This window comes from Eschrichtius robustus, chromosome 8 (assembly GCF_028021215.1).
Source record: "Eschrichtius robustus isolate mEscRob2 chromosome 8, mEscRob2.pri, whole genome shotgun sequence".
NCBI lineage: Eukaryota > Metazoa > Chordata > Mammalia > Artiodactyla > Eschrichtiidae > Eschrichtius > Eschrichtius robustus.
The window spans coordinates 7,610,850-7,899,207 of record NC_090831.1 but is presented as its reverse complement, the minus strand read 5'-3'; the positions used below and the strand labels follow the sequence as shown (position 1 = coordinate 7,899,207).

Sequence of the window (288,358 nt, the reverse complement as noted above, 5' to 3'; positions counted from 1 at the left end):
CATCCTGGTGTTTATTCATTCCTGGTTGAAACAAGAAGAACATCCTCTAACTTACACAGAGCTTAGAGTAAAGCCATATTCCCCTTGTGGAAGTCAGGACAAGTCACAGTCTTAGGGTGCCCACACATCTTTGATCCTGAGTCACCACACCCCAAGCCTGTTCCTCAGCTGACCTCACTTATAGAATTCGGCTTCTAGGCTGGTCTTCTTCCTCTTTAAGACTTAAGTTTGGACCTCTGTCTTGTAATTCAGCAGATGCCTGGCCTCAACCCCTGGAAGGGGTAGAATGGAGAGGACTTTCGTCCTTGTATCTGCTGGGTGGTCTCTTGCTGCCTTTAGATTTTCCAGGGCCACAGACTCTACTTATCTAGTCAGAAATGCCAAGTTACTTCCTCAGCACCACCCACATCTCGGGTGGTGGCAGAACTCAGACTCAGACCCAACCATCTCATAACAAGAGCAGAGGTGTTCCTATGATACACTTCTCCTCCTGCTGGACCACCTCCTTAGGACAGGAGCCAACCTCCCTGGGACCATCCCAGAGCAAGAGACAGTAGACTGTGTAGTGGAAAGGGGGAGGGGAAACTCTGCATGTTTAGAAAATATTTCAGGTAGGGGAGAGGCGAAGAAAGGGGGAGATATCCAAAAAGAGTTGAACAGCTATTTAGAGCCAAGGCACTTTTACACACTTGAATTCATATAATTAATACATGGGGAGTAGAGTTGTATCCTTTTTATGAGTGGTGAAAATGAGATTGACAATTTTTAAATAACTTGCTCAAAAATCACAGATCTGGGTTTAAAATTAAATAAATTCTCTCTTCACATCCACCTGACTCCAGGACCTGGGTTATTCCCTGTTGTACCACTAGGTGTGACTTGCCCCAGTATTAGTAATAAATGCATTTCAAACCACTAATGAGCAGGTGACATGAAACTTAGATCTTGGGAAGTTGTTTTGTGTGTGGTATGCTGAGGTGTCCCTATCAGGTCTTGTCCTTAGACTTTGGCTAATGAATGAAATCGAGAACGAGTGAACTGAGAATGAGCCTCTTTTTTCAGGAAACTGTTGATGTACCAAAAAGGTACAGACATGCTCCAGTGACGGAAGCGTGGACTCAGAGAAAACAGCCTTGAGGACAACTCCTAGCTCTGCCTCTTACTCGTCCTGCAAACGTGGACAAGTCACCTCCTTAGATTCCACTCCCCCAAGCAACACAGTGGGCGTCAGGAGACCTCCTTTACTAGTTGTCTGGAGGACTAGCCCAAGCTTCCCAGACATCAAGCTACGTAGGCAGTAAACCCCACGTCCTTAACTCTACTCCCAGGGGTACCAGAGAATATCTAACCCTTACACACACACATACAAACACACACACACACACACACACACAGTATTCCTGGCTGGGGTGTCCTCCATCCTTCCTTACAAATTCAGGCTGGAGTCCTCCCAGCTGGTCCAGGGCTGCAGCTGAGCTGCCCTCACTTCATGTGCCGCCGGGCACTCTCCCCTCCCTGGGGCATCTCCAGGGGACATAGGGGTCAGCTGAAGCCTGTGCCAGGCCATGCCTGCTCCCTGCAGGGGAGAGAATGCCCACTTCCCCACCCCAGGTGACACCTTGGGGCCTGATCCCGATGCCTTGCAGAGTTCTCAGGGACACAGCCCTCCCCGTTTTCTCCTCATGACCTTCCCATCCCCAGGATCCTAGTAGCAGTGCCCAGGACGTGGGCTGGGGGAACCACTCCAGGGACAGATGCCACGCTGCACACAGAACTGCCCGGCCCCCAGGCCAGTCCCGTCAGCCTGGCTTCCTCTGTTGCCAGCAAGATGTTCCGCCAACTGCCCCTGCGGCCCATCCTGAGATAGAGCCAGCTAGAGAGAGAGATGAGGCAATGTCCTCGGTCCTGAAAAGCCACAGCAGCTCTGAGTCCAGGACAAACAGCAGTGGGGAGCCCCTGGCCCCGACCCACGGGCGTGCTCCCGGCAAGCAGACTGCGGCCGCTCAACAATCACCTCCATAAATGACCCATCCGTGACCGCCCATGCCCTGCTCCTGCCAGGGGCACCGGGCACCAGCAAAGGCTCCGTCTCTGGGGACAAGCTTTCCAGTCCCGAGGGCGGTGATTCATCTCCCACTGACCCGCCCTCGGGACAAACCGGGCTCCGGCGGGTGGCTATTAGCGGCTGAACGGGGTCACCCAAGAGCGGTAGCAGGCAGCTCCCTAGGGCCACGGGGCCAGCTTGCCTGGGACAGAATGGAGTGGGGGGCATTTAATAAATGAAAGCACAGTGTGTCTTTTTATTCCTTTTTCTGTCACTTCCCTCCCTACCTTTTCATCAGGCCTTTGCTGTGGGGTATAGGTTGGAAGTTGGCCAAGTCAACTTAAAAGTTAGAAGAAGACACAGTACATGAAGAATGATCCAGTGCTTGTCAAAAATATATAAGGTGTATGGAATATTATCCAGCCTTTAAAAGGAAGGACACTCTGACACATGCTCCAAGACAGACGAATCTTGAGGACATTATGCTAAGTGAGGTCAGCCTGTCACAAAGGGACCAATACTGTACGATTCCACTTATATGAGCTATCTGGAGTGTCAGACTCATAGAGACAGGAAGTAGAAGGGTGGGTGTCAGGGGCTGGGGGAGGTTTAATGTTTAGCATGTTTGATGAGTTTCAGTTTGGGAAGATGAGAGAGTTCTGTGTGTAGATAGGTAGTGGTGATGGCGACACAACAATGTGAACGTACTTAATGCCCCTGAACTTACACTTGAACATGGTTAAGGTGGGAAATGTTCCATTAGGTATGTGTCACACAATTTAAAATACCATCTAGGAAACCTAAGCAGAGAGAAAAATAAATCACACATAAGAAAAATATATACATACATAATATATCTACACCAAATATTAATAACAGATAATCTCTGGTTAGTAGGTTTATAGGGGATCTTTATCCTTCTGTATTTTCTGAGGCTTTTTAATTTGCATGTATTATCTTTAAAATTAGAAAAAATAATAGCTCTTTCAAAGAAGCACTTTTAAAAGTGTTTGTTGTGCGTTGAGCTTGTCTTTAAACATGTGCTCACCGGTTGGGAGACAGAAATGCCAGAGAGGCTGGCCGCCCTCACCTGCTGGCCAGGCTGCCCGGTGGGTGATTGACCAGGAGCCCGGGGACCCTCCTGCCCTGCTTGCTCCCTAAGCACCAGGACAACCCCCATCCAGCCCACCCCCTCCCCCCAGAGCCCTCTTTTACCTCTCCCCCCACTGCCTCCTGTCACTTGCTTCTGGGCCACAGGTATGTAAGGTAAGACTCTCATCCACACCTGGGCCTCCAGGCGTTTAATCTCCTCCCTCTGGAACTGGAACTCGGAACTCGGGGAAGAGGAGTCACAGCCCACCCGCCGGCCTGCCCCCCCCTCCCCGCCCCAATCAGCACCACTTCTCAGCCTGCTGTAGAGTGGAGGCCTCCCGCCTTGCCCTTGGTCATCATCGAGTCCTCTCCAACAGCCCTGACTCCTGCCTCGACAGGGAAAGTCGCCTAAAGGCCACCAGCACGAGCCTGGCGCGCCGGGGTCTTCCCCCCCCTCCCATGCCCTGTGCTGCCGTCTCCTCTCTCCTAGCCCTACACTCGCCATCACCTCTTAGGACCGTCATCAGGGTTGAACAAGGCGATGCCTGCACAGTGTTTGGCATGAAGGAAGAGCTCAGGAACGTTTGGACACAATCCGTGCCCCCCAAGCTACCAGCACACGACTTTGGCAAACTCCCACATGGGCCCAGAAGGCCCACGGACATTAGAGAGGCAGGGGGCACGGCAGGTGTGGAACGGGGCCCTGTCCGCGGTGAGCGCCGTCGAGTTAGAGGACATAGCCGGCAGCAGCTCACGGAGAGAAGGTGTCCCCCGAGAGTGTCAGGCAGTTCGTCTAACCCAGAAGGAAGGAGACGTTGTCAAAGCCGCTGGCCCTCCATGGGTAGGTGGGCAGCGGAGTGAGATGGAGAAGCCAGGGTGGCCGAGATGGGGAGGAGGCGGGACCCCACAGCTAGAACTGCCGCCCTCCGAGCGCACTCACGGGACAAAACCAGTGGGCCTCCATGGACTACAGGATGGACACTAGGCCCTCACAAAATGGCCCTGCATGCTCCTCGCCTCCCTAGGGATTAAAGTCACGTCATTTCCTCATATGAGCTCAGGGTGAGGAAACATGGGCCAGTTCAACACGGACTCCACACCCCAGCATGTGCATGTATTTGTGTGTGCATGCATTGTGCATGAGTATGCAAGTGACTGTGTGAAGGTGTGTGTCTATGCAGGCACGTGTGTGCACATGTGTGTCCGTAAGTACGCATATGTGTCAAATTCCGTACAGCTCTACTTGGAAAGGCTGTGGGTATCAGGTCGTGGTGTTATGACCTGCACCCCTTGTGTTTGAGCCACATCTCCCAACTTACACGGAATTTGGATTTTACCCCCAAATTTGTCTCTGACCCCTTGGTGCCCTGGTGCCCCCCTGCAAAGCCCACACTCACGCTCCTCCTCTTCTCTCTCTCTGGAAATCGCACCAGCCTGCCAAGCTCCCCGTGCCCAGGACACCACTTTGGCTCAGTCAGACCACCCTGACCTCCACCTTGTCCAGTTCTAAATTGGGTGGAGATTTAGTCACCTTCTTGGAATGTTCCATCTCCTCTTTTCTATCTGTCCCATTGTATCCATGCTGTGGACGTGGGAGAAGTCTGTGATCAGACCACACCGGTTAGGAAGTCTCACGCTGGAGAAGCTGGAATTTGGCTTCATGATCCAGTGAAGAACACTTGGGATTTTGCAACATACATTAAATCTTCATATACAATAAACCAAGTCTAGCACTTGTTCCATCGTGGGAACTGGGTCACTTTCATCCCTCCATAAACTTGCAAAACCATCAGGTGCATTGTCACATGTGAAAAGACCAGTGCCCTCCAGGCTGGCCTCGAGGAACATGAAGCCTTCTTTCAGGCTTCTATCTGTCTGTATATTTTACTCATTTCACGTTTTTTAAAATCAAGCAGTTCACCCCCTGATAATTCATCCAGCATAAGATGCCTTTTCTAAAGGCAGGCAGCAGTCCTGCATGGGAGGAAGACCACAGTACAAAAATCAGGAGATGTGGGTTCATAACTAGACCAGCCCATTCACTGCACGGGCTTCTGTTTCTTCCTCAATTTGAAGTGGGTTGGACCCCACAATCTCAGGGTACTCACTGGACCCTATGGCCATTTGAGGCCTGGGATGGGCCTGGCAGAGGCCAAACAAAATGTTGGAGCCGGTGTTTAGAGACTAGGGCTTCATAGGGTGTAGGCATCCATTGACATGGTTAGAAACAGGAGGAGCCACCGGGTGGCGATCAAGGCAGGCCTAGGAGAGGCTGAGGCCAAGCTGGGAAAGTTAGAGACCTGAGGACAGACAGAGGTTGTGAGAGGGAGTCAAAGCAAAAACTCGGAGATTCATAAACTCGGAAAGGGTGCACACAGTGAGCACAAAGCCTGGGGCATTTCCTCTGCTGAGATTCTGGCCTCGTGGTGTCTTGAAAGAAATTGGCTTGGTCGAGGCACGAGCATTTTGAAAGTGTATGCCTCCACCATGTGAGTATGCAACATACAAGGAAACAGAACTCAATGAAAAGCATAATTTAAATTGATTTCCAACTCCAATCAATCCTGAAGGAACTGCTTGACAAGTATACATCTATCCAAAACCAAAACACAAAGAATAAACAAAAAAGGGGAAAAATCCATGAAGTCCAGCAGTGACACCAATCATCTCTTAAAGGAAATGGTCCAGTGTTCACAGGAAGACCTGTTGCTACCGCTATAATGAGCAGTCAGAAGGGCTTCAGCATGGTGGAGAAATGACCTCGGGGTATCCTGACCCATGCCCCAGATTATGTGACGACCAGAAGACCACCTGTGTCCAGGAAATAGAACAAAGATCAAAGAAATGCACAGAATTAAAGCCAGGAAGCCAGCTTCATTTGCAAAAAGTCTAACATTTGGGTTCTTGAGGGACAACACCATCAGAAACAATCAGGAGAGTCTGTGTATAATGATAGTTCAGCTGGCTACTCCAACCAGGGGAAAAGGACACTTCAAACATGAGAGAGAAAACAATAGGAAAAAAGACAAAAAGCAATTGTTTTTGTTTTTCATAACTATATTGTCCATAAATCAGTTTATGGGCTAATGTTAATCTCAAACAGGCTCTGCCACTGAGAGCTCATAAGCCATGCACAAAACTTGAGAATTTCCATCAAGTCTTCCACATGGCCACTAATATCTGTAAGAATATCTGTAGGAGTACAGAGAACTTGTGTGATTTTTTTAAATTCTAATATATTTTGAAAGTAATTAACCAGCTCAGAGAATGAAAAGACCTTTCATTAGCTCAAAACTTAGTAAGCACAGGGGAAAAAATCAAACATTTTTCCTACCCTCCCTTTATGAACCAGATAAGCATTGGGTAAGCAAACAGTAGATCAAGGAAGAACCTTTTTGAAAAAGTATTCCAACTAAGAAATGATAAGTGCTGTAATTAGAGTATCTTCAACTTGTAACTCCCAATGAACTGATGAATCTAGGTATTTAGCACCTAAATCTGTAAACATCACAAAAAGAGATAAGCTGATATTATGAGCTGTGTGATTAATGAATAGAGCACTATCTACTGTCTTGGTAAAGACATCCAACCGAAATCTGGATAATGGAGCCCCTGGATCCATTCGGAAAGCAGAAAATACGGAGGTCTGTTGAACTGCACCATGAGTGTGCAATCAGGAAAATAGAGACTGTGGGAAACTCTACAGGTCAACAACCCAGATTCTTCTACAAATAAATTGCAGGAATAAAAAGAAATGGAAGGGAACAACAAGGTCCTACAGTATAGCACAGGGAACTATATCCAATATCCTGTGATAAACCGTAATGGAAAAGAATGTGAAAAAGAATGTGTGTGTGTGTGTGTGTGTGTGTGTGTGTGTGTGTGTGTGTGTGTGTGTGTGTGTATATATGACTGAGTCACTTTGCGTACAGCAGTAATCAACACAACGTTGTAATTCAACTATACTTCAATAAAAAATACATTTGAAAAAAGAAATGGGGGGGATCAGCATATTAGAAGACACTTCAAACATATAAAAATTTTTTAATGTACAGGACTAAACAACAGTGTCTGGGGATGCTGTGTTTGGAGGAAAAACTGCAACAGAATGGTGGATAGTGGTTACTTATTGAAGGAAGAGTTATAACTAGAACAATATGTGGATGTGTCTGGGGTGCTGAGACAGGGCTATTTATTGGCCTGAGTGGTGATCATAAGGGTATTTGCCTTACAACAGCTTATGAATCCACATATTTAGGGTTGTTTTCTGGTGGTTTTATGTATTTGTGTTTTATTTTACAATTAAAATGTTAAAATAAGGTACTGATGTACTCATGTCATCTCTCCATCCTTTACCAGGACAGGAATCTTTCAGTAATTTCCCTTAAGCTTCACAATAGAGTTTACCCACCTCACCTTCATCTAAAATAACTATTATAACTGTAGTGGATGAGTGCTCCGGTGTCTGCCCCACCCAAACTCAACTCTCCTTCTTGCCTCAGAGAAACACCCACTTCTGCTAAGCAGCGATGCTTATTTTGTGTGACTTCACCCTCTGATCAGACTAAGGGCTGGGTTGAATTACTCTCCTTGAATTTTTTGGACATGGTCTGTTAGCATAAATTAGCCTGTTGTACTTGAGCTGGGACTATTTGATATTCATAAAAAGAAACTAAAGAATCCCAACTCATGGAGTGTTCTCGTTCCAGCCTGCCTTTCCAGGCTCACATTTTTTCACACCTCAGCTTGCAGCCTGTACTTCAATCACAGCCAATCAACTTGCCCCTCCACGATGCTACTGTGCCCTCATAATTCCATCGCTTGCACTTGTATTACCTGCCTGCTGGAATGCCAGCCTTCCTTTTGAATCTGGAAGCTTCTTATTCATCCTTCAAGGCAGAACTAACTGCTTTGTGTGTCTGGGAAGTCTCTGCTGATTTTGCAGACTGTCTCCAGCCCCTGTTCTCTGCCTTTCTAGCAGGTAGTGGAAGACTACATTTTATTTTTCACACTGAGTTGATCACTGTGTGCTTACTTTTCTGACAGCCCCACCTAGCATGAGTGCATTGAGGGCTGGAACTATGTGTGTTTATCTCAGACCACTGCACACACACTATAACGTTTGTAACATTTGTTATATTATATTACATTACAATAACATTTGTAACATTTGTTACATTACATTACATTTGTTACAATAACATTCTCCATAACATTTATAACAAAACAGAACAAAAAAGCCTCTTAACTAGCATGTGATTTTCTAAAGTCAGATCCAAATACCTGTTTGGGTTCTTTAGCTATTCCATAATTATTCTGGATCTCTCTCACACTCACTTTTGTCTCTTAGAGATTTCCCAACTCTTCAGGAATGGAACATCCTGAACTTCACGGAATTTGAAAGTTCTGGCACAATAATATCCTCTCCAAGGCCTCACATCCTCGTCTAGCCTAGATTTCACACGGGAATAATGACGTCAGATTTCATGGAAGTCAGTAGCATGCTCAGGAAACTGCTTCATTTATGGTTGTGATGGTGTTTATCCCAGTTTTTAGGGGCCTTCTGTGCTCTCCCATCATGTTGACCTGGCTCTCCACTACCGTGGCCGTGTGGGAAAGGCTTAGGCTCAGAACCACAACAGAAACCTCCACAGGTATCGTTGCCGCATGACATCACGGAAAGGCACAGGGCTGCAGGTCAAAAGGGAAGATTCACATCAGACTCCAGCACGTATAAGCTACATAATTTGGAGAAGCTGATTAAGGCTGTCAAACTTCAGTTTTCTCCTGTAGGTAGCAGGAGCCAATCATACCAGGAAAGCAGGGCAGCAGGGATGATACAATCGATCCATGTTCTCTGTAAGGACGATGTACTCTCCAGCTCCTGCTCAGAATCTCAACCTCAGACTCAGCACAGTTCAAGGGGCGCCATTTTAAACAGGATTGGGACACTCAAACACGTTTCCTTTTCCCAATTTCTCACCCGCCACTCACAGATTTCCTTAGATGACCATTTGCAGTTGTCTTCACACCCTTCCTCATCCCATTAGGTGGACACAGTGTAAGGACTCATCAGAAAGTGGGCATCCTGACACTTACCCCTCCATTTGACAATGATAGACATGGTCAGATTACAGTAACTTTCTAATGATGGAGAAGCAACCCCCAATCTAGCTGTTGAATACCAAACTCCAAGAAGCTAAAAGACTATCTAGTTTCCCTAGAGCTCAAAGAAATGCAAAGGAGATGAACAATGGGTGTCATTTTTAACAACCATAGTTGCAGAGTTTTAATGATACTCTCAGCGCAGATAAGGAATCGTTCCAATAGAATACACCATTGTATGTCAAAACCTCCTTTCTAGAAATATACTTAGCAAAATGTTTCAAGAGATTTTCAATGTTCAGATCCCTCAGCACACTAGATTTACCTTTTAAAACATAGTCTAAGGGATAATTGTAGATGCAAAAAAAGATATAGGTAGAAGTCTGTTCTTACACCATTACTTAGACTCATAAAACATCTAGAGGCGACATAGTCAAGCATCAAAGGAGTAACAAAAAATGATGTGACATTCAGCCAATTAAATTAAATTTTAAAGAAAATGTGATAATAGGATCATTCATAATATTACCAATTAGTAAAAATTAGAGTACAAAATTTTACTAGTAAGGTCTCAATCTTTCTGTGTGTGGATGTCTGTAAAATTTGGTTGGACCTTACTTAGTTCTAGAAAGTATTTCCAGAGTTTGCAGGTATATAAAATACAACAAAATTATAAGAATTAAAAGTGAGGCAAAAGAAGAAAGAAAAACAAATAGCACAAGGAATGAGAGGGGAAAACGTTCATATGAAAAATATACAAAGGATAGGCAACAGACTTTGCCACACATTTTCTAGCAGCCAATGAATTATGGGAAGTTTCTTAGTATCGAATTTAGAGTCAAAAATACACACTGAAAACCAACCAGGATAAATTACACCAGCACCGTAAACCATAGCTTTCTCTTAATGATGAGATTTCAAGCAAATTTTAAAAAATATTTTCTGAAACACCTACAGTGAACTTGTAACACTTTTAAAATCATGCACATGTATTATAAATAATACAAATACTGTGGAAGTAATTATGCAAAAATGTTGAGTTGCCTCTGAAGAGAGTGGGATTAGGGTACTTTTTCCCTCTTTTTCCGTCTCCTTCTCTAATAAAACTTTCTAAAATGAACCAATAGGAATGAGGACAGCTGAGGAGATGCCCACAGATGACTGAAGAAAAAAGTGAATGCAGTTCTTTCCAAAGACATGCAAATTACAAGCAATCTGGGACCACCTACCGACATCTGGACTTCTTTGTTATAGGAGGCCATAGATTCCCATGTATTTAAAGCAGTTTTTAGCCATATATCTATTAATTGCAGCCAAATGCATCTTAACTGACTTACTCCACAAGCTTTGCTACTACCATGTTCCTCGTGAGAGTGATCTCTTGTTTAGTGTGGTTTTCTCCTACACTGACATTTATTTTGTATTGTCTTATGGTCAATTGCAATTACACAAATGATTCATTCATTCTCCTTATTTAAATATAAAATAGTGTTGATAAAGCCAACTGACCATCATTCTTCATCCCGTTTACCTCTCTTCTAAATCCTTACCCCCAGAGGTAATCACTGGAAACAGTTAGGTGTGTATTCTTACAGACATTTTTCTTTATGTCTACAAAGCTGTATGAACTCTATACTCACATGCTGGTAAGCTCAAAGTCTACAATATGTATTACTCTTCAACATTTTTTTCATAAGGACATGTCTTGGAGATTAGAATATATAGATCTCCCTTGGTCTTTTTAAATGCTACATAAAGTTCCATGGTAAAATGCAGCTTTATCCTATTGTGTTAGTTCCATTTCTTTTCTTCTGAAATTCTTTCTGATAAAAGTTCTCAACGTGTACCCACTTTCTCCACCTGACTAATTTATTTAAAGCAAATCTGAGACATTATATAACTTCACCTTTAAATGTTTCAGTATGGGTCCATAAAATTAAGAACTCTTCGTATATAACTATGACGCCATTATCATGTCTAATACACATTAACAATTTTTGATATCATGAAATAACAAGTCAGTGTTAAAATTTCTCTGTACTATACCCATTTTTTTTTTTTTTTACACTTTGTATGCGTCAGGACATAAAGGGCAGACACATTGTATTTAGTTGATGTATCTCCTACTTTTAATCTGTAGTGTGCCCTCTCTCTTTTTTATTTTTGCCTTTTATTTGTGAAGAACCCCAGGCTTTGTACTGTATTGTTTTGTGGTTTTGTTTCTATGTGATGGATTTGGCTGACAGCATCCCCCTGGTGTTGCAGAACATGTTCCTCTGTCTTTCATTTTTTTCTGTAAACTGATAGTTAGCTCTAGATGCTTGAATATACAGGGTTAAGTTTTTGGCAAGAACGCTTCATGTGCTGTACTGTCTGCTTCCTGTTGCATCACAGCAGGGAGCACATGTCAGGTTGACTCTCAGTTTCTGTGTTATGGTTGAAAAGTGTTATCAACCTAATCCATTCTTTATTGAGTTTTTACCTAATGGTTTTCATAACCAATTGATCCATCCATCTAATTCTATGATTACTTCTTCAGTTATCTGCTAGAAATCTATATTGTTTCCAACTTTTTTGTGATTACAGATATGTTACAATGGACATAGTAGAAAGTTCCCCTTTGTGCATATGTGCAAATGCTGTTCTAGGGCAGAAAGCCGCAGGATGGAACAAAACATACATGGTACCTGTCGTCATGGAAGAGGCAGCAGAAAAAGGACATGAAACAGCACCTAACCTAATTTAGGTAGGGAGAGTGTCTAGAGAAGACCTCACCAAGAAAACAAAATTTAGTTAGAAATAAGAAGTCCATTTAGCAGTTAACCAGAGTGGAGAGAAAGGGGGAAATCCTACAGGCAGAGGACAAGAAAAATGTTTTTGAAAATGAGAGATTTAAATTCTCAGTAAGAAACCTAAAGTAGTTTCCAGTAGAGGGGAGAAGAATGGTTGCTATAAAATAGGATAGATGCTGTCATGCAAATGTGCATGGAGTGCAGATAGAACATAGTGCAGAGTTACCCCAATTCTCAGGGACTGGAGAAGGCAATGCATCTGGGCAATGCAGAAAGAGTTCATTAGTAAGAGGGAAGAGGAAAATGTCTTCCAGAAAAAGAGAACAGTGAATATAAAGATCCCAGAGCCTAAAAGAAGATTATGGAGGCAGAGACTGTCAGAATAAAGAGAAAGATAAAACCCAACTACACATTGGCTACAGGAAACGCCCTTTAAATAGAATGATATGGATAGGTTAAAGCAAAAGAATAAACAAAGGTATACCATGCAAACTCTATAATAATATATATACTCTCACACATATTTAAAACCAATACAGAATAGCCACTGAGAACATCAACAGCATCAAAATAATCATAAAAGCAAATGAAATGTCATTCCAGGTGCTACACCCAGATGATGATCATTACTTGAGAGGATTAAATACACAAAAAGACCAAGTTTCCCCTCTGTGTCCTTTATATATTAGCAATTACCTAGGTGTAGTGGTCTCTGAACATGCTCTGTGCCACATGAGAAGCATTTACATCTTTTGTCTGGTTGAGAACTTATGGTCTCACCTCCCTAAACGTCCATGTCCTTGCACCTTCCTGAGGTTTTGTCACCAAAGACCCGTTGACAGGGAACAAAACCAGGAGGTCAATTCTCTGGGATGTACCCTCTGGGATACAGGTTCCTCCTGCCACCGGCTTCTCCCAGGCCCTGAGACTCTTCTTAAACCCCATCATCCTTTCAAGTTTTTCACACATTTTGTCAGTCTAATAAATAGAGACACTGAATCATTAGCAACTAAAGAGACTAGTTATCTTTTTCTAGAGGAAATAGGTTTAATTTTCAAATAGTCTCAGAATGTAATTGGGAAATATTTGCATTGCATTCTTCTAGTGAAGAAGAAGAAGAAGAAGAAGAAGAAGAAGAAAGAAGAAGAAGAAGAAGAAGAAGAAGAGAAGAAGAAGAAGAAGAAGAAGAAAAGAAGAAGAAGAAGAAGAAGAAGAAGAAGAAGAAGAAGGAAGAAGAAGAAGAGAAGAAGAAGAAGAAGAAGAAGAAAGAAGAAGAAGAAGAAGAAGAAGAAGAAGAGGAAGAAGAGGAAGAAGAAGAAGAAGAGGAAGAAGAGGAAGAAGAAGAAGAAGAGAAGAAGAAGAAGAAGAAGAAGAAGGAGGAGGAGGAGGAGGAGGAGGAGGAGGAGGGGGGGAGGAGGGGGAGGAGGGGAGGAGGGGGAAGGAGGGGAGGAGGGGGAGGAGGGGGAGGAGGAGGAGGAGGAGGAGGAGGGGGGGGAGGAGGGGGAGGAGGGGGAGGATGGGGAAGGAGGGGGAGCGAGGGGAGGAGGGGGAGGAGGGGGAGGAGGAGGAGGAGGAGGAGAGGGAGGAGGGGGGAGGAGGGTGAGGAGGAGGAGGGGGGGCGGAGGGGGGCGGGGGGAGGAGGGGGGAGGAGGGAGGAGGGGGAGGGGAGGAGGAGTGAGAGAGGGGAGTAAGAGGAGGAGGAGGAAGAGGGAGAAGAAGAAGAAAAGGATGAGGAGGAAGAGGAGGAGGAGAGAGAGAGGAGAAGGGAGAGGAGGAAGAAAGAGTTAGTAACTACATTTCCACATTAAATTTAAACATTCTGTATCCTGTAGAACATGCTTTCTAAATGTTGATTCATAATCGTATGTATAGACTGTGGTACAAGACCTAAAATTTAGACTCATCATTTTGTACCACCTTGACATCTGGTGAAATTGGAAAGCTTGTACACGGACTAATTGCAAGTCCCCCCTCCCCACTTTGCTCCTGTGGATAATGACTCTCTAGCCAAAAACCCTTATCACAGGGACCAAGCACAGTGCCTGCTTGTCCCTGAACAGCAAACTTCAATTCCATGCCAGCTCCCAGAATTATTCAAGCAAGTCAATCACATCCTGCCTTGGCAACCAGGGGGCACCTCATCCTCTTGATACTACAAGGCTCACTCCAGATCCCCTGTCTGTTGATTCTGTTTCCAAGTAGAACCACTGTGTGGTCCCATGTGATGTGCAGTGTCCTCCCTGAGCTGTGAGCATATGTGACTAAACAAACTGCTGTTCATCTCATCTGTCCAATATCGTGTCATGTGTTCGGCCATCCCCATACCAGGGTGGGAAATCCTCCCTCTACAATGGGATAAAGGAGAAAAGATCAACACAGAGAGAACCAGAGGAATAATGATTGCTGCATTTAAGCCACATTAGTATTTGCTTTTCCAGACACTTCAATCCCAAAAGTAGTGATGTCTCCGGCTTAAGGGGTCCCAGAGTGAGATACATCTGTCTGGTTGCAAAGCTCAGGTGATTGATTCCATTGGTTTATAGCTCTGGGAATCCCTAGAGCACTGTCAGTATAGATCATCGTATCTATTCTTTGTCCACATTTTGTATAAAGTGTCTTTATAGATTTCATTCCATTCTCACAAGTTACATCGCTTCTTCTGAGGACACAGATACTTAGAGAAGTTTTGACTTCTCAAAGTCCCAGTGCTAATAAATGGCAGACAGTGGAATCAAACATGGGGTTCTGGTCCCAAAACAGACTTTTATCTACACCACAGAAAAAAAGCAATGTCATTTCTGAAACAAATACCCTACACATGCTTAATTTAGCTGAAAACTACTTATAATTATAAGGTCCATTTGGCCTTTCCATTTTCCACCTGTGACGCAGTGCTTGTCATATGAGGAAGAGTCGACAAACTAAGGCAATTTAATCTGGAGCAGAGAAGTCTCAGAAAGGACAGCATAGATGTATTTGAACATCTAAAGACCAATCACAGCAAGAGGTTTAGATTTGTTCTCCCTAGCTAACCAAAACAGATGGATTGAAGACTAACTGGTTATTGTTCTCAGAAACAAATGTTAGCCCCATTCTGTCTAAATAAGTTTAAGTTAGCTAAGATTTACTAATCATTCTAGAGTCAGTAATATTTAAATATTAGCTGTCATTACTATTATTTTTAAAAATAGTTTTGGAGCACCAACCGTTTGCCAAATACTGTTCTAAACAGTATTTTTAGGATTTAGGATTTAGTATCTCAATTAATCCTCTCAACATCTCTGAGAGGTATCAATTCCATTGATCCACCTTAGTAGCTTACAGTATTATTAATTAGTATTAATATTCACACTAGAATGATTATTAGCTAAAAATCCATACAGGACCTGTAAGTATTGTTCGTTTCTCTCTTATGAGGTGAATGGTCCTAGTTTGATGGGGCAGCTCTGCCATCCTCAGCATGGGGCTTCTGTTTGGGTTTATCTCCACTTCCCAGTTAATGAGAAAAAGAGAAAAGAAAGAGTGAAATGAAAATAGCTGCTTTACAAAAATAAGTCAAAAAAACTTAAGTTAAAACTGTCAATATTTGAATATGATATGATCATTTACATAGAAAATATAAGCGGATCAATAAATTACAGAAAAAAGTAAGCAAATTTAACAAGGTTTCTGGATATAAGATTAATATATAAAATGTAATAGCATTTCTCCACACTCTAATTTTTAATGCAGAAAATATAATGGAAAATAAGCTACAGACTCAAATGGAATCTGTTTAATGGAAAATAAGCTACAGATTCAAAACACCAACCAAAATGTAATAAAGTAGATGTATTTTAATCCAATCAAGAGGTTGATGAGAAAAGTGCTGAATTAGAAAGATGGTATAGAGTCTTGCAGTGAGAGAAGGGAATTTTCTCTTATAAAAACTTTAGTCAAATATATTCTTTTGACCTATGATTAAGGTATACATATGCTGCTCCAATGGTGCCAGTATTCATTATGATATGAATAAACTTCCCAGTATTTCATGGGAGCAGACAAATCTCCTACAATTACTGCTGTCATGGCTACTGATTACAATAGGTAGCATGGGACAAGGGGAGGGGGCAGAGGATTGCTCTGATGGCAATGACTTTAAAGTAAAAAATATCTAAAAATTTGGACAAAACTGAGAGCCAGAAAACTGGTCTGGTCTTAACTCGTCCACAAACAAACCTTTGTAACTTTGAACAAAACACTTCACCTTTCCGTCCAGCTCCAATATTTTATAAATTTATGATTTTCTCTATAACATTTATAACGGTGAGTCAAAACACACATTTGTTTCCCAGAGAAAGCTCCAAACAGTGACACAACCACGTTCCAAAGAGCAGGCCATCAAGCGAATGAGAAACTACTAAAAGTCACATTCTAGGATGAGTGATGATCAAACTGCGATAATGACACTCTGTCTTCTCATTCTGCCCAATCTGCTCGATAAAATCAGAGGCAGTTGTACAAGTAGGGACCCTGAGCAGCAAGAAAAGATCAGCATGGTCCTTTGACCTTTGTTCTCTGCTTATCCACTCGTCCAAGAGTCCAAAGAACAAAGCAAGAGGAGTCAAGGGAGTTGGAGAAGTTTATTTTTCCATAAACCAAGTGATTATTGTGATGTGAGGTGTTGAAATTTCATGGGAGGCTATATTTGTAGTATTTCCCTCCAGAATAACAAGTGCCAACTCTTGAGAATGAGAGAAGTCTGAACAGATTCCCAGGCTATTCCAATATATTCAAAGTTGGGATTATCTTGGGCAGATTAGAACTGTTCTAGGTAGAACATGCGTTCCTGGGCAGTCAGATGTTCATGTGATTTCTATCCTAATATGGTGAACAGAAATCTCCCTGGAAGGCTTTCTATCATCTCTTCTGATATATTTATATCCAGGAAGCAATGGCTTAAAAACAAGAACTGAATGTACTGATTACAACAGAAGTAAATCTTCTCACTAGAAATAAACAAGACTATCAGGTACCTTAAAGAAGCAAAAGCAAATACATTGTTTAGTCCATGCCATGTGCCAAGCAAATGGTGCTAGGTGCTTCACACATGTTATCTAATTTAACACTCATGATCATCCAGGGAAGTAAGGATATTACTTTCATTTGATACAGGAAGAAGGAGAGACTTGGGACACCCCACTGGCTCAGATGTCGTGTCTGATATTAGCCCTACTGCAAATGTGTGCCTTTGACTGCTAGGAGACATGGGAGAACATAGAAGAGATCAACCCAATTGCATTACTTGGGAGAAGAAAGGTCAGCTGCCATCATTCATTTATTAACTCATTCAACACAAAGTTGTGAAGCACTGATAACATCAGTGCTTCCCAGACTGTGGTGTGCATGTGAAATGTCCGGGGAAGTGACTACAGTGGCCAGCCGGGGCAGGGCCTAATCATTTGCATTTAACAAGCTTCTAGGTGATGCCAATGTTTAGGGTGCATGGGTCACATTTTGAGTAGTAAGTGCTAGCTGGCCAGCCCTAGGGAGGCTAGACAGAAAACGAAAATGAGTAAGACATAGTCCTTGACCTTGACGTACTTACAAGTCTAACAGAGAAAGACACACGAGGCAAATATATCCACTGAAGTGCCAGACTCTTCAGGAAACCCCACGCCTTCTGGGGTGAGAGGTAGAGAAGATGTCATTAAGGAGGCTTTGGAACTGAGCTTGAGACAAGAGGAACTGTTTTCTCAGAGTGAGGCTGGGGTGAAGTTCATTCTGGGGAGGCAACAGGGTGAGCTAAGGGACAGCAAGCGCACAGAAACCCATTTTAAATGTAGTGCTAAAAACAGCACTAATCATAAGAAAGCCTGAATCCACAATCCCAGATTAACACTGAGAAAAATATCAGACAAATTCAAAATTAAGGGACATTCTATGAAACACCCGACCAGTGCTCCTCAAACTGTCAAGATCTAGAAAAAGGAAAGACTGAGATGCTGTCAGAGACCAGAGGAGACCAGGGAGAGATGATGACCAAAGGCGATGTGGCATCTGGGACTGGAATCTGGAGCAATAAAACAGAATGTCAGTAGCAAAACTAGTGAATTCCAAGTAATCAACTTTTCCATTGATCTGAAGTTATTCCAAAATTAAATGTTTACTTTAAAATTTTTAAATTAGGAAAAGTAGACTCAGAACAAAGAGAATGACCAGAAATGAATATGGACCCAACACAAAGATAACAAACGATTCACCAAGAAGATATAGTAATCCTAAATACAGATGCAGCTAACAACAGGCTCCAAATACATAAAGTGAAAATTGATATAACTGAAAAGAGAAATAGACAAATCCACAATTATACTTGGAAACTTCCACACTCTACTCTTAATCCTCAATTGAAAAAGGAGACAGAAATTCAGCAAGGATATAAAAGATTTTTAAAAAAACACTATCAAAAACTTGACTGAATTGAAATTTATAGGACAATTCACTTCACAAAGCAGAATACACATTCTAAAGCACAAGGAACATTCACCAAGATAAAATATATCCAGCCTCATAAAACTAACACTGACAAGTGTAAAAAATTTGAATCATATATATTATGTTCTCTAACAAAAATGGAATTACCCTAGAAGTCAAAAAAAAAAGAAATCTGGAAAAATTCCCCAAATATCTGGAAACTAAATCATACACTTCTAAAGAGCACATGGGTCAAAACAGAAGTCTCCAGAGAAATTAGAACCAATTTTGAATTTAACAAAAATGAAAATACAACATATAAATATTTTGTATATAATTGTAGAGGGAAATTTATAGCATTAAATGCTTACAATAGAAAAGAAGAAAGATCTCAAGTTAGTAATATAAACTTCTACCTTAAAAATCTAGAAAAGAAAAATCAAAATAAACCCAAATCAAGCGGAAGGAAGGAAACAATAAGAACAGAAATCAATGATATTAAAAAACAGAAAAACAATAGAGAAAATCAACGGAACAAAAACTTGTTCTTTGGAAAGATCAATAAAACTCTAACAAGAACAACAAAGAAATTAAGAAGACACAAATTACAAATATCAGAAATGAAAGAGGGGATATCACTCAGAACACACAAATAATAAAAGGGTAATAATGAAATGCAAGGGTCATCTCTTTGTCTATACATTAGATTGCCTATACTTAGATGAAATGGACCAATTCCTTGAAAAACAAAAACTACCAAAACTCACTCAAGAAGAAGTAACTTGAATAATTCTACACTTATTAAAGAAATTACACTTTTTGTTTAAAATTTTCCAATCTGCATAGAACATTCTTAGGACGCCACAAAAACAAACAAACAAACAACAACAACAACAAAAACCTGTCAGAACTAAACCAGCTTTCTTACCCATGTCACAGGAGACAAGATCAATAAATAAAAGTCAATTGCTTTTCTATATATTAACAATGAATAATCTGAAAATGAAACTAAGAAAATAATTTTATCTACAACAGCATTTACAATAGCATCCAAAAGAATAAATTTAAACTGTACACTGAAAACTATAAAACATTGCTGAAAGAAATTTAATATCTAAATAAATAGAAAGACATCCGTGTCCATGGAAGACACGATATTGTTCAAGATGGCAGTTCTCCCTAAACTGGTCTTTAGATGTAATCCAATTCCTATCAAAATCTCAGCAGGCTTGCAATTGACAGACTAGCCCAATGTATAAGGAAATGCACAGAATCTAGAATAATTAAATAATCTTGGACACCTGAGATGTAACTGACCTGCTGTCAGGATTAAATATTGTACATAATGACCCATCAGAATACCATCTCCTTATTATGATACTTCATCAAAACTAACAGAATATGTCTAGATTCACTTGGCTTATTTATGTCAGTAGATACATGACAGCTGAACTCAAGCCCAGAAATAGCATATATAAAACCCCAGTATGTGCCACTCCAGGATTTGAAGCTTCAGGGCTCTAAACACTATGTCTCTGCTACTTTCAAGGATCTTCTCCACCACATGTGTGTCTGCTTATAAAGCAGAAGAAAGTCGGAAAGACCTGGGGGGCTGGATGGAACCCAGATGAGAAACAGGGAAAACTGAAGACTAAAAACACCAGAACAAGAGCCTGAGGAACAGGACTTAACCTGCAAGGCTAGGTTGATGGCAGAGCCAAAGCCTCAAGTTATAAACAAAATGGGAACATGAGGGGTGGCTGAGATTGGGGACCAAGGAATCCCGGGGCTGCATCGAGCCAGCCTCCAAGGGAGACTGTGGTCCAGGGTCCTATTAATTTGTGCTCAGTGTACGGTGCTGGAATAGAGGCCCAAGAGGACAGTCTCAGACTGGACACTGTCTGTGCTGACTGCTCTGGTCACTTCTCTGAGGTCCTAAGCCCACAGCTTTTAAATGCACAGGGAAGAAAAGTTTTAAATCCAGAAATGAAAGCATTGTCTACATGCACACGCATACACCCACACACAGGTATACATGTGTGTATAGTAGGATTTAGAGAGTTTGCCAGGTCTCAGGGTGATTCTGGGATTCACTTGGTCAAGGCCTTAGGTAAGAATCCAGAATTGCTGTGGTGAGTGGCCTCAGGGAAAAACAGATGTTGCCAGAAAGCAAAGCAGGGGGCCCTGGGAAGGGAGAGCGCAGTGTGAAGACGGCCAGCCGCCCTTGCCCCAGGTGCCACTGGAGCGTGTTGCAGACAGGTTTATGTACTCTGCACTGTTTTTTTGGCTTTGGCTCTAATGCCATCGAGTTTTATTACAAGGGCTGCTTCCCCCCCGCCCCCAAAAAAAATTGTCTCCTGGGGAGAAATGAGGCTGATCCTTCCAAAGTCTAAATTATGTACACAGTAGATAACATTTCAGTTTTTCCTTCTTACTTATAACCCCCAGGCATCAGTTAACTGTATTTCTCCAAATCCCCAGCCCTGTAGGGTCACACTCCTGGATCACTGAAATGGAAATGACACAATGCCTTGTCTCCCAAGTTCATCGGGAAACTCCATCCATCCCTTCCCCACCCACCCACCTGCACACCTGGGGACACGCACTGCCCCTGGTGTCCTCTGCTCTGCTCCTGTCAACTCAGACCCTTTGGTTCCACAGCAGCCACCAGCACGAGGCTGTTGCCTGGGAAACAGTTATCCGGAGGGGAGTGGCCTCTGGAGGGGGCCTATCCCCTCAGAGCATCACAAAGAGCTCCAGCTGAAGGTCAGGAAGGTGCTGTGGGGAGCCACTCCCAGGGCACTTTTCCTGCAGGCCCTCCCTCCCAGCTGTCTTCAGCTTTCTCGGTCCCCAGAGCCTCGCCATTTCCCTACTGTTTTGTGCAGAACAACTCACACTCCAGTCCCTCCAGGGCTCATGCTGGGCTACCTTCCAAGACCTTCAACTCCCGGGGTGGGGGGGGGGGAGGGGGGGATGCTTTTTCTATAAGGTGGGATATAATCAAGCCATTTACATTTTACTTACATCAGAAAAGGGGTATCTTAACTCTTCCAAAGATTAACAACTTAAAAAAGATCTCCCCAGGCTCCTGTTAAATGCAAAGTGCTCAGAGGAAGGGTGTTCAAAACTAACTGGGAGGTGAAGTGTCTGACCAATGGAGAAAGAGATCAGGAAGGTGAGAAAGATGTAGGGGCATCCTGAGCTGAGGAATGGGGCTGCCTTAACGTGACAGGTGGTCCTTGCAGGTTGTCAGCAGGACACCTTTCATATTCTGGCCGAGGGCACTTCTCACCCCGACTGCTCTGACCTCAGCTGCCTTCTCCCCAGGATCTCAGGCTGTTCCCAAGGGCAGACTCCTGCCAGACACTGCCCACTGTCAGTGCCAGACTCTCCGTCCTCAAAGAAACACTGGGAGACTTCCCCCTGCCACCTGTGTCATAGGTGCCTGGGGTCAAGTCCCCCAGCAAGGTGCCTGGGCACCAGATGATTTCCTTGTTTGTGGAGACAGCACTATTAGCTCAGACTCCTGCCTTTGTCTCCCATGTGCTGCCAGGTGGGGAGAGAAAGCTCCAGGCTCCAACCCCTAACAGCCCGGAACCCTTTAGCTGTGCCACACCCGCTTCTCTTTATAATGAATTTTCTCTCTGGGGCTCCCCATTCCGTCTTTTCTTTTTTAACTTATCATCTGTAAGACTCAGGATTTTTATTATGCTGCAAATAACAGATAATCTCAACTCTAGAAGCTTAAACAAGTTAGGAGTTTGTAGAACTCCAGAAGTCAATGGCATCATTAAAGAACGATGCCCCCTCTCTCTCTTGCCACAGGATCATCAGTGGGCACGGTAATGACCGTGTGCATAGTGTGGCCATGGCACCTCCAGGCATCACACCCTCTTACAGCCTGGGAGAGGGGCAGGTGGGCACAAGGCCGTAGGCATAGGTAGACCAGGCGTCCCCACTAGAAAGCTTTTCTGAATCCCACCCACAGGCTTTGTCTTGCATCCTACGGCCCAGAACGAGGTCACAAGTCATCCACAGTAGCAAGGGGAGCTGAGAAGGCAGCTATTCCGGCCTCCAACGTTGTAGACAGAAGAAGGCGAGACAAGAGAATGCTGTAAATGGAAGAGCAGGTCTAAGTGAGCTGCCTCGGGGATGTTGGGCTTCTGACCACATGAGGACCATCCCGTTCATATCAAGTCAGGGAGAGGGGAGTCCTGGGCACTGGCGTCTACCAGCAGACCCAGGCCGATCAGCAGACCCAGGCCCTCTTATGTTTGTTAAACTGTGAATGCATCTGTGCTGTCTTCCCCTTGACAAGAACGAGTTTTGGCATTTTGACGGTGCTGTGAAGAGTTGAATTGCCACTCCTCACCTCTCCTAGAGAAGCTAATATTCTAAAACAGAACATACAAGAGAAATGCAAGGAGAGGAACAACTATAGGAAATATGCGTCACCCTTCATGCCTGTAATCTCATTTAGATGTTCTCCATCACAACAGATAGCCTCCCTGGTAGACCAGGCCGGGCAGAGCAGTGGGCAGATGCCACTGCCAGGGGCTGAGCTCTGCTTCTGAGCAAGCCCACAGGGAGGAGCGGCGCCAGACCCAAAGCATCCCCTTTCACAAGTCACTGGAGCCCCGAGCTACCCCCTCAGCATGTTACCTGCTGGGTAGCGCTGGGCCGGCCAGGGCAGAATGGCTGGAGGAGGCCCCTGCTTGGCAGCCCAGAGAGACAGATTCTAAAACAAGCTGCAGACCCTGCAATTTAGGGAGAATCCCTGAGTTTCCTGATCAGCAATGCTAGAATATAGAGTCTCCCTGGGTAGTTGCAGTTTAATGAGATGGTGTAGGGCACACGGGCAACAAAGACTCCTATAAAATGCTGTGCTAAAATTCTGTAACTTGGCACACATGAATACACAGGATAGTTTGTGGTTGCATTTTTGTATTTACTCATCACTCACTTTTATAAAATGATCCTTATCCAGATTGTCACATCCTCTTATTCATCATCTCCAGATGTTTTCCTTTGTTTGGTTTCTAATGGTTATTCTGAAATTGTTGTTACAATTGACCTCTTTTTGTTGATTTTCAGAAGATCCTCGATTAAAAAAAAAAAAGTCTAGGAAAGTTGCATGTGTCCCAAACTGAGATGAGCCGTTATTTCCAAATTTGTTATTTGTAAATGTGGCTTTTTCTCTCTTTCCTAAGCTTTTCCCAAGGGGTTACGTTGTTCCAGATCTTTCCAGCATTTGGAATAGAGTTGAGTTGCACACTTAACATTCTTCTTTAATTATGAAGTTGAAATAAACATCAGTAGATGCCAGATCCAGTTGCTGATGGGGACAAAAGTGCATGGGCCAATGGGGAAAGGAGTGTCGATCCTTCTGAAATAAAAATGATGGATGGTCCACGTTATCACCCTTTGAAGGAAGGACAAGGGAGAGAGAGTTTCCATTTTGGCAGTTTCTTTGTTTACAAAAAAAGGAAGGTAGGAGAGGCCCGGGTTCCCACAAGCCTTCACAATGTTTTGCAACTTCCTTGAAAAGCTACTAGGGAACCAAGGCCTCCGTTCCCAGCTGACAGTTGGTGAAGAGATGGCGTCCTGGTGCCACAAGAAGACCGAGCACTGGCTCTGGGCTCCCTCTGGGGTGCTGCCTGGCAGAAGCACATGGGTGGCCAGGTGCCAGAGAAACTGTCTTCAACCATCAGTCTTACCGTGTTTCTTCTCTAGTTACAGCACTCTGGGGCGTCTCCATGCTCCATAGGTGGGATTCCAGGCTCTCCTATTTCTCCAGCTTCATCCCATCTCGGCCATTGCCCTGCAACCCTGACTCATCCCTTGTGCTTTAACACCCATGGCTGCTCTACTGAAATCATCTCCCCTCTCTCCCACAGGGAGGACATTGGTCTTCCCTTTGGTCACCTCCCCTAGGGTCAGTGGAGCCCTGCATCCCTCTGTTCAGGCAGGCTCCCCATTGCTGGGTAACTCTTATGGGCAGAATTGTGGCCCCTCCCACCAAATTCATAGGGCAAACCCCTAACATCCAATGTGACTGTATTTGGATATGGGGCCTTTAAGGAGGTAATTAAGGTTCAATGAGATCATGAGGGTGGGGCCCTAACCCAGTAAGACTGATGTCCTTATAAGAAGAGAGAGAGCAGAGAAGTGAAACCGCAGAACGTGTTTCAGGACTGAGCAGAGCATAAGTTCTTCTGTCTCAGCACAGAAAGAATTCAGGGAGAAGTAGAGTGACAGGTAAGGAAAGAGTTTATTAGTATAGGATGCTTGTGAGAGATACAAGCGGGCAGGCAAGGGAGTGCCACCCGGAAACCTGGGTGGGCTACATTTTTATAATCAAAGGAAAAGTGGGGAGGGGAAGAAGACCACCTTCTTCCTCATTTTTGAGTGGATGTCAAGCTTTCGTCATCAGTCCCTCCTCCACATCGGGCAGGGGAGTTTCCTTGTCCCTACCTGGTCAAACCAGGACTGTCATGGTGCTACGGAAATGAGCAAAAAGGCAGTAACATATACTAAAATGTGGTAAATCTTCTCAAGTTTCAGTATAATGTCACCTTTCCCCTATATTTCTGCTCTGAGTACATGAAGAAAAAGCCCCTTCTCAAGGATCATTAACTTGCTGACTTCCATGGGCAGGATGTAGGTCTCATTGCACCATCGTTTTATTGTTTTGGCCACGTCTCGTGCTTCTGTTGCATGGTTTTGTTGCCAAGCAAGTCTGCATGGTTTGTTGTTAAACAAGCCTGCTTTCCTGAATGATCATTAACTTACAGGGTCTCCCAGACTTTTTCTCTACCTATGATCCCCTGGTGGGATTAACTATTTAATCACCTACGTTGTCTCTTTACTCTGTCCCTATCCTAAGCACACACAGAGAAAAGGCCACGTGAGGACACAGCAAGAGGATGGCCATCTGCAAGGGAAGAAGCTTCAGGAGAAACCAACCCTGCCACTTGGTCTCAGACTTCCGGCTATGAGACCCATGAGAAGACAAATGTCTGTTATTTAAGCCCCTTGGCCCGTGGTGCTCTGTGATGGCAGCCAAGCTAACACAAAACTGTCTGACTCTCAGATCCGTGGTGGCCCCTCCTGACCATGGAAGAGGACATTAGGAGGCCCAGTGTGGGCAGGCCCTGGGCAAACTGGAGAAAAACCAGTAAGAAGCAAAGCCAACTACACCCGCAGGAGTTTACTTTCTTGAAGGGAAAACACAGCAAACAAAGGAACGTAATCAGGATCTTAGGGAGTGATAAGAACTAGACAGGGAAATGAAGTAGAGTTCAGGGACGGGGTGATGTGGGTGCTGCTTTGGTCACATTTATTCCAACATTAACCTGACACCCCCGGTGTGCCAGGGATCCCCCTGGGTGTTGGGAAAACAAAGGTGAACAAACAACTTCACTCAGAGCGATGGCCGTCGAGGGATGGGGAATTCCTGCCAGCCTTCCTCAGTTGCCCCAGAAGTTCTGGCAGTGACCACCAGGGCCCATCTGGGACTCCTCTTCGTACTCACGAACCTTGATTAAACTGACAGCACTGTTGTGTTTGATTTTTTATTTTCCTTTCCCTTTCTTCCCCCACGATTAAATCTTTTTAATCGAGTGGCCTCAGGCGTTCATTCTCCACTGACAATATTCAGGATTAGGACTGGAGAAACTGTGGAAGATGAATCCATTTCCCCATGAGTTTTCTGAAGTCTAAAATAAAGAATTTTCTATATCCTAGCAGACACTTCTTTCTTTTATTTATTTTTTGAAGGGTACAGAACTAACTTAAGAAAATAACATTTGCTTATAGTCAAAGGAAAAAAACAAAAGCTTTTCCAATGTATAATCATCTGATTTAATTTTCAAAGCACCTGCATGTTTACGGGGTCCTAGATGATGGGTGAGCACGGGCTGTGCTCACGAGGACATCAGAAGTGACTGCTGGGATGACTGACGGATGTGGGCTGTGGTCACTTGGAATCAAGCTCCATGAGGGCAGCACAATTCAAAATAAATTTGGAGGAAAAATATTGGCTCTGAGCTTCTTAGTAGCCAATGCAAATATATACATAATCGGCTATAAAATGCACCAAGAGTGACCCGCCTGGTCTCAAAACAGTCACTGACTCCAGGGACTAAGAAGACTGGTTTGGGTACTGCCTTGGTACCCAGGACCCATTCTCCCCTCTTCTCATCCATCTGATTCCAATAGGGCGGCCTCGGGCCTGGCCAATCAGAACAATCCTCTGACCCCAAGGGGAGTCCAGAAAGGGTGACCCCAATCTGATTCAACAAGAAGCCTAGAGACTGGTCACCCAGAGTGAAGTAAGTCAGAAAGAGAAAAACAAATATCACGTATTAACGCATATATGTGGAATCTAGAAAAATGGTACAGATGAACCGGTTTGCAAGGCAGAAATAGAGACGCAGATGTAGAGGACAAACGTATGGACACCAAAGGGGGCAAATCGGGGGTAGGAGGGGTCGTGGTGGGATGAACTGGGAGATTGGGATTGACATACATACAGTAATGTGTATAAAATAGATAACTAATAAGAACCTGCTGTATAAAAAATTAATTAATTAAATTAAATTAAAAAACAATAAAACAAGAAGCAAAGAGACTTTGGACTCCCAGGAAGAGCGATTCTCACTTGGGGGAAGCTCGATGCTGAGAAAATGCAGGCTGGGCTGCCGTGCCGGCCGTCAGGCTCGCAGTGGGAGGCCCAAGAGGGGACGGGGTCAGTGCAGAGAAGGCAAGGCCCCCTTGAGACGCCCAGCGTGGAGGCTGGGTCATTAACTCCTGGTCAGACCTGCAAAAGCAGAACAACTTTGGAGTGGGGTGAGCCTCTGCTTTTGTTTTTGTACCTCTGGCTTTCTTTTGTGTTCTTTTCTCAGACTGGCTGAGGTAGGGTTTTTGCCCTCGGCACCTAAAAGACCATGTGGGAACCTGTATTCTTGTCCCAGTGAGTTGGCCCTGCTCATGCAAGGGGACCGTGACCCCTGGCCCACGACCACGTGCGGGTCAGTGCCCGGCCTCTTAGATGCTGTGTGCTTCCCGGCCTTGGGCGGCACTCTCCTCCTGTGACTTGCCAGGAATGACAGGATGGGAGCAGGTGTGACACGGGACTGACTCATGCCGTTGGAGGTGTTCATTCGCCTCGCTGTTCCGGGGCCTCCTTTTCCATCTGCTGTGAGAACGGGATGTCCCAGATCCGAGTAAAGAGGGAGGCCCCATCCCTGACTGAGGATGCAGAATAGCCATGGACCAGGGCCACGAGGACGAAGCCACTATCACGGCTGACCTGCAGCTGGGAAGACAGAGCCGCAGGCCCTGGGGATGTGGAGCGTGAGAAGTTTGCTTCTGCTGAGCAGCGGCCTTTGCTGGCTTCTGTCGCGTCCACTGATGGCAGTCGAGGAACACAGCATCCTGACCCGACCCGGGTAAACCCTGACTCCTAGCAGCCCCTGACAACCTGGTCCGCTCGGGCAACCCTCGCAGCTGCCCAGAAAGCCAGGTGGCCTGGCCGTCCTGGGAAGGTGCCTCAGTCCTGGCAGTCGCCCCCCACCCTGGAAGAAGTGACATCAGAACTGACGCCACGGGCTGCGTCACCGGTCACAGAAACAGCCTGTAAAAAACAGATCCTTGAAACTGGCCAAACCTTTTCCCTTGCTAGGGCCAGCTCCAGGTTTTTATCACATGACAGAAAGTTCTACCACCTTAAAACATGCACTTGTTCAGGAAAATACCACGGACTGGTGGCTTTTAAGAAATATCTGTTTTCTGAGTAAGAGAAGAGAGGGTAGAAAACATGAAAAAAAAAAAAAAGTCTGTTATGGTAGGGTAAGAAAAAGTAGGATTCATCCCTTTTTATGGCTCACTGGGGAATGACATGATTTTGAAGAACTGTCAAGTTCCGCAGAGCCAAGCCACCATATTTAACGGAATTTGGTTCATTATGAGAAATACGGTGCATGCATAAAAGAGAGAAACAATTTGCCCTAAAATGGAATTGAATACACTGAGGAACTCAGAGGTTTGTGGACAGTCCACTCCAGGGCTCCTCCACTTCCCTCACTGCCCTGGAGTTGAGTGACACTGTGATTTATAACAAGAATATATATATATATATATTCTTATTTGGGTTTTGTCCCCATTTCTGGCACAGAGCTCCTAAAAACTTTGGAACTTCCTAAGTGAGGAAATCAATAAGGGTGTCTTTTGTTATGTTAATGAGGTGATTTTGGAAAGCTTTGGGGCATGGGAGATGGTTGCCAGTGGCTCCAACCCTGTGATTAGAAGGTTAGACTTTTCAGTCCCACCTCCCTTGACCTCCAGGGAATCAATCAATCTATTGGCCAATAGCCAATGATTTAGTCAATCCTTCCCATGTAATGAAGCCTCCAGAAAAGCCCAGAAAGTCAGGGTTCAGGGAGCTTCCCAGTTGGTGACCAGGTGGAGATTTGGGGAGAGTGGGTTGCCTGGAGAGAGCATGAAGGCTCCACGCCCCTCCCCATGCCACACACACACACACACAAATGCGCGCGTGCGCCAACTGGGTGCAGAACTTTAAGTTGCCACGCACACCTTCACGTAAATTCTCCCTACACATCGAGGAGTGTGAGAGCACACGTCCCAGATCAAGTAGTCCAAACTTCACCTTCTACAGATGAGGACCAAGGGAACCCGTGTGTTAAGCCCCTCCGTCAGGTCAGTGGTCCAGCTGGAGCTGATAACCTCACAGGCAGCCACACACAAAGACCCCATTGTTCTCCCGTGAGGTGGCCATTGAGCAGTACTGCCCCTAGGACTGATGCTGAGCCCTTGTCTTGACCTTGACCTTGTCAAGGTCTTGCTGGGTTTTCGGGATTTGAGTCCCATGTGCAACCTGCTGGGTGGAGAATGCCACGGTGGGGGCGGCTGAGGTGTAGAGCAGCCCCAAGGGGGGCTTTGGTAGTAAAAGTACTACCTTATTTCAGGAACAATTGATGAAATAAAATTCATGTTTTATGGCAAGATGAAAAAAAATTAAACATAAAATTTTCTTTGCCCCTTTGGGCCTCCTCCCTCCCCTTTGGTGTGTATTGTGCATCTGCGTTAACCGGAACCCCTCAGGAGAGAACCTTCCTTCTTAATCTTGTAAGGGGCCATGGTGACCCATGACCCACCACTCGCTTTGTACGTGTAGATCTGCATTGTGTAAACTGTCGATAATGCATTATTTAGTGTTCAGCCCTCTGTCTCAAAAACTTACATAACTGTGCTTTGACCTCTAATGGGCAGAACAGTTCCTGGAGCTTTCTGAGAGGCTGTTCCCGGGGTTATAATCCTCAGTTTGGCTCAAATAAAATTTTCCATTTATTTCTTAGATCTACTGATTTTTTCGTTGACTCAAGAAAGGGTGACGTCATGTGAGAGAAATGAAGAGGAAACCCCAAGAGTCGGCAGGGCCAGGGCCTCCCAGCCCCCAGGGACAGGGGACCGGGAGAGTGTCCCCAGTGTGGGATGGATGGCCCAGCGTAAGAGTTGGAAGGAGCTGCCATCTGGAAGTCACCCAGCCCAGCCCATCCCGCTGGGAGAGAGACACTCTCCCAAGAACTGAACCCACAGCTGGCCGGCACCCAGGGGCAGGGCTCAAATTCTCACCCTTGCCATGGCAACCCCCCGCAGAAATACGAAAGTAAAACCTGATTTGGAGTCAATGCGCAGCACACCACCCAAGTAAAGGCCCCATGACATGATCCCACAGGGAGATGGCCAAGCCCAGACACACCTGGGAGGGGACACTCCACCAGAAGAGGGACTCAGAGAGAGCATTCAGGTTGTCAGAGGCCATGAAACACAGCCTGGGCCCCAGGGACTGGGGGAGACGACACCCAGGAAAGCAGAGATCACAGAGCAACGGAGCTAGTGCCTCTGAAAGGGCCAAGGGTTGAGGGGAAAGATCTGCCTCCACAGGACGGGGCCAGGCGGGATGCAGAACAGGATCCAGGGGATCGCAGATCGTCAGACATGGTCATTGGATAGAAACAGAGCAGACAGCGTAAAGACAGGCACCAGGCTCCATTTAAAAGAGGATGGAAGGACGGACCCGGGAAAGAGAGTACAGCGAGATGAAAAGGTCAAAGGCGCAGGGGAAGGCGGGGGGCAGGGGAGGAGAAGGAGAAGCCCAGCTCCAGGTCACAGCGGTCCCAGAAGAGAACAACTCATTACACTGAGTCACTGGTGTCCCGCTTCCCTCACCGGACAGGGGTCTGTGTCATCCTCCTTGTGTCCCCAGCGCCTGGCACAGAGCAGGCACAAACGGCCTTCTGGGAGGTGTCTGAGGGGGCACTGAATAGCATCAGCCAAGGGACGCCTCCTGGTCTCAGAGGAACAGCTGCCTATGGAGGGGCCGGAGGACAAAGGCTCCAGCAGGCCCTCACGGTGGGGGACAGAGGGAGGGCGCCCCCGCCGGGGGCGGACCCACCCAAGGGAAGCAAGGTCAATTTTGAGGGTGATGGGGCTGTAGGTACTAGCTAGTCCCATCTCCAGCCACTGTCAGCATGTCCCCCTCCCCTGGCAGGAACAGAGGCTCAGGGTCACTCTACCAGCTGGGGGCAGGGCCCGCCCTGGTACCCAGCCCCGGAGACAGCTTCTGCTTCTAGTAACATCTCATACAACTGCGCTGAAAGGTCAGGAGCATGATTTATTCCTCCCCTAACGCTGAGGAGGCTGGCCCCTCTCATCCTTCAGTCCAGGTCTCCTGGGAGCAGGAAAGGGCACCAGTAACACTCACGCTGCGACCACAGGCATGAAGCAGGCAGCCCTGGGCTGGCTGAGCCAGAGGGCAGGCACCACCTCGGATCCATGACCTTTTGCCTCAAGGGTGCCCGACCGCCTGCGTCAGTTCTTTCCCACCCCCTCCAGGCAGCCTCTTCTGCTAACAGACAACTTGCACCTTCCTCCACTGTCCCACTGCTAAAATAAAGTCCAGCCTCCCCATCTGAAGAAGACCCATCTTCACTTTCTTCCCTGCGACAGCATCAGGCTTCAGACACCCCAGCCCCACCCCGTCTCCAGGTGTGATAGCCACGACTCTGGCAGTGGGGCAGCTGGCGGCAATGGGGTACTTGGCTCTGGAACCCCACTTAGGGGACTTCCCTGGCGGTCCAGTGGTTAGGACTCTGCACTTCCACTGCCGGGGCCCTGGTTCAATCCCTGGTCAGGGAACTAAGATCCTGTAAGCCTCGTGGGGCAGCCAAAAAAAAAAAAAAACCCACTTAGAGAATGCCACCTTCCTCAAAGCCTTGCTCCTTCCATGGCCACCCGGACAAGGCTCCCTGGGTCACCAGGACAGTCGGCAGGGTCTGCGGATCTCCCGGCTCCATGTTCACAAACTTGAGGATTTCAGCCCCGCGCCCCATCAGAAACAAAATGCCCCCTTCCTATGCGCTCAGCAAGCCTCCGCGAAGGTGACCAGCTCTGTTGTTGCTTTTCTTGGACACCCCCTCTCTCACCAGCACTGTCTCAACGAGCGTCCTCAGAGGACAGGAGAGACACTGTCTACCAGCTAATGGATGCCCTGGAAGGGGAGAAGGGGCCCGTTCCCTCCCTCCCTCCTTTCCCACTTGCCTTCCTTCTTCCCTTCCTTCACCCCCCCTTCCTCCACTCTCTTCTCCTCCTCTTTTTCTGGCCTCCTGATGCTCTAAATGCCAGGGACCCTGCTGGCTGTTTGACATTTAACTGGCATCAAGCCATGGCCCCTGTGCTCAGGAAGCTCAGACGTGGGCAGCGTGAGTCAGCCTGCCCCCCAGGGCTCCCTGCTGGGGGGCTGGAGGTGGGCCCAAGGCGGCAGCTGCCTCGCAACCTAGGCACCCCTATGCCAACCTCAGCTGCGGCCCCAGTTAGGGTTACCAGAGTCAGCAAGTAAGAGTTCAGGAGGCCCAGTCAGACTCAAATTTAAATGAGCAGCAAATCCTGTTTAGTGTAAGTGTGTCCCAAACACTGCATGGGACATACTTACCCCACCCTAGTGCAGTGTCACAGTGGCCTTCGTTCATCAAGAGAATTCTCTTCCTTTACACAGAGAGATCTGAGGTCCAAAGTGGTGGAGCTTGTAACCTGCAGATTAATATTCCGTTTTCACTTCCAGGTCCATGTGGGACATTCACTGAGACCACAGTCTGGGTGAAACCTCACAACACCGTCCTGAGAAGAGCTGGCTCCTGACATTTTCTTGAATGGTGTCCGAAAAGGCTCTGTAAGCTCTGAGTTCTTCTGAAAAGCTCAGTGATCACCAACCAGAGAATAATTCCAAAATGTTAAAGAAAAGTTTAATTACAGTTTGAAAAATGAACTGCCCCCCCGCCTCAGAGATGATCATCATTTTTACATCCATGTTCCTTCTTTCCTCCCTTCTTATTGAAGACAAGCAGACCAGGAACCAATAACACTAGCACTGCCTAGGCAGTCCTCACTCATCATTACAATTTTAGACTTAAGAGAAGTGAGAAATTAAGCAACTCATCCAACGGAACGCAGCTGGGGATGAGGGAGATGGAAGTGAGTGGCAGGCCCAGTACCCAGTGACCGTGACATACATAATCACTGGGAACACCTGTCTGTCTTGCTCTTCTCACTGTACTCTCTTCATGGCCCATCTTTCTTCTCCTCCTCTCCCTCTCCTCCTCCAAATAACTAGTCTTATACATCCTCTTAAAATAAGCCAAGCGTCTGTGCTTACATTTTAGTGACATCATCTTATCGCATCCACCAGAAACACTGACTTATCACGTGTTCCAGGTAAGGAAGCCGGTTCCAAGAGGTTTGCCCAAGGTCACAGAGAGCGAGAAAGTGGCAGAGTTGCAATCAAATTATCCCACATCTGAAATCTGCGGTCTTTCCACTGTGTTGCACTACCTTTCAAAAGACTATCAAAACCCACTTATTTGTGGCCATTGTCTTTTTATTGTGGTAAAATTAACAAGTTTAACCATTTTTAAGTGTACAGTTCAATGGCATTTAGTACATTCACAATGTTGTGTAACTAGCACCACTCTCTAGTTTCAGAACTTTTTATATCACTGAAGAAAGAAATCTCATACCCATTAAGCAGTGACTCCCTATTTCCCCCAGCCCCAGCCCTTAACAGCACTGGCCCGATTTCTGTCTCTGTGGATTTGCCCATTCTGCACACTTCCTATGAATACAGTTCTACAATATGTGATCTTTTACATCTGGCTTCTTTTACTAACATAATGTTTTTGAAGCTCAAGCACATTGTAGCACGTGCCGGTACTTCATGCCTTTTTAGGGCTTAATGATATTCCAATGTATGAACACATGACTTTTTTTTTAAATTTATTTATTTTTGTCTGTGTTGGATCTTCATTGCTGCGCGCGGGCTTTCTCTAGTTGCAGCGAGTGGGGGCTACTCTTCGTTGCGGTGCGCGGGCTTCTCATTGCGGTGGCTTCTCTTGTTGTGGAGCACAGGATCTAGTCATGCGGGCTTCAGTAGTTGCGGCACACGGCCTCAGTAGTTGTGGCTCACGGGCTCTAGAGCACAGGCTCAGTAGTTGTGGCGCGTGGGCTTAGTTGCTCCGCGGCATGTGGGATCTTCCCGGACCAGGGCTCGAACCCCTGTGCCCTTCATTGGCAGGTGGATTCTTAACCACTGCGCCACCAGGGAAGTCCAACATATGACATATTTTTATTTATTCTCTGGTTGATGGACATTTGAGTCATTCCCACCTTTTCGCTGTTGTAAATAGTGCTGCTATGAACATTCATGAACAAGTTTTTTCTTCCGTATCTGTTTCCATTTCCTTGGGGTATAGACCCCGGTGTGGAACAGCTGAGTCATGAGGAAATTTGAGGGCAATGGAAATGTTGTCACACTGGATTGTGGTGATGGTTGCACAGCTGATGTAAATGTGTTAGAATTCATTGAACACATACTTAAATTGAGTGAATATTATCATATGTATATTATATCTCAGTAAAAGTGCTAAAACACTGTTACACAGTTTTAAGAATGCCCATTTTAATTGGGATATAATATTTCATCAAATGGATGTGCCATATTTTACTAAACAATTATTGAACTATGGAATAAGTCATGAGAGTATTTTCAAACTTTCATTTTTTTAAGTACCTCAACCAACATCTTTGTTCATAAAGCTTTTACTCATACCTGTGTTCTAATGATTTCGTTAGGGTTGAATCCCAGAAGTGGAACATGGGACAAATGGAATGCCCACTGTCATGGCTCTTGCTGTGTATTCACACTTCTTTTTGTTTAACATTAAAAGTTAAAGGTTATGTGTAGCATGTCAGGTTAAAAACAGTCAGTATAGAGGTGGATGGAAACATGTCATATATGTTAAAAATTCAGGAATTCAGAAACGTATTAAAACAAACAAAACCCTGCTTGTTCACCTTTGGAGGATTCTAAGAAATAAACTCATTCTGAAAACTAAAAATAAAAAGGGAGGGGGGAGCCAAGTATTCAGCCTGACTTTCCTGTAAAAGCTGTACTTTAGGGTCATAAAATGATTCCAGCAAGTAAATGGCTAAGGTAAGTAGTCATTTTGATCTTGGCTGGCCTCCGCCTGTAGCGGCTTGAAGCAGGATTTCGGGTCCCAGCCAGAGACTGAGGTTGCACTGAGTCAGTGAGAACACCAAATCCTAGACACTAGACCAGTGGTCAGCGACAAGGGCCCTAGCCCTTCCGTTTTGCAGAAAAGAATTCCCACGAAGACAGAAAGTAGTGAAACAAGTAACGTGTTAATTAGGAGGTAAAAGGGTACGTGTGGAGAGACACATGGGCGGACTCAGAGAGAGAGTCGCGCCTTCATGGTAGTTTGAATCACTTTTACGGGGCATTTCTTCCGGGTTTCCTTTGACCTGATTTTGCTCTGCCTGGTTCTGAGTCCATATTTGGTATATCTCAGGGTCCTCCCATGTGTGCGCTCGCACCTCTTAGCCACAATGGATTCTAGCGAAGAGGCCTATGGGTAGGTTGACATCACTTACTATGGGGTGGCAACTCCTCCCTTTTTGACCTCCAAGGAGCCTTTCTGCACATGTGTAGTTGGGGAGGTCTCCTTGGCTTCGAGAATAAGGAATATGTGGTCTTTTATCTCTTATCTGGGCAGGGCCCAGCCTCCTCCATCATCCTGCTTTTATGGAGTTTCTGCTATTATGGAGTTTCTGTCCACAGAGGAGAAGCTGTTCAGCCTGAGGCCCATCTATCTCCTGCCTCAATTCTAGCTAGTACATGCAGAAGAGAAAAATAGAATATCTCCATTGTGTGACCCCCCTAGGTGACCATAATGCGAGGTCTTTACTTATAAAAGGAATGATCTCAAGTGTCCTGGGCAGCGGTTTTAACACAAGAACCAGAAGACAGGAGGCAGGGCGGCACCCAGAAGACACTCCGTGGGAGTCCTGGCAAACAGAAGCGGCTCAGAGGAGCCATCAGAACTCAACTGGATGACTCAAGATAAGCCATCTGGTTTAGCAGAAGTCCTCGTGGGGGATTGTCAGACCTCCAGAGACTACAGCATGGGGTCCTCGCCTGCAAAGCCATCCACCGTGAGCTGGTGAAGGAACGGGTGATGTCCCAAAGGCCAGCCAGGCTAGGGCCAGGTCACAGGGTTCATGTGTCCCGGGAAAGGACCGTCTTCACTCAGAGAGAGGGAATCAAGGAGCAGAGAGGGGAGGCGGGGTGCCGCAGCCCAGGCCCCTTCCTGACCCTGCCCTGCTAGGGTGGGGCGATCGTCCTCCTGCCTGCGGCATCAGACCGTCTGCTTGCGCTGACATGTGAAGCAGCTGGGCCGGGCAGGCGCCCACTGCGGTCCTTACAAATGACCTTACAGGGAAAGGAAGCCTTAGTTGCACAGCAAGCCCTCTGCAGGTTCACGACCTCAGTCACTGCGTACAGAACGCTCCCCTTCTGCTTCGGTACTGAAAACTCAGGACGCGTCACGGGAATCGCTTTTCTTCCCCGTTTCTGCAGAGGTGGGGAGGATGGCGGGGGCGATGTGAGCCCCCCCAGGACGGCGCGGGGGCCCCCAGCTGCCTGACCTCCCCTGTGGGATGGAGACGCCTTGTGCAATTCCGCGAGTTAATCGTGCAAAGCGCCGACACGTGCCCGGGCCCGAGAAAGCTCTGTGGAGGACCCCGCCACCTTCTCCTTCCGCCGAGCGGGCGCCCGCGGGGTTCAGGCGGGGCTGAGGGCTCCTTAGGGTTCCCGTCTATTCCGGATGACGAAGCCTTCCCCCCGTCAAGCATCCCGTTTCCCCGGCCCTGAGGTCCCTTTGGAGCCCCCTCCCCTCCCCGGAAGGCTCTTCACAAGGCTGGACTACGGAGCCAGTGCTCAGGACCGAGGGGGCCGTCCGCGGACCCCCGCCCCTCCGCGCGATCTCCCTCCCGAGCTGCCCCCAGGCCCCGCCCCCGTCCCCCGTCCCCCGTCCCCCGCGCAGACCACTCACCCCTCCCCCGACCCGCGCGAGTCTCGGTTGGCGCGCGCCCCCTGCAGGCGCTCCGGGACCCTGCGCAGACCCGGCACGGAGGCTTTTTCCTTAATATAGAGCTTTTTTAGCATTACAGCCGATTCTGAAAATACCCCCCACCCCCCCAAAAAAGACACCCCCTCCAACTACAGCTACAGCTGTCATTTTGTGCTTTTCTTTCAAGCCTTTCTTCCACGGTATTTGTGCTTCCACATATGACAGCAATGACAGGAAAGGTCCCACAGGCAGCAGTCGGGCAGGTGTGGACACCGGACAGTGGTTGCGAAGTGCAGGCTCTGTGCGCCGCTCCTCGCACCCCTGCCCGGCAGCGGGAGGGTCCTGGGGTCCTAGGTGACCCTCCCCGCCTGCTGGCTGCTGAGGAGCTGGAGGCCCTGACACTCTGTGGTCCCTGTGCGTCCTGGCCCACCGTGGTCACCAACCTGCAGGGGCTCGAGGGTGATACGGAAGACCTCCGACGCACACACACAAACAAGCACACACACATGCATACACACATATATACACAGCAAACATGCACACACTCACACATTCTCTATAGAGCAGACCCTCCTCCAGAATCCCTGGGCCTAGTGGTGGCAGGGGAGGAGAACGATGGACAGGCATGCAGCCCTCTGAGCCTGGGGGCGCAATCCCCTCCAGGAGGAGAGGCTTCCACAAAGCCGGGAAGAGGAGGTGTCTTCCGACAGCAGTGCTTGCAGCCTGGCACAGCTCCTGCCTATTGGGAGCACAGAGGGTCCTCCAAGACGCAGAGACCAAAGGTCAGCGATCGCCTTAACTTCCACCTTCTCACCCTAGTAAATGTCTGTATCTGTACAAAGCACAGGCGCCCCTTGTCTTATACCTCGGCCTGGAGAGGCATGCCTCTGGGTGAGGGTGCCCTATAAAGCAGGAGGGAGGGAGGGGGAGGGGGCGGGAGGGCTGCAGACGGCAGCGTGGGGAGCGGTGCTCAGGCTGTAACCATCCTCTGGATGATCTGGGCTCTGCTGGCCACTACTCTCTGAGCCGCCTTCAGGTCCTCAGCCCTGCAGTGGGGCTTACCTCTGAAAATCCATCTCAGTGGGGTGTTTTGAAGACTGGAGGAGATAATGCCTGGCACAGAGTAAATGCTAAATAAAGTTTAAAGACTAATATTGCTCAGAAAACTCATGGGCCTCTGTCCAGAAATGAGGCCTAATATCCTGTATTTATTTTAATTTACATACAGTGAAATCTCTCTCTTGTTGACGTACAGTTCTGTGAGTTTTCCCAAGCGTGTAGAGTCACGTAACCACCGCCACGAGATATGGAACAGTTCCACCCACCTCACAAACCTCCCTCGTCACCCTGTTCCCCACCCCTAACCTGGCGTGTTCTCCCTCCTGCAGTTCTGCCTTTCCCAGAAGGTCACGGTCATACAGGGAGTAGCCTTGAGTCTGGCTTCTTTCACTCGCCATAGCTTTTCTGAGATTCATTCAAGTTGCTGAGTGTACCGACAACTGTTCCTTTTTTGCTGAATACATTCCTTCACTCACGTGGGTGTGACACAGCTTGTTACCCCCTTGTTACCAGTCTAAGGACGTTGGGTTGTTTCTAGGTTTTGGCAATTACGAATAAAGCTGCTCTAAACATTCACGTATAAGTTTTTGTGCGTATGTCAGCTTTCCCTTCCATTGGGTAAATGCCTAAGAGTAGGATCGGTGGGTTATATGGTAAGTGCATGTTTTAAGTGTATAAAAAATGTTTCCTAAGTGGTTGCATGCCTTTTGCGTTCGTACCAGCAATGGGTAGGAGGTCCTCCCATGCCCTCACTTGGTCTCCTCGGCATTTCTTAAATTTGACCACTCTAAGAGAGATGGAATGATATCTCATTGTGGTTTTAATTTGCACGTTCCTAGTAACTAATGACGTTGAGATGATTTTCTTGTGCCGATTTGCCATTTGTATTTCTTCTTGGTAAAGTTTCTGTTCGAATCTTTCCCCATTGTTTCCAACCTTCACTTTTATATGTAACCATGTCCATTTTCCACATACGTTTTCCTGCTTTCCTTTGGATAACTGGATGGATAATAGGCCCATCTAAGAGACTAAGCATATGTAAAATGCAAACACACGTTCATGTTTGATTACATGCCAGGAGATCTTGTAATTCTGCTTCCTTACCAAGGGGGCGAGCAGACGCCCTGGGGCCGCACTCACACAGCGAGTCAGTACTCCTCAGATATTTCACGCTGGTTGTCTCTGCCTTTCCACTCAGCTGGGCCTGGTAGAGGAGGGAGCCGAGTACTCCCGGTGTGACCCCCATGCTCCAACTCTTAGGAAGCAGGTTTGGGGACTTGTCATACCTGACGTCTTGTAACAGGAGAGATGACAACGATGACGCTGACATTGATGGGGATGGTGACGATGAAGATGACGAGGGGACGATGATGATGACGAAGATGCTGGTGGCGTCGGTAACGGTGGCGATGATGGTGATCGCTAAGTTCCAGGCTTTGTACTGGTTCTTCTTGTACAAAACCTCGTTCCATCTTCACTGCAACCATTTGAAGGAATGGAGCCTGAGGCCCGTGATCACACTGTGGGGACTCAGCAGCCCGACCGCACCCACGTGCAGAGCAGTGGAAAACGGGGACATTCATCAGCGCACGCCTCTGAGACGCTGCAGCGCTCTGCCAACCAGAGCCGCCATTCCTCTTTAAGCCATTCCTGTTTAAAATTAAAACACTTTCAATGCACTTCCTTGCTTTGCTTTCTCTTTGTCCTTAAATGCGACGGGGGGACTTCCCTGGTGGCACAGTGGTTAAGAATCTGCCTGCCAATGCAGGGGACACAGGTTCAAGCCCTGGTCCAGGAAGATCCCACATGCCGCCGTGGAGCAACTAAGCCCGCGAGCCACAGCTACTGAGCTGTGTACCATAACTACTGAAGCCCGCATGCCTAGAGCCCGTGCTTTGCAACAAGAGAGGCCACCGCAATGAGCAGCCTGCGCTCCGCAACGAGGAGTAGCCCCCGCTCGCCGCAACTAGAGAAAACTCGTGCGCAGCAATGAAGACCCAACGCAGGAAAAAAAAAAAAAAAAAGCAATGAGATCAGCAACTGTGCCTTCACTACACTTATTTGGTTGGCCCCTCTCCACTATCCAGAGAGGCGATTTTCTTGGTATTTCCATCTTACAGACAAGGAAAGTCTTCCCCTCCGTCACCCTGCTCCTCTGCCTCCCAGGACTGCCAAGGTCCCGGGCCCTGTGTGTGCAGCACACCTGCTGGGATAGACACATCTTCTTGCCTGTCACCTGCCCGCCAAGGCCAAGCAGATGTGGAGCAGGCAGGGCACATGGGGTCATAGCACAGCAGCCTGACTTTTGTCTTTCTTTTCCCTTCATGTCAGCTCAGGGGCAGCAGGCACCTGAAACTTCTGGCGGACCCAGTGACTACTCTGGTCACGTTTATACATAAAATGTCACTCTTGCTTGTGGAAAGATCCAGCTGGTGTTGAGGACGTGCAGGGCCTCATAAGAATTCAAGTTTCCAACCTAACTCAGAGTTGTTTACCTTCCCCCAGGATTCGTTGCTGGGCCCTCAGGAGGGGCCTGGTCGGGGGGAAGAGGGAAGAGAGTGAAAAGGTGCTCGTAGCTGGGCTCTGAGCTCCCCGTGGCCTTCTGCGGGGTCTTCACGGCCTGGATGCCCCACTGCCCTGCACCTCCCTGGACCTGGGCGAAAGTTCTCTCTTTCGGAAATCACTGCCGCCCTCCTTGGCCCCGATAAATCCGGGCCACCTCCAGCTTCTCCTTGTTCAGACCTGTCCCTCTGGCCGCTGAGGTACGTGCAAGGTTGAAGGCTCTCTCCTGGCCACAGGTCTCCTCCTGCAGCAAAACCTGCAGCCCAGGCCCGAGCCCACCCACCTTCTGGTCAAGCCGGAGCCTCTGCTAAATTCTCACCAGTCTCCTCTTCACCGTCATCAAGTTCTGCCGCCCCCAGTTTCCCAATGACAAAAGACTGGCCAAAAACACATCAGACCTGGCTTGAAGCAGTGGTGCCCACCTGTGTGCCCCCAGGAGGTCCTACCTGCTGAGGTTGGATTTCTTAATCTTCCCCTCCTGTCTCTCAGCTTCCCTTCCCCAACCCAGGTGTGTCCCCACCCCCCCCACCGTCCCCCGTTCACTTCGCTGCACAGGCCGCCCGAGGGCTCCCATGTCACAAAGGAGGAGGCTGGCCCTGCAGTTACAGGTTCGTCCTCTGGAGGCGCTTCGTATTTCCCAGCTGGAGAGTGTTGGTCAGAGAAAGCACATCTGCACTTGGTTAGCAAGTCCAGGCCTTGGAGGCAGCTGCCTCGGGTGGCGTGGCAGGGCCGCAGCGGCTCCTGTGCTCTTGGGCCCGGTTCCCTGGCTCTCTCCACGCAGGGAAGCTTGGATTGCTCTCCATCTCTCCCAGGGCTCTCACATTTGTCTTTAGTCTTCTAGATTCTTTCTGCTTTTACTTTTATAACAGCTTTATTGAGATACAATGCACACACTACACACTTCACCCATTTGAAGTGTAAGATCCAATGGTTTCTCGTATCTTCACCACAATTCACTGTCAACACCATCAATTTTAGAACATTTTCAACACCTCGTAAAGGAGGTTTCTTTTGTTTTCATTCCTGGTATTTCTTTATACCTGTGCTCAGATGGCAAGGATGGCTGGGAGGTGGGTGGAGGGCAGAAAGGCCGGCAGGTGGGGCAGGAGGGAAAGATGGCCCTCTCCTTCCTGCAGGAGCTTTGCTGGGTCAGCTCCTACCCGTGCTGAGACAGGGAGACCACCAGACCACCACGTTAGTCACTCCGGGACAGAAACCTTCTCAACCCCAGCAGTTTGAGGCTCAGCCTGGCGTTCTTTCTTTAAGCCAGTGCAGCACATCTGCCGTTACTTGGAAAAGCTTTCCCACCCTTATTGTAGGGGGTCACTGCTACAGTGGATAATGCCTCACTTTTTGTACAGTGGGTCTCAACTTTAATCCACAAATACCATCAATCGGCCTATCAAGGATTAAAGACTCTAATAATATTTTTTAAGATAACTATAGCTATGATTAAGTGCCAGTTCCCTAAAGAATTGCTGTTCTAGACTGTTTACATGGATTCACTCATTTAATTCTCAGGACGACCGTGTCATGTAGGCACTATTATTCTTCCCATCTGACAGAGAAAGCTGGTCTGGTCAAGTAGTTTGTCAAAGTCACACAGTGAATAGGCAGAAGAGCCAAAATTTGAAGCCAGACAACCCGGCTGCAGCATCCACGCTCCTCGTATTAAGACAATCTATTTTCCATTCCACACGCTCTCCATTTGTAGGTTTAACAGCTAACAGACACCGCGCCGGTCTTTGCAGTTTTGCCTGCTGTAGTAAGCGATGCTGCCACCAGGGGGAGATGCTGCCCACGATATACTCAGCCACCACCAGATTCAGCACAAATCCTGGGAGACTGCGGGTATCACTTCAGCTAGAATCCTCCCGTCCAAATGGAAGGCAAAGTGCAGAAGGAGGGAACCAGTTCACGGAGATTGCTCACTGGGGGAGAGTGTGCAGGGTTGGCTTCTCAGGGCCATAGGGAGGACACAGGCTCTGGAATTGCCTGCTGGGTTCTCGCAGCCTGTGGTCAAGTCACTACACTTTTCCCACCCTGAGCTTCATTCTCTGTAAAAGGGCATACCCCACTGCCAGCAGCTATCTGCAGCTGTTCATTGGCAGCAGCTAAGCTCACCTGACTTGTCTCCGCCCCATTTGGGAGCTGTTGCTGCATCTTGAAAAAGGTAACCATAAGCCAGCTTCCATAGCTTCCGGCCGAGGCTGTTGGCAGACTCAACCCATGCCTCTCGGGGGGATCTGTTTGGGGCTCACGTCCTGGCCCAGTCAGCAGGAAGCACGCTCCCATCCAGAGCCACTCTGGTTTGCGCTGGGCGGATTCCTGGGCTCTTCAGCAGAGGGGAGCTTGGCCCCATAAACCAAGCTAACTGGCAAGTGCTCGCCCTGCACTTGGCAAACAGTAAGCGCTCAACCAATGTCTGCTTTATTGTCCTAACCAACTGTCCAGGTTCTAGGCAACCTGACATGGTCTGTGAAACCCTGAAGCCTCCCCAGAGAGGACCCACGCCCTTTCCCAGGATCCCACCTCCACTTTATGGCTCCAATTATGGTCTATTTGGTGAATGCTCCACGGGTTCTCGAAAAAATGTGCATCTTGCTGTTGAGTGGGGTTCAGGATTTGTCCATTAGATCCTGTGATTGTTTGTATTGTGCAGGCTTTCCATATCCTTCCAGATTTTCTGTCTATAGTAGTTCTATCAGATGCTGAGAAGGGCGTGTTGAGTCCACACCTATACTGTGGATTTGTCTGTTTCCTTTCAGCTCAACCAGCTTTGGCTTCATGTATTGAGCCTCTGCTGTCTGATGAGTGCCCATTTAGGGTCCTCTTGTCTTTCTGGTGGACTGATCCTTTTATGACTGTATAATCTCCCTCCTTGTCTCTAGTAGTATTCTTTGCTTTAAAGTACACTTTATCAGATATTGGTACAGTGGTTTCTGTATTTTTTTAATTAATGTTGGCATGATACATATTTTTACATCCTTGTAATTTCAACTCACCTATGTCACTGAATTTGAAATGTCTTGTAAACAGCATGTAATTGGGCCAGGCTTTTTGTTTTTGTTTTTTCATTCTGCAATCTCTGTTTTTTGATTGGTGTAGTTCAAACATTTACATTGAAGGTAATTATTGATAAGCTAGGGCTACATTCTGCTATATTATTGTTTTGTTTGTTTTTGCCTTGTTTTTGTTTCCCTGTTTCTGTTTCCTTACCTTCCTTTGGTTATTGTTTAAAATTTCATTTTGATGTATTTAGTGCTATTAAGTATATCTTTCTGTACAATTTCTGTGGTGGTTGTTAAATCACTAATTTAATGTAACCTATTGCTACATATATATATGTGTGTGTGTGTGATTTGTCATTTTCTGCTGGTATCAGCATTTCACCACTTGGACTGATATGTGGAAATGTCACCTCCATTGAGGTCCCTTCACCTTCCTCACTTTGAAATATCATTGTCTTGAGTATCGGATGGTGGTGTAATTTTTGTTTCAATCATCAAGTCATATCTGATTTATAATACCTGTGAAGAAAAGCAGAGTCTATTGTTCTTTCCATCGTTCTTTTTTCTTCCCTGATGCTCCAAGTTTCTTTCTTTCATCATTTCTTTTCTGTTCTAAGAACTTCCTTTAGCCAAATTGTTAAGAAGAAGCCTGCTAAAAACTAATTCTTTTAGTTCCTTCACCTGAGAATGTCTTTATTTTCCCTTTATTCCTGAAGGTATTTTCACTGAACATAGAGTTCAAGGTTGATATTTCTTTTCTTTCAGCCTTGAAAAATGTGCCACTTCCTTCTGGTCCCCATGGTTTAATATGAGAAATCCACTGTCGCCCTTCAGTATACGTAATCCACCACTTCTTTCTGGCTACTTTCAAGATTTTTTCTTTGTCTTTAGTTGTCATAAGGTTTATGATGATTAAGTTTTGCGTGGATTTTTGTTGTTGCTGTTTCTCCTGTTTGGGGTTCACTCAGCTTCTTGAATCTACAGGTTCATGCCTGTTGCTGAATTTGGAGAGTTTGGGTCATTTCTTCAAATACCACCGCTCTCCTTCCCTTCACCTTCTAGGACTCAGTGATACAAATGACGATTGTCCCGCAGGTCCCCTCATGTTTTTAAAGTCTCTGCCATTCAGCTTGGAGACTTCATTGCTCAGTCCTCAAGTTCTTGGATTCTATCCTCCTTCATCTCCACTCTGCTACTGAGCCCCCAGTGGGCTTTTAATTTGTTTTACACGTTTTAGTTCTGTAATCTGTTTGGCTTTTTTCGTCACTTCTAGTTCTTGGCTGTGGCTGTTTCTGTTTCTCCATGCATCTGTGACTTGCTTGTTGAAGCATTGTTGCAGCGGTTGCTTTAAATCCTCACCAGATAATCCCAACACCAGATTCATCTGGATGCTGGCCTCAGTCAATTGTTGTTTCTCGTTCAGCTGTAAATTTCTTGGTTCCTGGTACAATAAGTAATTTTCTGTCATATTCTGGATATTTTGGCTGTTATGTTAGGAGACCCTGGGTCCAGATTAAGTCTCATGTGTCAGCAGGCATGGCCCTGTGTAGGGGCAGCACCAGGTCCCGGCCGCTATGGGCTGCGTTCCCATCAACCGTTCAGGCTTTTGGCCAGCCTGGCTCACCCGCTGTTCTGAGGCTCTCACAGGCCCCCAGGGGCTGCCTGAGGGGAGGAGGGGGTCTCAGTGAGGGAGGGGTGGCAGGCCTGCGGCTCAGAGAGCCTTCCCTGGCCTGGCATTTGCTGTGGGGGACCCCCTGCCTGTGGGAGACACAGGGTGCTTCCTGGATGGGGCAGGACCCCTGCCAGTGTCCCCGCCACTCCAGGGTCTCTGGGCTGGGGAAGGCAGTCTCAGGTCCGTGGGGACAAGGGGCTTTGGGAGCCAGGCCAGTTGTGGCGGAATCCCTTTTACTGGACCACCACAGGCGACAGGCTTTGGGGGAGCCCACCCCACCCCTACTGTTGCTCAAGCCCAGGCTTGGGCTGTGGTCTGATTCCTCAGGAACTTTAAGGCCATTTGTTCTTGGACCATTTTTCTTGTTACCAATTCAACAACCCTGTGGCTCAATTGTGTCCAGATACAGCCCATTCCCAGGTCGTAAAATGTCCCTTCCCGGTACCCCAGGTCCGCCTGGAAACTCCAATTCAGCCTTGACCCAGGCTCCATTGCCCTTGCTTTGTGAAATGTGACCCCTGGGCCATGGGGGCAATTTAGAACCGACGACCTATGAAACCACACACAAACCTCTAGGAGACAAAAAACCACGACAACAAAGGGTCAGAACTGATGTCCCCCAGTGGGCAGGCGAAGGGCCTGTCACTGATGGATTCAAGACCCGAGTGGGCGGGGTGGAGGGGCCGTCACTGATAGGTCCAGGACCCGGGTGGGCAGGGCGGAAAGGTGGTCATGGAGAGGTCCAGAACCCGAGTGGGTGGGGCGGAGGGGCCGTCACTGATAGGTCCAGGACCCGAGTGGGCGGGGCAGAGGAGCCGTCACTGATAGGTCCAGGACCTGACTGGGCGGGGCAGAAGGGTGTTCACGTATAGGTCCAGGACCCGAGTGGGCGGGGCGGGGGGGTTGGTCACTGATAGGTGGCTGAGTGATGAACAGGGAGTGTGACGTTCCCCACATGGCAGGGGCCCGTCCAGCAAGGCTGGGAGTGCTGGGTCTCAGACAATCCTCTGTGCAGCCTGGAGCCGTGGTGACAAATCCAGACGGTGTCCTTGAAAGCGCACCTGTAAGAGCAGTAGAACCAGAGCTCCTCCCACTTCACTCTCTGCTGTGACACTGGTCAAGGGTCCAGGGCCCAGTGGGAACCTTTTGTTGGACAAGACTCAACCCACCTCCGCCCGCTCTCCCTTCCACTATTGGCATCAACCCCGGGGCCTCTGCAGGTCCCCCTTCACAGCAGAGTCTCCTGGGCACCTCAGTAGAGCAGAAAGCGAAGCCTGCACAGGCTCACCCTGCCGCGAGGAAACTGAGTTTGTGGGAGGGAGCCAGCTCCTATCTGTCCGTGACCAAAATGGGCCCAGGTTCTGTTTCTTTCCTGAGCTGGAACAGAAGCAGCCATGGGGGTTAAGCCACGTGGATGGTCACGCCTCAGCCCTGAGCCACATCTGTGCCACAGCCTGCAGTGGGAGAGGAAGGCAAGGCCGGGTGTGACCCAGTGTGTGTGAAGCTCTGGGGCCTGGCTATGCGGCAGACTTGGGCCAAGGCATGTCCAGTGGCCACCTGGCATCCTGCTACGATAGCTGCTCCAGGCCTTAGGATGCAGAGGAAACGAGGGCAGCAGAGTCCTGCGTCCATCACCAAACAAGGGAGGGAGGTCAACCTCGGGAGGGGGCCCAGACCTGAGAGGGCAGAAAGCCAGCACAGTGGGGCTTCACTTGGTCGGGGGACGAACCCCGCTAGCCCAGGAGAGCGGCAGGGCGGCGCTGGGACTGTCACCAGCATCTGTTGAAAAACCAGGTGAACCCACCACACGTTTTATATTCAGGTTCAGCACCCAACTCCGTAGACACCTGGGAAGTCCCATCAGAGGCTGATCTACACTGGAAGCTTCTTCCTACAGCTACTGGGACAGGGGCTTTCTACCAACATCAAAAAGGTAGCAGCTCCTATGATCAATACCACACATTATTGTTAAATTCTTAGAATCTCTGAATACCATTTTCAAAAGTCTCTGGGCAGAAATCAAACTATAATCCACTGATCCATAAACAATCCCCTTCAAACTCCCAAATACACACACACCCCGGCACACCCAGACACGCACACACGTGTCCACACCCGCACATGCCTTCTTGGGGCTTCCCATTCAATACGACAAACAAATGCCTGCCTCACTGAGGCTTACCAAGTTTATACTTTTATTATACTCTGAATAGAGATGATATTTAAAGAGCAAAGAAAATGACTATACAAAGGATTTATAGAACATTCATTTACATACGGGATATATTCTTTACAATATAAGAAAAGTAAAAATATCCACTACTAGGTAAGGCAGATAAGGAGACACGATGAGGTCTTTGATGCCGAGGATACACACGGAGACCCTTAAATGCGGTGTGACTTAACACAGTTATAGGTTAACACTGGAGGAATACAGCATAGGTTAATGAGCAGGTAAACAGGCCCTGGCTAGGACACCTGTGGGGTGCGGTCCTCGTGCATGCCCCAGGACAGTACCCCCGTGCCCACGCGCACCCCAGAAGCCAGATGCCTGGGGATGTTCCTTCCCCACCTGCCCCAGCGTCAGTGTTGGCGGTGGGGCTGCCTGAGGTCTGAGCACGAAGTTCATGGACTGGTCTTGTTCCATTTCATGCATATGTAACACACTGTCGTACCAGCTCCTCAGAAGACAGGGAATTGGCTTCCTTTCGTTCCACCTCAGAGGGAGCCATTTGCTGGGAGGACACCTGCTGATGCCCTTGACTACTGAGAGTAAAAGTCTCAGCTGCCAGTCGGTTTAAAAAGCAAATGTCGTGGCTTGCATGCTCTGGACGAGGACGGCCTCTGTGATTGGGGTCGTCGATGTCTCTCAGCCCCGCACCCCTCTCTTGCTCCGATTTCTACAGGAGCCCTCTCATCCTTCGTCAGAAGGATAAGGGACCTGGCCTGCGGTCCCTGGGTCAAATCTGGGGACAAGCATCTCAGGAGGAGGCCCCTCTGGGGGACAGCAGAAACCTCTGCTCCCCTTGGCTGAGTTCTGGCGTTAAAGAAAAACGGAAATGCTAGACACCCCCAACCCCGGGTACCAAGGCATCAGGCCTCTGGAAGATGCCGGCACATTCTTCCTGCGTCAGGGAAGAGGGTCCGCGAGGACCAAGGCAAACATTTGGCACAGAAATGAGGCACTTGTGTTGGTGCATCAATAGGAGCTAAACAGTGGACCCACCCACCTGCTTTCACACACACACTCACACTCATACACACGTACGATGCCCACTGCGATTCGGCCAATCCCACCTCTGCTGTCGCCGAGTCTGTCTCTGCCCCACTTGAAAACAGAGAATCCACAAAGCACACTTCCAAACGCCAGTGTGGTGACCGCCACAGTGATTCCTGGTGTTTGAAGAGCTGGTGCTTGATCTGGGAAGCGGAGGACACGGGCAGTTCACGGGGGATGGAGAGCCATGGTGCAAGCGTCTTGGGTGATGGGGAAGGAGACCGGGGCCTCTTGCTCTGGGATCTTGCAGGACCATTGGCTTCTTCTCCCAAACCTCTGACCACTGGCGGATTCAGGTGGACAGACCACAGCTCTGCAATATGCACATCAGCATAAGGAGCACAGCTGATTAGGTGGCTAAGGTGATGCAGAAGAGCCGAAAAACAGCGTGGGAGGACTGAGACCCCCCTCATCCTCCCGGTGCTCGGGAGCCAGGACACACGGATCCCAACAGGAGCCAACAGGCGGGGTGGAGACAGACAAGTGCTCCCTCGGGTCCGTGGTCCTCAGGATGATCTCTCCCAGGCCCCCGGATGGCCGAGAACAGCGATGTGGAGGAGGGCTGAGTCTCCAAGTAAGCATGTCCCACCCCTCAGGACCTTCCCCCACCCAGCAAGGATGTATCCACAGCCTGGAAATGACACATGGATGGTCAAGCGCTCAGGAAGGCTGCTTGAGGCAAAGCCAGCTTTCCGCAGCCGCCTGCAGGCCACGACGGCCCACGGAGCGGCCAGCAGAGTCCGCAGCACCCGTCTTGGTGCATCCGACACGGGGACAGATGCTCCTCCCAGAGCCCCGGCTCGGCAGGCGGCAGCATTTGGACACCAGTACAGCACAGCAATGGCAAACTGTTATCATAAATAACTTGGCGTTAAGTAAAATATAAATTACATGGAAATGGGGTTTTACTCCAGTCTTCTCACTTTCCCCTCTCACGGCCCAGGGTGCCATTCAGACGAGGTACGTGAGCAGAGGTGGGGAGCCGTCCCCACGCTCAGGCTCTGGCCTCACAGTGACAGCATGACCTCCCTCGTCCTCCCCGCCCATCACGTCGTCCCCTTGTCCACGATGCCCCAGTGCCCCGCGAGAGCCTGACCCGCATGAACCTTCATCCAACACGCTTCCCCTTCTCGGGTTAATCGGCACCTCTGTCGTGGGAGGACAGAGGCCCTGAGGTGCCCGCTGGACAGGAGCCCTCTGACACGGCAGTGGCAAGGCACCGCCGGTCACTCAGGGCCACTGAGGAGCAGGCCGGGCTCCCCTCCTTCCCACAAACACCAGAGTTCGAGGAACACGGGTCCCCACGTCTCCTGGCATGGTCCTTTCCTGCATGGGGACCGGGCGGGCACACCCGACGCCCAACTTCCTCCACCTGGAAAGCACTGGGCTACAGAAACGCGTCCGTGAGCAGTGGCTCTCAGCTAAGGCCAGCTGGTGGCAGGGTTGTTTGTCTGTAAGGTTGGAGGAGCCCCTTTCCCTCCTGGGCCTGGAACGTCGGGGTCACATAGGCCCTTCTGGAGTCTCCAGGCTGTGGGGGCTCAAATCTTCTTAGGGGAGCCGATCATGACCTTGGACACGAAGTTGACGATGGCGCTGGCCGGCTGCTCGGGGTCATGCTCTGCAAACAGGTGGCACACGTTGTCTGTGGCGCTGCCCTGCTTCCGGGCCACAAACCCAAAGACTCTGCAAAAGGAAAGCCGGGTCAGCGTGCCAGCCGCGCCCTGTCCACACCACAGGATACAAACCTCCGCCTCCTGTCGCACCGCCGCCGCCTCTAACCTCTGCTCCTCCAAAATCTCAGGGGCCGAGTCCCCTGCCGGACACCTCCAGACGCAGGTCTGCGTCCTCTCCGCCTCGCAGACCCTGCAGGGAGGATGCTGTGCCCAGACCTCACAAGGGAGGAACCTGAGGGGCAGGACCGAGGAGTGCCGGTCGCGGGTCTGGGACCTGAACCAAAGCCGCTGTTCCAACCGGGCCAGAACCCTCCAGGTCTGCCAGGAGGTCTCCTGAGCTCCACTCCCGAGTCCCTGGTGGAGAGGACCCTGGCTCTACCTCAGGAGCTGCCTACTCCCTGCTCACACCATCAGAGCAGACGGGCGCACAAAACTCCAGGTGCCAGCACCCCAGCCTCGGCTCCTGGGGTGCTGGGGGCTCTCCCTGGATGCCCACGATCCCACCCACTGAGGCCAGAGGATGGGAGGTTAAAAACACGCCAGGGGCTCCCTTCTCGGGCCTCATACCCCTGAGTTACAAACTACGTGCAGGTGAGGAAACTGTTCAAAAGCACAGAACAATCTAATATTTTTCTTAGAAGAACTGAAGCCTTTATCTGAATAAGCTTTCAGGAGCCGCAAACTTAACACAATAACTACCATTGTCCAAACCCAAATCCCTGGACTTGGATAATGGTAGTTATCCCTTATCTAAGGTCTTTCTTCTCCTTCTCAGAACGATGAAGAATTTTTCTGTATGAGCTGAGTGGTTTCCACACCACGGGAGGGACTGACTGACGGCACTCAAGTGACCCCCACCCGGGGCCCCACACTCCACACGGCTGGGATCGCCGTGTGCCCTGTGAGCCAGGGCCGGGGCGGCCTGGGGGCACTGCCCCCCCCCCCAGGGGGCTCCTACCACTTTATCAGATGCCAAGACAAACGGCAAACCTGAAATTGGAATCCTAGGATTGGACCCCTTCAGTTAGACGTTTGTGGTAATCAAATTTAGGTGACGCAGAGGACGCCCACCTGTGGGAACGCAGACAGCTCTGGAGGGTTCCGAGGCCGCGTGGCCACCGCAGAGCCTGGGCCAGGGCAGAACCGTGCTCCCTCTGGGCTGGGAAACAGTGACGCCCACTGCACTCACGCAGCCCTCCCTTCCAACACCCCGGCCCCAGCGCTGCTGCAGACTGTACCCCTCCTCAATGGCCAGAAACGCTGTGCAATCTCTTCACGCTACTTATACCGTATTTTATGGGTCATATGTAAGTATTGCTCATTCAGAGGAGAGCAAGCAGAAAAGTTAGCCCTTCGCAGGCCCTTTCTGCATAAAGAGAACACTTTCATTTTTGTTTGACGCCAAACGCACTAACACAACATTGTAAATCTATATACTCCAATAAAAATTTTTTTAAAAAGGCCAAACCCAAACCCAAACCCATCGGCATTATTTAGTCATTTTCCTCTTTGGAAATCTGGGGCAGAATTCAGCTTTGGAGGCGAGCGTCTACTAAGAGAGAATGAAGACAGGCTGGCAACGTACCTTGAGCAAGGGCCGTCTGTGATCCACCTTGCAAATTACAGAATAAGAGAAGAGTCACGTTAATTTCTTCATTAACTTAAAAGGCAAAGGAAGCACATGCATTGCTTAGTACAGATACAGACGTCTTACTTCCTGTCTTGTGGATCCAACGCACAGAAGATCACGCTGCTCACGGGGTAGTGCCTCCGAAAGAAGAGCCTGCGGGGACACAGGAGAGGGACAGCCCATTACTGGGGTTCTGCAGTGACAATGCTGCCCCGGGCAGACCCCCATGACGAGGTTCGGGGGGGCAGAAGCCTATTTTATGCTTTTACTGGTGGTCTGGAGAGAAGAGCAGAGTGTACGTTTGTGAGAAACCAGCAGACCTACGAAGCTGGGCAGAGTGGTTCCGGGAAAAGTCGGCCCTAGGAAAGGAGCGCATCTCGGGGTGAAGGGAAGCACCTTGCAGAGTGAAATGGAGAAACTGCCAGCCGTGTGGAGGATGGGATCAAACTGAGTGAGGCCCAACCTTCCTGCCCTCATCCCAGGAAAACACCAACTGTCTACAGCCCAGCAGCCGCCTGTGAAGAGGGCATTTGGTACAGACCACCACTCTCCCAGGACAGGAGCCAAGTCAGCCCCAACGAGGCATCTGACGGCATGTGGTAAACTGTCAAGGGCTGTGCACGTGAAACCTACTGGGAGGTGCTACTAACGCCGGGCCAGCACAGCCGCTGGGGGACCCACCAGAGGACTCCTCTGTCCTCGGTCCCGGCTCCTGTCACTTGTCCTTTGTTTCACTGCCAGCCCTCCCCGCTCCTCTGAGCATGGCCTGCCCTGTGTGCCCCACTCCAGCTGGGCAAGCGCCCTCTCCTCTTGGGGGAGGTGGTATCCCCAGAGGCTGGTGGCTTTGATCTGGGCAAGGAGAAAGCTCATGAGGAGAAGGAAAGAAAGAGGCCAGCGTAGGGGAAAGGCACAGGCAGAGCCGGACATCTTTCAGCGGGGACACTGAGGACACAGCCTCTTTTGCCCAGCATCAGCCAGGCTGAATGCGCGTTCCGTCTCCCGCAACAGGGAAGATCCTGAGTGCCACGGACGCGGCCCACCCCCATGGTTTTATAAGGACACAGGGAAACTAGAGATACAGAAAAAGCACACAGGTAGCAGGAGAAAATAGAGAGGCTGTGAAGGAAGGAGCTGTGCTTTCCTGCCCGACCCCGTGTCCAAGCTTCAGCTGAGCCGTACCGGCACCTGCCCGTGGATATCTCATTCGAGTCACTGACATCCCAAGACGGTTACCTCTGTGCAGCTTGAGAGGTGAGGAAACCGAGTGCATGGCATGAGGAACGTGCCACGGTGGCCCATCGGGTAAAGCGCGGGGGGGCAAGGACCCCAATCTGAGGGGCAGGACCCACGCTCCACCTGACACTCCACACCCGCTTCATCCTGAGAGCAGTGGGCAGGAGCTCTGGTTCAGGGACCCTCCCAAGCCCGGGACTAGCTCTGGAGCAGGGGCCGTGCCAGGAAGAGGTCCAGGGCGCTGGGGTGAGCACTGCCCCACCGGCTGGTGCGGGGACTGGCCGCCTGCCCCTTGAAGCTCCGGCCATCACTCTGCTTTGAGGGCCGCTGACCTGGCTTCCTCATTAATCACAGCAGGCTGTTTCCATAACAAATAAATAATAACTGCCTCTGAAATGCCTTGGATCCTGAGGTCAAAGTCTCTGCTCGTGGGAGGAACACGCTTGCCGTTGTTCCGTCCACGCACCTTACCCTGCTCTGTGCTCACCTGGAAACTGAAACAGCATCTACTGTCTAGATGTTCAAATGTTGTTAACTAAGATATAACAATATATAATATCCAGATAATAGTTAATAATTAACATGAATTATTCTTATATACATTATTATTATTATGTAATAATTAACATTATCTAGATACTGAAATAATATCTATCAAGGTCACACCCTCACCTGAAATGGGATGACCAACAATACAGAAGCAAAGATGAGTGGATTCTATCATAGTCTCTGAGTGTTTTTACAGAAATGACAGAAGATTTTTGCATTTGCAAATTACACACACACACACACACACACGTGTGTGTGTGTGTGTGTGTGTGTAAGAGATACTCAAAGATCCATGTATCTTTTTAAAAATTTTACTGACTTCTAAAAAAACAGCATTTGGGCCTAATGGCAATAGTTTATATGTGTCTCTGGGGACATACAGGACATCAGGGCCAAGCACAGATTCACTGGATCATTGATTCGTTCCAGGACCGCTGAGCTTTGCCGGGGTGACCACCGCACGTCCAGGGGCCTGGGCAGAGCTGGTGGACGGTCTCACCCCAGGTGGGGTCAGAAGCCCCCGCCCGCCCCACAGCCCGGCCGCCAGGCACACTCACTTCCTCTGGTTGTCCGTCAGGGTGATGCCCTGGGCCGACACCTTGAAATGCACGACCGTGGACAAAGGAGGCGGCTCCTGGACCAGGGTGATGCTCAGGGCCTTCTGGATGGCTTGGTGGCCCGTGAGGGACTCCATCTCCACGGAGTTCAGGTACCACACGTTGCAAGCTGGAAGACGCAGAGGGAAGCGGCGTTAACGCATCTGCCAGACACGAGGGCCCTGGGGTTTATGAACAACATGCACATATGTGTGGCCAGTTATGTCTGAGGCAAACGCCCTTTACCCCCAATTCCAAAGGTGTGGAGTGACCCAGAGACGTACAGGCCCCGAGGCCAATGCGGAGAATAACACCCCGTCCCGCGCCCCCCCCCAGAAACACACAACCCCCCCCACCCCCGCACTGGAGCCAAGGAAACTCCTCCCACTGGCCCAGGATGCGTTTCCACCCCTGCGGCATTATTTACACCTGGTGTCCCAAGGGTGGGCTGGAGGCACCTCCTCAGTCTCAGTGTGGGTCTGAGTGGGATAAGAACCCAACCACACCTGCAGTTCCAAGGAAGCGTCCCCAGAGGGGAGCCTGCAGCCTGGAACCCCAAATATCCACCCTGCACGGAGTTCTGAAAGCAGCAGACATCCAGAAAGAGCTGCTGAGAACGAATGACTAGCAGTGACTCAGAACACAGTCTGCGTGCAGAGCTGGGATGGCTTGTCCTATCCACACGCTGCCAAGGGGGCTGGGGGTTTGTCCACCGCCATCTCCCCTTGGGGGAAGCAAACAGCTGAGTGTGAACGAGACTTTGGAAACAGACTGATGGCCCTTTGAGCCTGGATCCCTGCAGCTCAAGCAGAAGCTAACGTGGGACTTCGAGGCGTGTGACATCTGTGTGACTGTGGGACATTCAGACTCTCCCTCAAGTTCAGTCCTGCAGGAGCTGTGGCTTTGCCTGGCCACCCACCAAGGACGTGTCCCCCCAGGAACAGAGCCGCTCTTGTTCCCCGCTCTGCCGGATGCAGCCTCTGCAAGTGAGTGGGGGCTGTCTTAACTCCATCTCTGAAGGCCTCTAGATGTTCACTAAACAGAAAAGAAAAAGCTTCCCCTCGACTGGAGCAATAAGACGAGCGCTGTGCCCTCACCTGCACCATTGTCCTCGGGAGAGTCTCCCGGAGGCCCAGCCTCGGACCGGCTCCACCTCCACCCCGACTTCTGAAACTCAGCAGCACTCACACCTGCTGGCAGGTGTGCTGCCACAGGCCCACGAAGGTGGGTTAAGAAGAACGGAAATAACGTGCAATGTCCCTGGTGTCAAGATGCAGGGCCGCTTATGAGCTGCTAGCCCTCGGTTCTCTCCACGGCCAAGGCGACAACCCACAGCTACTTTTTAAGAAGGTGAGAAGGTTTGAGGATTCGGAAACGTCCACTTCAGTGAACACACGATGATGGAGAAAGAAAGCAAGGCCTGGGGTTCGTGTAACAAATTCATCAGAAAAACGAGGCCCCTCCCTTTACCCTGGACGGGGGCGTCAGAAGCGGGCAGGCCGGAGCCCCGCTGACCTGAGCCGGGAACAGCTACAATCCTTTGATTTCCCGGAAGAGGCCTGAGTGGAAAGGCTGAGTCTTGAGGGAAGGTGGGAGATACCAGAGAACCGCCCAAGAAGCAAGCAGCCCCAAAGACGGGCGACGGTATCTCCTGGAGTGTCAACTTCACACGGCTCCCAACGCGCCCAGGAGAAAGATCGCGACGTGCTGGAAATGCCAGACTTCCCCAAACGCATGTTAACTGAGAGTTTCATCCCAGACACCAACTTCCCTCTATAAAGTTTACTGGGGGGCTTCCCTGGTGGTGCAGTGGTTGAGAATCTGCCTGCCAATGCAGGGGACGCGGGTTCGAGCCCTGGTCTGGGAAGATCCCACATGCCGCGGAGCAGCTGGGCCCGTGAGCCACAACTACTGAGCCTGCGTGTCTGGAGCCTGTGCTCCGCAACAAGAGAGGCCGCGATAGTGAGAGGCCCGCGCATCGCGATGAAGAGTGGCCCCCGCTCGCCGCAACTAGAGAAAGCCCTCGCACAGAAATGAAGACCCAACACAGCCATAAATAAATAAATTAAAAAAAAAAAAAAAAAAAGTTTACTGAACAAGTCACTTTTACTCTCTGAAAAAGAGCTTGGTATTTCACTCCTGTAATTATTAAAATGACATTGTGCCATTAAGCAAAATCTTCAAAGAAGTTGCCAAACACAATGATTTTCAGTTCTCCGAGCTCCACCTAACGTGGCTCATTCATTAGGACACTTATTCTGTGTCAGGCCTCGACTGAACATCTGAGACAGACTATCTCATCGCATCTGCACCAGGGTCCTATGAGGAAGATTCTGTTATCAGCCCCAATTTACAGATGAGGAAACTGAAGTGTAGAGAAATATGCCAGAAACCTGGCAACTCCCCAGGGGCTTGCTGTGATACCCAACCTTCATGCTGGCTCCTGCAGTGCTGAGGGAGGACCACTGGGTACCAGGTGCCAGGTAGAGAACACGGGCTCAGGAAGAAATTTCGCGTAACATTCCTGAGGATGAGATGTGATTTTTTTTTTTTTTTTGAGCTGTGAATTTTACTTCGAGACATTCCTCAGCCATAATGATGCCCGTCAGCAACCCCGTGTGATTGTCCTGACAGAGTGGCATCTTTTAAGCCACTGTCCCTCCTGCACATTTTGAGAGACAGGGAGAAATCAGAGAGCCCTCCCTGAACGGCTGAGTTGCCGTGGCCACTGCTGCCCTCTCCGCGCCCTCTTGTTCCAGCCGGCGGCACTGCCCCATCTGAGGGCGCCGGGCAATGAGACATTCCAGGGAACTGCAGGGCCGGAGGCTGACCTGCACTTCAGCTCCTGTCTGAACTTGAAGGGTCTACTTGTGTCGTCTTGGGAAAGACAGTGAGTTGGCAAAAGTCTTTAAAATGGCAGTTGCCCAAAGCTTTGATGAAATCAGGTGCTTTTATGAAATGCTCACGTCAACCAGGACAGCCTTTCTGGAAGATGATTTGGCATTATTTATCAGGAGGGTCAGAAGACCTGCCTGCACTTGGTAACCTGGAGGTCCCGCTCCGAGAGGCCTGAGACAGGAAATATCCCATAACCAGCTGAGACAGCTAACCTAGAGGTGAAGGTATTTGAGCCCCACACTCATTTGGTGGGAAGTTAGTTGGGAACAAACTATGTCCAAAAGGAGGGGAATGGTTAAATTAGCCCCTCAATGGAATACCAACTGACCAGCAAATGGTAATCACGAACCCTGTATAGCAACATGGAAAAATGTTAGCGGTTTCTGGGAAAAGCAGAATAAAACTATCTGTGCCATGATGAGACCTATACAATAAAAGGCGTGTGTGCCTACGAACAGTTGGAGGTGTGCCTGGAAAATTTAAGGCGGTTTGATTTTAGGACGGTGACTATTCTGCCTTTGATTTCATTAGTATCACTATAATGATACTCATGCAGTTACAAAAGAGAAAAAAGAAAATTCTGATCTAGACACAATGAAATCCCAGAAAATTGTTGTCCCTCCTCGGAGCAGAGAGGGGAGCCCTCCCTTCTCCCAAGCACGTCTGGGGCAGCTCTGCTTAGCATACGCCAGCCCCTTCCCTCCCCAGCAGAGGACAGATGGGCCTGCTGTGCTCGTCCCCCGGGGCCTGGCCCGACACGTCCAATTCCACCTGAGGGTGCGTAGCTGTGGTGTGATGTTGAACGGGAAAGCGCCCGGCAAACCCGCGGCGGGAAGCGGAAGTGTTAAGGTCCCAGGTTCTCGCCCAGTCCTACCACTGCCAGAGATTCAGGGTCTGAAGGCCACAATCCAAACTCAGAGAAAGGAAGTCATGCAGGAAGGTAGCCTTCCAAGTGCTGTCTGTGGTACTGACAAGTTAGAAGCACGCTAACCGGGCAACCGTAAGGGGTGGAATCAGCCAGTGGACGGTTCCTCGGCCACTGAAAGTGAGACCTAGGCTGTGTTTGCAAAAAACATGGGTAAACCCCTTATGCTAAGGGGGAAAAGGAAAACAGTCAGTGGTTGTACCTGGGTGACAGGTCTGTGAGGAATTCACTTCTCCCTTGCTTTTCTGTGTCTTCCTTTTTTTTTTAAACTGGAAGCATTCCTGTTACTTTTATAAAGAAAACACCCTTTACGGTACGGTACGTTAAAGACACAGCCCTAACGTTTATGGGATATCGGGAGGGGTTCTCGTGCCAGGGCCTTCAGCTGCATTCCACTGCTTCAACAGGACCAATTAAGAGCTGACACTGAAAACATAAACAGCAATTCTTTTAGAAACTGGAGCAACTAATAACGGCCTCGGTATCAGATGAAAAGGGATTAAACTGAAGAGAACTGGAAGTCTGTGCCGCTTGCTGGGAGCTGCCCAACTCTGCAGACACCCCTGCGTGTCAGCTTCTCACCTCCACGCAGAGGAAACGGGCCAGGGAATCTCGAGGAGACCTTGCAGGGCCAGCGGTCTGGGATTCTAAGTGAATTCAGACAATAAATGAAACTTCGTGTAAAGGGGAAAAAGAACCACTCAGTTTCCTTAAGGTGATCAGGGACCGGACAGGTTGATCACCTTCCCACCACGGTCACTCTGCACTTTGTTAACCAGCAGCTAGGACCCAGAACTCTCTGCAGCATCCTTCCTCTTCCAGCTGCGTATCTGTGTCCTGACTCGATTCCCTCCTTGCCTTGTCAGCCGTGAAGGTAGCTGGATGGAAATGTAAACCTTTTGATGCGTTTTAGAAACAAGAGATTTTTAAAAGGACATAAGCTCAAGGCAGTCATAATTTAACCCGCATACATAAATGCCCAAGCAGAGGATTAAATAAGACCTCCAGGTTCTGCGTGAAGTCCTGTCCCTGGGAGGCTCACCCGTTAGAAAAGCAAAGCATTCAGAGCTACTGATATGCGCCATAGATTATTTGAAAAGATGATAGAGTGTAACTAAAAATTATAAGCCAGAGCAGAAGAAAAAGCTTTAATATCTAAAAATAAAGGCTATCACAGTTCCTTATTATGATCAACTAATTCATTGATTCATTTACTAATTCAACATGTTTTGGGAAAAGGTTAGGTAACAATGAAGCTTAAGGAGAAACATGAAATGCTGCTTGTGATGAGATGATAGTGAACCAAAGTGCAGAACCCAGAGGCGTATGTGCCCCAGTGCTAACTGCCTGGGGTGGGTGAGCAGGGCTGTAACCCTGAGACACCAGGTGGTGCCCCGCTGGAGGCCCAGGCTCTGCCAGCCTCGCAGGGCACGTACTCTGGCAGGGTTTGCTGCCATCATTCTGGAGCACTTTTCTTGAATGAGGTTGATACATGAGTTGCAACTTAAAAATCATTAATGACATGTTTTTAAAATTTTAAATACATGTTTTAAAAGGTGCAGTTGAAACAAACATGTCAATTGGAGCAGACCTGATTTCACAGCCCACCTCCAAGGTCAAGTGCGTGGGTGAGCAGTTCACCAGCTAGGCCTGCAGCAAAGTCCAGCATGTTCCCCGCAACTTTGCTGGGACCCAGAGACATGGGGACAAAGCTGCTGCTTTAACGTAAGGTAGCAATGAGCCCTAGTGGGCTCCAGGGACCCCCCTGAAACAACCCGGAGGCTGTGAGCTCATGGTCTTCGGCATGGGGACACTGCCTCAACAAAACTGCCGTGGGACCAGCCCTTTCAATCGTGTCTTCGTAGGAAAAGGACGAGGCCACCGCACAGCAAAGGCCACTCCTCTTGGGCCAATAAAAGTGTTTTTACACGAAAGCAGAGCGGCAGGAACACAACCACAGCTTACATGACCACGTTGCAGTTCCCAAGGCATTTTCAACATCCTATTCATCTGGTCCTGCAGCCACTGTGTCGGGGAGAGATTATTATGATTATGTTGAGGTCCGCACGGCTAAGTGACCTGCCGGAGGTTGAGCCCCAAGTGGCAGGGCCTAGACTGGAACCCAGACTGGACACAGGCAGATGCTTCCTTTTGAGGCTTCAAGTTCTAGCATGCTTGCTATTTTGGACAAACTCCTGTCACCTTTGTTCTGGCCACGGATAACTTAACCTTTAAGGATAGTCTATGAAGAGTTCAACACTAAAAAAAAATTCCTTTTGAAAACACAGAGATTTTACTTTAGCTGGGTAATAGAGTCAGTGATGTATAGTTTTACAGAGAAAAACTGCACAGACGAATAATGCAAATTGTACAGAGGAAGCAACAAGAAAATACTGGTATCTGCATATTCCTTCATTACGGAGTCACAACTATAAAGTACTCTACAGACATGAGGCACAGATAGAAGTATTTCTACTCAGTCCTCTCACAGACTCAGAAACTCTCTCTCCAACATTTCTGAGAGTAAATGTCTACCTTGAATGAAAGACCTCCAGTGGGGGAACTCAAGGTTTGGAGTCAGTGGGCCCCATAATTCTCTCCAGCTGTGTCCCTCCCTCACAGCGACACACCCACAAGAGCCCTGTGGTCTCTGGCTCGTCCACAACCCTCTTAAGCTGGGGTCACTAGGACTGCATCTAATGCTGCAAAAATGACCTGGCCTGAAACTAATAAGCTATTACAGCAAGGTTGCAGGTTACAAAGTGAATACACAAGTCAATCACTTCCCTATATAACAGCAGAGAACAAGTGGAATTTGTAGTTAAAAACACAACCCGATTTATATTAGCACCCCCACAATGAAATACTTAAGTATGACTCTAATACAACATGTATAAGATCTATATGAGGAAAACTACAAAACTCCCACTAATAAAATCAAAGAAGTAAATAAACTAAATATTCCACATTCATGAATAGGAAGACTCAATATATAATTACGATGTCAGTTCTTCCCAACTTGCTCTGTAGATTCAATGAAATCTCAATCCAAATTCCAGAAACTTACTTTGTGGATATCAACAAACTAACTCTAAAGTTTATATGGAGAGCAAAAAGACCCAGGGCAGCCAACACAATATTGAAGGAGAAGAACCAAGTCAGAAGACTGATACTCCTTGACTTCAAGACTTACTATCAAGTGACAGTAATCAAGACAGTGTGGTATTGGTGAAATAATAGACAAATAGATGAATGGAACAGAATAGAAAGCCCAGAAATAGACCCATATAAACAGTCAATCGATCTTTGACAAAGGAACAAAGGAGATACAGTATTGCAGAAATAGTCTTTTCCACAAATGGTGTTAGAACAACTGGACATCCACGTGTGAAAAAAACTAGACACAGACCTTAAACCCTTCACAAAAATTAACTCAAAATAGAATGGATATAAATGTGAAATGCAAAACTATAAAACTCTTAGGAAAAGATTTAGATGACCTTGGGTTTGGTGATAACTTTTTAGATACGATACAAAAGACATGATCCATGAAAGGAAGTATTGATAAACTGGATTTCATTAAAATAAAAAATCTTTTGCTCTGAGAGACACTGTCAAGAGAATGAGAAGACAAGCCGCATCCTGGGAGAAAGTATTTGCAAAAGACAAATCTCACAAAGAACTGTTATCCAAAATATACAAAGACCTCTTAAAATTTAACAAGAAGAAAACAAACAACCCTATTGAAAAATGGACAAACAACCTTAACAGACTCCTTACCAAAGAAGATATGCACATGGCAAACAAGCACATGAAAAGGTGCTCCACGTCATATGTGATCAGGAAAACGCAAATCAAAACAACAAGATAGGGGCTTCCCCGGTGGCGCAGTGGTTGAGAATCCGCCTGCCAATGCAGGGGACGCGGGTTCGAGCCCTGGTCTGGGAAGATCCCACGTGCCGCGGAGCAACTGGGCCCGTGAGCCGCAACTGCTGAGCCTGCACGTCTGGAGCCTGTGCTCCGCAACGGGAGAGGCCGCGATAGTGAGAGGCCCGCGCACCGCGATGAAGAGTGGCCCCCGCTTGCCGCCAACTAGAGAAAGCCCTCGCACAGAAACGAAGACCAAACACAGCCAAAAATAAATAAATAATTAATTAATTTAAAAAAAAATACACAGAGAGAGAACTCACTCATTTTAAAAAAAAAAAAAAAAAGGTTCTGAAGAACCTAGGGGCAGGACAGGAATAAAGATGCAGATGTAGAGAACAGACTTGAGGACACAGGGAGGGGGAAGGGTCAGCTGGGAAGAAGTGAGAGAGTGGCATGGACATACAGACACTACCAAATGTAAAATAGATAGCTAGTGGGAAGCAGCCGCATAGCACAGGGAGATCAGCTCGGTGCTTTGTGACCACCTAGAGGGGTGGGATAGGGAGGGTGGGAGGGAGACGCAAGAGGGAGGAGATACAGGGATGTATGTGTATGTATAGGTGATTCACTGTGTTATAAAGCAGAAACTAACACACCATTGTAAAGCAATTATACTCCAATAAAGATGTTAAAAAAAAAAAAGAACCCAGGACTAGGCTCATTATCATGACAGAGAAAAAACTGTACAATTTGCAAAGTGATCACATCAAAACACAAGATCTGAGCACAAAGAAACAAGAATCAGGGCTTCCCTGGTGGCGCAGTGGTTTAGAATCCGCCTGCCAATGCAGGGGACGCGGGTTCGAGCCCTGGTCTGGGAAGATCCCACATGCCGCGGAGCAACTGGGCCCGTGAGCCGCGACTACTGAGCCTGCGCGTCTGGAGCCTGTGCTCCGCGACAAGAGAGGCCGCGACAGTGAGAGGCCCGCGCCACCCTGATGAAGAGTGGCCCCCGCTCGCCACAACTGGAGAACGCCCTCGCACAGAAACGAAGACCCAACACAGCCAAAAATAAATAAATAAATAAATAAATTAAAAAAAAAAAAAAAAAAAAAAAACAAGATACCACTAAACACCTATTTTGAATGGCCAAAATCCAGAACGCTGACAGCGCCAACTGCTGGTAGGATGTGGAACAGCAGGAAGTCTCATGCATTGCTGGTGGGAATGCAAAATGGTGCAGCCACTTTGGAAGACAGTTTGATGGTTTCTTACAAAATAAACATACTCTTACCATGTGATCCAGCAGTTGTGCTCCTTGGTATTTACCCAAAGGAACGGACAATTATGTCCACACTGAAACCTGCATGTGGATGTTTATAGCAGTTTTATTCATAATTACGGAAATGTATAAACACTCGAGATGTCCTTCAGTGGGTGAATGGATAAACAAACTGTGGTACACCCAGACAATGGAATATTATTCAGCACTAAAAGGAAACAGCTCTCAGACCATAAAAAGACATGGAGGAATCTTCAAGGCATACTACTAAGTGAAAGAATCCAGCCTGAAAAGGCTATGTATACTGTCTGATTCCAATCATATGACATTCTGGAAAAGCAAAACCACGGAGACAATAAAAGGATCAGTGGTGGCCAGGAGTTAGGGAGGAGGGATGAATAGGCGGAGTACAAAGGATTTTTAGGACATTGAAACTATTCTGTGTGATACTGTAACGGTGGATGCATGTCATCAAACGGTTGTCCAGACCCACGGAATATACACCAAGAGTGAACAGCAATGTCAACTATGGACTCCGGGTGACTATGATGTGTCCATGTAGGTCCATCAACTGTAGCAAATGTCCCACTCTGATGGGGGACGTAATGAGGGAGACTGCGCATGTGTAGGGGCAAGGGCTATATGGGAACTCTCTGCACCTTCCTCTCAATTTTGCTGTGAGCCTAAAACTGCACTAAAAAATAAAGTCTAGTAATAAGAAAAGTGCCCTGGGGAGCTCGCTGTCTGGGGCTCTGTGTCACCCTGGGTCAAACTGCGGAGGACTCACTGATCTCTTCAACATTTCCAGCTGGAGGGGCAGGTCGCCCACATTCTCCCAAATGAAACCCAGGCTGTGACATTTACTCCACTGAATTTGGCCATCTTCGGCCTGCGGAGTCCTGGCCCTGCCGCCAGGACACTTGAAGCCCCACCCAGCCCAGCCCTGTGGCGGCTTCGACAGAAGGAAACCTCCTCTGACACAGCAAGGAAAGGAGCCCAGACCGAAGGTAAGAAAGGAAGCTGTGTCACTGAGCCCGTCTCTGCCCAGGAACCTGGAGGAGCGGAAAACGCGGCGGGGACTGACCTGCCCCCTGCTTCAGCAGCTCGGCCGCAGAGTTGGCCGCCGTTTGCGGAGAACTTTCGGCTCTTTCCTCCAATGGGTCTGCAGGAAGGAGCAAGAAAACGCAGAAATGAGTCCACCTCCCAGGCAAAGAATGACCATGAGAATGTGAATGCTTGTGACTGAGGCCCGGACGGTGACGCACAGGCTCTGCAGAGCTGGGCCTTCCTCCTGCAGACAAGAGCCCAGCGCAGAGAACCATCACCACAGTGCAAGCAAAAGCTGGGATGGCACAGCCCAGCAAAACAGCTTTCTCACCTCCGAATTAATTTATATGAACAATTACATTTTAAAAGGTAAGTCACATTTGCCTGTATTTTAAATTAATCATGTTTCTGGAATATAATACAATTATGTGAACTTGAGATTGTCTAGGAAAGCGGGGATATGCCTGATCGCCTGCTGTGGGTGCTATTTTTTTAAAATCTTTTCACCGTGAATATTTTGAAAGAAACACAAAGGTAAAGACAATAGTTCATCCAGCACCTAACGTCAACAATATCAACGTTTTGCTGACTTTGTAGAATTATAAAATTTAAATGCAAATGACCTGGAAGGTCTCTGAGTCCAGGCATTTTATAATTTTGAGCTACACAATCTTGGCTCCAAGGAAACTTTTCACAAAGCCATGACATAAAGACATGACCGGAGGCTGCAGGGGCAGCGGGCCACCTCTTCTTACCTGACCTGGGTGAACTATTCAGGGTTTACCCACAGAGTAGGTGATGGAAAGGAAGTTCTGGTCTGATTTTTCTCAAGGAATCTCTTTGGATCCCAACACCCTGCGGGTGATACCACACAGAGCCAGAGCAGCCCCCAGGCCCCGGCAGCGTACCTCTATCCGGAATGAGCAGTTTGCAGGGCAAAGCCAAGGGCGTGATGGAATGCTGACACACCAAAGCCGTCAGGCTCCCTGTGAACAGATGAACAGCAAACAGGCGTTAGCACTGCCCTGAATACTGTGTTGCTCAGCCAATTTATCTGCTGAAAGGAGGCTGCTGCAAAGGGTGACCCCTTATATTTTTAGCACCCGACATGCTCCATTATTGTGGGAATTTGTGCAGAACTTCAACGAAGCCATAAGTTCAGCAGACGGCGAAGGGGCAGATAAAGGGAAGTGCAGATGATTCTCAGCAAAGACACGTCATTACCAATTCATAAAGAACAAGTCACACAGTCTGCTGAATCTGAGACAGCTCCCACGGGTACCACCAAATCATCTCTGTAAGGTGATGCTTTGCTTTGCTCAAGCTCTGCCTGTGAGCTCATGCCGTCTTTCGGACATGCCTGCAGGGGCGGGAAGGCTCTCGTCTTACAGGGAGCCTGTGCTTCTCTTGTGCCCGGAGGGTGGGGGTCACACTCAGGCCCCTACCTTGTCCACCCTTCTCTGTCCGCCTGCCTGGACCGTACCTTGTGGAATCTGCATTTCCAGTCCCAGCACCGTGCATTTTATTTGCTTAGTTTTGAGAAAGCTTTTAAGAACAATTTCATATCCAGTTTATTTTAGAGACGATAATTGAGGAATCTCTGAATGGGGATGAAAAGTAAATGCTCTGCGTGAAGCCCCAGCGGAGTGATGGCACTGAGCAGACGCAACGCGTGCTCGTGGGTTCAGAACGCCAAGTCAGGTTTTCAGCCACTTACCAAAATACGGTTCATTGGAGCACCCTTTCAACCGCACCCCTTTCGGGGTGCACTCGATCAAAAAATGCCGAACGAGTTCATTGGCCAAATCTCCAGCTGTGGTAGAGGTTTAAAAGAAAGAGAAGAGAATTTTTAAAAATGAGATCATGGGAGGATGAGAGAGAGGGAAGGAGAGCCTGGCCCCCGCAGTAGGTTGGCTGCCAAGAACCACTCTAGGAATGGTAGCTGGGCTGCGGGAAGGCTGGCTGAGCACTGCCCGATGGGCAGCTAGAATCCCCTCCAGTGACTGTGCTTAGAGGTGGAGGGGTCCTTAGGAGACAGCCTCAAACACTGCAGAGTTCCCAGGGACGGAAATGAGCAGCTAAGAACTGGGAACATGGACCCCCAGCTCCTTTGCCTCCTACCTAAGAGGAGAACTTAGAAAGACCCAGACACAGCATGATGCCCAAGAATGAATCACTGGAAAGAGCTGGAAGGGTGCCAGTCTTCCTGGGTAAGATTTAGCCAGGAGTCAGGTACACAAGCCCCTCCTGACAGCAAGCCCTCTAATCATATTGCTGCTACACAGACCTGCGTTCATGCCAGCCCACGAGCCCAAAGAGAAAGTGCATCATGAAAAGCCACAGAATGGCAAACTGTCTGATGGTGGAAAAGTGCAAACAACAAACAGAAGAAAAAGAAGTCACTGCACTATGCTAATGAGTCCCGCAGACACTCACATTCACGCTGGACAGTGTTTCCGTCCTGCCTCATCCAGCACCCTCCCTGGGAACGTGTCTCCATGGGAACGTGTCTCCATGGGAACGCGTCTGCCTGCCGTTACTTCTAACATTTCTGAAGGCAGGACCTGCTAGAGGTGGGTATGGGCCCCACACCTGGCCCATAGCAGGCTTCCCCAGTGATGCTTATTTTAAACAACACTGACTAATATCAACAACATCGGTGTCAGCATTTCACAGGGGCAGTATAGCTGGTAGGAAGGGAAATGATCAGATTCCATAAAAGGCAGTACTGAATAAAAATGGGGACAAGAACATTTTGCCATTCAGTTGTGGGAGGAAAATGATCCACGGCTCCCAAACTGAAGGCAGACACAGAGTGTGGTCTGGATGCCAGTGGTGAGAAGTGAGTCAGTGGGGGACCCAGCTGCATGTGGATTCGGAGACCAGCACCCCACACATCTGTCGCTGTTCCGTCTCCGGGGTACCAGGGGTGGGTGGTGACTTGCTGGGCTTTTTCCTGGTCAACTGTCCTCTCAGATCTATCCTTAGACTGTGAAATCCAAAGGGCAAATCCAGGGGCCGGGTGAAGGCAAGGCAACCAGACAAAATTTCACCCAGAGGATGCGCCTGGCAATGTTACATGTCCTGAAGTCTGCTATTCTAATATGCTCTATTTTGTTGCCTTTGCCTGAAGATTGAGACAAAGTGGGCCTTAGAGGCGGGATGCAGGCCTGGAGGTAAGAATTACATAGCACCATCTGTGTTTCCAAAAAGATAATGCATGCAATAAAAAAAAAAAAAAAAAAAAAGTTTTGGCCTTGCTTTAAAAGCTTCAGCTGAAACCGAGGAGTCCGGGAGCTGCCATGCGATCACTCAAGCTCCCTCATCACCCATCCCTGTCTCCACAGACCCTCAGAGGTTCCAGTCCTGAGACTCTGTTCTGATACAATCATCACTCAGCATGGTTCCAGATACCGCCAAACACCTTACACCCTCCACACTCAGGGCCCAGTCAGCTCTTGAGCTACAAAAGCCTCTATTTAAACCACTGGAAAGCGAGTGGAGTGTTTGGTGGCGCTTCTCATGCAGAATTCGGGGTGCCCTGGGGCCCTACTTCCAAAGCTCCCCTGTTCTGCCTGATCTGCACAGAGCCTTCTCCCCCTTCACTTCCAGACATGACAATAGCCACGGATCTGGGCTCTGAATCACCAGCCCCTTCTCAGCCTCGCCCCCCACTTCTAGTCACACAACCACTACCTTTGCCCAAACCGACCATCTAAGTTTCCTGAAAACCCCTTGGCCATGCCTGAAGCCGGACCCCTTGGAAACCAAATCTCATTCTTCAAGGTGTAACTCACTCCAAGGCAATTTTCTCCAGGAAGCTTTAAGCAGAGATTCCATCCCAGGATTTGGTACTGGGCGCAGAGCGTGAGTGAAGCAGGTGAGTGTCATTTTGTTTAAACTCCAAAGGTTCAGAATCTGTGCTTACCCTGATCCACCCTCGCCCCACCCAGGTGAGCCCAGGTGCCCTAGGAAGAGCCATGTAACTTGCCGACATTCCACTCCACAATCTCCATTTAGGGGAAAAGAATCTTTTCCCTTTCCTTAGAGTTTGTGGCATAGTTGGTAAAAAAAAAAAAAAAGGGGGGGGGGGGGCAAGGAGGGCAGGGTGCGATAAAAAGAAAGAAAAGAATAAACCAGAAACCACATATTAGGGGACAGAGAAAGGGAATAAGTGTATTGATTTGTTGGGAACCGAGCTCGTGCCTGAAGGAGAGGTGAGAAAAGGACCTGGTGATACTGTATTTGAATGGGTGGTATCAACGTGAGCTCAGGAATTTTTTAAAATGATACTTTCACTAGCTCAGGTCCTAGAGAGAAGGAGTGGTTCTCCAATAGCAAAGAGCAAACCTAGCGATTAGATCTTGGTTTCTAGATACCGTTCCCCAATAAAAAGAACCAAGGATCTTTAGAGAAATGGCTGGGGCAGGGCAAGTACAAAGTAAGCCTAAAACACGTTTGCTGTTTCAGAAAGCTGGCGTGCTCACGGACTAATGGGGGGTACGTCAGAAGGACAAGGGGCCGCTGGAAGGGCCTCACCTAGTCCAAATCCAGGATCCTTGGAAACCAAAAAGTAATGGTGGCGATGGATTACCACACACAGGAAAGGGCATGTAGGGGCTTCCCCACAAGGTCGTCGCCTATGTTTGGGTACATGCCTGTGTGCTTCATAATAATGCTTACCTGTGCGTGCAGGCATCGCAAACTCTTCTATACATGGTTATGTTCATGACAAAAAACATTAAAAAGGTAAGAAGAAGCCTTGCCCGTATTACACGGTATTCGGTTAGTATTTGCCACCTGTGCAGAGTGTTGGACCAGAGAGGAAGAAGGCTTTGTCCTTTCCCCTAAGGAAGGATAATCTCATGACTCCAGGCTTGCACTGGCCTCACTTTCAATCCATCAAAATACTCTACTGGGTGTAGGAACAAGAACCGCGTATATAGTATGCCACATTCTATGTAAGAGAAAAGGAAAAATGCATGTTTGTGTGCATTGGACAGATAGTGAGAAGACACGCAGGGATTTATTATAGATGTCTACCCACAGGAAGCAGGAGGGAACTGAGGCATACAGGGCTGAAAATGGGAGCAAAGATGCCTTGTCAGAGGACTTGCTCCATTGTTCTGACATCTGATCACCCATCAAAGCAATAAAAAAAAATTTACAAACAATTAACCTTCCTTCTTGAGCCAAGACAGTACTTACCAAAATACACCCGAAAAAATAAATAAGAAGAAGAAAAGCTATGAGTGCTGTTCCAGGTCACCCACCATCTCACGGGCACAAAGGTAACTGACAGGCGAGGTGCCGCTGAGAAGAGCCGGCGGGACCCACCTTTCTTGTTCAGCTGCAAGACGGAGGGCGGGGGCGTGGCCACCTTCATGGCCAGGCCATAGGCGCCTCGGAAGGAGTGGCTGTCCCTGACGATAAATGACCCAGGTTCCTTGTCCTTCAGCATAGCGATGGCTGCAGAGGGGAACAGAGAGACGTGAGTGTCTGCCGGGGGAGGTCACGGCCTGCCTCCACTCAGGGCCGTGACAAGGGTGAGGGAAGCCTCTGTGATGGCCCGAGGTTTCCTGGGGGCCTGACTGTAAAGGACACAGGGGCACAGAGTGGCCCGTCCCTTTAGATCACAAAGGTGCTGCCTTCACACACGACTCCTGTGAACCCCGCAGCACCTGTGAAGGCCAAATGAGGCCCCCCCACACACACCTGACAGCCCAGGAAACCGAGCCTCACTGGCACAGGTGCCCAGACCAGGTCCCAGTGCACACAGTGTGACAGAGCGGGAAGTCAGGCGGGGCTGCCATGCACTCCCCGCCGTGGCCCTGCCCTACGTCTCCCCGCGTGGCATTTTTCTTAGAGATTTTAGAAAGTGCACTTTCAACTTTCAATAGAAGGAAAGAAGTTTCCAATCCCACTTTCTGAAGACTGTGAGTGTACCCCAAAAGTTACTGAATATCTAACACGAATTCTAAGATTTGCCCCAGGGGGATCGTAGGTGGCCCTCCGTCCCGTGGCTCTGAGGCAAGTGTAGCAGTTATGGCCAATTGTTTCCAGCCTGGACGAGGCTGTGAACCCGTATTCGATGCGGCCGTCCCCAGTCAGTCAGGGCCACGAGCTGCACCTGGCACTGCACCTTCCACCTGCCCCTGGTGAGGCTGGGAGGCATGTCACACTGATTGTCACCTAACAAGAACATCCCTCCCCTTCAAGCTCAAAGTCTGGCTCCCCCAGGTCCCACGCTCAGGATACGGGAAGAAAGAGGGATGGATGGGCTAGGGTGACAGTAACCTCAAGTTGATGCAGCCCAGACGCCGGCGAGAATTTTCTCTAGTAACCAGAACATCTCTCAGAATGTCTCTTATAAACTTTCCATTTGACAAAAAGAAAACCAGGGATTTAAAATATAAGGCACTAGAAAATTACAGCCATGGAAATGCCGCCTTTCTGTAGAGCCCAAGGCGCCGTCTGGAGTAGATGGGGGGCCCGGACATCAACCCAGGAGTGGCAGGAAGCCCCGTCACGCCTCGGGAAATAACCCCAGGAAGCCCTCTGTCCCAGGCCCCCTGTGCACCCGACTCCAGCCCCAATCCGCCGGCATGGCATTTGCTTGGCTGCAGGATGAAACAATTGGTTTCTTGCACACTCTTCCATGGCACTGCCCCAGCCCCTGCAGGACAAGGCCATAAGGCAGGAGCTTGTACACTGCCGCATGTAGGGGACGAGAGACAGAAAAGCACAGCGCTCTCCAAGGGGAGCGGGTTTGGTGTGACCCTGGGGGGTGCAAGCCTGACACAGTGGACTGAAAGCCCACCTGCTGCTCCAGCAACTCAAGGCCGGGGAGGGGAGGGTGGGTGGACACCACGGGGGACCCCAGGCCTTCGCAGCTGGTTTTGTCTCATAGCATATGGGGGCTGAAGACGTATTATTTTTTTAAAGTAGGGGGAAGATCACTTACAGAAGTTATAGATTTCAATTGTGATAACCTCACCAGAGCTTTTTCTTTGTAAGCCATGATTTTATTCACTGTGGTGGAAAAAAGCACCCCAGCCTCATGGGAGGCAGACTTCTGGGCAGCAGAGGAAAGGCCGGCTCTGCTCCGGCCCATCCTCCCCTCCCAGACCCCATCCCTGAAGCCAGGCCAGCTGGGCACAAGGGAGCCGGGGTCTCACGCACCCGCAGAGGGAACCTGAGGGCGACGCTGGACTCATTGTTTCTGGAACAGAAATGAGCCCGCATTGAGGGTGTGAGAAGGAGCTCGTGCACACCCAAGGGACCCTCATCACCTCTCTCCCTGAAGCTGGTGTTTTCAAAGATTCGAGGGCAGAGGCCTGAGAGCACGGCTGGAACAACCATACGTAATTTCTACTTTACTTTCCTCCTAAGGTGTTTATGTTCACCTTTAAAAAGTCCCAAGGTACTAACCTTGCCATAGTAATATGTGAACAATTGTGCCCCAAAACAGGCTATAGGGCTTTTTTTTCCCCCCTCCTGAATCTCCCTGAAATTTCATTACAGTTTTTCCAGAAAAAGGCATATCCCAGCAGTTACAACAAAACCCACGGATGGCTTTCTTCCATCTGGAGAAGTTGGCACACCCAACAGAACATTCATCTGTGTAGGTGTTGTCTACACAAAATATCTAGAAAATAGAGGAAGTTACGCTTTCGGAGTTCAACTGGAAAAATCAATGCCCAATGCACATATTAGCTATTCTGAGATGGAGTCCACCCCAAAGAAATATTTTTAAATGTGTGGCTAACATTAGACAAATGACGACAGTAATTGCTACCGCCCAGCAGGTGCCACCAAGGGAGGTGCCCTCCACCCAGATCCTCTCCCCCAAACCCCAGGCGGAAGGCTTTCCCATCGCCATTCCGCAGGACCCGCCTAGCGCTCTCCAACCAAGCCTGCCTCTTCCGAAGCCGGAGCCCGGCTGTTCAGTCAGAGAAGGGGGCGGCCCAGCCCAGCCCTCACCCTGGTCTGCAAGGCTGAGCCGCCAGAGTAGGAGGGTCTGCTCAGAATACTCTAGGGCAGGGTCCCCGACAAGCACTTCTCAGGGTCCGTCGGGCTGGATGAGGCACTGAGGCACTGGAGCTAAGGGCCACAGTCCTGGGGGTTCTTGTGACCAGAGCAGGGAGGGGACGAGGACGGAGCATCTGGCCACAGCAGCGCCTGGGACGTGGGGAGTGCACGGCACAAAGGCCAATTCAGGGCCTCAGAAGCCTCTCCAGGCCAAGCGAGCGCCCCTCATAGGAAATGACAATAGGCCCATTGAGCTCATGGGAAGAAAGGCACATTCTTACCATTTTTATTATCTGCCTAACTGAGTAGAAGAATTTCAATGACAACGTTGGACAGGGCTGTTTCCCAGCCATTTAACTGTTCACATCCAGGCGTTTTTGAGAGACACTCCCCCGGAGAGCAGCTGTGATTTCTTCCCCACTTGCTGTGAGCAGCCCCTGGGGAATCTCCTTTCTGGGCATCCTGGCCAGCATCTGCCAGCCCCAGCCAGTTCCACTGTCATCCTCTCGGAGGGACATCCGGGAGTGATGAGTCCACAGGCGGCCGTGTCGTCACCTCCAGGGAGGACGGCGGCTCCCGTGAGCGGGGCCAGCACGTCGCAGGGATCCCACGAATTCTGCTGGTGCGAGTGCTGTTTGCCTGAGGGGCTGCCCCAGAGGGACCACCACCGACGGCATGCCAGCGTCCCTCTGGGACACCTCTTCTATTCGTGTTCTAGTAAAAAGTGACACGCGACTTCGCTGCTCAAAACTACTAACCATTCCTCATTTTTGCCAGCTGTCTTCCGACTGTACCGCGCACCCAGAGTTGCTGTGCTGTGTGTGACATGCTGGGCTGAGTCCGCCAGCAGCTTGTCTTTCCAGTGTGACACAGGCAGGTGTGGCCATGAACGATGTTAGAAAGACACCTCTCCTTCCCCCACTGACCCTCAGGCCAGTGGCTGGGGCCCATGACGTCTTCTCATCACGTCATCACTGGCAACGCTGGCCAGACCTTGGCTGGTGGAAGCCACCAGAAATTACACCCCACATGCTAGAACGACCGTGGCCGGTGCCCATCCCGGCCGGCTCCCTCATTAGGACTGAGCTTTTCCAATAAAAACTTAAAGGTCGTAGCCTTTCCCTCAAGGCGAGTCATGAAGTGCAGGCCTTGCTCCAGCTCATCCGTCCCACACTGATGCCCCCACCCCGATGCCCCCACCCCGCCGTCCTCCTTCCCGGATGCAGAGCCCCTGTCACGCCCACGCACCTTGCTCTCTGGAGATATCTGCCTTGTACCAGAACTTGGATGTGTCTTGGACAAAGTTCACGGACACGTGCTTATCACCTGGATTATCTGCAAAACAGAATTCAAAAACAGTAACTGTGGAGGGCGTTTTTCATTGCAAGCTCTCACCTCAAAGGGACCTAGAAATTCAAAGTCCCACCCTGGGCGAGGATGGGGTGCCCTGGGGAGAGCGCTCTCTTTAACCACAGGGGAGAAGCCTGACTCGGAGCAGGGAGGGACTGTTTCATAACAGAAAACACAAAGACAGCAGGACCCTGCAGCACATTTCAACAACACGCAGTTAGAGAGACAGGAAGCACACAGAGCAAAGCTGGGGTTGCTTACTCCTGGCAGCGTCTTATTATATCTTTTACATTTGAAACACTTCACAATCAAATTTCAAATGTATTTGTTTAATGTTTTTTTTTTTAAAGTTACTGTCACAGAACACTGATTCCAAGTCAAAGGGGACAAAGACAGAACCACCGCAGATGTGTGCATTTTCTGTTGTCGGAATGAATCTAACGTGAATAAACGCACAAGCCGAGATGAATTAGGAGGCGGCTCTGGATCGGTGTTTCGCTTCGGGCTAGTGAGATGGAAAAGACCCCCTGAAGGCTCTGGATTCTTCTCTCAAGGCGCTCAGCCCAGCCCTAGCACTGGGGCTCACGGGGCAGGCCCAGCTGTAACCCCAGGGTCCTTCCCTGCCCAAGTGCACCTGTGAGCACGGGGCAGGGGGCGGGGGGCCGGGGGCCCTACCCGTGGAGGCGCGCCTACCTGGGGAAGGTGCTGCTTCCTCGGCGGCCTTGGAAAAGTCCGGGAGGATGTTTGGGAAAGGGATGCTCATGGTGCTCCCGCTGTGAGGGCTGGAGAAGCCGCTGGAGGACGGGGACACCGAGCCGAAAGAACGGTCTCCCTCCGAGGCCCGCTTCTTCTCGGGAAGGGGCGGCTGCCCGGGCAGGCTCAGCCCCGGGCCCTGCAGGACGGGGCTGTGGTGGCTGCTTTGTCCAGGTGCCACCGTGAGAAAGCTGTGGGACAGGAAGCCGCTGTCGGCAGCCTCAGCTGCTGTCCGCGGGGTGCCGGGGGCCTGGGACGCTCCGTGGGAATTGGCCAGCAAGGCCCCCGGGTCCTCGCCGGGGGGGAGCCCACCTCCTTCAGGGGCAGAGCCGAAGCTCAGGAAGGCCTGGCTGCCCGGGGGGCCCAGAGCTTCCGGCGGCTCCGCCAGGGACAGCTCGTGGCCGTGGAAGGACGTCTGCAGCTCGGCCGGCGGGAAGCGGGGCCGCCCGGGGCCGTCCTTGCCGGGCCGGCTGCTCCCCAGCAGGGTCAGCGTGGACTTGGGGCTGGTCTCCACCCACTGGTGCTCGGCCGAGGAAGGGCTGTTCAAAAGACAAACCGTCAGGGAACGACACGGCCAGGGAGATGCCTGGACAGTAGCAACGGTTCCCACATGACGGGGACGGGGATGGGGAGGCTGGGTGCCGAGGCTCCCCTTGCAGCAGCGTGACGCTCCCCGAATATCTGAACTCAGGCCCTGCCCTTGCAGCCTCCCACTTGACTGTTCACCCCAGATGCTCAGTCTACAGCCTCAGGGACGGGGTGGGGGGGGGGGTGGTCCGACCCTGCCTCCCCAGCCTGTGTGCCTCTTCCTTCCTCTCTCTTCACCTGGCAAAGTCCCCTCTTCTCTTCAAGACGTAGCTCAACTGTGTCCTGGCCTTGAAGCCCGTGTCCGCGTGTGCACAGGGATTAGCTGTGTCCTCCCTCTGGTCCCACCACGCATGCACCAACCACGGGATCTGCTTAAACCTCCCTCCCCCCGTTCTCTTTTTCTTCCCGATGCCCAACATAGGTGCCTGACACAGTCAGTTTTCATAAGTGCTTGCAGGAAAACCAGCTGATTAAGGATACATAGGAGATTGCCATATCGAAAATGGGAAATTCCAATATTAAGAGTATTGGAAATTACTCTACCTTTAGAAATATAGAAAGACAGCTAACACACTAGTAAACATGTATTTGCTCTGTGTGTGATGTCAAGTCCTGAAACTCAGTGTCCCCCTTTTTTGTAAAGAGAAAGGAGGTGGAATTAAGGGTGGTAACTGTAGAGCCATGTGCCCACAAGTAAAATACTAAGAAATGATTCCTACCCTGAGCATCTGAATTTGCTCAGTGGCAGTCCTTTGTGAAGGAGAAATAGGACATTCCTCTCCGTCTGTGGCCCCAACTTTCTGTTCTCCAATCCCACTGAGGGGTGTTCCTGCACCACCCCCCCATGCTTTCCCGAACACCTGCACAAATTCCATGTCTCCGAGAGCAGCACATCCTGCCTGCCCTCTCCACCCCAATCTGCAGCCCCGGGCAGGCCCCCTCCTAGCCTGGCCACCGCACCCCCTTTCCAGCCTCAGCTCAGACAACGTTTTCACGGATGCTCGGTCCTGAACTGGCCACTGTGCCCAGACTCTAAGTGCAGTGTGTTCCTTGAGCACTCCGCCTGCTAACACTGAGGGTGGACTCAGGAGTTTTTATTTTGACTGCATTTTGGAAGATTGATGGTTGTCAATCCACAGGGCAGCCCGGTGTCATGTGGAGGACGAACGAGCTCCCGCCTTCCCTCCGTGGTGCTTGGGTTTGGGGTCTGTAAGAGCAGCCTGTGTTCGGTTCAAAGGCCACCTTACCTCCCCCTCCGCTGGCTGGGGCTGTGGCCAGAAATCGTGCAGGAGGACGTGAACGCCCGCTGGAAGGAGGGCGCCGTGGGCATGTCGGCCCGGAGCATTGCAGGTTTGGGTCCAACAGGGCTCTCTGACATCCCCACGGAGTGACCGAGAATCTCAGGGCAGCCTCGTGGTTCTGGATCAAGGAAACACGAGCAGACTGTAAGGAGCAGTGCCACTTCCGAAGCTTTCTGCTGCAGAAGGAGGTGACCCGACCCCACCAAGGGCAGCTCCCTCTTGCCCGGCACATTTCCAAAAGGAGAAACACCTGACCAGTCCCTGCTCGCAGCTCTCAACACGTACTGATGACCACCATCCACTGATGATGTTTGTTTACAGTGAGACGGGAGGGAGCCCAGCGTCTCACCTGAGGACCAGTTTGCCCTGATATACTTACCGTGCTGATGAGGTAAGCCATTTCCCACTCTAGAAAGGGCAAGGCCTCTGTGCAAACCACCGAAAAGACCCACTTTCCATAACGTGCCGGCCCAGCGGCACTCTGTGCCCCAGGTTGGGTCGCGTGCTTTCGGCTAACACTTCCCTCCGCCAGCACGGCCCTGCCTGCGGTGTCTTCACCCCCAAGAGGTGCAGAGGCCACTTGGCCCGACCCCCGTCACAGGAGGAGGAGAAGCTGAGCACCAGGAAGGCCTGCCTGTCTGACACCCGCACACCGCAGGGAACTTCACACGATCCACTGACCCGATGTCCGTCCTGCTCACAGCCTAGCATCTCCACTATTTCTGGGTTTGTTGTTTTTTTTTTTTAATATTTTGCCTTTTTTTTTAAAACTAAGCTTTGAGAACTGGACAAATCTACCATGGTCAATAAAATAATATTGTGAGAAATACAGGTTATTTTGCTTTCTGCCTTAAAACAAGGGAGGACTGATCAGAAAATAATAAAGTTGAAAAAAATTTCACATCACTCGTGTTACTCAGTTCCATCTATCATCGATCTATCCATCCGTTTACCCATCCATTTATCCAACCATCTGTCACCCATCCACCCATCTATCTATCTGACATCTATGCATCTATCAATCTACCTATAATTTTATGGACATAATATCAAATATTTAATTAAAAAAAAAACTGATCAGGCATTCCAGGTAACAAAACAAAAACATGCAAAAGAAAACAAAAAAATGAAAAAGAAAAAAAGAAAGAAAAGAAAAAACACCCACAGCTAATACAAACATTGGAGTTAAAAGACACAGACTTCAAAATAACTAAACTGAAAATGTTTCAGAAACAGGCTCCATGCTCATAGGGCAGGAGAAGCCCCCAATGTTCACTGCTGGCCCCTCCACTGAGCTGGCAGCTGGTGGGAGCTTCAGGTCAGTCATGCTATGAATTAACGAATGAGTTAACCAAGGCACCGACAAAAAAGTACAGGGCAGGGCAAAGCGTGGAAATATGGTTCAGGAGGCTGGCCCGAAGAGTGGGAGGACGATAGAGGTGCCAAGCAGCCCCTACGACCCCACGTCAAGGAGCAGCACAGATCCATGGGATCAGAAAAACGGTTTGTCCATCAAGTCCAGCGCACCCGCTTTCGGGCTGTCTGAGCGTGTCACGGGCCGCGCCTGAGAGCACGTGGCACGAGCGCACACACAGCAACTCCTCGCAGGACCAGTGCCTCCAGCACTGAAGCTGCTCTCAGTGGTCCCCATGCAGTGACGGGAGCCGTATGTTGGCCCAGTCCCAGGGCCGCGGCCACCTCAGGAATCCCACACCACACGCCCACGGCGCCCAAGAGCCCCGGCAAAGGAGGAGAAGCCGAGGGGAAATAAGATCCCACTTTGTGCTGCTATCATGCTGCCTGTTCCAGAAAACAACCAGCACAGTGCTTCCCATGAAAGTGGCTTTGTTCCTAACTCAGTTAGAGCCAACTCTGGGGCACGTGGCTGGGTTCTGTTCCCTCTGGTCAGATCAGCCTCTGCCCCCTGCCCGGGCAACAGGATTTAACCCCTAAGGGGGCGGCCAAGCACCTCAGAGTGGAGGCCCCGGCTTCCTGGCCCCTCCACGTGCTCAGAGATGCAAACAGCACCGGGAGTGGGAGCCTCGCGGGAGGTAAGGGTGCGCCCTTCATTCTCCAGGCAGTGGGGCGCTGGCCACCGGCCCTCCTGGGAATCCAGAGACATAAGAACGGGAGACCCACGTGGCTGGAGAAGGACCTTGAAATCGGGCTCCAAGCACAGGCAGAGGCACCGGCTGCGTGAGTCGAGCCTGCAGACCGTTCTGCGTGGATTCACCTCATTTCTCGAAGCGCACACGCCCGAGAGCAGACAGAACGTGTCCTGGTTGTTTTTTGTTCAACTTGCACATTTGCTGTTCACGGTTGAACGATAGGTGAAATTTCCAGAAGGACGACTGTACGTGGGCCCCGTTGCCTGGTGGAGGTGGGGATCGGGCCTCCGTCTTCTCAGCTCTGGACCCAGAAGGAGGCTCAGGGCTGCGGTGACGGCCATGGGAGCAGAGGAGAGTTACGACATGAGGGAGGTCCTGCAGGCGACAAGCGTGCGGGCGTTCGTCCCGGCGGCCTTCCTCCCGAGCCCGCGGCCGGCAGGCTTTCCTCGGCTCCGGATGCCACAGAGAGCATGTCTGTCTGTCCTAAACCAACTACATGAGGGGCTCCAGGGTAGTCAGACTTCTGGGGCCACAGCCCCCACTAGGGTGTGTCCACAGAGTCGGGGGACTAGGGACCACACGGACCCTGCTGTACCCCCCGTGCACGTCAGAGCTCTGGTGCCCAACCCGATCTGGGCTCTTTTGGGTCCCTGGCATCGTCCTGGCAGAGTGGCAAGTCTGTTCCTCCTCACCACATTCTCACATTTTCTCTTTCCTGCTGACGCCCAGAGGAGGCCGCATAATACCTTCAGTGGTTGGAAATCGACCGCCTCACTTCCTGGTTTTCTCTGTGCAGACGGCGCGTCCTGGGCTGAGGGCTGGGAGGAGGGGGTCTCCCTCTGGGCTCCCGGGATGTCCAGCCCACCATCTCCCCTCTGCTTCCCCTTCCTGCACTTCCTTTACCCAGAACAGGGTGAGAGAGGGTCACAGGCTCTTTTCCAAAGGGCCTATTTTTATGCTCCATTTGGGCCGCTACAGGAGGTTCTGTGGGAAGCTGGGTGACATTTGCTCTCCGGTCACCACTACTTACATCACATAGCATAAGTTAACAAGAAGAAAGGGAACCCTCGCTGCTCTCAGCTCACTGTGCTCCAGAGCCTGGTGCCGAGGCCTTCACGGGAAGGGAATGCGCGGGCAGAAAACGTAAAGGAGGGGCCCACACATCAAGGTTCATCCCCATATGCCTCTTCTCTTGGATGCAGGAACCACTACTTCCTAACAAAAGTCAGGGCATGTGACATTTAAAAAAAAAAAAAAAAAAAATCAACATTTTCCTGTCTCCTAGGTACATAAAAAAATCTTAAAAATGTATAAAAATTATTCACTCATATATTACTTACTCTTAATCGTTACACATTGCCATTAAATTTTTTATATGACCTTTAATGAAAAATAAAATATATTTAGCTGAGGTCAAGATTATTCTTGCCTATCCAGGTGAAGACACTTGAGTTTTGTTATTTAACTATCTAAGTAGTCTCAACCTTTGGCTGGCATATTCACAATAAACCTTTAGAAGTGAACGAGAAAATCTATTGATGGAATCCTGGAAGGCTGGCGGGATACTGATAGACCAAATGGTACATGTGTACGCATCTATCTATCTATCTATCTATCTATCTATCTATCTATCTATCATCCATCTATCTTTTTATCTATCTGTTCACCTTTCATCTATTTTTTATCTATAGCTATCTACCTATCTTTCATATCTATATCTATCACCATCCCTCCGACCTTCCCTCCTGGGATGATGTAGTTAACCAGGAAGTTCCCTTCTCCACCATTTGAGAGAGTTCTGCAAAATGGAACATTACCCAACCTTTTTTTCTCTCTCACTCTATCTAGTTCTAGGTGTGAAACTGGGGCTGCTGGGGAAGGAGCGCACAGATCCCCAAGTTCTGCCTGGGTTCCACCACAAGTCATGGACCACTGAACACGCTCTCAACCTCTGGGACCTCAGGTTCTTCATTCACAGAATCCCATCAATTAGGATCAGAGCAGATGATTTCTTGAGTCTCTTTAGCTCTAAATTTATCTCTCCATTGTTTCTTTTTCCTTCTGTTTCTGTCTCCCTTTGTAAATTGGTGGTTTCCACACATGGTGATTTGCTCAGTCCCCCCTTTTTTATGTGTCATGTCTCAGCTCTTGATTTTTGCTTTATGGTTACCACGAGGTTTACATAAAACATTTCATAGGTAAAATGGTCCTTTTTCTGCTGTCTAGCTCTAAATTTAAAGTATTTTAAAAAGCAAGATTGCATGGGAAGTTCAATAGTAGTGATTTTTTTAAAATTATTTATTAGATACTTAAATTTTGTAGGCTTTATACTGTGTACTTTTCCAAAAAATTATTTATTTATTTATTTTTATTTTTGGTTGCCTTGGGTCTTCGTTGCTGCGCGTGGGCTTTCTCTAGTTGCGGTGAGCGGGCGCTACTCTTCGTTGCGGTGCTTGGGCTTCTCATTGCTGTGCCTTCTCTTGTTGCGGAGCACGGGCTCTAGGCGTGCAGGCTTCAGTAGTTGTGGCACATGGGCTTAGCTGCTCCGCGGCATGTGGGATCTTCCTGGACCAGGGCTCGAACCAGTGTCCCCTTCGTTGGCAGGCAGATTCTTAACCACCGTGCCACCAGGGAAGTCCAATAGTAGTGATTTTTTTTTTTAATTTTATTTATTTATTTATTTATTTATTTATTTATTTATGGCTGTGTTGGGTCTTAGTTCCTGTGAAAGGGCTTTCTCCAGTCGCAGCAAGTGGGGGCCACTCTTCATCGCGGTGCGCGGGCCTCTCACTGTCGCAGCCTCTCTTGCTGCGGAGCACAGGCTCCAGACGCGCAGGCTCAGTAATTGTGGCTCACGGGCCCAGCTGCTCCGCGACATGTGGGATCCTCCCAGACCAGGGCTCGAACCTGTGTCCCCTGCATTGGCAGGCAGATTCTCAACCAATGTGCCACCAGGGAAGCCCAATAGTAGTGATTTTTAAAGGGAGCTCTTACCTTATAATTTTTTAGCTATTTGTCTATGAACAACAGACCACTTAAGCAATCTTCCTGAAAGCAAGGGAAAGATGGGCAGGCAGCCAGATATAATGTCAATTAAATAGAGAAAAACCCTGGAAGACTGAAAAAACAATGTTGCGATAGATGCTTTTTGTCAAAAATCAAAGTCCTGCATCTCTGGCCCCAGAGATGCTCTACAAACACAGAAGGAAATGATCAACGGCCCCCATATGGAGAAACACATACTTTCTTGACCTTGAGTTTTTTCTTTTGTAAATCTTTATGTCACAGTCACATCGTACGAATGTGTTCTACGGGTTAAGGTTTTCAGTAAGTACTAGGAGTGCTCTCCCAAGGATGAACTGTCTCTCTCTCTTCTAGAAGCATCAATGTTCTCATGCCCCCAGCAGAGTCAGAAGTGCCCCAACCAGCACTGCAGTCAGGGCCCCTGTCTGTTAACAGACAGGGGATCCTTCCGTGAAGTTCCCATACAAACCGGAATTACCCCCTTCAAAAAACGTATGCCACAGTTTTCCTTTTACTCAATAACACAGAAGAACCAGAAAATGCAGATAAAATAGCTCACTACAATCAGGACCTTCTTTCTTGTAGCTCACTACAATCAGGATCTTATTCTTTTAAGATGTCTCATTTCTATTCGGAGGTTTTGATTCAAGCATGCTGGAAAGAAAACACATTTGCCCCCATTTCATTGGTGTTGTGCAGGGAATTCTAATGCGGCAACAGTGGAAACAGTTTCTTCTTCACAATGAGTCTTTCCAAGGCGTTTCTACTCTGATGAGGCACTGAGCAAGGCCAGCTTCTCAAATGACTAACAAGGGCTCTTAGCAACCTGTAAAGAATGAGCATCTTTCAAAAATGGGCTGTGGAGTGAGCTCTCAGGAAAACGAACTCCTTCCTTCCTGCTAGACTTTAAGGAAGAATGGCATTGGGGCTGGAGGTCCTGAGGATACCTGAGACGCCCCCCAGAGCCCAGGGATGAGGGAGCCTGCACACAGAGCTGAGAAACTGGGGGTCAGGGTATGAGGCCTCCTGACACCAAACTCGAGGCCGGAACTGCCCTCTGTTCTGGCCTCACTTACATTTCCATTTTTTACAAAATTGAGGTGAAACAGACATAACACATGTTACCATTTTAAGCATTTGTAAGTGTGCAGTTCAGAGGCATTAGGTGCAATTCACATGTTGTGCCACCATCACCACCATCCACCTACAGAACTCTTGTCATCTTGCCAAACTGAAACTCCGTCCCCATTAAACACTAACTCTGCTTCCCTCCTCCCCGAGTCCTGGCACCCACCATTCTACTTTCTGTCTCTATAAATTTGACTTCTCTAAGTACTTCTTATAAGTGGAATCATACAGTATTTGTACTTCCGTGTCTGGCTATGTCTTAAAGGTTCATCCATGTGGCAGCATGTGTAAGAACTTCCTTCCTTTTCAAGGCTGAATAACATTCCATTGTATGGATGAATCACATTGTGTTTAGCCCTTCATCTGTGGACGGATACTTGGGCTGCTCCCACCTTTTGGCTTCTGTGAATAGTTTCATATCCTCCTTTCATGTTCCTTTGCCCAGGATTGAGTTGGGACTGGTTACTTGCGACAGAAAGCAGCCTCAGGGATACAAGAGCCTTGCCTCAAAGCTACTTCCAATCCAGCAGGAATCCAGGTAGACAAGAATGGTTACAGCAGCTGTCAGGCTATGGGGAGAGATGGCGCCAGAGGGAAGAAAAGAGGCATTGACACAGGGAAGCTTTCCTTGGGCTGAGCCAAAAAAAAAAACCCAAAAACACCAGAGACAGTGTGTTCCAAGCAGAGGGAGAACCTGTATAACTCAGGTGGAGAGTAAGGGGCTGATGAAGACGACAATGCGGGGAGCCACGAGACTCACCCAGAACGGATAAACTGTCAGCAAAAGGCACAGAACATGCGAGATGAGGCCCGATCCATCTTGGTGAAGATGCTGTACCCATGACCCCCGGTTGGTTAGAAGTCTTAGGTTCTCAGAAAAACTGCTTTCTTCCTTCAGGCAGAGTCCCCAGTGGCTCTGGCTTTCCTTTGGAAATGGGACATGGCCTTCATGCTAAACTTTGTCCTGGACCTTCTAAGGACAGAGCCATCAGCCTGGTGAAGATGGCTGACACAGGAGCCCTGAGGCATCTTCACTGGGATGAGAGCTTCCTCTCATCAGGACCGTACCACGGAGACTTAAAACCACATTCCAACAGAGGGCCAGGGGTTAAAACCCTCCTGTAATATCACAGAGTGTCTTCTTGTGACTGGAAAGCCCTATTTCCTGTGGAAGATTTAAAGGACACAACTCCAAGACATCCTCATAGGATCCACACCTCTCAGAACCCCTAGGGCACCAGGGGGACCCCCATCCACTGACCTCCCACCCCACACACTAACTGGGGCCCTAGGCGGCCAGTCTCTCCCCTAATTTCAGAAGCCAGAAGTCTGCTGTTCTCCAGAGATTATCACTGCTCAGGTTCTAAAACCATGTCCCTACCCAGGCAGCGGTGTCTTCGCCGGGCCCTTCTAAATCACCCTGATTACATAACGTACGCAGCGCCGTGAACCCCTCGTTAGGTCGGCACCAGCAAGGGCAGCGGTCCTCCCAGTTAACACAGGCGGCCCGCTGCAGTACATGGCACTGCTGCGTAGTTTAAGCTGGATTTTCACAACGTGAGCAGAAGAAGCAAGCTTTCTTCATAAATTACCAACATACTACTACTAATTACTACCTGGGGGCTACCTAACAGGCTTCCTTAGCCCTCGAACCAAGCCCTCAGGGGTATCATGTCCTGGGCAGACCCAGGAAGCTAAGGCTCAGGGCCTGCCCTCACTTACACCCGGAGTGCACACTGTTTCCCGCTTCTCAGTGGTACAGAGAAGGACGGCTTGTCTGACAATCCACGTGCCTTGGATTCAGTGTAAGAGACCCTCTCTCGTTCCCAGGGTGGGCATGGCGTCTCCCCACAGGACAGGGCGTCTTCCAGAGGAGGCGGCACTGAGGGACGGGTACAAAGGGGCTGGGTCTCCCTGGCCCGGTGGAGCCGGGTCCACGCCGCCCCTGACCCCGCAGTAACGTGAGCCGATGGTACCCCTTCCACAGGGCTGGGGCGTGCTCTGGAGAGCTCGTCATCAGGGGTCGCGGCCTCCCCACAAGAGGACCATGGGGCGCCACTCCCACTTCCTGCCCAGCAGATTTCTGGGGCTGCGGTCTTGGGCCTGAGCCTCCCCTTCTTCCCTCTGGGCAGTGAGGTGGCAACAGGTATTCTTTTGTTTTCATCTTTTTACCATAAAACTCTGCCCATGTGCTACCTCAACCCCACCTGCTCTAGGAAACAGGATTCTGTCCCGAGCTTAAGGCTTCACATTCTAAACAAGGATTTGATTGTGGAAGGCCTTCCACTAAACTCCTCTTCCTCACTAACTTTGTTATGTATCTATCTCCTGTACGTTCGTTGGATGTTTCAGGCGCCTGTGCATCACTTCTCCAACCAGCCAGTGAAGTCCCTGCAGTGAGACCCATGCCTGCTTCACCTTGGTTTCCACAGTCACCCAGCACATGGCAGGTGTCTGTGCAGTAAATGTTTACCAAATTAGCAATGCTGAAAATAACCATGTTGGGAACTCGTGGTTCTGGCCAAGATGGAGTAGCCCCACTCCTCCCCGGTCCTTGAGTTTACAACTGCAGCCCTGGACATCACACAAACACACGCACAGGGAACTCTGACAGATGGAAAGAAGGACCTGGGCACCTGGGGAGGTGAGGAAGGACACCGTGGTGAGTTCCTTGGTTTCCCTACCGCCTCCCATAGATCCCAGAACTGTCAGACAAAAGCAGCTCCAGGAAAGGCCCGCTCATCTAGCCAAAGAACCAAAACCAACCCCTCCGAAAAGAGCAGCCTAACAGCAGAAAACCTTTTCGGCAATACCTGTCCTATTCCAACCAAACACCCACAGGACCCGCATCCCCCAATGCACAGAAGGAGGTGGCCCTTGACCTCCCCACCAGGCAGGTGTCAGCCGGGCGCAGGGTAAGCCAGCCTCCTTCCCCACCCAGCCTCAGGCCCCAGTGCAGTGGTGCGAGCAGGCGAGCTGCACTTTCTCCTCCCCTGTGTCAGCAGGGCCAGCGGGAAGGGGCATCTGAACGTCTGAACATCCACGTGGCCCTGGAACTGCACCTGGGCAGAAGCACTGCCTAGAACGAGAAGACCGGATGAAACCAAATCGAGAGCTCACAGCACAGCATCAAAAAAGTCCAGGGTAAAACCGAACACCCATTCCTCGCACCGAGAACCAGAAAGCGAACAGGCACCAGAACCTACAGGACAACTGGAAAACTGTGGGGGCTCCTCAAAGCGTCGGGTCTGAGGCAGAGGGACGGCGGGGTGACCTCAGGTCTGCTCCTACCCACAGGCGCACCAGGTAGGGACCCCGAGGCCCGCACCTTCCAGGACCAAATCTTGTCCTGGGGGAGACTCTGCTCTCTCACCTTCTCAGAGCTGTCAAGGAGCCCCATGGCATTCTAGAAGCTTCTCTATGTACACTCAGTCCCCCAGGAAAGCTAGCTGTCCCAAGGATGCCTGGGTCCTCCACCCAGCTGAGTCCTAATCATACCCTAACCCCAGTCCTTCCAACTCATTCCGCTGTCTCCCACTCCGAGTGTGTAAAATCCTACCTGGCTTTCATCTACCTGGTCTGCCTGGTCCCCACCCACCTCTTGCATAGGGACTTCTACGTGCCCTCCCTGCGGCTAAGCACGCTCAGATATCAGAGACCACTGCTCCAGGCCAAAAGTCCCCTGGTATTTAGTGGCAGAACTGGAAGCTGAGCTGCTTCCCTGAATTCCACTTCGTCCGGTGCCCTTAAACTTCCATCTGCAGGATAAAGTGGGTGATGGCCCCAAAGGAGGAAACAGGAGCGTAGTCTGTGAAAGGAGGCCTTCTGGACCCCAGCTCCTCTGTAAACTGGGACTCAGTTACCTTTAAGTCACAAGAGAACGCCTGGAATAAAGACCGTCTCGGGGGCCTCCTGCAAAGTGAGTGGGACCAGGACTCAGAACCAACCCTGGACGCGCCACTGATGGCCGAACACCAGCTTCCATGTCACTTAACACCTTTCAGCCACACACACAAAACCACCATCTCCACCCAACCTGATTCCAACTCACCTGAGCGGCTTTATGCCTTTGGATATTATTCTACTGTTTTCTTAAAATATAGGGAGGGGAAACTGAAGGGTAGGAGAGAAAAAAGGCAACGCAGGCAACAGTCAGGACGATCGTCAGTAAACACCTCTTAATGTGTAAACTGCTTGCCTAGAATTTATGCTGGTCATCAAACCCAAGTCCTACTTTCTTCATGCTTTCAGAGCAATGCTGCGGTGGCTACAGGTGCAGATCTGAATGTCCACGACTTGTAAATCACAGATTTCTCAAAGATGTTTTAAAATCCTGCTTATATCATACATATCAACATTCTTTACAAAGAGAACAATAATGGAAATCAGAATAATAGCTGCTTTTTGCTGAGTACCTACTACTACTACGCGCCAGGCGCTGTGCTAAGCCATACGCAGCCATCATCTGATTTACCCTCAGAAAAAGGTTTCCACCTGCAAATTTATTACCCCAATCTTATGGACGTGGAAAGAGAGATGCTGAAAGGTGAGGTTAAGAAACTTGTTCAAGGGCAGTCAACCCGTCTCTGTGACTGGGAAGCTGTGTTCTTTCCACAAGACACCCTTGCCCCCCATTAGGGAGATCTCAAAGTCCGCAGCCCTCATGTAATAGAATAACCCTGTCCTAAAGTCACTGCCTTTTCCCTCCAGATACAGCGTAACGTTACCTCGGTGGAGCCCGCTGTGCGAGTTCCCCGCATGCGGAGAGGGCTCGGGGCCTTTGGGAGTAGCCTGCAGCCCTGGGGCCGCAGCTCCCACTTCGAAAGAGCGCCTGTAGGAAGTGCCACCAGAAGCCGGCTCCTGGGATCCCACCGGCCACCGTCACCAACAGAGGAAGAGAAAGATCTCTCCCTCCTGATAGAAACGGACCAAAACTCTCTTAAATTCACCTTTGGAGCTGGAAAACTATTTCCATCCTAACCAGAGAATTTGTAACATGTTGATACACGCATGGAATTCATGGAAGACTACTATCGTGTATGTACTGCATTAAAATGTCAGGAAACATTTGAACAGACATTACCATCCATTCAACTGCGGAGAAACCTCCCAGGCCTAGAAGGGAGAACTTAACAAGACTTTCAGGCTGGAAAGAGTGAGAGAAGGCAGACCACTCACTGGCCTGGGCTTGCCTTTCTCAGAGGGAGTGTTCCTCTCTCTCCCTTTTGATCACCCCCATCCTTCCAGCTAAGACACACACACAGCGCTGTGTCAGCCCAGGGTCAGCAGAACGCTGAACACCAGCGGGATCCTCGGGCACGGATGCCCCAGGGTGGCCACTCTGATCCAGGCACGTGCCGTGCCCGTGCCACCCTCAGAGGCTGGGCCCATGGTGCTGGCCCGCCCGGCTCACCTCGGACGTTTCAGAGGTAAGATGCACGGAAGGACCCAGACACTCTACCGTCTGGAAGCTCTGCTAATACTGTGGACGGGTTATTTCAGTGACTGTGTGTCTTGTTTTACAGTCATGGACTCTAAAAATCCGCCCTCTGATTGCTCCAGCAGTGGGCAAGACAACGGTAAAACTCATTCTGAAACCCCAGCTTTGCTCCTCAGGCTGGCTTGCTGCATTTAGTAAAAGCACCGCTTCTCCTATGGAACAGGAGCACCTGGGTACAGCCTCGGGGCCCTCTGTCCTCGGGGCAGCCTGAGATCCCTCACGGGCTCTGGGGGTGGACGGACAGCCCTGGAACCGGGCAGGCGGGCTTTCTCGGTTTCAGCAAAAGAATGTGCTGTGCTGGGACGCAGCCCCGGCTCCGGAAAGCCGCACATCTGTACACCAGGCTTTCCTCTGCCCCAGTGAGTCTCGGCAAAGACAAAGCATGGCTTTCTCCTGGAAGGAGGAGCCCTCCAGGCTCTGGGGCTGGGGCGCTTTGTCCCACGGCCTTCGGACCTGAGGGCTGTCCTCAAGTGGCAGGAGACACTGGGAAGAGTCACCCTCCTCCCAAGTCCGGTCTCCCCTGCTTCCTGGCCCTGGGACTCGGCATCCCACCTCCTCCCACTCCCCCCCCACCCCGTCCCCTCCCCCCCCCCCCACCCCTGAGATCAGGTTTCAGCATCGCCCCGGAGACGTGGCCAGAGGCTGCGGACAGAGGAGGGCTGGGGCTGAGCGCGGCGCTTACCTGGGCACCTCGGGGCGCTGGTCAGTCCACAGACGGCCCGGGAGGTCAGGGGCGGTCAGGGGCCGGGCGGAAGGCGCTCCCAGGGCTGTCCCCAGCGGCGTCCCCCACCCACCGGGGCAGGGCGACTCTGGGTTCCGGCGTCCCGGGGGAATCGGGGCGGGACACGGGGCGGCTGCCTCTGAAGAGGCCCATTCAGAGGGCGGCGGGGAAGGAGCTCGTCCGGGGAAAGAATCCGGGCTTGCTGGGCGGCCGCTGGCTGTCGCGGGCAGCCTGCCCATTGAGTGCCTCCAAACGGCAGTGGCCCCGCCTCGCGCTGCTGCGCGGTTTGCTTCCTTTTCATTTCTTTTCCCCTTTACCCCTTTCCCTGCCTTTAATCTCTTGCAAACTCCCAGCTGAAACCCTCCACAGCTTAGCTTCAGCCCCAGGCCCAGCGCTACCCAAGGGACAAGCCGCTAGCGCGCGTGGGGCTGGAGACTCCCGGGGGTCGCCAGCCCCCCCAAACCGCCCCCTCAAGCGGGCCTCCTGTCCAGGATCTGCGCCTCAAGAGCCATCTCCCCCAGAGGCAGACCTGCCTCTCCGGGATCCGATGCTCACAAAAGAGAAGCTTCCACAACCACTGGAGTCCCTGGTCAGCTCTGCATCCCATCCCTGCCAGCCAGGGTCCAGGCCCCGTCCCTTCCCCCCCGGGGTTAGGGGCATTGCCTCTCCCGCGCCCCAGTCCCCAGCCCCACGGCCTTCACTCCATCCCCTGCCCAGGGCGGCCTGGGGGACCTTCCTCTCGTCAAACCCTGCAGGTTTTCTTCCTGGCCTCGGCGGCTCCCATGCCCTACCACTCCCAGTCTGCAGAGTCTCTTTTCTAACCACGTAGCCTGTTTCACCTGGCTGGTAGCTTAGTCCACCAGCAGGCTGTTGGTAGGTCTAAACACATTCTATCCCTTTCTTCCCTCTTCTCTGCTCATGTTCTTCCCTCTCTCTGAAAGGCCAGCCCCACCATCCAGCAGTCTGGTGGACTCCTATATACTCTTCAAAGCCCGTTTCAAATGACCCCACGTCTTTATAAGACTTGGGACACTATCCCCCTCATTCAGGGAAGTCCACGCTCTGTCCCTCGTGACCTGAGATCTGACAGTAACGAGCCCATATAGCAGCGTAGAGAGGCTCTGTCCCGTGTGTGGCTTCTGAGGCCGAAGCTCCAGGCAGCAGATACGTGCATTACTAGGTTTACAGCCACCAGGCGCAGCAGGGCGTGGGCACTCGCCCCTTGCCTCTCCTGCCTTTCGGGTTGGGCACAGTCCCACTCATCTGTTAAATCTTAGTGCTGATGCCACGTACCCTAAAGTCTTCCCTGAAAGAGAAAGAAGGTCCCACATCCCTCCTGGGAGGCCCCCTTCCTGCTCGTGGGCTGGCATCGGCACTGCCTTCTGCACACCACAACGGGACCAGGCGCCTGCAAGCAGGCTTCCAGAACACGCTCCAACCACACTGTGCCGAGTCACATCTGCCCAGCCCTGGTGTGACCCTCTGACCCACTCATCAACCTGGGGAAAGTGGACAGGTACATGCCTCTCACCAGGAGAGACAGGCATGCCTGGGACCTTCGGGCCACCTCTCTAAGTCACAGGCCAAGAAGATCCCAAGGACCCTCTGCCCCAGAGGTCTGAGCAGGGCACATCCTGCAGCTTGTTTATGTGCCTGCAGGGCAGCGGCTGCTGCACAGGATCTGTAGGAAATGCCTGACCACAGCCCGGGGCAGGCTCAGCCAGCGGACGGACAGGCCTTTCCCGTGGCCCACCGCTCCCTGAACGGAGAGGAAGGCGGCCGTCTGGCAGCCGGGCCCGGGAAGGACAGTGACGCAGCAGCGCTCCCCAGGGCGGGTCCTTCCCTTGGTGCCAGTGGACTCTGTGGGCCTGATAAGTCTGGGGCAGCCCATGGCTGGCTGGAGGGGAGGAGTGCCGCCTCCGTGCCGCAGCATCTGTGACCAGGACAACTCTGGTGGGGATTTACAGACACTCCAGAACCTTCTGGAGACCTGTCTGCCCCTTTTCCTTCTCTCTTATGCTTAGCAGGAGCAACAGGGACGAAGATTTCGTGGTTGTGCTGCAAGTGGCAGCAATTCTGATGAAAAGTCACATTCGGAAAACTCTTCCCCTAAAGCTATGCCGCCCCTACCTAGCACCTAGGATCTGGGTCAGCGGGAGGTGGGTACCCGTGGGTGCTCACGCCTGCAGGGTCACCCACTTACCCCTAGTGGAATCACGGATCAAGTGCAGACACGGACTGTCCATTGTCGGCAATGCCAACCCTCCCCTGCACACGTCGTGCCGGCCACCGAGCCATCGACGCCCGCTGCCCTCCTCCACACCCCTAGAAGCTGTGTGCCTGCTTCCCTTTAAGTAAAAGGCGTCTCTCTCCTACTCACTCCTCACTTATGAGAAAACAACACAAACTTTTATCCCGAACCTCATCTATGTTAGATGCCGGGACGTACTGATGAGTGAAACACAGACAGACAATAGTTTGGAAGCTACAGAGGGAGAGGGACACAACCCCAATCCAGGCCCCCGTTTACCGCAGGCTGGGTCCTTACGGAGCCCACCCCACCGGGAGGCACACCCCAGGGCGGGGGAGAGCCGGGCGGGCTGTCCCAGGGACGGCCTGGTACCCGCTCCGCCGTGACAGGCGGGGCTGGACGGCCCTCGACACACGGCACAGTCACGGCCACCTCACGGGAGGTGACCGCGGAACCGTGAAACACTGCTGGGGAGGGAAGGGGCGGGGAGCAACTATGGGGCAGGAGGGCGAGGCCTGGGCTGCCGTGAGAGGAGCAAGGTGGGAGGGCAGAGAGAGCGGCGATGCGAGCTCCTCTTCCGGGGGAAGACTCAGAAAGCCTTAGCCATCTGGGATGTGAGAGGGAGGGCAGAGAACCGCGAGGGGAGCCAAGGACGCCAAAGCGATGGCTAAGGCACCTGGAAGGGCACGGGAAGGCCAGAAGGGTCCCCCGCGACAGCCCCCTCTTGTGCCTCCAGAGGGGCGTGTGCCGTCCAAAGGCACCATCTGGTCCATGTCTTCCAGCCTCCCAGCCCCTGACGGGCCTGCCGGCCTGACACGTCCTTACGGGGGGCCGTGCTGTCACCTCAGCACTCTGTCCCGCCCAGCGTTCACTCAATGACACGGAATGCAGGGCCGCCGCACCACCCAACGATGGGGTATCTGCAGGGTCTCCCTTAGGACTCGGTACATGACGCAGCAAAAGAAGGTCAGAAGCCTTACGAGGAAGCTGCTTCCGAGAAAGGGGGCCGTGCAGACAAACTGTGGGCTTCTCCCGTGTACACAGGAGGGCAGGGCGGGGACCGCCGAGAGGAGATTCCCAGGGACCTGCACGTCTTCAGCACAGGCTCTGCCCTAGTAAAATAGAACGAGGAGCGATCTTAGAAAGACCCCGAATGGCCAGTACATCAGACAGGGATCCTCAGGGCCACTCTGACACACTCCTGCTGCTTTCCCAGGGATTACCTGCCCGCCAGCACCCAGGGAGGCACTGCCCTGGGCTTCTGAAGGTCCAATTCAGTGGTCTGCTTTTGCAGAGAAGAAATTAAAGACAAACCCAAAAAGCCATCCCCCAGGACCTCAGTTATACACTGACTTCACAGCAGCCCAACCTCACGCTCCTCCAGGACATCTAACTGTAACATCACACGGTCCGTCTGTCCCAGTGCGTGACCCACGGAGACCTGCGGACACACGACATTCACCCCAAGATGCCCAGCAAGTGCACGCCGGGCCCTGGAGCACAGGAAAGGTTTTCCTTTTTGTCAAACTACGGAATTCTCATATTCCCCTGGCTTTTGTGTTTTCTATAAACTTGCTCTTTCTCTACACAGGCACATAATGTAAGTGCACGGCACGTGGTAAGTGCTCAAAAAGCAATGAATTCCTCAGTCCGGGCATAACTGTGAATATATACATCCAAGGTGCATCCGAGTGCTATGCGATATGTATATGCAAAAACATTCTAGCACATGACAGGATTTCAACCAAACACAAAGCTTCTTTACCTCATCAGGGTGGTCTGGCCGGTGCCCCTCTCTGTCAAGGAGGCACCTTAATTTGGGGGCACCAGGTTCCAAAGGCACTGAGCCGGGTGGACCACAGCCAGTAACAAAGGGTGAGAGGCAGATGGCAGATTTAAATCTTCACCCTTCTCAGGTCTCATGATCCAAAGTCTTCCCAAGTATCTCCAGCAGAATGTGGAGTTTTCACCGGGACCGCCAGCCTGAGGTGACAAGAGTCACAGATACATTTACCTCACACCATGCTAGGAATCCACGCAGGGCAGGGGAACACCTTTGTAAGGAAAGGAAGAACTGCAAGTGGCATGGGGTGAATGCTTCCAGTAAGAAAACACCTCAACTGTCACGGGCCAGGGCTGCACGTGCATTTTCTTTCAAGTCGTTCCCAGTTCTCAAGGCGTCCTATCCCCGTTCAGAGGGGAGGTGAAAACACACACGGGCGCGAGGTGTCAGTACAGAATGCCAACATCTTGTATGTTTTGAGCTTCATTCCACTCGAGTGAATGAGTGCTCTCATCTCTGCAGACTACTGCTCACCGCCCATGCACAGGCCAGCGCTGCGCGCTGACCTCCAGCAACCCAACACTGATGTTTAATTTTAAATATATTTTGAAGCTGTCAACCTTCCTGTTTTCCATTTTCTGAATCTGGGGCAGCAATGGGGGTAGCAATAGTTGCTAACCATGGCAGTCACACGGGGTCACATTCACCAGCAGGCGTCCTTCTGCATGAATCGGACTGCCAAGTGTATCCCATGTGTACACAGATGTGGATATTCCTATACGTAGTTATATACACATATGTACCTGAATATAAACATGTTATAAATACATATATAAATGGACGAGCTTTTTAGGTTCTGCAAAATTCAAAGTAATCAGGGACGTCTACAAATGTCACACATGTTCACATTCAGTACATGCTTTTATTCCTACTATAAACACTCTCATTAAGTTTGTAAAATTTCAAAAGAAAACGGAGCTGGGTACAGGAAGAAAGGGGAGGTCTGGTAGAAACATTTTGCAATTTGTCAAGCTTTGAAGAAGGACAACTTTTTTTTTTTTTAAACAAAAATAAAGCATTGCCTCAAAGTAACCTCTCTCTTTCTCTCTCTCTCTCTCTCTCTCTCTCTCCCCCTCTCTCTCAACAAGACCTTCCTGGGTATTCCTTTTCTTCCTCCCTCTGGCAAACATCACCCATTTTTACCCTTTGAATCCAACTCCAAGAGGTCGCAACAGCACCAAGCAAACCCTGCACCCCTCAGGCCTCCTTCCTGCCAGTTCAGAGTAGCCCTGGGTCGGAGCTCCTCCTCCACCTTCAGGTCACTGCCCACAGCCCCAGGCAGGGCCCTGAAAACACCAGCCCTTCTCTCCAGAACAAGGGTATACGAACTAGAAGCTGCAAAATGTATAAAGGCCTTCTCCTCGGCATGGACATACAGACACTACCAAACGTAAAATAGCTAGCTAGTGGGAAGCAACCGCATAGCACAGGGAGATCAGCTCGGTGCTTTGTGACCGCCTAGAGGGGTGGGGTAGGGAGGGTGGGAGGGAGGGAGACGCGAGAGGGAAGAGATATGGGAACATATGTATATGTATAACTGATTCACTTTGTTGTAAAGCAGAAACTAACACACCATTGTAAAGCAATTATACTCCAATAAAGATGTTTAAAAAAAGGCCTTCTCTTTCAGTAAACTAACATTAACCATTAATGGCGCTCACTGAAGCCAAAAGTCCCCAAATGTTCCTTAAATCCCACTTGTAAAACCGTCAGGTGAAGACAATGTTCTGGAACTCAATAAAGATGACGGTCCTCCACGCAACGAACAGTTCACTTCAAATGGTTCACTTTATGTTATGTGAATTTTACATCAATTAAAAAAAAAATCTCTTATGGATTAGTTGGAAGCTGAGATATAACAGAAACAAATTTTTAATGAAACCTTTCTTCATATTTTTTTCCCATTTATTTTGAAAATATCATCAAGACTCCTTAGCCTTTCAGCTACGAATGACAGAGTAATTTACATCTTGAGCTTCACAATTTTCTCTCTTTTGCCTCCATGAGGACTGAGATTAAATGACCCCTTTACTTAAACTCTTACTAATATTTTTGTTTTCAAGAAACACATTTCCTTCTGAGGCTCTAAAATGTTCTGCACCCAATTCAATGTTGGGGGTGGTTCCCCACACCAACAAGCAATGCTCCGACCGACACCAGCCGGGGGTCCTACAATTCAACTCAACTCTATCTACCTGGAGACAGCATCAGAGCCCACAGGCTAAGGGTTCTGTCCCACAGGACCGCCCTCCCTTCAGACCAACCAGCTATATAGATCAGAGGTGCTCACGACCCTTTCCTCGGGTTCCAATAATTTGCTAGAGTGGCTCAGAGAACTCAGAGAAACATTTTACTCACTAGATCAACAGTTTATTATAAGAGGCTATAACTCAGAAACAGCCAGATGGAAGAGATGCACAGGGCAAGGCATGGGGAGGGGCATGGAGCTTTCATGCTCTCTCCAGGCACCCCACTCTCCCCAGATCTCCACGTGGTCACCAGCTGGGAAGCTTCCTGAACCCTGTCCTTTTGGGTTTTTCTGGAGGCTTCATTACATAGGCAGGATTGACTAAATCACTGGCCACTGGCGGTTGATTCAACTTCCAGCCCCTCTCCCCTCCTTGGAGGTCAGGGGGTGGGACTGAAAGTTCCAACCCTCTAATCACAGGGTTGGTTCCCCTGGCAACCTGCCCTCCATCCTTTCCAAAAGTCACCTCATTAACATCACAAACACCGTTATGCTCTAATCACTTAAGAAATTCCAAAGGCTTTAGGAGCTTGGTGCCAGAAATAAGGAAAACCAAATATATACTTCTTTTTATAAATAACAGTATCACAGACTCACATCTGGCATTTCTAAGGATGGTGGCCCCGGAGACATGTGTTTCCGGGGGTGTCATGTAGGCTGTGTCCGGGATGCACTGAACATACAGTCCCGAGGGCGGCCATTCCAGGCGCCTCCTTGAGGGTCCCAGGTGGGTAGAACCTGCTGGTCTCTCCCCATGGAGCGCACGGTCCAGATCCGGGTGCCAGCTGCCCTCCCAGCACCCACCGCCGCCCTGCCATCTCCCGCTACCTGTCCCCAGTCCTTCAAGTTACGGCCTCCTCTTCTAGTTACAACACACTGCTAGGAGAATTCTACAGTATGTGAATTCATATTTAAGTATTCATTATTTGAGTAAATATTTAAATATCCCTCACTCTCCTGGGGCAGGTACCCTAATGTAAAAGAGGAGCTCGCCAGGCACAGGCCCAGGCCTCAGGAGCACATGCTGGGGAAGGGCAGGCTACTCTGGGCTCTGGTCCACCCATCACCAACCTCGGCTTGCTTTTCATTTACTTTGCTTGTTTACTGCAGAGGTGAGGGGTGGGTATGAGGCGCCTGTGGCGGGGACGAGCCAGGCAGGCTCCCGGGGCCCCTGGCACTGGAGTCTGGGGGCTTAAACTAAGTGTCACAGGACCTGGAGGGACACAGAACAGGATGTGTGCTACCCAGAGCAGAGGGCAAGAGCTGCAGGCAAAGGTGCACTGCCAGGTTACAGGGGATAACACGGGCCTCTCCTGAGACAAACTCTCCCTCCCTGACCACATCGGAGACAGGGTCCTGGAGCCTCGACCTTAGCCTTTGAGGTCTGTCCTCAGAGGGCCCAGTCTTTAGCAAGGATTCTGCTAAGTCATCCCCCCCCCCCCCCGCCACCCCCCCCCCGCCTGCTCTCTGATCAAGTTCCTCATCTCCTCCTTGATGTCTAAGCCCTCTGCCGGTCTTCAGCAAGATCCTGTTGGGCCAGTTTGGCAAGAATCTCCCTCTCCTTGATGTTCCTCTGAGTAACTTTTCATCCCCTGACCCTGTCACTGCTCTTTGGCTGTATTTGCTGCATTAGGATTTGAGCTCAGCTCCTTCCCCTGCTGCAATAGTACCAAATAAAATCTGTCTCTACCACCTTTAACTGGTGTCCTGCTCTGTTTCTCCCCGACATTTGTCTGCTGGTTGTCTGGGAAATAACCTGACACATCTGGGTTTACACTGACTAAGCTGGTACCTAGTTCAGTTTGATGGAATAAGACACACAGAGGAATTTTATGTAGTTAGTGTTGCACTAACTGCATACTAACTAAAAGAAGCCAGAACATAACTGACATCATCATATTAATAGCAACAAAATCAGAAATAGTTGCAAAGGCCAAAATCCATTCTGCTAGGGTCAGTTGATTACACCACCCGAATCTCCCACAAATCCAACCCACCTCCTCCCATCATTTCTGAAACCATTTTGGTGCTCCGCCCCACTGCCTACTGCGACTGCTGTTGTGCATACAGCAGCCAGACCAATGTGTGAAAACAGAAATCTGAGCAGTTCTCTCCCCGTCTCAAGACATACCCCCATCTTCTGTGGCTGCAGAGAACAGCTGTGGCTGGGCCTCCTCTCACCCTTCCACTGCCCTCCAGACCCCTGTCTCCATCCTGTCCTGGTCCGCAGTACCCTCTGCCACAAGGCCCGCACCTGCTGTTTCTCCATCCCAAATGCCCCCCTCCATTCACCTAGTTAGCTCCTACTTAACCCTTCTCACCTGTCAAACCCTCAGACCTCCTCACCAGGTAAACAACCAATACAAATTGGCAGAGTGCCATCGTCCTGTCCTGGGCTCTTCCCTGTCATGGGATCACTGGGTCCATCCCTGCTGTACCTACTGCACTTCCAGGAGGGCAGGGCTGGGTCTCTGGGCTCACACCAACCCAGCAGAGCACTGTGGAACAGAAGTGCTCAATAAACACAGGCAGACTGCACCCAGGCCCACTCCACACCAAGTATTCCTTTATCTTATAGTTTAACTTTTCATTATAGAAAATTCCGAAAAATACGAAAGTAGACAGAATAGTATGATGAACCTCTGTGAAGACGTCACCAGCTTCAACTACTGTCAACTCACAGCCAATAAATACTGTTTCGACCACATCCACACCATTTCCCCCAAAGGGATTTAAATTAAACTTTTAATGTTGAGATCATGGTACAGTCACACAGAGATCCCCTATACTCTTTATGCAGTTTCCCCCAATGGTAATATCTTACTAAGCTATACCAGGATGGTGATATTCATACAGTCAAGATAGAGAACGTTCCCACACCACAAGGACCCCTCCACTCCCCCTCCACCTTTACCCCCTCCAAACTCCTAAAAAACACTAATATGTTCTCCATTTCTATAATTTTGCCATTTAAAGGATATTATGTAAGTGGAACCATACAGGATGTAAACTCTGGGGAATGGCTTTGCTCTGAAGATTCACCCAGGTGTGGCACCACTTGCTGCATCAACATTCCGGTTCCTTTTCATTGCTGAGCTGTGTTCCATGGTGTGGATGGACTGCAGTCTATTTATCCACCTGCTGAAGGCCACCCAGGTTGTTTCCAGTTTGGGGCTATTTAGAATAAAGCTGCTATAAACATTTCTGTTCAGGTTTTTGTGTGAGTGTAAGTCTATTTCTTTGGGACAAAAACCCAGGAGTGCAACTGCTGAGTCACATGGTGGTTGCATGTTTAGTTTCTTTAAGAAACTGCCAACCTCTTTCCCAGAGAGGCTGCACCGTTGTCCGTTCCCACCAGCAATAAATATGAGTTCCAGTTTCTCCACATCCTCAGCAGCATTTGGTGCTGTCACTATTTTTATTTTTAACCTTTCTGACAAGTCTGTAGTGGTACCTCACTGTGGCTTTAATGTGCATTTCACTGAAGGCTAATGATGTTGAACAACTTGTCATGTGATTACCTGCCACCTGTACATCCTCTTTGGTGAAACGTCTCTTCGTATCTTTTGCCCATTTTCTAATTGGATTGTTTGTTTCTTTACTGCTGAGTATTCACAGTGCAAATATTTACTCCCAGTCTGTACTTTGTCTTCTTATCCTCTTAACATGTTCTTTCCATAGCAAAAATTTTTAGTTTTAATGAAGTCTAATTTATCAATTTTTCCTTTTATGGATCATGCTTTTGGTGCTAATCTAAGAGCCTTTGCCCAGCCTGGACCCCAAAGATGTTCTCCTATTTTTTTGGTAAAAGTATTATAGTTTTCCTTTTTCAAGTTTTTGATCCATTATACATTAATTTTTGTATAAGATGTGAGACTTTGGTTAATGTTCTTTTTTTTTTTTTTGCCTGTGGGTGCCCACTTGCTCCAGCATTATTTGTTGAAAAGGCTATCTTTCCTTTATTGACTTGATTTGGCACCTTTTTCAAAAAAAATCAATTGGGCATTATTTGTATGAGCCTATTTTGGGGTTTTCTATTGGTTTCTGTGTCTATCCCTCCACCAACACCACACAGTCTTGGCTACTGTAGCTATATAATAAATCTGGAAATTAGGCAAATCCCTTCTTCCCACTTTATTCTTTTTCAAAATTGTCTTAGCTACTCAAGTTCCTTTGCCTTTCCATATAAATTTTAGAATTATCTTGTCTATATCTACAAAAAAAACCTTGTCAGGAATTTGCTAGGAACTGTGTTAAAACTATGCATCAATTTGGGAATAAATGACATCTGTACCAGGTTGAGTTTTCCAACCCATGAACATGTCTCTCCATTTATTTAGATATTCTTTTATTTCTTTCATCAACACTGTGTAGTTTTCAGCATATAAGTCTTGTGCATGTTTTGTTAGTTTTACACTTTAGTATTTCACTTCTGATCTATTATAAATGACACTGCATTTTTATTTTTTTTATTAACTGTTTTTTTTTGATGTGGACTATTTTTAAAGTCTTTATTGAATTTTTTACAGTATTGCTTCTGTTTTTATGCTTTGGTTTTTTGGCCGCGAGGCATGTGGGATCTTAGCTCCCTGACCAAGGATCGAAACTGCACCCCCTGCATTGGGAGGCGAAGTCTTATTAACCACTGGACCACCAGGGAAGTCCCGACACCGTATTTTAAATTCAGGTTTCTACATGTTTGTTGCTACCATATAGAAATATAATTGATTTTTGAGTGCTTACCTTATATCCAACAACCTTGCTGAATTCACTTATTTGTTCTGGGAGGTTTTTTAGTAGATTCCTTAGAATTTTCAACATGGACAATCACGACATCTGCCAAAAGGGACAGTTTTATTTCTTCCCTTCCAATCTGTTATCTTTTATTTCCTTCTCTTGCATGGTGCCCCTGTAGAACTTCCAGCATTATGTGGAATAATAGTGGTGTTAGCTATAGGGTTTTTGTAGATGCTTTTTATTAGGTTGAGGAAGTTCCCCTCTGTTCTATTTTGCTGGGGTTTTTAGTCATTAATGGGTGTGAATTTTGTCAAATTCTTCTTTTGCATCTATTGCTATCATGTGATTTTTCTTCTTTATCCAGATAATACAGTGGATTGCACTGATAGATTTTCAACTATTGAATCAGTCGTGCATCCCTGGAATAAGTCCCACTTGGCCATGGTGTATACTTCTTTTTATATATTACTGAATTCTATTTGCTTCTATTTGTTTAAGCAGTTTTGTGTCTATGTTCATAAGGGATAATTAGTCTATAGTTATCTTTTTTGCTGTTTTTTGCTGTTGCCTTTGTCTGGTTTTGGTATCAGGGCAACATTAGCTTCAAATAATGAATTGGAATGTGTTCCCTCCTCATCTATTTTTTGAAAGGGATTATGTAGAATTAGTGTTAATTCTTCATTAAATATTTGGTAGAATTCCCCAGTGAAACCATCTGAGCCTGGAGATTTCTTTTTGGGGAGATTATAAATTACCAATTCAATTTCCTTAATAGTTACAGGGTATTCAAATGGTCTGTTTCACACTGTTTACAACTTGTGCTTATCATTAAACACTACATAAGTTGTCTGTAATATTCCCTTATTGTCCTTTTGGCATCTACAGGGTCTTCAGCAATAGCCCTATTTCATTCCTGATATTAGCAATTTGTGTCTTCCCTCTTTTTTGTCAGTCTTTCTAGAGGTTTGTCAAATTCACTGATCTTTTCAAAGAATCAGCTCTTTGGTTTATTTTCTGTTTCCCTGTTTATAATTGCACTGCTTTCTGCTTATATTTTTTAGTGTTTCCGTCCTTCTGCTTACCTTGGGTTTATTTTCCTCTTCTTTTCCTAGGTTCTGGAGACAGGAGTTCCAACTATTCCTTCATTCAGACTTTTCTTCTTTTCCAATGTATGCATTTACTTTCATAAATTTTCCTCTCAGTATTGCTTTAGCTCGGTCCCAACACTTTTGAAATGTTTTATTTTCATTTTCTTCAGTTCAACATGTTTTTTGATTTCCCGTAAGAGTTCCTCTTGGACTCATGGGTTATTTGCAAGTTTGTCATCTCATTTCCAGGTGTCTGGAGATTTTCCTGTTACCTTTCTGTTACTGAATTCTAGTTTGATTCCATTATGGTTGGAAAACACACTCTGTATGGTGTCAATTCTTTTTAATCTGCTGAAGACTGTTTTATGGCCCAGGATGTGGCCCACTCAGGCCCACTGGTCCCGAGGCCCATGGCCAGTCTGCCGTCTCTCCACCCCTCAGTCTTCCTGCATTTGTTTTCTATTTGCTGCCCAGGGTTCTCAGTTATACTTGGCAAGATAAATAAGGAAAAATATGTCTACTCTATCTTCCAGGAAGCCAAACCACTTTCCCAATGGTAAGTTAAAGCCAATATTCTCATTTCTACACAGCTGGTATCCAGCTCGAAGTGATGCAGAACCAGGCATTGGGTACCTCACAGATACTACAGCCCTGAAACTGCACAGTGGTCATGAATGAGGTGTTATTGCCTATATTTATAGATGAGGAAACAGGTTCAGAGGTCACCAAGTATACGAGTCCCACTTATTCCACAACCGGACTTAAATCCAGGACCTCCAAGACTTTCCATGTGTTTTTTCAGTACTGACATTTTGTCACCACCAGTTTAGATGAGGAAAGTGAAAAACAAGCCCTTCCAATCTGACAATTTGGAATAAAAAGCCCCTGGCTGTGGAGTGAGGTTGACAGGCATGGAATCCTGGCTCTGCCACTGCTGGCTGTGAGCTCAGGCTGGCTGTGAGCTCAGGCCACCTGCTCCGCTTCCCTGTGTCGATTTCCTCATGTGCAAATGGTGTAAAGGAACCAAGGCCCCTATAACACGACCGCAAGACTGAAGAAATCCTGTTGTAAAGAAGAGGGGTGAAGGTAGTCCCGAAGTGTGAGCCACGACCATCGCTGTGTCTCAGGGGTCAGCCACCGCCCACCCCCCGAATGGGCAGAGCACACGGGGCCCCCAGCCAGTGCTGTGTGTGTGTCTCTGAGCTCTTCCTGGGCTAACGTCCTCAGGGACTGCCGAAACGAAAGCACGGAAGACTCGGAAGGTGTTCTTAAGATTAAACGGCTCCAGTTTCACATGTTTGCCTTTTGTATTTGAAATCAAAGCCCTACTTCTTCCGTGTGACATCTGCACACCAAAGTTACTTAGACACACTAGCTGTACAGAAGCCTAATCCACACTGGGTGTGCAGGGCCGCACTGTCACACATGGACACGCTGGCCCATGCAGCCCACGCCTGCCCCAGGGCCTGATGCTGCAGGCCGGGACAGTCGCCCGGCGTCGCACACAGGGCACGCCGACCTCGCTCAGCCCCCAGGCCCTGCTCAAGTTCAGGAAGCGTTCGTGGTGCTGCACACAACGGCCCCAGCGGCCCACGTTCGGAGCTGTTAGTGAGTCTGAAGACTTTCTCTGGTACTTTCTTTCCTCAAGCTTAACATCCACCCTCTACTGCTGTCACCAGCATGTTTCCAATGCACCTGGTCTTGGAGGGGTGGGATCTGACTGAATCCCGCGCCAGAGGGCTGGGTTCTAGCCGGAATCCACTGAATACGTTCAAATTAGCCATTAATCGTGGTCGACTCAGGGAGGAGGGGGCTGTGTGGAAATGGAGGCATGCCCCTCTGCTTCTATCTAAATTATTAAAACATAGAAGAACAGACACACGGCTTCACGTGTGTGAGTCCGTGCACCACACACACAGGAACACAGGCACTTCTCATGCTGTGCTCCTACACGTACACACACATGCACCAACACAGCGCACGTTCCTTCTTATCCTTCATTTCAGTCACACCTGCTAAGAAAGACGTGCAGTTTAATTCTATGCTAAAAGCAAGCATCTACGGTCCTAAAACCAGAACGGAAATTTTGGAAGAAAAATGGCCCTTCTCTTAAATGACACATGGATCTCGTTTTCTCTGGAAAAAGAAGGAAAATGGAGCTAGCTGTCATCACTATAACCTCCCCTGCGTAAGAGGTGGGATTTAAACACAATGTCTGCTTCCCCCTCCCCCAAAAGTGCACCTAATGAGCAGAAGTGATTCCATTACCCTCACTCAGCTTCCCCAGGGCAGACAAACAGCCGCATAAGGAATCCACAATTACAGAGAAGAGCGATTTTCAAGTGTAAGTTCGGCTTGAGCTACATCCCCTCCCCACCTGCTCAGGGCCAGGCCCGTCCTGGACTCTCAAGGCAGGTGGGGAATGTCCATACCAGGAAGGGGTGCTGAGGAACCCACCACCGCTGCGTTAACTCCCTCCCCGGGGCCGGTGCACAGACAAATTCGACCCCGCAAGTATGGCACGTGCCCAGGGAGGAAGGAGACCCGTCCAGAAGCGGCCACTCGCTGGGGAGATCCAGGATGGCGGCCGAGAACGTCAGGAGCCAGGACAGGTCTGTGTGAGCGGGCAGCGGGCGAGGGCAGCCGTGCCACTCAGAGCGGGGAGCTCGCTGCTCTCTGTGGCCCCCGCTTCCTCTGAAAAGGGGGGGTCGGGTGCTCCAGTTTCTTCTTTCAACTCCAAGTAATGCCACAAGGAGTTGAAAAGCACCGATGTTCGGCTGCTGAGAGCACCGTGACCCTCCGCATCAACGCTTGAAAGTGCTCAGTGAACAGAAGAAAATAGAAGCACACCTGCAGGATGCCAGGCAGAGATTCAACACCATTGCTAACCCCAGCGGGCTACACAGCAGTGTCCCTGCACCTTCCCCAGCCAGAGCCACATTTCTGAGATGTGACACACGTGGAAATATTTCTGCATGAGAGGACATCCAGAGCAGAGGAAAGGAGGTGGGTTTCTTACCAGGAGCTCCTTTGTACAGACCGCTGGGGCTGCCCATCTGCGGCCCGGATGGGCTGAACGGAGGATAACGTGGGCTTCTTGTCACTGGAAAGAGAAAGCAGAGTAAGAGGCTGTTCCCCTCTGCTCCCTGAAGGGGTGGGATTGCACACTACGAGCTCTGCTTCTTTCTTACCATATGGCGTTTCTGGAGACACAGGAAATGCTGGTGTGGGAGAGATGGACTCACTGCCACTGCTGGTTGGAGAGAAGATCCTGCCGTCGATCACACTCAGGTCTGGGGGATACGTGGTGATCACCGCCTGAAATCGGCAAGGGGGGTTGGTCAGGTGAAGGCCACTTCCAGACAGCTGGGGGCCCCCGGCACCCACTGAGCCAACCCTCGTCGATAGAAGGCAGCCACGGAAAACTGGAAGAAGCTTCAATAACAGTCAAGGCAGAGGGAAGTGTCTCGTAGTCAACATTACACAGCTCATAAGTGGAGTTAGCAGAGAGTTTGTGCAGCAGAGGGAAAGCGAGCGTTAAGTGAAAAGAGCAGGGTAAAAGAATCGTCACCTGTAGTGTGTTCACAGATACGTAAAATGCCCAGTGAATTAAACACACAGGCACAGAAAAGAGGCTGGCAGGACATAGCCCAGATATTAACACTGGTTCTGTGTGTGTGTTAAGACTACTGGTGACTTTCTTTTCTCATCTATTCTGGGTTCCAACTTTTCCACCTTGAGAGTCAATGAAACCCTAATTTCAAAGGGTTCATCGTTGGGGGGTTTGCCAACCTGTCTTACTTCAATTCTGAATAAAAGCCTTAAGTACGCCTCCCCAAAGATGCTCTGTAGATCTCCCCACGGAGCACACATCCACACTGACCCACTTTCTTCCTCCCTCCCGGGGACGCCGGGAGGCCTTGGGTTGGGGACTTGGGGTCCTTTGCGATGACTTCTGTTTGCCCTTTGCTGCTGCCGTCCACCCATGGAGCTCTGAGACCTCTACCCTCACGACCCACCTGCAAGCTGGGCCCCTCATCCCCATTCTACAGATCAGAACGCAGAGGCTCAGATGACCCCAGTGAGTGAGGTGCACGCCCGCACAGCTCTCTCGGGAGAGCGGGGATCCCACGCAGGATCCCGGCTGATGCACACCTGGGCTCCCCCCAACACCACCTGCCTTCAGGGAGGAACTTCGTTTGTGAGATGGGGACGAAGGCGGGTGGGGAACTGAACTGGCGATTTGGGACGGGGCTCAGGCCAGGTTCTGGGTGGCGGTGTGCATACCTCTTTGGCGCTGTCTGAAGAGAGAAAAGGCGCCAGGCTTGGGGCCTGTTCCACACTGGTGGTCTTTCCCCAGCCGCACTTGGAGAAGGCTGCCTGCTGCCCAGCATCGTTGTCATACTGCTCGAGGCTCAGCTTCCGGAATCTTCCGCCCAGTGGCTCGTCACCTGTTAGGAGAGAGACACGTGGGCTGCAGGCGCTTTCATCATGGAGGAGAGCACTGACCCTCAGTTAAAACTGACTTTAAAACTTCTCAGAGGCATTCTTTATTTTTTCTAGTTCCAGAACATTTTCATCACCCAAGATGAAACCCCATCCATAGCCATTAAGCGTTCACTCCCCATTCCCAACCCCAGCTCCTGGCAACCACTAATTTACTTTCCGTCTCTATGGATTTGCCTATTCTGGACACTTCATGTACATGGAATCACACACTCCACGTCCTTTGGTGTCTGACGTCTTTCACCCAGCGTGACCCTCTCGAGGCTCATCCTGTTACTGCGTGAACTGGCCACTGTCCGTGTCCTGGCTGTTTCTCCCAGCGTCAGCTCCACCAGGGAATCGTGCCTGGCCGGTCCCCCAGGGCCTAGTACAGGGCCCGGCACACAGGAGGTGCTCAGGAAGCAGAAGGGACAGAGAAAGGCTGGGACCCAGGATCGAGGCTTCTTTCCCCTCGCTGATTGAGCAAGAAAGATTCTTGGTGGTGGTCAAGCTTCAAAGAACCCAGGGTGTGGGCTTCCCTGGTGGCGCAGTGGTTGAGAATCTGCCTGCCAATGCAGGGGACACGGGTTCGAGCCCTGGTCTGGTAAGATCCCACATGTCACGGAGCAACTGGGCCCGTGAGCCACAATTACTGAGCCTGCGCGTCTGGAGCCTGTGCTCCGCAATAAGAGAGGCCGCGATAGTGAGAGGCCCGCGCACCGAGATGAAGAGTGGCCCCCGCTCGCCACAACTAGAGGAAGCCCTCGAACAGAAACGAAGACCCAACGCAGCCAAAAATAAATAAATACATAAATAAACTATACTCTCCACTCACTCCTCTAGCTATAAGCAAAATTGTGAAACAAACTTTCTCAAAAAAAAAAACAAAAAAAAACCTCCCTTCAGGTTCCCTGTAATAGTCTAGTTTCAAAGTAGCCGGGGAGCTCAGTCTGTCATTTTAGCTGATTCGGAGCCACGTGTGGCCTCAGTCCTGGGCTTCCTCCAGATGAGGCCCTGAGACAGCGTCCGTGAGTGGCCCCAGAAATGTCCCTATGGAACTCAGGGGTCTGCAACCATTTCTTGATGTTCTCTCTCTCAGGCACAAATGAAGATAACAAATAGACTTTTCTTCACTTAAAAATCTCTCCTGGGCTTCCCTGGTGGCGCAGCAGTTGAGAATCCGCCTGCCAATGCAGGGGACACGGGTTCGAGCCCTGGTCTGGGAAGATCCCACATGCCGCGGAGCAACTGGGCCCGTGAGCCACAGCTACTGAGCCTGCGCGTCTGGAGCTTGTGCTCCGCAATAAGAGAGGCCCCGACAGTGAGAGGCCCGCGCACCGCGATGAAGAGTGGCCCCGGCTCGCCGCAACTAGAGAAAGCCCTCGCAGAGAAACGAAGACCCAACACTGCCAAAAATAAATATAAATAAATAAAAATTAAAAAAAAAAAAAAAAAATCTCTCCTGTAAAGTGTTCTTCGTATCAAATACCACCTCGAGTGCCTTCACTGAACCTAATAGGGCATGTGGCTCAGCAGTTAGGGGTTTCATTCTTCAATAATCATGGATCAATACTTCACTGCTCCCCGGCCTGCAAGAGTGTGGTCACGGGCGGCCACCGAGGGTCTATGCCAGGACGGGCCTGGCCAACGTGGAGAGCAGGGGTCGGGGCACGCACACAAGCTCCACAGGGGACCCCGTTTCCAGGCTGCGACCTGCACAGAGCGCCGCTCTCCCCGCAGAGTGTCTTCCCTTCCCAAAGAGGCAAAGATACAGGCACCAGGGTCATCAGAGGCCAGGCCTCCGCAGGCGACAGACCCTGCCCTCCTATCAGACTGCGGCGTACACAGGAGGGTCCCCAGCACCATCCCGACCCCAGGGTGATACTCCTGGAGAAACGAGGAGGGGGGCACGACGCAGCCGCGGCGCCGGGATGTGCCCGCACGTGCCCACCTCTGCCCGGGGGGAAAGCGGGAAGCAGAGGCAGGCTGCCTCACAACCGCCAGGCGGCGTACTGCGTCGTTTCTGCCGATGAGGAAAATGGGGTCTCCGGTTGAGACCTGCCCTATCCCACACAGCAAGCTCCAGACAGGGGTGTGGTGCCCCGCGGAGCTGACCAAAAAACCCCCCACTGCAAACTCCACTCCCCCAGGGCCGCTTGTCCTCGCTCGCCAGTGCCAAGCGAGGGGCGGGTCAGCCAGGAGGTGACACTGTCCCCTCCCACCTCAAAAAGCCTGCTCGGTGCAGGCGGTGGCCCACAGGCCTGGGAGGCACGGCCCACCCACACAGACAAGTGGTGCTGTCGGCACCTCCACGATTAATAATGGCTAACGCGGATGATGGAAGGGACACCGGCTGAGATCGGGGACCCTTCCTTCTGCCCACGTGCCAAGGGGCAGTTGACGCCCGCTTTGCTCCTCAAATCCTTCTACCCCTCAAGGGAATTTCAGATTAACAATGGCTTATTCCTTACAATCTCTGGAAACGCCCCCTTTGGCATTTGAGTAAAAAACACCGGCTGGGGATGTAGTTCCCAGAGCAGGTGAGCGCAGAGCAGCCTGGACCAAAGGTAGGAGGAGGCGGGTTTTAAAGGCCTTCCTGTCCGAGAATTGTTGGTCTGATGGTGGAAGTGGGGCTGGGCAAAGGGCATCTGACCCCAGGCCCACCCGCTGGCAGACGCCGGCTCCCAGGCCCGCTCGGGCGGGCCGCCTCTGGCCAAGCGCGGAGCAGTTCTGCCTCTGTGCCCACTGGACGGTCCGACAGATGTCTCGGGGATGAAATGAGGACAACCGTCACCACTGAGCCTGGTCCAGGCTCAATGACATAATGCAGCAAAAGCCAGTGCAGGACACAAGCCCACAGCAAGAACCAAATGTGGAAACTGCAGCCATCAAACACGCCAGTGGAAGATTCATGCAGTCACTGAAAATCCTGTTTGATGGAATGTGAAGGGAGAAAACATGCAAAAACATTACGTGAAAAAAGCAGCGTGGAAAAGTGAGCATGTGGCAGTATATCTGTGAATTCATTTTGATTTTTAAAAATAAGAAAATGTACCAAAATGTTCACAAGAGGCTGTCTCTGGGTCGTGGAATTCTGGGCACTGTGAATAGTTTTTTAAAAAATATCTATTAGGTTGGCCAAAAAGTTAGTTTGGGTTCTTCCGTAAGATGTCACGGGAAATCGGAACGAACTTTTTGGCCAACCCAATATATCTTCCGAAGTTTTCACTAATAATAGGTCTTACTTTTAAAATCAGGAAAACAAGATCCAGATCATCTTTAAGAAGAATAAGTTTTCTTTACATTTTGTAGAACTCCGAGTTGACCTCACAGACGTTCCCAGGTCCTTCTCTACTCGTTCTAATTCTAGTAGAACTAACTCTGTACTAGTACAGGCAAACCTCATTTTACTGCACTTTGCAGATACTGTTTTTTACAAATTGAAGGTTTGTGTCAATCCTGCATCAAGCAAGTCTAGAGGCACCATTTTTCCACAGCGGTAATTTGTAATCAGTGGTCTATGATATTACTACTGTAATTACTTTCTTGTTTTGTATTTTGAAATTAAGGTATGTATACTTTTTTTTTAGACATAATGTTATTGTTCACTTAATAGACTACAGTATAGTGTAAACATAACTTTTATACGCACTGGGAAACCAGAAAAATCTGTCTGAGTCACTTTACTGAGGCGATATTTGCTTTATGACGATGGTCTGGAGCCCAACCTGCAATATGCCTGAGGTCTGCGCCCGTGTTTAGTTTCTATGTGAAAATCCACAAACACAAACGTGTTTGGTGTTTGATTAACCTATCATTCTGACAAGTCTGCCGTGTGTGATGGCTGGATCTTCTCATCAGATACAGAGACAACCCTATGGGAGGTGGCTTTCTGCACCAATAAGCTCACAGGAGCTGTACAAGTTACCTTAACTTAAAGAGAGCAAGACTAGGGTGTCTGCGAGGTTGGGACGTGAGCACCGCTGGGCGGGGGCCCACACCCCTTGGGTCATCCAACAATGGCCGGATGCAGGCTGCCCACCCTCCCAAGGGAGGGCCTTGATTCCATTTCACTTGACAAGTTGAACTGTATTCCAGAATCCACTCCATAAATCCGGCCATGACCATATTTTTCCTTTTCAGTAGAGAAATCAGATCCAAGAAAAGAGGAAGAAGGAGACTGAATGGAAAGCAGCACAGAGTTGCTGCACTAAAGCCCTGTGCCTGTGCCAGCTGGGACCCTGCAGGTGGCTCGGCAAACTGCCCCTTCCCGCGGGCTCTCCTCAGGCAAAGGGCAGCTGGAGCCGGTGCCCCTGCCCCTGCCCTGCTCGGCCCAGGTGTGGCCACTAGAAAACACCCCAGGACACCACCGCCCTCCAAGTCACAGAAGCGGTAGGGTTCAGTGCAGAAACCATGGCAACCTAGGACCACAGAGTTACCAACAATCTCCAGGGACCCGCACGTCCCCGCATGAGCCCCGCTCACACCCTCAGCCGCGGTCTCCGTGGAGGGTCGGTGCGGGGGCGGCTCTTCCTGTACAGAATGCTGCCTGCCAATCTCGTCCTCGGGGTCTGCTTTTTTCCACCAACACATGGCATTGTAACGTGGTCTGCAATGGCCACACAACCAGACACGGCCCACTCCTGGCCAGTCCCTACGCTGGTCTTCAGACCCCTCTCCTTTCCTCCTGCCACCAGACACGATGCACTCCAGGCCTTGGGACCCACCTACCCAGGCCGGAAAGGGGGGCAGGTGTCCCCAGGTGTTCCCCTCACTGCCCCTCCCAAAGACCTGAGAATCTCAGCATTTTAACAATTCACTTTACTCACAGGTGGAGCTGGGGTCAAGGACACGTGCTGGGCCTGAGGGCATCCGGCTTTTCGAGGTGCTGCCTCAGCCCAAGCCAGGCTTCGGGGGGTGGGGCTGAGCTTCCCTATGGGACGTAGGAGCTCGCTGAGCCTGAGAGACAAGCAAGGCTTGGTCATTCGGTCATTCGGGCCACTATTAGGGATGGAGCCCTGCTGAGATTGGGGCCGGGCACTGCACCCTTACACGGGTCACCACAGGAAAGTGGCATGGGGTCAGTGCGGGAAAGTTCGGGGGTGCTGAGGACAGAGCAGGAGAGCCAGTCCTCATACAGGGGCACCCGGATGCCCCCACTGAGCCCTGGAGAAGTGGGGTTTTCAGGCCAAGACTGCGGGGTGCCCGTCAAGCACTTAGCACCTAGCACTGAATTCAGCCTAATTAGGGAAGTGGGTGGCACTGTGGTCGCCAATTCACCCCTGAGCCAACAGAGGTGCAAGAAGCGACTTTCTCAGACGACTAGAAAACTGTAAAAATACTAGAAAATTGGATCTTATAAAGCCAGGATCCCCTTGGCTACTCTGCACCGAAATACAGTGAACTCCCAGTTATGCAACAGAGTGCAGACACATGGTCGTAGGTAACTCAGAGCACACTTGTATTTTCCTTGCACTGTGCTAGGGCAGATTCAGATTTATCCGGGCGACTATCTGATCCTATTTAAAGAGGAACTTGAGAAGCAGCGAGGTGGGGTCATAGCACCCACTCTGCCTGCCCAAATAAAGCTTGCACCTGCGGCAGGGCCAGCACAGCGAGTCACTGCCCAGACCTCTGGCACAGGACACCCGCCTGTCCTGGAAGTTCTACAGCAGGGGGAAGCTCTCCTGCCTCACCACACAGTGGGTCAGCCTCCAGGTGACTGGGACACAGGCCCAAGAGGAAACACGAATGTGAAACAGTGATTCTCAAACGTGGCCGCACATCAGAATCACACTAAAAATGCTGACTCTCGGGCCTCACCCCTTACCTGTGAAGTCACAACCTGCGGGCGTGAGGCCCAGGTGTCAGCATTTTTTTTAAACTCCCACATTTCCAATACACAGACAAGCTCGAGAACCAGGGCTGGTCTCAACCCTGGATTCACACTGGAGTTACACAAGTGGGGAGCATTTAGAAGAATTCTGACCCCCGAGCCATGACCCAGGCCAATTCAACCAGACCTTTTGGAGGCGGAAGCTGCGTGGGCACCTTCAGCACCTGCGTTTTGTCAAGTTCCCGGGTGAGTGCCCTGTACAGCCAGGTGGCCAACGCCTGCTCTGACAAGTAGGTGGAAACTCATGAGCTCCTAGAACATGACCTTCATCTTCTATCTGGGCCACTGCAAGGTGAAGCACCCTTAAGCTATTTATTTATCTTTATACGATCATATAAGAATGAAGCCTGCATCATCAAGGCATGCACGGATGGGTTCTGGAAATTCCCTCGAATTCCTAGGAGCAAAAACAATCACCAAGGATTCGTTTGGATTACTTGGCTCCAGAGTTAGTTTGAGGCCTCCTGACTTCAGCTCATTCAAATAAACATGTGCATCCTCTAGAGAGAGAGTGGAAAAGGGAAAATGACAACAAAAAGCCCAAACACTCTTCCCAGCTTAAATGTTCCCAGGATGACTTAAGGAGATTTTCCTCCCTTAAGCTGAAATAGGGATTGATTCACCGGCAGGGTATATTCTTGAAGAGCTGGGTGACATCTGTTGGAAATCCCTAGTCAGAATGCAGAATGATGTTGAAGACCTCGGCAGGAGCAGTCATTCCCTCTGGGGTGCCCTCTCTGACCCGACCGACCCCAGAGCCTTAGGAAAGCGTACAGGAACGAGACCAGTGGGCTCCAGCAAAAGCACACCAAGAGGCCAAGTAAAAAAGCCTACCTTTTGGATTGCGAAAGTGAAAACCCTTTCCACTGGGGAACTCCAAAGTGCTTGGTTAGGTGGTAGCATTTCCTCTAGAATGACCTATTTAAAAGGGAAGTGATTGTGCCCCAAAAGCTAGGAAGCATACCCTTCTACTATAAGAAATTTCAGGAATACGCTCAGGTTTTACTCAAAGTAAGCTTGTAATTTAAAGCACAGATGTAAAAAGCCACACAGCAACCGAAAGGCAAGGAATGTCACTACTGGCCTCCGGGGGTCTCCAAGGCGGACTTTCAAACATCTGAGGGGGCAGCTCCTTGGCAAGGTAACAAAAGAATTGCCACGTGGCCCAGCAGCTCCACTTCTGGGTATTACCCCAAAGAACTGAAAGCAGGGGTTCAAACGAATACTTGCACGTGAACATTCACAGCAGCTCTATTCACAATCACCAAAAGGTCACCATCCAGCGATGACTGGATAAGCGCAGTGTGGGCTGTCCATGCAGTCGAATATCACTCAGCCTTAAGTCTGCAAAACCTTATGCTGAGTGAAAGAGGCCCGACTCAAAAGGCCATGTATCATACGATCCCATTTATGTGAAATGTCCAGAAGAGGTGAATCCCTAGAGACAGAAAACAGATTAGGGGCTGCCAGGGGCTAGGGGAGAGTGGAATGGGGGTGACTGACCATGGGTACAGATTTCCTTTTGAAATAACAGAAGTGCTCTGGAGCTAGACAGTGGTAATGGTTGTACAACATTGTGAAGGTACTTAATGCCACTTAATTGTACATTTTTAAATGGTTAAAATGGTAAATTTTACATTAGGTGCATGTTTCCCCAGTAAAAAAGATGTGAGGGGGTGATTTCTGTTTCCTAGGCTGGCCTGCCCAAGGGTTTTCACCTTGAGATGCACGTTATTTTATTTTAAATTGCTTTCTTTTTATTTATCCTTTTAACACGAGTGTTAGGGTGTTACATAGGTTTTTTAAAATTATGTGTTTAAGTAGTTTGCATCAGCTATGACTGATTTCAGGGTAGTGAAGATGGCATCAGAAAACAGATGTTCTAAAAACAGAACCATGGGCTTGAGGGGTTGAGAACCACAGCTGCAGCCTGGCCCAGGTGGTCCAGAGCAGGCAGGAGAGGCCGCAACTCCAGGCCTCTCAGGGACGTCGGGAGACGCCCGTCAAGGTGACCACGTGGGGCACCCGAATCTGCCTGTTTGTGTGGTGAGGGTCGCTGCAGCAAAAGGAACTGATTTATCAACTCTCAGATTTATAATGTGCCTTTTTTTTTTTTAATTTATTGATTTTTATTTATTTTTGGCTGCACTGGGTCTTCATTGCTGATGCACGGGCTTCCTCTAGTTGCGGCGAGCAGGGGCTGCTCTTCGTTGCAGCGTGCAGGCTTCTCTGGTTGCAGAGCATGGCCTCTAGGCGCGTGGGCTTCAGTAGTTGTGGCACATGGGCTTCAGTAGTTGTGGCGCGTTGGCTTCAGTAGTTGGGGCACATGGGCTTCAGTAGTTGTGGCGCACAGGCTCAGTAGTTGTGGCTCGCGGGCTCTAGAGCACAGGCTCAGTAGTTGCGGTGCACGGGCTTAGTTGCTCCACGGCATGTGGGATCTTCCCGGACCAGGGCTCGAACCCGTGTCCCCTGCATTGGCAGGCGGATTCTTAACCACTGAGCTGCCAGGGAAGCCCTATAATGTGCTTTTATGCAATGAAAGAAAGTAGTTGCAACAACAGCTTCCAGCAGCGACCGTGCATTTCTCACTCTGAAGTCTTTTCCAAACTAGAAGCATGCAGAGCTCCCCGCAGCGCAACAAGCTGACTCCATCACTAAATGTGCGCTTGCGGGCATCGGTCCATCCACCACTATTCATGGTCCTAAAGCATCAGTTTGAAGGGGCGTGGCCCGTCCTGACCCCTGGGCAGGAACCTCTTTTTTGGGGTCTCTCATGGCACATGAATACCCTGCCTGCCGTTCACCTCCAGTGACAGGACCTCACTGGTGAAGAAAGCCCAGTTTCACCTGTGGCAGCAAACGGAGAGCAAGAGTCCTTCACAGGAACATCACCAGAAGCCCTTGGCCTGGGCTCACTGGCCCTCCCTCCACAGTCTCCTTTATCCTGGTTCCCCGGTGGGCCGGGGTAGGGGGAAGTCCGCCCCCCGCACTGTAATTCTTGGTTGCTCCTGCTTTCCAGGAGCTCATGACTGGGGTGGGGGGGGTGATGGAAAAGCAAAGGCACAGTCACAGGCCAGTGTTGTCCAGGGAGATGGGGGGAGCCCTGGGCACATGGGGAAGGGACAGTGGTCGGGGAAGCATTTCAGAGAGAATGTGACCTATGACAACCCAGAGAGCCCCTGACAGGTGGAGGCCACTGAACGAGAGGCCAGGCCTCCTCGGGCTCCCTGAAGGAAGCACTGTGCCCCGTGGTCCCACCCGCCCGCTCCTGTGTGTCCCCGAGGGCAGGAGGCGTCGTGCAGCTGTACTGAGACTGGTCGGCATTAAACACAGCCTGAAACCACACGCTCTAACTCAGGTTCAAAACAGCATCCAGAGTTGTCATGGTGACACCGATGGGATCCCGCGTGCCTTTGTTCACCGCCTGGCTCAGCGGGTACAGGCCTGACTGGGCAGCTGAGAGGAACAGGGGGTTTCAGTGGACAGTGAGAGGGCAGGTGTGAAGTGAGAGTTAAATTAGCCGAGCTCAGGGGCCATGATCAGAGTGCGCAGCCAGAAACTCTAACCACGAGCGCCTTCCAGACGGTGTGACCGCGAGCCCCTTCCAGAACTGTGTGATCGCGAGCCCCTTCCAGACGGTGTGACCGCGAGCACCTTCCAGAACTGTGTGATCGCGAGCCCCTTCCACACAGTGTGATCGCGAGCCCCTTCCACACGGTGTGATCGCGAGCCCCTTCCAGAACTGTGTGATCGCGAGCCCCTTCCAGAACTGTGTGATCGCAAGCCCCTTCCAGACGGTGTGATCGCAAGCCCCTTCCAGAACGGTGTGATCGCGAGCTCGTTCCAGAACGGTGTGATCGGGACCCCATGCATGGAAGGAGGGAGGGGAAAGGGAGGGAAGTGGCGGCAGGGAGACAGCGTCCGGCAGACACCCACAGAGCAGTCCATGAATTTGAGAGACTCCAAGGGATGCAAAGATGCATATACAAAGCAGATCAACTAAGAAATTATTCTAGGCTTTAAAAATGTACTCGCTTTTCTTTGTGTTAAAAAACACATAGCATTACGTTTACCACCCTGACCATTTTTAAGTGCACGGTTCAATGATGTTAAGCATATTCAGATTGTTCTGCAACAGATCTCTGTAACTTTCTCATCTCGCAATACTGAATGAAAAATGACTCAACTGAAGGGGTATGGACACATTTCCTGAAGCTCTACTCTGCTACAGCTTTTCAGACGACGTGAGTGAACCCAAACCCAGACTGCATTAGACTTGTGAGCATAACACCCGCCATCTAAAGGTTTGTCTATGGCCAGGCCACCCTCACCGTTTGAAACCCACCGAAAGAGAACCAAAACGTAGTTCCAGTGAGTTCGCACTTTGTGTTTCCCAGAGGAAACCAGTGGAGATCATCCTTCACTCTCTTATTACTGAGGTCGCCTGCAGCTGTCAAGGGTGGGACAAGCCCTCTGCTGCCAAGGACACAGAGCTGCTGGTCCCACAGGCTCTGCTGCCGGCTCCTGCAGGGACGCCAGGGCCTGTCCCCTGGACACAGGAGCACCCCCTGACCTGAAAACAGTCATCTTGCCTTGGAAGGGCGATGAGGAAAGGCCTGAGGGTGGAGAGAAAAGACCTGAGCCCTCGCTCTTTGCTCACCACGTCCCCAGACCACACAGTGTGCAGCAGGTTCTGACCCTGATCCGGGACCCTCTTCCCGGAAAGGCCTAAGAACTAACACAGGCTGGCCACGCAGGAAGAGCCCACGGGCCAAGTCTGAGCCTGAGTCACCCGCCCGCTCTGACCTCGTGCTTCCTCTCTGTGACTGGACGCCATCCTCCGTCTCATTCGACCAGAGGAACCAGTAGTGCCTTGAGCAGGGGCGATGCTGGCGGAGGCTTCTTGGTTTTGTGAAGCCCAGCTCCTCTGGAGGCACGGGGGCTGCCCCAGGGCCTCAGAGGTGGAGGAGCCGCCTCGCAGCACCTGGCCGGGGTCCACGGCAGGCCTGAATCCTGCTGCCGTGCGTGACGCCGGGGTCAGCCTGAGATGCCTTTCCCCAGCCGTCAGCACCTGCGGCCTCGGGGAACAGAGGAAATCCTGAGGGCGGGCATTCTGTCTCATGGCGGACGTGGCCAGGGTCCACGCTCACCCCTTCTTCCCTCGTCTCCGTGCGCCTGGATTCCCGGTCCTCGAACACACCTGCACTTCCGCACACCTGGGCCCCGCCTCTCCCCGGCATCTGCACAGCCTCCACTGAACGTCCTCCTGGAAAGGCCCCGCTCTCTACTCCCCGATGCCCCGGCTCTCCTGTCGTGCCCCTGTGGGCTCGTGCCGCTGCGGCTCCCGCCCGCGCTCAGGGACCCTACACTCACGCTGTGGACCCACGGCTGAGGATCTCAGGTTCTCACACTGGATCCCTTTAGTTTGGGTTTAACATCTAATATCTTTTTAAATAAATTTATTTATTTATTTGTTTTTATTTTCGGCTGTATTGGGTCTTTGTTGCTGCACGCGGGCTTTCTCTGGTTGCGGAGAGTGGGGGCTACTCTTTGTTGCGGTGCGCCGGCTTCTCATTGAGGTGGCTTCTCTTGTTGTGGAGCACGGGCTCTAGGCACACGGGCTTCAGTAGTTGTGGCTCGCGGACTCAGTAGTTGTGGCTCGCGGGCTCTAGAGCGCAGGCTCAGTAGTTGTGGCGCACGGGCTTAGTTGCTCCGCAGCATGTGGGATCTTCCCAGACCAGGGCTCGAATCCGTGTCCCCTGCATTGGCAGGCGGATTCTTAACTACTGTGCCACCTGGGAAGCCCCTTTAACATATAATTTAAATTGACAGGCTTTGCGCTATCAATTACTGGAAGTTGATACTCGTGAATTTCCTTCGGCATAAATGAGTCCTCTGACACGGGCGAGCACGCATGCAGGGGTGTCTGTGTCTGCAGAAGCACACGCGGAGCTCTGGCACAGTGTCCTAGTGCCATCTGCCAGCAGAACACGGGGTCTGCCAGGGTCCAACAATTGTGGGCTGGGGGTTGATGTACCACGAATAAAATATTTTGACAACAGGAAACAAGGAGCCCATAGGTATGAGGAAAACACAGCTGGCTTCCTGCCATCTAGGGAATCATAAACTTCACAGATTGAGTCATTTCTTTTGTTACCTGGGTACTATCAGTTGAAATCTCCCCTCATTTAAAAAATGTGATCCAAGAAACCCATCGTTGAGCAGGGCTGCGGTGCAGCTGGGCAACCTGGGGGCTGGGGCAGCATGAGGCCCCAGCAGCGCCCAGACGGGTCTGGTGTCAGCCCAGAGCAGGGGAGCTGCAGCGGTGCTGAGCGCCTACAGGGAGTGAAACGCCTCCACATCTCACCCCGTTTTACAAGGTCTCCCAGGGCTTTCTGAGACCCCACCTCTGGGGGCCACTCTTGCCTCATGGGTGGGGACTGGCGCCCTACACTGCTCGTGATAAACCTCGCTCAGGTCCCCGTGCCAATTCAGCAGAGACACATGGGTCTTTGGAGGGTCACCTGCATTCCCACCAGCACCAGATCCCCTCTATTTACAAACATTCCCACGTGTCAGGAAACAAAATGAGTAAGTCACTGGCACTGTCCTCCAGGGGTTTCAATCGGGTGGCAAAAACTGAGTTTAGTGGAATAAGGCCTCAGCCATGAGATGCATAGTGAGACAGATGGAGGCTGTTTACACATTATGGTGGGCATGAAGGTCAGGGGTGATGCAGACAAGCTTCAACATAGCACCTAGAACGGGGCAGGAGCTGTGGGGCAGTGCTCACTATCTTCTTTACCATCACCATCACCATCACCACCATCACCACCATCATCATCATCATCACCACCACCATCACCATGACCACCATCATGACCATCACCACCATCATGATCATCACCACCACCAACACCACCATCACCATCACCCTCACCACCATCATCACCATCACCACCACCATCATCATCATCATCATCACTATCACCACCATCATTATCCCTACCACCACCACCATCCTCACCATTATTATTATTGTGCTGATAGCAAGTAGACTTTCTCAGAAAATGTTTAGCCTTCACATATAATTTTCATCTCAGAAATAACCAGAGCCACAGTGGGCATGCTGTTGCCTGCAGAGCTGGTGCAATGTGAGCTGTGCGGGACATGCAGCAGTCCCCAGAAGGAGCTCCAGGTAATACCATTCCCAACTCTCTACCACCAGATAACTGGTGGTCTTTCTCATAGTCAGGACATGATCTGCAAGAATGAAGGATTTCACTAACTTCAGGATGCTGAGGTCTCTGCGACAAACCTTTACTTACAGCCAGAATTAAGACACTGTGCAGCAGTCAGCATCCGGGGGCAAGATACAAGGCAGGCCAGGGAGGGTCTCACGTAGAAGATACAGCGTCTTGGAACTTTCTGGCCTACTTCCCATTTGTGTGCAAGACTTGAGGCCACTCTGGTCAGATATTGCCCCACATCAGTAGGGCTGAGCCTCAGGCACACAGACATGGGACAATGCATCTGTGGGGTAACAGCCACCATCCTGGGAATGTCATGGAGCCTTTCAGATTCATCGTCCCCTTCCTACTCAGCATGGTAGAACCGAGAGCCACATGTGGACCAGCTCAGCTCGGCAGCCCTGGCCTCCCCCATCTAGCGGATGGATGTGTGCTGGGGATCTGGAACATCTTCCAAGCACAGGTTTCCGGCATCCCCAAACCTTCTGAAACGTTCCACAGGTCAGAATCAGTTGGTTAGTTGTACACTTTTATGACTTTCCTTGCCATCTAGTGATTTTTTTTCTGTTGTTGGCTGATCTAGCTTTTTGCAACCAAGAGATGTAAATACTGACATTTAAATATTAAAATCAAATGGGTTCCAGTGTCCTCTATACCAGCCAGGGAGGGAAGGAAGTTCTCTCTCCACCTCAATTCAAGCGGCCGAAAGCTACAGACGTGCACATTCTTTTGATGAGATTTCTATCAATACAAGATGTCCCGGAGTGAGAGCCAGAAGTCTGCATGCAGGCTGTTCTGAGAACCCTTTACACTGTCCAGATCCTTTTCATCAATGTAGTGCAAGTCTCAAAGGCACTAGGCACTACACTTCCCGGCTTGGCACTTTCCTAAAACAGGAGCTGACTCTGGAGTTGAAAGCCAAGCTCCGGGTTAGAAGGCCAGTCCTCGTGCTGTGAGCTATGAGCTGCCCCGCTGGCAGGTGTTCATCGCTGCTCAGGCCTCCTACCAGAAGCTCACGTGCAAATTTCAGAAAGGTCTCTGACGATTAGCATCCACATTGCTTATACCTAATCTATTGACGTCACCATAGTTTTTAAAAGTATAAAAGAAAACCGGCAAATGCCCAAGGTTCCTATCAAACATGAATGGATTAATAAACACTCTAACTGAATTTGCATAATTAATAACCTAACGTGATGAATTTTACGGGTCTGTTGAAATATTCAAGTCCTTTAATTTAAAAAATGTCACTATTTTTATAAGACAAGGAACTAGAAAAGATCTAAAATCAAAATTAAAATTCCAATAATTACAGCGATGAGTTTATCAAGTAATTTAAGAACAGCTAAGGAAAGGGTGGAGGAAATGAAGAGATTTTCTAACATCCCAGGCTCTATGTTTTATTGCTACAAGAATAAAGGAGAAGAAGTCACTAGGGACTGAGTTCCATCAACTGGAAAACAAATGAACTAAAGGAGGCTGTCAGACTGTAACCTGAGCCTTGGAATCCTTTTCCCCCTACACACTCAGATGCCTCCAACTGCTTCCAAATCTCAAAGGAGGTTTTAATCCAAAAAAAAGGTTTCTGGTTTTAATTTTTCCAAGCAATTTCTTTTAAGTAGGTTTGGTGAGATAAGAGACAGGATGCAGATAGCTTTGTTCCCAATGAAACCTTTTTTAAACTCAGAATCTCCTGAATGTGTCTGATTCAGTGGATTCATACATCCAAATCCTTCCAACTATTTAGCTGCTACTATTACTACTGTTGTCCTACGGCTACATGGTAGAGTCTGATAATCTACTCTCAGGAGGCTCTTCCAACTCCTTCCAACTCCAAGTTACTTACATCCAGGGGCACAGGTACTCAGGGAAGAGGGGATGTCACACACTTATGATCCAGGTACCCTACAGGGGGGCGTGCGGACCAGCACTTCCTGCACACTTCCACCAGCCGGGTATGTGATACAGTTTCTTTTAACAGATAGAGCGAACAGAAATTCAGAGACTACATCCTTAACCCAAAGTCACACAATCAGCCAAATGCACAGCTAAGCAGGACCAAGGTCTGCAAAGCTCAGGTAACCCAGGCCATCTGGACCCGGTGGGGGGGGGGGGGGGGCGTGTTCTGAAATCCACTCCATCTGACTGCAAAGCAGGCAGGGCCTCTGGGTGCAGCCACAGGGGCCGAATCCTGCTCTACTGCGAATGACCTATGTGACCTTGGGCGGGCCACTTCCTGACACCTCTGGAAACTCAACTGTAAGACAGGATCCGCCCCTGTAGCCAAGGGGCCTAAGAAGATGAAAGGGCCCCGAGAACAATGCCTGCGGCAAGAGCGGCGCCCCTGCCCCATCAGTATCCTGGCTCGGCACTCAGGGTCAGACTCGGGAGTAGGGGGAAGCGACAGAGCTCTTCCTCCGTCACCCCTCCTGTCTTTACTTCTAGAGGCAGGGCCTTTAGGGAACCAGCTGATGCCCCAGAGGGGGACACACACCAACACACTGACGCGGGAGGGCCTGGCCTCACTCTCAGCCCCGAGGTGACCTCTGGGTCCTTGCAGCTCCACCCCTCCCTCCACCTCCCCAGACCTCAGCAGGCTTGGACGCCTGCCTTGGCCCCATCCACCTCCTCTGTGTGGAAGCTTCTAGACGGACACTCCATTCCTTGACCCGGACACCCCACCTCTGTCCCAGTGCCCCCGGCCTGCGGGGGCATCCTCCCAGGCCACCCTGGCCAGCTCTCCGGGGCCCCAAAGCCTCTGCTTCGCCAACACGGAGAGCCTGTCACAGGCTGGATCCCAACTCCCTGCCCCACGTCCACCCAGCCGTACACCCAGAGGCCACCTCTGTCCGCCACAGCTACCCCCAGCCTTCCCAGGTCTCGCAGGTGGGCAGGAAGGCCTGGCCTTGGCCTTGCACAGCCGTGGCCTAAGGGTGAGAGCCTGCACCGTGCCCACCTCCCGCCCAGGACAGCCCCCAGAGCTGCAGGGTGCACACAGGGACCCCCTCAGGGCCCGCGACCCTGCAGCCGGGCCTGATGGCCGGGATTCCCACCGCGCCTCTCGGCCCCGACTCTCCGGAACCCGTCCCTCTGGCATCCCTCCCACTGCCCGCCTCCAACCACCCCCATGGCCCTGTCTCTCTAGCTCGCAGGCTGCTGCCCCACGGACAGCCTTCCCGCCCTCTGCGTGGCCAGCCAGGAGACAGCTTTGGCCTGTCCCCACGGGGCTGTGCCCAGGGCCCCAACTGTCCTCCTCATTCCCCTCCCCGGACCCTGCGTCGAGCCCGGCGCTCTCCCATAAACCCCTCTTCTGCAAAACACAGACCCAGGCAAGCATGCATCCCGTGGAACACCAGCTCACCTTGCCTCGCGGGGGCCCTGCCAGGGCCTTCTGCCGTGTCCTGCAGGCGGCCACTCGCCCGCAGCCCACCTCCCACACCGTCTGGGGCCGCGGGGCCGTTGGCCTGGCTGCCCGGCATGTTCATGTGGGTGGGGATGGGCTCAAAGGTGGGGTCCAGCTCCAAGATCAGCCTGTTGAGCTGCTCGATGGACTGGTCGATGTCCAGGGTGGGTGAGCCAGGGGAAGGGTCTGCGCTCAGCGCCGGGCCGCTACCGTTCACGACTCTGACATCTGGAACCCTGGGTGTGAACGCTGCTTTGCCGGGAGGGGGTCTCTGCGTGTCGGGGGGATGTGGCCCGGGGCCTACACCCCTCTGGACGGCCACTCTGCTGCTGGCCCCCCGGGTAGGGGTGAGCGGGACCCTGGGCTGGGCCTGCGCCAGGCCGGAACCATCAGCTGTGCCGCGGCCGCCGTGCCTGGCCTCCCCGTCGGGGGCGAAGCTGTACTGCAGAGCGGCCACCATCTGCTGCTGGCGCACCCAGGTCTGCGTGGAGTAGCTGCTCTGCCCGTAGGCCTGCGTCTGGGCGGGCACGGAGGGTTTCCTGAGCGCAGGCTGCGGCTGCTTGGGCTCGCGGCTCCCGAAAGCCTGTTCCCGCTCGTACGGGGGCTCCACGGCGAGGCCCAGATCTGGGGCCAGAGGGCCGTGCTGATCTTCGCCGGCGGTGCTGCTGAATCCATCAGACAGGAGGGAGTTTTGGCTGCTCTGGTGGCAGGTGAAGGGGCCCAGGTGGGCGGACTGGTGGCCCTCGGAGGAGGAGAGGGTCCCGATGCTGTCCACACTGTGCAGGTCGTGGCTGGGCATCTCGTCATCCAGGATGTCCGTCTCTCGGTCCTTGGGGGTGCTGTCTCCGTTCACGTGCACCTGGGCCGGTACGACATGGCGGGTCCCGCTGTACTTGCTGCAAGCATCACTCATGTCCTTGAGGGGGCTTCCAGAATCTTCGAGACCAAAGCCACTGAGCAGCTGATCCAGCTCAGCCTTTTCTTGGGGGCTCAGGCCCCTCTTGGGTCCTGGAGCCAGGCGCTCCTCGGTCCTGTCGGTCCTCACCGAGGCCGTGGAGTGGCCCGAGTCACTGCTGACAGACAGGGTGTGGTCGCTGTGGTCTGGGCTGCTGGCGGCCGGGACAGTGGGGGACCCACCTGGGACACTGGGATCCGAGGCGCTCTTCTTTCTCACCTTGGCGTAAAGGCTGCCGTCGACAGGGCCCTGAGTGTGCAGCACTGGCGGGGAGAAAAGGAGAGACGGAGAGATGGACCGTAAGTCAAGGATGCAAGGGACCTTCGGGCTCTTGGAACAGGCCTCTATTCCTGTCTGAACACATAAATGGATTCACAGCAGACAACTTAGAATAATCAGGGCCAAAGACGCCTCTAGGGTCCCCAAATTCTACATACACTCCTGGGAAGCAAACGCCCACGAAAAAGACTCTGAATAATCAAACATTTTCAGGCCCTGCATTGTTTCTACATTTTTATGCAAAGAGCACGGTCATTTAGAGCACCTCTGGGCTTCTCCACACTGGAGTCATCTTGCCTCAAGGGCGCACTGTTAATGGTGTCCTTAGTTTGAATGCTGAACACAGCAGCTGCTCACAAATCCCCAAGACTCAAGAATGGATGGCGCCTATGACAGGAGAGAGCTTCTGTCAACGTCTATGAAGCATCCTCCAGGGACCTGGGTACCAGTCCTCGGTAAGCAGAACATCTGATTTAGGAGCCTGCTGTCCTCAACCTTCTGAGATCCGCTGAAACCTAAATATGCAACTCAACGAAAAGAGAAAGCACAGGAACTCGTCCCAGGCCTGCCTTCCCATTAGTGCAGCATCTTTGGGCCAAGAAGGTGCTGATAAAGGCTCGGCAGGACCTCAGAACACAGAGGGGTAAGCACTGATCTCCACGCATCAGGACGGCCAAGAAAACAAAATTAGGCCTCAAATGCAGACGGGAAGAGCGCTCCTATTATTAATTATGGCCTCGGCTGCGGCAGTCGCCACTCCCTGGCCCACAGCAAAGAGCTGGGAGGGCACCCGACAGCACAAGAGAGCTTGAGGTCAGCCCCTCCCTCCCCCTCCGTCCTCCTCTGCCTCCCTGTTTGCCCAACTGTGAAATTGCAGGCATACCACCACAATAACGGAGCTGCAGAGGGCTTGACCCACGCTGTTTGGGGTCCTGGGAGCCACTGCATCCCAGCAGCAACTGGGCCTGGAGCCGCTCGGGGGGGGACCCGGCTCGGCTCTGGCCCTGGCGGGCTGCGTGCACTCCACCATCAGCAGCTTCCGGCTTTTTTAAAAACGCCGGGGTGACACGCCAGGACAGAGATCTGTGGAGTATCTGGGGGTGCTGTGCTGAGAGCACGTGCGGGCCCGGCTTCCTTCTTATCTCAGCTGTGCCCAAGAGGAAGAAGCGGGGCTAGAAGTGATGGGGGATGGCAAACAAACACCGGAGTGCAGGCCGGTACGAATCTCCGCGACCCTCACCTTAACGTAGCGCCTGGTGGGGAGGGCCGGGGGGTGGGTAATGATACATAAAATACGGTAAATAAACCAAGTCTTCAAGGTAGGCAACTGGTGACGTGAGCATCTAAGTCAGAGGCAGGAGCTGGATGCAGCTTCGGGGTAATTGGGGCAGGTGCCCATGACAGCTGGTGGTCACAGAGCACCTATCACGGGGTGTGCACTCAGCACATTTTCTCTAACTTTCTAGCATATTCCCCCTGTAAAGAAAAAGAATTGATGCTGCAAGAGCATCAGTAACTTGCCCAAGGTCAGGCAGCTGCTGGGAAGCCCAGGTGGGACCAGAACCCACGCTCTCTGGCTCTGCAGCCTGGGAGCCCCTGGCCGCCCGGGCCCTGCTCGAGAAGAGGCGGCACTCGGTCATGACGCTCTGCGTGGGGTCAGCGAGTGACCCAAAGGTGCCAGGGGGAGGACCTGCTGCACCCAGCTTTGCACACAAGGACCCCGGAACGAACGCTCCCAAGTTACAGGGCACCTGCAAACGTCACCCCTACAACTGTGAAAGTGCAGAATCAACCCATGTGGGAGCCACTAGGTCATCGTGCTTAGGACGCTGCTGGGCTCACGCAGAACGGCCCGTGGGTGAAGCGGGAGCTGGAACATCAGACAGACGCCAGTTCAAGTCCTGGCTCTACCCCAACCCAGCCTGGGGCCACCGACCCTGTGTTGGCCCAGCTGCACAACGAGGGTTTGGCTGTGCTCTACATGAAGTTCAAACACGGGCACTGAAAGTCACAGCACACAGATGAGTGTCCTTCTAGCCCTGAGGAAACACCAGTTTAACGTGGCTTCTGTGGGAGACACTCTGTGGCCAGGAAAATTCAACTAAGGCAAGACCTGGGGCGCCAGGTGTTTCCCTTCCATGCTGCAGAGTAGCAGGAGTGCACACTCGGCTCTGCAAGAATCCAAGTCCCGCCAGAGCGGAGGGGAGGCCAGGACAGACCGCCAGCCACACAGGCAGCCGGTGGGGATTTCTAGAAACAGATGTCCACGCGTCCATGACTCAAGTCCTTCTCCCTGAATCTAAATGAAAACGGACTGGCGCAATGAGTTAAGGGGAAAAAAGGAAGCCAAGAAGGAGCTGTGCAAAAATTCTTCTGATTTAAATCCAGGCAGTGCCCGTTAATCATTTTGAGTAGAACCCCGTGGCGACCCCACATGAAGAACAGTCCATAAGGGCCTGCAGGAAACGGAACGGGACAGGATACTTCCCCTTGGCTGCGAGTTACGAGTAATCCCATTCTTATTATTTTTATTAGGAGTAGAAATCTTAAAATAATAATAAACGCATTAAAAAACAGCCCTATTGCCACGGACTAAACACTGGCTCTGTGCGAGGCCGGGCGCTGAGCACTCCGGCCCCGGTCTCATGGGCTCTCAGAGCTGCTCAGGGAGTGTGGCGAGACACCACCGCAGACCCTTTGCTAAGCGTCCTACCACACACACAGGTGACTGTCTATGTCAGAAAAGGTCCAATAAATGGTATACCTATAGGAAAACGATACGAACCATTTCCGAGAACCCTCAAAGTCAGACTCGCCCAAACCTCTGAATCACTTTGTAGGAGCTCAAATCTTCCCAAAGGCACAGGGCCTCTGGGGGGCTGTCCAGGGGCCTCCAGAGACACCCTACTGCACCCATGCTTTGTGATCCCGGGGAGTGTGGGAGTCAGACTTGGGGCGAGGAGGAAAAGGGGCCTCCGGTACCCGCTGTCCCTGCCCGGCACTCTTTGCAAAAGGACTCGGACTGAGTTTCCCTGCACCCAGAGATGGATTCCTGTTCTGCATTTACTCTGTACTTTCCTGGTCAGGACATTTAGACCGTTCAATCCCCTGATTCTTCATTTATAAAAGGGAATAATTAGTCTTATCTTTCAATGCACTTATAAGAATTAGAGAACATATATAAAGAATCCAGGTCCTAGGCTCCTGAGATGGGTAGCCATAATTATCCTTTTTTAAAATTTTATTTATTTATTTTTGGCGGCATTGGGTCTTTGTTGCTGCGCGCGGGCTTTCTCTAGCTGCGGCGAGCGGGGGCTACTCTTCGTTGCGGTGCACAGGCTTCTCATTGCGGTGGCTTCTCTTGTTGCGGAGCACGGGCTCCAGGTGCGCAGACTGAGTAGTTGCAGCACACGGGCTCAGTAGTTGTGGCTCGCGAGCTCAGTAGTTGTGGCTCGCAGGCTCTAGAGCACAGGCTCAGTAGTTGTGGCGCACGGGCTTAGGTGCTTGATGGCATGTGGGATCTTCCCGGACCAAGGCTCGAACCCGTGCCCCCTGTACTGGCAGGCGGATTCTGAACGACTGCACCACCAGGGAAGTCCCGAGGGTAGCCATAATTATTAAAGGCTCCTTCCAAGGTGGACAAGGCCTGGCATTCCCTGACTGTGCTCATTTCTTCCCTGTGCACCTTGCTGCTCCCAGACCACAGCAGGCACTCACCTGCCCCAGGGCCTTTGCTCGTGCCGTTCTCTGCCTGCTGGGTGTTTGTCTGTGGCACACACCTACATTCAGACCTACTGCAGACTGTCTCCCCCACAAGAATGTGGGCTCCAGAAGGGCAGGGGTTTGTTTTTTGCTCCCTGTGGTATCCCCAGCATTAGGGACCAGCCCCTGGCACCCAGTGGGCACCGAGTACTGACAGACTGAATGCTCTGGCTTGTTTCTCACATGACAAAGCCTGGGGAGCTATTCTGGAAAGATATTCAGCTGCCTTAGCAGGTAAAAAGACTAAAAATAACTAACCAACCTTCTGAAGGTAGAAGTGCCCACAGCCCTTGGCCACCTGCAGCCCCAGGGCCTCCACTCCCCAGACATCATAACAACCTCTCCCCCAGGTAGACCGCACAGCCCCAGCGAGTGGGCCTTCAAATGCAACCCGACCGGAAAGGTGCCGAAGTCAACGAGCGGGTTCCAAAATGTCAAAGAAAACAAAAGATGCAAACCTAAATGTGACCCAATGTGCCAACCTAATTGTGACCCAATGTGCAGACAGAGGGGCAAAGGTCCGAGGGACGTCTGAACGCTATCTGTGCAGCCACAGGACTGGGAGTGTGATGAGGGCAAGACAGAGCCCTGGCACACAGTAGGTGCATAACAATGGCACCGCATCTTTACCATTTCCCGTCTCCTCCATCCTCCTGCCATTAAGATGGACTTTCCCATGCAGGTTCGTCCCCACAGCTGCAGGGATGGGCGGGGTGCACCCACCTACTCATGGCCCGCCTCTAAACCACATCTAGAGAAGGGCGACCTTGCCTACGGGGCTGGTATTTTGTTTTCTGAGACCCCATGTGAAAACTGCAGGGTGAGAGCAATGAAAACAGAATCACAACCAGGGACAAAAGTTATCTAGGGGGCTTGGGGGAGGGGGTCACTGCACGACTGACTGACTGCCAAACCCTCCATGGAAAATGAGACACAAGCTCCAGCCTTGGTGTATGAAGCCCCCCAAAACTTTGGTCAGTCTTTAAGGACACCCTGACTTAATTGATGGTAGAGTGCCCCTTTTAATTCAGATTTGGAAAAGTGACGCAGAAAGTAATTTTCAGAGAAGCGATATAGCCAAACTCCCTTCTGTGATCCCTGGCACGGCTGGGGCTGGGGTCCCACTGCCACCACCAAGGGCTCCCAGGGGAAAGGAGGTGGGTCCCCTGGGGTGAAGGAAGCTTGGGGTTGTGAAGCTCGGCTCCATCTCGGAGCTCAGAGTGCTGTCAAAGCTGGGGTGAGAGCGGGGCCAGCAGAAGAAGTCTGGAAGGTGGAGGCATTCACTTCATCCGCCCCTTGCATCCTTTTGTAGATTTCAATGACACATTTTAACTTTGTGCTTCCAGCTCAAGGGGAGTTTGGGGGAATTGAATGAATCCTCATTCTGCAAATGAAGACCCCCAATCTCCAGATAGAGATGTGACCCGCCCAGGACCCCCAGCTTTTCCACTGCAGATGCAGGACAAGAGCCTTTGCCTGTCCCAGTGCAGGATAGACCACTTGCTCTGTGTCCTGTCCCTTCCCGCCATCCCTGCCCCACCAACCAGAACCCAGGGCCCCTTCCAAAAGGAGGCCTGTGAGTTTTCTGGTAATGATTTCCCTGCATCCGGGGCCTAGTTAAAAATCAAACAAACGTTAACTACGGTTCTGATCGCTTCCGCTGAATGACACACCGGGGAGGTTCCCATCTGGAAAAGAACCAGAAGAAAGAAAAGAGCCAGTGGACATTCTTGCCTCCTTTAAGGCGCGAAGCTGCAGCACACACTAGCCGCCCCTGCTCTGCTACCGTGTGCCAGTTCCCTGCCCATTCCCACTCGACTTTTGAAAGGGGGCTATCTCACAAGAAGGAAAAGAGACACCCCCAAAATATTTCAAAAGTAAGTAAAGAAAATCAGGAAGACGTAAAAAACAAAAAAAACGAAAACATTCCTTCTCATCCTGGCTGAACGCAGATTAACCAATGCCCACCTGTGCTCACAGGTATGTGCTCACAGGTGTGTGAAGAATCAGCCAAAGGGAAGGCAGCATCTCAACTCCACCGCCATCCGAACACCAACCACTCGGCTACCAAGAAGGTGTAGAACTGATCTGTAATAAGTTCAGCTGTCCCCTGGCCCTGCTGCCAACACAAAAAATCCATTTCAAACAAAAGAGCAAACCTGAGGGCTTCGTTAAGCTCGCTGAAATCTTTCTTTCTTCTATTTACTGACTCTATGAATCTTATGTTTTTACTTTTGTGAAAGGTTTGCTTGAAAAGCAACTTTTCATTTCAAAAGAGCTAACAGAATCCTCCCTGCAAGTCTTCAACGGAGAAAAACAGAAAACTCCTCTCCAGGAACAGTCCCACGAGTTTACTAAGCACTTGCCACTGGCTGCTAGCTGGTTGTTTATGGAGATTGAAATGGAATACTCAGCAGAGTCCCGACTACATGCTGGGATGAACCAGCCTGGGGAACAGGGAGAGGATCAAGAAACGGAGGGCGGCAGGCACATTTCACAGCATCTGACGGGTTAGCAGAGGCAGAAAGAGAGAGCAGGATTGCAAGAAGGGATGCATCCAGGAACAGCTGCTCTCAGGTGAGGCTGCAAGGAATCGTTATTTCTATCGTCAGAGAAAGAGAGAATGCAGGGAACAGCCGTCTCCTGCAATGGGGCTGACACTCTAAAGACAAAGGCTCTGTTTAAGCACCTCCTATGCGCCGGGACACTGTCATGCCCCAGGGATGGACCTCACTTAATTCCCAAAGCAATCCTGTGAGGCAGTAATCGACAAGCCCATCTTACAGATGAGAAAACAGAGGCTCAGAGAGGTTATGCTAATATTTAAGATAATAACAGGCTACTGAATAGATCATCTGGAATTCAAACCTACCTCTGCCCTACTCCCAAATCCATGTTTTCTGTTTTTTTAAAACACTGGAATTCTAAACCTGACAAACCACTTTAATGTGAAATTAACAATTTAATTTCGGAAAGGAATTTCCCTAAATGTTTTCTTTTTAACTCCCTCTCCCTCTCCCTCTCCCTCTCTCTCTCTCTCACACACACACACACACACACACACACAAACACTCCTTAGAAACTACTTCAGCACTCCGTTTTCATCCCTAACTCCCGAAATGGTGTGCTGTCGGGACAGGATCCTGTGTTTTGAGGCTGCCGGGTTGATGATGGCAGTGTTATGTCTGTTTCCTAGGCTACGGCAGCAGGAGCCGTGGCAGGCTGTGCGTTCTGTCCTTACAGTTAATGAGCTGCTCCCGGGTACACCACTTGATCCCCGCCTACCTCACCCACAGCCCCTTGGGAGCCCTGATAAAGGGAAGGCTCCCCGCCCACCCTGACTCAGCAGGAGACAGGCTGCGCCTCTGGGCGTAGACTGCTGGGCAGTGGGTCACTCCCGCCTCCTGCGGCCAGCCCCACGTGGACCATCTCCAGCTCGCCCCTCCAATCGGCTCACTCACTACTCGAGGCCACTCAGCTAAACCAACTCACCCCATCAAAATGTCCCAATACCAGACGCCATGAGTCTACCAGACGCCATGAGTCTACCAGCCGCGGGCTTCCCGGGAAAAGTGTCTGAGAAGAAAGAAGGACAAGTGATGCCATCATCTGCAACTACACCCAAAGCACTGAGCGAGCAGCCAGACTCCAAAGGCTTCCACTGACATCCTGGGGGAAGAGATCGGGGGCGGACACTGGGCTCGCGGCGGGGAGGCGGCTACAAAAGGGGCACCAGGGATGATTTGGGTGACAGACGTGTTCTTCCTTTTAGCTGTGGTGGGAGCTGCAGAATAGGAAGTCAAACCCCTAGATGCACAGTAAACAGAGTGAACTTTATGTATGTACTGGGTTGGCCAAAAACTTTGTTCGGGTTTCTCCAGGCTACAAAAAACCCAAACAAACTTCCTGGCCAACCCAATAAATTACATCTCGATTTTTAAAAAGGTCATGAAATCAAGACCGAAATGAGGCTCACAATGCAATGGGCCACCCCCACGCACTGTGTCCGCCTCCCCCCTCCTCCCCACCCCCCGCCCTCCTCTCCTCATCTCCTTTTCTCTCTGCTCCCGCCCCCGCTGCCTTGAATTCCTCCACTTTCCCCCTCTCTTCCAGAACCTTCCTTCCTCCTCCTAGACTCCCTGAGATGGTGAGAGCTCTCTCCCCTTCGGGATAGTTGTCAGGGTCCCTTCGTGCCCCCCTTGTGGCACAGAGCTTGTTTTAACTTTTTCACTGGAGCGATTTATGTGCACATCCTCAGTCCCCTTCTGGACTTTCTGGCATAATGCACCTGGGTGTGAATCCTAATTAACAATCCTCCCCGCGGCTGTGTGACCTTGCGTGAGTCACTCAACCTCTCTGTGCTTCACTTCCCTTATTGGAGAAGTTGCCGGGCAACAGGTGTTTGATGAGGTCTGCCCCAGGATCACCATGGAGATTCGGTGAGACCAAACACAAAGGGAAAAGCACAGGGGGGCGCTGGGTGAACACTGACCCTGCACATCCCCACACGTGTCCTGGTGATTCAGGGCTCCTGTCTGTGTTCCCTCCAGCCCAGGGCCTGGGGAATGATAAGAATGCCTCGTGCTGTCCCGTTCATGAGTATTCTTAACTCAGCCTGACTGACTTTACACTTCGGAATTATGTTGAAGAATTGCTTTTTAATAGAGATCAAAAGTAAAAGATGGAATTTTACAAAACCTACCTGAAGGTTCTATAACCCAAACTGCACAGCGCGGCCCTCCGGCCGGCCAAGCAGCCCACCTCCAGCTCTCACCGGCTGTATAACATTGTTCGAGCCACGTGATCTGCCCAGCTTCTCAGCTTCCTCTGGGACCGATAACCACGAGGAGAAAAGCGGTAGCAGTAAGCTAGCTGAGTGACGCCGAGGGCCTCCACATCGTCTCGGTGGGCTCACCACAAACTCGCCTCTGCTGAACCCGCGCGGTCGGGGGAACTGTGCCCCGTTCCACAGGGCTCAGTGGCAGGACGACAGCCACATGGGCGGATCTTCCAAAGCACACCCAGGGGCCTTCCTTGCCTCTGCACATCTCGGGGCCCTCACCCTAGTGGTTAGAGACCGTTTCTCCCAGACCTGCTGCATCGGCTCTGACTGACCAGCTGTGGAACCAGCGACAAACTGCCCAGCTTTCAATTTTGAGAATGGGCCCTGGAGCACCAGCCCAGTACTGCAAGATGTTGAGAAGCAAGCGAGCATCTCAGTGCCCGCTGGGTGGTGTGCAAGCAGAGGGGGCACCTGGGGTTCCAGTCTCTGAGGCATGGGGAGCACCGCCACAGAGCAAGGCAGCTGGAAGGGGGATGGGCCCAGAGCAGGAGGCTGGGCTGAGCGGGGTCAGTGACCCTCTACATCCTCTGGCCAGGTAGAGAGCTGCAGGTGGCTTTGGAAGTGTCCCAGGCATGCCTCTTCCCTCGGGGGCCTGTAGAGGCTGCAGGACCTTCACAATCAGGAGAAACACCCAGGCTTGGCCAGTGTCCCTCTCGGCGGAGTCCTTGTCGTCTCACCAAGTCACTCACGCCGAGATCTCTCTCTCTTTTTCCACTTGGACATTTATAATTGCAGCATTTATAACCTCTCAGGAAATGAGGCTTGCTTTTATTTTATTGCAATAGGGTTCTGCCTCTGTGCTAATTAAAGACTCCCCTGTGTTTGTACTGAATTAGTTCCTATTCCAAAAATATCGAGAGCTAAGAAAGGATGGCCACACTGGGGCCTTTGAGAATATTACCTTTAGTCTACAACAGCACAGACGGGTGACTGATATGTCACAGGTGAGGTGAAATGTGCCCTTTTCCCCTAAACAAAAGGCAGAAGATGGTGATTAGCTGCTAGGAACCCCAGGGGTGTGAGAGCCTGGCCCAAGCCCCTCCTCAGGCCGCGTTCCAGAAATAACTCCACATAGCACGGAGTTTCTCTGCATGTGCCATCCTCATACCTTGCGAGCAAACGCCTGCCCGAACCCCCCGAACCCAAAACTACCCCACTGAATGCCAGGCGGGGAGGTGGCACCTGGCCTGCCAGGGGGACAGATGGAAATCGCTCCCTTCGGAGCCGAGTCGAGCTCTGTGTAAATGTTTTCTAAAACCAAGGCAGGCTGTAAATTCTTGGAAAAAAACAGTGAGAGCAGGAGGGGGGCGTTCCAGCCAGAAAGGCACATGGCTCTCCAGGAAGGGACGCGCCAATGTCAGGGCCCAGCACCTGGGAAGCTGGAGCCACACCGATTCCAAGCACTCCTGGCGGTCCCCTGGGCGAGGCCCGGAATGCTGCGATAAAGGAGCGTTGGGCTTCACAGGGGGGGAGGCAGCAGGCATGTCCCGGCCACAGTGACCATACCCCAGACAACCCACACAAACACGATGCTGGCAGGACCACTCCTAAGGGGGCCTCTCTCCTGTCCAACCAACACCCCAGCTCGGGCCATCCTGTCGAGGGCACTTATCTTGGCAGCCGGTTCCCTTCCAGGCACTCCAGTGACAACAGGAGGTCCTGCGGCCCACTCAGAGGCCACCTGGGCCAGCCAGCCACAGAGCCGGCCACGAGCTTCTGCACGTAAACCCCACTTCAAACCATCACTGAATCTCCAAGGGCAGAAGCAGCTAAGACCCCTCTAAACGGCAAACAAACAGTCTTCCCGGAGGCCTGCCTGGCTTTCCCTTTTGCCAGGTTAAAATTGCTGTTCAGCTTGTTACTTACCAACGAACACCCTCTCCCCTCCCGGGCGTGTCATCCTATCCCTCTGGTACTTTTCCTGGCTGGCAACTCTCTGGTCTCAACTGAGGGTCTTTGCAGCCTAGCAGAAGCCGTGCACACACACACACACACACACGCACACACACACACACACATGCTCCCTGCTCACCTTCCTTCCAGACAGCCCTGCAGCTTGTTCAGCCCACATCTGTTGGACCCTGAAGAAAGCCTTCAACCCCAGAACGCAGCATTCCGGGATGGGGGCATGTGTCCCCCCGCAAGGACCCAGCCTCCCTCTCCAGGTACTGCAGAAGGTAGAAGATCTTGTTAGCTAAGAAAAGGACTTTGGTTCCACCCAAAAAGGCCAGTGCAATGTAAACACGAGGGTGGGGTTTCCTGCAATCAGGTTTAGTGAAATTTGAACCCTGGAGGCTGAGGAGGCGGGGAAAAGGCTTCTATTCAAGAGCCACTCGGCGGACCAGTGTTCCCTTCCAAGCCTCCCCAGCTGACAAGCCGACGGGTGGAGCCAGCACCAAGCTGCTTGGGTTTACAAACCAGTTTCAGCACCGTTTGCTTTCTCCGGCGTATCTGCCAGGAAGTCTTTGCCTTTACACCCTCCATCTCCTGGGGCTGTGTCTCTCTTTCAAGCTCGATGTGGCCAAGTTCACTGTCAGTGTTAACTGCACACCGCCTATCTTTCAGGGATTCCTTGCACACCCAGACCTCCACGTGCTGCCCAGCAGCGCCTCTGCACCTCAGGCCTCTTTATGTGCAACTTAGGTGGGCTTCAGCGAACGGTTTACCCCTGTGCTTTGATCTCATATTGGTCACAGCACAGCCAGACGCTCCGAGTCTCAAATGAACCTAAGACACCAGAGCAAACAAGCAAAGCCGTTCTGATGCCTTCAGGATCCCACAGCACAACTGGAACCTTCACAAACGTCACCACCCAATCAGCCTGAGGTGGGGAGACGGGACATAGCCAGCAGGTCCCAGACACAGATTTCTCCAACAAACCCCCCCAAACGGCCATCAAGGCACAGGTTACGTTTGCGCTCAGGAGAAAGCGTCTCTTTTATTGCGGAACACAATGCACTGCTTGTGCAAGAAGGTCTATTCAGTTTGGTGTTCGGCAAAGGGCCCTGACCAACCCCCGTTCCTGTCGAGGGAACTGACATCATTGTGCCCACTCTGCAAATAACACTGTCACTGCAATCAAGGAAGTGACTAACTGATCACACAATACTTTTCGTCAAAGAATTCACATCAAAAGAAAAGACATTAGAAACGGAAATCTGAAAGGGGCTGAGATGCAGGTGCTGAAATCTGAAAGACCTGGTTTGAGGACTGAGACAAATGGGGCCTGGCCGTGCTGTAGCCAAGGTCATGTCCAGAGTGGGGGGAGGTCCTAGCCTTCTACAGGAGAGAGTCTTAAAATCAGACCTCTGCATCCCAAAGCTGACAACCGTGTGAAAAAACCCACAGAATAAGGTACCAACAATGAGGAAGAGACAGAAACAGCTGTACCCCGGCCAGTGGTCTCTTTTCTCCATTTCTAACAGAACGAAGCTGCATGACTAGTTGTGTGTCAAAACAAGCCCGGCCTTTCGTGGGGCTCATTTTCCACCGCGTGGGGCGCAGGGTGGGTTTTCCCCATGTTGACGGCAGCTTCACAAATGAACCACGACAGCCTCCATGAATGCATGGCAACCGGCACCAGCATGACCTTCAGATCTTGGCAGTTGTGCTGCTGACGGCCTCTTGAGTACTCGCGCCCAAACACTGTCATGGGCCCTCTGTTCCCACCTGTGGGTTTCCATCACACAGAGCCCATTCAGGCTGTTAGTGTCAACCTCTCCTGAAACAACACGGTCTTGTGACACTCTGCTGATGTGTGGCCAAAAGGGAGCTCTGTGGCTCAGTGTTTTGAAAGGCCTCAAACCTTTCAAAGCTACAGAGGTGGAATTTTGTGCATGGGGTTACATAACTGATACAGAAAAAGACTTGGTGGGTTCCCGAATGTTCCTGGGAGTAGTTGGCAAAGTGGGACAGGAGACCTGCAGAACGTTCGGTGTGATTCCTGGTGTGAGACCCATAAAGACAGAAGGAATATCCAGAAAAGGACAACCAACTGGGACTAAAAGAAGTGGAAATTTCACGAAGTAGTAGAAAAGATTGGCAGTATAGGAACAGCCCAAGGTCAAAACATGTATAAGAAGGTTCATAGCAGCATTAATCACAATAGCCAAAAGGTGGAAATAACCCTAATGCCCACCTGCTGATGAATGAATCAACACAATGTGGTCTAGCCACACTTTGGAACATTATTCGGCCATAAAAAAGGAGTGAAGTACCGAAACAAAATGAATGAACCCTCAAATCATCGGGCAAAGTGAAAGACACCTGTCACAAAAAGCAACACACTGCATGATTCCACTTGTGTGAAATGTCCAGACGAGGGAAATTCATAGAGAAGGAAGACGAGGTCACCTGGGGCTGGAAGGGGAGGGCTGGGGAGTGACTGCCAGTGGGCACAGGGTTTCATTCGGGGCTAACAGAAATGTTCTGCAATTAGAAAGTGGTGACAGTTGCCTGGCCAGACCCGGCCCCAGGCCCCAGAGGGACAGCTGACCACCACGAGGCCGGGAGAGGTACCTCTGCCCCCGCCCCACTCCTTCCAAAACTCCTTTCCCTCTGGAAGCCCATGCTTTCCCTCCAGCCCCTCCTGAAGTACCTGCTTGGACTCCTAGAGCTACAGGACATAGAGTCTGACCCCAGGAACACCCTCATTGCCACCATCGATACCATCACCAAGAGAGCATCACAGTAAATGGCAGAGACCCATTTTTTTAAAAGGAATAGGCAAATGATAACTGTCTCTACAGAGACAAAATAAAGGATTTTCCCAGCTGCCCCTTCTTACAAAACACCTCCCTTTTCCCTTCATTCATGGGGAACTTTTCCCTCTTGAGGACCCCTGGGTCCGCTCCAACTTGCAGCCCTTTCCAAAGGGAGCGTGTGATAAAGTCACATACGTGGGATCTGAAAGCCCACCCCCTACATTTGGTATAAAGTCTGAAGAGACGGGAGGCAGGGTGACACTGCAACCACGTCAGGCAAGAGACGGAAGGAGGAGGGGATGCGTGCATGTGTTGGGGAGGGGGACACTCACAAGCACCTGCATCTCAGCCCCTTTCTCTCTCAGGCTTTTGGTTCTGGTTGTCAAATAACTTCGAGTCTGGAGTCATTCCCGTATTGGTGACATTGCCAAAATGCCTGAGCCCTGCCTTGGCAGAAATGCACCTGCAGGCTCTGCAGGGAAGACTGCAATCCTGCCCGTTACTGAGGAAGTTCTCCCCACGGAGGACACAGAAGGAAATTCACCAGGTTTGATCTGAGCTTAATTCACGCAGCCAACGTGCCACTGTCCAGGCTGGGAGGGAGGTGGAAGGGCAAGCCGGGAGGGGCTCGACTGAGATGCAACTTGGTAAAAGTGGGTCTGCAAGAGCTTTTAAAGAAGGGGACAGGAAACAAACCCCTCACCACGTCACATGTACACACTCTCTGAGTTCACGCTCGTGCAGAAGTTGTGTGACTTGGGGTTTTAGGGAAGCCAGGGGGTCGGGCCCACTTCTAGTTTCATCTCTCAGAGAACCCACCGGCAGTCAGAACTCATCAGCTGCTGGTCCCCAAGGCAGGGCGCCAGTGAAAGGGTGCTCCAGAGACGGGATGCAGGGCACGGGCGCGGATCCCTGGGTGCCTGCAGCATCAAAGGGCAGGAGCAATGCCGACGCCGGTCATCAAAGGCAGGAGGAAAGTGAGAGCAGGATAAACATGCACTTGGCCGGAGTCTAGGGAGATACTGGAGCTGCGGGCAGGTCAACAGCCACCTGCCTTTCAGAACCCTGCCCCAGAGCACAGGACACGCTCACTCCTGCGGTGGGTCCCACAGCCCGAGGGATGGGGGCAAGTTGGGGGCCAAGGACCCCCGTGAAATCAAGCCAACTCTCAGTGCCTCTGTTCACTGTCTGTCCTAGGGTAATGCTACTTAATGCTTCCAGCCATCCCTGGGAGACTGACACGGGCTAATTCATGCAAACTCGTCCAGGACGACATGAATTCTGAGTCGATTTCTCTGACACCACTTGGGCTAGAAAAGCAATGGATTCTGAGATGGCAGCTCAGGGCCGGTCAGGACTCATTAACAGCTTCTGACATCGCACTTAACTCTTCTGACAGGATCCAATCCATTTCAAAAAGCTAACACCCGAAGGACTTTACGGTTCTTAGCACAGATGGTGAGACTCTTGTATTTCAGATAAGATGAAGCCACTGCCCTCCATCCCAACTGCTGCCTGAAATCCCTTATCAAGGGAGGATTAACTCTGGGTCAGGGGTTCACACCTGGAAGGGGACCTGGCAAGGCCAGGGGGTCGGAGGCTGTAAATCAAGAGAGCACAAGGAGGGTGCTTGCTGAGGTCTGAGCAAGAGGCCCACCTCATCCATCCAAACTGGCAAATGCCATCAGCATTTGACACAGCGTGGGCTGGGTTAACGCCGTTACTCTGCTCTGAACCGTCAAAGCAAGCAACGCTTGGAAAAGTCTGGCTGGGCGCAGGATCTAAGCAAATTCTTCTCAGTCTGGATACAGAGAGTGGAGGCATTCAGTGAGTGGTGGCCGTGGCCAGACACCGATGACACACACACACACGTGTACACACACACACATACACACGTGTACACTGAGGAGGCAGCCCCTAAGTTCTGGAAGCTCAGCCAACAGCATTCCCATTCTGCTAGCGGGGAGCCTGGCCTTGGACACAGGGCAGATCCAGGACCTAAGGTCTGATCTGCCAGATTCCAGTGGACCCTCCTTCTGCTAAGTCGCCGAAGCTTGCTTTGCTTTTCCAAATCTCAACACCCAACCACAATTTCTGGGAAGAAACGCTTTCAAATCCATTTTCAAAATGGCAACACCGAAATGTCACAACTGGCTCTGGCACTTCTAACTCTGCACACACCCGTGGCCAGCCGCTTCTTGACCCAACTTGTCCTCACCAGCAGGCCAACTGCCTCAGGCTCTGCTGAGTGTCCTGCATGGGAGACTGAGAGGACTGCGTCTTATTGTGAAGGTGGTGAGAAATCTAAGTCTCCCTCTCCTGCAACCAGCCCCCACGAAGCTCTGGGACAACTGTGGTCACCTGGGAGGCCGAGTCTGAACTACAGGGTGTTTATAAGGTAGCAACTTGAAGTAGCAGAGCCCAAACCTGGGGGACGGTGGCCCTCGTCTATGCAACCTTGGATCCACGAGTTTTACCGGTGGCCAGAAACTCATTCATTGGTTAAAGCCAGGAACAGAGGAAAGGGGGGCACAGCAAGGCTTCATGCCCAACCGTGGGCTGTTCTGGAAGCTTCCCTGCCCCAACCCCTGAGTTGAATCTGGCGGAGAGTCTTAGTCATCTACCTCCTAAATAGGAAACTGCCTACTGCCCACCCAGAGCCACACCCGAGTCCAGGGCCTCCAGAAGCCTCTTCACTGCTGCCCTCCTGTCCGGGCCCCGACACCTCCCTTCACCCAGCGCCTGCCGCTTCCTGCAGCATGCCTGCAATGAGGCAGGTGAACGCCGGGCTCTCCCACGCCCCCTTCCTGCACCCCTGCCTGCAAGAGCCATCTTCTTCCTGCATCTCCCTCGAATACACAGGCTGAGTAGCTGCTTCTCTTCCATCTTCCCTAATTCCTGGTACCTAGTCCTCCCATGGCACACAGGGCATCTTCTGGCCACTGCTGAGGTAGACAGAGAGATAGGTACACATACACACACGTGCACACACATACACACATGTACATATAAACACACATACACACCACGTATACTAAATACACACAGACACATACACATATACACACATATACATGCACATACATATATACATACACACACGCATATGTACACACTACACACACACATGCACACATACATACACAAATACACACACACGTATGTCTTCCCCGTGAGGTCTGCTTATTTTCTCTCCCTGAGCTCATCACAGCATCAGAAACACGGCAGCCCCTAAGGAAATATGAGACGCGTGAAAAAGGGAAAACGTATGCGCTGGGGTTATCTCTAGGCCGATCTAATTAAAACAGGCCATTTCAGACAAGGATGTGCCTCGTCGAGCGAGAGAGAAAGAGCGGGAGAGCAGCGCCAGAGCCGCAGGCCTCGTGGGAGAGAGGAGCAGGGCTGTGGGCACTTGCTTTGCTGGCTCGCTGTGGTCCTGCATCACCCCCGGCCTCCAGCGGGGGGTCAACACTGCCTCTGGGCGTGGCACCCCGCATCCAGGGACCCGTGCGGTGCGGTGGGCACCCCCCCCCCGCCACCACAGCCTGCTGGCGCAACGCGCCCTGTGCCACACAAAGTTGTAGCAGCAGCGACATTCATCGTTGAGCAGCGTCAGCACCAAGGTGAGAGACGGGAACAGAAACGTTTCTGGGTGGAACAGAAAAGTCACCAGAGCCGAGAGCAAGGCCCCACTTGGTGTCGCCATGCTGTGCTGTCACCTGACAGCGCAGGAAGAGACAGACACGTGCTTCGCCCACGTCTCAGGGTGCCACACACCTTCACCGACCTCCTGTTAGACCAGGGTCTCTATCAACCTCCGGGCTTCAGAGGAAGGGATAAGACTGTTTATAGGACCCCGTCGTCTGAAGGATGTGCTCAGCGCCTCATGCGGATCATTTCACTGCATCCTCTCAGCAGCTCTGGAGCTACACTATTCCCACTGTGCAGCGGAGGAAAGGACACAGGAACTTGTCCGAGGCCACACAGCACAGGCAGAGAGGCAGGAAACCAAACCCAGGCAGCTGGGGCAGAGCTGTGACTCTTAGACCTCCCTGGAACAGGCCGGTTGTGGTCCCCGGGCGCAGAGGACTTAGCCCCGTGGGAGGGACAAAAGGAACAGAAACAGTAAGTACCGCCAACCCCCATCATCCATGATTCCATATCTGAAAATTCACCTGCTCACTAAGAATTCCTTACTTGTAACCCTCAAATCAATATACACAGCATTTGCGTGGTCACTCACTGACATGCACAGAGTGGCAGAAGTTTCCAGGGTCCCACACACAGGCTCGTAGCTGTGGTGGAACAAAGGGACCCCTGCCTTCTCCTTCCAGCTCTCACACCATAAAGCGGCCTTCTCCAGGCCTATTTCATGCCACACTTGTTGCATTTCCGTGCACTTTGTTGGTGCTTTTTCTATGTAAAGTGGCCCCCCAGCAAAGTGCTGAAGCAATGTTCCTCAGAGCCGGAGGCCACGAGGTGCCTTATGGAGGAAACACGGGCGTAGATCAGCTCTGCTCAGGCATCAGTTACATGCTGCCGGCCAGGAGTTCGATGTTAATGAACCACCAATATAGAGTCAGTAAGGTGACTTTACACAGAACAGCGCTCGCTGCCCTGTCCTGTCACCCGACGCAAGTGGGGCTGCCCAACGCAGCTCAACTCCATGTCCTGGGCCCCAAGCACAGGGCTCACCGTGCAGCCGGGGCCCCGAGGGCAGCGCCCGGAGATGGTCAAGCCCACTGGGGTAGACAGTCACATCTGTCCGGAAGCTCGCCACCCAGTGCCCTAGAAATACATCTTTTCTGTTCAAACTGCCTAGAGGGGATTTGTCTGCAGGCCTCACCCTGGCCCAGGGATCAGCAGGTTTTCAGCTGGAAGTTATGAGGTTTGCACCAGATAGCACTGGGGTCAAACAGGCCCAGACTTGAGTCCCGTTTCCACGGTCTCTGTCCTGCGTGATCTCGAACACACGACAACTCACTCAGCTTCACCGATGATCACCAACAGTACACAACCCTGAAAGGCTACCAGGACCCCTCACCAATGTCTAGCTTTTGATTTCTCTTGGGAACTGCCGCCTTTATCTCTAAAATGGGTCACAGGTTCTTGTGTGGATTAAATAAAATGGCATAGGAGAGGCTCCGGCAGGCTGCCCCGCTGTCTGCCGTCACCCCTCCCAACTTCTCTGTCCTTGAAATAGCGCCCCACGAAATGCTGATGGGGCAGCGGGACCCCCATCACCCCGCCAGGGCCACAGAGCCGGAAGCAGAGGAGTGGCTCTCCACAGTGACGACAGGACACTTGGAATCATTTGTCCACATCCTCACTCAGACATTACAGGGGGGTCAAGGCCCCTGACAGAAGGCCACTGTGGAGGGTCCATTCCAGGACAGCAGGGATCTCCAAAGACAAATACAGCTTACGTCAATGCTTCTGTGTGCGTGTGGTTTTTTCCGTTTTTTTTTTTTTTAACCAGTAGGGACCAGGGATGGAAGTGCAGATAGAAGAGAGGGCTGCAACATCATTTTCCAGCCAAAAGACACGGTTCCATAGGCTACCAAACCCTGGAGAGAGTTTTGCCCTGATGGAAGCATGGCTGAGACCCTGTTTCCTGCCGGCCAAGGCCCCCGCCTTTGCAGGTCTGGGGGCCCAGTTGTGTCCTCCTCCAGGGACCCAAGCAAGGGACTGAAGCTCCAGGTGAGAACTAAAGGCATCAGGAATGAGTTCACCGATGCAGGTCAGCCTCACCGAGAAGCCCTGGAGAGTTGAGGGAAGGAAGGGAACTTCAGGAAGGGTAATGTTTCCATGGGAGGGAAGCTGTGTATGCTTTCTGGAAGGTGGCTATGCAAGGGTCTGCAGGGCCTTGGCAGCAGGGGCCACAGAGGCAGCACTTAACAACCACGAGAACTCGGAACGCCACAGGAGTTCCACCAAGATCAAGTGCAACTGAGGAGGGGCCAGATAGGGGTAGGGAATTAAGAGGTACAAACTATTATGTATATAATAAATAAGCTACAGGATATATTGTACAACACAGGGAATATAACCAATATTCTATAATAACTATAAATGGAATATAACCTTTCAAAATTGTGAATCACTATGTTGTACACCTGTAACTTATATAATATTGTATATCAGGTATACCTCCATTTTGAAAAAAAGTAGATTCGAGAGGTCTAAGAAAAAAAATCAAGAGCTACTGGGAACCCCTCTGATGGAAGGCAGTGTGGTGGATGGACCAGGCACTGGACCAGTGCTCAGAGGTACGTGCAGATGCTTGACAGGGGCTCCAAGGGAGCAGTCAGGTGATGAGACCTGATGAAACCTGACACAGGCAGGGGCCACCCCTGCTGTGAAACACGCAGCCGGCATTTAGAAACCGTGCCTGAAGTACAACAGTGGCGCGGGCTTCACCTCTAGACAGCAGGAGGGTCTGCACCGCAAAAGTACTGACAGGAGCCCAGACACCCCAGGCGGACAAGTAGAGGAGCCTCGTGGCCCCTGGCGTGGACCGCAGACATCCCCAGCCGCCAGCCCCTGCCAGCCCAGAGATGCACAAAGATGGGCACCGGCGGAGTTACCGCCACAAGACTCGCTTCTAGCTATTTAATGTCTGGACGAAAGTAATTGGACAAAAATGTTTTGATTTTTCTCTCCCAAATCAGGTCTGTTCTCAATTGGTGGTTGAAAAAGATGAAAGGCCAGTGTTCTCAAGCGCCTGGAAGAAGACTGATCCCTCTTCTTTGAAATCAGCCTCCGGGGGCTTCTTTCTGTAAACCTGGCAGATGCCACCCTTCATTCCTTTCCTCCTTCATGATACTTGTGACCCAAACTGCGTATCCCGTGGCCAGGAGAGAATATGTTTGGGAGAGACAGACTCACAAAAACAGAGATTAAATGATGCAGCCATACAACCAGGACACCAGTGTAATGAGCAAACAGAAATAAAACCAAGCCTGATTCTCACGAGTCCCCTCAGACTCACAACGGCAGGGGTCCTGGACGGCAGGGTTCCCAGCCTCCAAGCAGACTGCAAGGAGATTTCTGATCTAAACGTGAACAGGCTGCTTTTTCTGGGCCCTATTCTCTGGTAACTGACACAAGGTAACCAGACTCACCTTCACCGTCTGCACTCAGGTTCTCGTACGAGTCCCAGCGGATCAGCGGGTCTGCCGTGTTGAAGTCCACAACCACCCCGTGGTCGTTTTGCAAATGTTCACACCCTGCAGGGCGGTGGGACGGGGGCAACAGGCGTTAGTTAGAGAGAAGCCGGCGCCTCTGGGCGTCTGCCAGCAATGAGGCAGAGGAGCCCCCACATCTGAGTGCCCAAGCCCAGCACTCAGATCCACGCCCTCTCCCACAAGCCCTCCAGTAATCAGAGCTGCTGTGCACTATTTGGGATGAACTGAACAACAGTGAACACCACTTGGCAGAAAGGAAAGGCGAACATTGGTCCTCCATCCACCTGGTACGGGGCTCTGGGCGCTGTTTCTGCACTAAGGGATCACCCGGATGGCTTGGCAGGTCAAGGACCCAGAGGCACCCAGAGGATCGGCCTCAGGGCAGGTGGACGGGAGGGGCAGGTTTGGGCCCTCCCTCGAGGCTCCCTGATCATTCTGAGGATGCCAGGAGGGTTCTTACCGCACAGCCTTGCATTTAACTGTTCATGCCTAAATCTATGGCACTGGGCACAGAAGTAGGGTGCTTCTTTTCCACAGCTATTAAAAACTGAATTAAAACTTTCACGAGTATGGACCTTGGTGATGGAAATGAACCATTTGCCTTCACGATAAAGGGACTGATTTCTCTTTAAATATATTTTTAGAAGAAAGGAGAGAGTCTGTTTTGCTCATAAATATTTGCAGTCTACTATATTTCTAATCCTCTTTAAAAACATGTCGCTGTTTGTTGAGGGAGAAGTAAACAGGGCATCAAGACACGGCCCCAGTCCTAAGGTTCTGGGCCCTTCCTTGGGCGAGTCACACCATCTCTGGGGTCTTATTGACCCACCTGGGCCCTACTGTCTCTAAGGCAATGCCCTCCCACTGTCTAATATCCTATTATTTTTTAACATCTATTATATTTCCAATTATGGGCAGAGGTGGGAAGCCAGACAGAGGCCCCAGCATGTGCATCACCCAACCAAGTCAGCACCCTGCCCCCCAGCATTCTGCATTCTACCCACCTTGAAGCTTCTCAGGAGTGGCTGAGAAGACTAACTCAATCTTCCCATTATCAGGAAAACGGTCATCTAAAAAAGAAATCTTATGTCAACAAATTTGGAGACAATGAGATGGGAAAGGGTGGATGAATTTTGTCCTTATATTCCAACCAGGACAACACCCTTCCCAAATCTCCAACAGCGCACCAATGACAGAGGAAGTATCAGTATTTTCACCGTTTCTCTAGAAATTTTTCTTTGTTGGGCCAGTTGCCAGTCTTCTGTGAGACTGGTGATGATTTTGTCAATAGGCTGACTTACGGGTGGAGCGGGGGAGAACAGTGAAAGAAACACACGAGGCCGCCGGGGGTCGCCCGCCGAGGGTCCACTGCCCACACCCCCAGTCTGGACTCGGGGCAGGGACCTCACCTTTGCTGGCGTTGTCCAAATCCTCCTTTGCAAACACAAGTCCATAGCCCTGAACGGCCCCGGTGTGAAACTGCAGGCGGAAAATGACGTCTCGGGTGGCCGAGCGGTACTTCTTGTGGTAGCACTTCACCTGGGGTAAAGAGGGTGTGTCCTCAGGGGATCCCGCGCCCGCGGAGGGCGCTTGTCGGGGGGTGCCGAGGGCGCTTCTCAGGGGCTGGGGGGCACAGGCCGCTCCCTTCCAGGAGGGTCTGGGAGTGCACGCAGCCGCCAGCGGGTCCCAGCCCAGGAGACGGGCTGCAAATGTCACCGCGGCTTTGGTCCTTCTGGAGGACACCTGTGCTGTTCCAACAGGACAGGAATCCCCCAGTCCTCAGTCCTTAGACGGACCACACCTCTACTTTGGAAGACAGCTGAGGAATGAAATTCCGTGGCCTCTTCTTCCTCATTTCATCTAAACTCTCCATGTTTCACCTTAAAGCCTTTCTGTTCTCATGAAAGAAGCAGGCGGTCATCACTTTCTGAACTATGCTCAATATTTATGTTGCGTGCTATAATTCAGAGAGAGAGAGAGAGATATGGGGAGAAGGGAGAAGGAAGGGAAGGGGAAAGGGAGAGAGGCCTTGGAATTGAAATTCCACTGCTGGGTTGTCCAGACGTCCTGAATGGCCACTTGAGACCAGTCTCCAGAATCACCAGGGATGTGATTTGAACTCAGGCTGTGGCTCCGTGGCCCTAGGTCCCTGGGAGCAGCTCAGGCCCCCTGTGCTGTTATGGAGGGTGGAAGCACCCCTTCCTGGCACGTGGCAGGGAAGGGTGGGCAGGGGAGGAGCCCTGGCGTCGTTTCCCACCTTTACACGGGGGCCTCCCTGCCCCTGCCTGAGGGGTCTGTGGACGGCGCTGGCCACGGGGAGGGCTCGAAGGTCACAACGGGGTGGCGTGCTGCAGGAGAGGGGACCCTTCCTCCCTCCCACGGCAGGGCAGGGCTCCTTTCCAGGGTCCCCAGGGGTCAAAGACCAGAAGCAGGCTGGATCTTGCCCTCAGACACTCAGCAGAGGTGGCCACTCCCTGCACTGAGCGTGCCCGGGAGGAAGGGAGGCTGGAGGTGCAGGGATCTCAGAGGCAGCCATGCTCACAAAAGAGACTCTGCTCGGAAAAAGCTGGGCTTCAATGATTCTGTGCAAGGTCACTGACCGTCCGGACCAGCGATGTGGGAGGATGCCGCAGGTGACCGGTCTATAACCTTCACTGACCGGTCTATAACCTTCACTGACCAGTGAAACCACCACTCGAGAGAAAACATAAAGGCCCAAGGAGCCGCGGCCAGCGTGTCGGGAACTGTGCCCCTTAGGGTAGACCCAGAGGTCGTCTACCTTTGTGCTCTCTACAAGGAGACAGTCTGAAGAAAAAATGTAAACAGACCGTCAGGGGAGTGTTTCACGTTGACAAACGCGAGCTGAGCATTCACGAGGCGGGAGGTGCCAGGCGGCCTGTGCACACGTGGCCAGTGGGGATGCAGGCTCAGGCCTGGCCTCCGGCCCCTGGCCAGGGAACCAGCCAACGAGAATTCTGCAGAAGTGTGAAGCCTTCAGTTTGCTTTCCAACAGCAAGTGGCTCGCCGGCCGCAAGTCCTCTCCCACCTCGTTGGGGTCCCTGGCTCCTCAGCAGGGCCCCCTCAAAGGCTGTCCCCTCAGCCTTCCTTCCGGAGTGTGCTACTTGCATCCTCGCCCCTCCAAGGCCCTCGCCCCACACTGACCGCGCTGACCACTCAGCAGAGGTCCCACACGTGCTGCGGTGGAGACTCCCACGCAGAGGACGTGCCCATCTCTGTGGGGTGATGGACCCGCCCCCCTCCGTTTGCCTTTTTCCACTGGTACCTTGGAAGTACGAGGGAGAAGGGGAGAAGACTGGAGAAAAGGAAAGAGAGTTTCAGGCGCACACCAGTCTGGCCCTTAAATCTTTATCAATACTGAGGGGGGGGGGGGTGCTTCCCTGGTGGCACAGTGGTTGAGAATCCGCCTGCCGGTGCAGGGGACACGGGTTCGAGCCCTGGTCTGGGAAGATCCCAAATGCCGCGGAGCAACTGGGCCCGTGCGCCACAGCTACTGAGCCTGCGCTCTAGAGCCTGCGAGCCACAACTACTGAGCCCACGCGCCACAAGTACTGAAGCCCGCATGCCTAGAGCCCATGCTCCGCGGCAAGAGAGGCCACCGCAATGAGAAGCCCACGCACCACAACGAAGAGTAGCCCCCACTCGCCACAACTAGAGAAAGCCCGTGTGCAGCAACGAAGACCCAATGCAGCCAAAAATAAATAAATTTATAAAAAAAAAAAAAATACTGAGGGGTCCTGAGGCTGTAAAATAACCCAACAAGGCCTCCAGAAGCTGACATCCACTGAGGGAAGCAGCCTCAGGCCAGCCCACAGGGTCACGCCACACAGAGCTGGCAGCTCCCCCAAGCTGGCACCAGGTGCCTGTGGGCAGGCAGAGCCCCAGGTGGACACGGGGGCATCGCAGGCGCTGGGTAAAGAGGCATGTGCAGCCTCAGGGCAGCGCAGAAGGCCCAACGACAGCTCCCTTTCAGGGAGACCTTCTCCTGCTCTGAGTTAAAGGGTTCATCCTGCAGGCAGCTCTTGATGGCAGCTGATCCCAACCAGGAGCCCCCAGGCCCGGCTCCCACCTTCCCCAGAACCCGAGACGTTCTGTGGGCTCCCCTCCTCCGGTCTCACCATCACTCATCACAGCAGACACACACACACACGCACATGCACACGCGCGCACCCACACACACACACACCCACACACACGAGCATGACTCATCACGCACGAATCCCAGCCCACTCCAGGCACCAGGCAGGGCAAGGCAGAGGTCACCACACGCCCTGGGGCACGGGAGGGACGGCACATGGGTTCACCCGCCCTAGGCTGCTGGCTCCCAGTCATCCTGGGGCGCAGGCACCTCCCCAGGCCCAGCGTGATTCCAGTGTCTAAAGACTCCCAGTTTCTCACAAGACAAGGGTTCAGGGTGGAAGGAAGAGTGGGGTATCCCACTGCCACAGAACAGCCGCCCTCTGCGCACACATGCCCTCGCCGAGGGGTTTCCGGGGCCCCCTGACGAACCTCGCCCGCGGAGACCCGAGCCCTCCCCACACTCCCGCCCGTTGTTTCACTGTGGACTTCTCTTCCCACTGCTCAGGATGGTACCCGCCACCCCCTCAAGTCCTCCTGGCCACCTCAAGAATGACCCCCACTGTCTCCTGAAGGCACAGAAAACCCCAGAAGTCTCGGTCACATGGGGTCCTGGCGGCTCCAACTGGAAAGGAGATGGACCCACCCAGCAGGAGCCCCGCCCGGGGGCCTCTGGCACCCCCTGCAGAGCCAGGACTGATGCCTCATCCGCATCAATCAATCTTAGTAGCATCAGCGACAAGGGACCAGAATCAGGCTCCTAACACCACGGAAAGAACCGTCAACATTTTGCTTGAGAGTAGTGCCCAAAATGCGCCTTTTAAGGTATAAAGTATTGGTAACGTTTTGTAACAATTAGAGTGATTGAGGTCTGTTAATACCCGCTTCATCCCTTCAGCCTTAGCAGCTTTGTTTACCTAGGTCTCCCCAGAGAGTTTCTAAGAACACGTCAATCCTCTGCCTTTGGATTTTAGAATATCTGCATTTGAAACAACAATTTCAACCCACTTTGCTGGCGGCCCCGGTGGCTGTCTACACAGGCATCAAGGAATGTGCTTCCTCAAAGAAGGAGCTACAACCACACACGCTTAAAGGTTTAATAAGCTTGATGGCTGCCTTCCTAGGTCAAAACACCTGCATTATCCAGCGCCAGCACTAACCATGATTTCACTTGGAGGTGAAAATGATTTCAGAGGGTGGCAAGGCTGTAACTCACTTCCTAAACCATTAGTAGGTCAGCAGTATTGGCTGTGAATGAAAACACAAGTAGATCCAGTGGGCCGAGATGCAGAACGGATCAGGCCCGATCCAGGTCCAGGAGACCCAGGGCACAGCGGGGGAAAAGGATGCACGCACAGCAAGTCCCAGGACGATACGGCACAACAGAAGTCCTGTAACGACCTCCGCAGGAGCAAATCCAGAGGGGCCTGCGGACGCATTCATCTTCCCTGATCTTACGTAAGTGCCCTTAGCAAGAAACAATAAACTAAGGTGATGTTTGTTGGCAATGGCTCCTTGAGAAAGGTCCCCTCTGTTGAGAAGTCGGGTCGCTGGAGCCAGGTCACGGAGCCCCGCCCCACAAGGACAGAACGTAAGTGGCCACGGGGTTTGCACAAGCAGAGGCAGCAAGACGAGGCATGTGGATGGGAAAGTGTTTACAAGCGCATCAGGGCCCTGGACCACCGCCAGGCTCCTGACGGGCCTGCGGCCCATGCAAATTCCTTAGCGAGGTTACATAACGACACGGCTGCGCTCTCCAACGCCTCTGCCCTCCCACCCGACAGGAGCATGTTTACTGAACACCTGAGGCTCTGCTGCCCTTTAGAAGTTCTGGGGTGGACTCGAAAACCTGACCCTCAGTGCAAGCACATCGCAAAGACGGGCGGGTCAGGGGTGCAGTGGGAAGGTGAGCGCGGATAGGCTGGCAGTGTTCAGGCGAAGCTGGACAGCGGGTGGGTGTCACCGTGGCCCCCAGTGACAGCCCTCCCGCCAGCCCCCAAGTCGAAGGAATGACAGACGGAGCCCCCTCCACTTTCCCACAGAGCATTCTCAACCCAAAGAGCTGGCGAGGCCTTACTTCTTGTAAACTGGACCCCTGTGACCTTTGTTAACCCGTCTCAATGCAGAATCCCTCATGAGGAAAGAGGCAGGTTTATCTGTGTACAAGGCTGACATTTACCAAAATCAAGGAGGGGAGAAAATCAAAGGACAACATTCCACCTCACAGGATGGTGACCAAAGTGTCAACCTTCCCTGGGAGCTCCCTTCCACTTCCCAGAGCAGAGACAGGCTCTGCAGACGCCAGAGCCCAGCCGAGCCCTCTGCAGCTGGGGGTGGGTAACCTATAAAAGCATTCTGTGCAGCTTAGGATTCTGTCCAAGTCACAACCGGTCGCCAAATTCTTGAAGTGAAATTAAACCGCCTACACATTTGAACCTTTACACAGAAAAGGCCCTGAAACATTCTCCGTCTGCAGCTTTCTCCACTGAAGGAACGCCCACTGGATTCGCAGAGGGGCACACCAAGCGATGACTCCCTAAAACTGAAGGACAGGGCAAACCGAAGTGCAGGCGTCTCCCACAGTTCATCTGCGACCAGGGGCTTCTCCTGCCTGGAGACTCTGGAAACCAGAGCCAACCTGCACAGCAGGAGGGGAGACGGCTCGCGCTACTCCCCAGGAAGCTCTGCCAACACCAAGGAACGTTCTGCCGCCCAGCTACTTCCCTGTGTTGATCCCTGAGGTCATTTTCGGGTTGAACCAACAGCCCTGGGATTTGGAGGAGCCCACAGATCATGCAGCATAATGTGTCCCCCAGAGATTATGATCCGAGTGTGGGGATGCCCTGGGCCCGTCCTCCAGGCCGGACGGCACCACCTCAGAGACCCTCCTCCTCGGACGCACTGGAATCCTCTCTCCCACCCGTGAACCTTCAGATCCTGCCCCTGTGCACTCGTGAACACACCAAACTCTACCTGCACGAGAGCGGTCTGCCAGCTCATCTCACGCAACAGCTAGAATCTAAACACTTGGAAGTAGGACCTGTGTGTGATTCACGTTCACATGCACCATGTTACCTGGTTCAGGACATACGCTGTGGGGAATGAATGAGAGAACGAATGACAAATCAGAGCCAAAGGTGCCGGAGAACCAATGGTACCTGATTTCACTATTAACCTTACTAGAATAAGTTTATTCCAGAATGGGTTTATTCAATGGACACAGGTATTATGGGCTGAATTCTGTGCCCCCAAAATTCATATGTTGAAGTCTTAAAGGTGGTTAAGGTAAAGTAGGGTTATATAGGTGGGCCCTAATCCAATCTGACTGGGGTCCTTATGAGAAGAAGATCAGGACACAGACACAACACACACACACACACACACACACACACACACACACACACACGAGGGAAGATGATGTGAAGACACAGGGAGAAGACAGCCATCTACATACCAAGGAGAGAAGCCTCGGGAGGAACCAGCCCTGCTGACACCTTGATCTCAGACTTCCAGCCTCCAGGACAGTGAGAAATGTCTATTGTTTAAGCCACCCAGTCTGTGGTACTTTGTCAGGACAGCCCTGGGAAACGAATACAAGAGGCTAGAGCTACTTTGAGACTTCTTAGAGATCAATAACTAAACTAAACCTCCTAGGTAATCATTTCCACGAATGGTGCAAGGAAAAATTACCCTGTGTGATGGAAAATTACCCATGTCCAGCTGTAACCCGCATCATCCTTCTCCCATCTGATAACGTTGCAAAAAATAAGTGCAGAGTGTACAAAAATGAACTGTAAACACAGGAAGTATAAATCAAATAATAATTCAGTCCAAAAATACTCCATGTTAAGAATGCATAAAGGTGCAGGAAGGGGCTGGTTTTATCAAGTTAAGCCTTTCCTGTGAAGAGATCCCTATTTGCCGGCCTTTCCAACAGAAGCAAAAATTCACAGACAGGGTGACTTCACGGCACAAAACATTCCCCTCAAGAGACCCCGTGGCGACAGGTCACCTGAATGCCAGACCTCTCAGGTTCCTGCAGCATCGCTCAGGGCTTATCCAGCCGGCTGTCCCCTCACGCAAGAGGCAGCTTGCAGTTCTTGCTGGGGTGTGAACTTGCCCAGGGACTCCCGCTTCAGGGACGGGCTCTGGGCAGTAAGCTGGGGACGATGGCACACTGGGCACAGGGTCCCCTCTTGGCTCACAGCAAGCATGAGCCACCACCCCTGAGAAGCACAATGACTGGCTGTGGAGAGGCTGGGACAAGTCAACCGCATGCCTCAAGGGCTGGGCATCCACTAGGGAGGCAGACGAGGTACCCACCTATGACGGATCATTGAACACGGCCTCAGGAAGGGCACAGCCATGTGCCCCAGTCGTGCCTGCTGCGGGTGACACGGGTGGGAGGCATTAGCAAGACCCAGAGGAAAGGGCCATGGGGCCGTGTGCAGAACAAACCAGATGATACAGGATCTCTGGGGCTAAGTGACTGAGGGGGCAGCACACCCAGGGGATTCTATGCCACATACAGGAGCCTGGACCCTCTCCTCCCGCCGCAGGGAGGATGCTGGGCCATGGCTGTGGAACGCCGTGCTCGGACAGAGCCAGGGCTCGGGGATTCAGGATCCACGTGAGTGGAGGACCTGCACGACTGACGAGAGAAGTGGAGCCAGGGGACGCCAGGACGGAGCGCCCATGCGGAGTCTGCGGAACCGGTGGGGATGGTCCTAGAAAGCAGCAGAATGGAGGCCAGGGGGCTGGCGGGCACCAAGGGCTGAACCTGAGGCCCGAGGACCGAAGGCAGAAGTGCAGAAGAGACAGCGTGGACCCAGCGAGAGAGACACGGGGCCAAGAGGACAGCACTCGGGAGAGACGGACGCCCAGAGGACACCCGCCAGGAGCCGGAGGGGGACCAGGAGAGGGGCTCCACAAAGAGAAAGGGCCCACGTGACAGTGAGTGCCACAGAGACGGCCACGCGGATGCGGCCCCTGGGATGCGGCCGGAGGGAGGGCGGGGACGGAGGGAGGAGGGAGGGCAGGGGCGGTTGGGTGTAAACCATCCTTTGCTAAAACCTGGACAGGAAAGCGGGCACGCAGAGGCAGGGGTGCCCACGGGGGAGGAGGAGGCTGATCGCCGGGCAGAGGGGCCAGTGCTTCCTCCCCAGAACCTCTGAGGAGGGGTGCAGCCCACGTGCTGAGGCCCACACCAGCCTTCTTGCCATTCCTCCCACCTGGGCCTGTGCTGCACCCCACCTCTGTTCTCCCGTGACCGTGAGGGCCTCCTCCCAGCGCTGTACGAGGAGGAGGGGTCCACTCACTCTGACGGCTCTAGACTGACGGCCCCCTAGCCACACTGATGTCCACCCTTCCCCCTCCCCACCCAGGCCTCGCGCGTCTCCAGAGGTCTCGGGCAGGTGCTCCCCAAACCCTCGCTGGCCCGACGCCTTCACCCGCAGCTGGCGCTTCAGGGTGCCCCACTCAGCACCAAGCAGACTCACAAGTGTCCGCTGGAAATGAAACTTTTCGAGCAGGGCCTAATAATCACACTTTCAGACTTTTGCAGAGAAGTAGCAAAGCAGGAACAGGGAAGGGCAAGTCCCATTTGGCCACTGGCTCAAAGCCACTTACCAATATACCTGAAAAGAGCCACGGGCCGAGTACACGCGGCGACAGGCGCCTTTCACGTGGCCATGGGTGCCCAGAGGCACCATCTTTCATCTGCAGACCGTGCAGGCAACGGCGTCCCAAACTCTCAGGCTGGTGCCTTCCTGCTGCAGCAGGGCCGGCTTCGACAAGCTTGCCGCGTGCCGGGGGATGGCTCCCAGCGCCCTCACCGGCTCGCGGACACCGCGGAGCCCAAGCGTGTCTGCCAGCAGCTCCTCCACCCACCCGGTCCCCTCCCCCGCCCCGCTTCCCAGTTCCCCAGGGCCAAACGCAAGCACCCACCCCGGTCCCCTCAGAACGACCCCACCCGCCTGCTCAGACCACATCCCAGCTGAAGCTGGGTGCACGTGATGCTTAGGCAGGCACCCTGCTCGCAGGCAGCGGCTGGCTGCGGGGCCGACGTGGGCCTAGGACAGCGGTGAGGCGCGGGAGGCGGTCGCCCAGGGGGACGGGGAGGTGGTGGCCACGCCCAGGCCAAGCCACAGTGGGCCCTCGGTCACACCACGTGGCCCTCAACCCCCGCCGGCTGCCCCAGCTCATCTCATCCCCACGAAGCCCACATACGGTCCTCATGCGGCGGAAGGGGCTCAAGCGTGGGCAAGACCCATCTGAGGCCACCCAATCCCGTTAAGCCGTAGACTGGGTGGGAGCCCAGGCGTGGGACCCAAGGCCTGTCCAGCTGCGCGGTGTCCCTGGTGGGCCTGCGGCTCCCAATCTGCTGTCTCGCGTATGTAGCTGCGGGGCTTCCTTCCTTCCGCTCGAGACCAAGGGCTTTGTCCCCCGCATTCTCACCACTCCTCTAAGTCACAATCCTATAAGGGTTACTCTCAAGGGGTGATTCAGGGCATTTCAGGACACAGAAAAGAGCTTTGCTAACACCACGTTTCCCAAAAGAAAATGGCAAAATCCAAGCCCTGCACGATCTGGCTTCAACCTCCCAGGACAACCAATTCCCACAAGGGCATCCTCAAGGCCTGGGGACTGCTGCACCCCCCGCCCAGGGCCTCGCGCCCAACCCTGAAGGCGCTTCCACCTGAACCTCACGGCCGCCGGCCTCAGCCATCAGGACCCACCCTGCGGCGCTCTCTGGATCCCCCTGCTGCGAGACGCCCACTTCCCCCGCCACGCTCCTTCAGGACAAAGATGTCCCTCCGTCCCTCCCTTCCTTCCTGTGCTAGGGCCCAACTCAGTCGTTCAGAAAGCTCAAGACATTCAAAACGGGACCTCTGGGCAAATAAATTGATAGTACAAAAGGAAGGAGGGAGGGAAGAGACAGTGGGAGGGAGGGAAGGAGGAGGAGGGAAGGATGGAGGAAGGAGGAGGGAGGGGGAGCAGGGAGACGGGGCAGATGCGGTGACTCACCACCGCGGGCCTCTGGACTGGCAACTTCCTGCTGCCTCGGGAAGACCCTGCGGCCACCAGCCCACAGTCAGGTGCTCTTTCTTGGAGGGGGAGCCCCTCCCTCGGGTCATCACAAAGGGATTCGGCCAACTACTCATCACGGACCCCAGGGAGCACCCAGCCTGGCAATGCCGACTCCAAGCCCTCTCCCAGGCCAGGGGCAATGCCCAGCTGGGCGCACGTCCCAACAGCAGCTCCGCCCTCTCTCAGCCGCTCTGGGTCTCTTGGCCTCCCTTTTCAAGCTGGAATACTAGACCCAGAGGACAGAGCTGGTGAGCAGACAAAAGCCACAGCCAGGTAAAAGCCCTGGTTGGTGCCCGGCACACAGCAGGTGCCCAATAAGTGCTCAGCCCTTTGCCCAACAACCCCGGGAGGTCCAAGGAGACTCGGTCAGGGCTGCACGCTGGGTAGAGAAGCACAAGAGCGGGGGCACCCCTCCCCTGCCCCGTCCCTCCCCTCCCTCCTAACCACAGAGATGAGGCCACGAGCTGCTGTGCAGAGCCAGGAAGGAGAACCCAGCCCCAAGGCCTCCTTCCTCGGGGCAGTGCCGCACCGTGGCTGAGAAAACAGGCTCGTGGAAACCTAGCAACCACCCTGCACCTCAGCCTTCCCACCTATGAAATGGGATACCGGCTCTTCCATCTCAAGGTCACGGGGAGGGTGGAACACCATGATTGTCAAGTGCTCAACGTGACTTGGAAACGGAGCCATTTTGCTGTTGGTCTGCTTTTTATTCCCCCTCATGCGCCTTCTGGGCCTGCAGACCCCTCTCTGGACACAGACCCCTGAGGCCTGGAAGTGGAAAGGGCGGCCCCTGGGGAGCCCGCAAAGGAGGCATCAGCTGTGAATGTGTCCAGGATCTTTACCTCTGTGAACCTCACTGACTTGAGCTTCATGAGAACGCAGGATGGGGCAAGGTGGGAGTTCACCAACCACAAAGAAAGGGTGGAAACCCCAAAATATTAGGAAAAGTTAACGAGACTCCTCAAAAACTCTGGATGAGCCACTTAAAATAATTAAACAGCCAACTTGTGAACCATCTTATCTTCTTGTCACGGGGTGTCCTCCTGGGCCTCAAATAGATTACAGGAGAGCTATTCTATGCCTGCGGGAAGCCCACACGTGCCTTAAAGGTTTTCCTTATTTCAGACAAATTTCTCTTATTTTAGACACTTTTATATTCAAGATAGATAAAAGGCAAAGGTGGAACAGGGCGGGGTGCTGCTTCTGCCCCAAGAAGCAGCACCCCAAGAATCAAAACTGTCTGGAGAAATCACTGTTTCAGTCATAAACCAAGCTGCAATACACTAGCTGTATACTCCCACCCAGGCCACTAACGATAAATAAACATTTTATGTCTATGCCTACCCCTGGAAGGCCTAGGTCATGTTAAGACTGCACATTGTGGGCTTCCCTGGAGGCGCAGTGGTTGAGAATCTGCCTGCTAATGCAGGGGACACGGGTTCGAGCCCTGGTCTGGGAAGATCCCACATGCCGCGGAGCGACTAGGCCCGTGAGCCACAACTACTGAGCCTGCGCGTCTGGAGCCTGTGCTCCGCAACAAGAGAGGCCGCGACGGTGAGAGGCGCGCGCACCGCGATGAAGAGTGGCCCCCGCTTGCCGCAACTAGAGAAAGCCCTCGCACAGAAACGAAGACCCAGCACAGCCAAAAATTAATTAATTAATTAATTTTTTAAAAAAAACTGCACATTGTGGTCAGGTAACTGGAGCCCTGGGAAGCGCAGTGGCTGAGTTAGGACTTTAATTTCAAGGGTGCACACAGCAAGCAGCTCTACCAATTTGTTCTGTTCCTTTTATTAAAATAGGTTTACTCAGAAAATTAACCAACTGCCTTAAGGCAAAGGCTACTTTCCATTCTTCCCTCAGGTTTTCTCGGGGCAGGGGTAGGGTGGGAGGTGGGTTTCATGTTCTTGCTTTAAGATGAACTTGTTTTTACCTTTCCAGGTGTGATTACTGGGAGCAGGGGCAAGGCCACGACACTCACCATGATGTCCCCTTTCAGAAGCTGGGCTGGCTCTATGGCGATATAGATCCTGCTTTGGTTCTCTGGGCCGACGTTGCTTTGGAATAAATGAGAAGGTACATCATTAGGCGATTTCATGATTTAATGGGAAGAATACATTCTGAGAAAAGCAACCCCACAACTGAAATTAGACAAAATATCCCGCTTGGCCCAGGAATCCAATTCCTCAGACTCCCTCCTATGAAAATGAGTCCAAAGAACGTATGAAAAAGCAACAGGGCCAGGCAGGGTCCTGATAGCAACATCACAGCCAGTGCCCGCCGGCCCACCCCAGGCCCGTGCACGGTGCAGCACGCAGCGTAGGGAACTGGCGTGCTGGTGCCAGCAGCCTCTGTGGTAAGCAGAGGGTGAGGCTGTCCAAGCGTCACCGGTGCCTGGGTCCAACAGGAGTCCGGACACGTGATAACAGTTCATTCTGAGTGATGACACGATGCTAAGAACATTTTTTACCTTTATTCATTTTCCATTGATGTGCATAAAACGCTTCTCCAAACAAAAAAAGCAAAGCAAATAAGTCTAGAATTAGTACATAGTCTGGAAATGTCTGCCTGACCTTTGTCTAAACTGCAAAGGGGAGAGAAAGGGAGACCACCGTGGCCCTGTCCCAAGACCCCGATGTGTTTTCTTCCACACAGTGTGCGGGGCCCTATCCTGCCCCCAGGTCCCAGCGTCCACGTCCCTTCACAGAGCCAACTGTGTGACCGCAGCGAGACACCTGCTGGGCAGGATGACGGGGGCACTGCACCCACGGCTCCCCTTCTGTCCCCTGCCCTTGGCTCACCTGGCTTCCCCCCCTCACCCCTCCAGAGGGAGAGGCAGCCGGGAGCGGGCCCCCCTCCCCGGGCCCTCCGGAGGCCCCCAGGAAAGCAGCCACACTTACTAGATCCCCGACGTGTACATAGGCTGCATGGCTTGGTAGAGCTTGAGAAAGGGCCGGCACGCTGAAAGACACGCAGAATCGGCTATCAACACGCGGAACTGAGGGCCAGCGCCAGGCGGCACGTCTCGAGACCCTCACCCCGTGGGAGACACTCACCTCCGCCAGAGTCGAAGTTGGGGGTCCCGTGCAGGATGACGAAGTGCAGGAACAGGGGCGAGGCGTTCATCTTCACCGTTCCCGACAGGAGCCCGCTGAGGAAGTGCACGTACCTGCGAAGGGCAGCCAGCTCAGGGCTCCTGCACACACAGCTCCCGAGCCCAGGTGGGGCCGGAGGGAAACGAGGAAACCCGCCTGCTCTTCCGGGGGCTCTGGGAGAGAACCCATCCTAACCACTCGCAGCGAGGAGGGTGTACGCACCCCAGGCCTTGGCCCACGCCCTGCAGAGCACGGCCAAGCCCACAGCCCGCCGGGCACCTCTGGGCCTTCCACGCTGACGTGGCCAATGGCCTGGAAGCACAACCAAGGGTGCTTCCTGAGCACGAGCCCTCACACGCGGCGCCTCTTGCTCTGCACCCCGAGTGCAGGTGGCATCGCCTCTGTCCATGGAACCCACAGCCAGGCAGGGCTAGGCCACGGGGCTGTCACGGTCTCCCCGCGGAGACCGGGAACGCAAGAGACCTGCCGTCCCATGAGCACGCTCTCTGAACCAAACCACACCTCTGAAGGCATGAAGGCCACTCGGCTTCACTCTCAGTCCTACCCACCCCACCTCCTGCTCATACTAGGAAGCCTAGTGGGAGGCTGGAGTCCGCACCCCCAGCCCACAGGGAGCCTTCGGATGCCACATCTCACTGTGAGAGCCTCCCCTGCCATAAAGGGCACGAGCCCCCCTGAGCTGCACTGCCCTCCCGTCTTCTGGCTTCTCTGTGCCCTCCCTCCTCAAGGCCCATCTCAGCGGCAGAGTGTACGTCTGCCGTGTGCCGGGAGGCCTGCCTTCTCTCTGAATACCACACACAGCCTTGCGTGCCATGCCGACGGCCCCGCGCCCTGCGTGGGTGCTTGGCGGCCTAGAGAGAAGATTCTACGCTGGAAGCGTTGCCTCACTGGTTCCTCCCGGGGCACCAGGTGGCAGCTGTGACCCCGAGCGGGCACAGACCTGCCAAGCTCTCAGATGCTGTCTGGCCTCGGCCGCTCCCGCCACCCGGAGTGTGAGACTCCGGAGCAGAGCCAAACCCTACGACATCCGACATCTCCGTGCATCGCTAATGACCACACAGAGCCACGCAGGCGCGGGAGGGAAGCATTCCCTGAATCACCAGGCTGTGCGGCGGGCACAGCGTCCTCCATACCCTCCAGCCAGCCCGCCGCAGTCCACTCCCCTAGGAGGACCAGGGACCACCCCCTCCTCCCTAGGACTGAACGCTAGTCAAGCTCAGCCCGCTTAGGTTAAAAAAATTCCGGTTTTCTCTCTCTGGCTTATTTCACTCAGCATAATGTCCCCAAGGTCCATCCATGCTGTCACAAATGGCAGAATTTCATTATATTTTATGGCTGAGTAATACTCCACTGTGTGTGTGTGTATACACACACACACACACGCACACACGTATTTTCTTTATCCATTCATCCACTGAGGGACACTTGAGTTGTTTCCATATCTTGGCTATTGTGGATAAGGCTACAATAAACATAGGAGTACAGATATCTCTTCAAGAGCCTGTTATCACTTCCTTCGGATATATACCCAGAAGTGGAATTGCTGGTTCGTGTGGTAGTTCTATTTTTAATGTTTTAAGGAACCTCCGTACTGTTTTCCCTAGTTGCTGCACCAATTTACATTCTCACCAAGAGTGCACAAAGGCTCTCTTTTCTCCATGTTCTCGTAACCACTTGTTTTTTCTTGTCTTTTTGATGACTGTCATTCTAACAGGTGTGAGGTGATATCTCCTTGTGGTATGATATCACTCATAATATATGGAATCTAAAAAAGCCAAACATATAGAAACAGAGAGTAAAATGGTGGTTACCAGGGGCTGGGGGCTTTGGGGATAGGACAGAATTTTTAAAGGGTACAAACTTGCAATAAGTAGTAAATATGCCCTAGAGATACAATGCACAGTGTAGTAAATATTGTATTATAATTATCAAACTTGCTAAGAGATAGAACTTAATTATTCCAACCACTAAAAAGAAATGATAATTATTGTAACGTGACAGAGGTGCTAAGTATGGTTACAATGGCAATCGTATTACAATATGTGAATGTAACAGATTAACCTCGTAAGCCTTAAATTTACACAATGTCATTTGTCAAATACACCTAAATATTTTTAAATGTCTAATTTACACCAGCAATTCAGATGCAGTCCATTATCTCAAGCAGCTGAATTTGCATACAAAGGAAACTGAACAAGAGAAAATTTCCAGTAAATTTTAAAACCCAAGTTTTAAAAACTCTACTTGAAATCTATCCTTTTAGAAAAAAATGTTAGAAAAGAACATTCACTTCAGCTTAGGGGCCCCTCCCGGTGTTTTCCAATTTCCTGGTGGCAAAATGCTCTTCCCTTTCAGAAGAGGACAAAACCTCACCAGAGTCACAGAGGCCAGACGCAAGCCCTGGAGGGCCTGGGAGGCCACGTGGCCGGGCCGTGGCTGCAGGAGCCTGGCCACCAGATGGCTCCACGTGCCTTCCCATTTGATCTTCTATCTCGACAGCAGACGCGCAGACACGGGAATATTCAGGTGACCCGTTCAGCCACTTTTTATCACCTAAGTGCCACGCACTGCAGACTTCTGGGTCCTCCTGCCATCCCCCCGCCCCCGGGTCATGAGCACAGGAAAAGGGATCACGGACGTTGAGCTGGGGCCATGAGTCGCCACCTGCTCTGGACAGCAGTCTCCCCTCCTCCAGCGCTGGTCACCAGACAACCCGCTTCCTCGGCCTTGTCTGGGGCCCGGCTGGTGTGTTTACTGTGTGGGCACCTGGCCACTCGCTCCTTCTACATTGACCTCTCTGGGCAAGGTGACCCTTCACTCTCCCGACATCCGAGGGACCCACGAGCACAAAGACCAGGCATCAGGCATCACGGAGGAGGGTGAGGGTCAGTTTCCGTTTTACATTTTGATGTAAACGTGGAGGGTCCTCCCCTTGCACTGACACAGCCTGGCCGGCGCCGTTGCCCAGCAGCCAGAGGGAGTACGAGAAGGCGCTTCTTTCAGGTGGAGTGTCAGCACGACCACAGAAGAATGCTGATTCCCTGCAAGCTCCCAAAGAAGGAGCCAGAAGACAAGGGCCAGCCCTCACACGGGGTTAGGGACAGAAGGGAGGGAGTGACCAGTCCTCTGCCTGGGACCCGGACACGGACGCCTGCCCTCCTGACCAGTCCATCATGTAACCAGTGCAAAAAAGCCCTTCTCATCTGCCCTTTAGAGAAATCTGCTTTATATGGAGTCACATTTTAGGTAAATCAAAGATGTAAAATGTTATTATAAAATGCAACTTACTTCTTCCTTCACATGCCTCCTTAAGAAGGAAAAAATGTAAAATTGTTTTATATTTCACGGTATTTTCTATTAGTGAAGTGCTACTTTCCAGCAATTATACTGCCTAACTTTGCGGAGCTAAAGTCATTTTGGGTGCTTGTTCATAGGATGCAATACAAGTGTAATTTCTGAGTCCAAGTTCTGGATTTTGTGATACTGCAAAAGTTTACCATAAGGCTTGTTAGCGGCATGACTGAGATCAGAACAGCCTTTAAAGAAAACCTCACGCCAACCCCATCACCCCGCCATCCACCTCCTAAAAGAGGGACAGGTGACAAGGGTCATATATGTACTTATTTTTGTAAAGCATATGGACAGAGTGGAGACAGCACCCTTGTCCCTTCCTTCCAGCTGTGATGAGTACAGTTCTGTGGCTGATGGTGGACGTAAATGAGCTGGACGTAAGCCTGGGGGCGCCTCACCTGTGACCCCAGCCCACCACCAAGAACCCAGGCAGGTCACCATGGCCACTGGGGACAGCACAGGCCCCTTGCTCATCTCCAGGGCTTTCCTCCAGGGCCTACAGGCAACTACCGGCAAATCCAAAACTCCAGACCGCACAGCTGAGCAGCTGTCGGCCCTGGCTCCCCCAGTGACTGTGGCCTCAGCCCAGGGGGCACTCCTGGCCCCCTGGTGGCTCATGGCAGCAGGTGAGGGGACACTCAATGACATAAACTAAGCCTATCTCCTCTCTATGCACCACCAATGAGTGCGTGTGATGGGGGAGGAGTAAAGGAAACCTTTGTGCGGGAAAACAAATTTTTCATGAATTTTTCATTGGCGTGGTCTCATCCTGCTGTTCCCAGAACACTTTCACACCCTTATCGGTCCCTCTGACAAGCAGGCTAGAAGCTCTGCTGTAGGCCACCTGAGCGTGACCTGGAAAAGAGAACGTTGTTCTTAAGTCCCAAAGACATCACATACAAAACGCCCGATAAAAACAACAAAGTTCACAGCAAATATAAGCGGTAATTGCTGCTGTAGTCAGCAGTGGAGCTAGCCAACACCTGCACCGCGGGAGAGAGAGGACAGGTTAACAGGGCACGTGTCGCAGGAAACTACCTGGAGAGCCACCATCACTCCCAAAGAAAAAAATTCAGGCCACGGCTGAAAATAAGAGGGAATAAAAGCAAAGGCAAGGATTTCACAATTAGTTCCTCCCGAAAATTGTGGAAAGGATGGATTTCAACTCTATGTGATATTCACCCACAGCACTGAAGGCAGGTGTGTATGAATGAACGGACAGGGTGTCAGATGGCCTCTCAAAGCCCATCCCAGCGTCTTACCCAAAACAGAAAGTCCTCCCTGGTCAGCGCAGCTCCCACAGCCACACACGTCAGACAGCTCACCTGTCTCCCAGCTGCGCTCTTCTTTCTTTTCAGGGAAATAACTCCCTGGGGGTGAGGTTTTCCCCACTTCGTCTCAGCTAGCAAGTACGACTAAGAAACCAAGCTTGCAGCTGGCAGGGCACTAACAGAAGGGCACACACTTCCTTCAAGTTCCAAAGCAGCTTGAAATTTGCAGTTGTTCATTGCATTATTTATAACCTCTTTCCAAAGCAGAAACTTACATGTGGAGTTTCCCTAAATCGTCCTAAATATGTGAATTGTACTTGACATAAGCTTAAATATCCCTGAAAACAAGTGTGAAATGATACTTTTGTAAGCAGAAGGAGTCACTGTGTCGGCCCATCTCGCCCTAAGGCTTCCTGGTGTCACCTCCATACACTCAGCGTGGCTACAGCTGCAGGGGAAGCACGGAAGGTGGGGAGACGTGGGCAGGGCCCCATCAGCTCTGGCCTGTGCGCCAGACCCAGGCTTGCTGGTTACCTAACGTTCCCCGGCACTTCCCCGCCCCGGCCAGGCTGGAAGGATAACACACCTCAGACCTCTTCCAGGCGACCCCCCAAGGGATGGTCCCGCTCCTCGAGCCCACCCTGCAAGCCGGGGCAGGAGGACATGCGGAGTGGCCAAGGCACGAGGCACAGGGAGCCTGCTGGCCTCAGCGGCCACACTCCCTAAAACACACATCCTCGGAGAAAGGATCTGCACATCTGCTTCTCTTGGCAGCTTTCTTGCTTCGAGTTCAAGGTTCTTTCAGACACTCAAGGCATCGTGTCAAAAACTACAGAAATATCAAAACCCAAATAATGCTGTAATGTTGGGGAACTTTCCAGCTATTAGAAACACCCAGGAATCCAATCCTGGTGTCTGCATGCCCAGACTTTTGGCCTCCCCTTCCCTCTACCTCATGGGACACAGGAATGACCCCCGCCCAGGACCTCCCCGGGCTCCTTTCTTCCTCACACCCTCAGGAGAGGTTTGCTGTCCCAAAGAAAAAGCCGGTTACCTGTCGTTTTCCCCACTAACCTCAAAGTGATGGGACCCGCTTGTCCCAACTCCTTCACGGAAGGAAAGGAAAAGCGGAGAAGGAAAGGAGGTCAGAATTTCATCATTTAACTCATCACTTCCATGATGCTGACGATAACTTATGTTGTAGGAGGATTTTCTTCAACTACTTATCAAAGTGAAAGGGCCTCCAAGTTAACGGGAGCCTCTCTGACACAGCAGGTCCATCAGCCCTGCAGGAGGTTACCCCGGGGCCTCCACAAGCTGCCCCTGGGGTTTGCTCAAGGCGACACGTGCAGGGAGAGAGAAGGGCTCTTGCCCGAGGAATTCTGCTGGAAGCGAGCAACCTCCAATGGGCCATTGCAGGCCAGGCTGCTGCAGGTCAATGGCTCGGTGGCTTTTAGGAGTGAGGCACAAAGTGACAGAGAATTTGCCGCCTGTCAAATGGACCTCCTGCCTCTCGAGCTCTTAAACCCAGTATTAATTAAGTGAAGGGCGGAGGAAGCTTACTGCTGAGGCTCTAAACTTCTTGAACCACAAACCCAAGCTCTCACCACAAGACGGATTTTAAAATGGTTTCTTGAGTTCAGTCCTAAAACAGCCTGCAACGCTCCCCCTGTGGGCGTTTCGGACCACGGCGATGGGTCCCATCACCACTGAGCCTCTCCCCACAAATGCGGTCATCACACATCCTCCGGGTCTCAAATATTCCTCCAGAGGGACTTATCCATTCACTCAGTTGTTCACCCGCTTCATTACGAGGTGGCGAGCATCTTCCGATGCAGGCGCTGGGCGGGCTGGCATTCCCCTAATCTGTGGGTGCAGGGAGATTAGCCTCAGAATGCAAAATTTAACCCATGCCACCCTCATAAAATGTAAGTACTACAGCTTCTGTCATTGAGTGATGCAGGAGAACCATGGGCACGTTAAAGTGAGATGTTTCCCTTTTTCCACACTCCTTCAATGGTATTAAAAAGCTGCAGTAGGTAGTAAGAAGAAAATGAGGCAAATATCCTTCCCCGGTGCATGCTGAGTTTGGGGGTGGGTAACCCCCTGTTTACCCTCACGTCTCACACGGGCTCACATGAATGTAACCATTCTGGAAACTGCTCAACCAAGAAATGACACTTAATGGTTCGAAATAGATCAAAGGGCTGTTTAACTGGAATACTAATAAAATGCTGGTTTTTCCCAGGCAGCTCACACGCCCTGTGGGACCCTTGCTCAGAGCAGGGCACGGCCAGGCTCTGACCCGCGGGTCCTACATCCACCAGACACTCTGGTCTGAACACAAACAGACCCAGCCATGGGAAACACCCAGGACAAAGCAGGAGGTGCCTCTTGGTGGTCCCTGAAACCCCTTTCCCAAGTGGAAATACTGAGACTCGGCTCTTGACCAAAATATACCTGTGACCTGCCTCCTGGAATCTTCAGTCCCCCCAAGACCGCTGGTCCAGCCCCATGGCACTGGGGGAAAAGATGCGACATGCAGGAAAACCATCTCGGCAATTGCCCGGACAATTCTTGCGCAAATGCCCTGCCATTTGCTTTAAAATAAAAATGCAGTGTTCTTGGCTCCCTGCCCCCATCTGCAGAAGAAGTGGGTCTGGAAGGCACGTGGCTGCTGGCTCTTCTCAGGCCACGCACCTGACCCTCCTCTGGTCCTTCTCCACCTGGGCCTGGTGACAGCGTGGATTCGCCTGGGAGCAGGCAGCAAGAGGAAGTCTGCTCCCCAGGGTCCCTCTGCAGCATCTGCCAGGGGCCACGCCGAGCAGGGGAGGAGGGGAGGTGGGCCAGGAGAGGCCGAGGAGAGAGAAGACTCCCGGGCCTTTGAAGCTGGCCAACAACAAACCTGTGTGTGTCGACAGCTTTATCGGACATAAGCTGCTTTCACTTGCTTCCTACTGCCCACAGACCCTCTGCTAGAGTGGCCGTGACAGAGACCACATGACCTGCAAAGCTCAGAACATCCGCCATCCAGAGACAGTGCACAGACCCCTGGTCCAGGAGACAGAAACCAGTCCCAATACAGTAATGGCACCAACACCAGCAGAGAGCTCGGAAGACCTGATGGTGGAGCGTGTGGGGAGGGAGCCCTGCGTCCACGCTGGAGCCAGCCAGGGGCCCCCCCGGCACCCACACGCAGGGTGGCTCAGCCTTCACCACTGGACACCGACAATCCCTGCCCTCCTAATCTTGGCTGGTCAGGGGAGGTGCGTCTTCCGTCCCTACATTTTTTTTTTTTTTTTAATTGGAGTAGAGCTGCTTTACAATGTTGTGTTGGTTTCTGCTGTACAACGAAGTGAATCAGCTATATGTATACATATATCCTCTCCCTCTTGGACCTCCCCCCCGATCCCACCCATCCAGGTCACCACAGAGCACCCAGCTGAGCTCCCTGCGCTATACAGCAGGTTCCCACTAGCTATCTGTTTTACACATGGTCGTGTATTTATGTCAGTCCCAATCTCCCAATTCATCCCATCCCCACACACACGCTTTCAAATGTAAAATCTCATTCACTTTTTCACTCTGGCTCTGGGACAGATACATACCGTTTCTGGGACGGCTGCATTAAAGCTGAGAGTTTATCATCATAAAATTTCTTCATTGCAAATCTGTCGAGGGCTTGGTCAGCACTGGGGAAGCAGAGAGAGAGAGAGAGAGGGCACACGCTTTAACTCCATGGCCACCGTAGGGGGCCGGGTTGGGGGGAGTGACATGAGACAGGCCCCGAGGCTGTTCTGAGTGGCTGGCACCCACTAAGAGCTCCATTTTGCTACAACCCCTCCCCGAGCATATCCACTTTAGCATCTCTTCTAGGGCCTCACCTCCCCCAGGAAGACGTTCAGGGCCAAGTGGAAGCCAGGCTTGCAGGGTCTGGAGTCCCCCCTGAAACAGCAGCACCCGATCCTAGGATGTGGCACTTTCTGTGCAGCATGTATGGCAGGTGGGAGAGTCACCTGCCTGCCGTGTCTCACCTGTGGGCACAGGCCCGCTGTCCTCACTATCTAAATAACCATCTAAAATAATAACACCGTCTAAATAAGGGGCTGGGCTGGCAGGGGTGCGCAAAAGCAAGGGTCACTTAAGCACTGAATATTTAACATACAGAGCACAGAAGTTTTTCAGAGTAATAAGTATAGTTACATATTCACCTATACATTTTTTTTTTTTGATGTGGACCATTTTTTTTTTAAGTCTTTATTGAATTTGTTACAATATTGCTTCTGTTTTATGTTTTGGTTTTTTGGCCCCGAGGCACGTGGGATCTTAGCTCCCCGACCAGGGATCAAACCCACACCCCCCTGCACTGGATGGCGAAGCCTTAACCACTGGACCGCCAGCGAAGTCCCTCACCTATACATTTAAAAGTATTCCTTTTTCTGGAATTCACTTGTTTTATTAAATGCTGATAATGCATTTTGGTCAAGGTTTATGTTCAGCATTAATATTGTTATCAGTATTCATAATATTAGCACCAACTCCATGTTTATGAAGTCTTATCTTTCTGGTGCTGGTACCAGAATGTTCTTCCTACTTTACTTTGTGACTTGAAGTGTCTGCTTTGATCTGGACACAGTTTGTGACAAAGGCCTTAAAAACGTCTGCTCCCTACGATTACTTCTGAGAACAGTATCTAAGGGGAAAATAGTAGAAATGATCGAAGATGTATTGAGGAGAATTTGTTATCACGGCATGCTTTAGCGTACCAGATCATTAGACGGAAGCAACTGAAATTCTAAAGAAAAACTGCAAACAACCTGGATAGGCAGAATTGGTAAATGCTAAAATACATAATATTCTATTCATCGAGTGGCGAACTACTGCGGCCACTGAAATGATGTCAGGGGAGGCGTTTAGGAAAGAGTGTTAATTTAGGAAAGCAGGTTACAAAAGTCCAGGTGATGTCACTTCATTTTAGTGAGGAGCATTTAATACTGTTACTCCTACTAGTACCAGCAGCATTAACAGCAGCTAGTACCAGCACTGATACTGTTCCAACTGTCTTACACGAAACGACACATTGATTGTCACAAAACCCTGTGAGGCACAGCCATCATCCCCGCTTCCCAGGTGAGGACCTTGAGGCTTAGAGCCTTTCATGTGAATTGCCTGACACGTGCAGCTGAGACACACTTCGATTATTCAGAAAAAGTGGTGCGTTTAGAGAGAGCGTCATTGATAAGCCTTAAGTGAATAAAGCTTAGCCTCCATGCTTTCCAAAGATGCCGGGACTGCCCGTGGCGCGTGGAACTCTGGTTCCAGACAGAGCTGCGCTGTTGTGAGCAGGTGAAATCTGCTCTCTGACCAAATGTCTTTGGCTTAGCAGAGGGATGTGACGTGACCAGGAATCTCAATTTGTCTGGCACACACACAAGTACTTATTATCACCAAGAAAGGATCTAATTTTTGCTCTGGGGTTGGGTTTCCTGCCTGGCAGGCAATGGGCTCCCCAATTTGTTTCCAGAGAAAACACTTGGAAAGTCAAATTTCACTCCTTAACGCTAGAAAGGAAAGGGTTTATCGGCTAATATGAATAGGCTTATATTTCCTCAGAATGGAGTAGTTCATGCTTCACAAAGTGGCCATTGAACAGAGAGAGCCAACGCAGATGCAAAACCCATAAAGAATGATATTTCTGAACTGGGTCTCAGTGTGAGTGGAGACGTGTGTTCGGAAAGGGCATCTGGGTCCACCAGCACGGCCAGCGCCAGGAGGGCTGGCACGCGGCCGCTGCCTCACTCACTGGTCTCGCGGTGCCTGTCGTCCCCAGTGGACGGGACCGGCCTCCTGCTGGCGGCACCCACTCGCCCACGGCAGCACCTCCTGAGAACCGGGCCAGACCAGGCTTCCCGCTCACGGGCCATGAGATCATGAGCAAGCTGCCTAAGTCCACCAAGCCTCAGTTTCCTCATCTGTGAAGTGGGAGCAATGACCGCACGCTCCTAGATTACCTGGGAGGATTGAGCAAGAAAAAGGAAACATGCAAAGTACTTCCCAGAGGCCCACTGCATACAAACATGGCAGCCACGCATGCAAGCCATGGCGGCCGTGGCCATGGCCGTGTACGGAATTTGAGGCATCCAGTGAGACAGCACAGCTCTTCTTCACTAACGGTAATGTTTGCCCCTATCGTTCTTGTCAGAGAATGACAGAGCACTCACTTTATCTTGGACGCCTCCATGAAGTCTTCAGTGTGAATCACTGCACACCTACGAAAGCATCTTTCTCACCAGTGTAAACCCTTAGCTGCAGCTGAGTTTCTAGGCACCAGGGACACGAGCCTCGGCCTCCAGGTCAGCTCCCAGGCTGACCGCCTCCCGCCCACCCAGCCTCAGAGCACCCCGATGCCCACGGCAGTGAGGACGCTTCCCTCCTACCTGGCCGAGACGTTGGTGAAGTGCATGTAAGATGATATGACCACGCCGATGCGTCCCTTTCCGCCCTGCAGGAGACAAGAGCGGTCGTTAGAACAGGAAAGCACTCGTTCAGTCACAGGATGGCAAAGAGGCTGCCTCGGAGGGGAAGCCAGCGTTACCCTCCTCCGGTCCCTGTCCTGGGGGACGGCAGCAACCAACTCAGCAGAGAACACACATATGGGGTGCTGATGGCAGGAGCAGGTGCTAGCCGGGACATCCGAGGACACCCCCGAGGGCAGGTCTGCACAGAGGCGGCCAGTCAGTTCCTCATTTCCCAGTGAGGCTGGAAAAAACTGTGTTGGGCGGAAGCAATTAGCGTGACTTAATCACCCAGGTGAGAGAGACCCGAATGCCCCACTCACAGGCTGAGAGGGCTTTGAGGGCTGCACACAGAGCCTGGAGAAGTCCAGAGTAGCAGGACAGCAGATCCCAGGGTGCTGCCAGCGTCACTGGCACCATCTACCCAGCCCTGCCCTGTCACACACAGGGGACCCCCGTCCGAGGCAGCGTCATGGAAAATGCATCACTCAATCCGTAACCACAGACATGCACAGCCCGGACAAGGCAGCCAACAGTGCCAACAGAAGAAGGTGTCTCGGACCAACAGTGCCAACAGAAGAAGGTGTCTGGAAGCACTGCAGCTCCACGACAGGCCACCTCAACCAGAACCGTGGACTGCCACCTTCTGAAACACACTGCCATGACCCAGAACGGTGACCGGCAAACCACAGCCCACCACCCACTTCTGCCCACCACCTGTGTCCCTATGAGTTAAGAGCCGTCTTAACATTTTTAAACAGTTGAAGAAAAATCAAAAGAATAATATTCCAATGACACATGGAAATCATATGGAGTTCAAATGTCAGTGCTCATAAAGAAAGTTTGATTGGGACCCAGCACGCCTGTTTGTTTAGGGGCAGCAGGGGCTATTTCCACATGGCAGTGGCAGGTGGAAGTAGACTGTGGTGCCCCAAAGCCTTGAAAGTCCTGTCTGGGTCTTTCAAGAAGAGCCAGCAACCCCTGATCTAGAATCCCATGAGCCACCATGGCTGTGTCAACAACGTGCAGATCGTACGTCTATTCCTGAAAGGGAACGATGGAGGAAATTCAGGTCCAAATCTGGTGTGTGACTGTCACCCAGGAGCGTTCTCCTCTCTGTCTCATGAACGTCAAGGGCGCGCCTTACAGAAACTCAGTGCAGACACACCATCAGTCCTTCACTGCTGAACCCTGGCACCCGCAGTTGTAACTGCGCAGCTACTAGTATGGTTCTTGTATAAATTCACCTGCAGGGAGCAACAGCCCCGTCAAGTCAGGCACGCGGGGTGGCTTCACTGGCCCCATCTCCAGCGCTGCTTGTTACGTACAGACAGGAAGTCCTCAAGCACAAACAACATTCTTTAGGACTTGAACAGCTTTTGTCTGTTCTTAACAAAAATCAGAATCGCTGACTACACAAGTCGCAGCGAGTATCCCCTACCGACAGCTCAAGACTAAACCGTGTGGACGTGGGTGAAACTGTCCAGAAGAACCGCAGGCTATTTCTACTCAAAACTAGTGTGAGGGGGGACTTGGGGACAAACACCACCCTTTGTATCCAGCAGGGAGACAGGGCTCTGACAGTCTGGCCTTAGTCTGCTCTCCCCAGGCCAAGACGGTATTCCTGGCACTCCTGGCAGGAAGAACACATTCTGCAGGGCTGGCAGGTTTTGGGGAAAGTCAGCAATCTCACCCCCGCAGCAACGATGATGAACTTCCCTTAATGTCAACATCTGTAAGTTCAAGTCACAAGAGGGCTTGTCTCTCATGGCATGTTTTCTAGCTCATCTCGGAAAGGGTTCATAGGCCACCAGAATTAGGGCAAGAGATAAGCAAACTGTTCCCCAAAAGTTTCAACATGTTCCAGTTTAATCCCACTAACAAGACTTTTCCCGAGAGGCAAGCGTAGTTTTAGAAGAGGGACACGTTTTAGAGAACTCTGTGAGCTAAGTTCATCACTCGTGGCCCGGATGTGGTAAATAATATTATAATTTGTTTCATTAAAAAAGTGAACAACTGAAATGGAATGCGTGGTGAAGGGGGCAGCGTCTCAAGGGCCAGGGACCAGAAGCCTCTGGAGACGCAGCTGGCAGCAGGTCGGGGTGCACCGGGCGGGCATTTCTCCCCAGGGTCAGGCATTGCAGCTGCTCCGGGTGGGTTAGGGACCCCTGCTTCACAGGCCTGTGAAGGGATCTCAGGCAACAGTGGCCCATCAGTATTATCTTCACTGTGTCAAAATCATCAAGCCAAGCCCAATGAAAAATACAGACCTTTTTTTTAATGGACAAGAATTGTTTTTTTTTTTAAAAAAAAGTCTCTTTCTTTAAGTTTTCACCAAAACACAAATGTGGAGAGAAGCTCCTTAATATAACACAGTCCTTGAATAAAAGCTCTGGTTAACTTAATTTAGTAAGAGAACTAAAGGGACTCCCTGGCTGTCTGAGGGAGAATGTAATCGAGTTAGATGTGAGAATAAGGAATAAAAGCAGAGAGCAGCAAACGCATTGTGTGCACCCAGTGGCTTTTCCTCCGGGCCAAGTGACCCTCAAATGCCCCAAGTGTGGGAGCTTTGAACGTGGTCAGCCACTGTCTACCCTCCTTATTCTACAGGCAGATCTCCGTGCCCTTGCAGGAGACTCACACAGAAAGTCTGATCATTCGAAGGGAAGGTTCTTTTACACTAAGGTCCCTAACGCAAAGGGTTTTTGTGCAGCTTTTGAGTGTGAAAAATCTGAAGGAAGAAACACTTTAAGGTGGAAATGTCTATTTTTTCGAGATGCCCTGATGGTCATAAGAATTTGGTGTAAAATATACAGAGCAGGGAGCAGCCCCCTTCTTCTGGGACCGAGACCCAGCCACTGCACTCCCCGCCCCCCCCACCCCCTTCTCAAAGCATTCCTCCCACATGCTGCGTGAGCTCAAGGTGTCTGGGAAAACGGATCAGATCTGAGGAATCCAGGGTAGCGCAGGAAGAGGCTACGAACAATCCAAGGCAGTTGAGAAACTGGAGAAGTAAGAGGAGAGGTAGGTTCCGGAAGATGGGAGGGCGGTAGGAGGAGGGAGGGGTGCAAAGCAGGTCAGGGCAGCCAGGACGGTGCGCTGCTGTGCTCACAGCCAGCCCCGGTCACCCTGCAAGGGTAGACATGTCACGTCCCCTTCGGGCTGACCTGCTTGGAAAGGACCATACGACTGCTGCAGCAGCGTCCTGCCCGCCATGTCAAGCCAATCGGCTAGCGTAACTCAGGCGGCACAGAGCCCAATGCCGTGCATCTTAATAGCCCCCTTCACTTTTTAAAAAGCGCTTCCCATGAAAAACAAAAATGCATGAAAATGAAAGGATTCGCTCCCAGGGGTCCCTAACCTTAGCTTCACCACGTGCAGCTATGCATTCAGGGACCTCTATCCTATACATTCTGAAGCCACACTCTGGGAGGCTGGATGACTCTTTCCCCCCCCACACCCCACTTTAAATAAGTATGAAAACCTAACCACAAACCCCTAAAGAAGCTGGAAGTTAGAGTGAAAAGGTGGGCCCCCTGGGCCCCCAAGCGGGTGCTCACCCTGCAGTGAATGACGACCACGTGCTGGGGGTCGCTGTTCAGCCAGGCCTCCTGCGCCTTGCAGATGGTACACACCTTATCCAGGGGGGGCGCGTGCAGCTCTGGCCAGCCCACGTCCAGAATCTGCGGGGAGAGAGAGGAGGTTTCCTGGTGTCCATCTCCAGAAGCCCTATGAAGCCATCTCATGACGGTTTTTTTTATTTACCAGAATATTTCATTTTAGAGTAAAGAACAACGCTGCATGCTCCTTTTCTAAAACTTAGTGGGAATTATGGCTCCTTTACTGGAAAGAAAAATATGAAGGATTATGTTTTCCCCACGAGACATCTACTCCCGGGTCTTATCTGCTTTTCTGCAGCTGGAATGACAATTCTAGAAAGGGCTTTCGGGAGCCGCTAATGGTGCGTGGCTCATGGGGAAGAGGCCCAGGCCTGGCAAGATCTGAAACAGGAGTTCTTGGCAGGGGCTGCCAAAATTCCTCCCTTCAGACTAAAATCGCAGTTTGGGAAAATGCTGAGAGCCACTCCTCCACACAAAGGGCAGATAACTTCTCAGAGGGAGATGCCTATCACACGTGACACTCCCCAAAGGAGAGGAATGTGCCCAGGAGGGAGGGAGGAAGGCCTTCAAACCTCGGTTACAATTCAGGAACAAAGAAAGTCATCATCACGAGATAAGGAACCTGGCAGGTCTGTGGCCAAAACACAGCAACTCTGAGCCACCTGACACATTTCCAGCTCTAAACCTGAGGGCCACGCAGTGATGTTATTTTTGCTTTCCATTTACTTTTTTAAGACGGGAGGGGAAGGCAGAGCTCTGTCTTATTATAAAAGCAATAGAAATTGTGTAAAATGATGGGAAAATTCAGAAAACTGCTGGAAGCAGGGAAAGGCACACACGCCCTCCACCACTCAGAGCAAAAGCCCATTCTGGTGAATCCCTTACACTCTTTTTCTATGTACATTTAGCATATACCTAAATTCTATATTCTGCCCTTGTTAAGTAGCATTAAAACAGGCAATTCACCATGTTACTATTTTTTTTTATCCTAATGGCTGCAAAATATTCCAACATATGGAATACAGTATGCATATATATACACCATATATACCATAACTTATGCTTATGCAATCTGAAAAATTTCCCCCTAAATCTTTGCTGTTAAAAAGAATAATGGATGGAGAGGGAGTGCATGAATGTACAGAGGTGGCAGGAGGGAGATCTTTGAGGTGAAAATGTTCTGGATTTGATCGCAGTGGTGGTGACACAAATCTACATATCTGAGATGGCACAGAACCACACCACACACACACACACACACACACACACACACACACACTCACAGCTGCTGCACGTATACCCAGTGCAAGTTGCATGCAATCTGTGGACGGTACCAATGTCAACTTCCTGGCATTAATATTTTACTATAAGTTATGCAAGACAGTACCACTGGGGAAGACTGGGGCAGGGGTATGTGGGATCTCCCTGTATTATTTTTGCATTTTCCTGTGAAGTTACAACTATTTCAAACTAAAAAGTGTTAATAAAAAAAAATAAGCCGTGGATATGAACAGTTCCTAGTACCCCTCATTAAGTCATATTCCACAAAGACTTGCTACAAACCCTTTTTGCACGAGCAGGACATTTGCACATCAGGGACATTTAACAAAACTCAGAATATAAAGGGTTAAGATCCATACCTTTGGGTTAAGCTTTGTCAGGTCATATCTCTTTTCCGAAAGGTTTAACACCTACAGAGGGGAAACAAGAAGCTATTAGACTAATCATCGTCCTCAGAGATCAAAGAGGATACAACTGCATTCTCACAGGCTATTTGCCTTCTAGATATAGAGGCTTATAAAAGATTGAAATGTACAGATACGTGATTGTCACAGAATGAAAAGCAAACAAAATAAACAAATAATGACAGCATACAGATCCTACGGGGCTGGACTTGGCCCCGGAAAGCATGGGTTTCCTCAGAGGAAGGAGGTGCGGGAAGGAGGGCACCTGGTCCTCAGGGAGCCCAGGCCCTGACACTGCGAGCCAGCCCAGAGACCCGTGCTACGCCCACGGAGAAGCAGAGCTGCCTGTGGAACCTGACCGCACCTCGAGGAAAGGAGCAAATAAGGACAGCATTGGAGAAGAAGGGGCTCCCCATCCTTCCCTCTCCGGAGATGGACACTGTGGAGAGCTGAGAGGAGGGGTGCTGCCGGGGTGAGGGCCCATGGTCCCTCTACCCCAGAACAAGCTGTCTCCTACACCTGTGGACCGTGGGCCCCGTGAGGACCTTCTTCAGAGGGCCGACGCCTGTGGCCTGACAAGACGGCTGTGGGCAGGGAGGTGTTCTGTCCCCACAAGCACCTGTCGGGGCACACAATTCAGACGTACACGGGGGAGGAGAGGCGCTCACCCCGGGTTCTGAACTCAGGAGCCGTGGAAGACACACAGATTGTTCAGAAAGGTCCCTGTCCCCAAACAGGGTGAGCACCCGCAGCCTCGCCATTTGGCAAGGGGGACTCTGGCCGGCGTGGAGGGAGGGACGGCCCCAGACCCCGGGGCTCAGGCCCCAGGCCCTCGCCGGCTCTCAGTGAACAGCGAGCGGGGCGGGAAGGAGGAGGCGTGGAGGGGACCCCCCCTTCCTGGGCCAGGTGTCAGGACGGGGAGACCGTTCCTACAGGGCAGGCGGCTCTGGGAGCGAGGACGGGCTGGACCCCGCCCTCCCTGCCTGTCACCAGGCCATGCTGGGGATGGGCGGGCGGGCGTCAGCGGGAAAGGTGGCTGGGCCGGGCAGGGGCTGCTGGAAGCCACCCGGAGGTCACCTCCCTCTGCTCTGCTTCCAGGGCCACCCGCCCAGCCCTTTTCGTCATCCAGGAGACTGATAAGGATGACAATGGCTACCTTGCCGTTTCGGGTAAAGATGACCTGCCTCATGCAGATAAATAGGCCGTACAGGCGCAGGTCTGGAGAGGAGCGAGAAGCTGTCATTTAACCCAGAGAGTGGAAGACGGAGCCCCAGGGCCACCCTGCAGGACCGGCACTGGCACGGAGGGAACACGGAAGAGCAAGGGGGCAAGGAGGCCGTCCAGGAAGACGCTGGTCTTCTGCGTTTTTCCTCAACTGGGGGCTCCATCCGACAGCCTCACGTGTGTTTGAAATGGGGCCGGGACAGACGCCGGCTTCTGGACGCCCACCCTCCGTCCCCTGATTCACTCCAGCAGGAGGGAAGGGACGGGGCTTTTGAGACCGGGGATGCCAACCCCAGCAGCTGGGGCAGAAGCCGGCGGCCCTCGGGGCGCACGTGGGCAGCGCAGACGCCCCAGACCCCCGCGGGCCGTGCGCGCCAGGCCGTGCGGCCCCCGTGCGGCGAGTCCCCCTCCCCGGCACCTCTCCCCGTCAACCAGGACCCCAAGGGCGCTGAGCTGCGGAGGGACCGGCCTGCCCTCCCGCCCGCAAGCTCCTCGGTCCCCGCACGTGGGCGCAAACCCAGCGTCCCCCAACGTCCCCACCCTCGGTGTCCCCTCACCGTCCTCAGGCTCGGCGTCCCCGCTCACCAAGTAGTTGTCCCCGTGCTTGGACCGCAGCATGCGCGTCACCTCCTGCAGGCTGTGCAGGTACGACTCCTCAGAGCAGCCCGCGGGGAAGGACACGGAGATGATGCGCTCGGTGATGTAGGTGAGGTCCAGCTCGCGGCCGTCCTCCATGGCGGGGCTCAGCCCTGCAGGCCTGGGAGACACGCGGGAGGCGGTCAGGAGAGGGGCGAAGTGCCAGGACAACGGAAGTCGAGGGGCATCCGCTCACTGTTCCCGCCCGGACCTGATTACAGGCATCTGGGAATTTACTGTGCCCCATCCCAGGAGGGAAACATTTTAAAAATACACCAAATGGTTTTAACAAACTTCCAGGCACCCAGTCATCCAACTTCAAAGCTGACACAGAGCCAACCTTTTTCCACCCATACTCCCTGCTACCTCCTCCATCACTTTGATTGCACTGAAGAAATCCCAGATATTATATGTCATTTCACTTATAAATATTTTTGCATTTATTTCTAAAAGACAAAGATATTTTTAGAAATATCTACAATGCCATCATCACGCCTAAAAGAAACAATATCTTCAGATACCCAGTATCATAAATGTATTTTTTTAATTGGTTTATTCGAATTCAAACAATCACCAAGATTTTTCTTCTCTACCTGATGCATCAGGCATGAATGTAAAAGAGTTTTGTTTACTTTAAAAAAATCAAATCACATTTTTTGACCCTGGTATTAAAAAATAAAGAGCTCATCCCCTGTGATACAGTCAATTCGGGAACTCCCCCCAATGTTACGCTTCACAATCAGATCACAGCTACACAGTTATTTATTGAATGTTTCCACAACCAGCGTTTCTAATGATGGGAGATTACATCCAGAAAGAGACATAAACATGATATTTATCACCTCTGAGCATTTATTTTTAAAAATGAAAACGAAATTAAGATTACTACGGAACAAAATAACACCGTGCCCAGCCTTCCTCTGTGAGATCTGACCCAAGGCCAGAGGCACACGAAGGAGTTTCGGTGATGGACACTCACCTGGATGGTTTGTCACAGCACAGAGAAGCAGGTGTTGAGGATGCCCCCGGAGTCTGCAAATGACAAAATAAGGGTCATTCTCAAGTCCCCTGTCCTGCCAGCCCGCACATCGCAAACCTCAGCGAGAAGGAAGGATGGGAGCCCGCCCGATCCTCTGTTTAATCATAAATGCTAAGTCAGACCCTGGAACTACTGGCTCATCTTATCACCCGGGAGGGTCGACAGCTTATCAGGTCATCTCGGCCCTAAGACTCCAGATCCCAAGTGACACGATTCCATTAACCAACAGCAGGACGGCTTCCCACGTGCGACAGCACAGCAATCCCCCGTCAGGGCAAGGTAAACGGTCCCAGCACATGCAAACGCTTGTCCTGCGTGTCCTGGTATACAGGAGGCGCTCAGCCAACATCGGCCATTATTACTATCATTATTGTTAGTATTGATATTTACTTGAAAGAACCAGTTAATGACTTTGAGAGAATTCTCAATTTTTTCCACTCTGTTTTTTAAAAAGCTTATCCAACAGGGAAAAAAAAAAAAACTCAGGTTATAATTACAGTTTACATAACCCTTCCCTGTGTGTGTGTGTGTGTGTGTGTGTGTGTGTGTGTGTGTGTGTGTGTGTGTGTGTGTGTGTGTGTGTGTGTTGTAAGGGTTATGTTATACTCTGAGGCTATATACACACTCTTTCAGGAGATGCATCCAGCAACTTTGTGAGAAGGAATTATCCCCACATTTCAGAAGCAGGGAAACCGAGGCTCCGAGAGGCGTGAGGTCTTGTCGAAGATGGCAGAGGGGGAGGAGAGCCCAGACGTCCCCGTCTCATCTCCCCGAATGCCCTCCTCTCAGGAAGCTCCTTCCTCTACTGCCTTCTGTGAGCTCCTCCCTGCCCGCTGCATCTAATATATTTTTTAAGTATTGGTGAAATGTAAACTGATTCAGCATTTTAGAAAACAGCTTGTCCATAAATATAAAAAGCCCTTAAAAGGTCTGCAGCATGTGACTTAGCAATGTGAGGAATGACGCTGAGGAAATTACTGGAAAAGTCCGTGAGTCTCTATGGAGAGGGGCGCTCGCTGCGCCGTGACGTGTGTAACAGCAAAAAACAGACAACAGCCTCAGAGGTCAACCACGCGCCTCAGTTACATTAGATAAACCACGCTACCCTGCGGACGGCGACACGTGTGTGGGCCTGGAGAGAGGCCGTGACCTATGACGGCAGCAGCGCTGACGACCAGAGACGGCCACATGGCCGCTCCCCGGTGCAGAGTACATGATTCGCACACAGACCCACTCCCCCCTGTACACGCACACCTGGAAATGTGTGGCCACAGTGCAGGCTGGCGGGGCAGAAGTTTGCTTCTGGAATGTCCCGTTACATTTTTTCTTCTATGTGCATTTTTTTTCCTTTTCTGCTTAGAACATAGCTGACTTCTGTAACTGGAGAGAGAAAGTGTAATGCCTCCAGGGTCAGCTCAGATGAATTTCCAGCTCCTGGTGCGGCCTTCAGGCCTCACGGCCACAGTCACAGAACTCAGACGCCCTCCTGGAAGGCAAACAGTGAGGAAGCCGCCAAGGGTGGACGCTAAGCATCTTGGAACGGGAACATTCCCGGCCCACCAGGGTCACCGCACCGCGGCTGCAGGGGCCTGAGAGCGACCCCGCCCTCACGATGGCCAGGTCACAGGACCTGACCACAGGGCCATCCAGCCTGTCCTTCCTCCCAAGGACCTCACCTCCCTTAGGACTCGACTACCAGCCTCGGCAGAGCATCAGAATCCCGACCAGCCGGCTTGAAGCTGGTTTTAAGCTAACCAGGTGACTGCACTAATCCCCGTGTCTGAGAACCACTGTCCCCGGCAGGAGACACACGGCGCCGTGTACCGTTCCTTCAATTCATGCAACGTTTTCCATTTTGTTTTCTCCTGTGAGTGTGTATAAGGAAGGCACACAACCTATCTGCAATATGAGACACGTACATAATTTATAAATAAGTGAACATAATGTACTGCATCCTATTACACTCCATTACAATTAAACGTAAGTAGGTCTCAGCCCTGGGGGTCAGTACTCACAGCTGACTGGAGACCACTGCTCTCAATTATCAACCAGCACAAAGGGGTTGATTCTGTCTTCCGACATTTACAAACGTCTCTGCATCTTCACTCTGCAAACTCCGGTCTGTGCGAACACACGTGACAAAGCAAAGCAGGAGAGGAGACAGACAACACCCTGAAGGGAGGGAAGGCCACGGGGGCCCTGCGGACCAGCCCCACCAGCTGACGTCCAAGCACGGACGTGACCAGGCCAAGCTGCCCGCCACCAGGCCGCCCCTCCTCGCCGCTTAGCCGGAGAGGGAACTTCCCTTGTCATTCCTGACACACAGAAGCTGAGTTTCAAGGGGGCCACAGAGACTCCCCCAAAAGCCCCATCCTTGCATACTCTCTCCTGGTTTGACTTGAAGGTCCAAGAGAACCGTTTTAGTTTTGCTCTGTAATTCCCCCAGAATTAGCACAGGAGCGCGAGATACTTCCTGCTCCAGAAGGCACAGAGCTGGGCAGCTTCCGGGCCTCGGGAAACACCAGGCCCCAGGAGGGCAGTGGGGGGGGGAGGGGCCTGGAGGGGTAGCACCCGCAGCCGCCTCAAGGCTCAGCCGCTTCACAGAGGGTCCGAGCCAGCCCTCACCCCCAGCAAGTCCTGAGCTCCACCTCCCTTTGCATGATGGATGTAAGCTAGACAGATGATGAATACATAGCTAGATGGTAGATAGGAAGATACATAGATTGGATAGGTGATAGATACATGATAGGGTTAGGTAGATAGATAGATGATGGAAACATACATACACACATACACGCATGAAAGATAATTAAACAAATACATACACACGTACAAGCAATACAATCAGAAGGCCAGGCCTCGGCCTACCCTCCCAGCATTTCTCAGTTTCACCTGCAGCCTGAGCTGTGGCCTTTGCCAACTTACACTGAAGTAACACACACCGATTTAGGACAATCTGACACCATCCATAAGCGTGTAAGTCTGTCAATAAAGAACGAACTCCTTGAAGGCAGGCCCTCTATGCCTTCCAGTACCTGCCCCCATCACCTAACTGGATGACAGGGGCTGGAACCGCCACATACCGACCGTTCACCCGACCCTGCCGGTGAGGTTCCTGGCCACTCCTTAGGTGAGGGGCACACGGGGAGGAGGGCACAGCAGAAGCCTAGCGTAGAGGTGGGCTGAGGGACATCACACGAAGGGGATGCCACTCAGGGGGGCGTGGCCAGTGCCAAGGCCCTGCGGTGGGACTGTCTGCATCTCAGGGACCAGCAAGGGAACCAGGGCAGCCAGAACGGGTGCAGGAGGGGAAGAGTGAGGAGGGGATCTCTAGGATGAAAAAGGGAGGCCCTCCGGCGAGTCAGGGCCCCCGAGAGGCTGGAGAGAAAGCCCCTGCCTCCTTTCCTCGCCATGCTGCCCCTGCACCCCACAGCAGGCAGCCGTGCCTGGGGCGACAGGGCCTGGGTCCATCGACCATGCAGCCCCCCTGGGGCTCACTACGGAAGGCAGCAGTGTTCCACCAGCACTGTCCTGTAAGAGGCCACAGGTGACCGAGGTCAGGAAGCAGACCCACTCGTCGTCGGCCACCTGGTTCCCAGCAGGAACCCCAGGACAGAGATGTGATTATCCTCACTTCACGGTTTGGGCAAAAGCATTCAGAAGTCCTATTCGGTGTCTAGAATCACACAGTTAAGATGCAGTAGTAACTTCTGACACCAAAATTCTGGACTCTTTCGAGCCCCCCGGCCCCCGACGGTCCACAGCCCATCCTGCTCAGCCTGTACCTGGGTCAGACTGGAATCAGTGAAGTTAGAGGAGCATTTCCCTGGGGAGCTAGTCTAGCCCTATGCCTAGGAGGATAGAGAAACCGTGAGCAAGTCACCACTTCTAAACCAGTGTCTGAGATTTGATGTGCATGAAATCCTGCAACGGGAGAAAACTTCATTCTGGGGCTGTATTTGGAACCAAGCAGATGATACGCAGGGGACGGGACCCTGGATACACTGGATAGAAGCCCCTTGGCTGCCCGGGGAGCTCTGCCGTGAGCAGATAGCGAGGGGCACGCCCCATGCCCAGTGGAAGGGGCCTGACCATGCCCAAACAATGTGCTTGTCAGGAAGGTGACATGTGATGTCTCTGTGAGTCTTTACTTGGAAGCAAAGAATTTATCTACTTTTGGGGCTAAAAAGCCAAAGTCTCCCTTTATCGCCACAGTATATTTCATGCCTTAAGAATAACTGAGAACCAACGTACAAAAGTTTCTTGAAGACAGTCCCTTGCTCATGAGAAACCCTGCATCCTGAGCTCGTGGAAGTCTAAAGAAGCCTCTCTACTTGTAGACCCCTGGCCCCCAGATCTGTGCTGCAAACGCCTTTTCTCTTGCTGTTTTGTAAGAAGAGAGCTGTCCGCCAGCCTTCCTGGGGAGCCTTCGGAGGCTGAGGGCTGCAGGCCACCACAGCTCTCCGTAGACCTGTGCCAGCGCCCCGGGTGATAGTAGCACAGCACCTCCCGTGTTCCTCCTGGTCTCCAGGGCGATGCAGCACCGTCCCCACCTGCCTCTGTCCTGCCCAGCCTCCTTCACCTGTGTCCCCTTTGGCACGTGCTTATCACAGCTCTCAACTTCTAACTGTGCTAAGAAAAATAAGGGCAAAGGAAAGAGACACAGGTGGAATCCGTGCTAAAGGTTAAACCTACGAAAGGTACCCCACAAAGCCTGGGCTGCTCGAGGGGCTGCTTCTCCTTAAAGGTGCTGCTTAAGGCCCAAAGCTCATCTGCTTAGACCACTATGTAGTCCTGGGACCCCAGTGAAGTCACTGGTCTCCCTGATAAAATGACAGCTTTGGATCCAGCGCTTAGAAGGTCTGGCACAGCCCTGCAAACCCCGAGTCCACGGATCCGAAACAGAGAGGAGTGAGCCGTCCACCAGATAAAGAATTAGACGACCTGCCCGGGGGCTCTCTTGTTTAACATATTTTTCAAATTATTAAAATTCATTTATTTTCCTAATGGGGTTATTTTTATATTTGAAATAGACGTAGCAATAGCAATTTTGCAGCCGTGTGGCCATCTTTCAAGAGAGCACAGTGACCACCATGACATTTGCATGCCGACACAGACTTCTTTTATTAAAAGAGAACAGAGAGGGCTTCCCTGGTGGTGCAGTGGTTAAGAATCTGCCTGCCAATGCAGGGGACACGGGTTCGAGCCCTGGTCCGGGAAGATCCCACATGCCACAGAGCAACTAGGCCCGTGTGCCACAACTACCGAGCCCACGCTCTAGAGCCCTCGAGCCACAACTACTGAGCCCACGTGCCACAACTACTGAAGCCCGCGCACCTAGAGCCCGTGCTCCGCAACGAGAAGCCACTGCAATGAGAAGCCCGCACGCCGCAACGAAGAGCAGCCCCCCCTCGCTGCAACTAGAGAGAAAGCCGGCGTGCAGCAACGAAGACCCAACGCAGCCAAAAATAAATACATTAATTAATTAAATAAATAAATTTTAAAAAAAAAAAGAACAGAGACTGGTGCACCATTCGCCAAGACCAGGGGCAGCTCAGTCCAGAACACTTGGTGACACTGGCCCAAGTATCGCTGGGAGAGAAATGCTTTGCCACTGGTAACTGCGCCTTTCTAAGAGGGCAGACGGCTGGAAGGAGGGCTGGGGTTCAGACAGGCACTCCACCGTTTGGAAACAGACGCGGGACAGCCACGTACTTCCAAACAACAGACGGAGAGAACAGTGGGGTCCTGGGGTCCTGGCGGGGACTACCGGAGTGAAAAGGCCGCTGGAAGCTCGCTGGGGACGAAGGCCAAAGCACGTGTCCAGAGTGGGAGGGCTGCTGTTCCCCGGGCGCACACCCTGCGGGCCCCGCCCGGGCTGAGTAAAGACAGGCACCCGTGGCGCCTGGCGGGGAGGTGGTCCCCTGCGCTCACAGACGTGGGTGGTGTATGGGGCGGAGCGGGAGGCGGGATCCTCATCCACTGGGCAACACCACCTCCCAGGAGCCGCTGACTCCCCGGGGCGGGTGGGGCTCCGGGCCCCTGGGCCCCCAGCTGGCCTGAGGCTTACTTGGTTCAGTCAAACATCCTGCAACCACCTCAAATCTACACCCAAACCTCTGCTACCCTGACAGGATGCCAAGAATTACTAGGGGCCCTTGTATCTTATACTTTTTCAAGGAAAAGATGTAGTCGATGCATGACAGTAAACAAACACCCTGAAGACCTTACTCAGGATGCAAAACGTGCCGTCGAAGGCTTTGGAGGAGGGTGCTGCAGTCACAGCCAGCAGCCGTGTCCAGGCCAAAGGACTCCAGGCTCCGTGTCTCCAGTAATCATCCATGAGAGGCGGATCACTGGCTTCCTATAGGCTTCGACGAAAAGTGGTGCTTAACAAATCCAATGCAGCAATGACACGGCACCAACGCCGCATCGCCAAGGGCCCCAGCAGAGCCTAGGGGACAACCTGAAAGGCTTATGTGAGGGATTCGATTCGGGGTGCAGAGACAACAGCTGCTACAGGCCGTGTGCCCCGTCACCCTCCAACCCAAAGGGCAGGAAAGCGGAGGGGAAGACATTCGGAGGAAGCCCCACTGCACAGCAGGTAAGCAGTGCGGCCTGGGCTAGAACCATGCCCACACTCCTCACCATAGCCACCCTCCGGGCATCTCCCGGAGTCCCTTCCAGCACTGGCGGCTGCGAACACAGGGCCCCACAGGGACAGCCAGCTGACCCAAGGCCAGGGTTAGCCACACAGGCTGTCCCTGCATTACCAGGCCCTGCTCTCCCTCAGATGAAGGCCTCTAAGTACAGGTAACAGAACCCCGAATGCTCCAGCTGTGTGACCTTGAGCAGGCAGCATGCCCTCTCTGTGCCTCATGTTCCTTACCCATAAAATGGGCTGCAAGGTTGTTGTGGAGTTAAAGCAGCAAAGGCCTGTCACAGACCCAGGACAGGGCCCAGCACAGAGTAAGTGCATTATTAGCATTTACAGCGACATATTCTCATGTGTTTTCTGGGAAAGCATGAAATGGGGTGAAAGGAAAATGAGAACAGAGAAAGAAGTGCCTTAACGAGAACCACTCAGTGGTGAGTGAACGCATGTCGGCAGAGGAGGGGAGGCCACGGACACTTCCCCGTGAAGACACAGCAGCACCCATCTCTGTCACAAGCACACTTAGACACACACATACACACACGGTGGACAAATCAAGCCTGTGCTGCAGGGGTTGATGCTAATGCGGTGTTCTCATGTCCCCTTGCCACAGGGTGAAGGGTGGGGACTTGCCTGGCTCAGGAGGCCCTGGGTGAGCCCAGGGGACAACCTGAAAGCAGCCCAACTAATGAAGTCTCCCTCACTCTCCATCCTCACCTCGCAGACCTCCTTTCAGTTCTCCCAACACATTCGCTCCCTCCTGCCCCAGGGCCGTTGCACATGCTCTGCACCCACTTATTCAAGCCCCACCTGCAGCTCTCAGCTCAGATGTCATCTCCCCAGCAAAGGGGCCCCATATGCATGTTCTGTCTACCTTGGTCTTCTCGACCGCACTGACCTCAACTGCACAGAAATAACCAGGGTGTGAATTCTTGTCTAAGCTCTACATTCCCTCCTTGAAGACACAGCAGAGGCACTGGCTGCTGGCTCCCAGATGCAGCTCGGCCCTGGGAGCGGTGTCCTGAAGGCAGCAGGCAGCAAAACACAGAGGTCTGCAGGATGAAGGAAGGAATAAACCAAGCACTAACTTCAAAGTGTCAGAGGGGTGATCTGGCCATTTTAAGAGGCAGGGGGATGCTGTTTTACATTTCAGTAAAGAATATCTAGCTAGCTTTATTTTTAGGAGAACAATAATGGGGTACATTTACTACTTAAGCGACTTAAACAGTCATCATCTAAAAGAATAGCAGCTGAAGAGTAGCAACTCTCTACACCGCCACAAGGTTATAACATATGGAATCAACGAAAGGCGGGTGGTTGGTTATTAGGAAGAAATTTTCCATTGAACAGCCAGGTGGTGAAGCACCAACTTCAGACAACCCAGCGACCATAAAGTACAGCCTGTCCCCACAGACCGTCAAACGTGGTTCTGCTCACTGGCTGGGTGGGACCCATATGCTGCGCCCACCCAGGTACTGGCTACGGTGACCCACGTTCTCACCAACAGGATCCTCCAGATCACCCTGTGGAAGCGTTTGATGAGATCCCCGCAAGACGAGGAACCGGAGCAGAGGCCTTCCTCTCCAGGCACACTGCCGACCATAGCGGGGAGCTGGTCGCAGCTCTCACCAGGCTCACTCCCCGCTCCCGCGCCCGCTCACAGGGTGAAGGCTGGCACTGGGATCCCTGGGCTGCAGCAGGAGAAGGCTGCGCCCCCTGCTCCCCACCTCCCCTCGCCCCCTCTGGCTTTCGGGTGAAGAGCAAAGAAAGAAAGACCTTTAGTGAATGCCATACCGGGAACTTGGCAGGGCCTGAGGACACATCAAGGATGCCAGCTTCCCCAGAGTTGCCGGACCTGTGTGCTGCTCCCAGCCATGCTGACCAGCCCCGAAACTTGCGTTGTGAAAGGTCTTATAAAAAGGAACAAAAGGCACGTTGCATAACCAGAGCCAGATTCACAAGGAAGCACGGGGCTTGGTGGCAGTGCACAAATGTCACCGCCAGGCTGGGGACTAGGGAGGGGGCTCCATTAAGGAGATCAGCTGAAACATCTCTGTACATTCTGTGTTTGTTTCTCCAGGAAAATGGAGTTAAAAATACATTTTAAAACTTTTTGAGGGACTTCCCTGGTGGTCCAGTGGTTAAGACTCCACGCTTCCACTGCAGGGGGCACGGGTTCGATCCCGGGTCAGGGAACTAAGATCCTGCTTGCTGAGGGCCGCGGCCACAAAAAAAAAAAAAAAAAAAAAAAATTTGAGAGGCAACAGCTACCCACATCCAGTTCAAATATAAAGGCATTCTTTTGTTCACTCATTCATTCATTCACTCACCACCCGGATAGCAGGATGCAGGGGTGATGTGCACCTGCTTTGGAATCCTAACACCTGGGTGAGGCCCCAGCTGTCTGACCTTCAGAAATTACCTCTCCGTTACTCAGTTTTCTCATCTGGAAAGTGGAGGTATTGGGAGGATTAAATAAGGAAACACGTGCAGAGCTAAGAACAGCACCTAGCAGGTAGTAAGTGCTAAATAAATATCAGCTTTGCTCTCAATCCTTGTATTTGGGCACCAGGCAGGGATTGGCCCCTGAAACGCAACTTCCCCACAAGCCCACACCAAACACAGTAACCACCCAGGACCACAGCACCATTCAGAGAAATAAGACTCTGGGAAAGAAATCTTCCCAAAGTCAGACAGCCAGCAAGACACCATTCCTTTCCAGAACGAGAATACCAGAAAACAAATTCATTATCAGGACTGCCCACCTTAAGAATTTTTTTAGGATTGCCCACCTTAAGAATTCTTTTCTTAATGCTCCTACAGGTGGGCAGCGATTATGATGAATTACTAGAAAAATACACACCCCTCTTAAGTTAGGAAACTAAGGTAACCCCCAAGCTCAACTATAAGAAGCAAGGTTTTGTTCATGCTGAGATTATGTCTGTGCTTATTCATCACCAAATACTCAGAATTCTGAGCTGCGTAGGCTGGTCTGAACCATATGGAACCCCGAGGCTGATGAAGGAAGGGAGGGAGGCGTCCCCAGGGCAGGAGGGTGGAGCCAGTGCTTTCACAATCAAATCTGATGTCCCCAGAGGGGTTGGCGGGCAGAGGTCCTCAGCGCGGGCAGTGGCCGCCCCCAGGAAGCAGAGGGCAGGGGCCAGGGTCAGGGCTCGGTGCTCCACGTAACTTTCACTGCCCCATCACCACCAAGCGAGGACAGGGGCAAACAGAGGAGAGACGCCAGGGACAGACTCGGTGCCAAGTGCAAGTGGAGGCCCTGCAGATCCCTCTGGGAAGGAACTCACTGTGCTGCAGAGGGGCACGGCCAGCTTCTCCTTGCGGAAGCAGGTCCCTCCTCTCGCCTTGCTCCCTCCCTGCCTCTGGCCTGATGCAGGCGGAGGAGTGGTGGCAGGAGGGGCGGCTGGGAGCGCAGTCTCAGGGCTGCAGCTCAGGAGCCAGGGGCGCCAGGCCCACAGCGGAGCAGAGAGCTCAGTGACAGCACATAGGCCCGCGCTCAGGGCAGGGACGTGGGCTCTGGCTGAGGGCTGCCCGCCAGGGGCCCTGCAGGAACCGGAGAGGGACCAGGAAGGACCACACAGAGCAGGGGGCTGCGTCCTGCTGGCACTGCCGAGTCCCACCTCCCTGGGGTGCAGAAAGGGCAGGCCCAGCGCTGCTCCCCATCCTCCTGAGTTCCCCCAGGAAACTTACTGGGGTTCCTGGGAAGGCAGGTGTCCCAGAACCTAACAGGTGCGTGCCCACCCGCCCGCCTGCCCTCCTTCTGTCCTTTTTAATTAGCACAAAACCAAGAAACAAACAAAGTCAAAGAGCGTAGCTGGACCAGAAAGAAGAAGCAGGCGCCGTAATACCTCCATTAGCTGCTGAACTGTCACGCTCCTTGGGCTCCGCGTTTGCAGGAGGCCAAACGGAAAAAGGAGGCGGTGGCGGGACACACGTCAGACCGTGGGGAAAACCGTGGCTGAACAGGTGGCCCAGCCTGTCTGAGGCTGGATTCAACTTGCTCACTGGACACCCAGAGCTACAAGAGGAAGGACAGCCAGTGCCAGACCAGGAGCGGCCGAGAACCAGGGCCCCACCCCCCACTGTCAGAACCAGGGCCCCGTCCCCCACGTCAGAACCAGGGCCCCACACCCCACGTCAGAACCAGGGCCCCGTCCCCGACGTCAGAACCAGGGCCCCGTCCCCCACGTCAGAACCAGGGCCCCGTCCCCCACGTCAGAACCAGGGCCCCGCCCCCCACGTCAGAACCAGGGCCCCGCCCCCCACGTCAGAACCAGGGCCCCGCCCCCCACGTCAGAACCAGGGCCCCGCCCCCCACGTCAGAACCAGGGCCCCGCCCCCCACGTCAGAACCAGAGCCCCGCCCCCCACGTCAGAACCACGGCCCCGTCCCCCACGTCAGAACCAGGACCCCGTCCCCCACGTCAGAACCAGGGCCCCGTCCCCCACGTCAGAACCAGGGCCCCGTCCCCCACTTCAGAACCACCCTCCCCTCCCCAGCTGTCTACCCTGGAGGTTGTCTGGTGGATTTCATTTTATGAAATGGTCGGATATGTTCCTTAAGTTGAGAGGGAGATTCATGTAGGCCCATTTTATAATTACATCTAAACAGGCGTTCTTTTATTTTTTATCAATTATTCCGTAACAAGGACATTTCATTTCTTCCCATAGAGAACCACGGGGAAGGTTGTGGGAGGCTCTCACAGCCCTGTCCCTGGAAGGATGGCCGAGGGGTGGAGGGGTCGGCTCTGGAGGAAACCACGTGGGGTCTCCTTCCAGGCCAGATGCAATGGAGGCCCCGAGCTGAGGGGCTCGAGTTTCTGTCTTAGGCCAGCTCGGTCCCCACAGGATGGCAGGGGCTTCCTGAGAGGGGCCGCGGGGGTGAAGGGTACTCGGGCCACCTGTCCCTTTACCTGTCACGTCAGCAGGATTTTAACTCTTCTGAGCATCGGTTCTCACCTCTGTGAAATGGGTCAACGATGGCAGCCTCCTGGCTCCACGAGAGGACCGGAGAAGTCCAGAGGCACCCAGCCCCGTGTCTCATGGCGGTATCGGCTCAAAGCCAGACTCTTCACCATCAGGGGCCCCAGAGGGAGAGACGGTCCTAGCCCAACTCCCGCATTTCACAAGTGAGAGCCGTGATGGGGAGGGGAAGTGCACTCTGGTGGGGGAGCAGACGGGGCCAGGTGTGGTGCCCCAAGGACAGGCCGTTCATTCCTTACTCCGTGGTGACGGAGAACACGCCAAGCCTGGGGATCCGGCTCTCAAAGACACCATCAAATTCCCAACAGGAGCGTTCTCGGGGCCAGCCAGGGTATGAACAGTGCGGGAAGGAGCAGCCCAGGAGCGACCTGCAGCCCCAGGAGAGACCAGACACACTCTCCAGAAAGTAAGGGCCTGTGAGATTATCCCTGGGGTAGTGTCACTCATCCTGGGAGGGCGAGAGCTCTCTGCAGAGAGAGGGCTTCAGCAGCAGTGATGTGAGGCCACTCCGGGTGGTGCCCAGTGGGGCAGTGTCCTGTCCTGCAGGCCCATCCTGCCCCACTGCCCAAGCTTCCCACCAAGGATGGCCCCACTGAAATCCAGGGGTCCAGAGGAAAAGGCAGGCCCCCTTTCTGGGAACATCTCTGAAATGGTGTTCCCTTTTTATAGGTGAGGATATTTCCCACATTTAAGTTGCTTAAAATGAAACAGAGAGGTAAATATAAGACTGTGAATGTGGAATTAAATGCCGGATGACGATGGATCACATTCAAGAAAAGACAGGGACTTCCCTGGTGGCGCAGTGGTTAAGAATCCGCCTGCCAATGCAGGGGACACGGGTTCGATGCCTGGTCCAGGAAGATTCCCACATGCCGCAGAGCAACTAAGCCCGTGCGCCACAACTACTGAGCCTGCGCTCTAGAGCCCATGAGCCACAACTCCTGAGCCTGCGCTCTAGAGTCCGCAAGCCACAACTCCTGAGCTCACGTGCTGCAACTACTGAAGCCCACGCACCTAGAGCCTGTGCTCCGCAACAAGAGAAGCCACTGCAGTGAGAAGCCCATGCACCGCAACGAAGAGTAGCCCCCGCTCGCCGCAACTAGAGAGAGCCCACGCGCAGCAACAAAGACCCAACGCAGCCAAAAAAAAAAATTTTTTTTTTAAATAAAGAAAGAAAGAAAAGACAAACACATGCTGAATTAAAATGGAAGATGAGTCTTGGCTGGAGCGGCTGGGAAGCCACGTCCAAGTTTGGGTCCCAGTGCTCACTGATTGGAATTAAACTCTGTCTTGCCCTCCAAGAACCAAATAAATGAGGTCACACCATAACCGATTGGCCCCCCCCCACCAATCAATAACTGTATGGTCACTCCTTTCACTCTGGAAGACAAATGCCTGCTACCCAGGGCTGCCCACTGAATGCTCAGAGCCAGCCTCCACAATCCTGTACTGCCTCATCCATCAACCAGCCCAGAGACCACCATGTCTGCTGGCTTCTGTCACTGCCGAGTTTAAGGCAACATTGTGCAAACCACTGAAATGTGAGCCTAAAAAGAAAGAGATCTGTTGTTGCTACAAACACGGGTGGGTGTTCACGTCTCCGGAAAGGCACAGTCATCAGAGCTCTCGACCTAACCAAATTGTGTAAGACCCAGGGCAAATCCAGAGGACTGATGTGGTCAGATCATCTCCTAAGTCTCCTTAAGCTTTCATAACACTTGGAGGGAAGTTCAGAGGACTCATTGTGGGTGTACGTTATGCAAAAACAGGACAGGGGCGCCTCAGCCACTGGACTGAACTCAAAGACAGGGCTATCAATACACCAAAGACACACGGCGACTGTTGTCTGTGTCGACACAGTTAAATACTAAAGTGAGTCACGGTCAGGATCCTGCGGGTTAACTGACAGGTCAATTCAAGAACCACCTACACATTCTGATCATTTTTAATGACAGGTTTAACTAAATGTGAAAGCAAATCGATGGCATGTGACAATCCTCCTCATTACTGTTATTATATGGAGAAGAAAAATGGTTAAAGCCACATATCCCAGACCCTATTCGAGCCCAGACCCATCCTAGTGTCTTCCTTGCACTATCTCTCATGACCCATATGGCGGCCCCCTGAGCCGGGAACCCTTACCATCCCTGCTTTGCCAAAAGGGAGCTGAGGACCACATGCCCAAGGTCACCCAGCCAGTGAGATGCAGCGCTGGGACTCAGCCCAGAGGCCACCATGTCTGCTCCCAAACCTGTTTATGCCAAATGCATAAGAGGTTCCCAGCTCTTACTCACCACGGTGGGCCGCCAACTTCCCGACTACCCTAGCACCCCAAAAGCCAAGACCACTCAGCCCTCCACCCCAGATTCCTCCCAGCTTGGCCTCTCCTCCTGCCCGCCTCTCAGGTTTGTACGAGAATTGCCCACTGCAGGTTCGTGGGGAGGCAGCTGGGAAGTGGGCTAGGGTCTCTTCTTTCTGATGGGCAAGTCAGGGGAAAAGGTCTGAGGACCCCTAATCAATAACTAATCAATTGGGGACCCCCCTCGTGGCGCAGTGGTTAAGAATCTGCCTGCCAATGCAGGGGACACAGGTTTGAGCCCTGGTCTGGGAAGATCCCACATGCCACAGAGCAACTAAGTCCATGCGCCACACTACTGAGCCTGTGCTCTAGAGCCCGCGAGCCACAACTACTGAGCCCGCATGCCACAACTACTGAGCCCACGAGCCACAGCTACTGAAGCCCACACGCCTAGAGCCCGTGCTCCACACAAGAGAAGCCACCGCAATGAGAAACCTGCACACCGCGACGAAGAGTAGCCCCCGCTCACCGCAACTAGAGAAAGCCCGTACATTGCAACGAAGGCCAAACACGGCCAAAAATAAATAAATAAATTTATCATTTAAAAAAAAAACTAATCAGTTGTAGTTCATTCAAGGTTGTCATGTTCTAAAAAGTCACCATGATACTGGCCAGGCTTCCTGTGCCTATGAGCACCAGCCATTGTAAACAGAAATCACTAACAAAGAGAAAAAAATGCAAAAAATGTGGCACTAAAAGAAATATACCTTGAAAAGGACACCTGTTTATTGATACTATTAGTCTGAGGGCTGAAACAAGAAGGCACCTTGCACAACCTCAGCTGGTGACGTGCCCACAGGCAGCTCAAAATTTTCGCCCTTCTGCGCACATCCCTGGACAACCACAGAATCACAGTGAGTGTTGATTTGTGGATTACAAATAAATTTTAGTAAATAGGCAAGTTTGCAAACTCCACAAACAATGAGGTGTGACTGTAATTTAATCTATTTAAATTTGTAGATGATTCAATCTTTGATTCACTTAAGAACTATCTGGAAAACTTCCCAATTCTAATGTCCCCACATTTGTCACGATAACATTGTGAAAAGAATCATAATCACAGTCTGATGCAGTCATAGTTGTACGTTTATGTGATATCACTTTTTTATACCCAGGGTGCCTTATGCTCCTTGGGAAGCTAAGCCCTGGAGTTCTCCTTCCTCTTTGGAAGGTAGAGGCTGACAGGTTGACGCTGCCACGCTTCCTTCTAAAGACACGCACTGTCTCTGCCAGAGCTCTGTTTCCACCTGAGGACTTCCGACGCCATGCACTGAGCCGCTTGGAGCGCTTTCTAGACAGAGACTCTGAAGAAGATAGCTCTGTGTTCTAGAACACGGACAAAAGGACCACAACATCGTCTATGCAGGAGGGAGAGGAGAAGGGCATCAGCAGGTGAGAGACTGTTCCCAAGACGAAGGGATCTCGGTGAGGCAGCCCAGCCCCACCCCCTCTCCGTCCCCCTAGGCTGCAGCGTCCTCAGTCATCCCCACGCCCAGCTCACACAGCCCGCCAGGCTCGCTCAGAGTGGCCGCACCCCTGGAAGACATCTCCCTGTAGAGCAGGTGCTCAAACTTCAGCTGGCAGCACAGTCACTCGGCAGGCTTAGGAAAAGAGAGATCTGGGGTCAGGGGCGGCACCAGAGGATTTGCGTTTCTAAGTTCCCAGATTTATGCTGCTGCTGTTGTTCTGAGATCACACTTTGAGAACCACTGACTAAATAAACTATCTGTGCATTGCTTGGTTTGTACTAAAACCTTGTTATCGCATACTCTGCTGGCTTTGCTAAAGCATCCCTCGCTGTCGTTTTCACTCAATCCCCAATCTCCCAAGCACGTTCGGAATGACCACTGCAGCAGTGCTGTCAGCCTCTACTTGAATATCCCCAAGGACAGGGAGCTCACCGCCTCATACACCTCCAAGTCCATTTTTAACTCTTAATTTTCCAAAGTCCTTTGTCACACTGAGTCTAAACCTGTGCTCACTCAACGTCTGTACCTCGGCCATGAGCAAATCATACTGAAGTCAATCCCTCTGGGGAGGAAGATGGATGATTTTCCCAAAGAGAAGAGTAAGAATGCACTTGGCTAGTTTGAAACTAACTTCACGTAGAATGATTGTTTTAAAAAGGCTTTATGAAGCAAACATTGCCATTTTAGAAAACAATGTATCACCTCTGTGTCATGTGCTGATGAACTCAGCAGGTTTTCAGTGAAGCATTTCATCAAGCAGACACAGTGTCCTTCCAGATGTCAACTAGTCAGGAGGCCACACTGGCCGCTGGCGGGCAAGCCTTGAGCCCTCAGGTACTGCAAGATAACTGGGCAGGATGGGGAGCTGGCAGTGGATCTCGAGACCTGGTGGGCGATTCATATGATGAAAAAGTTACTGGCCACTGGGCCTCAATCACCAGCCCACCCTGAGCTCTGTGCCTATACTACTTGCATCCTGCATAATAACCCTGGGAGGTGGAGACCAGGGTCCTGAGCTTCAGGTACCACCAGCTTCCAATCACTGAATCACTGTAAAGCCAAACCCAGACATCACATCACTTCATCTGATAAGTATTTCAGTATCTTTAGAATGAAGACTTTTTTTTTTTAATAAATTTATTTATTTATTTTTATTTTTGGCTGCGTTGGGTCTTCGTTGCTGTGCGCGGGCTTCTCTCTAGTTGCAGCGAGCCGGGGCTACTCTTCATTGCGGTGCGCAGGCTTCTCATTGCGGTGGCTTCTCTTGTTGCGGAGCACGGGCTCTAGGCGCGCGGGCTTCAGTAGTTGTGGCACGTGGGCTCAGAAGTTGTGGCTCACAGGCTCTAGAGCGCAGACCCAGTAGTTGTGGCTCACGGGCTTAGTTACTCCGTGGCGTGTGGGATCTTCCGGGACCAGGGCTCGAACCCATGTCCCCTGCATTGGCAGGCGGATTCTTAACCACTGCACCACCAGGGAAGCCCAGAATGAAGACTTTTTAAAAAATACAACAAAATACCAGTATCATTAGCAATATATTCCTTAATGTAAAGCAAATATGAAATCATGTTTGTACACAAATATAGAATCAATGTTCAAATGTCCCTGTCTCACAAGTTTTGTTTTGGTTTTGTTTTTCACAGTCTGATGGTTTGAATCAGGACCCACATCAAGTCTTACAATGTTTATTTAATGTCTCTTCATTTCCTTGGAGGAGCCCAGGTTCCTCCTCCTCTTCTTGCAGTGTATTTGAAAACAACTGGGGTTTTTTTTTACCCAGTAGAATTTCCCCATTCTGGATTTTGCTGACCCCTCTGGAAATATTTTTCAGATCGCTCTGGCCCTGTATTTCCTGTAAGCTGTGGGTGGGTCTGGGCTTGGTGTGATTCCGGTTGGATTTCTGGTAGGGACTCAGCCAAGAGGCAGCCTGTCCTTCATGTGAGGCCCACATGACCCCACCAGCTTCCTTTTGTGAACAAGGAGGTTACAGAAGGCCACAGCCTAGAGCCAGCTGTTTAGTTATTTAGTGGTCTGAAACATGGTCTATTCTAACTCTATCACTTTCTCAACATCTCTTAGCAGGAATTCCTCACCAAATAAAACTTCCTCCCTTCGTCTATTTTTAACTCTGAGGTACAGTTCGTACAAGAAAGGAAGGTTAAATGCTTGATTGCTTCTCTTCATCAAATTTCACAAGTTGGTTCCCTAACATCCCATCAAGGGTAACTAACAAAGTTTTGTTGCTTGTTTAAGTAAGTGCTTTTTAAAGTCTGTTGTATAGGTCAGAAAATGATGTCTCAAAGTGACAAAGCTAACAGCTGTTACAACCCCGATCCGGGGCAATGTCTGCACTCAGGGGCCCCAGTCCTCAGCTCCACACCTGCTCTCCAGACCCAGTTCCGGAGACAGGCCCCTGTGTCCCTACGTTCCTTGGGTCCCAGGAGAGGGCCAGGGTGGAGGGCCCTAGGGTATATAGAACTTGGAGAAGAATCTGACTCCACAACTCTGGGCTCCCAAAATGACAGCCAGGGTCACTCGCCCCCCCCAGCCATTGCTCCCAGGCAGAGACTTAAACTTGGGGGAGTTTGCCACTGTGTGCTTTTTTTAAGGAATACTCCTCTTGCAGGTAAAAATACACTCAGGTAATTCAAGTGCTATGGCAATATGATGCTTCTCCTTCGTCCCAATCCGGGGCATTAAAAAAATAAGCAGTTGTTTTTCCCCTTCAATAGTTACTGCTATTTCCACCACCGATCACACAGAACCACTGTCTTCAAGCATCCCTCCCACACTTAAAACCTGTGACTGCTACGGAACCAGTGTCATAAAAGAAAAGAAACAACACTCAACCTGAGTTTTCTTATCCGCTGCAGACTTCCAGCCTTCGGACCTGGGGACACCCTAGTCATTCCTTGAAAACATTTCCCAAGGCGCTGCCCTGGGAGGGGAGCTGTCACGCTGGAAGCTGCAGGCCCTGGCGAGCTGACCGCGGTCGCCCCAGAGCACCAGGCGCGGGGGCCCAGGACGAGGATGCACTTGGACGAGGAGCAGCCCGAGCCCGAGTGGTGGAGACGCCACGCCGCGTGCGCCACACCTGGCGGTGCACGCGCAGGGGATGCTGCCGTCTGACACGAGGACGGGAACAGACGCGGGGAAGCAATCGCTGGAGTGACCGCCTGCGGCTGGGGTGGGTTCTAATCGTTCGCCGAGCTCCTTGCCTCCCTGGATGCAAGCTGACCCTGAACTGAGTTCACGTGTCCCCTGCAGCCTTCTCCTCACACCTGCAGGCGGGCCTGGCGGCCAGCAACAGCACGTAGCCAACAGCTTTCACACCCCAGCTACAAAGTGGGGGGGGGGGGGCTTACGGTGGGGGTTTTTCTTAATTTGCGGAGGGTGGTCCCTCTTTCTCAGAAGGTCCCTGAACTGAAACTTAAGGAAAGGCTCCTGATGGCCGACCTGGAGTTCCCACTAAGGAATTGCAAACGCTGCCCCGGCCTCTTCACCGGGCCACCTTCCCAGAAATCCTGACAATTCTACCCCCAAAGGTGAAAAAAGCCAGGGGCCTGGATGTTATTCCAGGTGAGGGAGGGAACGGTGAAATCAAAGCTAGTGTAGACCCAAGTTTGGCCTGGGGTAAGGAAAGGCTGGAGGCAAGTACCTCCTTCCTGGAAATCTACGGGAACCCACACCCAGGTGTGGGGATGGCCCAGGGCCGCGTTTAGGAGACGTGCTGACGGCAGCTGCCGCCAGAGTCCGGGCAAAGGTCAGGGCCCCCTTCCCGGAACGCGAACTGGCTGGGCTCTGAACAGTCTGGCCTGGGTCCTGCTGATTCCTGGAAGGAAGGGAAGGGGGTCTTCCCATTCCCACTGTGGGCTCACCCTGACTCAATGCCAGGCCAGCTCCCCAACCTTCACAGAGGACTCTGAACTGAGAAAAGCACAACAAATGAGCAATTGAGAAATGAAGTAACGAAGTCATCAACCCAGCCCAGGGGCCCGGCCTGCTCTGAGATGCGCTGGAGGGGCTGGTGGGCGTCTGGATCACCGGTGCACCGGGAACCTCAGGAACAGGGAGCCCCCGGGCCGCCTCTCAGCTCAAGTTGTTCAGCTTTTCCTAACGCTCCGCACTCTTCCCCCAAGTTGTAAATCCCCGGGCACTCCTGTCCATCCGTACTTGCTGAGAGCACACAGGAGCAGCCAGCGTGTGCCCCCACTCGGGTGCAGCAGCTGGGGAAATAGGGCGTGAGGCTCTCCGCGAGCAAACGCAGACCCTCCAGCAGCACCGCAGGGCTAGAACACCCCGCCTCTCCGGTGGAGATGGTGCCACAAGCTCTGGCCTCACACCTGTTCCTCCGTTTCTAGTTCTTGGGCATGCCCCAGCCCCCCGAGGCCAGGTGTGCTTGCCATGCTTCTCCCATCCTAACTGAGCCTTTCAGTCTCCACATGCCCCTTCGATGGTCCTCCATGGGGCTCCTCAGACAACCCATCCCTGTGTAGACAGGTTACTTGGAGCACAGCTATTAGATGACTTAGTTTCAAGGTTAAACTCTGGGAGTGCAGCATCGTTTATACTTTTATTTCTGGGTCTCACCCGGCTTTTACCAAACACATAGACGTTAAGTTTGGTTCTCTTGACCGAGGGGAAGACTTGGACTTTGATCCAACAGGATTCTTGAGACTTTTCTCTACTTCCTAAAGATCAGAGAGATTAAAAAGCAAGGAAATTTGCAAGTCTCTGTTGGCCTGAAACAAATTAATATCATTGTGATTCTGGTCAAATATATTCTTATGAGATATACAGCCTCCGAAGGGGCAGCTGTGGGTCCCAACATGTGCGTACGTGCACACGTGTACATGTGTTTGTGACTTTCACAAAACAGCATCTATCTATCACTCGGCTAAGACTCTGCTGTGGTAGGCAGATCCATGTCTATGCTTCTGAAGGTTTACTATTAGGGTGGAAACAACCTATAAGCAGGAATAACCAGCACCCAATCAAATACCCGCACTTATAGACGAGGACATGAAATTCGTACAGAGAGCCTGCTGCGGAAAGGAGCCAGCAGGAGGGGCCGAGGTTCCATGAGCTGCAGTAACACTTCTTTACAAATCAGTATCTGACAGATAGAAACCTTGAAATGTGTAGTTGTTACCTAATTTCGCAATAAAATAAAGGGAATATCATCAGAGTAGATCCCTTTCCCTCCATCTCAAGCTTCCAATTATCCAATTTGGTAGGCATTCTTTCTGAAATAATTCAATACTTTTGAGAGAGGCTGTCATGCGGCCACTGGTGGGAAATGTGACACTGACAGCACGTGCTCGCGGGCATGTGTCCTAAACTGTCACGCTGCCCTCGTGCTAACCTCTTGCCTCATCACCACTTCCTCTGACTTTGTGAGTTTCAGCAAACGATATTGAACAAAGTCCCAACACACACACACACACACACACACACACACACACACACATACGTACACGCAAATACAAAGGTGGAGCTGTCAGAACCCAGCTTGGAAACTCCAGCCTCAGACAGTGTAATCTGATTCCTAAGGTCACCTTTGACAGAAACCACCCATGGCCTTCACTTTAATTAAAACAAGGAGAAATAAAGCCATCTGAGTTCAGTAAACAGCTGACTCAAATTTCAGCAGCTATTCTTATACAACCTCTTCTCCAGTGGGAGAGACCACGATGGCCCAGCAAAACAATGGGTGTGGGCGTGCCAGCCGCCAGGTGAGGGCCTGCACCTGCGTCCTCAGCGGAGGCCGGCACTGCCCTGACCGCCTCCCGCACGTGGCCCCGAAAGGCAGAGACACGGCCTCTTTCAAGGACGGCGGCTGCTCTGGAGAGAATGCACCTCTCGGACGCAAAGCGGCGCGGGGCTTCCGTACGGCTGGATGCTCTGGGGAGGTGGCTGTGTGCTGCCCGTGGCTGCGGCTCATACACGTGGACTCACAGCGGCCCAGCGAAAGCTACACTGGCACCTGGGAAAGAGTTTCCGTTGGTGCCCTGATATGAATCCACTCCCTTGGGGAGCACTGGAAAGGCAAAGATAAGATGGAAAAACAAACAACACTGCCCCGACGTCAATAAAAAGCTGTCAGGCCAAGTTCAGAGCTCCATGACGCCTGTGCTGTGGAAAGATCCTGCAATCAATCCACCGACCACCAGCCGGACGCTCTCGCGCCACCTGCATCCTGACCCCAGGCTCTTTTCCATGGGCTTCTTGAGTTCCTCTAAGCCTCCAAATGAGGGATGACAAGAATCAAGGTCTTAGAAGTGCCTGTCAAGGTGCCTTCACCCTCCCGCAGCAGAGGGCATGCTCTGGAACCGATCAAACTGGTTCTCTCCCGGCAGATGGCAAGAGAACAACGATCAAAAACAAAACACGGGCTTCCCTGGCGGCACAGTGGTTAAGAATCCGCCTGCCAATGCAGGGGACACGGGTTCGAGCCCTGGTCCGGGAAGATCCCACATGCCATGAAGTAACTAAGCCCGTGCGCCACAACTACTGAGCCTGAGCTCTAGAGCCTGTGAGCCACAACTACTGAGCCCACGTGCCACAACTACTGAAGCCCACGTGCCTAGAGCCCGTGCTCCGCAACAAGAGAAGCCACCGCAATGAGAAGCCCGCGCACCGCAAGGAAGAGTAGCCCCCGCTCACTGCAACTAGAGAATACCCGCGCGCAGCAACGAAGACGCAACACAGCCAAAAATAAATAAATAAAATTAAAAAAAAAAAAAAAAAAAAAACACAAACAGCAAAGGCTGTGGGAACTGAGACCTGTCATCGCCCTCTTGAATTCACTGAACAACAAATAAGGCTTTTCCCCGCTCACTGTGTACTTTCCTCGTGCCAGAGCCGGAGTTAAGAATCTTCACACGTTATTTCATCCCATCCTTATCAGCGAGCTGCGAGGAAGGGGGTAGTATCCCCACTGTACAGAAGAGGGAAGTGGAGCCCAGAAGCAAGAGGGCTCCGTTCAAGGTCACTCGGCTCTCCTGTTGTCACAGCCTGCGTGGGACCCCGACCTGACTCTAGCCCCACGTAATCACTGCTATATTCTGTGCTATACGTGCAGGTGAACATGCCTGTAGATCTATAGAAACATCTAGAACATACACATGACTCAGTCTTAAAGAGCCTGACCACCTCTCCCATCACTAATGATCATGGTTGCCTAGAAAAACAGTGATGCGCCCACTGTACAGCCCAGTAGACCACGTTCCGTGGAAGTCCCACAAGTATGACCCAAACAGGCAATAAAGTATTGGGTACCCTTGACTGTTTCTAAATGCCATGCCAATGGGTACAGCCACATAATGCCAACGGGTTTGACAAGCTGCCCTTCAAAGCTTGTATCCGATATCCCTCTAAAACAATATTCATCTCTATCTGGGCACAGGCTGGAGCATTTCTGTGCAGCTGTGGTTCAGCACCTGTCCCAGACGCAGTCAACACCCTGCATAACTTCCCACATGGCACTTTCTCCACTGATTTGCCTTTTCCCTCCTTACTGATAAGGCACACACCAGTAATGTGGTTTCCTTTTTACACTGGCTTGCAGGAAACTCGGAGCCTGTTTGCACGTTTCATCAGCTCAGTTAACATTTACAAAGGGAGGTTTGCCTCCCAGACCTTTTTCTCAGCCCCACTGCCTGCCATTTTTAGTCGAACTTCACACCCACTTTTTAAGCCATTGCAATAAACAGAGGATCTGCTACCAGAAAAGGCCTGGAAAAACGAGCATCAGGGCAAACAGCCAAGGGTTCAGAGCATGACAACCACATGAAGATTCCTTGATTCCTGTGTCCCAAACGCCCCAGGTGGTCACAGAGGTGTCTTGCCCGGCAAAGACTCTCACAGAGCATAGCTTCATAAGGTGCAGGGCACCTGTGCCATCAGAGGCACAGGAAGCAGGAAGGTGGGCGAGAAATCCCCACCAGGACTTTGGATTCTGTATATGGCGAAACCGGGGCCAAGGGCACGGTGCCGCGTCCAGCCTGGGAAGCACAGAGGACGCACCTAGTAGATATCCTGGAGAAGGCGCCGGGGCACACCTGTCTCCTCTCCTCACAGGTGAGGCTGGGAAAGGCACACACTCCCCGCACAGTGAGTCACTTCCAATTTGCAATAAGAGGGTTGTGGGCGTGGCATCCTGTTGTCCCGGAAAGTGCACTGAGCGGGTGTCCCGCAAGCTGCTACTAAGTCATTAACACCAGGCTTAACCCCCTCCAAGGGGGTAAGGAGGTGGGGGGCAAAGAAAACACCCAGAGGCACAATGACATCCAAAGACCATATCCATTTAAAAAGCAGACAACCATAAAGATCTGCCAGAGTGAAAGTGTTATCACTGAGTTTACCTTCAATCTGATAGGAAGCTGGCATCGGTCAGAGCCTCCTGCTCCAAAGCCACCGCATCGTGCCCTCCACACAGACACCCTGGACGCAAGTGCTTTGCCCACATCTCTATCACTAAGAAAATGGACGAGGCGCATCTCTGCATTACAGCAGGGGAAACTCGGGCTCAGGGAAGTGAATCCCTGAAGTAATTATCACTGATCGGAAAGGTAGTTCTTACAAAGGAGCGCGTGATTCACTCATCTTAAGGAAAGCGTGCAAACGGCTACTGCAAGGTGGTCCAGGGTCCCTACAGAGCTCTGTCTGTGAACAAAAGCTACAGCTCAAACAGAGGGAGAGGATCCTAGAGGGGTCGGGAGACTCCCCGAAGAGGGCACAGCAGGAAGGGCCCCAAGGAAATGCCAAGGACTTACCTGTTCCAGGTGGGCTTGAGCACAGTGGGGACTCACCACCTGAAGGGAGAAGAAATACGATCAACAGGTGGGTTCTCTCAAGAAAAAAACTCAGCATCAAGATCCAGCGGGGCTCCCAAACCTGAAACTGCCTCTGACCACATTCACACAAAGTTTCGCATCTCAAGACAAAAAAGACCTAGTGTTTACTTTGCATCTCAAGACAAAAAAGACCTAGCGTTTACAGAATCCAGATTTTTGTTCACTTTTGTGAAGTCCGGATCCTTTTCAGAGAATGTCATGAAAACCATGGAACCTCTCCCCAAGAGAAATGTCCATCGCTCATAAATACAGGACTTCATCTTTAATTTGGAAGACCTAGCAGACTCCCAGGCTAGGAACTCCTGATCTAGGGCAAGCCCCTCCTCACCGGGTAGCACGGGGAGCGGGGGCCAGGAGAGGGAGCTGGGGGCTCTACCTGGGGGTCTTCCAGCTGCCCCAGCACCTCACAAACACGCTCAGGGCTCGCATTCTCTACAAAACAGATTGCCTTTTCTAGAACTATTTCCACAAGCGGAACCAAAACCAGAGTCTAAATGTGGACATGTCATTCTAGGCTGGAGCTTAGTGCATGAGGCAGTGGGAAGGAGTCCCTTTGACTCCACCCCGGGCCCCTGCAGATGTGAGCACGTTAAGAAAGACACACAGGCCAATGTGATGAGGCCACAGCTACAATCAGGTCAGAAGAAACACAGTTACAGGCACCCGGGACAACAGACCCCAGCTCTGGAGTCCGTCTTGGGTGGGACTTCTTCTCCACCACTTCCTGGCCATGGGCCCTTGGGCTCTAATCGCTCTGGGCCTTGGTTTCCCCATCTGAGAACTGCAAGTTGTAAGAGCTTGTGGTGCCCAGAACAGGGGCTGACACAGGGCAGCTTCTCCTCCTGGGAACACGGTGCCCTCCCTGAGCAGAAAGGGCTGTCGGCAGGTGAGGGAATCAGACTTGCTTCCTGCAGTTCTGGAAGGCCAAGATCCTGGCACCTGCAAGCGGGATTCAGCTCCCCATGAGCTGCGTCCTGGCTCTCCTCCCTCCGGACCACGTGTAGCCCCATCCTCAAAGAGTTTTCTAAAAAATGTGTAATGGCAGGAGAAGTCCCAGGGATCTGACTAATTGTCCTTGTGGGGTGGGGTGGGCAGCAGTGCAACCTTGGTTCCTGCCATGGCAACTATTTATAGTTCTCCAGCTTATCTTACAAAGTTCCTTAAGGAACATGATACACAGTCATTCATTTGTCTGGGTCATATTATTACTCCACCAGGATTCTGACTCATGTTCTCATCTGGGACAGGGGCCCTCTCTCCTGGCACCCCATCTTCTTCCCCACTGCCTAGCATACACTTAGCAGCCCCTCTCACTGTCCAGAATCACTGAGTTAATAGTTGCTTCACTCTACACTGAGAATTCTTAGGAAGCAGGAACAGTCTTTGGAAATATAGGGAGCTACACACAGACGCTCATAGGATGGTGCTGGCAGTCAGACAAGGAGCCCCTGTGGTTATGGAGCACAGTGATTAATTTTATCCTGTGTACAGTCCTCACGTGGTGCAGGCTTGTGTCCTGGTGCTTCACTAAACGCTTGACACAGTGGTGCGAAATGTGCAAGCCACCAGAGCTCCTGCCTTTGACGAATCATTATCTGTACTCCACGCAATGGAATACTAATCCAGCGATAAAAGGAAGTGAGCTGACAGGCCATGAAAAGATATGGAAGAACCTTAGATACCTATTTGCAAAATGAAAGAAGCCAATCTGAAAAGGCGGCATACTGTATGATTCCAACTTTGTGACATTCTGGAAAAGGCAAACTATGGGGAAGTGGATGCCAGGTATTGGGAGAGGGATAGGAAGGTGGAGCACGGAGAAGCTTTAGGGCAGAAAAACTGTTCGTTGTGGTACTGGAATGGTGGATGTATGTCACTATACATTTGTTCAAATCCTAGAATGCATAGCACCATGTAAATTACGGACTTTGGTTAATAATGTATCAATATTGGCTCATCAAGTATAACAAATGCACCACACTAATGCAAGATATTAGTAATAGGGGAAATTATGAGGGAGGAAAATGGGTATAGGTTAACTCTCTATACTACTTGTCTAATTTTTCTGTCAATCTAATACTGGCCTAAAAAATAAAGTCCATGAATTCTTTTTCATTCATTATCTGGAAGATGTGCTGGTTAAGAGAACAAAGCAAAAGCCCTATGCAACAGCAGAAACCTGAGTTTTAAAAACAGCAACCACTAGGAAGACAGTCCAGAAGCCAGGCGTGTCCCGCACCTCCCATGTCCCCTAGAGCCACATGAAGTGCAATGACACCGACCACCCGGCGTGGCCCCAGAATGTCCTCCAGAAAACGAGAGAGAGCTCTGTGCTCTGGGGCTCTCCCAATCCCACCTCCCGGGACCACCACGATAAGCCCCATCTATGGCTGACATCACTAAGAGCTGTGCCATCCGCACCCCGATCTCATTTATACTGAGTGCCTTCTCTTGCCAGGCACTCGCTGTCCTTCACGGCTATACATTAGTAAGAAAAACGGACAAGTCCTCAGGAAGGAGACACTGACTAACACAAACTGCATAAACTGTACTCTTCATTAGGAAGCGAGCTGCGGCGTGGGGTGCGGTGAGCGGGCTCCCCAGTTCAGGGGAGCGAATGTCAAGCAGCAACTCTCTGCATTCCTGCCAGAAAAGAGCCTCTCGTCCAGGGAATCGATTACAAGCCCTACTGTCTGTTTTTACACACACTGCTGTGAAATGCAGACAGCAAATGTCTGAGGAAGGACCTTGAGTTAGAATGAATTTGCAAATGAAAATGCATAAGAAGTACCAACTCAGAGAAAAAGGGATGGTGGTGGGGGGGTGGGGGGGTGGGCGGTGGGAAGCAACCTGTCCGTACAGAGAAAACTAACGTTTACATCAAGAACTGCAAACACCTACTTTAGTAAAGACCATCATCAAGTGGACACACTGACACGTGTCCCTTCAAACCAAAATCCCAGGATGGGAACTCCATGCAAACAGATGAGACTCTTCCGGTACATTTCCTATTTCCTCCCTTCAAATAAGAAAGAGGGAGGCAGCGGACCACGGTCTGGCAGAACCGCGGAGCAGTCACGGTCAGGACACAGCACGTTCCCACGTGGGCCACTCTGCTCGGCATCAGGGAACGTGAGCGCTGCGCAGCCCGGCCAGAGAGACAGAAGCGCACGGCTTCTCCGGAGGGGCTACGTCCCCTGCTGGAGCCCACGTGGCTGCAGGCTCCCCACCGCCCCTCGGATCTGCAGGCCCTGCCTGCTTTCCCCCTCGGGAGCTGCACGTCCTCGGGACGGAGCCACCAGGTAACCATGCCGAGGGCCGCTGTCCCGGGTTCAGGTCGGGTCAGCGACGGCGGTCAGGCTCACCTGCTTTCTCTCCCCATCTCCGGGGCGTCCTCTGATCGCACCCCTCACAGGGCCGTCTGGGTCTTCTGCTATTTTCGTTTGACAAAAGGAAAGACTGTGGTGCTGGGTCATTTGCAGGTGACCTTGGTCATCCTCAGCGTGAAGGAGCTGGTGCTGCCTTAGCATTCGGCCACTGCAGGGCCAGTCCCATCCCACTGATGGAGCTGAAAACCGAGCAGGCCCACAACTCCCTGAGGGCATGGCCAGCGCGTTTTTTCAGAGGGATCTGGCAGTGCCCCCGGCCTCGCCGAGCCCCTTGCCTGCTCTGTGAGGTGTCCTGAGCCAGCGGCAGCGGGACGAGAACAGGGCTGCGTCACCTCCAGCAGGGCAGCCCCCCGGGGATGCCTGCAGCTCAGTCACAACAGGGCCAGGGCCCCTGCAGGTCCTTCTCCCCGGCCCGCACAACCCGGGTAGCTGGTGAGCGTACCGTGAGTGCCCCGGGGCGCTGAGTCCCAGGGACGCTGGGCCACGGATCCTTCCAGGGAGGAGACGCGGCGGCCACAGAGGTCAAACTCCACATTCCTCTCCTGATACAAACGGATCCCCTTTCCCACCGGAAGGAGCCAGGGAGCAGGGGGGGGACAGAAGATGTGGGAGGGACAGGGCAGGAGGCAGAGCCGGTGCCCACTAGTGACTAAGGTAGCCCCAGAGGAGGCCCCAGAGGCCTGGCCTGTCTCGGCCCCAGGTGGGGCCGAGTCACCGTTACCAGGGGCAACCACAAACAAAGAGGGCTGTGCCCAGCGCACCTGGCGACGTGGCGCCTGCTGGTATCAGCAACCTGTCCCGAAGCCAGCGGGTGGACCGCTGAGCAGCACAGAGGAGGGACGAGGGCGCCCCGCACCAGAAGTGACTGTGCCCCTGGGGGATGGAAGTGTGGGTGAGTGCGCGTGAGGGGGAGGGAGGGTAGAAGGTGAGTGTGAGCGTTGTGTGTGTCTACGTGACCGCGTGTCTGTGTAACTGAGTGTGTGAGTGTGCGTGTGTGTGTAAGTGTGTGTACACACTACAGAAGCCCAGCCCTGCACTTCACTTCCCGGGGGGAACCATGGTGCTTTGTCTGCGGCGAGGCTCTTTCTCCGGAGGGGTGAGGCCGCCTCTGACAGCCCGCAGGGGCACCTCTCCTCGCTTCTGGAGATTAACCCTGGAGAGAGACTACAGCTCAGGTCTCCGCGTGCCTTACGGAGATTTGCTCTCCTTCTCCCGAATACCACGAAACAGTGAGCTCAGCTTTGTCGTCATTGCTTCTTATTAAATCTTACTTTGGACAGAGCCATACAGAGAGTGACATTTTCTCACCAGCTTCTCCAAAAACACGCATGCTTCACTGGTGCCCTGCCTATCACTGCGCGCACAGAGTAGAGATGAATCAAGAGTACAACCTCTTGGACCGTCGGGAATCCAAATCGTGCTGAGTCCTGTGAATGAGCTCCACAGAAGCCCAGACATCAGTGCCCTACAGCGTGTGGCACGTACCACATGTTCAGCCACTACCACAAAAGTCCCCCCGCTTGGTCTCTCCTCCTGCCATTTACTTAACTCTGCCCACAGCTGAATCCCTCCAGTTTGGCATCAAGCCGGCCCGAGCAGATCCGATTCACGCCAGGATCTTGGAAGGGTGGATAAGCTCAACAGCAGCAGCCAACACTTATCAAAGCGCATTCGGTAACTGCACACACGTGCAAAGGCAGAATGATCCTCCACCACGGAAGTGCGAAACGAGCAAACAGGGAGAAGACAGGGTGAGCCGACTTGCTCGCAGGTGGAATGCCAGGCGGTCCGCTGAGCTACGTCAAGTGTAAAGGCATCGCTCTGTGCACACACTGCATCATTAAATACAATCGCTTCAGCACAGTGATTTGAATTCTAACACAGACTGTGCAAAATCTGCAGTAAAGTTTACCTCTGTTTTATCTTTGCAAAGGTGATTCTTTACAAAGGAAACTCACAGGGAGATCAAGACTGAAGCACTTTCTTTCCCACATCAGCCTGTTAAGTCACAGGTCATCTTCTCCATCTCGCGCTCTGAGCCAGGAGCTGGAGGAACGGACACGGACACACTGGCCACGGGGACGTCACACTAATGGGGGGGGGAGGGTGACACTTCCCTCATCTCTGCACAGAGCAGCAGCCTGCTGGGAAGAGGGTGGGGCCTTTCCTCAAGGGACAGAAACTTTATCATCACCTTTATCTTGTATTATGTACAGCTTTTACTTTTTGCATTTTATGATACTGATCAATAAAGTAGCAAGGTGTTTTATGTGCGCATCACAGATGACTGAGTAAAGATAAAAGTTCAATTATTTCTATTATCCCATTTATTATAAATAGAGGGGTAGAATAATGAGAAGAGGAAAGCCCCCCTCTGCCCTAGTGCTCACATTGTGAGAGAGGGCACGTCTGCTTAAATATCAGCTGTCTTAGTGGGCTCAGGATGCCGTAACTAATACCACAGCCTGGGCAGCTTAACACAACAGAAATGTATTTCCTCACAGTTCCGGAGGCTGGAGGTCGGAAACCAAGGTGTTGGCAGGGCTGGTTTCTCAAGATTCCTCTCTCTTTGGCGTGTGGAAGCCACCTTTTCTCCTCACCTGGTCTCCCCTCTGTGTGATCTCTTTTTTTTTAAATAAATTTATTTACTTATTTATTTATTTTTTATTGTTGGCTGCATTGGGTCTTCTTTGCTGCATGCAGGCTTTCTCTAGTTGCAGCGAACGGGGGCTACTCTTCGTTGCAGTGCGCGGGCTTCTCATTGTGGTGGCTTCTCTTGCTGTGGAGCACAGGCTCTAGGTGCTCAGGCTTCAGTAGTTGTGGCACGTGGGCTCAGTAGTTGTGGCTCGTGGGCTCTAGAGCACGGGCTTCAGTAGTAGTGGCGCACGGGCTCAGTTGCTCCGCGGCATGTGGGATCTTCCCGGACCAGGGCTCGAACCCGTGTCTCCTGCATTGGCAGGTGGATTCTTAACCACCGCGCCACCAGGGAAGCCCCTGTGTGATCTCTCCTTGTAAGGACACCAGTTGTATAGGGTTAGGGCCCCCCATGCAATCTCGTTCTGGGGGTTGGTGCTCCTACCTATGCCTTTGGGGGTTGGGCACACATTCAGCCCACAGCATCCACCATCAAAGGCCTGAGAGGGCCACACAGGCCATTCTCACAAGGTCCTCCAGGCAGATTTGGGCAGGCGGCCTGTAAATGCTCCTCTGGGGTCTCGGAGCATCTGGGGTAGGGGAGCTCCAGCGAGAGGTCCAACACAAACCTCCAAAGAACAACAGAATCCATGCAAAGGGATGGCTCCCAAAATGCCGACCTTCAAGGCTTTATTAACTTATTTGCTTCCTTCAAGCACTTTTCCTTAACTTTATCAGGCGTGACCCTGGAATCCCTAATTAGGTTCACATTTCTCAGGAAACTGTTCTCCCACTGTGTGTTAAAGCCCAATTTAACCTGTCTAATCCCCATGAGAACACATCGCCCCACCAATGCAATTAAGCCTTATCGGTCCTTCCTGTTCCCCCCCATCCCACGGGTGGGGTGCAGAAGAGAGAGAAAGAAAATCACTGCCCGCGGTGGGCAGGCTGCACACAGCAGCCCGGCCTCCCTGGAGCTCACGGACCCGGCACAGCATGGGACCCCGCACCGCAGCTCCACTCGGCCCTCACCTCCCCTTCTCCATGGACACAGGCCCAAGGTCATCTCACCCCCTGAGGCGTCTCAGGCTGGCTCCTCTGCTGAGAAAGCCCACCTCTCCCTTCCTGCCTAGCCACGCCCCTACTTCAAGGCCAGAGCAGAGGCTCCCTCTTCAGGAGACCCACAGATAAGACAGACGTGCCTGCTCCCCGACCAAGCCCCGCCTCCCCTCAAGACCTCTCCTCCCCTCTCTTCCCAACAAGCCCCTCCCCTCCCCTCTCCCCCACCAAACCCTTCCACTCCCCCTCCCCCCACCCCCAGCAAGCCCCTCCCCTTCCCTCTCCCCCACCAAACCCTTCCACTCCCCCTCCCCCCCACCCCCAGCAAGCCCCTCCCCTCCCCTCTCCCCCACCAAACCCTTCCACTCCCCCTCCCCCCACCCCCAGCAAGCCCCTCCCCTCCCCCTCCCCCACCAAACCCTTCCACTCCCCCTCCCCCCCACCCCCAGCAAGCCCCTCCCCTCCCCTCTCCCCCACCAAACACTTCCACTCCCTCCCTCCCCACCCCCAGCAAGCCCCTCCCCTCCCCTCTCCCCCACCAAACACTTCCACTCCCCCTCCCCCTCCCCACCCCCAGCAAGCCCCTCCCCTCCCCTCTCCCCCACCAAACACTTCCACTCCCCCTCCCCCTCCCCACCCCCAACAAGCCCCTCCCCACCCCTCTCCCCCACCAAGCCCCTCCTCTCCCCCTCCCCCTCCCCACCCCCAGCAAAGCCCTCTCCTTCCCTCTCCCCCCACCAAACCCTTCCACTCCCCCTCCCCCTCCCCTCTGCCCCCAGCAAGCTCCTCCCTTCCCCCCCTCTCCCCAGCACCAGGCTCCAAGCTCCTGCCTTCTCTCTCACTTTACAGGGACACCTGCATGGCTGGGACATCTTTGCAAACAGCAACACAGGAATAACGACCCCCTCTCCCAGGCTTGAACAGCTCAACCAGACCAGCCTAAATAACAGCAACTCTGTGTTGTACAAGGTGGGTGGAGCCAGGAGAAACAGAACCAGGAGGTGCACCAAAAATCCAGGACAAATACAGTGTGTGCTTTTGCTTTTTTTAAGAGAAGAGCTTAGAAATGATAATGACACCACCCCCATGACTTTTTAACACCCTCCTTCTTGTCACAAAGAGGAAAGGAAGAGAAGGCACAAACAGAAACAACAGTTTTTAAAGGATGGAAATAGTACATGCCACAAAGGGGGATACCAAGGAAATTTCCCCCAAAATATTTTGTTGAAAGTGTCTAAGAATACTACAATGAATAGTGTGGTTTTTGCCACTTGCCCTTTGGCTGACAAGAAAAGGAAAAAAATGACAAATTTTAATAGCTCGTAACTTATCCTCAAATCTTAGTAGAAAAATTTTTTAATTTAGCATTAGGGCTGCATAGGGCCAGCTAGCTTACTCTGAACGTCCACGTAAATATGTCCCACTAAACCCACAGGAGTTCACCCTGATGAAGCTAAATCTCCATCCACGTTTACAAAATCCTGCTAATGGTGTCACTCTCCACCCAGAATCCCAAACAGGAAGCCTAAGAACTGCCGGCAACCCTGTCCCCAACTAAGCAGGACGCGAATCCTACCTGCCAGTTCTTCCCTCAAATGCCCACGAGTCCCTTCCTGCTGCCTCGTCCGCCGGACCAGGCCCTCCGCCCTCGCTGGGCACCGCTAAGCTTCCAACGGGCCTCCTTCAGCCGGGCAACTCCCCCGAAAAATACTTATTAAAAGTAAAGGAGGGACTTCCCTGGTGGCGCAGTGGTTAAGAATCCGCCTGCCAATGCAGGGGACACGGGTTCAATCTCTGGTCCGGGAAGATTCCACATGCCACAGAGCAACTAAGCCCGTGCGCCACAACTACTGAGCCTGCGCTCTAGAGCCCCTGAGCCACAACTACTGAGCCCACGTGCTGCAACTACTGAAGCCCACACGCCTAGTGCCCGTGCTCCGCAACAACAGAAGCCACCGCAATGAGAAGCCCGCGCGCTGCAATGAAGAGTGGTCCCCGCTCGGCACAACTAGAGAAAGCCTGCACACAGCAACGAACACCCAACGCAGCCAAAAAGAAATTAATTAATTAATATTTTTAAAAATGTTTAAAAAACATAAAGTAAAAGAGAAAACCTCTAAAAGGACAAAAGGTTTTAGATAAAGTCTGTGGAATCAGAATTTCTAACTTCATAGCCTGTACGAGACACTCAGATAGTCTACCTCCTACCCTTCAAGCGAGACACTCAGATACTCTACCTCCTACCCTTCAAAAAGAAGCTATTGTGAGTTTATCCTAAAGATGGTCTGAGCAGGGGAAGGGGAGGCTGACAGCCCAGAGCCAGTGCTCAGCTCTGTTAGAACAGAAGGGAGGCCTGCCAGCTCCGGAAGTTCCTGGGGGACTCAGGAGTTGAAAGGTGCAGAGATACACAGGGCACGTGAGAAGGCCCGAGTCAAAATGCCTAGAAACACACAAAATGAACTGTGCTGGCTGCACCCAGAGGTAACCAGAGGGCATCCCAGGAGCTATTTCTGTACTTGAAGGAAAATGGGAAGCAGGCACTTCCTGCATCCCTGCTCAAAATAAATAGCTTTACTAGAGAAAAAACAAAGCACGGGGTGCAACTGGAGTTTACCTTTACAAATTAAAATGTGAAGCTGGGGACTCAAATGTCTAGTTGATTATTTCCATCCTGCTGCTAAAAATGTAAAAGGAGAACCGGTTTTTTTTAAATATGAAACCTATCCTCCAGAAGTAGCTACACAAAAATAAAACCAGCAACTTGATCAGAAATGTACTTCTTCGTGTACAACTGTAAGCAATTTCAAATGAGAGGCTCAAAGATGCCGACACAAACCCCCGTGAAACACCCCCAGACACACACTGGTCATCGCCAGAGGCGGGCGAGCCACATCCCGGGTTCTGATCTCAGCCCGGCCCTCTGTCCTCGGGGCCCCTCACCCAGGTGTCGGTGCTGTCCACAGACACACATGTTCAGAGGCAGGGAGCGGGTCGATGGCACTGCCACGAGGCACAGGGTGTCCAGAGGTGTGGCGGGAATGGGTCCAAAGCCAGCGCCCTGAGCACAAGGCCTGCAGAGGTCCCCAAGGCCCACCAGCGTGTCCTCCCCACAGGGAACAGGGGACAGTGAAGTTGTGCAGGGTTCGGTCACCTCTCCCAGCCCGAACGTAGCACTTGGGGACAACAGAGGGAAAGGGCAGCGGAGAGGTGACCTCGGAGAACAAGAGCTGGCTGGCACCTCCTCTACTGGGCGGGACGTGTCGCCGGCCAGAGCTGGAGCGCACCCCTGAAACCTCCAGGAACCTGCTGGAACCTGCCCCTTTGGAGACCGCACGCCAGGCCCCAGAACAGAGGGCACGGGCACGGAAGGAGGGCACCATGAGAACGGTCTGCCAATGCATAGAGTACACGCTACAGCGTCTAGAGCATGGGCCAGGGCAGGCGGGACACACTGCTTTACTCCTATTTGTAGAGGGAGACACCCAGGGTCACAGAGATGCCACCGGGCCATCAGAACACAGACCCAGGTCCAAGGGCCCCTTCTCCTGTGGCTCTCGTGGCTTTCGGAGCTGCTTCCAACAGCTACGTGTGGAAATTTCCATTTTCTACTTCTATTCTCCCAAAAAGAGTGCAGGTGCAGGGAAATAATCATCTATTACAGAATTTCATGAACCAGCAAATGCAGTCACACTGAGAGAGGAGGGAGGGAAATAGTCACTGAGTGCTTTTTCTTGATTTTGTTTATATTTGAGTGACAGGTGCCCGCAGCAGCCTGGCCCCAAGACAGCTTTTCCTCTGTGAGGTGTCCCAGGCTGCACAAGGCACCCTCCACGGCCGGGCTCCTGCGCTGCTGTCTGACCCAGGACAAACACACACACACCTTGGTTACTCTCATCACAAGAGTGACATCTGCTTTGAATCGACGGGCCCTGCAGTCCTGGGTGCCCTTGCTCTGTCATCAGAGCCCAGCTGCGTGGGTCAGATGGCACCACCCTCCTGATGCCCTGCAGGCAGGCGCCTGTCCCCCGCCCCATCTCCGGCCTCAGTAAGCGCGCTTGCTTGACTGCATTTGATCATCTCCTGTGTAACTAAGTCCCCTTTGCAAGGCGGCGCCAATAATTAACTAGGATCAATGTGCTAAAAATATTCCAAAACATTACCGCCATCGTTCCTCCCGTCCCCCCAAGTCCTACAGATGAGGGGGACGCAGGGCAATGGCTAATTTGTCACGGGGGCCTCACCCAAGTGGTCTCTCTAGAAAGGACCACAAGATGCACTGGCCGAAGATGACAGTGCAGGAAGCGCTGGGGTTCTTTTTGCTTGTTTTTATTTTTATTTTTTTGGAAGCACTGTTTTTGAAGGAACCTTCCCGAATATACACATTTAAATGACTGCACTCTTCAAAAGTCACCTTGAGACACTATACACATATTCCAGTAATTGTGTTATTAATTAAAACTAAAACCCTGCTGCAACTGCCTTTGGGATCTGAGTCAGGTCCTGGAGAAGAGGTGCGACCGCAGGCAGAGGCAACCGGCACAGCGTGCCAGCACCACGATGGACCGCAGGATTCAGCAAACAGCAAGTGTCCTCCCACAAAGCACGGAGCCCCGCCACTAATGAAGTCACAAAAACACCTGTTCCCAGGATTTCAAAAGGTATTCTGGGAAACTTGAGCAATGCCTAGGCTCAGGCGCCCCTCCCCTCACAGATGACGTCGCCAACCAAGAATTTGTGACAACTGGCCCCAGTGGCTCCCCCAACCTCCGGTTTGGCTCCAGGGGAGTCAGCCTGGAGTGAGAAGGATGTAGCTCAAAAGTAGGTTCCCAGCGCACCCCAGACGTCCTAGTCTAAATAACAAAGTGCATCTGGACCCAGAGCGGCCCAGGGTTCCTCCTGCTGCCCTCCCCGTGCCCTGCTCAGGATGGAGGACCCCTGCCCATTCGGTAACTAGCCAAAAGGTCAAATGTGCAGCAGGTGAGGGCAGCTAAGTATGCGTGGAGGCTGCCTTGTTAGCCACTACATGATGTGGAATGAAAAGTGACGATTTAGGCCTATTTTTAAATTACGTGATTTATTTAAAATAAATAAATTTCAGAAGAAGATGATAATTCCCTTCTGGGCTTTTTTGGGAAAGGGCTAGTGAATCCTACATAAATATAGCTTAAACGTAGGCTGCTCTAGAGAGCAAATCAGTCGTGATGGAGTGAGGACGCCTGGCTACACGCCACCACCAGCTTCAGCGGCCTCTGTTTGTTTCCTCCCGTGTAAAATGAACACAGTGCCCGCTGGCCTGTCCACTGCTGCCCGTCAGGGTCTGGTAAGGTCCCTGCACAGAGATGTGCCCAAAGAAAGGAAGGAGGCTCCGGAACCACCTGGAGCGGTGTTGGTCAGGGGATGAGCTTCTCCACGTTACAGTGGCTCCGTCCTGCTGGCCACCTTCAAGCCCAAAGACCCCACAATCAACGCCCCTGTTCAGGCCCAGATTATCTGGGATTTAAAAACATCAATTCCCATACAAAGAAAACTGCCACGTTTATATAAAACAGCACTTTCCTAGAGCAGCTGCATATGGCTTGCTGACTGAAGAGCAGACCCAGAACCCCCCGGCAGGAATTGGCACGTGGGGGCCATTCCCCAAACTCTGGCCTCAGAGTAACCGTTTCCAGTGGGCAAGAACACAGCCATGAAGGTACCTTTAGCAGCGTGAAACGTATAAGGTGACTTTTCTTCTAGCTGTAATGAGTCAAAAAAAGATCAGTGAGGACAGCCTATCAGGAAAGGGATCTTAACGGGAAAAGAAACAATAATGCCCAGAAGAAGTACAGAACTTACCAGGGCTTAATGGCTCTTCTGACCCCAGTGACAACTGGCAAAAATAAAAAAACAAGACACGGAAGCAACCAAGATGCCCTTCAGCGGTTGAATGGATAAATAAACCGTGGTACATCCAGACAATGGAATGTTACTCAGCACTAAAAAGAAACGAGTTATCAGGCCATGAAAAGACATGAAGGAAACCTAAATGTATATCACTAAGTGAAAGAAGCCAGTCTGAAAAGGCTACACACTGTATGCTTCCAACTATATAGCATCCTGGAAAAGGCAAAACTATGGAGACCGTAAAAAGATCAGCAGTTGCCTGGGGTTATGGGGGAGGAGGAACTATTCTACATGATACTGTAATGAGGGATACATGTCATTATACATTTGTTCAAATCCACAGAATGAGCAACGCCAAGAGTGAACCCTAATGTAAACAATGGACTTTAGTTAATAATAATGCACGGATATGGGCTCATCGATTGTAACAAATGCACCACACCTGTGTGGAGGTTGACGGTAAGAGGGGTTCTGTGAGAGGATGTAAATTCTTCGTACTTTCCCCTCGATTTTATTATTTTACTATTAATAAAAACCAATCAAACAAAAATCAACAGCCAAGCATCAAAACACAGGCACACATCTGTCTACCATAGGTGGATAAATGGAACCCTCTACCTGGACTGGCCTCCCTGATTGGTCCTGGGCGAGCAGCAGGGCGAAATGGACCCATGGTCCATCAGGCTACATCGGGGCGCCCAGCCCGGGGCCTGACCGACAGCAAATCGGGAAGCGTTTGTTGAATTGGGCAGTTTAAAAATTAACGTCCTCTTCCCTTAGAGCAAGGAGTGGGAGGAGGGAAGAGAAGTGTAAACATTCACTGAGAGGGCAGAGAGGCCGGGCCAGGGTTTGCAGCTCGGGCCGGGGGTAGGACACGGCTCTCAGGTCCTATCCCCGGGCGGGTGGTGGGACTCTTTCAAGTCCCAGGGTCACCTGTAAGGCTGGGGCAAGGACACGATGCCCTCCAAGGGAGGCTGTGACGATCAAAGATAGAAAAGCAAAGGCTCAGCACATTATTGATTATCCCTCAATACTGTAGCTGATTTCTGTTCCTTCTGAGCACAGGTTAGAAGCCAGTCACGGGCTAGATATTTAGCTAATGGATCTCACGTCACCCCCAAACCACCCTGCTGGATTACAATCACCCATCGTGCTTCAAATGAGACTCTCAGGCTGCCTGTGTACGTGGAGGCCTGGGGTGGTGAACACACAGACCCTTACAAGGCTCTGTGCTCGACCGACCAGGAGTGTTATGAAAAAATTCTCATGCTTTCCTTTTTACTAATTCAGGTCATTTGTTCCCAGGAAACGATTTGTGTCCCAGGAAAGGAAGGTCATCACCAACATCCTGTGGGGGAGGTAAAGACAGACTCCCCCCGTTCCTTCCCCAAATGCCTCCGAAGGCACCGAGCAGGCGGGGAGAAGGCGGCCCTGGAGCCGGGAAGGATGCGGCGCTTCGCCCAGGTGGGAGCTGGCTGGTGGGCTTCTGGGGATCAAGGGCCTCGGGGCCTCGAGGGACAGTAGGATTTGGACATGAAGATGGGGCAGTGCCGGGCCGCCCGGGGCTGGGGGCTCAGCGCTCCGGCAGGCCGGCTCCCCCACCTCCTCTGTGCAGGGACGCTCCGAGCTCCAGCGGCAAGGCCGTCGGACGTGCACACGCACAGCGGTCAGCGCAGGCCCCGCACGGCTGACAGGAGCTGCTCCTGCCCGTGTCTCCGGGGAGGGCTGGGGTCTCAGAAGATGCCCTGGATGTGAGGTGAGCAAAGCCGTGTGGGAGGGGGCAGGCAGGGGGCATGGACCCTCAGGGCATCCTTCACGGCAGAGAAAGGAGACGCGGGACAGGGAAGGACTCGACCCCCGAGCCAAGGGGGAGCCTTGCCCATACCTGCGTCTGGGTGTTTCAGGGAAGCTGGCCACGGGGCTGGGGTTCCCAAGGGGTGTTCTGGAGGCATCAGAGCAGCCGCACCAGGTGCACAGGCCCACGTCAGCTCCACGGCTGATCCGTGAAGAGCGAAAATACACGGGGCAGCAAAAACCTGAACTTGGAAGCCCAACACCCTTGAACGCTGGCACCTGGATGCCAGGTGACAGTGGGTAAGTCATTTCACCACCGGGGTCTCTGTTTGCTCATCCAGTGCAGGGAGGGGCTGACCGACAAAGCCTGGGACAGCAGGCCCCAAAAGGGAAGCTGTTGCCCTTATTATTCAGAGAAGAGAGCTGTCTGAAAACAAAGGGTAATCACCAGACATGTAAGTTAATGGTTGAAACTCATGAATGAAGCCAGTGGGTACCTGTTGACACCCAGGAGAGACATCTAGGGTGGTCTACGGGGAAGTCACAGGCTCTGGCCCTCGTCTTTCCCATGGCACAGAGATGCCATCTGAAGCCAGCCTGTCTGATAAGGTCACTGAGGCTCCTGCATCAGCCACAGCCAGAAACTGGGGTCGCTGGGCCGAGGGGCCAGCATGGCAGAGGAGGTGACGACAGCAGATCTTGCAGGGGTCCCGAGGTAGGAGAGGCCCCAGGGGTCCTGGGGTCCCCCAGAGCCACACCTGCCTCACATGGTCTCTCTTCAGGGAGAGGACCAGCAGGCCCACGACAAAGAGTTCTGCTTCTATGGGAGGTGGAAGTGGGCAGCGGCTGCCAGCTCAGCTACCGCATGGTGGCCACAGCGAGGACAGACGGAGAAGCCAGAGGCTGGGCCGAGCCCGGGAATCCTCTCCTGCCCTGAAACCAAGTGGCAGCACCTGCAGTCCTGGTCTTTCTCTCCAACGAGGCGCCCGTCAAGGCAGGCTCAGAAAGAGAAGAGGACAGCTGGCCCCGGGCTGTGTGCTGTGCAGGCCAGGGACGAGACACAGGGGGTCCGGGGACAGTCTCTGAGCCGGCAGCAGGCAGCTCAGGGCAGAGCGGGCTGCTGCACACCACGTGTGCGTTCCAGTTCTGCCAGCTCGCCGCTCAGCCCCTACGCGGGGCCTTACATTTGCAGAAACCTACTGGAGGCACGGCGCTCTCGCCAGTTCACCAAAGCTCAAGAAACACCACCTCTGCCACACCCCCATCCCCCACGGGTCTCCTCACCATCATCTGCCTTCCTGAAACAGCTTCATTTCTCCTACTTCCTTTTTTCTCTTGCCAGGGAGTCAACCAGGGGCCAGGAAAAAAACCAAGTCACTCTGACCAAACAGCTCACGTGGCACCCATGAACAAGCACAGCCTCCCAGGGAGCAAGATACTTAGAATTCCAAACATTCCAGTAATTATACATAAATTATTCTGCTTCCTTCAAATTGAAATAATTACTTCTACCATAATTAACAGCTAAAAGCAAGCTGTTTCAGGTGGATTGCAGAAGTTATTATTCACCCATTTTATGCATGAAGAAGCTGAGGCTCCGGGGAACTGGACTTGCTCCAGGAGACAAGGAGGATGAAAGCCCAGGTCTCTGCCTCCGCGTACCCTGGGACTGCATGGCCTCACCTGGGGGAGGGGGGGGGGGGGGCATACTACCCGACAGCCAGGAAGAAAGTGACCCCGGTCCTAGTTCAAGGCTCCGTTTCCCTGCCTGAGCCCCCAGTCCATGGCTCAGCCCCTTTTCTGCAGGATGGCTCTCTCCTTCCACATCTCCTGCTCTACCAAGGGGACATCCCGGGCCTGGCTGGGAGCCTCTGATGGTGGCCCTGGCAGCAGCAGGGCAATGACAACGCCAGCGGGGTTAACAGCACAGGAACATGCTCTGGGGATCGTGCTGTGCCCTCTCCTGCAGTGTTCCCAGCGCAGAGGGGACCCACAGCCCATACCATCCCCAAGTCACTAAGTGGATGGATGGGCCCGACGTTAGGCCAAAGCCTGTGTTTTTGACCAAAGCTTCACGTCAGCTTTCTCAGTCTCAAAGAAATCCGGGCACGCACAGTTAGGCACAGACGTGTGGTGATCAAGGACCCAGCCGTCTGGGGGAGCTGCGTCTCAGCTCCTGGGAGACTGAGCTGCCCTACCCCCCACCCCGTGCTTATCTCCAGGGGCGGCTGAGAATTTATGGCCCTCGTCTGCTCAGCAGAGACGGCATTATAGTTTTGGAATAAGAAGAGTCTTTGTTATTGGTGGTGGCGTTCTCTCCTGCCATTCAAAGCTGCGTTATCCAAAAAAAATGACTACGGATACATTTCCCCCTCTACCATGATCTAATAAGAATAAAAGCTTATCTATCCCTAGCAAACTGCCAATTACTGTGGCTAGAAATGCCATAATCAGTGATAGTTAAGACTTTTGGAATATTCTTTGAACCAAAGAATTCAATCCCCTAAGTAGCTGGCACTGGGCCCCCTTTGAGAAACAGTGCCAAGGGCAGCAGGGCTCTGTCTGCAGCTGCGGGTCAAGAGTGGCCGGGCCAGGCAGAGTGTCACGGAGGAGACCCATGCACACGACACACACTCACACAGGCAGCGTGACACGGGACAAGCAGGGCTCTGGCGGTGGCTCTCCCCGCGGTCCGCCCCACCGTGGTGATACGGCACAGGCTCCGCAGGACAAGCCTTGCTGCCGCCGGGACCCTCAGGGGCCGGGGGCGCATCCAAACCCTCAGGAGGCAGACGGGGGAAAACCCTCTGGGAGATCCGAAATACTCCCCAAGGTGGCATCTTCCCGACCTCCACCGCAGGCAGGAATCTCTGCTCTGACACAGTCACTTAGGTTTAAAGTACACAGCACACTGGAAAGATGAGCACATTTGTGGGCAAAGCAGACCTAAAATAACCAAGGTCAGACATCAGTCCTGCCCAGGGGTGAGTGTGAGCAAGGATGCCTGGCCTTGGACAGAAAGCGGAAGCCTTCTCCACAGTGAGACCGCAAGTGACATCAGAAATGCCCCAAAGCTCCACCATGGGGCCTGATCTTGAAACGACTGAAACACACATCACGTGACACCTCGGAAGCGACGGGGGCGAGGGGGCTGGACAACAGCGCAGCACAGAGCCCCATCCTAGCCTCGCCACTTCTGCATGTGTCCCAAATGCTCCATGATGAGAAGTTTCATAAGAAAAGTCATTTAATCTCTTTCTTGAAAAAAAAAAAAGCAGGGCTAGACCCACCTGTAATTTCTCTAGCTTTGTGTGTGTGCATCTGTGTGTGCGTGTGCCCGTGCAGGTAAACTGCGTGCATGTGTGTGAAGTGTGTGTGTGTGTGTGTGTGCATGTATGTGGGCACGTGTGAGTGTGGACTGTGTGTGAGTGCCCGTGTGAACGTGAAGTGTGTGCATGTGTGTGACTGCATGTGCGTGCCTGTGTGGATCATGGAGACAGTGGAGGAAACCAGGATCCTGGTCCTCACAGGGAGAGCGCACGCACGTGAAGCCAGCACACAGTTCCACGAAGCCCGCGGCCAGCACACGTTCCTTCCACTCAGAGCCCGAGGACCAGTCGAAAATTCTCAGGAGAGGCTGAGCCGTGAGGTCCAGAGCAGCAACAAAATCCCAAGACTCTCTAAAACCCCATCTCCCTGGACCTCCACCCACCAGGGGCAGCCTGCAGGGCATCTGGGGGGGTCCCACAAAGGTGGGACCGGCCAGTCAGCAAGGAGCGACGCGTGGGCCCTGGCCCTACTGAAGGTAACATCATACCTGGAAAGCGTGAGAGGTGCAGACACCTGGACCTGCGTAGAAAACCAGGGCCCCGTCTAGGGGAGCCTGCAGCTTCCACATGCCATTTCCAGGCCTCCTCGTTCCCCACTAATCAGAGCCTTACACCCAACCCAGCACACCCAGGCCTCAAGCACTTTGTAGGGCCATCCAGCAATTTAACCCTACCGGGGAATGCAGGATCCCGTGATTCAGGGTCCCCAGACGTCCATGACAGCCTGAAAACCCCAGCCCATCTATGAACTACCCTCAAAAAAGAAGCCAGAAAAATTCTCAAGGCCAGGCACGTGCCCTCGACCCTATCCCCACCCCCTCTCTGCCATTAAAAAAAGCAGCACGTCGATGTGATTGGAAAGAAGGGATCATTTGTTGTGGAGAAAGGGCTGTGAGATGGCCAGGACAAAATTACCGAATTCTTATCTGAAACCAAATTCTTAGGAGCTATTTTTCTATAATTAAAAACATGGATTTCATAGCTCCTCAGTTTATTCTTCAGATGAAAACTATACACCCTATCGAAAAGCATCTAGCAGCCGTTTCTTAAGTGTTCCGTTTCTGTGGCCACGGTCCAAAGCAGTCCCCTCCCATGCACATCATTCAACGCGGGCCAATTCAGCTCCAGAAGCCCCATGGGAGAGCAATGCAACGCTTACCTTGGCTTCACATTTCTTGTGGCAGGAATACTTGCAGGCTGCAAGAGAAGGAGAAAGAACGTGTGTGTGTTGAGCAGTCTCTCAATACTTCTTACATCTCCAAATTCTCAGTCCTTGAGAACGTCCGGACTGAGGGAGGTTTTTCACTTAGACACCTTAGACACAACGCCGAGAGTGTGGGGTGGATGGACATGGTGTCCAAGAACCCGGCCACCTCTGCAGTGGCAGCAACGGCCCAGATGGCGCTGGTGGGGACTCTGGTGGGGACTCTGGAGCAGTTACAAACACACTGGCTTTTCCAGGGGTTCAGGCGGCCGAATCAGGGCCTTGAAGGAGAAAGGCGGTGAACCTGAGCAGTAGAAAGCATCAGTGTTGGGCTGGAAATTACAGCTTCTCCCTGAAGAAAGGAGAGAAACTTGAAAACGCCCCAGAAGACTCAGGACTGGCGCCTTTAAATTAGTGAGAAATTGGACATTTGAGTTCCACGCTCCTTCCACTTCCGGACAACTTAAGAACTGACTGTCAGAACAAATCCACGTCTAAATTCCTGCGGGGGATCCTTCAACCCAGGCCATTGTGTGGACTGAGAGAGGCATGTGTTGGTTCGGAGGCCCTAACAATGCAGATAGAGCCGGAACCAATGTGGATTTCACAGGCCCGCCGTCCAGAGGCTGCAGCTGTGCTCACAGGACATGAAAGGCTTCACCCACACCACGGTGGCTCGGGGCACGGGGGCCTGCCGGCCGATGCTTCCAGGCAGAGGCGGCAGGACAGGGAGACAGCACAGAATGAAGCAACTGCACCAAATAAGCCCAGTGCAAGCTCCCATGTGGGCTCCAAGCGGGCATCCATCTGGTGAACCCGTGGGGCAGCTGTGAGATGGGGGACAGGGACCTGGGCTTAGGGGCACGGGACCTGGGGGCTTCCTGGCCCTGTCCAGCTGGGCTGCTCTAGGCGGGACCAGTGACCTCTCTGGGCCTCTTTCCTCTCCCGGGGTTATCGTGATGCCAAAATGGAATCGTTCACGGGACGTTGCTTTGAAACTGCAAAGCCCAATGTCAACGTACAGAAGTGTGCGGTCCTGGAAGAATAAGGCCTTGGAGGTCAGGAGACGGGCCCCAAATCCTGGTTAGCGCTTTGAGGTCCAAACGTCTCACCAACCCCCCCCCGTATCTTCCCCCTCTCTTGTCTATGAGCTGAGGACAGAAAGCCCCAACTCGGCGTCAACCTGGGCCCAAATGAGGGTACAACGAAGTAACAAAGTAAAACAGCCCGTGGCTGGGGGGCAGTCCCTGGAACTCCAGCAGGGAAGAGCCAGGGTTATTATCTTTGCAAGATCTATTTTTTGAACTCTCTCTGTGCATCTGTGAAATTATTCACAAAAACAAATATTCATTCTACATTTTCTAATGGGTCCCCCCTTCCCCCCTTCCCCCCCCCCCACCCCCCGCAAAGGCGATGAGTGATTTTCTAATCGAGATAAGCTGTCCATGGGAATAAAAGAGGTTTTCACACCAGATTAAAATCTCAGACACAGGACAGCCAGGGGCCAGAGGCCGGCCGGAAGGACTGAGATAGAGGGGAAGGCAGTTGAGGGGCCCTTTGGCCTTTGGGAAAGTGAAAATTAGCAGAAATGCAGGTAAAGACTTCCCCCTGCCCCAGAGGAAGCTCTGTCCACACACGCTGGGTGGGGCAGGCCGGTCCGCTCGGCAGGCAGGACAGAAGCACGACCACCCGTGGCAGTCAGCCCGGAGATGGCCTCAGGGATCCTTCTGGCACCTGTGGCCCCGCGCAGTCCCCTCACAGTGACAGAGCTGGTCGTGTGCCGAGGCAGGATGGCACAGGGCGTGGCGAGTGACCTCCGCCCTGGTCTCTTGGATGCCCCCTCGGAGGGGAGCCTGGCCCAGGCTGTGAGGCATTGAGGCAGCCCTGGGGCAGAGGCCCACCTGAAGGAACTGAGAGCTCCCGCCAGCGGGCAGCGCCACCCTGCCAGCCAGCCGCGCGAGGGAGCCACCTGGGAAGTGGGTCCTCCAGCCTCAGGAGAGCTTTCAGATGAGGCAGCCTCTTAAGGGACCCTGAGCCAGCACTGCCAGCCCACGTGACCCCCAAATTCCTGATCCACAGAAGCAGTGAGAAGAGAACCCATTGTCACGGTAAGTCACTAACTTTGGGGGTAACTGGTTATACAGCAGCAGATCGACAAACCAATTCAACCCAAAAAGGGCCGTGGTCGGTGGAAAGCATGATGACAGCGGTGTGACACACTCATGGTGGACGGCCCACTGGGCCACGAGAGAGCCTCAGGCCGTTATAGGGCAAATCACCACATTCACAAAGGTTAACTAATCATAGTGAATTGCATAAACCACCCGAGCGCTAAGGCGGGGCTCCTGAGAGGTGAACCCACTGTTCCTGGGATGTAATCAGGTGACCCCACGGTATTATGAACTTTCCACCCAAATGCCAGCAGTATGGATGGTCCCTCAGGTTCTCCTCGGAGTAGCAATTCACCTCAGCCTGTGGGAGCTGTGGGTGACCCCAAGCGAGATGCTTCCCACGTGTTCCTTGCCTTCAATCCTTGGGACCACCATCAGGGAGAAACTGGGCAAGTGCCAGGACCCAGCAGGGCCTATGCAGGCTGGCATTCCAGCCCGTCTCTGCCCCCACTTTTCACCCCACCGCACACTGCCTTTCCAACGTATTATAAACACTGACGGGAACAGCGTCCGGACCCGGTTTCCAACCCTGTTGCCCACAGTAGCAAGGGCAGCTCCTCAGCACAGATGCGACATCCAGCACTCCCAGCCTCCCCGGCTCCAGCACCTCCTCCACACCCTCCTCAGACTGAGTACGAGTGCCGCCTCCTCCTCCAGGAAGCTCTCCCTCCCTCCACCCTGCCCCGCCCGGCAAGGCTAAGTGCCTGACAGGGTTATGGGAGCCCCGGCCACATTTCTCCCTCCAGCACCCATCCCATCGTGCATCATTTCAAAGTAGTCTCTGTGCGTCCATCTCTCCTGACCAGGCCAAGCTCATCCAGGGAAGGTGTCATCTGTTGTGTACCGCCAGCTTCTTGGAACAGCGACATGACAGGAGGGACAGAGGCTAACAGACTGAGTGCCCACCATGGACAGTCTGATCACAGCTGTCATCCCACAGCCACCACCAAATGTCACCATATCCCACAAAGGCACTACAGATCTTCTGCCTAATTCCTGATGGGAGCCTGGAGCTCATGGATGAGACCTGGGGTGTCATTCCCTGGACAGCGGCGTACGACCCTCCTCTGTTCTGGGTCCGCTTTCAGAAGCCAGTGTCCGGCAGGACCACACAGGGCGGGAGCCTCTTTACCTGACTGCCCCTCTGTGTAGCACAGCCCCCAGGATGAAGGAAGGCCCCGGAAGGCACCAGAACTTCCCCAACAGAATGCACCCCCCCCCCCAACTGCAGAGGCCAAAATGTACATGAAAGGACAAAATGTACACGTTTACTTTGACCGTCAGCTTCTCATCTACCCCTTTTCTCAGGAGCCAACAACTGGCAGCTCGTACTTTGTTGGGTTTTTTTCAGCTTTACTGAGGTATAATTGACAGGCAAAGTTGTATGTATTGAAAGTGTACAATATGATGATTTGATATACATACACACTGTGAAACATTTACCACAATCAAGTCAATTAACACATCCATCACCTCACATAGTTACCATTTTGTGTGTGTGGTGAGAACACTTAAGACCTACGCTCTCAGCAACTTGCAAGTACACAAAACAGTGGTGTTAACTACGGGCGCCACACTGTACATTACATCCCCAGAACGAACTCATCTTATAACTGAAAGTTTGTACCCTTCGACCAACATCTGTCCATTTCTCCAGCCCCAAGTCCCTGGCAACCGCTCTCCTACTCTCTGTTTCTATGAGTTTTCTTTTTTTTCAGATTCCACATATAAATGATACCATACAGTATTTATCTTTCTCTGTTTGACTTATCTCACTTAGCATAATGCCCTCAAGGCCCATCCATGATGGCAAATGGCAGGATTACCTTCTTTTTTATACCTGAATATTTCATTATACACACACACACACACACACACACACACCACATTTTCATTATCCAGTCATGCACTGATGGACACTTAGGTTGTTTCCATGTCTTGGCTATTGTAAATAATGCTGCAATCAACATGGGAGTGTGGACATCTTTTCAAGATACTGATTTTGTTTCCTTTGGATATATACCCAGGAGTGCTGGATCAGATGGTAATTCTATTTTTCACTTTTTGAGGAACGTCCATACTGTTTTCCACAGTGGCTGAACCAATTTATATTCCCACCACCAGTGTATGAGGGTTCCCTTTTCTCTCCATCCTCGCCAAAGCCTGTTTTTTCTTGTCTTTTTGATGACAGCCATTCTGACAGGTGTGAGGTGTTATCTGATTACAGTTTTGATTTGCATTTCCCTCAGGATTAGTGATGTTGAGCACCTCTGCATATACCTATTGGCCACTTATATGTCTTCTTTGGAAACTAAACTTTAAGAAACTATCATTTGAGGCTTCCCTGGTGGTGCAGTGGTTGAGAATCCGCCTGCCAATGCAGGGGACACGGGTTCGAGCCCTGGTCTGGGAGGATCCCACATGCCGCGGAGCAACTGGGCCCGTGAGCCACAATTACTGAGCCTGCGCATCTGGAGCCTGTGCTCCGCAACAAGAGAGGCCGCGATGGTGAGAGGCCCGCGCACCGCGATGAAGAGTGGCCCCCGCTCGCCGCCAACTAGAGAAAGCCCTCGCACAGAAACGAAGACCAAACACAGCCATAAATAAATAAATAAATTTATAAAGAAACTATCATTTGATCTTTGGTGTAATATCAAAACAGAATATGCTTTCTTTTCCAAATACGTATCTGTATAGAGCTGGATTTTCTTCAAATACTTCAACCAAAACAACATGTTTTTTGATGGTTAATTTTATGTGTCAACTTCACTAAGCCACGAGATGCCCAGATATTTGCTTAAACATTATTCTGGGTGTGTCTGGGAGGGTGTTTCTGGATAAGAAAAATATTTGGAACTGTAGACTGAGTGAAGCTGACAGTCCTCCCCAATGTGGTGGGCTTCATGCAATCCACTGAGGGCCTGAACAGAATAAAAGGTGGAGTAAGAAAGAATTCTTTCTCCCTACCTGACTGTCTTCAAGCTGGCACATCGGTCTTCTCCTGTTTTGGGACTAGGACACAGACAGGAGCTACACTTTGGCTCTCCTGGGTCACAGCTTGCCGACCACAGGTGGGACTTAGCCTCCGTACTGTGTGGACCAATTCCTTACAGTAAATTTCTTTCTCCATATACATCCTATTGGTTCTTTTTTGCTGAAGAATTTTAACTGATACCATGGTGAAATACACTGAATGCAGAAACAGCTAGGAGGATCCAGCCTCTTAAGTCACACAAAACATGCGCCATATATATATATATATATATATATATGTGTGTGTGTGTAAAACAATGCCACTCTTCTCATTGTACGTAATGAGGAGTAGAACAAAGGGATATCAAAGACTCCTTTCTGCCATGAAAAAAGAAGTTACTGAAGCAATAAAGAAGATTTATATCCACAAATAAAATATTGAGTAGTATTGAAAAATCATAACTTCTAAAAAGCTAATATGTGGCAATGCTTATAATAGGCAAGGTGAAAAGATATAAAACTATGTACAGTACAAACTCTGTAAAAACAGACGTGTGCAATGGGCTGGTCCACATGTGAGAACGTGGCATAGGGGAAAGATGTCATACTCAGTTACAAAAGGACGAACTACACAATAAATCATGCTGGGAAAACCAGCTCGCTCATGAAAAATAACCGAAATAACATGAATTCCAGATGAATCAACCATGAAATTGTGAAACTGGATGAGAACTGGAAAAGCAGAAATGAATATTAGAATAAAGCACTGTAGAACATCATTATGACCATAGAGAAGGGAAAGCATTCTTAAATAGGAACAAAAACAGAAATTAAATGAAATGATGGGTAGATTTGAATAAGCGGAACCTTAAAACTTTCACATGACAAACACCCCACAAACAAAATTAGGCAAGCAACTGCTCACAATGTTTGCAATACCTAAGTTGGAATGGTAAGGCATTGACATTTCTGTAGGTCAAAATCCATCAAAAATCGGCAAAAGTCCTACCTAATTTAATGATAGAAAGAGTAATATTATAATATAATGAATCCTTAGAAATCAAGAAGAAAAATAATCTAAGTTTTTAAATGAGCCAAGGATTTGAAAGGCTAGTTTACTAAGTAAACATTACAGACATCTTTTCTGTATTTTTTTAGATGGTTAGCCTCAGTGATAACCAGATGAATGAAAAACATAATAAAGCGAGACACCATTTTTCATCCATTGATTTGCAAAAATGAAAAGCAGAGAAGCAGTCAAGTGAAAGAGCGGGTTGAGCTCAAGGCCAAGGCCCAGGGTAGGCTCCCTAATGCTCCCTCAGCATTTCCCATCAGGAGCCTTTCTCCACCCTGGGAGGGGGTATGTGGCCAGTGCATTTCTCATGAATTTCCTGCAATTAATGACACACGAATCCTCACCTCCACAAGTCTGGGGTCTGCATTCCACACTCGGCTCCCTGGTCAAACAGGGGTTTCCAAAGTCATGGGTAGGAATCCACTCCCATAGCAGCAGCTGCCCAGGGCGTCTGGCTCTGAAACGCCCCACATTGTTCCACGTTGTCTTGGAACTGCTATTCTCCCGACGTCTCCAGGAGCCTTGGGAATCCAGGCCACTGGCTTACAGGCTGGTCATACAATACTCTACACATATTTACCAAGAGAGAGACGAGCCCTGGGCGTCCCCTCCGCTTCTCCTGCCTCTGCCTTCAAGCTCTCCAGCTTATCCGTGTCCACAGTCACCAGCTACATGTGACGGGGGACCGGACGCCCAAGGCAGAGGGCAGAGGGCCCAACGCCACATTCACTGCTTGGCCACACGCTCCTTTTCCTTGCCTTGTTGGTCATAACTGCCACCATGTCCTGCGGTTCTAATTCAGCACCTGGCACAAAGCAAGTGCTGATTATCTGCACTTACCGATCTGCCCATCCAGCCCTAAGCTTTGTGTATTTATCCCTTAGGATATTGTAGACAGTGATGGCCTCACAGACAGGGCTCCCCCTTCAGACTCGGAGCTCCTCACAGACAGGTCACAGCTTTTTCATCTTTTTACTCTAGCAGGTGCTTACTATGTGGTCGGTTCACTGAAGGGAAAAAGTCATTATCAGCTATTCCTTACAAAACCCCCTCCATGCCATTTTCCCTCTGGCCTCTCTTTTGTTCCTTTTCTCCATTTCCTTCAGGCTCCTCCCTAAGGTTGTCTCTCTTGAGAAGCATTTCTTTATTTTTTTCCATTCCAGTCTGTTCTCTCCTATTCCATTATTAGAGCCAGGCGTGATCTGACACTGCATCCTCTCTGGATCCATCTCCCCCATGGGGCCAAATCTCGCAGAACTCACAATTCTCGACAACCAGGAAAAGACTCACCCGCTGAAGACTAGAACGCCAAGATCCACCACGCCAGTGCCCTCAAGTGTGGGTTTGGAGCGGGACTGTCAGTGGAAACTGGGCCACTTCAGCCACCCGAGGGATCTCGGTGGAGCAGTGAGAACAGGCCCCCTGTTCAAAGCCCCGGCTGGTGGGGAGGGCAGAGCAGGAGCCGCTTCAGTGGGGTTCTGAGCAGCAGACGGCAAACCACACACTTAACCCCATCACTCACCAGTCATCTGCCGCTTTCCCTGTAGCTACGGTTTGAGAAGTAGGGGTAAGGGAGCCTCTGTGTGCAAACGACAGCTTCTTAAAAATTAAATTCTTTCTTCTAAGTTAACCACATAAAAAACTTGTGGCAGGGCTTCCCTGGTGGTGCAGTGGTTGAGAATCTGCCTGCCAATGCAGGGTACACGGGTTCGAGCCCTGGTCTGGGAAGATCCCACGTGCCGCGGAGCAACTGGGCCCGTGAGCCACAATTACTGAGCCTGCGCGTCTGGAGCCTGTGCTCCGCAACAAGAGAGGCCGCGATAATGAGAGGCCTGCGCACCGCGATGAAGAGTGGCCCCCGTTCGCCGCAACTGGAGAAAGCCCTTGCACAGAAACGAAGACCCAACGCAGCCATAAATTAATTAATTAATTAATTAATTAAAAAAAAAAAAACTTGTGGCAAAGTAGGTTAAAATGTGAAAATAAGGGACTTGAAGGTCAAGAACGAGCTAGAAAAAAACAGTAAAAATATTAAGCCTGAGTCACGGAAGACACACCTAACCCTTCTCCACCATCACCACCATCACCAAGGTCACCATAACCAACAGGAATTGCAACGTCATGACGGTCACCATCACTAACACTGCTGGACACTTCCCTGAGCCAATCAATGTTCTTTGTGTTCCAAGTGCATTTAATCTGTTACTCACAATGACTCTAAAAGAATATTCAAGCACAGTGTGGCAGGGAAGGAGCCCAGGCAGCCTGTCTCCAGGGTCCATGCTCCCCTCCACCGTGCCCCGCTGCTTCTCCAGAGATGAACCAAGGGAAGGGTCTCTTCGCCGAGACCTCACACAGCTTGTGCGTGGTTACTGAGAGAAGACACCTGATGTCTACAGGCAGCACACATACACGGCCTCTACGTGCAAATGTATATGACACACATCTAAACTATAGGGAGAGGAAACTACTATATCGTCCGAGTGTTTTACGGTATCTGTACAGCTTACTGACAAAAGGAAGAAATCCTAGACATTAACTACTCAACACGCAAATTGTAAAGGTCACCAAATTGAGGGCCAGGAAAGGGCCCTGTCCAGGGCCACAGCGACTTCTGCAGGAGCCAACCACTGACCCTGCCAGGCGCCGTCTACACCCGCAGAGACCCTGCCGGGCTCCCAATCCAGCAGCAGCCCCACTTCACACACGATGGCATCTGGGAGAGGCAGACTGTCACAACCACCCTGGGATGGAGTCTTGCATCTCCCACACACGGCAGTTTAATTCAAGAAGATAACGTCTAAAGGACTCCTGGCACATAGAGTCCTTTCCTTCTCAAAAAAGACTAGCTACTGTTTATTAACACAGTTATTACTGTTAGGTACATAAATACAGCAATCCATTGAGTATTCTCATAGGTGTTTGGATTCCACCATATGAGGGAGTTCTAGAAAACCTTCTTCTGAAGAGGAATCGGCAGACATCTCACTAACAGTGATACAGGTGAGTCCCCAGCCCCTCAACGCGCATGTGCCCAAGGGGTGACACTCAGCACATTAGGAACGGCCTCCATGCAGGACCCAGAAATCAGGACTGGACGCCTGCACGGGCACCCGCCACTGTGGCTTCCTTCCACACCGCCCACTGCCTGCCCTGGAACCCACGTGGGGCCCCGGGCACACAGGCAGCCCTGACGTCAGCGGGCCTCTCCACCAAGTCCTGGGCCTTGGCCCTCACGCAGACCTGCTCCCGGTTACTTCTCCAAGTAGCGCAGCTCTCCGGGGCCCACATCCAGGCAGCTGAGTCCTTGGGCCAAGGACGTGGCTTCCCCAAGCCACACATGCCCCAGAGGTGGCCTCTGCGAGCCAGTGGTCCCGGCCACGTGCTTCAGGGCAGCAAATGCCACCACCCGGCCATGAGGGATGGACCTCAGGGCCCCTCAGGGGGAGTCCGTACACATCCCCTCGGCTGGAGGGCTCAGAACAGAAGAACGTGGCCTTGAGATAACACAAGGAGAGGCCAGGTGTGCATAAGGAGTGTGGCACGTCTGCTGGGGCATACGCACCGGGAAGGGGAGCGTGAGAGAGGAGCTGCCCCGGGACCCGCGCCCAAGCCCTGATCTGTTTCTACTGCCTCCAAACTATGCAGACCATCCCAGCCAAGTGCTGGGGCGACACACGGGCGCGGGCGCCTTGGGGTCACACTGTGTGTGCCCTGGCTTCCCTGCACAGGAGACAGTGGCAGAGTGTCCCTGAGGGGAAATGAGACGTGGAGATGAACCCCCCTGAGGGAGAGGGCACCTACGGGACCGTTGTCAGTGAATGATTTTCTTCAAGGAAAAGAAAACTAGGTGGGTCAAAAAAGTGATCCCCATGGGGCTAGATTGTGAGAGAAAACGTAACCACACAGCGATTCTTGGAGCAGAAAAGCGTGGGCCACACAGGTCACGAGACGGCACTGCACAAGGCCCAACTGTCACCGCCCTGCCTCCCTCCCGCCCTTCCGTGTTGGGCACACACAGGGTCCTCGGGGCCAAGACGGCCCCAGGCAGCGCAGCACCCAGTGGGATCCTGAGATCTGGCTGCCCTCCCGCAACAGAATTCCAGAGGGTGCACAAGCAGGTGCACGCACAACCACGTGCCATGCACACCATTCCGACAGGCCCCTTGGTCCTCCCTGACGTCTCACACACTACACACTGAAAATGCCATAAAACAGACCGTGAAGAACCAAAGGATAATCTGGGACCCCTCCTGGCCCCTACGGGCCTGGGAAGCTGCAGGACAGGGAGGGAGGCACAAGCCCGGACACGCACTCTCACGCCAAGCCCTGGACGGTGCTGGGGGCCGTGAGTATCCTCGGGAGGAAGCCGGGAGCCGGGCCCTGGCCTGATAGGAGAGCCAGGCTGCTGGGCACCGCTGTCTCCAAGCTGGTCACATCTCACTGCTTCTATTTACTTTGAAAAGAATAACTGTTTCCTGTAGGTGGTTAGAGCAGACGTGCTGAGATCTTAAAAAGGACATTTGGGATAGCTCCTTAGTCAGCTCAGGCCTCAGCTGTACAGAGACGAGAAGGAAACTGGCTCTCCATCGAGACAATCTGTCACAACCAGGCCGTGTTAAACGTATGTGGGAAACAGCCCTTGTGCCTATGGAGCTAAACCACCTTGGCTTGTGCTCATGACCTGCACGTGTGGACAGCAGCCAGCCAAGGACCCCGGGTGTCACCCATGTGGGAATCGCCCATGGCACATTCAGTTGGGGGCATTGAGGAAAAAGAATCATCACAGCAACTGCAAAGCTAAGTACCAGAACGTGGGCTAAGCACCTCACACCTGTCTCATTCGGACCTCGCACCAGCCGTCCAGAGGAGGATGGTTACAGCCCACGTCATGGGCTCAGAACAGGAGACTTTGCCCCTGACAGACTCAGAGCGCCAGCCTGTGCTCCTGGCCCAGCCGTGTCTCTGTCACACCCTCCTCTACGTTTCCATGTGTGTGCATATGCACCTGTGGGCATGTGTCCGTGTGTGCGTTTGCACATGCACACGTGTGTGTTCGTGTATGTAAACACCCACGCATGCCTGCTGATCTGGGGAGAGGGCCCGTGCTGAGGAGGCCTGGCGCTGGATCCATGTCCCATGTGCACCTCCACAGGTGACCCCTCAGCCCCCGGGGCCCGGCGCACCCTTTCTACATGGAGAGGAACCACCAGGCCCCGTGAGACAGGCTGCATCCAGGGACAAGGTGAGAGTGCCATGCGCTCTGAGAAGCAGGTGTGTCAACTTTGACATCGAGACCCGTGGGGGGCCGGGGAGGGAGGGGACTTCTGGCATCCCCACGAGGCCGCAGCGGGGGAAGGACAGGTGGGGGTTGGTGACGTGCTGATGGCACCAGGGCACCGCCAGCACTGACCGTGGAGGGGCCCTTCAGAGGAGGGGGCCACAGCTGCCTCCTGCCCGCTCTTGGGTCCCAACGAAGTGTGACCATTGTGCATCTTTCCTCGAGGCTGCCCAACCCCAAAGCAGCCATCAGGGACCGTGTGCCAGGGTGTCCACAGGGAGGAAGGGGAGCCTAGAGCAGCCCTGAAAATGTCCTATGGAGGAAATCTTAAACCCACCGGTGATAAGAAGCCCCGGAGCAGCCCAAAGCCTTCCGCCAGGTCCCCCGACCTGCCTCCGCTCTGTGATACGGAACCACGATTCTAGGGTTCAAGGGAGACAAGAGACGTCCTCCTCACATGTCCGTTAGACAGATTTACTAACGTGAAAGCACAAAAAATAGCAAGTTGCATTGATTACCTGGGGTTTAAGCACCAAATAGTGAAGCTGGAGGCTGTTTACCGACAGGAGCAATGCCTGACAACACGCCAAAAGGGCAGTAACGCAATGACCCTCACTCAAAAGAGCAGAAAGTTTTCATCTGTAAACTCTGGTAAGAGATCAGAAAGTAGAATAACCCAAGCTACCGACACTACAGGACAGACGGAAGATACGTCATGAGCCACTCATTGCTGCCCCCTCTCCCATATGACTAGCTTTGCTCTTGCTGGAAAAATTTCTCAGGAGTACATATCTGTGTAAATATGGTCAGTCCCGGTCCAGTGAGGGTAGGGGGAAACTCAGGCTGAGATGGGAAGTTCCGTGATTTAACTTTTGGAAACTCCTGAAAGAAGGTTTCATTTTGGTTTTTTGTTTGTTTGCTTGCTTCGGTTTAATCAGCATGGGAACGATAAACGCGTACTCACCTCGGCATGAAATCCCTTGACCTTCGATAAGCTGTTTGCAAACCCCACAGACTCTGGCTTTTTTAAAGGCCTTGTTCTTAAAACTGTGGAGACTCGAAGTTAATTCTTCTGGCTGCAAAAGGAGAGAGAGAAAAGTGTCAGCTCTTCCATTCACAGCCCGTTTGCCTCTTCCTTTTCCCTTTCAGGAGATAATAAATCCAGCCGAGTTGGTGAAGGGCTGAAACAGGAACTTGACCAGGCAAACAGAGAAGAACAAGACAGCACCCTGCCAAGGCTGGGATCCCAGGGGCCTGGGATACCCCGTCAGCACGCCCGGTGCCAGAGCCCTGGTGGTGGCCCACACGCTCCCAGTTCATAATCCCCTGGGTGAAGGGCTTATGTGACTGCGTATTAGCTTCCAAACTCCAGGCTTACAGCCACTGCTTCTGTGACAAAGGAATCCCCACGCGTTTCCAGAATCTTAACGCTTTTTCCTCTGGAAGAAACGATCAGCAAACAGCACAATTATAGCACAGGTCACTAACCAGCTGGCCTTCCTGGCCACTTAGCCTCTCTGAACTGATGTACTGAGGAGAAGCTGTCACCAGACCAGGCTGACAAGATAGCAGTTCCTCCTTAAACCTGGTACAGAATTGAGCCCATTACACACACCGGCACTGGGAGGAGATGAAACACGTATCCACCAAATCCGTGTTTGTAGTGCCAAGGCTCATAGCTGTAGCTGAGGATCTTATAAAAATTCAATTTGCCTTCGAAACCAAACACCAATCATATTCCCATTTGCTGATACGTGACAGCGTATTCTAACGTAACCTATATCCACATGGACTGACAGAGGCCATGACTCACACCAGAATAGCTAAAATTCATTGAGAAGATGAAATGTTACCGAGAATGGGAGACAAATGGTACAACTACTTTGGAAAACGGCTTGACAATTTCTTATACATATTTTTAAATCTACACCAATCTTATGACTCAGCAATTCCACTCTTACAGACACCAAGATACATATGTCCACAAAGACACGTGCAGTAACGGTCACAGCCACCTTATTTAAAACTGCCCCAAACAGGAAGTAACCCAAATGCCCATCACAAGGAGCCTGGATAAACAAACCATGGTATATTCATAAAATGGAATATCATTTGGGTATACACAAGAGCAAGCTACTAATACATGTAACATCATGGATGAACATCAAAAGCATTATTATGCTAAATGAAAGAAGTCAGACACGAGCACACAGTGAATGATTCTCTTTATAGGGTGTTCATGAACAGGCAAATTAACCTATCTAGTTCCTCAGAGGCAGGAAAAAAATGAGGTGAGCTCTACGAATGCCCCAAATTCCTACATGGAGAAAGCTTCCAGGATGCAGAGAGGGGAGGGGGAACCAGTGTACTACATGGATTGAAGGAAAGGAGTTAAGAGTTCAGGCTGAATAAGCAAGAGTTCACTAGCCAGAGCACCAGAGAAGAGAGAGCTGCAAAGAACTCTTAAGATCTGCGGAAGGGCCCTCTGAAGCATTCAGCACAGTACTGACGAGCGTGTGTGTGTGTGCGTGTGCACACGCGTGTGTGTTTGCACACACGTGTTTGAGGAAGCCACCCCCAAGGCTGGGGAAAGAACCACCAGAAAGGATTTGAGGAAACAGTGCTCACAAAGAGCTGGGAATAGTCCTTCTTCCCACAGCCAGACTGGAAAGCCTCAAGATTCAGCGGATATTGCACAGAAAACAGAAGGATCTTGCCTCAAAAGTGCGGAAAGATTAACGGTAGACTGGGCACTGCTCCTGTTCTCTCCAAGTAATTTAATTGCATTCCACAGCAAAGCTCAAGAATATCTGTAGGAATAAAAAAATATCCAGCACCCAATAAGGTAAAATTCACCATGTCTGGTATCCAATCAAAAATTATCAGGGGGCTTCCCTGGTGGCGCAGTGGTTAAGAATCCGCCTGCCAATGCAGGGAACGCGGGTTCAAGCCCTGGTCCGGGAAGATCGCACATGCCACGGAGCAACTAAGCCCGTGAGCCGCAACTACTGAGCCCACGTGCCACAACTAGAAGCCACCGCAGCGAGAAGCCCGCAGACCACACAGCAACGGAGGCCCAATGCAACCAAAAATAAATAAATTTAAAAAAAAAAATTATCAGGCATGCAAAGCAACAGGAAAACATAACCCATAATGAGAATAATCAATCAATTGAAAGTGACCCTGAACTGACAAGAATAAGCAGACAAGATATTAAGAGAGGTATTATAACTATATTCCATTTGTTCAAAAAGGTAGGTAGGGAAAGATCCAAATCAAACATTTATAGAAGAAAATGTAAATATCTAAAATGAAAAATACACCGGATGGGATTAATTGGCAGATTAGACACTGCAGTAGAACAGATTAGTGAATTTGAAGACAACACCATACAAACTTACCAAAATAAAGTATGGAAAGAAAAGACAACCTAAGTAAATAAATAAATAGACAAACAAAAGGACAATAAGTGAACTGTGGGACTTTAAGCAGCCTTCAAGCCTCTGAAGGAAGATGGGTGGGTGGAGGGATATTTGAAGAAATAATGGCTGAAACTTTTCCAAAACATGAGGAAAACTATAAACCCATAGATGCAAGAAACTCAAAAAATCTCAAGCACAAGAAATGTGACAGAAACTACATCAGAGGCACATGATAACCAAATTGCTCAAACCCAGTCATAAAGAGACAATCTTAAATGAATCTATATACAAAACAGAAACAGACTCACAGACATAGAAAACAAACTTATGGTTACCAAAAGGGAATGGGGAAAAGGGAGGGATAAATTAGGAGTAGGGATTAACAGATACAAACTATTCTACATAAAATCGATAAGCAACAAGGATTTACTGTATAGCACAGGAAACTATATTCAATATCTTGTAATAACCTATAATGGAAAATAATCTGGAAAAAAAAAAAAAATATATATATATATATAAATGAATCACTTTGCTGTACACCTGAAACTAGCACAACATTGTAAATCAACTATACTTCAATTAAAAAAAAAACCTTAAAACCAGCCAGGGGCAGTGGAAGGGGAAGACACATTACACTCAGGGAAGCAATCATTAGCATAACAGCAGATTTCTCATTCAAAAAAAAAAAGCAAGTGAAAACACACTGTAGCAATAAAAGTACTGAGAAAATCTAGAATTCTGTACCCAATCTAGAATTCTGTACCTACCCAGCAAAAATATATTTCAAAAATGAAAGTGAATTAAAAACTTCCTAGGATATACAAAAGCTGAAAGCTGAAATAATTCATCACCAGCTGACACGTACTACAAGACATGTTAAAGATAGTCTGGGCGAAAGGAAAATGATATCAGATGGAAATACAGCTTTACACAAAAGAATGAAGACCACTAGAAATGGTCATTACATGGACAAATATGTAAGATTTTTCACTTATTACTTATAACTCACTAAAAGATAATTAACCGTTTAAACAAAAACTAATAATGATGTGATGTGAGGTTTAACATAAGTAGAAGTAAAATTTATGATAAAATAGCACAAAACTCAGGAAAGGAGAAATAGTAGTATACTACTGTAAGGCTCTCATAATATACGTGAAGTAATAACACTATCACTTGAAGGTAGACCGTGACAAGCTAAAGAAGTATAATATAAACCTTAAAGCAACTACTAAAATAATGAGTTATAGGTAATAATACAACAAAGAAGATAAAACAAAGTTATTTTAAAAGTTCAATTAATCTTAAAATGATTAAAAAAAAATAAAGAGAAAAAGCAGTAATAAAGAACAGGTGAGAGAAATGGAAAACAAGTAGCAAGATGATAGATTTAAACCTCACCATATTAGTAATCACATTAATGTAAATAGTTTAAATCTCTTAATTAACAGGCAGGGATTGTCAGATTATTTTTTTTCAAAAAAGACAAAGAATAGAAAAAATATACAATGATAATGTTAATCAAAGGAAAGCTGAAATGACTATATTAATAACAAAGTAGATTCTAGATTAAAGAACATTCCCAATGATATAGAAAGGCACTGCATAATGATGAAAGGCTAGTAAAAGCAACAAGAGAATATAACAAACCTGAACAGTTATGTATCTAATAACAAAACTTTCAAAACATATGAAACAAGAACTGATAGAATTGCAAACAAAAATAGGCAAACATACACAGTCTGAAATTTCATTACCCCTTGTTATAGACTGAACTGTGTCCCCACAAAATTCATATATTGAAGCCCTAGCCTCCAATGTGATCATATTTGAAGATGGGGCCTTTAAAGAGGTAATCAACATTAAATGAAGCCATAAGGGTAGGGAACTAACCCAATAGGGCTGGTGTCCTTATATGAAGAAGAAGAGACACTAGGGAAGCTTTGCACACAGAGGAAAATTCATGTGAGGACACAGTGAGAAGATGACCATCTACAAACTAAGGAAAGAGGCCTTAGGAAAAACCAAACCTGTCAATACCTTGATCTGGGACTTCCAGCCTCCTGAACTGTAAGAAGATAAATTTCTGTTGTTTAAGCCACCCAGCCTGTGTTATTTTATTATGGCAGCCCTAGCAAACAAATATACTCTTTCTCAATAATTAATAATTATTTTTATCAATAATAATAATTGGTAATTATTGCAGAAAATAAGCAAGGATACATAAGCTTTGAACAATATTATCAAAAACTTGACCTAATTGCCATTTATGGAACATTTGACCTAACAGCAGCAGAATACACATTCTTTTCAAATGCATATGGAATATTTAGCGAGGAAGACCATATTCTGGGACATAAAACAAGTCTAAATAAATTTAAAAGTATTCAAGTCATACTTGAATATGTTCTCTGACCACAATGGGATTAAATTAGGAATCAGAAACAGAAAGATCCCAGTAAAATTCCCCAAGTATTTGGAAACTAAATAACACACTTCTAAATAGTGCATAAGTTAATACATCATAGCAAACTGGGTTTCTCCCAAGAATGCAAGTTTGGTTGGTTCTACATTCAAATATCAATCAATTAACTAAAACAAAACAAAACACAACAACAACAACAAAAAAAAACCTCTTATAAAATCTAACATCCATTTCCTGGTAAAAAAGTCAAATAGGAATAACAAGGGACTTCCTCAACTTCATAAAATTGTCTATGTGAAACCTACAGCAAGCATCATACTTAATGATGAAAGACTAAATGCTTTCCCTTTAAGATCTGAAACAAGGCAAGGTTTTCTGCAATCAATATTTCTATTCAACCTTGTCCTAGAAGTTCTAATCAGTGCAATCAGGCAAGAAAAGTAAATAAGAGGTATCCAGTTTGGGAAGGAGAAAGTAAAAACTGTCTTTAATCACTGATGACATCATTGTTTACGGAGAAAAAGCTGATGAAATCTATGAAAAAGCTCCAGAACTACCAAGTGAGTTTAGCAAAGATGAAGGATACAAGATCAATGAATGTACAAGCTGATTGTATTTCTACATACCAGCAATAAACATCCAGAAATTGAAATTCAAACAATATTACCATGTATATTAGTATCAAAAATATGAAATACTTAGGGCTAAACCTAACAAAATTGCAAAAGACCTATAAACTAAAAACTACGAAACACTGTGGAAAGAAATTAAAGAAGATATAAATAGATGGAGAGATATACCATGTTCATGGGTCAGAAGACTCAATGTAATGAAGACACAATCCTTCCCATAGAATCTATAGATTCAACAAAATCTCAATCAAAATCCCAGAAGGTTTTTTTTTTATAATGTACAAACTGATTCTAAAATTCATATTTAAATGCAAAGCACTTAAAACTCCCAAAACAACTTTGAAGACTGCACATATTTAAGTGTACAATGTGATGTTTTCTACTATATTTTGAAAATGTGTCTTTAGTATAAAAACATTAAACTAAAGAGTTTCAAAGAAAGTATGTTCTTGGGATTCTACATAACTAATAAATATGAGGTACTGAATGAACACCTTGAATCCTAATTTTCAACAAAGCAAATGCTCCTCTGAGACTGATAAAAGGAAAAGCAAATACGCAGCACACAGACCACAACTCCGTATTCCTTGACCAATGGCTGACACGGAGAACCCCATGTGCAACTACTAATGGACTGGAATTGGCAGAGAACTCTTTCCGACATGCCATTCCAACTTTAAAGCATGCTTTGCCCATCCCCAAACTTTCCCCTGCTATTCAAGTTATCTAGAATGCTGGTAACTTATAGTTTTCTATTGTGACCATTTCTAGTCCCACCCTCCCCCAAGTCCTTCCTGACCACTTCAAGTTCCTCAGCAATCCTACATCAGTCTCATCACTCAATCATATATCCCCTGGTGTTGATCTTGTCAAGCCTGTCAAATGAGGCCAAGTGTCCTGCACCAAGCAGAAGTCTTCTCACCGGTTCTGCCACCTGCAGTACAAGCTCTATGACCCGGGGCAAGTCATACCTCTCTTCAAGGGAAAGGATACCCGCCCCCTCCTACCTATTAACCAAGCTACTGTAAATAGTCAAATGCTATGGCAGGTACCAGTTATGAACACTGGCAGTCTATGGGAATCACTTGGGCAGAGTTTTTAAAACAGCTGTGCCTAAGCTCCACCCCAGACCAATTAAAACAGATGATCTGGAGGTGGGACCAGACTACAGATTTTTTCAGATCTCCTCCAGTGATTCTGCTTTGTAGCTGGGACTGAGAACCACCACTACATAATGGACCGTACTATAAGAAGCTATTCCTCATATATGTAAGGCACTATTATTACGTACTTGTTCAGATGTTTGTTTCTGGTTTTTTCAAGAGACTGTATACTTTTTGATAGCAGGGCTCTTGTACTCCATGCCTATAAAAGAGGGACGAAGGTGCTGCTACCATGAAGTTCATGACATTGGCAGGGCCCTTCTGTGCTGTAACCACTGTTCAACAAACGGGGCACTAGGATGCAAGATCAAGACCACACAGCCAACAGATAAGGGATATGGGCTCAGACCCAGTCTCCACCCCAGTCTCATGCTCAGACAGGAGTAGGCATTCAAGGAGCTGACAAACACAGCCCTCTATCGTAACCCCGCCAGTTGGCACATACTTCCCCCCTCCCTCATATTTCAGTTATTTGTTTACACGCCTTCTCTCCTGTGTAATTTCCTAGAGGCAGGACACCAGGCGCTTATCCATTTGTCTTCCGAGGCCCCCGCACAGTGCCTGGCAGACAGTGAACCATGGACCCTCAATTAATATTTGTTGACTGAATGAACTGGCCGTATTCTGTGGGCCAGTGGGGTATACTGTGACCTTTTATTCCTTGCAAATACCTTTATTATAACCAGGGAGAAAGAGGCACTGTGTTCCTGTGATTTTTCTTGCGGGCTGGGCGACAGCTAGAAGCCTGGAGGAAGGAAACAGCAGAGGTGCTGTAGGGAGGCTGAAGCCATTTCAATGGCTGGATGGCGGAGGAATTCATTTCAGATAGTGTAATAACATCTGCTCACGCTTCATCTGTACATAACATCTCCATTGTGAAGTGAGCCTAGACAGGATTAGACCGCCTTTGTTTTCACCTGATACTGTGCTTTCATTTCTCCCAAAGAGGCGGGGCCAATGAGTGCAGGGGGGAGGGGGAGAGGGGGGGAGACGGGGAGGGGGGAGGGGGGAGGGGGGAGACGGGGACGGGGGTCGGGGGAGGCCAAAATGCTGAAGCATTTAGCAGGCTCAGTTCAGGAATCTAAATTGCATTTAATTGTTAGGAGCAGGCAGTTGGAAGGGTAGAGAGCAAGGCTGCGGGTTCCACAAGGACTCCCTGAGGGGTTCAGGGTAATTAGTGCTGGTCTTGATTGTGAGGTCTCTTTTTAGAAAGAAAAATCTCTGCAAAATTGAGCGAATAAGTGCTCCACAGCAGTGCAGAAGGGTAACATTCTGCTCTGCTCTGCGAAAATGCAAAACCTCACAGACCTCTCTGCTAGGTTCTCTGGGCTAATGTTCCGGAAGCAACAGTTACCCGCACAAAGGCTAAATCAGCACAATCCAAGCTATATTTTCCTTTCAGGAAAGAGGATTTAGGTGTGGGTTTTCATACCTGGAAACTTTCAGTAGCATTCTAGGGGGGCAGATACTGAGCAAAAACACCAAGCAACTTGACTCTGAAGTTAAACGCCACAAAAATTTCCTGCATAGGCAGAGTGGACCCCAAACCTCTGGGGTGGTCCTGCCCAGAGATGTTTCCACCCACCAGCAGCCACGGGACCCAGGGTGCAGGGACACCCTCTGCATACCACACACTGTCCCTAAGCTTCCCAGCAATAGTGTTTGTTAAACTAAAAATAGAATGCAGCACAACTCAAAGTGATGTGAAGTAGCTGACATTTTGACAAATTCTCACTCCTCAGAACCTTACATAAATTTCCGGGAAGACGAATGCAATAAATGCCTAATTATTAGACTCAGAGAAAGGACTGCTGAACCTAGTACGGAGACGCCTCCCGGCATCTGCTCTGTTTAATTCTCAAACGCCGTGGAGGACCGTCCCAGGACCAAGAATCGTTACATGGCTCTGGTTAACTTACACGTCTGCAACAATGCCAGTGCACCCTCACATACCCATAGAGCTAAGCACCCTCTTCCTTTGCAAGAAACACAGGCTACGAAGCGAGTCCGCGAAACTGCCAATGTCCTACTTCCATTCCAGGAAAGGAGTCCGAGGAAGTGTGTTCAAGAGGGAGTTGGATTAGAAAATTACGCCAGAACTGTGTCCCCCACTCCATGTGGGCTCACCAGGGCGCCGCCGGCCTCCCACCAGGCAAAGCCCTGCTCTCCCTCTCTCTTCCTTTCCTGCGCAAGTAACACGCGCATACACGGGCACACGCGCGCACAAACAAGGACACACGCGCACTCGCGGACACATGAGCACGCGCAGAGACAAGGGCACAGGCGTCAACGAACGTGCACGCGCAAACAAGAGTGCACGGGCACCCGTACACACTTGCACACCGGCACTCAGACTGGGGTACGCGGGCACACACAAGCACACGCGCACACCAACCCAAAAGTGGCCCCACCCCGTCCCAGCTCCCGGCGCGCCCGCGTCCCCGCTCCCAGCACCCCGACCCTTGCTCCAGCGCCCCTCCCCCGTCTCGGGGCTCCCACTCACCTGGCGCCGGTGCCGGCGCACCCGCGCCCCGCGCGCGCACCCTCCAGGCGGCCCGGGTGTCAGGGCGCGCAGCCGCATGGCCGCCCTGGCCCCCGCGGAGAACCGGGCCGGGCGAGGAAGGCCGAGGCAGGCGCGGACCCCGCTCCGGCGGCGGTGCCAGGCAAGTATGCCTCCTGAGCCCCTGCGTCTGGGAGTCAGGAAAAGCTCGACCCCCCGAGCCCCGGAAAGAAGCGGCCGCCAACTCCAAGTCCACTCTGCCGTCAGAAGTCAGATGCCGGGAACAAAAGCCAGAAGAGTGAGCGCACGGTCCCCCGGCGCCCCTCCATCTGACACGAATTAGCCCTCCCTCCCCCACCCCAGACCGCAGCTCCAGAGAGAAGGCAAAAGGCTTCTCAGCCAAACCCAGGAAAAATGGAGAAGAAACGCCTCCTAGGGCAGGGCTGGGGGGCAAACCTTCCATTGCCCTCCGTCGCCCTCCGCCCTCCCACTGGATTACCCCCGCCTCTGGCTGGAGTACAGCTTGACTAGGATTTCAGACCTCTCCAAGAATGCAGACCCAGGGGCTTAAAATCAAAACCCGCAGGCTCTGTGGCTTCGGGGATTTTAAATCTTGTATACTGTCCAGTAAACCTGCATCTGTAATGGTCAGTATCACTGATAATCTACACTGCTAGCAAACAGTGGCTTTGTAGTGGAAAGAAGGAAAACTCTAATGCAGAAAGGCCTTCGTTCCAATTTGCTTCTTCAGCTAAGAAAAACAAGCAGCAGCAGCCTTGCCAAAGAGGGATGAAAACCAGGTAGAGGTTCCAGCAAGCTCTAAGCAAATGATTATGGGGCCTTCCACACCTGCGGTCTGGGATCCACCACACCCCTCCCTCTCCTTACCATCCAGAGTGCCATCCAGCTCCCAGCAAATCACAACCCATTTTCCTCTCTGGGTCTGTGATTTTAGAAGGAAATTAAAAACCTGTTGTTAATTTTTTTCAAGGAGATGAAGGTGACTGGGACGGTGGAGACCAGGTGTCACATGAAGAGGAAGTCAGACACCTGGAAAGTGGAAGGGTCACTTAGCCGGAAGGACAGCCCAGAGGGGTGGGTGGGCAGGATCCACAGACAGAACGGCCCTGTTTCAATGCCTGTCAGACCCCACGGGACTGAACTGCCTTGGGCTGGGGTCGTGGAGCAGTGGATCTAAGCTTTCCACCACGGAAAGCTCTGGCAACCCACTCCTGGGGAAGGCTGCCTTGATAGTGGACATGTTCGGCTGAGGCCACGTCCTCCCTTCCGTGGGGTCCTGTAGAGGAGGCCCATGCATAGTAGCACGTGGCCTAGGGAGCTGTATGGCCTCAGACCTGCTGGCTCACCGTGTGCCCATAGCAGAACTGTGTGCCCTAGTGACTTGGCCTGCCTCCATGCCCAGCCCAGGGTGCAATACTAACGACCTGTGTTGGTGTAACCCTTGAGATCTTCAACTCCGCTTGCAACTCCAAATGTCTTAGCTTCGGAGAGCAGTCTGGGTGGGCTAGACCTGGGCCTTTATGGTTAACACATGTGCGAATTCCAGCCATCAATTCAAAGGCCAGCATTAACCTCTCAGGTTCTGGCACTGAATACCCATCTTTCCATTTCTGGGGTGGAATAGCAAAGCTGCTCTTCAGCTTTCAACCACACACACACACACACACACACACACACACACAAACACAAAACAAAACAGGAACACACCATTCTGTCTTCTGATTCCTTGCCTGGCAACCCCCCATTCATCCTCATTTCCCTCCATCCCTCAAATAAGATTATTATTCATCTGTCTCTATAGTCATTCGTTTGTTTGTTCATTAATTCATTTTCTAGATTCATTCATCATTATTCACTTTTCCTATAGAGTAGTTAAACTTTAGTTTTTGCAAACATCTCTCAGTGCTATTTCTTCATACATATCCCTCACCCCCATGTGACTGCAGGATCCCTACGAACACACATCTGTATCAGATTCATCTGAGTCCCCAGCACCTAACACAAGATGGAGCCCAGAGCTGTGTCTGCAAGCTGAGCCAGAAGCACATTATTCTGCTGTCTGGGGGCCCACGATGCAAACACTTCTTCCAGAGGTCAGCTGGATCTATCCCCAGTCTCACCCATGGAACCAGCAGAAGGAACCTGAATCCCAGCAAAGAACAGGTAACTCCCAAAATGATAAAGCTCCTTGAACTCAAGGACCGGGCTCCACACTCCATGGGGCCCCTGGAAATGATGGTCCTGAGCACCAGTGCTCCTAGGCCCGTGGCTGCCAGATTGGAAGACAAACGGGTGTTTTCACAGGGGACACCTGAATCTCCTCTCACTTGATTAAAAGATACATCGTTCAGAAGATTCCCACACTTTATTACTAATAATAAATCACATGCATGTGATCACACCTCACAGATGATGACAACGAAGTGAGAACCAGGGATCACAGACAGTCGTCTGGCTACAGCCCAGACCACCACAGCCCAAGAGAACCTCCCCAAATACAAAACTGGGACCCCTGCCGGGACTCCCCGCTTTGCCAGCTGGCCCCCTCTCTAGCGCCCTCTCCCTCCACCCTCCTGCACCACCCGGCCCCGCTCACCCCCAGGCTCCTCCTGCCCTGCATCCCTCAGAGGCAAGCTGAAGTGTGAGGGTTTGAGGCCAGCTCAGCCTAGGGACCCCAGGGGAACCCAGAAACCAGGGCAGGTATGGGGCCAGCTACTCCAGCTGTGCTGCCAGTCTGGCCTGCCCCTGGTAAGACGGCAGTCGTCCCTGCTTCTCGCGGGCCGGACCGCCTGCCTCTGACTTCCGCCTGCACCGAGTCCCCAGCAACAAAGGAGGTTCTTCCTGCACAGGACGGACTTCAGGGGGCCCGGGTCCAGACTGTGAGGGCAAAGCTCCAACACCAGGCCTCGGGGCTGCATCAGCAACCCGGGCTGGGAACCCAGACTGGACTGGGGACAGAAGCCCTGCGGTGAGACCGACCCCAACACGGGATGCGAGGCTGGCCCATCCAGGACCCCAGGGTTCTCGTCCGACTGAGCGGAGGGAGGCCGCTGCCCCACGCCCCCTCGCTCACACACCCACCCAGCCATCCCGGAATGCTGATGGGCAGCCTTGTGTGCCTGGCATCGCGGGGACTCCAGTGACGAACGACTCCCCTTCACCTGATGGCAGAAACATCTGCATGTGGCGTTATGAGGGGGCACTGAGCCCCTCACGGGACTCTGGGGAAAACAGGCGACAGGTGGGCTGAGACCTGGAGGAGGAGTGGACAGGAAAAGAGACAGGAAAAGAGCCGGGGGACCAAGCACTGTGCATAAGGCAGGGTGTTTGCGTGAACTGAAGCACAGTGTGCGTTCGGGGCGTGGACCGCAGGCTGGCAGGCAGAGGCCACATCCTAAGGGCGGGCATGGGGGTGGTGAGCTTGGTCCCGGGAGGAGTGGAGAGGAAGGGGACCCTCCGAGCAAGCCAGGGCCTGACCCCGAGGGCAGCAGGAATCTCTAGCGGTGAGCGGGAAGGAACCACATGAACATACTGTGTCCTGGGGACCACCTGGCGGTGAAGGGGTTTACTAACACGGAAAGGAAGAAAATTACAGTGATTGCTGTGTCGGGGGACTGGAATCGGATGCTGGTGTAACTCATGGTTTCAATGTAGAGACACAGAGACTGACAGAAATCAAAACTGATGCAAATGTGCACACACACATGCACACACACCCATGTACAAGCATGCACCCATATACACACATGCATATATACACTCCCCAGCTCTGTCCGTGGTGGGCGGCCTGAAGCCGCCCCCAGCAGTAGTGGTTACATCCAGCACCCACGTCCCGGTTTTAAAGTACTGTTTCCCAGTGAAAGAAATCAGGGCTCCTTGGAGACATGGCTGATTTCAGATCTGAGCCAGGGATACTACATATGAACCTGCAATGTTTTTTTTGTTTGTTTGTTTTTGCCAGAGGGTAAAGGAATGCTCCCAGAATGACAGAGCTGCACCACCAGGGCACTGGAGTGGGCTTGCAGAGATTGCCCCTGGCCAAACCTGCGACAACTTGAACATCAAAATAAATAGTGATAATATTGATTATAACCCATTCAATTAAATAGGAATTCATGAGTCCATGAGTCCTACCGATGGAAATAAATAGCTAAATGAACACACCGTGGGTCTGATGAGACGTAGCTGCCTGCGTGGTCTCAAGGCACCTCCTGACCTGGAGGGATGAGGGCGGGGGAGGGCGCAGGAGACAGGTGGAGGGGGCGGGGTACAGAGGTCGTAGAGGTTTTTAGCCTCCACTCATCATGGGAACTCACAGAGCAGAGCCATGATCCACCATTCTGCCCCTGTCACTCTTTGGAGAAGATTCACATAGCCTCAAAGTATTGTCCCTTATTTGTTATAAAAGGGAAAACAGCAAGTCTGCGACAGAGCCGGCTGGCCATGCCGGCCTGAGTGACCGTGGCCTTCGATGGGACACACCCACCATGAGAGCACGGCTCTACTGCACAGAGGCACAGCCTGACCCTGATCTTGACCAGGTATCGCCAGATCCGAGCGAGGGACACAGGGGCCAAAATCTGGGGTCCCTGGGAGCTGAGCATGGAGGGTCCGTCTGCTGGCTAGATGCACCCTCATTCCCAGCCCCAGAGTCTGCAGTGGGGGGTCACCAAACACTCCGAGCAAATGACTCCTGTCTTCACCCCTCCATCCCCATCACACAGAAGATCCACCACGGGCCAGTCACACCCATCCATGGCTCTGTGACTCCGAGTGCCAAGGGGTTTCCAAGAGCCACCTAAAGCACCTTCAAAAGCACTTTGTCTCTGGTAACAAAAAAGGCTCTTGCTTGAGTTTTTTTTAAATGCAATTCTTTTTTTTTTTTTTTTTTTAATAAATGTATTTATTTGTTTGTTTTTATTTCTGGCTGTGTTGGGTCTTCGTTGCTGTGCCCGGGCTTTCTCAAGCTGCAGCGAGCAGGGGCTACTCTTCGTTGCGGTGCACGGGCTTCTCATTTTTGTGGCTTCTCTTGTTGCGGAGCACGGGCTCTAGGCACGCGGGCTTCAGTAGCTATGACGTGTGTGCTTAGTAGTTGTGGCTCACGGGCTCTAAGAGCGCAGGTTCAGTAGTTGTGGCGCATGGGCTTAGTTGCTCCATGGCATGTGGGATCTTCCCACACCTGGGATGGGACCCGTGTCCCCTGCATTGGCAGGCGGATTCTTAACCACTGCACCACCAGGGAAGCCCTCTTGCTTGAGTTTAAGGAGCTTCTGATACCGGTAAGCTGTCGCCAGCTCTCATCTGCAGAAACCTCCATGCTTGGCCTTCTCTCCTTGTCGGAAGGCAGGGGCACCAGTCATGCTGGCCACTGGAGGCGCAGGGAGCATCTCTAGAGGCTGGCCTCGCACGTGGGCCCTGCTCAAGCACAGCCCTTGGGCAAATCCTCTCTCAAGACCGTCCTCCTCCTCCCTTCCCCGCTCAGCCAGCTCCTGCTCCATCCCACACCCGGGAGGGCAACAGGACGCAGTGGGCCTCGAGGGGCACTGGTCACATTTCAGTACCTCCTGACGACACCCAGGAGCCCCGTGAGTCCATCTCACTGACGGCAGTAGGGCCTGTTCCTCAGACGATGAGGGAGGGCAGGGCGGGGCACAGGACACAGGGGAAACCAAGTCCCCAGGGGATCCAGGGGTGTGGGGTGAGGGGGCAGAAGACTGCAGAGCCAGCGAGCAGAGGCACATCACCTAACCCGGGGACATCCCTGGGGCTAGAGTCAGATTAAAGGTGCCGCATGTTTGGCGCTTGATCGGCGGCGACGGTCCAGCAGCAGGAATGACCTCCTCCTAGAGGACACAGGACTGTAGGGCTGTGTTCCCACTCCAGGCTTTGTCCTCCACACCACTGTTTCTCACCAAAGTCATAGTAAATCCACCTCAGTGAACCTGTACCATGAGTCCCCTGACCTCAAGGGAGGTCACCTAGTCCTGCCAATTTCACCACAATGTCTTAGTTGGCTACGGAGTTCAAGGCGACTCCCATCCTGAGCTCACAACCCCCTCCCCTCAAGGGGAGTCCTGTGGGGGCAACAATGGCGGCCCCACGGGGTGGGCGCACCATCCAGGGACCCGGATCCTTGGGCGCGTCAAGGGCGGCTCTTCACGGGCACGTCTCGTGGCTCCCTTTCAGGACAGGGTGACCTCCTCAGTGTACCGCTTTGGGCCAATGCTAAGAAAGTGAGAACTGCTTCTCATTTCTCCTCCACTCTCCCCTTTCACGCGTTTCCTTCCCTCGCCTTCAAAAAGCACAGAAAACGTGCTTCCTCTACACAAATCAGCCTCCAGTATGCGCTTTTCCCCCCTTCCCTGCTCAAAAACAACAACTGTTTCATTAAAGAACAGGCAGAGAAGAGCAAAAGAAAGGGATAGACGAAAAGGCTGGCGCCTCCCCCACCCCCCGCCCCGGGCGTTTATGTCCCCCTGTCCTGGCCATTCCTCCTCTGTCTCCTTGTCATCCCTAGAGAGAAGGAAGGGGCGAGGGAGACAGGGCTGCTTCCTGGCGGGGCGGGAGAAGCGTCCTAGCTGCCTCACCTGCCCTGCGGAGGGAGACAAGGGTGCGGCAGTGAGGATAAGGGCAGGGTCTGTGGAGACACCAGCAAGCCACGGGGCCCTGGCTGTGTGCGCTCCTGCCCGAGCGGACACCAAGGCCTCCTGCTCAAACCCAAGAGAAGAAAGCGAACCCCACGCACCACGTTCCTGCCTCTGCCCTCGCAGGCACCGAGCGCATCCTCCCATCCTCCCGCCTCAGCACCGACAGGCTCCCCCTGCTCTGGGGGAAAACATCTGCAGGAAGGGGCAGGGGGTTGAAGTAATAAATATCAGATTAGTGCATGAAGTCGAGTTTTCTCTCTGCACACCGAGATGACCCCACCGGGAGGGAACTATAAGCCTGGAGGGCCCTCTGCCCTCCGCGAGCGATGCTGGTCTCTTACACTAGAATCTCACACCCAGAGACCTGCCCGGGGTCGCAGAGCTGAACACCCCGAGCCCCCAGCCCCCCGTCCTCGTGTCCATTCTCAGACCTCTGCGGCTCCTGACAGCGCCCGGGGACCTAGCGGGGGCCCCGTCCTACCCTAGTTAACCTCGGGAAACGGGCCAGTGGAAAGCTGGTAGGTGGCCCTTGTTTAGCACTGCGGGGAGATGAGGGTTGAGGACGACCAGAGCTTACGGCTCACGCGCCACCAAGCGTCTCTGCACCGTCACGTGACCCCAAGTGCAAAGAGACCCCCCAGAACTAGTTCCTAAGCAAAACCTTGAGACCCACTATTATAAGACGTATTCTGCTGCTTTCAGCACAGAACACCGAAAGTGGAGAGAGAACGTGCAAGTCCAAAGAGAAGAGACATGGCTCATCTGGCCTTTTAAATCCCTCCCCAGTGTAGGCAGAGCTTGTTTTGATTGTACTTCAAAGCTACTGCATTTTTTACAAATTGAAGGTTCATGGCAACCCTGCGTCGTACGTGATGGTTAGCGTTTTTTAGTAATAAAGTATTTTTAATTAAGGTATGTACGTTGTTTTTTTAGACATAATGCTACTGCACACTTCATAGACAAGAGTATACTGTAAACGTTAACTTTTATACTCACTGGGAAACCAAAAACTTCGTGTGACTCACTTTATCGTGATATTCACTTTATGGCCACGGTCTGGAACCAAACCCGCAATATCTCTGAGGTGTGCCGGTACAATCAAACTGAAATGCTTCAGAGTGGGTTTTCCCTAACAGAGGAAAATCTAGATCATGGTCAGGTCTTGTGACGGGCTGCACGATGCCAGCAGTGCAACGGACAGTCCCCACCTCCCACGCTCTCCAGAAACGCCGGTTCTGCGGGGGTGTCCTCCCCATCTGTTGGCGACCAGCAGAGGCTTTGGGAAGTTCAGCCTAGTGAGCAGTGCTCCACAGCGGAGCCGGCCTCCCACGGGTGGTCCCAAACCCAAGCCATGTCCCCAGGCGGGGTGTGAGGATGGAGGAGCCACCCCTGGCCTGTCCTTCTGCTAGAACACAGCAGCTGGGCAGCCCTCCTGTTTGCATGGCCCCAGCCCGTCCTCCCCCGGTGTGCCAGGCAGCTGGCTCCTACGAGGAGAGAATGGTTGGAAAGGAGACACTGACAGAGCGCCCTCTGAGTCACCAAGCCTCATCTCTGGATGAACCCCAGCCTTTTCCTTCCTCCATAGTTCTCCTGCGGGCCAAAAATGCCCCAGTATTCCCTGGCTTTGACCAAACCTGGCTAGACCACATCTGGAACTCTGGGGAGGGACTCTGCCCATAAAAGCCCTGTGCTGCCTCCTCCGAGATGGGCTGGACCGAGGTGGGCTGGAGAAACGGCCGCAGAGAGCACCTCGGGGCACCCTGGACCCGTTCTACTCCTTGCTGTGTGTCTGCGAGTTTATTAGTCATCACTCTGGGCCTCCATGTCTTCATCTGCTAACGAGAATCATAAACTCACTACCGACCTGAAACAGTTCTTGTGAGGTTCACTCCAGATGATGCCCGGAGGGGCTTTGGTACGATGCCCACTAAATATTCCTTCTTCCCCTGCTAAGAGGGGTCCCTACACAGCCAGAAGAGTTTGGGGGACTAAGTTGAGAGGCCCCAAATAGACAGTGGGAAGATAACATCACAGTTTCTGAGAAAGTTGGGCTGTTTCCATCAATATGAACAAGTTTTGACTATTCCTGAAGTTTAAAAAAAGCAGACCTTGTTTCTGTTTATTATTGTCACTGTGAACCGGTGTTTGTATTCCCGGGCGGGTGTGAGGCAGGCAGGGCTGGGTCCCATCTCGCTCTGGGGAAGCCAGGACTTTAGGGTGACTCTCCAGTAGCTGGGTCACCCTCAAACTCGGTAAGGCCATAATGAAGCTGGGAACACACCTGGCCCAATCAACGTGCTCTCAAAGAGAGCTGATAATTAAATCCTCTGATTTGAATTCTGGCAAAGCAAGTTCCCCAGCCTAGTGTGATGCCCTTGACTTGAAGTAATCTCTACTCCACCCACATCATGCCCCAAAATGCTCCGGCATGTGAAGAGCACGTTTCCAGTAAATAACGTTGCTTGCTGCAACTCAGAAAAAAGAAACAGCAAAATCTCCAACCGAGCCCAGAGAGCAGGAATCAGCACCCACACGAGGGGCAGAGCCCTCAGCCGCTCGCCTGACCAGTGCCTCCGTCTCCTGCTGGTTCCCAGTCCCAAGAACATCATCAGTCCAGTATCAGCCAGTCTCCAACAGCCCACGATGGGCCAGGGGGTGGGTTAGCTGGTGATTTCCATGTCAGCTCCCAAATTTTCTGAAACGTCAGTCAGGTTGCATTTATAATCTTTAAAGCTTAAGGTTATTGCAACTTTTACAACTTATAATTTTAAAAAGTTAAAGTTTATAAGTTAAAAAATATATCCATAGCACAGTACTGACACTCCTCTTAATTCTCCTTTATTTTTCTTTTTTTAAGTTATTCCAGTTCCAGCCCCACCTGACCACTGGGGCTTCTCATCTGGTGTCTAAAATAGCAGCAGACACTGTCTGTCCAGGTCAGACAGAGAAGCGACACTGCCTGGGCCCTGTCCCATGGCCAGCTTTCTCTGGGCGTCCCTAGTCCCTGTTGCACCCACTCACAGTAAACTACACATGCCCTCCTGGGACCCAGGCTGTGCGGGACACACATTCCTGGCGGAATGAATGACTGTAAATCAATAAAGACAGACGCCAGGTTTTAAGGCAATGGTCACTGGAGGCCACACCCTGTGGTCACACCTGGGCTGGGCCTTGGAACCTGTGGCCTCATATCTGCTGCCCTTTGATTTGTGAGTAACTGACTGACAGTGATTCACAGCACCCACGCACCCACCCTGCCATTCATTCCCCACAGTTCACTGCGGGGGAGGGACGGAGAGTTGATAAAGCCCGCTAGAAGAAGGTGGTCCCGGTGATGAAAAGGCGAGGGTCGGGGCACTGGGTGCCAGGCTCAAGGTCAGACTTGACTCTGGAGAAAATGAGGAGTCAGAAGTTGACAAGCAAAGGGGTAGGAGGGGGCAGAGGGTGGGGATGGGAGGGGGCAGACCTCCCGCGAAACAGGCCAGCAGAGAGGGGAAGGGTGTTTCAGCCAGGACCCTGGTGGTGCAGCAGGAAGAATGGCGGCTGATTCCGAGGGGGTCACAACCACCGAAGCTGGGCTGGGAATTAAGGGAGAAAGATCCAGTTTGGCGGAGACGACGAGGGGTCTGTGTAGGGCCGGGACCTTCAGAAGTCATCAGCACTCGCTGGGGGACTGCAGCTTCAGATCTTAGATGTCTGGCGTGCTTTTGCTGCAGTCTCGGGTGGGATGGGTGCGGGTGAGCCCCTGTAAGCGTGGGTGCAGGGCTCTGCTCGCTAGCCCTCCGATCTCCTCTATTACGAGCATGGGGTCTCAGGGGCCACCTTCTGTTCAATCGGCTGGCCAGGTCCACTGTGCACCCACTGTGCATGAGCTTGGGAAGGCCAAGGTCAGGGACACAAGCCAAGGTCGCTGCCTGCAAGCAGCGCTCAGCGTGGCCTCCGGGAAACCTCCCTGAGTGGGTGCTGCCGTCCACCGCCCTCCACATTGGCTCCCACGGGTGCTTTGTTGCCCCACGCACACCAACACGCGGAGCCTGGCGCTACCGGCAAACCAAATGCAGAAGAACGTCCTGACCCTTTGCCCAGCTCGCAGGATGTAAACCTGGACGACGGCAGGTGCCCGCACCGTGAGGCCCTCAGAGCAGCCTTGACTCTCGCTCCCCCGCAGTCAAGCCTCACCAGCTTTTTCCTCCCTGTGTTGACTCCCCAGCAGACACAAGAGGCTGCCTGACACCCATCTTTAAAGACGACGGCCCTCCTGGGGCCCCCAACCTCTGCCCCCATCTCGGCCCATTTGCCAATCCCCTTCCAGGGAAACTCCTTCAAGGGTTGGCTGGAGTCCATGCCCAGTACCCAGGGGCCATGCCCAGGGTCGACAGCCAGACTTCCCTCCCCATCCACCCCAACTGCCCACCAGTCCTCACCTAGCTCATGACACCCAGCCATAGACGCTGCCCCTCACCTGCCCCAGCTCCCAGCTCACCTGGCTGCTTCCCGCCCGCCACGCTTCCCCCTCCTGGTTTCCATGCCCCCATGTCCTGGGCACCTTCTCCCTCTTGGGTCCTGCCCTCATCTCCCTTGGAGACCTCTTGTTCCGGGCACCTCTACATGTCCTGGACTCTCCTCTGTGCACGCACCCCCCCCCCCCGCAGCTGTCCCCTCCAGCCCACCCTATCATCGCTGATGGCACCCCACTTCCCCTCCAGCCCTTCCCTCCTGACCTGCTGCGTCCCGGGTATCGCTGGCTCCACACCCCCACCGGGCCGTCCCCTCAGCATCATTAACCTCAGCCCTCCAAGCCAGAACTCTGGGTTTTCTCCGCACAAGGACCATGCAACCAACGTGTCAGCAAGCCCTACAAAACAAATCCCCAAAAGACCTTGCCCTGGTCTCCATCCCCACCACCCCAGTCCCCCCATCAGCAAAGCTGACTGGCTCTCTGCGTCCACAGGCCCTGCCTTAAATAGGAAGCAGGACTTGACAAAGCTCCAGCACAGAACGCTCCCAAGCTTCCACGAGGACACCTTTAACCAAAAAAACCCCAAACTTCTGACCCTGGGCCCATAGACCATTTGTGCCAACCCCTGCCCACCTTGGACCTGTTCAACTCCCCTGCTCTTTTCCCACCTGCTGGGCTAGCTGCTGCCTCAGGACATTTGTACACGCCGTTCCCACCACCTGCAACTCGTGTGGCTTACTCTTCTCTTCTTCAAATTTCTGCCAAAACGTTACCCTCTCGGAGAGGCCTTGCACGACACCCTGCGGAGACAGCCCTCCCACCTCGGCCCATACTCGCTCCCCCTTACGCTGCCTTGTTTTCCTTCGGTGTCCTTATGGCTACGTAACTTTCTGTCCTGGGGGCATTGTGGATAGGCTTACTGCCTGTCCATCCAAGAGAGCAGGGACCCGTGTGCCTGGCTGGCACAGGGTTCCCCGTGCCTGGAACAGCGCTAAGCGCCAGCTGAGCGATGAATGAATGAATGAATGAATGAATGGTGCTCCTGATGGCCCTCGGCAGGCCCCTCACTGACCCCTTCAGGGCTCCCCACCTCTCAGAGCCCAGTTGCTGCGTCTGGCTCCTCCCGGCAGGGGGTGCCCACCCCGTGCCTGGTCTCCTGTCTCCCCTCCTGCCTTCCACCCGGAGGCCCTTCATCCCAAATGCCCACACGCGTCTCCCTGCGGGGTCCTCTCAAGGTGACGTGGGTGACGTCCGCTGGCCCCCAGCCCATTAAGTGCGTACAGCGTCCCGCGCCCGCCGCCCGCGGCTCTCCAAGCATGTCACGCGTCACCATGGGAAGGCCCGCACCTGTTTGCTGCATGAATGGGCAACGGAGGCCGGAAATGGGATCAGGGACGCCGCCCGGGCTCCTGCCCAGCAGCGCCCGCAGGGCAGCTCGGCTCACTGCCCTTTGCAAAGTGAAGCACGTAGAGCAAGTCGGCGGCAGCCAGACCACAGGGGTCCTGTCCCAAAGCAGGAGAAGCACAAGACAGGCTTAGGCAGCGACTCAACCAGCGCGGCGCATGCAAACAGAATCTCCGTTTCTTCGTGTGAAACAAGCACACGGTGGGCGATTCCACGTCCAGGAACGCGTTCTAAGTCAATGAGCACACAAGTAGATCGATTTAGTTGGAAGGCCCTTCATCACAAAAGTATGCACAACAGGAAAAACTGGACGCAGTTTTAATATCCAACAAATTGCCTGAGGCAACTGATGGCACTAACACGCAGAGGAATCTATAACAGTACACCATCAGAAAGAACAGCAATCAGATCCATATTCATTGACATGGAAATACCCACGATAAATTAAGAGAGGTACAAAAGAATCCAAGTTTCAAAGTTTTGATCATTCCCACCGGTCTTTCCCCGCTCCCAAGGCATCTTGCCACTGCAAAGGAGAGCTGCATCTGGGGTGACTGAGATCACCCTCCAGGTTCATTCCCAGCCCGGGAGTATGAACTTACTTCGCAAAGGGGCCTCCAGGTGAACACCAGGAGCACCCCCTGAAGCACCTGGCCCCCGAAGGAGGCGTCTCTGTGCAGTCCCCCACTTCTCTTTCTTGACAGACAAACAGGGCCCCCTGTCACCCAGCAGACAGACAAACCCAGGGCCCAAGCCTGGGTGCCGCTGGGTCCTCCCCATGTGCACATTCCCCTCAAGACCCTGGCCATGTGTCCATGTGCTGGCGCTAGATGCCAGCAATAGAGCATAAACAAAAAAAGGTCCCTGTCCTCACAGAGCCTACATTCCAGGAGGGAGCCAGGCAGGAAACAGAAAGACAGCATGTGACATATGCCAAATGCTCTGGGGAAAAATTAAGCAAAGTGAAAAAGACAGGGGCTTCCCTGGTGGCGCAGTGGTTGAGAATCTGCCTGCCAATGCAGGGGACACGGGTTCGAGCCCTGGTCTGGGAAGATCCCACATGCCGTGGAGCGACTGGGCCCGTGAGCCACAATTACTGAGCCTGCGTGTCTGGAGCTTGTGTTCCGCAATGGGAGAGGCCACAACGGTGAGAGGCCCGTGCACCGCGATGAAGAGTGGCCCCCGCTCGCCGCAACTGGAGAAAGCCCTCGCACAGAAACGAAGACCCAACACAGCCAGAGATAAATAAATAAATAAATAAATAAATAAATAAATAAATAAATAAATAAATTTTTTTTAAAAAAAGTGAATAAGACAGAAAACCATGCCAGGGACATATGGGGGCAGGATGCTCCTTTATCAAGGGCTATTTGATATTTTATACAGCAGACTGAGAAGGGGACATCGGTGCAGAAGCCTAAGGGACACCAAGGCCATAGGTGGGGAGGGGCCACTGCAGGTCATGCCCGGGGCAGGGGTGGAGGGGGACAGCCGGGGGCTATGAGGTGGGAAGTGGCAGGCCAATGTAAGGACTTGACTTGTGACTCAGAGAGAAACAAAAATGGCCAGAGGTCTTGAGCAAAGGAGTGCCGTGATGAGACTTGAAATGTAGGTTCCCTCTGGCTGCCGTGTGACAGAGAGACTGGGGGGAGGGAGAGGTGGCTGCAGCGTGACAAAGAGCCCCCAGCAAGGGACGATGGTAGCCGGTGGCTGGCACCAGGTGGTGGCAGGGGCCAGGGCCGAAGTGTCTGCAGCCCGAACCCATTCTGACTTGGAGGTCGGCGGGCTTCTGTCTTGCTCGGGTGCTGACTCAAGCACACAGGAGACCATGGAGGGAGGGTGCGTGGAGCCCTGAGTGGGTAAGGCCACCCTGGGAGGGCAGCATGGGGCTGGGGCTCCAGCAGAGCTGCCAGGAGCCTTTGGCCAGATCAGTGTCCAAAACTACAATGAGGAGACATCCTGTGAGAGGCAGTTCATCATCCAGGCAAGCACTTTGGAAAGCGATGCGACCCTACAGATCAAGAACTACAAAAATGGTCAGGCTCCTGGCTTCGCTCACTCCACCCCTGTGAATCCCCATTAAGGAGGTGTCCGAAGACAGAGACACCAGGCGGGAAGGGGTGACCGCGCCATCATCAGTCACAGCAGGAGGGAAACAAAGTCCACCAACCCGGGGCGGTCCCATAAACGGGCGGAGGGATGCGGTAACCCCAGCACCTAAAAAGAATATGCGAGTGAGCAAATCCATAACTGGAAATATTACATAAACATTAATCCTCACGCTGCAGAGACAATGTAGTAACAAAGAACGATTTCTGTTACGGCACGTTAAGAGGCGTTGCTGGGCAAAGAGGTTCAACAATGTATCTTTGTCAAGAAGGACGGATGGGCGGGCAAGCCAGGGGGGAAACAGACTTTCTGGCGGGCAGGGGAGCTTCCTTTCCTCTCCACAGATCCACATTAAGGTGTTGTAGTTGTGTCTGCTGTAGTTGTGTCTTCAACAACCCCCCAAAAGACGCTCTCTGCCTCCATTTCAGAAATCGACAGGGACTTCCCTGGCGGTCCAGTGGTTAAGACTCCACGCTTCCACTGCAGGGGCACGGGTTCGATCCCTGGTCGGGGAACTAAGATCTCACATGCCGCCCAGCGTGGCCAAAAAAAAAAAAAAGAAATCGAAAATGGCACATGCATACACAGGAGTATACACACAGCAAACATACACACATGCATGCCTATACACATGTATCACATACACATGCTTGGCATGTGAATACATATAGATATATATGCATACACAGCATACGTGTGTACACATAGGACACCCATCACGTAGATACATGTATGCGTATACATGGGTACATGTGTGAACGTGAGTATGCAATGTGTGTGCCCAGCAATGCACATGCGTGCACACCTACAGACACAGCACCTGTGTGTACATGCCTGCATGCGTGTGCGCGCACACACACACACATAACACTCGAGCACGCAGACACGCACACCCACAGAGGGGGAAGCGAGCGGGTGGGTTCTGTGTGTGCGGCGCACACGTGGATCCTCCTGAACTCTGTTACCCTCTTTTGTAAAATAAACCCCACTGACCACTGGGCACCGAGACAGTCTGTGCAAAATGTGGTCGACTGCAGGAGATTCTGGAGAAACTTCTAAGTCAAAATGTGATCTTTTAAAGATTCTTTTGATTTAATCACATAGAAGCTGGCTACCCTGAGGCAGACCCAGGATGGTTTTGGATCCTCTGGTCCCAGACCCTGGAGTCTGTCCTGGCTGTCCACAGCCACTTCGTGCCTCCACCACCGCGGCGGTCCTGCTCGCGGCCCACCCCGGAGCGTCAGGGGTCATCACAGGGAGGCTCTGTGCAGCCCGAGAAGGCATGCTTATTGCTTTGTTTGTCATCTTTTGAATTCCTTTTTTTAATCGGATCACTGTGCCCTGCTATGAACTTCTCTCGTCGACGGAAGGCCCTCTACGCCACGCTTCCCGGGCGGCGGCCTGCTTCCCAGACGAAACCAGAGGGGAATGCGATGAGATTTCCGAGCTGGGCGTGCAGTGCAGACCCCTGGCAAGCCCTCCACACCTTCCCGCGTGCCTGCCGTGAAGACCGGACTCCAATGGCGAGGCTCCTGCCACAAGCAGGCTCGTGGGGGGCTCGGCGCCTGTGGGTTTTGGTGTGGAGGGCGCTGCCCGCACTTGACAAGGAGCAGGCCGCAGCTCAGAGGAGCTGAGCCCACGCAGAGTCCCCCAGGAAGGCTAGGCAAGAGCGCGAGGCTGGGCGGGAGCAGGAGGGGGAGCCGGGGTGGACCCCCCACCCCTGCCCCCGACCAAGAGGCTCTGACCTTCCTGAGGACGCCCACCACTCAGAACAATACTTGAGCCAACCATGGGCTCCAGGGGATCTGGGAAACTTCTTAGGCATCTTATTCAAAGGATGGGTTGACTTTTCTCTCTCTGGTCTTCACACCCACGTACAGACACAGAGGACGCGAATGCCACACCCGAAGGGCCCTCGACAAACAGGGGCCACCTTTACCGTAACCATGACTATCAGTCCTGCCTGTGCTGAGCTCACAGAAGGACCTTTTTACCCAAACATGTGGTATTTTAACCCAGCCCTCCTCCCTACCCTTCCAAAGACGTCTGTCTTTCAATCTTTCAAACACAGGAAAAGAACATCCACGATGTACAATGACCAAAATGCCCCTGTCAGCCCACAACGTTTTTTGAAACTTTTTGAGAGCAACACACAGTAAGAAATACATTTTAATAACCAGCAACCTGGTAAACACATACATACATGTATAAATAACTGAAAGTTTTTTTTAAAAAAATACCTGACAACTTGTAGAGCACTCTGGAATTTTTTTCATCCTAGTTCATTTTTTTTAAGCACTGAGTGATTTCTCTAGCCACGAATCATTGGAGAGATGTCGGGGGCATTTGGAAATATACGGAATCTTTTTTCTTTCAATCATCACCACAAGGGGGGGCAGCCACTAACTTGCGCTGGGAACAGGTAGGGATGCCGTGCAATTCCTAGGGCAAAACCTCCAACAAGAATTATCCCACCAAATGCAATGAAGCACGCACTGAGGGGTGGCTCACACTGTAGCATGGAATGTTCCAGAGAAAGTCTACCAACTGGAAGGATGCCGTTTCAGGAGGTCCGGGTAGGAGGTGGGCGGTAAGCAGGTCCCCAGGACCCCTGCCGTCTGCCTGCCTGTCTGTCTGTCGGTCGGTCCTGAGCCTCGGGACCACTCCCGCCGCCATCAACGAGGATGCGGCACGTTCTCCCCCCGCAGACAGGGCAATGCTTCCCATGAGTGAGAGGAAAGACGCGCTTCCAATTTCAGAGCCCTGTGCGGGTTCTCAACATAAAAGGGGAAAGGAAATTTGCTGTCCTGATGGCAGCAAGTTGCAGCAAGCCCAGGACACCCGAGATCAAAGAGGCTGGGCCACCTCCAGGTAATCCCCACCAGGAATGTTTCCTCTGCTCACACTGTTTTCTTTCCTTTTCTTAGCCTAAGGCAACATGCAAAGCTCCCTTCTGTGCCCCTCCTTTCAGCTGACTTGATACTCTTCAGAGCATCTCATGCTCACCAGGCGCTCCCACCTTCCCCACAAGTGTCCATAAGCCCAGATTTCAAGAGCCCGACCAGGCGCACTTCCCGCTACGGCTACGTGGTGTCGGGGGCAGGAAAGGGCACCAGGTTTTCAATGTACGGACACGGGGTTGAGGCTCACCTTTGCCTTCACTTGCTTGCAAAATTCAATTGTCTTTCCTCCCTAGAAAAACTGGGACGGAATCACCCCAGCCCCACTCAGCAGGCATAGGACAGGCAGGTGACGGGTACAGAGGTACTAGCCTCACTCATGGTCCCAACCATCTCCATCCCTCAGTGCCCGCTTGGGGGTTCCCTGTGGGGTGTCCCTCTGTGCACACCCAGCGGGAAAACCTAGCTCTGCCACCAGACTGAGCCTCCTTACAGGGCAGGAGGGGGCTTTGCAGGACCTCTGGGAGCCAGTCCGTGGACCAGGGCGTGAGAAAACCAGCTGAAACCTCCTAGAGCCCCAAACCACGTCAGGACATACAGATATCCTGCCAGCTGGGAGGCGGCACAAAGAAGCTGACCTTCCCTTTGTAACCACCGTGACCCACCCAGCAAGAGAGGAGAGCCTTCCTGCTCTCCGGGCCTCGAGGCCTCCATCAAGGTCAAGGGCATGACCCCTGACCCACCCTCAACACCACACCACACGGACTCTGAAGGCTGCTCCCCACCCCGTCTATCTCTGCCCACCCCCTACCCCCTCCGCCCATGCCAGGCCCTCCCACCCTCCACCCAGCGTCTTCAACAAGAGAGAACAGGGCTGCAGAGTGGATGGCTGAAAAAGGACTTAAGAGAGAGGCCCGTGCTGTGTGGGACCTTGTTAGGACCCTGATTCTAACACACCTACAGGAAAAGGCATTTTGAAGCAATCAAGGAAATCTGAATACAATACAGCAAGCGGGTGGCGATGGCAAAGAATTACCGTCACCATCAGATAAGCAAAGTGCCTGGGACTTCCAGAGTGCACACACCTAAGCGTGCAGGTGAAAACTCACATTAGCTTCAACATCGCCGAGATGATCATCACAGGGAGAGGAGGTCGGGAGCAAGTACGGCAAAATCTTGGTAAATGGTGAACCTGCCTGTTGGGTTTTATGATTATATTACTTCTACTTTGGGAAATGTTTGAAAATGTTCACCATAAAATATTTTTTAAAAGGAAGGAAGCCGTAACACACACAAGGACAACACTCAGCCTCAGATTTGCACAGAGCTCAAACTCAGGCCCCTTCCTACAGCATCACGACAACTCTGTGGGGTTTCGGGTGTTAGTAAGGAAGACTACTAATAGTGACAGTTGCCCCCATTTTATAGTTGGGGAAACTGAGGCTCGGGTTGGCAAGGAGGGGAGAAAACAGAGCCAATGCCCTCGCTAAAGCAGAGGGGACCAGGATGAGGAGGTGCCTTAAAGCCTGGACCCCGCGCCCGAGCCAGCTCCTTCACATCAACACAAAACTTCATGTTTGGGGGGGAGGGGTCGTGATTATCTGATGAACCTCCGAGCCCCTGAAAGCCAACAGCCCACACACACGACTTCACATTCCGTTTGGAGGGTCTCACAATGCCCAAGGCCAACCATGGCCCAACCCAGGGTCTTGTCGCATCCCCGAGTACTGCACCAGCTGGCCTGGGGCCTCCCACTCCGCATCCCAGCCCTCGGCTTTCCTGAGTTGCCCCGCCCAGCACCCCGCAGGCTCCCGCCACGAACCCCTGGCATGCGCGAACCTGGGCATCCCCATGTGACTTCTCCGAACCATCATACCGCCTCCAGGAGGAAACAGGCAAAGGGCAGTCAGCTCCTCGGCCAGGACTGGGACGTGGCGGGCTGGGTGGGCGGCCTCTTTCCCAGGGAGCTGGCCGTCCCTGCCTGACCAGGGGGCCTGCACACCAGGGTCCGTAGCCTCTCGCTCCCCAACTCGCCCAGCACCCAACCGGAGCCCGAGGCGCAGGAAGAGTTCTGTCCATGTTGGGGACCAGAGGACAATCACACCTCTCCTCTTGACTGGCCACCGAAATAAATAAATAGGAAGCTGACTGAAGGCAGCATTGTAGGCCAACTTTAAAATTTCCTTGGCGATGGTCGATCCCAGCAGCGGGATCCATGAAGAAACTGCTCAGAAGAGCAAGAAGTGTCAAAACCAAAATTCCCAAGAACATGTGAAATCTCATCTCCTCTCACCTCCCCGGCAAGGGAGTGACAGCAAGGATCTGAGAAATTTAAACAATATCCACAATGACTGAATAACTGCAACAAACGTTCACCGTCCCCCCAGAGTCCAGGCACCTAAGTCCAAGGGTGCCTTGGGAACACTTCCTTGTCCCCGAGAGGACAGCTACTGACTTGGCCTCTACCCCCCGGCCCACCTCTTCCTTCTAACTCGCTAGCTGGAGAGGGGTTGCGCCATGAGTCCAACGCACAGACAGAGCCCCCAGATCCACAAGGCAGCACCCTCTCTGCCCCAGGGTCAAGAGGGCGCCAAAGCCAGGACATCTGGACATCCCTGGACCCACACCTCCCGATGGAGGTGCCATACGAGCCACGTAAGTAGTTTTCCAACTTCTAGTAGCCACATTTGGAAAAGAAACAGGTGATAGCAATTTTAATGATATATTTTATTTACCCAATATATCCAAACGGTTATTATTTCACCATGCAATCAACATGAAAATTATTCAGGAGATATTTTAACTTTTTTTTTGTACTGTCTTCAAAATCTTGTGTGCATATTACGCTATCAGCACATCTCAGTTTGGACACTAAATTTTCAAGTTAGAGTGAAATGTAGTCCTAGCAAAACAATAAAGTTGTGTTCAGTGGGAAAATATCAGTACTCTGCTACAGGTTTTAAATTTAAATGACTTAAGATTAACAAGGAATTTAGAATTCCCTTCCCCGGCCACACTCCAAGCACATGGCCGTCACCAACATACCGGACGGGCAGCTCTGGGCTCCTGAGAGCACATCCTCAGCGGAAACTGTTCACTCATCGTTTTCAGAGGAAGATGAAGCAAAAACGCAAAGGAGGCAGCACAAATGCTCTCTGCGAGGATTTGCTAAATTAGCAGTGTGGCAGCAGGCTCTATCCAGTCACCGGAAGCATGGGTCCCCTACAGTGCCTCCAGGGGAAGCCAGCGGGGGCAAACACAGCTTGTCAGGCGCAGAGGGGACCGGAATAGATCTGAATGTCTTTTTGGCCCTGCAGAACCCTAGAGTTCATTCTCCTGTAGCTCAAGGGCAATATTCTAGCGTTTTATCTTTGTATCTAAGTTGTACACCTCGAGCGGCACACTCATATTCCTTGGAATGTTCCTCTTGCAGACCTGCATTTCGTCACAATGCCCTTGGCCACCACTGAGGTTGTTAAAGAGACCTGTACTCTACTTCTCTACTATGTTGGTTGTAGCATGTGACTGACAACACTGCAGGGACCCTACAGAGGCATTCCCTCAAGATTCAGTCTCAGAAACATCTCTGCTGTTTGGAATGACTTGTTTCTGATTCTGTTGTCTGTTTTTCTTGAATTCATTATTTTTGTCCTATAGACACAATGAAACAATTGAAAACAATTGTTTCCCTTATCGAACTGGCTGCCAGGAAGCTCACAGCTAAATCATTGTGCTAACCAGGATATTTGGTATACCCACTGGATGCTGACCTTCCACAGGCTTCACAGGTTTCTCAGATCTGTTTCTTCTCTCTTTCTCTCTGTATTTCTTTCTGAATATTTAATCCTGATATATATATATACACTTCGGCATGCTTTTCAAATCATTTTGGAAATTTGGCAAGGCATTAAGTCATGTAAATAAAGTTAAAATTCTGTGGGTTTAGAACATGGATTTGGAGGTCTCAAGGATGAACATAACACGCACATTTATGTCTGTGTTAAAAGGCGTGTGTCTGGGCAACCCGGGCTCCGGGGGCTGCCCCACAGGTTCCCACCCAGGACAGCAGCATGAGAGCACGACACTCCCACACAAACACCAGCAAGACTGCAGACACCAGAGCAGAGGACCAGCCCTCCGCTGAGCCATACCAGTTCCAGGTTTATTCTCTCTACTTCTAGATCACCGTGAACTAAAATCATCTTCACAGACCTCACAGGCCACTCTCCCAGCTTACAGATGAGACAGACACTTCCCAGAAGTCAATCAACTGCCCCGGTCACACAGCAGCTCTCCCACGTCCTCAGGCCACACACACTTACTTCTGGGTGAAGGTGGCCATGACCTAGGCCCTGAGCATCTTGCAGGCTCCACACCTGGCCTCACAGCCGGGCACCTGCTCAGAGGAGCGTCCGCTGACAGGTAGAGTCAGTGCATCCACGGAACACGTGGCCCACAGGCCGCGGGACCCAGAGTCAGCCTCTGGACTCGTCTCTCGGCCATGTGCCCCCAGGGACCCCCATCTTGGAAGTGGTGCTGAGCACGTAACCTCACCCCTGGTCTTCTGAGAAGCAAACCCTGACCCAGGATGCTGGCCAACAGCACAGCCCACCCCTACTGGCCTTAGGAGGATGAAGGCGCAGTAAGGAAGAGCCCAGTGCAGACACGGGAGGAGCGGGGAGAGGACAAGGTGAGGGTCTGTCTTCTGGGAGGCCTTTCACGGCCGCTCAGACGGTTCTTTCCAGCAGGAACACTGGGTGACGTGGTCCCATGGCCCCAGCACACACCCCGACCCAAGGCTCCAAATCAGAAGGAGCTGGGTGATTCCTGAGGTGCGTGCGCCGCTGGTATCAGCAAGAGGCCAAACAGTAAAACAGAATGTACTCCATCACTAAAGGGGGCGCCTAGCAATGTTTCAGAAAGCAACACCGGTCCATACTTCCCATCCCACAGGGGTCTTGAACCCGCACGGATCTTGCTGTGTGTGGCCCGCAGGAACTGCTGGAAGCACTGGCTCGCAGGTAGGGCTGGCCCACGGCTTCTGCCTTTGCCCCCTTCAGCCCTAAACCTCTCAACTGAGGAGCACCCAGGACCCGTGGCCCTAAAGAGGGACAGGCCGGTGGCCAGACCCCCTTCTGAGCCCAGCTCCATCCCCCATCCCCCACCCCAGCCTGCCCGCCAGCAGCCATCCCCCCCCCCCGCCAGGCCACGAGAAATAAATCTTGTCGCTTTAAGCCACTAAGTTTGGGGTGGTCTGTGTCACTGTGGAAAACTGGCACAGTCACCCATGCCAAACTGTGAGTGGCCTGCAGAGGTCAAGCCTATTGACAGCTCAAGGCCAACAGGGCACTGGGGCCCAAATGCAATGCAGTTTGATAGGAGACCATTTCCCCCTTTTAGCAGTGAGGGCAAACACCCCCTGTACAGCCTTATCCCCAAGGGGACAACGCAGAGAGCGGGGCGATCACTTTGGAAATGGAAGTCGGCCCACTTGTCCTCAATGGGATTCTGCAAAGAATATCTCTGGCACCATTTACAATTATTTTAAAAGACTTCAGGAAATGGAATTAGAATTATTTGGTCCATGGTGGACGGGACAGACGCTTGAACAGCCACCCCCTTCATCCTGGTGACCTGCCTGCTGCTGAAGTGGGTCACGGGGTGAAGCTCTCCAATCCGCTGCGTGGACACCCACGGAGATGGCGTGCCCTTCCAGTAGGACTCTTAACTGCCTACAGAGCAGGCCATCAGTCTCTTAGGCGATTTGCCTGAAGGTAAGAACAGTGTTGATAAGTTCAAGGCCTGTCACTTTATCAATACTCTGCACAGGGAAGTCGGTGTCAGCGCTGCCAACTCTGTCATCAGTGGCCAGTTACATGCCAAGCCGCCAGCAGGGGTGGGGGGAGGCCAGAGGTGCGCCAGAGACTGCCGCTCTGGGCACCGTGATGGCCGGCCCTGCCCCTGCTCCTTCCCCCACCTGGCAGCCAAGTCAGTACTCACCGGGCACCACCAGGGCCAGGCCCTCTGCCCGGTGCACAGCATTACCACGGGCAACAGAGGTCGACCGGGTCAAGCACATCAAGGCAGGGAGAAGCATCGGAGCCAGGAAACTTGGAAACCCCCTGCCTGGGACTCACCCTTCAAGGACTCTCGAACCCTAAGCCAATGACAACGGTTCTAAAATCGATAGTTGGGTCAACTTCACCAAGTGAGACAAAATATATAAAAACGGCTCCTAAGCTGAGAGGCATTCCAGAAGCGAAGGGAAGAAAATACACTTTCACTAACTTCTCATTTGGCCATCATGCCAAGACACACCCTTTACAGAGGCCTTATCACCTGTGTTCCAGGAGAAACACACTGAGATGCAGGGAACTGAAGATCATGGGCTGGTAAGCCACAGAGCAGGACTCACTGGCAACAGAGAACTCTGCCCCTCCTGCCAGCAGGTCCCCTTCAATAAGGACCCTTTTCTGGGGAATCCCTTCCTCCCCACCCAGTTCTATTCTAAGCCAACTTCCAGAAGGCCTTTCCTGCTTCTCCAGGGAGGGGATATTGTAATCACAGCCCACTTTGTTCAGCACTTACATGTGCTGAACAAGACAGTGCATTATCTCATGACAGCCCTGGGCTGAGGCCACTGAGCAAGGGGGCACAGTTGGTGGCTTTTCTGGCTCACATGTGCCAACCCACATAAATCTTCCCCTCTTCCACCACAGTCACTGGCTCCAGGAAAAACCTACAACTTAGGCTTAACCAGTCAGTACAAGGCTTCTGTGGCCAAAGGACATTTGTTGAATGGCCATAGAAGAGACACACTCTCTCTGGACATAGGCAACGGGCAATTGGCTGCCATCTCGTAGTCACAGGAGGCCCACTAGGGAAAGCAAGTGACAACTAAAAAGGCAGAGAAGAGTTTATGGGCAGCGACATGGTTGAGTTGCTTGATCAAACCAAGCCTGATGTCCACATTACCTCTGGTTATTCTACTTATATAAATCAGTAAACAGCCACTGGACGACCTAAAGAGCCCTTAACCTCAGAGGCTCAGAAAAAAGTAAACTGTCCAGGGTTCCCAAGATAATACACAGCAATTCTGCTACTTGAATCTGACTATATGTAGTCCAGATTCCCCTCTGTAGTGCTGAATTTTATGTGTCCTCATAGCTAGGTTATGGCACCCGATGTCTGTCTAGATGTAGCTGCCAAGGTATTTTTCAGATACGATTCACACTGAAATCAGTAGACATCAAGTAAAGCAGATTTTTCCTCCATAATTGGGTGGGCCTCGCCCAATCAGTTGAAAGCCTTAAGGGAAAAGACTAGAGGGAGGAATTCTGCTCCAGATTGTTTTCAACTCAAAATTGTAACATCAAGACCTGTGGGAATTTCCAGCCTGCCCTGCAAACCTCAAACACACCAGCCCCCCACAAATTCATACATTTATCCAGATAGATAGATCTATATAGATATCTACCTACAGATATCTATCTATAGATATATATAGCTCGTGTTGGTTCTGTTTCTCTGGAGAACCCTGAAGGATACACCTGCTCTAAACACTAGGCTCTCTGCTGCCTCACTCTCAGTCACCTCTCAGTTCCCACAGCACCTTCCTTTGCTCTTATGGACACGACCCCCTTCCTACATCAAGTTTCCTGTGTGCACAGGGCTAAACTCCTGAGCTCGAAGCAACTCCAGTCCCACTTTGTAAGAAGAGCACACTGCCTTACACACAAAGGAAGTTCAGTCTACATGTGTTTGATGAAGAATAAAACTATCCTCAACCAGTACAGCTGGCAACAAAGGCCTCCAGAAATACAGATTATCACTCATTAAAGCAGTAAGCCAGTTAGTCGGGGACAAAGTTAAATATGAACGAATGCAGAAAACATGCTCAAATTTATACTTGTTAATGCGAACCTCACTCTCCAATCCCACACTCTGCTGGGTGTTCTAGTCTTGGGCAGGAACAGGAATTGGGGGTTCAGGTGGCTAAAGGATGGAGCTCTCCTAAGTAAATGCAGCTCCTTCCTGGCACAGACCCCTGGGAGGCTTTGGAACAGCTACCAGCCACAGTCTGACACAAAAATATGTGTGGATTATGGCAAAGCCAAACTGAATTTTAAAGCTATCTGACTGAACAATGTCACTGGAGTTCCGTAGCTAGTGTTCCATACTGGAGAATGGACAAACTTAACTAATGGTTCTCAGACTTGAGTGGGCATCTGAACGCCCTGTAACTGTCATTCCCAGCACAGAGTGTTTGACAGAGGTCTGTGGTGGAGCCCAGAACTGGCATTTCTAACAGCCCCCAAGGGATGTTGATGTTGGTCCCGAGGCCTCACTTTAAGAAGCCCTGACTTAGACAAATGTCAGCAAACACAGACTCTCAGCAAAGCCACCCAAACAGTGGGCTGAGCTGGGCAAGTGAGCCCTGGGTAGGTATCTGCTGCGTGGCTGTGATGACGGCTACAGTCTCGTTCCCAGGAAGGTTAGGTTGGGTGCCACTGGAGAGCACTTGAGAGTACTGTTACAAAGTTACAATGTGAGGAAGACAAACTGAAGAGCATTTTTCTTTTGCCAAATTTACAGGCCATTTAAAGAATAAACACAATAAATAAAATTCTCTTACTCTACCCGGGTAAGAGAATTGGTAATTAACAGTCTGATTACTTGTGAGATAATGTTTCCAAAGTACTTAAATGGTTAAAGTCCAGCATTTCATGATCCCAATATAATTACTGATTCAGGCAAGGACCACCCTTGGATGCTGAACCACTGAGTGAAAGGTGGTTAGGAAGCAGGATGCTCAGAGTCTCAAAGGGACAAAGGGGAAGATGTACCTGACACCAAGGACCTCTAGGAGCCTTCACCAGGTAACTAAGCTTGGTGGACCAAGAGTGGGACAACAGACACTGCACCTCTTGACATGAGGTGAGCAGAGTACCTCACCTCACACTTACGTGATCCTGAATGTGATGACAAGAAAAGACTCAGACAAATCCAGACTGTGGGATATCCTACAAGGAAATTGCCCTCGTCTCTTCAAAAGGTCAATGCAAGGGAAGAAATAAAACTGTCCCTATTTTCGGATGACATGATTGTCAACATAGACAATCCCAGGAAATCTACAAAATAAAACTCTTAGAACTAATAAGTGAGTTTACCAAGATCACAGGATACAACATAAACATACAAAAGGCAACTGTATTTCTATGTACTAGCAGTGAACACATGGAGGCCAGAATGAAAAATACAGTACCATTTACAATCACTCAAAGAAAAGTAAATACTTAGGTGTAAATCTAACAAAACTCATACGTTGAAATCTACACAATGCTAGTGAACGAAATCAAAGATCTAAACAACTGGAGAGACATACCATGTTCATGGATTGGAGACACAAATTAGTAGAGATGACCTTCAACCAGTGAACAAACAGTGGTCCATCCACACCACGGAGCAGTACTCAGCAATGAAATGGAATGAACTATTAATACAGCAACAACCTGGATGGATCTCCAGAGGATTATGCTGACTAAAAGAAGCCAATTCCAAAAATCTACATACTGTATGATTCCATTTATGTAACATTCTTTAAATGACAAAATTACCGACCTGAAGATTAGTGACTGCTGGGGTGAAGTTTGGGTGCGGATGGGCGGGAAGTGGAGGCGGCTCTAAAGGGCATGTGAGGGATCTTTGTGGGGATGGAATATTCTGTACCTTAATTCTATCGATGCCAACATCCTGGTTGTGAGATGGTCCTACAGCTTTTCAAGATGTGTTCATAGGAGAAAACTGGGTCAAGTCACACAGGATCTCTCTGTATTATTTCTTACAACCGCCTGAAAACTACCTCAAAATAAAAAATTTAATTTAAAAAAATGTCTTCAGGAAAAAGAAAAGTCATGAAAAATAATAATAATATTAAATAAAGCAGGCAGCCTGCTCCCACTTTCAGGGCACAGATAGACGAAGTCACCCAGTGTGACACGTAAACCACAAGTCAGAGCAGATTAAGGACAGCAGGAAAGCACTTTAGGGACCGGACATTAGCTGGTGTCCACAAATCAAAATTAAATTGCTTAGAGGGATCATGGTCTTGAGGTTGAGGGATGTGGGAAAGTGTCCTTGCTCTCAAGAAACACAGGCTAAAGCATTTGTGGGTGCAGTTCATGATGGGCACAACTTTTCACTTTTCAGATAAAGCCAATGTGACAAAATGGCAAAAAAAAAAAAAAACAACCAGCAAATCTAGGTGAAGGGTATACAAGTGTTCATTATACTATTCTCCAGAAAATGTGACCATTTTCTAAAAAAGAAGTTGGGTGAGGAACAGTCTTTTCAGTTCAATAACCATCCACTGGGTTTGTCTGTACTTCTACAGTCTCCTTTTCCTTTCATGCTAAAGCACAGATCCAGCCAATGCTAAGTTCTCAGGGTCCCGAACGATGGCAAAAAAGCCTCACACACGGGAGCCAAAGGGCCCCTTGGCCCCAAGAGAGAGAGCCTCTAGCAGATGTAGCCTCAATCTCAAAACGACAGTGAGAATTCAGAATCGGATGATCAGAAGTAACTAGAGATGGATACGAAGAGAGCTGTGATGGACGGATCCCCCAGCTCTGACCCCGAGGTCCTCAAGACGCTCACCTGCCCTGTGGTCCTCAAGATGCCCACCAGCCCCGTGGTCCTCAGGACACCCCATTCTGATGGTCCTCAGGACCCCCCACCTCCACGCTGTTCTGCCACATCCAAGCTTAGATAGCAGTCAAGCCACAGCAAGCCCTGCTGAGTGTTCCCTTCTTCAGTGTTTGTGAGGGTTAACCATATCTGGGACACAGCCAGCACTCAATAAATGTTAGCTGCCTGAGAGTGAGGGAGTGAGTGAATGAACAAAGGAAGGAACAAAGGAGTCACTCTCTGACAGGGCCTCACACACAGTCAATAATTAATGTCAGTCAGCCCGCCTCTGCCACCCTCAGGTGTGTGTACCTTTTATTCCCAGCAACCAGCCTGAGGTCTATGAACTGCCAACACACCACATCTCATTCATCAGGCTGGGAACAGAACAGCATCATGGAGACGGAGGCAAGTGATGGGGAGTCATGTACCACCGGGCCATGTGTTTAGCCAGGGCTAAGGCCCCGAAGCGCCTGCTGGCCATTTGGGGCAGGACAGATGGATCAGTGGATGAAGAGCTCCAGCATGTGGCTGGGAAACAAAGCCACACTCTTGCCATCAGCGCTCCCATCCTCATCTGAACGTGAGATGTGTGCCTCCAGGCACCAAGGGTATCATACAGCACATCCAAACTTCTCTCTAAAATTTAGCCATTTTTTAGGACTTCCCCAGTGGCGCAGTGGTTAAGAATCCGCCTGCCAATACAGGGGACACGGGTTTGAGCCCTGGTCCGGGAAGATCCCACATGCCACGGAGCAACTAAGCCCGTGTGCCACAACTACTGAGCCTGCGAGCCACAACTACCGAACCTGCGCGCCACAACTACTGAAGCCCTCGCGCCTAGAGCCCGTGCTCAGCAACAAGAGAAGCCACTGCATTGAGAAGCCCGCGCACCGCAACGAAGAGTAGCCCCCGCTCGCCGCATCTAGAGAAAGCCCACGCGCGGCAACGAAGACCCAACGCAGCCAAAAAAATGAAAAATAAACAATTGAAAAATAAATAAATAAAATGTAGCCATTTTTTAAAATGCATTCAGTCCCACAGAAAGAATTTGTGAACATGATCCAGGCAGAAAGCAGATAAGTGGGAGAGGTGACTCTTTTCTCAGCAAGAGTCTGGTGGATGCCCAACATTTTTATAAGAACAAAACTCTCATTTAAATATCGGACAAGAGATTATACATCGCTAGTGGATCTGTATGGAGACTGGAATCCATTCTGAGAGAAAGACAAAGGAAATAATTCTTGCCATTTTACACTGTGGATTTCAAGGAATCCCACAGCACACTCTGTCCGAGATGAATATTCTTTTGTGCTACCAAGACAGTAAAGTAACGGTTTTGTATTCCCAACTCTTGTCAGGGAGCCCTCATGCATTCCTAGCAGACATTTACCATCAACTTTCTATAATACGACAATGTGAAACATGGCTATTTTCCAAGAAATTTACAGTGGGCTAGATTCTCAAGTCTGGAAGATAAGCGTCAACTGCCCTCCTCTGAAAGTTCATGGAGTACATTGCAAAGCAAAACTCCCAGGAAGAAGAAAATGGTGACCCTGAAAAAAATTAATGAAACCCTGGGAAAATATGCAAGCACCTCCCTCTCTTCTAGTAAAGAGCGAGCTTCTCAAATGTTTCCACTTAGATGTGGAATTGCCCCCTCCCATGGTGAAGCCTTCGAGTAGGGAAGCTCCAGTGGCAAAGGCCTTGCCCAAGGTCACGGAGCCGTCCCTGGGCTCCTTCCAAAACCCTTATCACACGAAGATATGGGACGCCTTGGATCTTGTCCTTGGAAGAACTCAGATTTTAGGGAGGAGAGATACAAACAAAATATACACAGCCCAATCCCAGAGGACGTCAGAAGACCAAGGATGCGCTAACGGGGCGTCAGGAAGGGCAGCGTGGGCCTGTGACTGTCAGGGTCCCACCCAGAGGACACGGGCCTGGCTGAGAAGAGCTCGGGGGTCCCACACCCTCACCTCCTTCCCAGGAGCTCTATCTCCGGGAGGCGGGCTAGCACGGGGTGGGGAGTGGGCGGAAGGCTTCTCCTAGATTCAGCTCCTCGAAAGGCTTAATGACTAAAGAGGAGAGAAGAGTAATGACAACGACACCTAGTGTGTACACAACATCACATTTACCCCAGCAACCCGGGGGGGGTCCTTGATACCAACCCCCGGGGTTCAGCGACACTTCAAGAGCAAGACGGCTGTCCCAGGGTCACACGCAGAGGCAGGACCCAGGCCACAGTGGTTACTGCAGAGCCCACTCCCTTTGCACCCCGGCCCCAGAGCAAACAAGCAGGACCATGCCATTCCCAGCAGCACCAGGGTACACGGCGGAGCTGATGTCCTGAAAGCGCACGGGTCTGACAACAGACAGAATACATCAGAAACAACCAGTGAGGCCAAATGGAAGGAAGGCGGTAAACCAGGGGTCAAGGGAGAGCAGACAAGAAAGATCACCGTTGGCCAAAAGTCTTCGTCAGCTCCAGCCCGTTAATCCAACTCATCTTGGCAGTGAAACCTGAAAGCTGAGACTGTCTGGACCCCACTAGAACATGATTGGTTGCAGAGCTGAGTTCAGCCCCGACAGGTCCTAGCTGGACACTGGCCAAGACTCTTGGTCACAAAGGCTCCCAGAGCCAAGGTCAGAAGCACCGCTGCTCCAGTGCACGTAATTCCATCAGCACACAGCAGGCCACAGGGTGCGGCGCTGGGCCCTGACCCCGGTGCCTTTGTGAAGACCCAACCAAGCAAGAGCCACACTCACCTCCAGCCGCTGCGGCGCGCAGGCCCCGGAAGCTGGAAAGAAGACTTGGCCCCTTGGGGCAGGACGAGCCGCCTAGGCAGAAGGAGGGGCTGTGTCCTGGCCAGGCCTGAGGCTGCACAGACCTCCCCGTGGGCTACATGCAAAACCAGAGGCCAGCAGATCCCCAGATCGCCGGAGCTGAGCGTCTTCTCCTTTCACCTTCTGCAAGAAGCAGCTCTAACGAGAATCATCTACCCACAAATAGCCAGCCCGGCGGTTGGGAGCTCATGCAGGTACGGTCATCACTCTGAAGGGCTGTAAGAGTCATCGCTTGATAACTGTGAAGTCGAGGCAGAAACACGGGAAACGCTTAGGATGGGATACAGGTGTGGGAAAACCATCGGCATAAAAACACACACACACCACACTTCTAACACTGAACTGTTACAAAAACCAAGCCGGGAAGAGGAAGATGGTCGTGTATTTGTAAGTGTGAGGATGGGGGACCTTTTACAAATGTGTAGACATCATGTAAGTCGTGATAGTGTCTCTAGCAAGAAACAGATTCTGCAGAAGTGCCTTATGCTCTTACAGATGACCTGTATTTTGGATTGTTTCCATTTACATGGGGGTGGGGAGGAGTGAAGAGCAAGACACATCAACTCTCTTGTCGCCAGTCACCCATCTCACCCGAAGTCTCCATCAGCCTGGCCAGCCAGAAGCCCGAAGACGTTCCCATTGTTATGCTGAGAACTGCCCTTCCTCAGGGGCCCGCGCACAGCTGCCCGGCCTTTCCACGAGCAGAGGAACAGCACACGGGCTCTCGCAGGCGGGCGGCCCGCGGTCCGGCGGGCTCAGTCCCTCACTCCCCCAAAAGCTGGGTGCACACTCCTTTCTCCTGCAGGCCGAGGCCCACGCGTCCCAGAACCCCACCCCGCCACAATGGGCACGCTTCTCGTTCTGGGCCACAGGACCTTCAGGGCTACAATATCTCCAGGCGCCACGATTCTCCAACCACCTGGTTCGGCAAACCGTCCTTCCTTTGTGGGCTGCACTCGTGCACATTCTTGTGTAGGCTTCCCGCCCTCACCCAAGCTCCCACAGGCCCCAAGCTGGCCAGGACTCATGGCAGACCTGCCACCCCCATTAGCGTGGAAGGCTAAGGCTTTGACACGGTGTTCCTAGTCTCAGGAGCGGAATGCTGGCGTCTTCTTACTTCCTCCGCCCTCCTCAATCCCTTCCCTGCTCCGGGAACGCACCAGGGGCTCCTGCCTGAGGACTCGGCCCCCACTGGCCCTCCACCTGATGGATCCTTCCCAGAGAGCCCAGGATTGACTCCATCACATCCTTCAGCCCAGCGTCTCCTTCCTAAGAAGCCCCACCGGACCACCCTGCGGAGAGCCCAGCGTCCAGCGCCTGAACCCTGCCTGGGCCAGGGAGCCTCCGTAAATAGGGGACAATGTAAGGATGTCCCCCCGCCTTTGAATCCTCCGAGCCTGACCAATTCTGCAAATGCCCACACTGGAAAAGATGCCAGTAATTCTGGTCCAACGTGTTCCAGTGCCGGGGGTAGGGCCTGCTGGTTGGCATTCCTGACTTGAGATTGTGAACACGTTCTTGGAGGGTAAAAATTAACCAGCATCCACCTGGTTGGGCCTCAGGCCCCGCAGGCTCCAGGTACTGATCAGAAGAGCGGCCTCCCTCTAAGGCACAGCCGGCGTCATCGCCACTTCACCAAGGCCAGGCCAGAGCAGGGCCCAGGTCTGCGCTGTTCCTGAGGAAACCCGGAATAATTGCACTCATACATCATAGGTTCTGGCATGCGGGTCCCAGACTGAACCATTTATCCAAATTAAAGCCATTCTCCAGAAACAAAATCAGACCCTTTTAATTGAAAATAAAACCAAGCAACCCCACAGGCTCTTTTTTTTTTTTTTTTTTTTCTTCTTAATGAAAGACATTCTTCCTGCTTTCTCATTCCATTAATCACTGAGTTTACACAATCTGTCAAAATAGCTCGGTAAGAAGTCTCCCTCTTCCTTTTCCTGCAGGCCTGGTTTTTCCCAGAGTGCGCCAAGCCGGCCGGGAGTTCAGGCACGCTGGGAGAGCACCAAGAGGATTCTGCAAGCACACACTGTTTCTCAACTGCAATCCAACCATACATTTCAAGGGGCTTCAAAAAGCTTGTGTTCACTTCTAGGTATACACCCCAGAGAAGTGACAGCAGAGATCCAAACGTAGACCTGCACACCCACGCTCAGAGCAGCATTATGCAAAACAGCCCAAAGGTGAAAGCAACCCAGGTGTCCACTGGAGGACAAATGGATAAACAAAAGGTGGTCTTTATGTACAACGGAATGTCATTCAGTCTTAAAAAGGAAGGAAATTCGGACACATCCTACAACATGGATGAAACTCGAGGACATTATGTTAAGTGAAATAAGCCAGTCCCCCCCAAAAATAACAAATATTCTATGATTCCACTTCCATCAAGGACCTAGAGCAGTCAAATCCATAGAAACAGAAAGCAGAATGGTGGGTGACAGGGGCTGGGGGAGGGGGAATGAGGAGTCAGTGTTTAATGGGGACGGAGTTTGTTTTGCAAAATGAAGAGAGTTCTGTGCATGGATGGTGGGTGACGGTTTCACAATACGAAAGTACTGATGCCACGGAACTGTACACTTGAAAATGGTTAAGTTATGTTATGGGTATTTTACCACAATCAAAAATAGTTTGTGTTCTTTGACCTCGAACCACCTTCGAAGTCCCTCCAAGAAGATGACTGGCCGGGATCTTGCCCAACGATCTCCGTGCAAGGATGCACACAGGCTGTACGTGACCAGAGGACACATGGCCATCACGTACGTACTGGGTTCTGTACTGTCACCAACACTCGTGTGTATGCAGAGTTAGTTACAAGTGGGGAAATGCTCATATTGCCACATTGATGCTAAAATCATACATATGATCTCAAGTTGGTAAACTTGAAAAGCACAGAATGTACACAGCATACAAGAGGGCGAAAACATTGCTCCCTGGGTGGTAATAGTAGGACATTTTTCCTGCATTCTTAACATTTCTCCCTCTTTTCCAAGTCTACAGCAAACGTATTACACAAAAATTACTTTGTAGAAAAAGAATCAGAAAATAATTTAGGAAGCAAAGGCACGTCCATCACCTGCGAATCCTCTCCCACCCCCTGAGCAACACAGATGACAAATGTCCCCTCCCCTCCTAGGGCAGGACAAGAGAAAACATGTGCCTGGCCAGCTGAGAGCCGGGCCTGCCTCACTCAGCCGCCAGCCCAGTGGACGCGAGCAGAGGTGCGTCCCCTTTCCTCCACCCCCAGCCACTGGGCGCTTCAGGTCTTTCCAGAGAAGAGGAACCGGAAACACACCTGTCCAAGATCACGGGCAAACCCCTGAGTCCCCACGGCGTCCTCCTGTTATCACAAAGGCTTGCCCCCAGGGGGACCAGACAGGGCCTCCAAGAATGGGGAAGTGATGTTTCAGCAGGAGCCCCTGGGGTGGTGAAAATTCGGCAGGACCAGAGTAAGCAGCGGCCCAGGAGCTGGCAAGCAGGAGGCACATCAGGGCCACGGGCGGGCGTGACCCCGGCAGTCAGACAAAACAGCACCCAGGAGGAGCGCCGGTGCGAGTCGCGAGTCACGCAGAGGGCGGCGATGTCCCCGGGCTGCAGGTGGAGAACAGAGAGGGCAGTCACGGGACAAAGGGCGCCTTCTACCCCAGACCTGTGGCCGCCAGAGCCCAGCTCTTTCCTCCCAGCACGCTGCCTTTGATGTGCATCCAAAATCACCAGTGGTGAGGGGTGAGCACTCAGGAAACCTCTGAAAAAGGTGATGGATTGCGAGTGGAGGAGAACGCCAGGACAGAGTCAGTGGGGCCCTTTTGTTCCCGCAGCCCGTCGGGGAGGAATGTGTACAGAAGGCAGACGCCCCGGCTAATGGCCCAGCCTGGCCCCGGGGCGATTCGCACGGCCAGCTGTAGGCTGCTCCCCCGCGCCCTGGGAGGCTCCGCCATGAGTGAGATGCAACACAGAGCAGCTGTGGTCCCGGGTAATGAGGGGAGCGGATTCCTGAATCCTCCAGTGTGAAACGACCGGCTCCCGAGTTTCCGGGGCACAGCCGCCTCTCCCTGGAAAGAAGAGTCAGGCAGGCCTCACCACACGCATTGCCTCTGCCTCTGCCCCTTCTCCAGAGCCTTGGCCTTCTTCCACTGGGGCACCTAACTCATTCGTGTGTCTTTAAAACCTCAGGGTTTGTTGTTCATCACCAGCTTCGGAAAACCTACGCTCAAGAGGTTCCAGGTCATACCCTGTGGCTGCCACCTCCTAAGACACGATGAAAGGAGGTGACACCCTTCCCACCTTGGGGGGGGGGGTCCCCCAGCACACGGGCGCAGACTGGCACCAGCAGGCTGCCACTCGGGAAGCTGGAATGAGGATTCCCTCCCACGTCTCCTCCGTCTTAGAAATAGAGCCGTGCCCGCACAGGGCGTCCTGAGTGCTATCAGCTCCCCCAGGGAGAAGAGGAAGAGGAAGGCAGGCAGCTGGCCACGTGCCATAGTCAGAGCTGAGGAAGGAGGACGAGGGGCAAAGGCTCCACGTCCGAGGAAGCAGCTGCGGCTGGAACCCCGGCCAGCCACGGACGGCGGGCACTCGAGAGCTTTCGGAGCCTTCGCCAGGCCCTCGAGGAGGGGTGACGCGGGCAGGGGACCATAGAGACCCCTGGCCTTGGGAAGAAGTCCCAGCATCACGGAGGGGCCTGGGTTCCACTCTGGGACCCCGCCCAGCACCGCACCACCCCCTCCATGCACAGGCTCAGGCCCCTGTGACCAAGGAGGCACTCACCTTCTGTGGATGAGGGCCAGGCACAGGCTCTGTCCCCAGACAGACCTGGGTTCCAACCAGCCCCATGACACAGGCAAATGACTGAGGCTCGCTACGTCTCAGTGTCCATTCCGGAAAACAGAGACAAAAATACTATCTTGCAACGTTGGGTGACGATCGCTCTGATCGCGGATAGCAAGCACGCCATCGCACATGGGTAACCACACCATCAAAAGAAGGCATTAATCTTCCAAGGTTACTAGGCTGGGAGCAGGGGAGATACTTGCCAAGGGCTCCCAGGGCTTCCAGCCCAGGCGGGCGGGCGTAGGGGAATTGGGGGGGGGGGCGGGGGGCACGGAACGTGAGGAAACCTCTTCTCCCGGAGTTGGTGGCCCTGGGGAGCACCTCCTTGGCACGATCAGAAAATGCTCCACCAGAGGGAATTTTCCTGATCACTGACACAGACGCCTTAAACATCAATTTTTCATTAATTTAGCCCATTTGGGACCAAACATATTAATACCAGATCATTGCCTTCTTTTTACAAAAATTAACATAGCTCTTTTTAAATGTCTAGGGGTCATCATGATGACTATCCTCCCCTCAGTGACACAGTAGGGCATTCTGACGGGTCCTAACAGTGGCCCCAGGTGGCGGTCATCCTCACCTTCACTGGCCTCCTCCCTCCTATCCAGCAGAGACAGTCCCCAGCTGGGGGTCTGGGACAGCACGTAGGAGACATCCGGCCGGCCTGCACCAGGGCCAGGCGCGCAGTGGGGACCCCGAGTACACACAGAGCGGGAGAGAGAGATGTCCCTGCAAGAGGGCCTGGCTCGTGGCTCTGGCAGGCAGGCACCCGGCTGACCCACACCAAAATGATGCGGGGCGGGTGGCAGGGGGAGGGGTGCGGTTCGCCAAACTCATTCCTGATATGCAAAGTGCAATAGGCAGCTCCAGAAACCTGGAGATTCTAGTTTTCTGCTTTTATGGGAAAAGGACAGACATCAAGGAAGTTAAGTGTTCCCACGCTGAGCTCACTCACAACTACAGAGCAGCAAATCCGCCTTTTCTAGGGACTCAACACACTGGATGATTCAAAACATCTTCTGAACCCTAAGAGACAGTTAACTCACATTCAGCAGCATTCTGACTGAGGCAATTTTTAATGTCTAGGTGTCTTAAAATCAGTGAGGCAGCACGGAAAAATACACCCTCGCTGTCGGACAGCTGGGGTTTAAATATCATTCCACGTGGACATCCCTGGGAAGATCAGGCCACACAACACCCTCTCGCACCTGCCTCTGCTTAACTGTGAGGATTCAAAGAAGTAACTCTTTCAGGAGCCAGAGTAGCGCCCAGAACCCGGACAATAATGAAGACAGTGATGATTCTGAACGCTCTTGCTAACAGCCAGGAACACGTAGCGGCTCTGAGTTAACAGAATGCCTATTTAACTAACCAACTGGCCAGACCCCTTATTCTGGATCAACAGAGATAACTGCAAAGGACTGCAGGGGGACAGGGCCGGCTCTAGGTCACCGATGACCCCCATGCTTACCGGGTCGCACAGGAAAGAGCCTAGGGTTCAGGGTCTGTGTACCTCCGGGACCCCATCCCAACCCACCGCCTGGTACCAGAAGACCCTTCAAACGCAGCCACGAGACAGGGGCCTCTCCAAGAGAAAGCAGGGCCACTGTAAGGAAGCCTCTCTACTCAGGGAGCTGTGGACGCACGGGGTGGCTGGGACACAACAGTAACTTTCTGCCTGCTGGAGGCCGGCTATTTCTCTAGCGGGAACAGCCGGCACCTCGCCCCCATAGGAGTCTGGGGGCAGGGGTCGGGGGTGGAGCAGGGTTTGGTTTGGGTACAGAAGGCTTTCTCCTAGCGTGGTGGTGGTTTTTGCCAGGCTGACCCTAGAGGAGGAGCAGTGCACGTACCGAGAGCCAGAGGGCTGGGTTTGATCTAGTCCCCAGGCAGTGCACTTACCGAGAGCCAGAGGGCTGGGTTTGATCTAGTCCCCAGCTGTTTTGCACTTTAATAAATGTACTCACCTGTAAAATGGGCCTTGTGTACAAGCTGCCATTGCCACATGGTGGGTCAGAAACCGTCCCCTCTTGGCCTTTCCCCTCTCTTTTCTTGCCTTTCTGCCTTATTCCCAGGCCATTTTTAATCCCATCAGTAATATCTCCTGCAGCCCAGGAACACACTTTGACCTGGTGACCTTTAGCTCCCAGGGTCACGTTTGCAAATAGCTCCATTGAAAACCCATAGGTGCCAAAGCTACACTTTTGTAAACGCCAAGTCAATTTGCATCCAGGAGCACCAGTTCCCTGAGGCTACCACTTTTTCTATCTTCTCCTTGGTTTGTAAAGAAATAATTCATCTGCTGCTGCTGCTAACTTTGGCACCTCAGCTGAGGAATTTGCGGCCAGGACATGCATCCACTTGACAGACAAGCAGCAGCAACTTCAGGGCCCTGGAGCCTCACTGTCCTGGCCGAATCCTGGGCTGCACCACCACGTTGGGCAACAACTTGGACAAGATACTTAGCCTTTCTTTGCCTCTCAGTTTGCACATCTGTAAAATGGAACGAGAATCCCAGCTCCCTCCAAGGGCTGTTATTTGGGTGAATGCAATGAATGCAGGCAAAGCATTTAGCACAAGCAAACACTCCATAAGCATTTGCTACGACCATGCTATTACTTTGCTATTACTTCGTCTCTGGGGTCACTATTACTTTGTAAAATTACTAAGTAAGATTGCTGTTACTTTGTCTTTGAGGTCAGGAGCCTGGCCTCCTGCCAGTTCCCCCAGTCAGCTCCCTGTGCACAGAGGTCCCCTCGTTCTCCGCAGACTGGCCTTGCCCACTCCACCCTCCAGCTGCAGCGACTCCCTGGCCCCTCCGGGCCTCTGCACAGAAATGCCTTTCTTAATACTTGTTGATTGATTTGCAAATATAACCTCCCAGGCCCTAAAGAGGAGAGAATCACAAGGACACACAAATCTCTTTCAAAAGGCAAAGAACTAAAGCACTTCAAAAAGAATAATATGCACAGACCACATATACCAAAATGCCAAGACGGTTAGTTCTGAAGGGCTTTGCCATATCGGCGCAATGATAATTTTCAGTCACATTTTCAGAATATTTAAAGAGCGCTCCATGATCTTCAGTGTATTTAAAGAGTCCTCCATGAACACGCATTCACATTACAAAAGAGTGAAAATGGGGGAAAACTCTGCCAGAAGATCAAAGTGTGTGAAGGACAGGGACACCCTCAGGGTCTGGGGGACTTCTAAGTGGGCAGTGACCTCCCTCAGCAGCGGTCTCTGCAGGCCACACACCCCATGGGCTTTTATTTTTTTAACCACACTGGAGAATGGGGGGCACCCGCCAGCGCTGTCTCAAGAATTCAAGGGAGCTCTTCGGCCCCTTCCCCCCACACAGATTTTCAAACCACTTCAAGCAAACGACCCCATCTCGCTTATCAGACCCCGGCGGCGCCCACCGAGCCCCGGACCCTCCCTCTTCCTGCCTGTCAGCGACAGCGCCGGCGTGGCAGCAGGCACGTGCCGCAGGTGGCCCCGGCCCCGCACGCCCCCGCCCGGTTCCCGCTCCTTCAGAAGTCAGGAAGGAAGCGCCAAGGGACCCCCTGCTTCCCGCCCAACACAGGGAAAGGGAAAGAGAGACGCACCGGAAAGCCCGCTTGCAAAGAGCGGGAGAAGGGTCCTGAGCCTTCCCACTGCAGCTCCAACTCGGCTCTCCGCCCCGGAGTCTCGGGACCCGTCCTGGAGAGCGAAGTCCACCCGGGCGCCGCCGCGACAGTGCCGCTCCGGCCCGCGCCCGCCGTCCAGGGCGCCCCGGCGCCGAGGGCCCCTGACCCAGCCGGCCCGCTCCCCGGCTGCGTCCGCGCGCCCCAGCCGCGTCCCCGCGCCCCCGTGCCCAGACCACGTCCGGGACCCCGGCCGAGCCCGCCCACGCCCCCCGCCGCGTTCACCCGACTCTGTCCCTGACCCCGCTCCCCCGTTCCCGGACCCCGGCCGAACTCTCGCCCCCAGCTCAGGTCCCCGCGCGCCCGGAGCGCCGTTCCCCTGCGCGCCCCGAGCCCCCTGCCCGCTCCCCAGGAGCAGACGCCGGCGCCCGCCCGCCAGAGACAAAGAGGTTGGCGGCGCGTTCCGCCCTCCAGTACCTGGGCGAGCGGCGGCGCGGTCCCGTGGGGCGATGGCCGCAGCAGGCAGGGCGCCGAGCAGCCCGAGCAGCGCGCGGGCGGGCCCGTCCTCCTGGCTCGCGGCCGCGCCCGCCGCAGGGCCCCCTCGAGGCGGCGCGGGCAATCGCCGCCGCCACGCCCGGGCCGGCCGGTCACCTGGCCTCGTCGCCCTAACAAAGCAGCGCGCTCCAGGCGCGCCCGGGGCCCCGTGCGGCCCTGCGACCTCTCTGCGTTGGCCAGGCGGGACTGAGGATTATTAGACCCGTTGAGCAGCCCAGGCTCAAAGTGTTCACGGGCTGGCGGGTCCCGAATAGGCAGGCAAAGTCCTGGTTCCTGCACAACTGGTTCGTTCGTTCGTTCATTCATTCGTTCATTCATTCGGCGCTGTAATTACTGTGCTCTAAGAAAGCGAAACCTCGCTGCCCGCCTGTAACTTACAGTCTACTGGGGGTAGTGCACACATAAAGCAGCACGGCCGTAACAGAGGAAACCCAAGACGCTTTGGAAGCCCTGGGAAGTCCGGCCAACGGAGGGAGAGGGTCGGGAAAGACTTTAGAAGTCACGTCTTCTGGAAATGAGCAAGATTTCGGCAGGCCAGGAGTGGACAAGAAAGAAGGTCCCAGACAGAGGGATACTCAGAGGAGGAAAGGCAGATAGATGCCAACATCCCCAAGACACAGATGCCCCTCACTCAATCCCAAAGCCTCGGTTTCCCCATTGGTGAAAACTGGGGAGGGGACAGCATGCTGTTGAAGATCCCCTTGTAAAACGTAGGCCCTTCTGCAGAATTAGAAGTGCTCTTCCTCCTGTACAAAAGAACAGTTTCATCAACACTTTATCTTGTGAACGCACAAAGCCCCTTACACAAGGAAGACGTCTCCGGGAAGGCACTCCACCCTACTTCCTGCAGAAGAGACATAGATTGTATCTGTCACCCGGACCAGATGTTCTTAGAATCCCACCTGGCAAAGTGGGCACATCTTGGAGTGCAGTTACCAGGAACTGTCCCTGATTCAGGTATGCAACATCCAAACCCACCCTGGCTCTTCAGGTGCAGCCCTGCCCGTCCTGTCTGAGCACAGAGCAGGAAAAACATGGCTTGTCAGGACCAGTGGAGAGACTGAGCAAGAAAATCATCTCTGAATGGACTTCTTTAAAAGTAGCCAGCCATCAAAAACCTTGTGGCCCTGAATCCAAAGCAAGTGTGTCCAGGGAGGAGACACAACAGACCCCTTGTTTGCACCCCTGAGGACCCAGGCCAGGTCTGCTCAGATTCTACTCTCACTGTTCACCGCCTCTTCAGGAGGATTTGAACAATCCCTGCAATGCTCTGATTTCTCAAGAAGTCAAAATCACTGGACTCTCATTCCCAGCTGAGTAGGGCATTCATACCTTGAGGCAAAGCCTTCCTGAACCCTGAGCCCCAGGCCTCGGAAACAGAGCAGACATTTTTCCTGCCCTCTAGGACACCCCAGCCCAAGAGGTGACAGGATGAAACAGGAGGTGTGGAGGAAAAGAGCCTCAGGGGAGGTGGGGAGGTTGCAGCCAGCTGACCCCTCAGTGGGAGTGAGGCAGGTCCTGTTACTATCCCCTTTTTACTGATAGGCTAAAATGGTAGGTAACTTGCCCAAGGTCACCAGCTGGTCAGCTACAGAATATGATAAGGACCCAAGACCATCAGGCCGACAGGCTACCCTGATTTTTTTCCAAGCTGCCCTGCTCTGCCCATCCATCCAGCTCAATTGTACTGAGTTGTGTCTTTGCTTAAATATCTCTTCCACTAGACTCCCAGGACGGGGGCAGGGGGTGATGGTGGTGGTGGGAACCTTCAGACCCACAGCCAACAAGCCTATCCATCTTGCATCGCAGAATCTATCACAACATCAAGGTCCGTGTTAGCCGAATGACTAAGTGAATCTGAACTTCATGAGGTATTACAATATCCAATATCCGCTTGCAGAAGCTGGGTTGGTAAGTTTGCCTAAGACTTCACAGCTAGGAAGCTGGGATTCTTTGTCCCTGTCAGGAAGGCCCTCCTACCGGCAAATTGCTCCCCTCCCCTCCCCCACCAGGGCCAGACAGTCCCACTGACCCTGCTGCCCTCTACTGGGCTGGCTGCCTTGACCACACCCTTATTTCTGGGACCACAGTGACTTAGAAGCCAATTCATGCAGTGTCTGCCTTCACACCTATACAGTGTCCTCAGAAGGTAGAAGGCACCCTGGACCTGGTGTCCCCTTGCAGTCTCTGCTAGCCCATGCAACTGGCTCCCTGATTCACCAAAGTGCAGACTCCACACCTGGCCCAGAGTCTCCTAAGGGGTGACCCATGCCCCACGAGGCCATCCTGGGTCCAGGGACTCCACACTTCACAGGCTGAAGCTTTGAGTTCCCAAGAATTTAAACAAAAACAAGGCATGCAGCAATTATGTGAAAGAGAATGCACAATTTTTCCATCCTTACCCATCCAAAAATATCTCAAATCTGAAAACAAAAGTCTCAAACCAATTTAGATGAGGGAAAAGCAGGCATATGCCAAGAATGGCGGTTCCCTTCCCAGCACTCCATAGGGAGCGGGGTGCAGGGGTGAGGAGGGAGGTCTGGGCAGGAAACACTGGTGTTTCTGTCCCCCCTCTCTGCAGCTTCACTCTTGTTCCTCTCAGCCAGGAGTTCTGAAAGAACTTTTTAGAAGCTTGTCGTTGCCATAAAGATGGTCTTGGCCGTGGCAAAAGTCTGATACATTTTCGTCCTTTAGATCAAAGGGAGTATGTGAGCGATGACCTTGGATATTTTTCCTATTTCTTATTTTCTTGCCCTGAAAGTTAATATTGTCCAAAGAGCCCCTGAAAGGGGTAGCTGGAAACATTACACGAGATGTAGCTGGATTGGTAAATTTGCCCAAGATTTCACAGCTAGGAAGCTGGGATTCTTTGTCCTAGCTGTAACAAATGCCGTGAGGAAAGGGTGGAGCAGGGGTGGGAGCACGTGCCTTAAGATACCGTGTCCCTCAAGACCTCCCTGGGACTGTCACCCTCTCCTCACTTTCCTTCTCCCCCTCAACACACAGTCCTTACCCACAACCCAACACCTCGCCTTTTCTATATCCCAAAACCTTTTGCAAACCTATGGAACCGTGGTACCCTCTCCCGCAAAATGCACAGACACACCAACTTCTGCAAGGTGGGCTCCAGGAGGCCACTGCCTGGACACAGGTTAACTCCCTGTACCGCTGGTACCACCCGGTCTCTGGGAAGGGGGCTCCTAGACAGCCATGATCAGGGATCACACCCTGGGAAGTGAAAGGAGGGCAGGAGACGTGGGGTGGTAGTGCTGAGACCCGCCCTGGGGAGTACTGCAAGGCCACCCTTTGCAGCTGAGGCTGTCCCCAAAGGAGGCTGACGACAGAGGGCTGCTTCCCAGTGGCCGGGCCAAAAAATGTTCACTGAGGAGGGATCTGAGTCACTACTGCAGGGCCGGCTGCACTCCTTTGGGAAGCTCTTTGCCCCAGAGCTGTACCCCGCGCTGGAACCACCCCAGGAACAACTGATTGGTCTCTCCGCTCTCTCTCCATATTGAGAACGGGAGGATTGCCCACCCCGTCTGTGTCCCAGGAGCAGCCTGCTGACCGAACCCTGCTGGGCTCCATCCTGCGGGTGCTGGGGTGCTTTCCCTTCCCCCCGTGACGAGCAGGCCTCACTGGGGAAAGCAGGAGCGCTGCACTTTCCTACCTGTTGGTCCCCCAGGGTGACCAGCTTAGAGCAGCAGCCCAGGAAACCATGGCAAAGAGATGAGGACAAACACAACAACAGTAGAGAGGAAAGAAAAACAGACTCTCCTGAGCAGACGCCATCCAGATGTGTGTGCGACTGTGAACGTCTGGTTCTTGTCAAAGCCTCAATAGTGGGGTTTTCTGTCCCTGCAGCCGAGCGCACTCCTAACAGAATCAGGATACGCGGATCCGTCCGCCCGTGCTTCTCGCAATGTCTGGAGCAAAGGGGAGATAACCGGTCCACTCCAGGAGGAGCAGCTAGACTTGTCCTCCCCTCCTCGCCATTGGCCTTGACCACCAACACCTCTACTCCCACAGTCCTCGCCTTACACATCTGGTCGGCGGGGGACCCTTGCTCAGGAAGCCATCCCCCTGCCTTCTAGCTGGACTGACCACTAGCTCCTTGTGTGCAGGGACTCGGTTTCGCAGCTCTGCATCCCTAGCAAATGTGGGGGGATGTGGTTGCTTCTAGGACCGGGGCAGGCAGCCTACGAGGTGAGCTGCAGCATCTTGTAGCGCCAGAAAGTGGGGACGTGCTCAGAGAACAAAAGGATCAGGGCCGCCCTGTTGAAGGGACACAGCAGAGGGACCAACTCCAAAGAGCTCCCAGTGGCCAAACCTGAGCGATTTGAGCAAAAAAATAAGCATCATCACTTTGCATTTTTAAGTGCAAAATTAAATGCCCATGAGTCCATACTGACTGAATGAATAAATGAATGAATGGGGAGAACAGGCAAAACTCTCTTACAGGAGAATTCCAAACAATTTTTGTAGATAGCTCCCCCCCCCCCCCCCCCCCCCCCGCCAAGGAGATGCAGTTTATTCCCCACCCCTAGAGCGTGGGCTGTGCTTAGGACTTCCTTCCAAAGAGTCAAGTGTGAAGGGTGTAGGGGGTCTAGGAGTAACTTTAAGGTGGAGAAACCTGACAGACGTGACCTCAGCCAGGTGATCAAGGTCACCAGTGATAAGTCACCTTGAGAGTGTGTGCCCTTGAGCTGATGTGGTGAGAATGGCGCTCAGGTCTTCCTCCCAGTAACCAGGAGCGCCAGCCTAACTGTGCGTGAGCGTCAGACACGTCCCAGCTGAGGGGCAAAACACCTGGCCAGGCCTCCTCAAAACTGGCCAGGTCAGCAAGAATGAGGAAGCCCGAGAAACTGTCACAGCTCGGGATCCTGAGGAGACACGATGAATAAATGTCACAGGGTGTTCTGGATGGGATCCTGGGACAGAGAAAGGACAGTACAGGCAAAGGTGTGGCCTCCAAGTAAGCTGCTGACCTGAGTTAAGAGTGATGTCCCAATACTGCTTCCTTAGCTGTGACCATGTGGCACTGTGATATAAGATGTTAAGGGCCGGAAAAACTGGGGTGGGGCAACCAAACAGAACTCTGTACAGTCCTTGCAACCTTTCTGTAAATCTAAAGCAATTCCCAAATAAAACGTTTATTTTTTAAAATGCCATTGAAGCTATAGGAAGAAAATGGCTTCTTTGCAGATGGCAGCACAGCTGTGCTTCCCTGACTGCAAATATCCAAGTGCAAAGCCGTCACTATGGATGGGCCCTTTGTATCCTAGGGTAACCCAAGTCCCCCCAGATTTGCTATGAACCTCTGGCTACAAAGAAACGTGCTTACCTTACCCAGGGGAACTTGTCCAAACTGGAATTCATGGAAGTGCTAAGCTAGTTCCCTCAGTTTCCCTTTCACCTTCCTATTTCACCACTTCTTAAAAGTTTTCTTTTTTAAGTGAAAGTCTAGATTTATTCAAAAAGAAATGAAATTTCCTGGACGAAGCATTTGTGTAATAATATTACTTCTGAATCCGTGTCTCAGAAATAAATGGCCAAATAGTTACATCTATACTTTTAAGCATTAATGATAGGTACAATTCAGGATACACATTGTGAAAAAAGACATGATTTAGTCTTTGCTAAAGATA

At 51.6% G+C, this 288,358-nt stretch overlaps 1 protein-coding gene across 5 annotated transcripts; it reads right to left on the bottom strand.

Moving 5' to 3' along the window:
* Positions 1-47,471: 47,471 nt before the first annotated feature.
* Positions 47,472-282,719, bottom strand: TNS3 (tensin 3). 5 transcript variants are annotated; one of them, XM_068550260.1, is made up of 31 exons: positions 282,636-282,719; positions 233,446-233,557; positions 220,937-220,974; positions 201,609-201,647; positions 177,289-177,341; positions 176,259-176,430; positions 174,405-174,455; positions 172,705-172,827; positions 169,067-169,131; positions 166,238-166,321; positions 157,948-158,060; positions 157,792-157,852; positions 156,873-156,948; positions 145,117-145,246; positions 144,712-144,777; positions 143,645-143,749; positions 121,937-123,196; positions 105,232-105,395; positions 104,136-104,262; positions 103,964-104,047; positions 76,243-76,414; positions 74,348-74,946; positions 73,553-73,639; positions 69,611-69,742; positions 65,991-66,086; positions 65,182-65,259; positions 64,311-64,388; positions 54,213-54,381; positions 51,958-52,026; positions 51,829-51,855; positions 47,472-50,253 (listed from the first exon to the last, which is right to left on the bottom strand). In XM_068550260.1, exons 6-31 carry the CDS (start codon positions 176,406-176,408, stop codon positions 50,109-50,111), a joined length of 4,311 nt encoding a protein of 1,436 aa, XP_068406361.1. In that variant the 5' UTR covers positions 176,409-176,430; positions 177,289-177,341; positions 201,609-201,647; positions 220,937-220,974; positions 233,446-233,557; positions 282,636-282,719; the 3' UTR covers positions 47,472-50,108. The 5 variants fall into 5 exon arrangements, with proteins under 5 accessions (XP_068406361.1, XP_068406362.1, XP_068406357.1 ...); XM_068550261.1 differs by lacking the exon at positions 282,636-282,719 and adding an exon at positions 282,141-282,189; XM_068550256.1 differs by lacking the exon at positions 282,636-282,719 and adding an exon at positions 242,630-242,920.
* Between the last annotated feature and the right edge of the window lie 5,639 nt (positions 282,720-288,358).

Coding starts and splice junctions, on each gene's coding strand:
- TNS3 (XM_068550256.1), bottom strand. CDS start 242,707: ATGCGGCTGCGCGCCCTGACACCCGGGCCGCCTGGAGGGTGCGCGCGC. Junction 105,396..121,936: donor CAGGGCCCCCGCGAGGCAAG/GTGAGCTGGTGT, acceptor CTCTCCTAACAG/GTGACGAGCCACTGGGCGGA. Junction 104,048..104,135: donor GTCTCCAGAAACGCCATATG/GTAAGAAAGAAG, acceptor TTCTCTTTCCAG/TGACAAGAAGCCCACGTTAT.